Raw genomic sequence first — 243,793 nt, 5'->3', positions numbered from 1 at the left:
CAGGTAATAAATCCTTGTTCTGACAATTTCTGCGTATTCTAGCTTTAGGACAACATCTAGGCATCTTCAAGTCCCTTCTTTACCTTTTTTTTTTGTTGTCTCTTTTCACCTTCTGAGGCACATCACCAATTTTTCTTCACTCCCAGGAGATCAATACTCTCACATATCACCCCTTCCCCTTATTTCAAAATCGCATGTGGGGACATATCGATTACCATTGCTTCTGCCTCCCTGTGAATAGAAGTCAATGTTTTTATCTACCAGAGCTGCGTGTTCTTTGTTAAATGCATCTTGACCCCCAAGTTGGTCTTTGTTTTCTGTTACTGTTCTTGCTCTCAAAAGAGTCCTTTGACATAAAGCCAGAAGTATTTTGTTTTGATTTTAAGTCACTCCTATTACATCTTCTGGTCACATTCTTCAGTGGGTTTTTGTAACCTTTAGAATCAAACCCAAGCGCCTCACCGTGGTCATCAGGATGTAAATGACCTTGTTCCACTACCTCTTGGATCCTGTCTCCCACTTTCACTGTGCTCTAACCTACATTCAGATTATCTTTCCTCTTCTCCAAATCATCCAGAATTACCCCCACCTTAGAGCCTTTTATTGGATCTCCCTTTACCTGGAACACTCTTTCCTGTGATCTTTGCACAATTCTTTAATCTTTATGTAATTTTCTTCATAGCACTGATCTCAACCTGACTTACTACATATTTATTTGATTATTTAAAAAAAAAATTCCCTTCTGGAAAGTAAGCTTCAGCTTTGTTTCATGCTGTAACCTCAAAGACTAAACTACTGCCATGCACATAATGATTGCTCAGTTCATATTTGGTGAAATAATAGATGGAATTTCCAGCATCAGGGGCATTGTAATATAAATAATATTTATCCAATATTCATTTTATACTAGATAAATTCTAAACACTTAACATAATTTATCTCAAATAATCCTAAGATGGTCTTGATAATAATGATCTCAGAACTGGAAGGACAATAAGTAGAAAACTAGAAAGCCAAATCTAGCTCTTAGAGACTCCATGGCCTGGACTAGATGTCCCAGAAGCTATATTACAAAGACTTCTTCATATAAAACCCATCCAAATTATTTTAATTTTGTAATGGATATTCCTGAATAAGATCATAAACTATTAAAGGTACTTAAAGTTTGGAGCCAAATTCTTAGTATTTCAAGCTGTTTGGTCTTTGGTCGGTTATTTAACTCAAGGCAAGTCACTAAATGCATCGAACCTGCAGTTTTGCCATTTATAAAAGAGATGAATACTATTTACTGCTGAAGTTCTTGTGAGGGAATCAGATACACACATTTAAGGGCGGTGCTTGACTTCACATATGAATGCTCATAGAATGTGCTCAATAAATGATTATTTTTATGAGGATAAGGATGATGGTAGTTTTGATGATGCTGTAAATGCTAAGGATATGAGGTCCTAGTGTAGTATTTAGCTTATATTGGAACATGACTTTTCATGCCTGGATGGTTGCCAGGACAGAACTGACAGGAAGCTATTGGATGAGATTTTGAGACACCTTATGAAAAGTCAAGGTTCTGGCACTCTGAGAAGGACAGCTAGCATCCAGGGTGAATAAATCTAAGCCCCCAGGAGCCAGCTTCTCTGTTAACTCCAAGGTTACTCCAGGTTGATGGACATGGAATTCAGTTTGAGGAACAAGTGAGTCAAGGGTCTACTCTTTGTTTGGAAAAATGTTTAGTGTCAAAAATAAAGACCTAAAAGGTTCATAACATGATAAGGACCCTTGGATTGTCTGCAGGCCAGTGCCAAGGGAATAAGGAAATGGGAGTAATAATAAACCTGTTAGGGAGCAGATGTAGTTCAAGTGGTTGAGCGCCTGCTTTCCATGTATGAGATCCTGGGTTTGATCCTTGGTACCTCCTAAAAACAAAAAACAAAACAAGTGAAAAAGCTAACTCACTGGGGAGCAGATATAGCTCAGTGGTTGAATGCCTGCTTCCCATGCACGAGGTCCTGGATTAATTCCCCAGTATCTCCTAAAAATAAAACGATAATAATAAAACTAACAAATTGCCACTAGTGCTTCTCCATGAAGGATTTAAGCATGTAAAGATAAAATAAATAAAACCAACAATAATGTAATCATTTGACAGGAATGTTCTAAACACTTTATATATGTATACTATTTTAAAATTCCCAACAACCCAAGAGGCACAGAGAGGTTAAGTAACTCCCCCAAAGTCACTCAACTAGAATGTGGCTGCTAGGAGTCTGCATAAACAGAAGAAACAGAGGGTTATCCTGGAAAAATCATGGTGATGGCCCCATAAAGCCAGAGTACTCATCAAAGGCACAATTGGAAGTATCAGCACAAATATTGAGAAAAATAATGATGGTTTCCAAATACTTTCTTTATATTAAAGTGTAGGAAAACCTAATTAAGTCATTAGCTTATTAAATAAAATACATTTTGGTGATAATTCATGATGTGAAGCATAGTCTTCAAAAGGTATTCAAATATTTGATTAACAGCACTATAACAAAACTCCTTTCACTGTCATCTAGTTACATAAGCATGGTTATTCATTCTCATATCTAAACACAAAAATTCGAAGTAGCTTTGTGGTTGAAACTTTCTTCTTTCTTCCATACATAAGATTCATCAACAGGTATATTAGCTAAAAGGATGCTTATGGAAAATACCAGAAATCGGTTGGGTTTTATAAAGGGTATTTATTTGAGTTAGAAACTTATGGTTACCAGGCTATAAAGCATAAGTTACTCCCTTCACCAAAGTCTGTTGCCCTTTGTTGGAGCAAGATGGCTGCTGGTTCCTCTCTTCCTGGGGCTTGGTTCTCTCCAGGCTCAGCTCTCTCTACAAGGCCAGCTGTAGACTTTCAGGTGAACAGCTTTTTTCTCTTCCCAAGGCCTCTGCTGTATATAATGGAAACTTCTCTCCTTCCTCATGTATCTGCTTTTCTGTGTGTTCACTTCGTGGGCTCCAGGATCAAAATGCTCACCTTCCTTCTCTGCGGTGTGATTTCTCTATGAGTTCCCACATACCAAGGGATCAGGAACTCAATGTCCTACTGACATGGCCCAATCAAAGCCTTAATCATTATTTAATCAAATAAAAGTGAAACCTCTGAATCCAGTATAATCTAATATGCCCATTGGAACAGACCAGTTTAATCTAATGTTAGTTTAATCTAATATCTATTTTTGGAATTCATAAACCATGTAAACTTCCACAACAGGTAATTTAATAATTGAAACTCTCTCCAACTCATTATATGCCTTTATTTTTTTAATTAAATAGTCATTTATAAAAAGATACATAAATCACAAAAGTTGTTCCATTAAAAAATATAAGAGGTTCCCACATGCCCCACCCCCAACCACCCCTCCACTCCTTCCACATCAAAACTTCTTTCATCATTGTGGCATATTATTGCATTTGGTGAATACATTTTGGAGCACTGCTGCATGACATGGATTATAGTTTACACTGTAGTTTACACTCTCCCCCAGTACATTCAGTGGGTTATGGCAGGATATATAATGTACAGCATCTGTCCCTGCAATAACATTTAGGACAACTCCAAGTCCAAAAAATGCCCCCACATCTCATCTCTACTTCCCTCTCCCTGCCCTCAGCAAATACCCTGGCCACATTCTCCAAATCAACGCTACGGTTTCTTTCATTATTAGTCACAATAGTTCTATAGTAGAATACCAGCAAGTTCACTCTAATCCATATTTTATTCCTCCATCCTGTGGACCTTGGGTTGGTGATTTCCGCTCCACCTCTACATTAAGAGGGGGCTTAGATCCCACATGTTTGATGGATGTGATTCTCCTACTTGGAGTTGTAGGAACTCTCGGTTCTCTGGTGTGGTGGTTGACTATCTTCACTTCCCTGTTAGCCGACCTGTGCAAGTCCAACAAACAGGAGAGTAGGACCTACAACTTTGCTGAGAGACTAAGGGCCCAGCTGGCACAAGGTCAGTCCAGAGATTGAAGTCTCCTGGGTATACACCAACTTCAGCACCAACCACAGGTTCAGTAAAACTGATAGAAGAGGCATGTGTACAAAGCTCACATCTGAGTTCAACTCCATTACACTCAGGAACAAAAATTCCCAGGTAGGGTCCACTGACAGCACACTAAATTCCAAAGCCAACTGCTATGATCGTAGATCCTGTCTGTCTCCACAGCCCTCAGGAGTACCAGTACCTGGGATTGTATCTACTTTGGCTCTCTCTGGGATCCTGCTGAGGCATGCATAAGCGCAACCCCTCTGATGACCTCCTGACTCATTTTTGAAGACTCTTAGCCATATAAACTCATTTGTCTTTACCATTTCCCCTTTTATTAAAGGTCTTTTCCTAGTCGCATCACCAGTTACTGATTGGTAGTAATCCCTTGGCACTGGGGAGGCTCATCCCCAGGAGTCATGCCCTACATTGGAGGGAAGGTAATGTATTTACATGCTGAATTTTGCTTAGACAGTGACCACATTTGAGCAACATAGAGGCTCTCAGGAGGTAATACTTAGGCACCCTGCAGGTCTAGGCCTAGTTCACATTTCAGGCACACAGTCTCATAAGCATAGTCATCAGTATCAAGGGCTCATAATTGGACCATCCTTCTTTGCCCATGCTCTTGGGGGATTGTTGCTGTTCCACTGGGGAATGTGACACAGCTCCCTTGGTGAGGAACTCAGCACTCCCTCAGTTGTCATTTGTAACTGTAACTACTATGAAAATACCCAACAAATATCTGAACATTTTTATGTACCTTATATACATGCCCTGGAGAACTCCCTCCCAACCATGTGACCCCATCTATAACACCCCTCACTAGCATTCTTCCTCTGCCACAGTTGAACCCCTCTGTGGTCCAAAACTTCTTCAAAAATGAAGCCTAATATATTGCCAAATTCAATTAATAGGAAAATGAAATAGTAATGATAGGTTAAAGAATAGAAATAGAAAACATTCTGATTTTGAAAAATTAAAATAAAGTAAAAATAAATTGGGGTATTAAAAAATGAAAAAATTGTAAAACTTTTAAATACAACATTGTACTCATGTTTAATGATTTTCAAAATGTGGAATATATTTATTTTCTTGAACAATTGTAGTACCTTCTAACTTTAATAATCAAAAATAAATAATTCAATTCTTAGTGCCTTACAGTAATGACATTTTAAATAAAAAGTAAGTGAACATAAATATTTTTATTTCAGAGGTATATGGGAGCATTAACAACAAAAAGTCTTATAAACATAAAACTTTTACTAGTATAAAATTTTGTGGAGCAATCCAGATAAAAAATAGAAATATACAATTCTTGACTTGAAAATATGAAAAATATGATGGTAGTTTACAAATTCTTATGGCATTTTGATTCCATTGCTGTCTTTTTAAAAAAGCGACATAATTTTTATTTTAAGATATCAAATTTCATATTACAATGGAAATTATATCTTTTGCAACTACTTAAACTTGGAATAAAAAACTTAGATGTTAATTTTAAAATCTGGTAAAAGCTTCATACATTTGTAAAATTCTCTTTGGGGGAATTTGAGTGACAATGTTTGAAAACTGAGCTGACTGGAGGCAATCAATGTATAATTTTTGCATCAAAGACCACAGCTGCGAAGGTGGGTATGGGTAGGGATGGTGGTGAACTCATAGGGGTTGTGCACCCTCTCTTCCTGGTTAATGTCCTGGAAAAGTGCAAGACTGCAGAGGGAGAAACAACACATACAACACACATACACACACAAGCACACCTCCTCACAGGGTTTTAGGTGGTGAAGCTCTCTGGGTATCTCAGTGCAGAAATAGCAGGTAAGTCCAACGCAATTAAGTGTTTCTGGGAGATGTGGAAATCTCACTTACCCTGAAGGGACTATACAACAGGTACAAGGGTTAACTCAGAGGACACTTGTGAACTGATGGTAAAGGTCAAATAGAATAGACAAACAACATCAAATATCAATTGTACTATTTAGATACAGTCTGGGCGAAAGAGGTGCAGATGCTCAAATATGTGAAATAAATGGTTTTGCTCTCCTGATGGAATAATAACAGCGTACACTTATTAAGCTTTTGCTGTGTACCAGGCACTATAAAAGTCCACATGTAACTTATTTAACTCTCACAACCACCACATGTGAGTGATATTATCATAACCCAATTTTAGAAAAAGCAGTAATAATGCATCAAGAGAATAAGGAATGTTTCCAGGTTATATATCTAATAGTGGAGAAGCTGGAATAGAAACTCAAAACAAATTGAGATTTGTTTTGTAATAATAAATAAATTGAATATAGCTGGTTTGTAGGTTTGCATGTGCCTAATTGTGGATACAGCCCCAAACATAGGCATGCTTAAAAACATCCTAAGAACTTCACTGAATGTCCCAGGCTGGTGTGTGCTCTCTTCTTGGTTTCCCCCTGCCTGCTTTTCCTATTCATGGGACAAGCTCACATCAAACCACAACTTGCGATTGCCAGTTCACATCAACTCAAGGGACGATACTTTAAAGGTCCAACTTCTATGTTTGATTAGCCATGATGTAGTGGAGAAGGGAAGAAGTTTGAGAAAAATAAAACATACAACTTTCTTTCCTACATGTAACTGTGGAAATAACTGATTAAAAAGACCTAAGAAAGTAGGAACTTGCTTTCATCTCTTTGTATCTCCTCATGAGCCAAAAGATCATATGTATATCGAAAACTCTCCAGAGAAAGAACAGGGATGTCTCTTATTTTTTTTATTAATTACAGCATAAGCCTCTTTTGCTTTTTAGAAATCACTGTTTGTGATCACTTAAAATCCTTTGGATGGCATTTTTATAGAAATAATTCAGAGAAAAAACACTTAACGCAATAGAATTCACCCTGCCTTGTACTTGGGGATGGAGAGGTATCTTGAAATAGAATAAACAGTTCTAATATGTTTGTTGTAAAGGCATTCTTTATTAGTACTTTATGTATGTACCACTGAAGCATGGCAACTTAAGAGCCCTGAGAAGTACACAATTTAAACTCTGTGTAAAGTTTTATGAGTTGAAAGACATACACATTATAGTCACTGGAATGAAGTTGGCACTTTCTTACCCTGGGGCTAGTTTTTCCAATTCTCAATACATGTGCACTATGAAGATAATATTGTATGAAATCATAAGAGCTGAAATATATACCAGGGGTCCCTTAGGGAGAAAAAAATATTTTTGACAATGAAGTTCACAAATTTGCATAGAATTTGTTGCTCTTGGATTTGATTTTGCCTAAGGGGTTATATTCTCATATAGAGAATGTTGAATAAAAGGATGGTAGGATAAACTCTTAAGAAAAACAATGTCAGGAAATAAAGGTTATTTTCCACATTGGTCTTCACAGCTTTGCCATTATGCATAGAATTAAATTCTCAATATTTCTAGTAAAATTTTTTTTAACTTGGTCTGCTAATTTCCTCAACTAGGCTTTAGCACTTTCACAAGCTTCAAATCTAATTTGCAATGTTTTTCTTGACTTTAGCTAGGAAGAATAGCTATAGGAAATTGATATCTTTTTCTTGAAATTTTTCACATAAGTAGAAGAGACAACGCATCAGAAAAAGTTTTAAATGATTAGATTTAAAAAACTAATGTTAAGTTGAAAGACTAGGAGATACTGAGAAACTGGGGCTGTTAAGAAGTAGTACAGCGTCATCAGGTTGGAAGATGTGTTGAGACAACTTTTAATTTTTGTTAATTTTTCTCCACTCATGTTACTAGATATTGAAAGCTCAGAAGTAGACAAAAGAAAGCTCCTATAATTCTGTTATTCAAATATGTTCCCAGAACTCTGAGTCAACTTACCATCTGACTTCTCTCTCCTTACTTTCATAAAGCTTATACTTGATAAGTTGTTTAGCTGGTCAATTCATTAAAGATTCCCTAACATAGATCATTGTCATTTAAACTAACATAGAACATAACTATTTTTCTGTTCTAGTAAGACATTACTTCTTAAAAAGGCAATGTTAACACAGTTATTTAATAATTATAACAATTCTCTATGTTATGTTATAACACTTTACTGGGATGAACTCGTGCAGAAAACGAAGGCACAGAGAGATTCATTAATTTTCCCAAGGTATGACAGTAAGCTTGGATTCAAATCCAGTTAGTCTGGTTCTAAAGACTTAAACCTTATGAAACTACACTTCTTTCCCAATGTAGACATAATATAGTTTGAATAACTGTCTACAGACAGGAGCAGATGAAAAATATTAGGGAGAAAACAAGAATGTATTTGCTTGGTTATGTAGAAAATGTCTTCAAATCACGGGAAACTGATGATATTGAATGTTTCTGAGGTTGGTACATGGATAAATGAGGGATAATGGTAAAAGGAGAGTTTTCCATGTGTATTCTTCCACAAATTTTAAATTTTGAACTATCTATATAAATTATTTTAAAAATAGGTAAATCAATTAATTAACCTTAAAATATTAAAAGACTTATAAGAATAATCAGATTCTCATGGTATCAAGCAATTTAATTTTATGTTTAAAAGAAAGTTAAAGACTTCTATTGGGAATTCAACATGTTTTATTTTTCCAGGCAAATTAAATCTTCAATATTCAATTAAATATTAATGTGCTAACTACATTTAGTTCGTTTTCTTACACAGAGTGAACATTCACTGTAATGACAGTTTCATCGTGCTAAAATCTATTCACAAACCTACACTTTGAAAAAAGTGCATATCTAGGAAATTTTATGTACAATACAAACAAGAAACATATTAAGTAATCAAATTGTCAAACTACACAAAATAAAACCAATCAACCACCAACATTCAGTATACATTAATCAAATTTTTGAGAAAGAATATTTTCTTTATATTTGGCAGAATTACGTTCAAGGATTTCTATATTTTTAAAAGAAAAGTAATAAAAGTATATACAATATAATAATGCTCAAAATAGAATGTATTAAATAGCACAAATAATATTACAAAACTAAACACCCTTATTGTCTATGAGTTTGGGTTTACATGAAGCAAGGGGATCTGTATAGTTTACCTTATACTCTGACTTAAAATAATTTTACTTTCAACTCTGTACATAAAATAGAATGGCCATAACAGAAAATGGTTTTGGCTTTACATTAACATGCAATTTCTATTTGTACATGTAGAAGAGGAGAAAAAGAAATTTCATTACAACTTTTTAGCCCTGGTATAAGCTACGTTAGAGTTTATTTTAGAAGCAGACACTTTGAAACAATAGGTTTTTCTTTTTTAAATGACATTTGGTGTTATTTATGTTTTGCATTGTAACTCTCATTTTTGTACGTTTGAGGCCCCCTATTAAAATGCCATAATTTATTACCACTTAATTAATAATCATGTTCTTAGATTCTGAGCAATGGTTACATTCATTTTAACATTAATTTTAATCCTTGAAGCCTTACATAGAGGTACTTAAAAAGATAATACAGCTATCCTGATTATCTTCTTCATGGATTGTTGACTAGAAAAAAATTTATTTTGTTTTTTAGGTATATGATGCAATTTCTGTTTTTACTTGGACAAATGAGAATGCCTTAAAAAGTAACTTCAATGAAAAGGCAAAAGTAGTATTTTTAAAGAAATGTAAGAATATGTGTGAAAGAGAATTTTTTCATATATCATCCATTTAATTTTTATTTGGAGTAAAAATTTTCAGTATTAAAATATTCTAATAAAATTTTCCAAACATACAGTTAGAAGATAATTGATTGTATTCACCATGAAAGTTTCCACATTTTTATATTTATATATGCCAGCACACAATGCACCAATATTCTTTAAAAAGAATATCTTTTTATTAATATTAGATTAAATAAAAGTCAACACAAGGAACACCTCTCTGTCACGCACAAGACTATTTAAAAAAATCTAAAGTGTTGGTTTAAAAATCAGAATAATATCTGAGGTTGGTTAAAAAAGAGGTTAACACTTAATTTAATTATTGAAGTTGGAAACAACCAAAAGTAATGAAATTGCATTTCCTTTCCTTCTCTTTTTTTTTCTTTATGATGGATTTCACCCTCATATAGAAGTGTGATGCTTCAAAATATTTCTTTATATTGTTTAATTTGCCAGACAGATTAGAAAATTAGGAAAAAAGTTAGTAATCAATAAAACTGTTTAAGATTATATTCTCTGAGTCTAGAATAACTTAAATAACTTCAAAAAAAAAAAAAAAAGAAAGAAAGTGCCACTGTTTGGAAAATAGTAATATAAGAATATAAATGTAAATTCTTCAGTGATAGAACTCTCATTAAAGAGCTTTATGGTGGAGGTTATTTTATCTTCCTGAAATAAGGAAACAAATATCAGTGAAAGATACCAGTAACTGACAATTATCTTTAAAAAAAAAAAAAACCTACCCAACAGTGTTCACTAGAAGTATATAAATTCATTGTTTTCTTTGTGAATCAATCATGGTTTTTTATACAACTTTCAATGCCTTCTTTCCTGTCTTTTACCTAGTTTGCATTTCTTTTGACGGCTGCTCTGTCACATGCATTTATACAACTTTTACTATGTGAAAGTTGTGAACTTGGCATATGTTTTCATATATAAAATCAATGACAATTAGAAATTTAAGCCCCTAATAAGGGAAGACCACAAGGTTATGGTCCTCATTCAACTGAGGGAGGTGACAATTTTAGTTTTGTGGCCAGCATACTGGTTTTGAAGAAAGGGTAAATAAAGACATAAATAAAATCTGGTTAATTTAAATACTTATATGCACCATGAGGACCATGACATGTCTAGTGCTAGTCAGTATCATACAAGAAAAGGCATGCTCATTTCAGTTCATGTACAATTCACTGTAGGGGTAGGTAACCACTTTTCTCAGGAATTTCCCATGGGTAAACCACAAAATTCTTTCCTCAAACTTTGATCACTGACGTCAGGCCATTTGTTACTGGAAGTAGAAGCCACACATAGGAAAACATTATCATTCTGGCAACTGATTCCTCCTGTTTCTACTTTTCCGGCTATTGATGAGAGCTTTTAACTTGCCATAGTCCCCTCTCATCTTTTGGGATTCTTCTCCCTGTGGATTTTGCTGCCGGGTATCTTTGCAGTATTGATTAATCATCTGCATTTCTGAGTGGCTGAAGGCCCCCATGATGTCTTTTGGGTGGAAGGGTAAAGCACGCACAGAGCTGGCCCAAGTCCATGGAGACCATTTGTCTGTCACAACAGCAACCATTTCCGAATCTAAAACTTTGAAGTTGATCTTGGCTATGGTCTGTTTGAAGGTGTTTTCTGTTGCAATGCAGTGATACAGTCCTTGGTCAGAATGCTGAACAGAGCGGATCAAGAGTCCTTGGGCAGTGGCTATGATTCGTTCATTCAACTTGACCTAGGAGAGAAACACATCCAAGTCCTGAAAATCTGTATGAGATTCTAAATATGTATGAGCAACTTATACAAAGGATTGTTGACTCTCACAAATTTGGCAAAAGCACTGAGTACTAATTAGGTCCTTCTCAGTGGACAGAGACTTTTGTTCCGTCCCATTGCCTTTTTTTGGGGAGACCTTGTCACAGGGGTACTGAATCTATTAAAATGAAAGTGAAACTGTCACTCATTTCTAACAGAAGTATAAATGAAATTCGCAGATAATTTAAAATATCTTCCTCACCCTGGAGGTGATGATTTTTATTTTTAACAGAAACACTCACTTATTTGCTAAAAGCAGGAAGTCACAATTAAAGGGTTGAATTTTAACTTCTTTCAATGAATGAAGGAATATTAGAAAAGGCCCTTGATAATGCTCAAAACTTTGCCTCTCCCTAAATAAAAATTATATAAGCAGGGGTAGAGTTTTGAACATTTTCAAAGGCCTTTTTCAATTTTCTTAGACCTGAAGAATGACTTGAAATAAACTGGAATGCCCTTGTCTTGTTTAGTGTTCTGCTTGATCTTACTTTCAAGGAAAGATAATAAAAAGCTAGGGTTAACCTGCTCCTTCCCCTTCTTTACAGGTTTATACAGGAAAAACAGCATTTGCTAAACATTAGCTAAGTGCTTTAAATCCATATTCCTCATAGATCCAGCCATGGTATTGCCAATGAACAGATAAAAAGCTAAGTGGTGAGAAGTTCTTTGAAATGTATACCTTGTCATGTTCTTTCACTGTGGAAAGAAAAATTTAAACAAAACCAAAAGAAGGTAATGAAAGTAAAATTCCTTTCTTAATGGGAAAACCCTGCACAAATAGACCTTTTACTATTAATAAAATCCAAAGAAAAGATTTATTGTCTTAGAGAAAATATAACTCACACACAAAGGTACAAAATAAAAGTATAGTGTTTGAAGGAGAGAAAGAAAAAAACTGCAAAAGAGAAAGACTCATTAGGAGAAAGTAAGGGCTGAGATATAGTACAGCTTTGAGATAGTTTATTAAAATTTTTAAGTTAAAATATCCCTCAAAATAATTTAGATAATATCACAATGCATTCAAAAATGAAGGAAAAGAAAGCTTTTCCTCTTTGTGCAACATTTTTAAAAGATTGTATAAGCCAATTACAAAATATCTCCATAATGTGTATAATATTTGATATCACAGTTTCATTTACTGGAAATTATCTGGAAGATATACTCTCATAAGTATGCAGATACTATTTACATAATGTTTTCGACAAGAGCAAAAACATGGAAACAATCTAATTAGTAGACTGCTTAAAAATGTATGGTACATTCAGATAACGGGATACTCTGCTGCCAAGAAAAGTGAAGTAGCTCAATCATGGACTGATATGGAAATGTTTGCGTGTGTATGAGAGAGATAGAGGGAGGGAGGGAGGGAGGGGGAGAGAGGAAAATTGCAGAAAATTATTCACATAATAAAATAAAACTATCTATACCTATAGTGGTAAAAGCATGGAAAATATTTCAGGGCTGTATAACAAGTGAACATACAACAACTTTTGGTAGCTTTATACTCTGGGAAATGAGACTAAGAATTGAAGTAGAAGAAGAATTTTAGTTTTCACTTTATGCTATTCCTTTACACATAGATTAATCTTGAAGATATCATGTTGAGTGAAATAAGACAGGCAAATATTGCATGATAATATTGATATGAAATAACTAAAATAAGGAAACTCATAGAATCAGAATCTAGAATACAGGTTACCAGGGGACAAAGTAGGGGAAGGGAATAGGCAGTTAAGGATTAAAATGTACAGAGTTTCTATTTGGGATGAAGGAAAAGTTTTGGCAATGGATGGCGGTAATGGTAGCACACTATTATGAATGTTAATTAACAGCACTGAATTGTAAATTTGAATGTAGTTAAAAGGGGAAATATTCAGTTGTCTTTATGGCACCAGGATAAAAAGTTTAAAAAAAAAATCCATTGAACTGTACAACACAAACAATGGAACCTAAATTAAAGTACGGGCTATTTTAATTGAACAATTATAAACATGTACTTGTATCAATTGCAACATGGGCCACACCAATGCAAGCTAATAGCATTAATATTACGGTGATATATGGGCATCCTGTGTTTTAGGCATGATTATTTGCAATCCACAACTTCTCTAACAAGAAAAAGAAAAAAAAAAGTACCAGTCAGTGAAATGAGAAGTAAATGTATGTTTTTGCCTATGCTAAATACTAAGGATGAATCAGGCTAAAGTTAATAAAATATTAATAGCTTAATTATACTAAGAGTAAGTGGAATTGTGTGTTGCATAATTTTGAACAAAACAGATTTTTATAATTGTGTTAAAGTTAATTTATCATAATATTGAATTAAAATATTCTTATATTTTGAGGTTGAAGATAAACTAAGATAGTAACATTTGAGCCTACACATTCTTGATCACTCTGAAAGAGAAAATTAGGAATATCACAAGAAAACTAAAACCATAAAATATTCCATTTTTTATTTCATTATTAATTTCTGTGGTATGTATTCAAGCCTGTATATATTTATCCACTTTAATTTTGTCAGAGAAATTACATTCGCTTATTCTATTGAACTTTCTACTGAACAAGAAGAAAACAGCTTAGCCTTGTTATGTAATTTTGATTTGAGTCTTAGATGCCTAATATGCACTAATACAGGTAGACTTTCTCCTAGAAAGGACTATTCATGTCTGTGTGTTCTATACTATTGTCCAAGGCTAAGAACTACAATTATGTGATAATCATCTTTACATATTATGGCTTCTACCCTATGTTACTTTGCTGTTGTTTTTTCCTCTTTTAACCCCCCCTCGTGTTACTTTGTAGAAAAACTATTATGATCAAAAATTTCCCAGAGAACTTAAAATTAATTAGAATAGAGAAATTTTAAGACTACTTTGATGGCAGATTTTGCACCAAAGAAAATAGATCCCAAAGAAATAATAATTTAATCAAAGCTTTCTTTTCTTCCTCCTCTTCCCTCCCCACCCATCCTCTCTCCCTTCCCCTTTTTTCTTTTTTTTAAAAGATTTATTTATTTACACCCCCAGCTCCCCCCCCCCGCATTGTTTGCAGTTGCTGTGTGCTCTCTGTGTCTGCTTGTCTTCTCTTAAGAAGACACAGGGGGGGAAACGGACTTTGGCCCAGTGGTTAGGGCGTCCGTCTACCATATGGGAGGTCCGTGGTTCAAACCCCGGGCCTCCTTGACCCGTGTGGAGATGGCCATGCGCAGCGCTGATGCGCAGAAGGAGTGCCGCGCCACGCAAGGGTGTCCCCCGTGTGGGGGAGCCCCACGCGCAAGGAGTGCGCCCGTGAGGAAAGCCGCCCAGCGTGAAAAGAAAGTGCAGCCTGCCCAAGAATGGCGCCGTCCACACTTCCCGTGCCGCTGTCCACACTTCCCGTGCCGCTGACGACAACAGAAGCGGACAAAGTAACAAGACGCAGCAAATAGACACCAAGAACAGACAACCAGGGGAGGGGGGGAAATTAAATAAATAAATAAATCTTTAAAAAAAAAAAAAAAAAAAAAAAAGAAGACACAGACAGGGAACTGAATCTGGGACCTCCCATGTGGAAGAGAGGTGCTCAATCACTTGAGTAATCTCAGCTCCCTGGTTTGTTGTGTCTCATTGTCTTTCCTCTTGTGTCTCTTTTGTTGAATTATCTTGTTGCATCAGCTCACCTTGCCTACCCGCTGCACCAACTTGCCTTCTCCAGTAGGCACCGGGAACTGAACCCAGAGTCTCCCATGTGGTAGGCAGGAGCTCAACACCTTGAGTGACATCACTTCCCACTTTTTTTTTATAATCATAGAATTCTAGAAGTCCACCTAAAGCTTATCTTTCCTCCAGATAATGAAATCTCTTATGTAAATGTCACAGATCTATAAAGTTTAATATTGCAGTGACTGAGGGTCCACAATAACTGAACAGCTCATAATGTATTTGGACAGGCAGGTCTGAGAGAAAGTATTTCCTCATATGCAGACAATAGTTATTTAAGTAGCTTTGCTGCATTATCTGTCTTTTATAGCTTAGAACTGTATCCATTCTATATAACTTTAATGACTTTAATATTTTAGCACCAAAATTGTCCACAACAGAAGAATACACACAAATTCTTAAGGTTCTATTTTTCCCTTAGTTTCATCAGATTTTATAATGCACTGCTAAAAGCACAGCATCTTAGACTACCCTGGGGCTTTATATTTTTTCCATCATTTTTCAGGATAACGCAACATCAATATTATGAAATTCAGTATTTATTATAATATATCACCTCATGCCATTTTACAATGTTTCTCCTTAAAAACAGCTCTTTCTAATCAAAGGTTAGCATAAATGTCCTTTTAATAGAAAACCTAGGCCTTTTTTTCCATATCACTAAATAAAGGCAGTGGTCCCATAAATAATGATTGCATACATTACCTAACTGAAACTCAAGAGTTATGAAAAATAGAGCAATGGAAATATATTACAACACAGCAGAAAAATGCTCTTTGCCATGAAGGTTTCTTGCTAAAGAAATTTGAACTTTTCCCCCGTAAGTCTCTTGTACCTCGTGAATTACACAAAGGTGATGTTGTGTCAGAACTTGGCTTCTGGATTTGCACACGTCTTGTTTCTTTTACAAAATACCTCTTCACATCAATGCCATACTCTTAGAGACCAACCTCTTGTACCAATAACTGTGTTACAGGTGTGAGCAGGCAGAGAGGCTTTGTACTTAATCCACTGACTATCAGGATTTTCATGATGATGACACTGTCTTTGACAACAAGGATGTTCCTGTGCCTTTCCTTTTTCATTTGATCTGAACCTTACTGACCCACAGTGATTTAACATTCTCTCCCAAGCCCTGAGTGATTGCTGCTGGGTGGCATTGCTCACCTCTTTTCTCCGGTCTTTGTCTTTCTGTAATAACCACTTGATAGATGCCTGCGGAGACTTGGGGGTGCATTCGAGGAAAGTGGTGTTATTTTTTACTCCGTACTGAACAATTTCAGCTGAATTTCTATATGCTGAAAAACAAGAATAAAAGGGTAGAGGAGGGGAGGAAGGAGGATGAGAGATGGAGAGACAGAGACTTGAATTTAGAGCACATTCTCCTATATAAATGTTTATTTCTCAATAAAATTGGGACCAATTATGGCAGCCAGCAAAAGGCAGAGATAATTGTTTAATAAACTATTAAATTGTGTTTAATCTAAAGAGAAGGTGGAAAGACATAAAGGAAGCAACATTCTTTCAAGAATTACTCTAGGCAAGGATTATACTTAATATCCGCTTGACCTTTTAAATATTCTAGCATCCCTGTGAGTTAGGTAATATTTTCTCTTTTCACACGTAAGGAAACTGAGGCTCAGAAAATTTAAATAACTTATCCTCTAGTTAAAGAGCTAGTAAGTGCCGGTCAATATTTGAAACGAGGTATCCCACCCCTAAACCTCCAAACCAATGTAATATAGATGAAATTCAAAAGCATTAGGAAAAGGTGGAAAGCAAGGTGTGGCTGCAGTGGGATGTGGTTGAGAACACATTCTTCACAATAAGAGGTCCCTGGGGTAGCATTCTGGCTTCACCACAACTTTGTGTGACCTCAGGCAAGTAACTTGATCTCTCTGAGCCTTATTTTTACTAAACTCCAGACCTTGGATATAATATTTTTTACACAGGTTCCTCAGTCAATGTATTAAATTACGTAAAGCATTGAGAATAATTATGTGAAGCTTAGAGTTTAAAATAACATGGACAGAATTCTAGTTCGTAAAACAGGCATAGTAGTAGAATCTACTTGAGTACAGTTTCTTGACGTTAAGTGAAATAACCCATAAATAAAGTTTAGCTCAGGTACTGACCCAGAATCAGCATCAAAATTTGTTTGCTATTATTTCTACTATCACTATCCCCACCACTGTGACTAGTAGTACTACTAAGGGGAAATGAAACACATTGTAAAACAATCAGTAATCAGAAAATGATAACCTTTATTTAGTCCCTCATACTTATGGCTACAAATTTCAAACAAGTAAGCAAAACCTATCTTAATTTACTAAAGAAAAGCCGTGCATGAAAAGAATAGAAATAGGAGTCTCATCATTTGTTAGCGCCTGGGTGAGCAGGGGCAAGACTGCCAGGAGACAACTTGAAATTGGTGAGGTGGGGTGGGGGACTGGAGAGGAAAGTATAACAACAGTACTTCTGAGGCAGGAAAGGAAGAACAGGATTAGACAGTCGTCAGACACAGGCAGGATTGCCAAAATTTGTAAACTGTAAAACCAAGTTGCTGCTATTTTTTCTTCAGGATAAACAAAAAAAACTCAAATATTTTTCCATAGAAATAAAATAGAAGCTGAAGAAGTCTGTAATTATTATCCATGTGAAAGATCTACCAGTCTATGGGATCTGTGTTCCCAGATATTTGTTTCACAATTCCAGAATCCATACAAATGGCATTTCACTTTTTAATGACCATACAAGAATAACAGGAATTTTTATATTGAAACTTCCTTTACAAGTGTTGGAGCTAATGGAATGCTTCTCCTCCTGAAAATATGAAAGGTGCATCTTTGCCTAGGTTGTCCACTGCTCACTTTTAATACCTTTTAGATTAAATCCTCTGCATTGAGTCAATGGATTTCCATGTCTCACGTCTTGTCTTCGGCTCCTCCTGTAAGTGCAGGAATACATAAAAGTGTCTTAGAACTAACGTGGCCAATGACACCACCATTAAAAGACTGGTTTTTAACTTCACAACTTTTGATTGACTAGACTTTCAAAAATTAAAAACAGGCGGTCTGATTATCTGACCAGGCTGTTGTATCTCTCACACAATTTTTCAATGATAGGATGGATATGTTTTTACCCTTTGTTTTCAGTCTGAATAAATGCATACACCAGTTGTGATGGAACGAAAAAATGCTAGATTCCATAATTAATAGCACAAATGTTTAAGTCTATTTTTAAGTCATTAATCCAAAATTATCTAAAATTATAACCTCCAAATACAAATTCACTAGTACGCTTCTTATGAAAGTTATTTTTAAACATTCATCTTACAAAAGAAAACTTTTTCTAACATTTTCCAGACCCATTAAAACTTTTCTGAAACAAGAGGTACAGAGATAGAATGTGGAAGTTTAATAAAAAGTAAGCAATTGTTCTTGTACTAAAATAAGCATTTCCACAACTTTATATTTGAGAAATTTCAAGGTTACAGAAAAGTTGATATATGAGTAGAACGAACACCTGTATACCTAGATTCACCAATTGTTATATTTTGCCACATTTATTTTATTTCTCTTTGCATCTAAGTGTATATCATGTATGGATTGCATATATCAAAGCTGTCAGAAAATATGTTGCAGGTTTGATACTTAATTCTTGAATAGTTTAGCATGTATCTTCTAAGAATAAGTCATTTCCCTACACAAAAGCAATATCATTATCACAGTAAAGATCTCAATATTAATTCCATAATATCATGTATTAAGCATTCAATATTAAAATTTACTTACTTATCCCCCAAATATTCCTCATGGATTTTTTTAAGTTTGTCTAAGAGCCAAACAAAGTTCACTCAGTGCATTTAGTTATCATTACTAGCTTAAGCATTTCAAAAACTTAGTTATATTCTTTGTAAGTTAATGATTATCCAACTACTAATTTTACATTATTTGCATACATTTTTAATTTCCTGAATCTTAGATTTACTAAGTATTTTGGTTTCAACTGTATTGCTTAAGATAATAAATCAAAATTGAGTAGCTGAAATCTTAGCAGTGCATGATGGATAAGAAATTGCTCCAAGAGAAGGAAAACACTCTTTAACTTTTGGGGACCAGGGCTAAATTGAGTTTAAATGTTAAATGTTAAAAAGTAAATATGAATGAACATATTACTTAATCAGGTTAACTGTTAAGAATCTGTTCATCTTTTTATTCTTCAAAAGAAATTAAAGTATTCAGCAAGAAGAACAGAAAATATTACAATCATACCATGGTTATTAAACTCACAAATCAAAATTAATTTCAAAGTCATTCATAATGGAAAAAAATCATTTTAACATAACAGCAAATAGTTAATACTTTATGTGTAAAATGGAATATATATATCTATTTATGGAAATATACTCATGTGTATAAAATTATGGACCATTTTTTGCATTCCTTTTCCAAAAAGAAACATGATACATTTAATTATAAATTTTTATACAACCATGAACACATAAAAAATAATTGAAATGGTGTTAGTCATACTTCTTTCAGGAAATGCGATTAACACTATATTGCAGGATAGTTCCTATCTCAGGTTTTTACTGCATTTTATTTGCTATAGTTTAAAGTTACAGCATTATTTACTAAAAATCAGCTTGAGAGTGTATAATATATGAGCACCATGTGAGAGTTCTTATGGCTGAACTGGTTATTTTATCCTGCCTAGACAAGCTATATCACTCCAGAAGGTTAAATTTATTGTCCTGTGATCAGCACCATATAATGGTCCACTCATGTATGTAAACCTGCAAGTTGGGCAATCTGAATTTAGAGCATCACATAGTTTTAAGACATTTAAATAGAGAAAAACCTTATTATGGCTTGGCGTAAACAATGAGCTCAGCAAGGCAGCCATCTGAGTCTTTGTATACATAGCTTCCCTTGGAAGTATTCATATAACATCCTGAAAGCAAGTGAGCAGAGCAACATATTTTCATCTAGGATTTGGGATTTGGCTCAAGCAACCAATGTTTCCTCTATTATAGTCTATTCCTTTGGATAAGCAATGAAACCACTTTCCTCTAATAGAGAAAACAGATAATTACCTGAAGACTGAAATAATTTTCTTATCTTAAAATAGTTTCCAACTACAAGTCTGAATCCAAAATAAATTACATTAGAGACCTAAATGATACCAATGGACAAATATTTAGGATAATAGATACTGGAGAGAAAAAAAATGCTTGTATTGTTTACTATGAACAAACTGCTTTTAAAAAAGAGAAAATACTGAGCCAATACTAGTTGATAATTTTACTCTGTATTAGACTCTGATTTCTAAGTATAATTGTGGTTCTGTTTCCATGCAAAGGGTATGTTTTCCCTTTTCATTCCTATAAAATTCTCTAACCATTTTTGTATTCAAAGACACAATTAGAATAAAATCAGGTGGGCTAACACTATTAAAGAAAATGAATGTGAAAACTATTCCAAATGATCATTTTCATTATTGTCATTTAATTTCTGAAGGAAATAAATACTGCATATGGGAATTCAGCAGATAGTTAATTCATTTAACAAAAAGGCAAGTACTCACTACAAGTAATGCACTATATTTATTTTATATTCATTATAAGTATATGCTTAATTAACTTTGAAAATAATTTGGAGAATTTAAATAGTATAGATATTTTCAGGAAAACCTCAAATATGCTAGCCTAGAGAGATTATGAGCAGGCTAAGAAATCTCTTAAATAGCATTGTATTTTCTGACTATTTGTGATAGAATTAAGACACTTTTAGAGATAATCAAGGTAGCTCTCTAATGGCTACAACTTTCCTTCTCAATCCACAATGTATGGCTTAAAAGGCATGATACTGAAACATTAAAGATTTGCAAGACAGCTTTAGTTGTTTATTAAAAAGGAAATGGTTAAGATCAGGATTTGTGATGCTGATGACAATGTGGATGTATATTTAAACACACATCTTAAAATGATAACTGGGGTTGTAATAAGTAGTAGAACACACAGGCAAATTAGTCAATTCACATTTTAGCAGTAATTTCTAAAATGTAAAAAATTCTCAAATATGCATTTATAGTCTATATATATAGCATAGAATTTTGCTTGAAAATTGTTCTTTTTTAAATAAAATCACTTGCTGGTCAATGCTAAGATCTGACAGTTTTGCAGAGAAGTGTACTTCACTCCAGCCCTTGCATGGTATATAGAAGGCCAGTATATCTATAGGACTATGGTAAGATTCACTTTTTGGTCTCTAGCTCACAGTTGTTTCTTGGAAAGCATAGTGCTTCAGCTTCATTCAGCTGAAGATTTTATTGCAAGTGTTTGATGCCAATTTCTAGAGCTTCTTAACAGAAAAAAATTATCACCCTACCAACAGTTCATTATGTTAATAATTTTTAAACCTTAACATTCTTATATGGGAGTGAAAAATAAATCTGGTTGACAAAGAACAAAAGTGGCCACACAATCATTTTTTATGTGGTCACATTTGGAATTAACTTCCTTCATTCTTTGTGACTGGGTTCAGACCAAGACAGAAGATCTCAGGGTAAATAAGAAATTCTTGTGCAGAAATCAAAAGAGGCCATGGATCTTCTGGCTAACTTTTAATATGGCTTGGGACAACATAGAGTTTTTGTGCACGGATGTTAAAGACAGTTGGTTGAAAAAGCAGTTCTTTTCCCATCTCATGCCTTTAAATACAGAAGACTGAAATTACTGAGGCAGACCTCTCCCCTCTACTCTAGATTCATATTTCAACGGCCTAGTCAACATCCTGACTTGAGTATCTAATAGGTACCATTAATTTATCTCATGCTTCTCCGCCCACATCGGCTCCTTCCAGTGTCTTCCCTTTTTTGGGAAATGTTACCTACATATTTTCAAATGCTCAGTTCCAAGACCTTGGATTATCTTTGACTCCTCTGTTTTTCTAACATCTCACATCCAACCACTGCACATTCCATGGGCTCTACCCAGAATCATACTATTTCTCACCATCTCCACTTCCACCTTCCCAGTTCAAGCCACCATTATTTCTCACTTGAATCACTATACTAGTCTCCAAACTCATCTCAAAACTTCTGTCTTCCTTATTCTTCCCCCCACACCTCAATCCTCTCTCTACCATAGAGTTGTAATCTCAGCCAAATCCAAACAGAGTGACTTTTATAAACCAAAACTCAAATAATAACACTCATGTGTTTAAAATGCCTTGGTAGTTTTTCATCTTACTCTAAATAAAAGCCTTTCGATGATTCACAAAGTCAACATGATCGAGTCTTCTGATCTCATTTATTCCTACCCTTTTCTTTTTTTATTCCAACTATAGCCTCATTAGCTTTGGTTCTGTTTTTGGCAATCCTGGCACAATCCCGATTTAGGGGTTGCTGGTCCCTTTCCTAGGAGTGCTATTCCCCCAGATGGTGCCTTGGAGCCTTTCCTTAACACACTCAAATCCTTGTTCAAATATCACTTCCTCAGTCAGGGAAAGTTAACAGTTCTCTAACCATTTAGAATTACATTACCCTGCTTCACACATGACGTATCAACTCTCTATGCCTTTCAAAAATTCACATCACTTATTATTATATGATATACTAAAGATTTACCTTATTTATTTGTTTATCATCTGTCTTGTTCTTCTAGAATGTACTCTCCTGGAGGGAAAGGGAGTTTTGTCTTATTGTTGTTGTTACTTTTCACTGCTATATGCTTAGCTCCTGGAACACTGCCTGTCAAATATCTGTCCCTTAATAAATATTTTTTGAACTTGTGGATAAAAAGATCAGAATGATCTTGATATGCAAAACTGGTAGTTGTTTTAATCTGTCAGGGTTTTTATAGTCTGTATCTGTGACATAAAATAAAAGACCTATAAAACGATATCAGTGCAATGGTTTACTTAAAAGGTTCTTTTGGTGCACAAGATTGGTCCTATTTGGTTCTTCCGCATTGCCCCTAATTTACAGGTGTTAGCATTGTCATCCATCATGACTGAAAATACCCATGACCTTGGCTGATCCTGAACTCTGCATATTCTTTGTTCTGTAATCAGTTTCTCTAGTGGGACTCACTTCCAACCTGGGGCAGAATATTCTGCTTAAGTCTCTGCTTGTATGATAGGCAATCCTTTTCAGACTGTCTTTTCTCTCTTAACATAACCAGTAATCATGCACTCATCTCTCTAAGGGGCAAAACATGAACTCAAAGTTTGAAATCAAAGCACAGTGCCAATCCTGGAGCGATGCTCCTATAGCCCAAACTAGGCCAGGCATTTGTCAACAAGATGCACAGCCCAGGGAAACTTCAAGAAAGTGGGATTTAAGGATATTCCAAGAACATGTATGATCAAAAGAAACATCAATTAGTTAATGTGGGAAAAAAAACAATTGCTGCTATAAATATATGATAGGTTGGGGTTGGTACAGAGGCGCCTTTAAGGAGGAAAGAAACTTTCCAAAGTACTGTAGTTGCAATTAACTCATCTTTGGGAATCTTAAATTATAAAACACGGACATTTTCTTCATTCAAAGACCATATGTGTTGCTAAACAAAGAGACTAATTTTAGTGGCGTTGTTAAAGACTACCAAAATAAAAACGGTTCACTGTGAAACAGTGCCATATTGTCTGGTGATATCAATTTTGATTTTCAGCTGAATGTTTAGTACTCACCGCTTCCCAGTTGGGTAGAACCTAGAGCAAGAATGACCATCCCAGGCACAGTAAGGGTCCCTCGCCAGGCAGCAATCAGCACAGGCTGTGCCGTAGATGTGGCAGCGATGTAGAGATACTTGGGAAATGCCTTCATTGGAGCTCACATACAACTGTTGCTATTAAAGGAATGATGATGTTTCATTTCAGACATGGAAACTGAAAAGAGGACTCTCAGGAGGGTCACATTATAATATATGCACTCAAACCCTTGGATTTTTTTTTGAAATGAAGTAGGCTATAAAGCCAAAATAAATAGAATTTTTCTATGTTAATATGCCATTAAAATTACCATCTTCCTATATTAAACAAAAAACAAAACAAAAAACTCAGAGCAGCACATAAATGGTAATGTGTCTTAGACATTGGGATTCATTGTTCTCTATTTCAGGTTTAAGCTAATATTACAGATTTAAATAATGATTTTTATTTTCTCTGGATATTGTCTCTTAGCAAAGTGCAAGCCAACTTTCTTATTCTTAAAGTCTGACAACACATCATCTTATACAGTTGAAAAAGCAGGGTCTAAAATAAAAGGCATTATTAGGTTTAGAAGAAAAAGTATTTGACAATAAATGTTAGATAAAATGGAAACAAGAATTTTTGTCACATGCCTTTGAAAGTGACATATTACACATGAAAACTCTTTTTAAAATTATTTAGAAAAATATTAGTGTTTATTTTCAGCATGTCTTAAAATTTCTGCATGATCCAGTGATCTTCATCACACCAAGAAATTACAAATAAGAATTTCAGCCTCTTTCATTTGTCAGGTGTTCAGAGCTTCTCATGATTCTACTCCAGTTTCTCTCTATATAAAATGGTCCTCAGGAGTTAAAGGAATGAGATTCTAATAGACACACGCTTTCCAAAGGACCACTTATATATAATCCAGGTTAGCTTAGAATCTCCAAGTTATTTCATTTTTATTAGTACTATTAGATCTTGAATATATGTGTGCATGAACACACACACACTAAAATCCACATATGTGTGTGTGTGTATATATATATATGTATCTTTAAAAATTATAATCTAAGGGATGCACCATTGGTCCAACAGGCTCTGGAGGCATACTTCCAGCTCAGCCACTAATTTGCTACCTTTCTGAATCTCAGCTTCCTCACTGGTAAAGCTGGGATAATATTGCATCTATCCTCTAGAATTACTGTGAGGACTAAATGTAAGTGTTAACTACATACAAAATACTTAGAACAGTCTCTGGCTCATAATATAAGACTCCAATGACTGTTAACTAATAGTAATAAACTATCAATCAATGAACTATCTGTGTGTAAGTGAGTAATAAAAATCAACATGTGAATTGCATCTCTCACTTTATTACATCTAGTGTGAAATAATTAATTTATTCAAATGATATGATTTTTCAGAAATTGTCCTGAAAATGACAATTAATTGTCATTAATTGATCTTCCATGTAGATATTCAAACTACTTTAAAACAACTGCATTGTTTGACAATAATTACTTCTCTATGGACATTTGAAATAAATGTTTATTAAGTAAATTAGTGAATGATATAGCAGACTGAATCAGCTTTATTAAAGTATTTAAAGGAAATTGATTTGAGAAAAGGATACATTTAGTTTCCTTCTAGAAATTATCTTTTATTATTAATCCAACTGTTTTCTGGATGTAAGGAGTAAAGAATAAACTAGAGAATAAAGGATCATAAAATGAACAATAGAATTGTTTGAGCACTAGGAAAGGCATTAAATCCATAGTATTTAAATAAATATATACAAATATCATAATGCCATTAAATACCTGTAGTCTATTCACACTGAAAAAGAAATTCAGTTGTACAAATGAATTGAAGAAAGGTAAATAATTACATTTTCCCTGAATTTAATTAGCTTAATAAAACATTTTTAATTATCTACACCATAGGATGCTTATGTTGAAAACACATTCAATATACAGTTTTGCTTTGTGTCTGTGTTCACATGCATGTGTGAAATATTTTGATTTTATGAATGGATTGCAAATTGCAAATAATTTGAAACTTGTAATGTATACAGGACTTCTACACCAAACAAATGACTTTGTATACATTTTGAAGTTTGCTCTGCTACTTTCTTTTTCCATCAAACTACATTAAGCAAAGGGCTTCCCCGCTGATTTCAAATACGGTTACTACTTGTGATCAACTCCCTAGGACATTAGGCAGAATGACAAATGGCTTCTTTTTATTTGGGAAAAGTTTGTTGTGCACCATACTACCATTTTTACAGACGAGATCTTTAACTTCATTGTTTCTTATTTATTTTTCTTTAAGAAATTTAGTCAAATGAAGAGTATAGGCCTGACTATACAGACCAAGTGCAATGAAGAACACTCACTAAAATGATATAATCAGTTGTGCTAACATATAAAACCTTTATTCTGTATTCCAAAAAACAATAATTTGCAACTTCTTACAATCAGCACTTACCAAGGGGCCACTTTTAGTCAATTTATATTTGTATTACATTATAATTTATATGATATATATTAACTTGTTTGTGAAAAGGCATTACCTTGCAGATGCAGAAATTTAGGTCAGATAAATTAATGATTTGTCCCTAATGTATGGACAAGTTGGGACTTGAACCATATCATTTCCACTCAGAAACCAACTCCATTTTGTCTTCACACTCCACTTAGAATTTTTGCTTCATAGATAATGAATTTGGGAGGCTGGAGAGGAGCATATTTTACACATGCAAGGACTGGAACTAGTCTTTTCTTTTCTCTAATTACTGCACATTTGCACCTGCAGGCCCATATTAAGAATAGAAGATAAAGCATTTTTGATGATTAGAGAAAAATTTTCTTCTTCATAGAGTAAAAAGTTTCTTCTGAACTCTGATATGGCTTAGAATTGAGATATTCAGATTTTTTTAAATGACATGTATAGACCCCAGGAAATAGCATTTCCTTGAAAAATAAGCATGAAAGAGTGCATTGCACATTTTAAACATATGACAGTAGCAGGAACTCAAGAAAGGATTATTCATTCCAAACCCCTGAGAATGCCTGTGATGTTATAGTAGCCCAAACATTATGCTGAATTCTTCCTTTAGAAAGATTATTTTTATTTTTGTTGGCTTCACACCCTATAATATGTGAGAATATAAGATATACAAAATGTTGGAATATCTCGTTGTTTACATGTTCTGCTCTGATGAACTTTTACAGAAAAATAAACCTCTTCAGTCTTCCACTAATAGCTGGTAAATACTTCACCAAAACCAAAGGTAATTTTTTCTTATACTTTAAACAGTGTCGATCACTTGGCTAATTCTGAAACTAATTTTTCAGAAATTGCATATATATCTTCATAAGAGCAAAATCTTTCAACATGTGAAGATAATAAAAACGGCAATTTTTACCTTTTTGGATGAAATTTTCATTGTTGTTATGGGAGCATGATTCTGAAAGATTAGAAAAACACCATGTTAATTGCTTAAATAATCCTTAAAAAAGACTGCATTCTAAAAAGTTTTTTCTGCTATTAGTCAAAGGCTCACTGGCTCACTAGTTCTTTCTATATGCACACATACTTTCAAGGTTTCTCAATGCTTGTCTATAAAGTGAATTTCCTCTTTTGTTACTAAAGATTAATTTGCTACACAGGTCTATGCCTAAGCTAAAAAAAAAAAAAAAAGAAGAGCAATTGTAGCACATCTGTCAACAGGCATTAGAAAAGATGAAAAAATTCTGAAAGAAAAAATTCCAAGGGTTTAAGATTTTTCTTCAAATGTTTCCATTAATTGAAATTTCTAAAGATGGGACTCCATAACTTGGTAATGTGATAGGTTTTGATATTGTTCCCTAGTCAATGGACTACAGAAACCATCCTTGTATAGAAGCAATGGCATACAATATGATAAGGTTCACAGGTGGACATAAGAATTTTATTTAAAATATTAGTTAAGGACTAAATAAGACCATTTCTTCTTCATATGACTGTTAATCTGTGCTGTGATTTCTAGGAAGTTGTATTCAGTGTTTCAATCTGGATTACTAGGAAAGGTATCAGTGGCATTTGTTTCCCAGTATGTCATTTGTAGGGAAGATGAATGAGTTCGATAATTTGTTCGATAATTTGATCTCAACATCAAGTGAACTTCAATGTCGCAATGTTATAATTTCTTTTTTCTGCATCTCCTTCCTCCCTCCAAAAATGCTCTAGGTTGGAACATATGAATGCTCTTGCCCCACCTCAGTCATGCTTTTACTCTCACCTTGATGTTGACCTTGACCACCTGGCTTGATTCTGAGTTGTAGAGATAAGTAATGACCAAAGCCAGTAGAACAATTAGATGAAAAAGTAAGCAATAAGAAAAGTGAAGAAAAGAAAATTGGAAAAATATATCTTGAACTGTTGAGTCCAATCAATTCAGCATTTGGACTTGGATGTAGGAGGCATTGGAATGACATCCCAGCTTATTCCTCCATAACTCAAAGCACTTTGCATAAACTGCTTCTGTTGCTTTGGAAAGATGTATTATTTTGAACCATATGTATTAATTCTTTTTGGTGGATACAAAGAAAGATTGTTAGGAAAGAACCTGAGAATTTTCTGAAGTAGGAATCCTTTTCGAAAGTCACTCTGTTCATAACTTTATTTCTTGAATGTTATCAGTTCCTTTTACAGACTAAAAGTTAAACTTCTGAAAACCTGATAAAGATCTGTGAATTTATATTTGAGTCACTTAAATGGTAATAAGCTCTCAAAATCTACTGTACTCACAATTATTTTGCTCTCTGGGGTTGCTCGTTCTTACAATTATTTCAAAAGAGAAAGGATGCTATCTCTAACACTCAATAGCAAAGTTTTTTTTTACCATCTCTTCAAAATGTACAAAAATGTGTTACAACTTATATCCAGTAAGGCAACCACTAATACTGTAGTTCCAATTCAAGTTAAGCTTAGGAAAGCTAGACTTATTTTCAGAAAATATTATGAACAGAGGATTAAAAGAAGAGATTTTGTTTCTGGACTCTATAAAAACAAAGAGTTTGATTTTTTAAAGTCACATTGATTTTTCTACAGTATATCAATGTGACTCTTAGCTAAATAATTGTTTCAGTTTAAATGCATCATTTCCTCACATGTCTTAGAATATCATACACACACAGTTATTTTTACCTCACCTCAGGAAATGTGATACAAACACCATGTTAAAGACAGTAACTGTATTCACTAAGTGTCTCTTGACTTAGCCAAATCAATCACTGGCACACACATCAGTATAAAAGCTGAAACATTTCTTAGTCTCTCTCAGCATGATGTCCCCCACATGCATTATAACTATTCCTGTTTTTCCACAGAAAGTTTATGCTTCATTGATGATAACACCAGCTTAAGTCGTATAACACACCATAAAGTACTTAGCACAAAATCAGAAAAAAATCAGTTTTAAAAACCTTTCTGTAATATATATGTTTGAGTTTGTGTCAAACTCACCTAATTAACAATAGTTCCTGATTATATATATGACAGGGAATGTATATCAATAAGTCAATACACCCAGAGCCTACTCAATTAAGTAAAATGACTTACGGGACTAGCAATGATCTGCTCCCGAGGGTTCTGAAAGGATACTTTTACTCAGTCACAGGCTGCCTCTGGTCTTTCATCCTCCCCAGGCCATTGTTTCTTAATTGGTTTAGTCAGATATAGTCCTCTGGGGCAGGACTGATTCCATTTCAAAGTTTCCTGTCAATCCTAATAGCTCTGCTGTCTGTGTTTTACCCAGATTTCCAAAGGCAGGTAAAAGGGACCACTTGAACTAGAGTAACTGACATTGTAAGGAGAGAAGGGCACCAGAAATCCCCCCTGCCAACCCCAGATGCATGAAGAACAGGCATCCTGCACTGGCAAGGTGACATCTTAAAGGACAGGACTTCCCTTTTGTGCATTTTTTGTTGTGTTCATTCCACTTTTATTAATTTTTTTTTTAACTTAAATTCGAGTGAAAGAAAATGACACAGTAAGACCACAAGTTCAGATAGAACATGAATTTCTGATTTGTAAGGAGAAAACATTTGTCTTATTTAACTGGAGTGACACTTGAATTGAAAGCAATAAAACAAGAGAAAACAAAGCAGTTTTTCTTGAAATTCCCGGCTGGAAAAATATGAGAAAGTTTATCTAACAATGAATAATGTAAAAGAATTTGGGTTTCAGTGGCTTGTGAAGCAAATGATAAAAAATCCTTTCATGGCAAAATCTTCTAGACCTTGACCACAAGAACTCATTTTTTAAAAATAATGATGAACTAAAATTCTTCAATCAGTGATGATAGCTGAAAAAGCCTAATCCTTTTATGTTAAGATAATTTGAAATGTTTTTTTTAAAACTTCACAAAAATATTTGCTCTATATTTCTTGTTTTATCTGGTGTTTAATAATCTAAAAATGGATAACATTCACTTATTTGATCTTTTATTAATTTTTTTGTCCTCCCCAGAGGCTTTAAGATGAAAGACTTCCATTCATCATGCATGCTCTGCGACTAATATATGTTCAAACCTTAAAGACTTCCAGTTCCTCCAGAATGAGCTCGCTGCTGACAGAGCTGTTGCTAGGAAGAACAACAACCTTCTGCACAGTGCCCCGGTCTAAAGAAGAGCAAGAATGAATTAGGTGTTACAATGCATTTTTAAAGGACAAAAGATATCACATTTAAGAATACCAGCTTAGAACTTAAAAGCAAATATTGTTTATGTACTTCATCATCATTAAGATTTTGTACACATAGAGCTATTACCACTTGCAATAGGCTGAATTTATTCCAAATCTTCATAAATTTAAATCGAGATTACATACAAATTCAAAAGGAACAAATACAATAAAGATAAGGAATCTTATCTTTTACACATATTTGGTGTAAGCATAACTATGAGAGAAGAAATGAATGTCCAAAAGTCTTATGAAGTCAAATGGTTTGTGTAGTAAAACTCTTATGTGGCACAGAGTCATATAAGTAAGTATTGGAGCCCAGATTCAAACCCAGAATATCCTCTAACCAGTGGTTCTTAAAGTGTGCTTCAGGGAGCCTTCTCTGAGGCCCTTTCAAGAGGTCAGAAAGGTCAAAATTAATTCCTAAGAATAATGAATTATTATTTGCTTTTTCATTCTCATTTTCTCCTGGGTATACAGTAGAGTTTTACAAGGCTATTTTGATCATATTGTAACTGACAGAATGCAAATGTAGCTACCAGGTTCCAGTTGTCTTCCATTAAGCCAGGCATCAAAGAGATCGCAAAAGTACAAAGCAGTTCTACTCTTCTCCCTAAATTTTGAAAATTATGCTATTTTTTCATAAAAATACATAAATTATGTTAACATGGAATAGATTTGCTATTTTTTATTGTAGTTCCAAATAGCTATTTTTAAAAGTTTTTCAGTTTTGATAGCTATAATTCACATAAACAAAGTTCATTGGGGTCCTCAGTCATTTTTAAGAGTATAAAGAGGTACTGAGATCAAAAGTTTTGAGGATTGTGGCCCTACACTATATTGGCTCTTGTCAGAGCATATGAAGCATTATTGTACAGTATTAAAATAATAACAAAAAACTCTTCTGGAATGTGATGTGCATTCTTGAAACTTAATGAATAACTAAAAATTTACTTAGTTTGGTCCTTAAGCATACTGCTTACTCTCCCAAACCAGCAGTATGATATTACAGTTCCCTAGTTTTATTAATATTGAGACAATAATGATCTGAAATCAAAATGACTAAGAACAAATTTTTATAACTATTATAAGTCATTAGTACTAGAAATTGGCATTTGATCTGTAGCTTTGAGAGAGTTTAGACACTGTAAACTTTTAATTCATAACTCAAAATAATTTTTTAAGGAGAAATGAAAATTTGGTTTTATTTCAGGTGGGTCTACTTCAGGTTTTATTCAGAGAATAATTCTACTGTTTCCACAATTTTATTTATCATTTGGTAAGTTACTTTGGATATTTTTTAATTAGGTAGACCAAATAAATTCAAGGAAATGAAAAATTCAGTCATATTTCCCAAGTATAGACTGCCAAAAATAGAGATGACAAAATCAGTTTAATGCTTAATATATAATATTAGAAAATGTTATTTACATCAAGATTTATAATTATGATAGTTTCATTTTGTCAAATAAGAATTTTCTAGGCATATAATTGTGCCATTCTACCAGCCACAATAAATCTAGGTTTCAAAGAATGTAAGCAATATAAGGTTAAAGCGAACTAGTGAATGATTTGATAATACAGAAATATACTTACAAACAAAAATATGTTTCTATTAAAGCAACTTACTGAATCACAAATATCAAGTTACTTTTTAAAAGTATGAGTATGTAACTATGAGTTTATAATTTGGAAATATGAATTATCATCAACAGATATTATAGTATTTAAAAATTACATTGGTAAATGTCAATAACAACTTGAATTTAATTTTATGGTGCTTTACAACTTAGAATCATTTAGTAATGAATACCATAAATCTTACATTGGCTTTTACTCCACAGGCAAGAGTTATTCTGACAAAAAAGATTCCATTTCATGTTTACAGTGTTTATTTTACAAATCAATTGAAGGACTCAAAATAATTTTTTAAAAATTTGACTCAACTTTAAAATGTTGCAAGCTGAAAATAAAACCAAAAACCCTACTAAATTTAATTTAAAAACACCCCAGGGAAGCACATATGGCTCAAGTGATTGGGCTCCCATCTACCATATAGGAGGTCCAGGGTTCAATTCTCCAGGTCTCCTGGTGAAGGCACGCTGGCCTGTGTGGCAAGCTGGCCAATGTGGAGTGCTGGCCTGAACAGAGTGCTATTATGTGCAGAGACCTGGCACAGCAAGATGATACAAGAAAAAGAGACACAGAGGAGAGACAATAAGAGACACAGCAGACCAGGTTGCTGAGGTGGTACTAGAAAGTGAGAACCTCTCTCCCATTCTGGAAGGTCCCAGTATCAGTTCCAGGTGCCTCCTAAAGAGAAGACAAGCAGACACAGAAGAACACACAGTAAATGGACACAGGGGGCAGACAGCAAGTGCAAAACAATGAGGGGATGGTGGAAATTAGTAAATAAAAAAATCTTAAGAAAATAAAAAATAAAACACCCCAAACACGTTTAAACAGAAGGACAAGATAGAGTTTTCTCCAGAACAAGTTCTGAATCTTGTGAGGGTATAAATAAGAAGAAATTATTTTAGCAGCTTCAAACTACTTGCTTAAAATATTCTTAATATTTTACTAAATATTTTACTAAAATACTAAAAAATAAATAAAAATACAGTAGCAAAAGCTCTGCAGTTTCTAGGTGCAATTAAAAACGTTTTGAAATTTGTCTGTTTCACTTAGAAACTTCTGTAGTATCAGCCCTGATAACAATTTAGACTATTTTCTTGGATGACTAGCAATGCAATTAAGAACTGGAAGTGAAAAACATATGGGGATGTGGTGCAGAAACATGTTATGACTGAGAATGGATGAACATGGTTGGAGGTACTCTCTAATATTATTAACAATCTATCACAATGAGCAAGGGAAACTTCTTAGTTCTAAGAAACCTAATCCAAATGTTGTGAAACTAGTAGCTAGGGCAAGATGTTCTGGATGTGTGCATGGTGACCACTGAATATCTGTTGAATGAACGAGTGGGCATAACGAAGAAAAAGGAATCAGATAAGGATGAGAATGTACCATAATCTTTGTTTTATGTCGTGTCTTTGTAATTTTGTTTAAAAGATAAATTTTAAACAAAAATTTGAAAATTTGTTTAATAGAGTTTTATGGTCCCTGCTGCTGCTCTCTGTCCATCCTTCTTGGCTCCTTCTTGAGTAGACACTGCCTGCATATTACCACAGTCGAGGTAAAACTGCATGCAATGTTCCCCAGGATAAAACTATCAGCCCTGTAAAGGGCAGTTTAAGTACTTTGAAATGAGACATTTTAATCTAATGTTCTAACTTACTGTGAAAGCAAAAGTTTCCATAAATCATCACTCTCTTCTGAAAAGACACAAAACATATCTTAACATTTATAAAATCTCACACAAAGGAGAAGAATAAAAATGAACTGATAAAAAGGGAAGCAAAGTCTATTTACAACTCATTTGGGATAAAAACTATAGCAGTACTTAGTTGCTATTTTTTTCTTATTTTAATGGTATTTTTGAGGGTAATACTGAGTAGATTTTCATTTTTAAGACTTTTAAAAGTAAAAGCATATTTTGCTAAAAGAACTAAAATGAACATCAGCTTATCTGAAACTCTTGGAAAAATCCAAATGTACATTTAAATATTGGTAAAGGCACTATCTGAAAATTCAAGTTTAAATAAAAATCACAGAAATGATTAAAATGTGACATGCCCAAAGAGAAGCAAATAATTATTGTGTGATGAATGTGCCTGGTTATTTGATAGAAATGTATTATTTAAAACTGCCTTCCCAAAAAATATCCTTTTTAATGCCTTTGCTTTTCCATGTACTTTATGAGCTAACATTTGTGCAGAACACTTCAGTACACTTGTTCAATTTTTGGTGGGCTATCACAAATAAACATATTTGTTCTTACTAGAATTCTATACATTAAAGTTTTATATTCATAAATTAGAATAATCATTTAAATTTATGGATTCAAATATTAATGGAATAGCTTTAAATCCTTGTAGTATTGTGATTAATATCATTAATAATGATTAATGCAGGCTTATGAGGACTTAAGCTTATATAATTTGGGGAGCCTTCTATAAGAAAAATAATGCAGATATAGAAATACAGAATTGTTCCCAAATGGCATGTGAAGAACCCTAGAGATTTATGATAAGCTGGCCTCTGATAATTACCCTAGTTCACCTAAAGGTATGTTTCTATACAATTGGAATTGATACATTCTTTAAATTGAAAAATTGAATTAGCCAACATAAAAAAAATCTTTACCCAGATATTTGATCATGGCAATTTTATAGTTCAAGATGATTTGTGAGTCAGCAAAAGGTTCCAAAATTTCTCCTTCAGTTCAATGTAAAAAGGTTCTGCCTCCTTGCTGTTTTATGCATTGGTCCATCTTCTACAGCTACCAATAAGGCCCTCAATGCCTTTTTCACATCCCTCCTATTCTGTGTGGACATCTCCTATACCTTCTGCTCTCCTCGGTCTTAGAGAAACTTCTGAAGTTTTCTTGGTTGTATCAATCACTACTAAGTGAACACATGCACATGGGCTCTCTTCCATCCACTCTCACTCATTACTTCAAAGAAAAATTGAGTGCCTTCAGTGAGACAGGTATTACATCCCAGGGCCGTTGCAGAGATAAATAGGCATAATATTTAAAAGTTCACATCCTCGAATTTATTGTTTTGTGAGTGGTTCTCATATCCTCATTAAAATGTTCATGAGAGCTCTACATTCCAGAATGGCAATGAAACTTCAAATTACACAGGACTATGTAAAAGCCATGTCTGTACCTTTCAGCTTGAAGATGATAATATAGTTATGAAAAGTTTTCCTTTTGGGGGTGATGAGAATGGTATCCCTTCAATGTGCACAACTATAAATCCTTTTTATTGTTCTGTAAAATTGGGCTATTGCTTTTATTTCTTTGGGAAAAGCACCATACTGACAATATAGTTAAGAAGCAGAGTTCTCTTTTTCTCCTTTCTTTCTCCCCAGTTTGCTTCTGTGTAAATGAATTAATAATAACTGTACCCTTTGTGATGGGTATTTCTTTGCCCTATCCAGAATCACTCCCCCTCCTTTTGCTAACAACCCCTGGAGACACTGCTTTCTTTCTCAGTCTATATGGTTAAGGAACCACTTACCTCTAGTGCTCCAGGGGAAGGCACATGACTTGGGACGGTCCAAAAAAAACATAGTGTCCCCTTGCTTCTGTGACTCACAGGAGGGGCATGGACAATGGCAGGCTCAGCCCTGCCTGTGAATAAGGTAGGTGGGAGATTCTTTCTTTCTGAGGTGAGGGGTGTTCAAGATTTTATTGGAGGTGCTGGGCCCATCTTTGCCACCAAATGCAGAGACTTAATGTGCAAATAAATTTAATGCAGAAGCATGCAAACTAAAGATGGTGAGAGAGGTCCTGACAAGATCATTTTATCCCAAACTCAGTTAAGACTGAGACTGGCAGCTTCTTCCTGGACTGTCCAGTTAGATAAACAAAGAAAAAAATATTTTGTTTTAACTAGTTTGAGGAAGTGTGTGGTCACTTTCAGTTGAAAGTGTCCTGACTAGTAAAAGTTAAATGATTTTACACAGAAAAAAGCTTTGCCTGGTGTCTGGCACATAGTAATCACCCAGTAAATAACAGATAAATATATATATATATTTTAGTTCTGGTTCATCCCCTTACTAAATATTTGACATTAGTGAAATTTTTTCTGAACCTCAGCTTTTCTTCATGAAACATACATAATAAAGATACCTTTCATGCATTTAAAAGCATTGTTGTGTGACTCAAACAAATCTTTGAAGTGATTTGCATAATGTAAACCTCTATACAGAGATAAGATAATAGATGTACCAACCCACAACAGTGATTTAAATTTTATTCTGTTCCTTTGACTCTTGGGGAATATTCTCTAGACTAGCTTCCTTCTGCCTTATTTATTTTATACTATCTAAGAATCTTTTTCTTTCTAATAAAAAGGAGCGTGGCAATGCTTTCCATTAACCTTTCTACTGTCTCCAGCGAGAGAACAACTTGCTGTCTGTTTCAAACAAGACATCCAACATAGCTTATTCCCCAGCAGGTCACTGGAATGGTTCATTTGTATATCTCCTAGGTCTTATTTAAACCACAGACCTTAAAGAATTTCCCTGGAAACTGCCATGCTAAGCCGTCTGCTGTTAGTTGCCTGGGGATTTGGGAGGATACAGCCTCCTTAATCTGGTTCACCTATTCCCCCTTGTTACTAACCAGGAAATATTCAAGACAGTGCTGGCTTCACAGGCACGTGACCTGCAAAGTCACACAGGTGGGTACTCATGATCAGAAGTGTCCCGAGTTTGGTTGAATGCTCTGTTGTGGCCATTTGAACTCCTTAATAATTTTAGAACAAGAGGCCCCACATTTTCCTTTGGGGCTGGCCCTGAAATATTATGTTAGTTCTGAGTCTAGGTGTTGATACTTGACAGCAGCTTGTACCAACTAAGAAGCAGCCTAATTCACTTTAGTAAAGACAGCAAACAAAAATCCCTAAGTCGTATACTCAACCCTTTCCTTCTGTCTTTAGTTCAGTGCCAACCCTAGTTATCAACACCAGGCAGTCCTCTTCATGGCTTCAGAGGTAAATTTTATTGCAGTATAATCAGCCTTAGTGTTTATTCATTGAAACTACAATTGCATTATAAAAGATAAAAATCACCATACTCTTAAAGGGACAATTCTTCCTTTACTATAATATTCTGAACCAATTTGTTTAATAAAATAAAGAGGCATATTTTTAAAGCCCCCAAAATGGAACTTCAAAAGTTCTGTTTGGCAAAGGAAAAACTCATAAATAACTGGGGAAGAATGACTAGATATATTATTCATTTCTATACTTACCTCTTACCAATCGGCGGCTTTATTTCATGTTAGTTAAAATATGCATTCACAAAAGATTTCTTGTTCCTATTAGTGTATCAAGCTGCTGGCATATTCATTTGATAGCAATTTTCTTATTTAGGAATAAAATTGAATCAAACATTCATAAAATCTTGAGCAATTTTCTGAATCCACATTTTTAAAAAAATTATTGGTTTTGAATCCATTTTTAAGGGGTAGCTATTATATTCATGGATGACCTCCAGTTGCAAAAGTAAAGAATTGCTAAACTATGTCATTTAGCATTATTTCTTAGAGAGGCAGTTTTTCACAGGGTTTGCTGTGAAAAGATAATTAAAGTGCTGCAATGTTGGCAGGTCTACCCTTCAGCCTCCAGGGCTGTCAGAACCCCACTGTCATCAATGGCATCACAAGTGTGTTTATTTGAGGGGAGACCTGTGAGAAGGCAGTATCAGCAAATGCTATCTAATCAGCATCTCCCAAAGTGTGTTGGTGTTAAACAATATGTGGGGCCACATGAATTTGGATAGTGCAGGGTTAACCTAAGTTAAATAGGTTTTTTTGGTTTGTTTGTTTGCGGCAGAAACTTTTGGAATGATTAAACTACTTACCTGCATTGTGAGGAAAATACAGCATTCAGTGGCTTTCAAGGTTATTTGATCACATAATTAATTTCACTGACTTACGCACCTTGAGCCATTTCTATTATACAAATCCCTCTCAAAGTGTGGCTTTCACCTCACTCAAAATCACCTAGGGAGGTCACTAAAAAGGAAGATGTTGGGTTCCCAAGTCAGACCAGAGATTTAGAATTTCTGGAAGTGCTACATTTTAAGTATGTTTTTCAGAAAAAAACAAAACAAAACACCTCTATCTGCTTAAAATTTGATAATCAGAAGAGATAAACAATATAATTCTAACCTATGTGATATCTGGAAGTTGCCTATATTTATTGTTTCATGTGTCTGCTATATATATATTTTATGTATCTGTTAATTTTTTTCTGTTCTTTCTGCCTGAGTTTAGCTAAAATAATATATTTTCTTCTAATATAGCAAACTTATGATTTATTTTCAATGTACTAAAATCTCTTGGAGTATACCTAAGTACAATTATAATAAAGTATCAGATACTTTGATAATCAAAGTACATATATGAATGAATATATGACTTAAAAAATTAGAAAAATAATACCAAATCTGGGAACACTTTCCCAACAGCATGCAAAAGTCTGATATTTAATCAGAGCAGTGTTCTCACTAAGCTGAGGAAGCAGCTATCGGAATCTGGGGCAGCTGTAGGAAATGAATTCTGTAGAGCAGGGTATCAAAAAAAGGAGCTGCCCAGAAAAGGGGCTTCGAGAGAGTCCATGTGGAAACCCTATACTTGTGACTGAGTTCCAGGCTACATATCTATCCACAGGATGAGACCTTCTGTAGCTTAACAGAGTGCAGCTGCTCTGGGATTGAGAGCAAAACAGATAAATAATAAATCAAGTTGGTCTGAGGGAAGAGCAAAATTGGGTGAAATTTTGACCCTCCCAAAGTACCTAGATCTCGTTAACACCTTAAATCCCCTAGAATCCAGCAGCCTACAAAAAGGCTGAGCCTTCAGAATAAGTGACTCATTTTAGAGTAACACTTTATACTCATCTTTATAAATGCTATAACCAAGACCAATAACACATGCAAGGGGAAGTATTTGGAATGTGTGTCTGCCAAATAAGAGACACTTAACTTTGAACCCGTGACTTCTAAGAAAGACTAAAAACAAGTCTAAACAAGTTCAAGGTGATCAATTATTAACTACCTGGTGTAATAAAAATTAACATTCTTCAGAGGAAGATAACAGAATTCAAAGTTGACATATTATCCACAATTCCTGATATTAAATGAAAAAAAATATAACTATGCATACATACAAAAAAATGAAAATAAAAGGTATGATCAATAATCAGGAAGAAAAGAACGTCAAGATGATCCAGATGTTGCACTTAAGAAATAATACATTTAATGCAGATATTATAAGTAGGTTCAAATAATTATAGGGAAGTATGTTCAAAACTTAAAGGAAGACATGCTCTTAAGAGTGAAGAAATAGGGAAACTCAGCAAAGAAAAACAATAAAAGAACCAATGGAAATTTTAGAACGAAAAGAATAATAATTGAAATAAAAAATAAACTGAGCTCGGAAGAATTTGTTGCTGCTGTCATGGTTCATCGGCTAAACTGCATTGTTGCCATGTCCCAAAACATGGGCATCAGCAAGAAGGGAGACCTGCCCTGGTCCCTGCTCAGGAATGAATTCAAGTATTTAAAAAAAATGACCACAGTTTCTTCAGTAGAAGTATATCATTCATAGATGAACATACATAAACAATAAATGTATAGTAAAAGTTGTGGATTTACAAAACAAACATGCATATCATCATACAGGGCTCCCATTCATCACTCCACCGCCAACACCTTGCATTGTTGTGAAACTTTTGTTACAAATTGTGAAAGAGAATTGTCAAAATAGTACTACTAACTATAGCCCATATTTTACATCCAGTGTATTTTCCCCCAAGAATACTTTTGGCAGTTTGATATTTTTTATGAATTCCAAAAAGATATTGATTATGTTTATAAACTGGTTCATTCCTCTGGGTGTGATATCCTTTGATTGTATTAGATTCAGCTGAGATTAAATTATGAGATTAAATTATGTTAAGATTAGGGCTTTGATTCAACTACATCATTAGGGTGACTCATTGTGAGTTCCTGACCCATCTGTGGGCTATATAAATGGACACTTAACCAAGGAGACACACAGAAGTAGAAACACAGAACACAGAAAAATTCATGACAGGAAAGAATTTAGCTCTGATACTGGAGCCCTGGAGAGAGATGAGCCATTCACTCGATAGTGTACAGCTCACCTTGTGATGAGAACAGAGCAGCTGAGCCCAGAAAGAAATGAGCCACTGAAACAGAGACAAGCCCTATGCCAGCCAACAGCTAAGTGCAGAAAAACCTAGACCTGTGGAACCTTAAGAGGGAAGAGGAAGGCTGAACCCTTGCAGATGTTGCACACCATCTTGCTTCAACACATGGCAAGAGAATTTGGTAAGGAAGTAACCTTGAGGGGAACTCTTTAGGTTCTTATAACTGTAAGCTTTTACCCCAAATAAATACACTTTATAAAAGCCAATAAATAAATAACTAAATAAATAAATAAACTGAATGGGCTTAAAAGCAGATTGAGATTGTAAGAAAGTATCAATGAATTAGAACACAGATCAGTAGAAGCTTATCCAGTCTGAAGAACAGAGGAAATAAAAGACTGACAACAATATAAACAAAGTCTTTGAACTTGTAGGACATTATTAAATGATCTGACATGTATAATTAGAGTTCCAGAAGGAGACTAGAGAAAGATAGGGGCAGAAAGAATATTTGAAGAATTAATAATTGAAAACTCCCCAAATTTGATTAAACTATTACATTACTAATCCAAGAATTCAGCAAGCTCCAAGCAGAATAAATATTAGAAGATATTGATGAAAAAAGATACAGGAAAAAAAAAAATTTGAAAAAAAGAGAGAAAAAGACATTACATCATGGAAACAAGGAATATGGTGATTTTTGTTAGATACAATGTAGGTCAGAGGATAATGGAACAACATTTTTTAAGCGCTGAAAGAATAAAAGTTGAGCCATTATTCTATATCCAGTGTAAATATTATTTAAAAATGAAGGTGAAAAATGACATGCTTAGATAAATAAATCTAGGAAATTTTGTTGCCTGTATTCTTCCTGTATAAAAAGATACATTAAACAATGTCATGTGGTCTGATGGGAAATGATACAAAATGGAAACTTAGAGCTACAAGAAGGAACAAAGAAAACTAGATATGATCCCTTTTCCTACAAAGCTGATTTATTTTCAGATATAAGTTTTGGAATGACTGCAGCCATTTGCAAAGATGAAAAAAGCTGACATAAGGACAAAGCTGACCCCTGCTCCCTGTTGAAGAGGACTGAGACAAAAGTTTCCAGAGAAAGAAGCTGGTTTCCTAGTTGAACCACATCTAAAAGCCACCCTACCAATGTGTTTTTCAGTTTGTGAACCAATAAATCCCCTTTAATTAAAAAAAAAACAAAAAACAGCAAACAAATAATGACATACCTGAGATCCAAGTGATTGTGACAGTAAAATAATTTTCCTTAAAAAAAGTCAGAGCTATTTGTGATATCTTACTGAGTGAAAAAAAAATGAGTATTTATGGGTAAAATCCCTCTATATGACTATGTAAGTAGGGGATTTCACTTCATTTTTATTATGCAGACCCATTATTTCTTATCTCCAATCCTAAAATACATAAGTTTTTCCTTTTAAAATTCATTTGGGGGTGAAACCTTTTCTGGCTTGAACTCATTTGATCACAAAATCTGACCTGCACTGACTTGAATCTATTTGTGGTCTTTGTTTATTATACTTAATTTGAGGAGCCCTATGTTTCACTGTAGAAATAGAGCTGTGTTTAATGAAGGGGTGGGTCCCCAGTTCTGTAAGACATTTTACCTAATATGTGCACACACTGCCTCTTTTGTTCAAATAGTTCTGAATTCTAGAATACATTTGGTATCAAATAAGGGAACATAAAATACAGTTACTTTTCTTCCTTCACTCTCGTTCATTCATTTTCTAGAATTATTTTTACAAGCATATGTTACTTGGACAATAAAAATAATAAAATTTAACAAGATAAAATTAAGTAAAGCTATAGGCTCATATCATATGTCATTTTTTACTAAAATAAGTCTTCAAAAGCAGATCACCATAACTAAAATTACTAGAACACTATTAGGATATATATTAGGCATCTGGTAAATGTTTACTGAATGTGTATATATATATATATATATATATATATGTTTTATATATGCATACTCATGTGAATGATTTAAATAAATATGTTCATAATTAGATAATACACACGTGTATATATTTGTTGAGCTAGGTAGTACACTCAGGGTTTAACATAATCTAATAATCATTAAATAACATTGTAAGGTGGGTATAAGTAAAGAAACTAGGTTTAGAAATGTTATATAGTTTGCTCAGGGACATATAACTGATAAGTGGTGTAGTTGCTCATGGATGCCAATAGTTTGTTTCCTAATTTTTACTGTAGAATGCATCCAGGAATAACTTATTAGAAATCATTCTAATTTATTACTTTGTATTTAACAAAGTTTTGGGGAAATCTCAAACAAAATTAGAATTGACTTAGTCATTATGGGGAAAAATAGATGGAAATTTTATGCTATAATTTTATACCTCTGTAAGCAGATCTGGAATTTTACAGGTAAACACACACATGCTTATATCCTTTACTACTGCAGAAAGTTTTGGAGTTACACACTTAGGGAAGTTAATTGAAAAGGAGACTTTAGGGGAAAAATTGAAAGAAAACTCTTCAGGTCAACAATTATACTAACCTAGCAATTATATATTAAGGTGTGACTAAATTACAGGTTTTTATTTACTTGAAGCTCATCAAAAATTCAAAACAGCAAAATATGCCCTTTTTATAATTTGACAAATACTTTATTTCTTCAACTAAGTCAGCTGTCCTCATGAAAAAATTGCTGTATCTAATATAGCAAAATATGTTCAGTAAGCTTAGAACATATATGTTTTGATTCTAAAAGATAATTTTCTTTATGTGGGATAAGAAAAACAGTATAATATAGATTGGTATCTGCCCAAGTGAAAATCAATCATTAAATGGATTATCAATTATTATAGTTATTCCCTGGTGATACAGCTAAAGAACATACAATAGGGTCTCAGCAATCACTAATATTGACGTTTTAAGATTTTTTTAACTACAAATTTCTTACCTTGTGTTTTAATATCCCTTGCATACATTCTTCAAATATTGCTTTTATTTACATTTCAATTTCAAACAAATGGACTCAGTTTGAATATATCATAGCCTATATAAGATTTTACCGATCCTGCACAGAAGTGACATTGAGGATAACTTTCTCCATTTAATCCTTTATCATTTGGGAGAAGAATTACTCTCTGAGATTAATGCATTATATGGTAACTCATTAACTTATTTCCTGCACCATTTTTTAATCATAAGGTATATATTGTGCAGTAGTTTTTTTTAAATTTAAAAACATACTTAAGCTGGCCTTTAGAGAAACACCTGTCCACATTTCTCAGGGCCCAGGTAAGGAGTGATACTTACCCTTCTGTATTGGTCATTTCCCAACCTACCATTCATTCTTTTATATGAATCCCTTCCTACTACTCCTGTCCACATCTCATTTTTTCCCTCTAAGATGGTTACTATCCCCTCAAACTTTCTCGCCCTATAAAAGGAGAGGAATAATGAGGAAAACCATATTGCAACAGGGCACTCAGATATAACTGTCATATCTGATGATCTTGTCCACTACTTCCTGCCTGCCTGTAGCTCTCTTCTCTCAAGGCCACCATGATATTATTCCTCTTATTCTCCTATCATTTTTATGACTGTTCTTTCTCCATCTTCTTGGTGAATAGTTTTTATTTTTCTGTCCCTTAAATGAATTCCCAAGAGTTAAATCCATATCTGCACAGTCTCCTAGACTGGAGGTGTTAGGTGAATTCTCCTGCATTCACCTAACACCTCCATTGCTAATGATACCCATATCTACACCTCTAGCTCAGCCCTCTCCATTTAAGTGCATCTCCAGTAACACCCTCTTCGACTTATCCAAATCTTCAACTCATTGAGAGATGGACCCAGGCTTGAATTCAGTTCTTTTCATATTATAGTTGCATAACCCTAAAGAAGTCACTTAATCTTTCAAAGTCTCATTTTCCACAGCTGTGTAATAGCAATAATGATTCTATTTCATTGGGTTCTGTGAGGTTTTAATGAGATAATGTATTTTAGATGATTAATTCTGTGTATGATGCATAATAGGACACAGGAAATGATAAGTGTGGCATTCAAAAATGAATTCCTTACTGTCCAAACCTGCTTGCCAATTCTCCAGTCCCTCAATCAGAGAATAGTACTTCTTTCCACCTATTTTTCCAAGCCACAAATCTACAAAACACTCTAGACACTTTATTTTACTTTTCCCAAATCAATTTAAATGTATTTTTGGTCCTTTCTTCCTTCTAAGCGAATCACGAACCTGATAAATCCTTTCAACCTCCTACTTTTAGTCCTGTCTTATTTCAGGTTATCTTCACTTCTTCTTAATAATTTGCAAAAAAGTCCCCTAATTGGCTTTCTTTTCTATGTCTTTTCTGAATCTTCCACTTTGCTGCAAAAGTGATCTATTTTCAATGTGTGGGGAGTAGTGGTGGACAAACTCTAAGAAGACCCTTAATGAGTCATGCCCTTAGATAACCTCTCCCCTTGAGTGGTAGAGCTATGACCTGCTTCTAACCAATAGAATATAACAAAAGTGATGGGGTAGTAACTTCCATGGTTATGTTACCTTATATGAAACTCCATCTTAGCAGGTTGAAAGGAGAATCTCTCTTGAAAGTTTTCAAGGTTGCTGCATGTTTTGCATGGCTTATAAAGAAAGCTATGCGGCAGGGAACTGCTGGCAGCCTCTAGGAGTTCAGGACCTCAGTACTACAACAGCAAGGAAATGAATTTTGCCAACAGCCATGTAAGCTAGGAAGAGGACCCTGCGTACCAAAAAGGAATACTTCCTATCCCATATCTTTGATTGTAGGCTTGTGCCTACAGAGAACCCTACTAAGCCAATATCCATGGGAACTGGGATATAATACATGTGTAAGATTTAAATTACTGATTTTGTGGTAATTTGTTATGCAGCAATAAAAAACTATCTAAAATGCATATCAGCAGCTACTCCTTTCTCTGGACTCCACAGAGTCCTATATTATGGAATTTAACAAACTGTTCTCTAGGAGAAGTTTTATTGCTTTTCCCCCAGATATTGCTTTAGTTCATCTTTCCCCCACGTAGGGGAGCCCCACGCGCAAGGAGTGCGCCCCATAAGGAGAGCCGCCCAGCACGAAAGAGGGTGCAGCTTGCCCAGGAATGGCGCCACACACAGGGAGAGCTGACACAACAAGATGCAACATCAACAACAACAAAAAAGAAACACAGATTCCCATGCCGCTGACAACAGAAGTAGACAAAGAAGAACACACAGCAAAATAGACACAGAGAACAGACAACTGGGGGGGGAGGGGAGAGAAATTTTTAAAAAATAATAAGTATTTATTGAATTGGATTGAATTATCTTCTCCAGTGGGCCATGAACTTCTTAAAAGGAAATGCTATTGTTATTCTTCTTTATATATTTTAGGTCCTGGCATGCAATAGGCTCAATAATTGCTTCTAATGAATGAATGATACCTATATGATATACCACTATATTATTTTTTACTGTTTGAAGAAGATCTAGAGAATAAACATATTATTTCATAATCTCCTAAACTAGATGTCCAGCATAGGCTTAAATGAAGGTGTTGGCAGGACTGTATTCTTTTTGGTAGGCTCTAGGGAGAAATTGTTTCCTTGGCTTTCCTGGCTTGTGGAGACCATGAACATTCTTTGGTATACGGCTCCCTTCTGCCATCTTCAAGGCCAGAAACACATATGGCATTGACCCTCCTTCTGCTGACACATCTCTCTGTGACAGACTAGAGCCGGGAAAGGTTATTTGCTTTTATAGGCTCATATGATTAGAGTGAACCTATTTAAATAAAACAGGAAAATCTCATCTCAAGTTCTATAACACTAAACATATAAGTAAAATTCCTTTTGCCATGTAAGGAAACATATCCACAGGTTCTGGGATTAGGACATAAGCATCTTTGTGGGAACAACAGACAGCCTCTCACATTGGTAGAAGAGGAAAATAACTGTGCAATTAAGTACATTGAAACACACATGAACCTAACACCACAACTCACCTCAGAAACATCAGTTTCAAAACTTTTTGCTTGAATACGTCCTTTTCATATTCTAAAATGAGATTTTTCTTTCCATTTTCTAGAATTTAGAACTCTTCCAAATTCAATAAAAATCTTTAAAAAGCCGGCTCCCCACAAAAACCACCACCACAACTGACAGTTATAGCCCTCCTTATGGGTATCCACATAGAGAAGGTCTGGCACAGGCTGAGCAGTAAACTGTGAATTATTCTCCCTGGGACAAAGGCTGCCAAGTCTGCCTTATGGAAACTTGGCAGCACTTAAAGAACAAGAACATAGTGTGGCTATTATTCTCAACAAATAGACAAAAGTCTTCATAAGTTCACGTTTTCAGATCAGAAAATTTTCTTTGCATTTAAAAGTAACATGTTAGCTGGTTAACCAAATAGCAGCATAAAGCACTCCAGAGTGGAGTTACCCCACAAAATCTTTGAAAAACAAGCAAAATTGGCAGAACAGTCTTCCCCAAACTCCAGACAACAGTTAAGAGGTTGCAGTGTGTAGGCAAGTGACAAATCAAGAACACACAGCTTTAAAAATGATAGGAGAGGCTTGTGGCACCCTTCTTGCCCCTTCGTCCACCCCTTCCTTGATGTGCTGTAGAGCTAGACTGTGTTCCCATTGTGTGTCCCTAGTCCTGTCCTGGAGGGAATAAAGTTAATCCTATGTGCATACCAGGTTGCCTGTTTGTTGGTTCCAAGAGATAAGGTGGCAGCCTGAAAGACTGAACCAGGAAACTACTTTCTGGTTAACCCTGCCAGAGCTTGCCCTGTAAGCAGAGCTTGCCCTGGATAGCTAAAGGAGTGTAAGAAACAATTACACCAAAGTGGTATGGCGCAAAGGCTTAGTGGCTTTAAGTCATATATAAGAGCACCCAGGAGAGGTGGAAAGATGATGTCATACAGAGTAGAGGGGAAATTTGGATTCCTGTAAATGAAGGAATTTCTAAGGCTATGAGAAAGTACAATCCCAGGAAAAGACAGTGAGTCAGAAAAGACAGGGAAGATCCTGCATGCCACTTCTGCCTAGGGCTGATCTTCTTAATAGGAAGGTGTAACTGTGAAGGAGACTGCTAGTTAATGAGGAGCCAATTTGCAAAGAATGTTAAAGGTGTTTGAAGGTTTTGTTTGTTTGTTATTGTTAGCTCCTGGAACTCAATAAATTCTCAGTCATATCACTAACTGGATACAAATTTGAGGAACAGCCAGCTCAGGAACTAAACTTGGAGTTAACACTTCAATGTATTAAAATGTAAAGTACGCAACAAAAGATTACAAGATAAATAAAGAAACAGGAAATGACTGTCCATCCAAAGGAAAAAATTAAAATTCAGAAACCATCAACTAAGAAAATCAGACTTTGGACATACCAAAAACTTAAAAAAATGATCTTCAATATGCTCATGGAGATAAAAGAAAACAGAGAATAACCAAAGGATAGCAGGTAGAGAATGAATGAAGAATCTCAATAAGAAATCTCAATAAAGAAACTCCAGAAAACAGCTAAAAAGTTGCAATAAGTGGGCAAATGACAAATCAAGAACATGCAGCTTTAAAAATGGTAGAAGAGGCTCATGGCACCCTTCCTGCCCCTTCCTCGTCCCCTTCCTTGATGTGCTGTGGAGCTAGACTGTGCTCCCATTGGGTGTCCCTAGTCCTGTTCTGGAGGGAACAAAGTAACCCCTGTGTACATACCAGGATGCCTCTTTGTTGGTTCCAAGAGATAAGGAACCTAATGGAAATACTGGAGTTGAAGGCCCCAATAAACTGAAATGAAAAATTCCCTGGTGGGTATCAGAATAAAGAATCAGTGAATTAAAACAAGACAATTGAAAAGATCCAGGCTGAGGCACAGAAGGGAAAAAAATATTGAAAAAAATAAGAACAGAGTTTAATAGAACTGGAGACACCATCAAACATAATATATGCATTATTGGAGTCCCAGGAGGAGAAGCAAGAGAGAAAAGGGAAGAAGGAATATTCAAAATAACATTGGCAATTTTTTCCCCAATTTAATGAACAATAGGAATATAAATTTTCAAGAAGCCCAACAATCCCAAAACAGGATGAACTAGAAGAGAAGAGGGAGTTCCGGAATGCTACAACAGAAAAATAATGAGATAAATATAAAGTAACCCCAATAATATTAAGTACCAAATTCTCATCAAAAACCTTGGAGGAAAGAAGGCAGTAAGATGGGATAATCAAATTGTTGAAAGAAATCAATTGCTAATCAAGAATTTTCTATGCAGTGAAACTGTCTTTCAAAAATGAGGGAGAGATTAGGACATTCCAAGATAAACAAAACCTGAGGGAACTTCCCTACCAATAGTGTAAACAGTAGTTGTACGGACTGAAAGGAAAGGACACTAGACAATGGACTGAAGCAACATAAAGAAATTAATACCTCTAGTAAAGGTAACCACATGGGTAATTATATTCTATTTTTGTGGTATGTAACCACTTATTTTTTAAATGTAATTCCACTTCTTGTAGGTTCTTTTTTTTTTTAATTAGAAAAGGTGTGAGTTTACAAAACAACTGTGCATAAAATACAGGACTCCCATACACCACCCCACCAATAAAAAATTTCAGGAGTGGAACATTTGTTTATATAGATGATAGCACACTTTTATAATTATACTATTTTTAATATTATATTCCTTTGTTACAACTGATGAAAGATTATTAAAATAGTTCTATATATCTTCCATTATTTTCATAAGGTGTATTTTCCCCATATACCACCCTAATATAAACATTTATCATGTTTGTTTTAATTCATGAAAGAATTAAATACACTTTTACTATTAACTATTAACTACAGACTATCATCTACAATACGGTTCACTGTATTGCATAGTCTTGGATTTTATCTTTTAATTTTTATTTTAGTATTATATACATCCTAAAGTTTTCCCTTTTAACGACATTCACCTCTATAGTTCAGTGCTGTTGGTTACACTCATAATAGTGTGCGATTATCACCACCATCCATTTCCAAACCTTTACCATCAGTCTAAATAGAAATTCTGTACAACTTAACCATTCTTCAACCCCACTCTATATCCTAGATTCTAGATTCTAACTCTATGAGTTTGCTTACTATAATTAGTTCATAACAGTAAGATCATACAATATTTCTCCTTTTGGGTCTGGCTTGGCTTATTTCCTTCAATATAATGTCCTCAAAGTTCATCCATGTTGTTACATGCATCAAGACTTCATTCTTTTTTACAGCTGTGTAACATTCCAGTGTCTGTACATACCAAATTTTGCTTATGCATTTATCACTTCAGGGACACTTTTGGCAACTGTGATTAATGCCTCTATGAATTATCTGTTTGTGAACCAGCTTTCATTTCTTCTGGGCATATATCTAGTAGTAGCATAGCCAGATCATTATATCCTTAGCAACCTGAGGAACTGTCAAACTGTATTCCACAGTAGCTGCACCCATTTAGATTCCCACCACCAATGAATGAGTGTTACTATTTCTCCACATGCTAACCAATACTTGGAGTTCTCTGTTTTGTTTTTTTTTTTAAATAGTGGCCATACCAAGAGGTATGAAATGATATGTCATTGAGTTTTTGATTTGCATTTCCCTAATAGCTAGTGATATTGAGTATCTTTTTGTGTGCTTTTTAGCTGTTTGTATTGCCTCTCTGAAGGAATGTCTATTCAAGTCTTTCGCTCATTTTTTAACTGGGTAGTTTATATTTTTATTGTTCAGTAGTAGGATTTCTTTATATATTCTGCATATTAAACCCTTATCATAAATACATGTGGTTTCCAAATATTTTCTCCCATTAGGTAGCTTGTTATTTTACTTTCTTGACAAAGTTTTTCATTTTGATGAGGTCCCATTTGTCTATTTTTTCTTTCATTGCTTGTGTTTGGGTATAAAGTCTAATAAACCATTCCCTAACACAAGATCTTAAAGATACTTCTCTACATTTTCTTCTAGGAGTTTTATGGTCCTGGTCCTTACATTTAAATCTTTGATTGATTTTGAGTTAATATTTGTATATAGTGTGAGATAGGGACCCTCCTTCATTCTTTTGTGTATGAATATCCAATTCTCCAAGCACCATTTGTTGAAGAGACTATTCTTTCCCAATTGAGTACACTTGGAAGACTTGTCAAAAAGCAATTGGTCTTAGATGTGTGGGTCTATTTCTGAACTCTCAATTCAATTCCATTGGTCAGTATACCTATCCTTATTCCAGTAACATGCTGTTTTGACCACTGTAGTTTCGTAATATAATTTAAAGTCAGGAAGTGTGAGTCCTCCAACTCTGGTCTTCTTTCTCAATATATTTTTTGGTTATTTGGAGTTCCTTACTCATTCAAATAAATTTGAAAATTGGCTATTTCATTTCCACAAAAGAGGCTGTGAAATTATGACAGGGATTGTATTGAATCTGTAAATCAAATTTGGTAGAATTGATATCTTAATAATATTTTGTCTTCCAATACATGAACACAGAATGTCCTTCCATTTATTTAGGTCTTCTTCTATTTTTTTAGCAGTGTTTTGCAGTTTTCTCTGTACAAGTCCTTTTAAATACTTGATTAAACCTATTCCTACATATTTGGTAATTTTACTTGCTATTATAAGTGGATTTTTTTTTCTAGTTTCCTCTTAAGATTGCTCATTACTAGTTTATAGAAATGCTACTCATTCTTTCATGTTTATCTTGTTTCCCACTACTTTGCTGAAGTTGTTCATTAGCTGTAGCAGCTTTGTAGTACATTTTTCAGAATTTTCTATATATAGGATCATATATGCAAATAGTGAAAATTTTACTTTTTCCTTTCCAATTTGGATGCTTTTTCTTTCTTTTTATTGACTACCTGTTCTGGCTAGTACTTTTTTTTTTTTGAAGATTTATTTATTTATTTAATCCTCCCCTCCCCCGATTGTCTCTTCTCTGTGTTTATTTGCTGTGTCTTGTTTCTTTGTCTGCTTCTGTTGTCATCAGCGGCACGGGAAGTGTGGGCGGCACCATTCCTGGGCAGGCTGCACTTTCTTTAACACTGGGTGGCTCTCCTTACGGGGTGCACTCCTTGCACGTGAGGCTCCCCTATGCGGGGAACACCCCTGTGTGGCAGGGCACTCCTTGCGCACATCAGCACTGCATGTGGGTCAGCTCCACACGGGTCAAGGAGGCCCGGGGTTTGAACCGCGGACCTCCCATGTGGTAGACGGATGCCCTAACCACTGGGCCAAGTCCATTTCCCTGGCTAGTACTTCTTGCATAATGTTTTATAACAGTCATACTAAGAAACAGGAAGATATAACCCAGTCAAGTTAAACTTTAGAGGAAACAATGAATTTGGAACACCTAATCAAAGATGTCCAAATAAATCACCTAAATCAGTTCAAAGAGATGAATGAAAATATGGCTAAAGATAGAAAATATTATCTAGAATAAAATGTGTGATCATAAAAAAGAATTTGTAAGTATAAAAAGAAACAGAAATAATGGGAATAAAGGCACAAGAGAAGGGGTTAAAAATACACTAGGGGCATTCAACAGAAGATTTGAACAGACAGAAGAAAGAATCAGCAAACTGGAAGACAGGAAAAGCAAAATCTTACAGAAAAAGAAAATATTGGAAGTAACTGAGCTGTGTCTCAGGGATTGAATGACAGTATATAGGGCACAAACATACATGTCGCAGTAAAAAAGTTGCTGTCAACCCCAAACCAACATGCAGGGTCACTCTCTTCCTCCCCATCAGGGAAACGGGAGGCAGAGCCAGCCACAGGCCCCGAAATCCTTTCACAACTCTTCAGGCTCCCTGCTGTCTACATGACAATGTAGCTCTAGGCTAGTGAAGGCTAATATAGTTGCTCCACTGGAAAGAGAGAGAAACATGGCAACATTCGTGTTTTGTTTTATTTCCATGCTAATTCTGATTGGGCTTACTTAACCAAGATAATAAAATTGGTACCAAGTTTTTATCAAGGTCTAAAGGAAGTTTTCGGTTTTAAATCAATAGTTTTATCCAGAACTTCAAGTCTCAGTTTAGTCTTACAGTAATAATTCAAAAATGTGTGTTAATGGTCTGTCTAAACTGCAAAATGAAAACTTAACTACATTTTGATGCTCAAGTTATTTTAACTAATTGCTGATAACTAATAAAAATGTTTCCAAGCACAAGCTTACATATTATAGGCAACATGAATTCCAAAAGAAATCTTGAAAGGTATAATCTATGATGTGCTATATAACAGAGGATTTAAAAGCAGCTATACCAAGAAAGTAAGAATTATGAGTTGATTGTAAATAAATTGTATGTTTCTGTTAGTGTGTTGTAATTGTTTTGTGTTTGTCTGTCTGTGCATTCAATGTCAGTGTGTATTGTGATACCTCCGGATGGTAAATATAAATTAGTAGAAATCTTTGAAAAGAGCTCTATTCAAATGGCCAAAAATTAAATAAGCGCTTATATTAATATTTAAGTTTATTATATTAATACATAAGTTTAAATGTTAATAAGATATCTACAATAGTAAAAATTGTAAGTCTTGATTAACAAAATTACTATGCCTTTTCATAAAAAATGGTTCTTGCCTAGATTGAAATGAATAACATATTTCTTCACAGGATAATATGAAGGATGCAAAACTTAAATGAATATTTGGTTAAAAGGTTGTGAAAATGCTAACTGCAATTTAATAAGTTTTGCAAAAAGGCGTATTTTGTCCTAAAATAGGATGGCTAATTTTTCATAAACTCTTAGAACTTAATTTGCATGTGGTGAGTTGTAGAAGGTATTGTGGTAACTTTAAGTAAGGGAATGTGTTCTGTGAAGATAAAAGTTGTCTTAAAATAATATAATCTATATGGTTATAAATAATTATAAGAAGTTTAATGAAGCATTGTTTAAATTAAGGTATTTAAATGGCTAATTCCAAAAGTCATTATTAAATATATATAAAACTGAATTGATGATGATAAATAATAAAAGGTAATTTTATAATAGGAAAACTTGTTGGTGGCTAGTCTTCCCTGCAAACTGGCTTCTAGGGGACTGTTTCTGGTATTACACGCTACTAAGTATTTAAAGTGAAGAAAAGTTCATTTTTAACAAGCTCATTTAGTGTTGATGGCAGTGATATGTTGTAAGAAGTTTGCCTGGTAACTTAGTATGTGGGATATATGGAATGTGTTTTTATTACTAAGGAAACAGGAGATGATTTCATCCTGAAATAAAATGATTGATTATTGAGAAAGAGTAAAATGTGGGACAAATGAATACTGAAAGTGTAGAAGGTTTGTGGAAAGAAATTTTTATGGTTAAAGTTAAGTAAGATTTGATGGGTCTGTCTATAAAGTTTGAAAAAGCCTTAGTATCAAGTAGTATGTATCAAAGTTAAAAATATTGTTCTTTAGCGGCAGGACATATTACAGAAAGTGACTCTCCCTAGAACACTCCTATTTTTGTCATTAAAAAAAAATCTGGAAAATGGCGATTATTGCAAGACTTAAGAGCAGTAAACAAAACAATGATACCTATGGGAGCCTTGCAGCCTGGTCTTCCAACCCCTGTAGCCATCCCCTTTGGATATTATAAAATTATCATAGATCTAAAAGATTGTTTCTTTACTATCCCATTACACCCGGCTGATCAAAAACGCTTTGCATTTAGCCTCCCCTCTGTGAATTTCAAAGAACCTATGAGGAGATATCACTGGAAGGTTTTACCCCAAGGCATGACAAACAGCCCTACCTTATGTCAAAAATTTGTGGCTGCCGCCATAAGAGAAGTAAGGGCAATGTGGAAAGACCTTTGTTATTCACTGTTATTCACAAAATGGATAACATTTTAATGGCTGGTAAAAAGGAACAAGATGTCCTAACATGTTACCATGATATGAAAACAGCCTTAAAGGCACAAGGGCTTCAAATTGCCCCTGATAAAGTACAATTACAAGACCCTTATACCTACCTGGGGTTTCATATGGCAGGAAATAATATAACCCCCAAGGCCACGGTATAGTTGAAAGAGTGCATCTGTCTCTAAAAAACATCATAGAAAAAATAAAAAAGGGGGAGTGGTACCCCGTCAAAGGATCCCCCCAAAAATCTATTATCCCACTCTCTCTTTATTCTAAATTTTTTAAGCTTAGATCAAAAAGGACATTCTGCGGCTGACCGCTTCTGGCACCCTAATATCAGCACAAAACATGCCACAGTCCTATGGAAAGACCCTATGGATAATACCTGGCATGGACCCGATCCCGTCCTAATATGGGGCAGAGGATCAGTTTGCGTCTATTCCAAAGAACTAGATGCAGCCAGGTGGCTGCCGGAACGATTGGTAAAACAAGTAGATAATAACAACCTATCCAGGATAGAGAATTCTCCCTGAGATGAACTCTGTTTTCTTACAGGAGAGCAACCAATGCTAAATTGTACAGCCCCCCTGGAACGCTTCTGTGACACCGGCACTCCGAGACTTTAGTACAACCTAAGAGTGTATCGGCCAACGCTGCACACCACATCCGCCAGCGCCAGCTGCTTGCGACTGAAGAGCCCATCCTTGCTACAGCTCCCTCATGTTTCTCTCTCCCCCTCTTGCTTTCACCTCCCCAAACCTCCATTATGAAACCGCAGTAAGAGAACGCGGTGCGTACCGCACCTCCCTCTGGCCTCCACACATTATAACCAAAATAAGAGCACCCTGACTGCTGGCAGCGGTTCTCAAATACATATGAACCCTGTCAGGTTCTGAGGTGATGAACTGGATAGCCAATGACGGGCAACTGGGCGTGATCGGTTCCAAGGCAGAGCCACCTAAGACAGAGACACAGCCTTTCGCCGCTGTTGCATTCTCCATGACGGGTAAGGCTATCCGCCTAACCGTTTGCACGCCCCGACCTAAGACAGGCACAGTTCCCCCCGAACTCAGGATGCTTCATAAAATATAATAAAGAAGGGGGACCTGTGGGGAGCCACCCGGAGCTACGTGCATTTGCGGTCTCCAGCAACATGACGGCTTTCATAACTACGCCTACTCCATCCCTGTGCTTCCGCCTTCTTCTTCCCCTTTCCCCAGTTTCCCGGGCAAAAAGTGTCGCGCCTGCACAACAAGATGTTGAACCCATGCATCAGCCTATCACCCCCTGCTAATATCCTCCCCTTAGTATATATTCTGATGCTCTACCCTCAATAAACGGAGACTTGATCAGAATCCTCTCTTGTCTCCATTTCTCTTGCCTCTTGTCCCCCAATTCCCACTCCCTCTTTCAGGTGCCGGTTCGTTTGACCTGCAGGCCAGGTCAATGCGTCTTAACATGATGCCCCAAAATGCACAAAGAAAGCACTGGCAAAGTTGAAGAGAGAAACAGAAGTCTCCACAATAAAAGTTGGGAACTTCAGTATACCACTCATATAAATAGATAGAACATATAGACAGAGGATCAGTAAGGAAACAGAGGACTTGAATAATATGATAAATGAACTATACCCAGAGGTGTATGAGAATTGTGATTAATAGTACAAATAAAAGAATGTTATTCTATGAACTAGAACAAATGTACATTACTATTGCAAGGTGGTAAGAATATGAAGAAACATGGGAAAAATACAACTAATGTAATCTAGGGACTATAGTTAACAGCAATACTGTCATATTCTTGCATCAATGCCACAGATGAACTGTGTTAATAATAGGGGGTTATGGAAAAAATATACCAAGTGTATGCTGTGGACCATAGTTAGTGGTAATAGTCTGATGATATTATCTCATAATCCATTACAAATGTTCCACAACAATGTGGTGTAATGGTGGAAGGGTATTGTAGGAGAATTCCACATATGTACATGATTGTTTTGTAAGTCCACAACTCTCTAATAAAAATACATTTTTAAAAAAATGTAATGATTTTGGACATTCAATGTATAAAGATACAACTTGTAACAAGCACAACAAAAGGTGGGGTAATGGAGGGTTATAAGAACAGTATATGTGTATGCTGTTAAAGTTAAGTAGGTATCAAGTCAAATATGATTGTCATAGATTTAGTATGTTAAATTTAATCCCCATGGCACTCACAAAGAAAATACATTAAAAAATAGAGAGAGAAGGAAACAAGAAGAGACTCAATGATACAGTAAAGAATCAAACAAATATGAAATCACTCATTAACAGAGAAATACAGGTACAAAAATGTTATAAGACTTATAAAGACCAAACAGCAAAATGGCAAAAGAAAGTACTGCATATAAGTAGTTACTAAAAATGTAAATGGATTAAACTCTTCAGTCAAAAGACAGAGATTGATAGAATGGATTAAAAAAACCACAAACCCAACTATATGCTGTTTATAAGAAATTTACCTTAAATTCAAAGGTACAAATTGGTTGAAAGTAAAAGGATGGAGAAAAATAAACCATGCAAGTAGCAATCAAAAGACAATAAGGTAGCTATGCTATACTAATATCAGATAAAATCAACTTGAAGTAAAAAACTCTTATGAGGAACAAAGGAAATCACTATATACTGAAAAAGGCATCAATTCAATATGAAGACAATTTAATTATAAATATATACATACATCTAATGGCAGAACCCCAAAACATATGAAGGAATTATTGGTAGATTTGAGGGTAGAAATAGACAGTTATATGTTAATTGTAGAATACTCCAATATACAACTTTCACTAATGGATAGACTAGCTAGAAAGAAGATTAATTTAAAAAAAAAAAGACTTGTAAAATACTATAAACCAATTAGACCTAAAAAACATATATGGAACACTATACCCAAGAGCAGAATATACATTTTTTTCTAGAGCACATGGCTCATTCTCCAGTGTAGACCATATATTATGCCAAAAAACAAATCTCAATAAATTTAAAAAAATGAAATCATACAACCTTTCTTCTTTGACCATAAGGGAATGAGGCTAGAAAGTAATGACAGAGAGAAAATTGGAAAATTCACATATATGTGTATATTAAACACCACACTCTCAAAGAACTTGTGGATCAAAGAAATCACAAATGAAATTAGGATCTATACTGAAGCAAATAAAAACACCAAAAAGATAATATACTAAAACTTATGAGATGCACGGAAGACAGTGCTGAGAAGGAAATTTATAGCTCCAAATGATTACATTAAAAGTGAGAAAGATAAGTCAAAGACCTAGTCTTAAACCTGACAGATCTAGAAAAAAGTAAACTGAACCCAATATGAGCATGAAAAGAAATATTAAAGATTATATCAGACATATGAAATAGAGAAAAATTATGAAAATAAAACAATAGAAGGGGTCAACGAAAACAAAAGTTGGTTATTTGAAAATACTAAAATCAAGAAACCTTTAGCTAGTTGGTAATGAATAAAAGAGAGGCTGTATATAACTAAAACAAAAAATGCAAGTTGGGACGTTACTAATGACCCCACAGAAATAAAAAAAAGATTGTTAAGTGGACACTATGTACAACAGTGTGCCAAATTAAATAACCAAGATGGAGTGGATAAATTTTTAGAAACACATAAACTACCCGTACTAATGAAAGAAGAAATAGAAGATCTCAAAGACCATTAACAAGTAAAAAGATTGAATTATTCATCAAAAACATACCATCAAAAAAACCTCAGGATCAAATTGTCTCTCTGGTAAATTTACCACACTGTACAAAAAGAATTAAAACCAAACCTGCTCAATCTCTTCAAAAAAAAATTGAAGAGAAGGGAACATTCCTATTTCATTCTGTGAGGCCAAAACCACCCTCATACCAAAGCCAGAGAAAGACACCACAAGAAACAAAAACTAAAGATCAGTATTCCCTATGAATATAGGTACAGAAATCCTCAACAAAATACTAACAAACAGAATCCAACAGCATTTTAAACAAATTATACACCATAATTAAAGGGATTTATTGCAGATATGCAAGGGTGAGTCAACAAAAGAAAATCAATTATTATACTAAAGTGCATTAATAGAATGAAAGAATCATCATCTCAATTGATAGAGGAAAATCATTTAATGAAATCCAGCATCATGCCTTAGAATACTAGGTACAAGAAAATGTCCTCAGCATGATAAATGGCATATATAAAAAACTCACAGGTAATTTCATACTCAATGGTGAAAGCCTGAAATCTTTCCCTCTAAGGCCAGTGAAATGAGAAAGATGCTCACCATAACCACTGTATTCAGCTTTGTACTGAAAGCTCTAGCCAAAACATTTAGGCAAGAAAAAGAAATAAAAGGCATCCAAAACTAGAAAGGAAAAAGTAAAATTTTCCCTATTTGCAGAGGACATGGTCATATATACAGAAAATCCTGAAAAATCCGTAACAAAGCTATGAGAGCTAATAACTAAATTCAGCAAAGTGGCAGGGTGCAAGATCAACATGCAAAAATGACTAGTGTTTCTATGTACTAGTAATGAACAATCTGAGAGAATAAATTTTAAAAATCCATTTACAGCAGTATATAAAAGATACAAATATCTAGGAAGAAATTTAATAATGATATTTTTAAAGGGTCTGTACCCAGAAAACTATGACACAAAGATAGAAGAAATCACAGAAAACCTAAATAAATGAAAAGACAGTCCATTTTCATGAATTGAAAGACTAAATATCATTAAGATATCAAATGAACGCAAAGCATTATTCATTGCAGAAAATGAATCATGTATATATGAATGGGCAAGGGATCCTGAATACCCAAAGGCACCTTGAAAAAGAATTATGTAGGAGGAATCACACTTACAGTAATCAAAGCATCATTGCACTGGCACAAGGACAGACATATACAAATGGAATCAAATTGAGATTTCAGAAGTAGACCCTTAAATCTATGGCCAAATGATTTTTTCATATATTTTTTATTGAAGTATATCATTCATACATGAACATGCATAAACAACAAGTGTATAGTAAAGATTGTGAACTTATAAAATAAGCATATATAACATCATACAGGGGCTCACACATCACCCCTCCAGCAACACTTTGCATTGTTGTGAAACATTTGTTACAAACTATGCAAGAGCATCATCAAAATATCACTAACTGTAGTCCCTATCTTACATTTGGTGTATTTTTCCCCCAACCCACCCTATTTTTTTTTAAATATATTTTTTCACAGAGGTTGTGACCTTGTAAAACAATCATACACATGTGTAGAGTTCTCATACAACACCCCTTCACTAACATACCACACCATGGTGGAACAGTTGTTACAGATTATGAGATAATATCATCAGACTATTACCACCAACCATGACCCTTAATGTACATTTGGCACACTTTTTCCACATACCTCCATTATCAACACAGTACATCTTTGGCATTGATGCAAGAATCTTACAGTAATGCTGTTAACCATTCTATAGGTTACACCAATTGTAGTTTTGTCATGCTTCTCCACATTACCACCACCCTGCAATAGAGGTGTACATCTGCTCTAGCTCACAGAAGTATACTCTTGTATTTGTACCCTCAATCACAATTCTCATCCACCTCTGTGTTGCCAGTTGATTTCTGACAAGGGTGCCAAGTCTGCTCTATGGGGAAAGAATAGTCACTTCACCAATGGCTTCTGGGAAAATTGGAAATCCATACACACACACAAAAAGAAGGTGGATAGCCCTACATTATACTTTATATGGAAATTAACCTAAGATGGACCAAAGACCAAAATATAAGGACCAAAACTATAAATTCCTAGATGTAAACATGGGGTAGCATCTTCAGCACCTGTGTTAGACAAGAGTTTCTTTGAGTTAAAATCAAAACTATAAGCAACAGAAGAAAAAACAGATAAATGAGACTTCATCAAAATTAAAAACTTTTGTGCATCAAAGGACTTTGACAAGAAAGTGAAATGATAGACTATAGACTAGGAGAAAACATACAGAAACATGTCTAATAAGGGTTTAATGTCTAGAATATACAAAGAAATCCTGCAACCAACAACAAACAGACAAAGAACCCAATTTAAATATGGGCAAAAGACTAGAATAGGTATTTCTCCACAGAGGATATGCAAATGGCCAATAAGCACATGAAAAGATGCTGAACATCATTTGCCACTATTAGCAAAATATAAATCAAAACCACAATGGGATGCTGTTTCACATCTACTAGAATGGTTGGTATTTAAAAAATGGAAACTAATAAAATGTTGGACAGGATGTGAAGAAATAGGAACACTAGATAATTGCCAGCAGGGATATAAAATGGTATAGTCACTGTGGAAATAGTTTGGTGGTTCCTCAGATAATTAGGTATAGAGTTATATGACGTGGCAATCGTATTTCTAGGCATATACTCAAAAGAACTGAAAGCTGGGATTTGAACAGATATTTGCAAATCTTTATAATGTTCAATGTGGCATTATAAAGTTACAAGTTAAATTACAGCACTGTTCACTTAATTCACACTCAAAAAGCCAGTCTTTTCCAAGCAAAATTTGCTCTCTAAATTTTCCTGGTCACCCTCTAAGGTGCATTTCATTCACATGGGAGACATGCTGACAGCATACGAATGGGTTAAAATGAATGATGCCTTGCAAACAAAAGCAGTGCCAAAGCTACTTTTGAATGTAGACCCATTGGCAATATCATTTCTACACGTGTAGATGAGATATTCAATTCATAGGAAAGTGAGAAAATAAAAATGAAATTACTTTAACTTCATAAGGGACAAAAGATATAAAGGGGTGGTGGCCAATGAGGTAGTGATGGTAAAGTGGTTAAATATTCAGAGTATGAAATCAGGCAGCCTAGATTTATTCTCTGGCCAAATCGCCTATTCTCTATCTATGTGATCATAACCTTCCTTAAACTTTACTTGAATATTATCTGTGGAGTGACTACTTGGAGTGATATACTATTTGAAGTATTCTAAAGGATGCAACAACAAATAAATCAAACAACGCTGTTCCCATGCTGTTTACATTCTCACAATTCCTTGTAGGATATTTGTGAGGATTGGATAAAATAATGCACATAATGTACCTGGAACAAGGTAGGCACTGGAAAAAAATTAATTAGCATTTTTATAATAGTAATAAAATATTTCATTTCAAAAACCTGAAAAATATATAAGTATTTGGATAATAAATAGAATAGTAAATAAACAAATAATTCAAGTGAACTAGAAATATGGCAAACTATATAATCGCTGTGGAGATTTTCTGCTGCCTTTATAAAATAAATCTATAAAAATAGATTAAAGAAAATAAACTAGGCTTTTTGAAATAAAGATTTTGCAGTATTTGGCCAAATATTTATTTTGCAATTGTCTTTTTAAGACAAAACTTAAATCAGAACATTTTTGTGTCTGGATTAATAATAACTGTAAGGACTATCCGCTGCTTTTTTCTTTTCACATATCTCTCTTTGCTACACTTCCGTATGATAAAGCAACTTTCACACCATGATTTATCATCTTTCTCCTGCCAATTCAGCCAGCATTTCACTCAGTTCCATTAGTATTTCCTGCTGTGACAATTCCTGTAGGCTCCTTGGTAACTCTCAGGAGTTTCCAGATTCTACTTTGGAAGGCAGTGAACCACAATGTTATTAAAAAACAGTGATTTACAAAGGGAGTTGTTCCTTATTCCTAAAGTGAAGGGGAAGTCTAGATATTCTTAGAGTGACATTCATGCACAGCTTCCAACTGACAATAGCCTTTTCTGAACTCAAATGCACTGCCTATTCAACTTTACATAAAATGTTTTAAAGCGTTCTTCAAAATAAAAAATGCTTGGCTCTGCAGTTCATTAAGAGCGAGCCATTCCAAGAGTTGTGACTGCCAGAATCACTTAGTTCCTATGAAGGTAGGTATCATGTAACCCTGCAAGGCAAGGCTTTTATGGCTTTAGTCACATATGTAGCATATACTTCAAAACTCCACACTTTCAAAGGACTTACTGGAGTCAGTGTTCTAACTTAGTACTCACCAAGTTAAACAGAAGCTAAGAGGCATGAAAAAGTGCAGAGCATATTAAGAATTTGGGCAGGCAGGACACATGAATCAACCCTACATTAAAAAATCATGATAGCATTAAATTATCCTAAATCTCTAACACCCATTCACAAAAATACTCTCACTCTTCAATCAAAAACCACATCACACTAATTCATATATAGCGTAAAAATATAAATTTGACAAATATGTCTGAACTTGACCCATATCCTGAAATATTTTCATAACTCAAAAAAAAAAAGGAAAATGGGCAAAAATCTCTTGTGTAATACAATCAGCTCTGAACAAATGGTCTAGATATTAGCAGTAGGCTAAGTTAAATTAGAAATGTTAATCCTATGAAAGTTCTTGCCTGCTGTTTCATAGCCTTCCTAAAAGTTAAAAAAAGAGTAAAGAACATCAAAAATACTCATAATACTAATATTCAGAACTGAGAACTAAAATCCCAAAAACATTTATTACAAAATAAAACAAAGCACTGAATTTAAAATACTATTTTTAAATATGTAATCCTTTTTTGAGGGTATAGGGAGCCAAATGAGTGGGTGGAAATTAACCAAACTTAGTTTCCATAGTAATTTTTAATAAAACAGCAAGATTTTTTTTACTCAAAAAAAAAAAGATTTATTTATTTGGGCAATATTTATGAATCCCTGTATTATTTCTATCTGAGAAAAGAACTTCTTTTATGTATTGTTTTTCCTAAAATTATATAATTATAAATAAACAAAAGTAAAACTGTGACAATCAAACTTTTTCTGTAAAAGGCCAAATAATAAATGCTTTTATTTAATAAAGTAATCATTTAAAAAATATTTCAGAATTTGTGATATGGTCTCTCTGGCAAATATTCAGCTCTGCAGTTCTAGTATAAAAGCAGCCACAGATAATTCATAAACAAATGGGTACAGCTGTGTTCTAAAGAAACTTTATTTATGGACAATGAAATTTGAATGTCTTATAATTTTTATTAGTCATGAAAGACTGTTTTTATTTTTTTCAACCACTCAAACTGTAAAAAAAATTTCTTAGCATATGCGCTATTCTAAACCATGCAGTGAGCTAGATTTGGTCGATAGATCATATTTTGTTGACCCCCTAGACTAGACATTGATGAACAAACTGTTAAGTATTGAAAAGTCAGGGTAAAAAAAAACAATATTTTTTACTCTTTTATTCTGTTCTCTTTTTTCTTCTTCTTCTCTTCTCTTCCTCTTCCTCCTCCTCCTCCTCCAACTTGTCCTTTTTCTCCTCCTCCTCCTCCTCTCTCTTTTCTCTCTCCCTCTATCTGTGTGTGTGTTTCTTTACTTTGGATTTAGCAGCATACAAAATAATCTGAGCTGTTCATGGGAGGAGGTGGTCAGATTAATAGTATCTCCAATGGGTCCATAATATGGCCTATGCATAAATTCAAACTTATTCTATATCCAAGTATGCCTAGTTCCCGGAAAGCCAATTAGGTGATACAGGCTCTATAGGCTTTGGCTATTCAGGGAGGATGCAGACTAAATGTGTTAATTCAAGTTTACCTGGAATGTGGGGGATATGTGTTAATTCAAGACCTATTTGGTACTCAGATAAAACACTTAAAACCCTAAGAAACTAACAAAGTCCTTTTGCATAAAAATATAATTTGACTCCCCATTCCTACATCCTCTCTATAAAAAGGACCCAAAAATCCTATTTGGGGCTTGGTTTTTATTAGGACAGAAGTCCACCTAGCCTGGCCAGCTGTTAATAAATCTTCTTTCTCAGATTCTTGCATCCTGGTCTTCAGTACTATGAACATCTGACTTCTCTCTGCTACAACATTCAGAGTAGCACACTGTAATGGGCTAATTCTAACAGTCACTAGGTATTGAGTTTACAGAACTACCATGGATATTTATGACCTACAATATCATTTATAATATGCCAAGTGAATATGATTACATGATATTCTAGATATCCTATTTGCATTCCAATTAACTGTCACATAAGTTTTTCTTATGACATCTTTGACAATTTATGTTTTCATTGAATTCCCCTGAATTTTCCTTGATGGAGCAAAGAAAAGGGAAGTCATGAGAGCAGCTTTCTTCATTGTGACAACAACGAGAGTATTTATTTCTAACACTTAAATGGTTCGCTGGTTCTCAGGGAATTGGCAACACCTAAGAAATGTTATATAATTTCCTAAGAAATTTAGATACACAAAGCTAAGAAATCCTGGAAACAATGACCTATGATTCTTCAAGTAGCCATTTCAGAAAAGACTCTTTTATTTACTATTAGCAACAAACAAACCCAAATTTTGTCTTCAAAAAATTTCAACAACAATTTAAGAGTTTCTTGGGGAGCAAATATTCTAAAGCAATATAGGACTTGCTAGAATTTCAGGTAAATTGAAATCATTGTCTTTAAGTTAGAGCAGTCTGAGGACAATGATAATTAGGTTCAATGATTGAATTACCATCTATTCAGAAAGTTGTTTGCAGAGGATTGTCATGGTATGCACTTTCCTATTAGGATAGAGTCCTCAAGAAACTCATGTGGCTTTGTAAGTCATCATTAGCAGACTTTCCCACTACAATTAAAAACATATGCCTAAGCACCAGTTTTGAAAATGACACGTGTTTAAACATCAACACGAAAAATCTCTGCCAAGGTGCCAGAAATAAACATGGAAAGAAAAGCCAAAGCATTTGTGCAAAAGCATGTTTGTTATTAATACTGTCTTCTATCTGAATCAACACTGCTGCACAGTTTATAAAGACTACTTGAAAAATATCATCCTTGAAAGTTACATATTTTATGTAGACTTTCATGAAGGAAATAAAAACTGTTGTGGCATCAAAGTCCGACTCTAAGACAAGCTTCAGAAGGAAAAAACAAAAAGTCATGTCTTCTGGGTAATATGAGACATAGAGAGAGGTATGGCTTTAAATACTGCCATGTTTCAAAGAAAAACTATTGTTTTTCCAAAAGCAAACTCAACATTGGATGATCTGAGAAGAGGCTGAAAGCAACCCTTTATAATCATTCATGTGGAGGTTACATCATTGGAGTACATAGCTTACATACAAATGAAGAGCTTTTGCATCCATTTATGAAATAACTCATGTATGAGTAGCAATGGACATAGCTATGATTCTCAATTCATTTTGACAAATATTTACTGAGCTTGCAGTTACACTGATAAGTCTAAGGAGACATTATATACTTGAAAAGATAGAATCCTGAGAGAAATGTGTGGTAATGAATTTTGGATAAAAAGTTGGCTAAAGAATCTTAAAAGAGGATAAATTGTGTTTGAAACTTAGTGTCTCAAGTATTAATGGTGATACAATTTATGTTATCTAATAGCGGCTAGTGGTAAATGCAAATATTGGGTTCAGGAAATGGCAAGGAGTAGTGATTTACACTTTGGATTTTTTTGCTTGGACTAGATAATTGAAACTAAGTGAATGAATGAGAAGGCTAAAGAATATGTAAAAAGAAGAGTTAATGGACAGGACTTCAGGGAATGGCCACACTCAGGCGCGGAAAGTAGCTACCATAAAGGAGAATTAAAAGAAACTGCCAAAGATAAAGGGAATTCCATGGCACTTTGCTGAAGGAAAATGAAAAGAAAGATTCTACAATGCCTAATGATGCAACCAGGAGATGTAGGCATCTGAAAGGTTAGAGGACATTGTATTTTCTTATTTTGAGAATCTTCAGAAGAAATCAGACCTGTGGCAGATAGTTTGTAGTTGGTGGAGGAAGAAGTCTAGTTTAGTGTTTCCATGTATGGTTTCTAATTCGAGGATGCTGTAGAGGATGAAACAGATGAATAAAGTGAATACTAATGTATTTGATAAAGAAAGCTCCTAGAGATGACAAGAGGGAATAAAAATTGAAAAGAGAGTGGGGAATGGTTGGCCTATGAAGGAAGGGATGTTTCTCAGATGTGAGGCAAGACGAGAGAAACTGTCATATCATGGATACATCGAAGTGTGAGAGAGGATGCCAAACAGTCCTTGTCAGAATATTCTCTATCTCTGAATGGTATGAACTGAAATTATATAAGGATGCAGACTTCAGAACTGGGGTTTTAAGTATAAGAGCTAAAAAAAGGATAAAATAAGAACTTTGCAAGGAAAGCATGCCTTGAAAATTCAGCAAAAACTTAAATGTATCCACATTTTAAATTGTCTTAGTACAATTAATTCCTTAACTCAGAGTACACGTTCCAATGTTGTGATATATTACAGCAATGTTTACGATGTATTTTATATCTATTTATTAAATTGTATAGAAACTACCTAATTTCCCATAGTAATTGTGACATTACAATAAGATAAATGAAGAGATTTCCAAAGAATAGTCAGGGCTATTTGAAATAAATTAAATACATTATGATCCATTGCCTGTCTAGCAAGCCAGGTTTCTTTCTCTGGAGTAGTGGTTTTTAAACTTTGCTGTGTATCAGAATTACCAAGTGTTTGCTAAAACACAGATGGCTGCTTCAAGGTAGAGTTTCTACCTTGGGGGCTAAAGATTTACATTTAGATTTAGATTTACATTTACATTTCTAACAACTTCTCAGGCTTTTGGTGAAGGGCCACACTTTGAAAACCACTGTATACATGCATACAAGGCTAATCATTCCACATAATGGAGGGCTCTGAAAAGGATATTTTCACTCAAGTTGTCTATTAAAGTAGATTGATAAACTGGGCTTGTGGGTGCATTAAAATGGTACCATTAACATTTTCAAAAACCCTACTTACCCTTGAGTTACAAAATTCACTTCCAAGTGTTATCCAGAACACGTTACCATCTATCATTATCATTATCACTGGAAAATGGCTCTGTGTAGTTTTGAAGAAATCAAATAATTTGCTTCCATTGAGAGAAACGTTTACTCACACTTAAAATTTTTTCCATCCCTTCATTTGGCTCACGATTCTTGTGTTTCACTATAAGTGTTAGGCAGTGTTGTAGGTGCTTTACATATATTAACACATTTAATCCCTTCAACATCCTATAAAGTAGTACGTTTTATTATCGTCATTTTACAGATGTAGAAAAAATGGCATAGAGAGGTTACATGACTCTTTGAGGGTCAAAAGGAATAAATGGTGGAGTCTTTATGGTTCCAAATATCATGGTTCTTAACTACTACGATGGGTAAGTTAATACCCTCATCTAGTAAACATTAAGGTATAACTTGAAACTCAAATACTTACCTGTTCCAAGAAACAGGACATGGTATCTACCATCAGCAGCATTTACTCGATCCACAGCTATCTTTGTGTACTTGTAGTCTGTGCCTACACGGACTATCAAAGGCCTTCTGTGGACTGGGTAGATGGAATTATACATGAGAGGATGATTCCGAATAAAAGTAACAACGTCATCTGGAAACTCCTTGGTGGTTCGCATATTGGGTGTAAATGCTCCTCCTGGACACTAAAAATGTTTTAAGTAAAGAAATTTAGTAATCAAAGTAGTTACTTTGTTTTAGTAATAATCAATATGTTTCTATTTTAAAAAAATAATACTTAAGAGCTTAACTTTTAAAAGATGTATTGGGTGCCATTTAAGAGAAAACAATGACTACCGATATTACTATTTGTGTAAAATTAATAAATAGTGTGTATGATTTGGTAATTTGAATGAGGTTAAGCTCACTTAGCTTACCATATCCCTCTTCAGAGAGGAGATGCCACCATTTTGTGTGTGGTATAACTTTTCACCTTTCTCCTCTATTATTCTATTTTCTATTCTGTGCTAGGTGCTGTTTTGTTAGGAAAAAACTTGTAGAGCACAAACTAAACCTGCTACTGGCTAAAATAAATTAGATTATCATTGTCAAATTAAATAGGAACTGAAATACACAGGAGTTTTATTCAATCTGATCTCCAAAGAGAATCTCCAATATATGAGGTTGGATTAGGTATGATAAATTAGATCTGGTAATTCTCCTCTAGAAAAGACCAGTGACTTCCATTATCCTTGGATTAAAATCTCAACACTTTTGCCTGGCTTGCAAGCCCTTCAAGATATGGCTCAAATCAACTTTCCCATAGTGGTTCTTATAGTTCCTGAACATTGAAGCTTCTTCTCCAGGATATTGGCACTTGCAGTCTCCCTTGGCTAGAATACTCCTCTCCAGGGAGACAGCCCCAAGACTTTGTTACCTCATTGGGTTCTCAGTTCAAAAGTTACCTCCTCAGAGGTGTTTATACATTTAAAGGGCTCCACCTCTTCATCTCCACTTTTGCCTCTATCTCTTTCTTCTGCTTTTTCTTCACAGCTCTTCTCTACCTAGCCACAAACTATATACTTGTTGTTATATATCTACTGTCTGTGTCTCCCTCTAGATTGTAAACTGCATATTGACTGTATCTGGGCTTCCTGAGATCTATAAAAGCTGGCAAATAGTAGAAACTCAATAAATTGTTGTTAAATTAATGGATTATATCTGGTCAACAATTTTTTTGCAGCACATGAAACTGCAGCATCATTTAAGGCCAGGAGAGGAAGATTCAGAACATCAAGTCCAAAGGGGCAGACAGAAAGCAGTAATGATTTCTGAAGAAAGGACTGGCTGGGCAGGCGCAGCAGTGCTAGAGAGGGAGACTGACAAGGGCTCTGAGGGCCACAGAGAGAAGATTTTATTTGAAGGACACCTGCGGCCAAACTCAAGTCTAGTCTGGGAACTGCTAAAGCTTGAAACTCAAACTCACTCGCCACTTGGATCCCAGTGTTAAGTTACATGAACAAAACTACTGGATATGGTGTTTTAACACCTGCAAACATTGTTTGCCTAACACTATTAAACTTCTATCAGTGTTTTAAGACAAAGGGTTTTGTTTAAGAAAACAAAAAACCACTTTGTCCTATTTGTCTTGAAACACATGGCACTCCTGTTCCTTTTTTCATTTATCCTCTTTAGAGAGTTACAGAGAAAAAAGAACACAGAAAATCAAGGCTCTCCATCAACAGTAGTGGACATAGCATCAGTGGTTAACAGTAGGAAGTGATGAGGATTGTGATGAACTGGGAAGTCCATGTTTTATCTAAGGGCAGTAATGGAGACTTATCTTTAGCTGATTACTTTTATCCAGGAAACTAAGCCCAGAGTGGCCAGATATTAACGGAAAATAGAAATGTGTTATTTTGTGTGATTTCTGTCAAAATTTTAATGTTGACTCCATGAAAATAGAAAAACAACTTTGGGAGCCAAACAAAATATGGATTAAACCTTCGCAAAAGCTATCCAACAAAGCTAGGGCCTCTGGTCCAGTTTTGCCAGGCAGACCCATATTTGCAAATAAGCCTCAACAAATTTCTAATTGACCACACTTGTTTAGATATGGGCTCCCTCATCCTAAATACAATTTTAGAGCAACTTTGACCATTTAATATAACTAGCATTTTTTACAGGACCAGTAAATATAGTTCTCTTTTTGTAGAAATGCACAAGGAACAATTAAATGACTTCACCAAGGAGAGAATGTGACAAATAATAAAAGTAAGCCTAACATTCATTATTGCATTAACTATAAGAATTTCATCTGGGGCTCATGTGTTTTTCCTAAAAGAAAAAAAATAAGCATTATATTTTAAATATAAATGTTTATAAAATTCCCACAATAAAGACCAAATGGGGACAAAGACTTTAATTTGAGGGTGTTCTAAGCTGACGAGCACATTCCCTACTTGTGCAAAGTATAGAATTATGGGTGTTTTCTACCCTTACTCTTCACACAAAGTGGAAAAAGGGAAATACATTGCTTACTGAATGAAAACACGGAAAGAACAATGCATGGGCAATTTAAATAGATCCAGTCCTTCATAAAACACCACTAATTATGGTTTTCCTAGGCTGAGATGTCTCCTCAAGTATTTGCAAGTAGTTTCATTTGTAAGTTCTAGAAAGACCTAAAATTAGGATATATTACTAGGCATTTCATATAACTTCAGTTATCAATTACGTTGGTGTGTGATAAACTTAAAAAATTATCAATTATCTGGTTTCTTGATTTTTACTTAGTTATAGGAATTGAGGTAAAAATTTTACTCCGGTTACTTAAAACCATAGTTATTAAATAGGTGACCTGATAAAAGAAATATCTAAAGTCCTTTTACTCTGTCAGTTACCTAGTAATAAAGGTTTATCAATTTATAGAATTGATAGGCAATTTTACTAAGTACATAAAAAAACTACCAGTTAAAAATCAACTACAGAAAAATCTTTAAAAATTGGTTAGTGAATGTAAATGAAATCAGAGAAAAAGGTAAACCTTATTTCCATATTTATATGTTCAAGAGGTAATTGGCACTTAGGACTAGTGGCTTTATTTAATATTCTTTTTCAACCAGAGTTTTTTACCAAACAGATAAATTTTATAAACAGATGATACTATTTGCAGCTCCCAATCAGTTTGTACCTATAGAGTCTTACATTTTACATGTTACCTAACTCTCCAAGATACATACATATACAGCTGCTTTAAATTGAACTTTCTTCTTTTGAAAAGTAAATCACAGAGGTAGAAAAATAGGCATAGGGAAGCGGACTTGGCCCAGTGGTTAAGGTGTCTGTCTACCATATGGGAGGTCCGCGGTTCAAACCCCAGGCCTCCTTGACCTGTGTGGAGCTGGCCCATGCGCAGTGCTGATGCGCGCAAGGAGTGCCGTGCCATGCAGGGGTGTCCCCGCGTAGGGGAGCCCCATGTGCAAGGAGTGTGCCCCGTAAGGAGAGCTGCCGAGCACAAAAGAAAGTTCAGCCTGCCCAAGAATGGCACCGCACACATGGAGAGCTGACACAACAAGATGACGCAACAAAAAGAAACACAGATTCCTGTGCCGCTGACAACAACAGAAGCAGACAAAGAACAACATGCAGCAAATAGACACAGAGAACAGACAACTGGGGCGGGGGGAGCGGAAAAATAAAAATAAATCTTTAAAAAAAAAATTAAAATAGGCATATTACATTTAAATAATTTCTCTATTTTACCTGGAGAAATAGAGCTGAAGGCAAGAATGGAAACGTAATTAACAGTTTAACTCAATTTGATTGCGCACAATACTTAAATGAAATAAACTCATATTTTTAAGAGTCTAAACCTTTTAAATTTTATTCTTTCCTAATTAAGAAAAATGATTTAATCTCTGAATATATTTTGAGCATGCCAAAAAGGCCTCTTGCTATGCAAAGGAATCTAAGTATTCTCCTATGCTTTTCCCTATTGCATTTGTAAATAAAGAAGTTTTTAAAGTATAAATTAATGAGAACATTAAACATACCACAAAATAAAAGGATAATAATATTTAGTGAATTCTGGAACTACATAAATACTTGTGAAAATGGGGTAATTTAAAATTAATTGACAGCTACCATATATTTAAAACATTTTATGTTATTAAGCAAAGTTGGTAAACTATGACTTGTGAGCCAAATTCCATTTTTTTTTTTTTATGGTCTATGTACTAAGAATGGCTTTTACATTTTTAAATGTATAAAATATCCAAAATACCAATTGCAAATGAAAAATATCACAGGAAAAATAGTATTTTGACACATGCAATCATATGAAATCACTATTCCTGGCATGCACTTAAATATTCTGCAAAAAATGAGTAAGTACAGTCTCTGCCTTTAAGAACTCAGATCCCATAAGGACATGGGAAAACAGGGATTTTCCCCCCAATAAAGGTATATATAAACTGAAGAAGGATTTTTAGCCCAATTTAGCATTTGGTCAATGTGTAGTAGGAAAAGTGACCCCCTGGTAATTCCAAACTAGCTCGCTCTCTCATAACTGCAATGGGAAAAGTACCAGAGTTCTCTACACAGCCCTGACCAACTCTTTCCCTATTTATGCAGACACCTTATCCACCAGATGCACCAGGCCTGCGCCTAAATGACAAGGGAAGTTTACTCTAGGCAATGGTGGAAAGTCTTCTCTCCTCATTTTTCTAGAAAATTCTATTAGCTTATTGACATGATCTGATTGGATACTGGGGTTTAGGAAATAGAGTGGAAATAGGCATAGCAGGCTTTCAACTTGCTATGTGAAGGTTTACTAACATAGGAAGAAATCCTTCAAGTATTTTAGCTTAACTAAGAGTTTAATACTGGAGTTTGAAAAGGGAGACCCAGCAGATAAAAAAGAGTGTCTCTTCTCTTCTTTTTCTTTAGTCAAGAGTCAGAAAGGACTAGGTTTCCAGGCAAAAAGTTCACTGTAATTGCACATTGTAATATTATCTATCCTGCAATTACACCCAATTGTGATCATGTCTAAGATTCCAAGAATGAATAAGAATTACAGAGCCCCCACTGAAAGTGGAAAAGATCTTTTTGTAGAGGGAACAGAATTAACAAAAATATAAAAGCACTAAATAATATGGTGCTTAGAGGGAGATACTACTCATGTTTATGATGTAATGGGATAAAGTGTCAGATCTGGAGTCAGATTATGCTGGATGTGAATCTTGACTCCAAAATTTACTCCAAAAGTTATTTACTGGGATTCCTTTATCTCTTTGCAACTCATTTTTAAAAATCTGCAAACGGGCAATAATAATAACATCTACTTCCCAGGATTATTGTGATGAATAAATGGTAGGTGAAGAAATTTTTAATTTTATTTTTGTTTGTATGTATTTTCTAAATGTGTACAATGGGTATGGATGGAATTTGAAATAAAGTAAGGACTAAGGTATTTGCATTAAAAAATTTTTTTAAATAACAAGATGGGCACCAAGTGCACATTTTGACTTTCCTCACTATCTGACTTGAAAGGCAGTTTTTTATCCAATGGAATAATATAATAAAAAAATTAAATCATTAGGAAGCTCAAAACTGAAGCAAATTTTTAATCTCCCTCACAAAAGACCTCTCATTACCTCTTTCTGTTCTTATATTTATCTAACACATAAAAGAAAGAAATACTTGTTATTTCTATAGCTCTTATAAACTCAAGTTTGCCATTTTCTAGTGGAGCAGATAAAATGTTCACAGTAATTTACAATTCATAGTCATTTGGGACATTTGATTATATTCATAATGAACTTATTTTCAAAATTACAAAAGAACTATTTTCAATAATAATAATAAATTCTTACGGCATAAACTTTGCAGCGAAGTTACAGAAGGAATGACAATAACAATAATTGATTATTCTTTGCAGATTCTATCTACACTTGTGACTTTACCCATTGTAACAGTTAAGTATAATTAAGATATGATTAGGTTTTTCCTTACCTTGCCTTATGTTAAAGCCTACGTATTAAAACCTCAAGATAATATAATATCCATATGCTCTCATAAAATAAATGGCTTTTCCATTATTACCTGCCATTAAAAAATATCAGTTAAAGTCCTTTAAATGTTTGTTTTTTCTCAGTTCTTCTAGCTTTCTATTTATTAAGCAGCAATAAGAACTCCTTTTTTTATTTTTAGTAAAGGCACTTTAAATATTTTGATTACTAAATGTTAGGTGAAATGCTAGGAACAATAATAATGACCTGTTAAGGAAGTATCAGCATTCCTTAACTCCTTAATTCCCTTACTCATCTAATTTCTTTTCTAATCCTCACATCCACTGTATTCATTTTCAGCATTATATTAATATATTCATATGTTAATATATATGTCCATTCTTGAGTAAGGTTTTATTCAGAAAGCATCTTGATATGCCAGTAAGGGACATAAGAATAAGAAACTACCAAGAAGCTACCATTGTTTTCTGTATACAAGTATTCTAATAAGGAAGATTTAAAGCAAAAGAACAAGACAGATAATAAATATTTCTTTAAATAAATAAATAGCAAGACAAATACAAAATAAATACACCTTGTTCATCAGAGATGTGTAAGAACCAATATTTTTAAATGGAATTCAGAGTAAGGGACAGCTAAAGCTGGCAGGGTCTATGAAGAAGTTTAGAGATGTGAAAACAAAGTTTGGAGCATTCAGGGACCTGTAATTCCTGGGGTGTTGCTGGATCACAGAGTACAAAACGGAGGAAAGTGGTTGGAGGTAAGGCTGCCAACAGACAGCAGGAAATAAAGGCAGAGGTAGTCAGAGGAGCAGGGACTGGCCCGGTCAAGGAGGTCTTGAAAGATAAGTAGTACAGCATATGAATAAGTAAAGGAGTCTTAGTTCAGAATCTGGACTCGTTTCTAACAGTGATCTTGAAATTTGTATCCCGAGAGAAATTGATCTTATATTTAAACGCTAAGCCCAAAGAATTATACAGTTGAGGACTTGTACTTAACAAGTTGGCTCTTATCTTCCTCATATTTGTTCCTTCACTAATCACAAGAGCCCCCTGCTCTTGTTCTACTAGTCCATGCAGAGCTTCCAAAACTGACTTATTAACTTCTATCTTTACACTGTAGTTTATGCTGTAACTTTTGCCTGAAACAATCTGCTTATCTTACCTACCCACACACAACCACCCGTCGAGTCATCTTAATCTCACATATTTTAGATGTCTTTCTAAGCAATGCTGCCCCACTACAATCTCTCTCCTCAAGACTGCAATAATATCTACTACCTATATTATTCACGTGCTTTAAATGATGTGAAACAATAAATAACTTTTAATGCCCATGTGATCAATCTGAGTACCAACTTTCCTAACTTAATGCTTTCAAGCATATAAAAGGAACAAAAATATTTCTATAGAAAGAACAATCAGAAGATGTATATAGTCAACAAAAATGCTTCTTGCAACCACTGGCTATATGTATATGTGTTTTCTGTGTTCCTTTGTTGCATCAGGTACTAGGCCTGTTGAAAGAACAATGATTGAAGCAGATGGTTCTGTTTCATTTATAAATAGATTTTCAAAATGAACACTTTTATTAGATTCTGCTTAAACAGGATAATATGTACAAACACAATCTCCTCCTGAAGTTTTATACACGTTGCAACAGAATAATGTAATATGTTAGCTTGGCCACAGAGTCTGCCGTCTTTGGCTGCCCTTTGCAACATACCAAAGGTGTCTTGTTTCTTCCATAAACTTGAATTACTTATGGAAAAACATTATGACACAATTGGCAGACTTCTTCCTACTGACTTGGGCTTGCTGTTTGGAGATGTTTGCTAACACAGCCATCAACCCTGCTTTAAAAGAAGTACCTACAGGGAACATTAGAGTGAGGGTATAAGATATCTGCCAGTGTCATTTATTTAAGAACAGACATGTATTTATGGGGTTGAGAACAGGCAACTGGACTGCTGTGTGAGGAAATGAAGTTTGACAATCACAGAGGATCCTTCACTGGCAGGATTTCAGAGGCACCGTTTTTAACCCTTGAGAAGTGGGGATGCTCTGGGTAACTTGGCTGCAGGTCTTCTTGCTACGTGAGTGGGATAGTAAACCCTGAAGCCCAGAGAAGAGAGAGACACGGGCTACTCTGAGTCATAGAGCTGACTTCATGGTGTGTTGTTTGGAGGGTGGAGGACCAAATCTTCAGGGAGATGTGCTTTTCCAGCAGGAGATCCAGAGGTCACTCTTCTACCCTGCCTCTTTTATTCTCTAAAGATCACTCATCTGGCAAGTTTTATATTTAAAGGAGCTGCTCTGGACTTAGCACCAGATGTAAGAAACCACATTACAGAAATACGTCTCAAGTACTGACTGCTCCCTTTTATTCACGGATTCTGCTCCAGATGTGCATTGCTAACTCTGGCTTATTCTCTGCTGCTTTCGAACAGGAAACATACTTATTCTTGGGAGCCCAGAAATAGAGAAAAGTGGAATACTTAGCAAAATTTTATAGTTTAACATTGCTTTATTTTGTGTTACTAAAAGGGCTTATCTAGTCTTACATTTTATAAAGCACATTTGTTATTTTATGTGAGCAGCTTTCTCACTGTGATTCTCAGAGCCCCATGCTCTGTTAAGGTACTTATGAGCTTCCAGGTGAGTCAAGAGCCCAGCTGAGAGGTGGGTCAGTAATGGCTATTCCTCAGGAGAAAATCCCTGAAATTAAGCATCTGTCAATTCCCATGGTGTAAAATACTCCCAAGATGGCTAGTATCAAGTTACAAAAAAAAAAAAAGTCCTTACATTGGAAAGAGAAGGCAAATCTGCTCTTGAGAGCTCGTACATGCACATCTAGCATACACTGCCTAAAGCTCTGAGGGCTTAATCCCTGATTCAACAAGAGTGGTTTTCCTTTATCTGTTTTTTTCATCTGAGGTGTTTCTCTTAAGGTTAAAATTTTGCTTCTACAAAGAGTTTACAGCTCAAGTGCTCCTGTAAAAATCACTTATACATCTTGTACAGAAGAATAATTGAGGAAAGTATATGTGATCCCAGCCACCACTTAAATTTTCTATATTAAGATGAAGTTATTCTTTAGAACAGAAGTTCTTAACCTTTTTTTGTTCCATGGACCCCTTTGCCAGTCAGGTGAAAACCATGGACCCCTGACTAAGTCCACACTATACTGTGTGTTGTTTAGTAAATATATCACACCTGCACCCCACAAGAATAAAGTCTTTTTGAATTTCAATTCAAACTCACGGATCCCTTGTTAAGAACCTCTGCTTTAGAACATAGTGTTGGGCAAAATATTCTTAGAACTTAAGCCAAAAGCAAGAGGAGCAAAAGAAAAAATAGATAAATTAAAAACCTCTGTGTATCAAAAGACTTCATTAAGAAAGTAAAAAAGACAATCTAAACAATAGGGAAAATATTTGGAAATCACATATCTGTTAAGAGTTTAATTTCTAGAATCTATAAAGAAAACCTATAACTCAACAACAAAAAGTCAAACAACTCAATCAAAAAGTAGACAAAAGACTTGAATAGGCATTTCTCCAAAGAAGATATACAAATGGCCAAAAAGCACATGAAAAGATGTTCAATGTCATTAGCCATCAGGAAAATGCAAATCAATATTACAATGAGATACCCCCACTAGAATACTATTAATAAACAAAAATAAGTATTAGAGAAGATGTGGAGAAACATACTATTCATTCTTTGTTGGTAGGAATGTAGAATGGGGCAGATGTTGTAGAAAAGAGTTCGGTAGTTCCTCAGAAAGTTCAGTTAAGGCAATCCCAATTCTCAAATTCAGTTGCTCTCAAAAGAACTGAAAGCAGGGACTGGAACTGACATTTGCACACCAATGTTCATAGAAACATTATTTACAATTGCCAAAAGACAGAAGCAGCCCTAATGTCCATCAACAAAATGGATAGCAAAATGTGGCATATACATACAATGGAATATAATGCAGCCACAAAAAGGAATGAGGTTCTGATGTGCATGTCAACATGGACTGAAACTTGAGGACCTAATGTTCTATGAAATAAACCAGACACAAAAAGACAAATATTGTATGATCTCACAGATATGAAACAATTAGAACCAGTGAATTCATAGAGTCAGAAACTAGAATACAGGTTACCAGGGGCTGGGAAGGGCAGGGAAGAAGGAATTAAATTTTAATTGGTACAGAATTTCTGTTCATCCTTATGGACAAGTAGTAGTAATGGGTGATGGTGATATTGCACAATATTGTGTGTTAACATCACTGAACTATAGATCTGAATGCGGTCATAGGGGGAGATTTTAGGTTGTATATATGTTACAAAAATAAAAAATTTTTAAATGATGGTGCTATAAGAAGGCCAACTTCAAATAGCATGATATTGTATCTTTAAAGGATGTTATCAGTGAGTCAACTGGAAATTCACTTAATACTTTGCAGATTTATAACGGAATTTGAAGTTCAGCTCAGCTTTCCTCTCTCATTTCCCTTCTCTTAAGTAATTCTACTTCCTATTCAAAATCCCCTAACTTGAGGTATCCTAAAATGGATACATTTTTAAACTTTTTTCTTTGTGTTATGCAAAGTCATTAAATGTTTTGTTAATCTGCTAAGCTATGCATCAAACACAGGTAATGAAAAAGGATATTGTGAGTTCTATGAACGTGACTTTGTTGTTGCTATCCATGAATAATTATGAGTTTTTAAATTTCAATACTTTCATGAAAGCATAGCAATTCTGATAATCCATACAAAGTTAATTAAAAATTTTTGCGCTATGGGAAGCAGCTGTGGCTCAATCGACTGGGCTCCTGTCTACCATATGCGAGGCCCATCCCAGGACCTCCTTATACAGGCCAGCCTGTAGAGAGCTGATGGCCTGTGCCCACACCCATGGAGAGCTGAGGGCCCGTGACCATGCCTACAGAGAGCTGACAGCCCATGCCCGCAGAGAGCTGGTGCAGCAAGATGACGCAACAAAGGGAAACAAGAAGACACAGAAGAACAGTGCAGCGAATGGACAGAGAGAGCAGACAGCAAGCAAGCTGCAAGGGGAGGAGGGGTTAAATTTAAGAAAGAAAGAAAGAAAGAAAAGAAAAGAAAGAAAAAGACAGTGCTCTCTTTTTAAAAAAAAGTTAATTGCATTATATAAAATACATAGCAATGATTAATTTTTGAACTTCTTGGCCAGAGAACCAAACTAGATACCTTTCAGTTTTGAATAAGTAAATAGGTTCTTTAAAATTATAACAAACTATTTTCACTTAAAAAAAAAAGTTGACAGCAGTATTATTTAAGGTTATGAGAAAATAAAGGAGCAAACAATACATTGCAAATAAACTCTAATGTTAGCACTAAAGAGGATCAAAATTGACAAAAGTTATACGGGATGAATAGATGAACAATGGCAAAGAGAATTTTAAGACAAATTCAAAGGAAAAAGAAACACTTTGTTTAAATAAATACCATGTTCACAGATTTTTAAATTTTTTCCCATAAAGTCCTTCTTCTTTATTTGTCTATACTCCACTTTATAATTATAACCTAGTCCTTGAAATGCACAAATATTTTTAAAAAATCATACTACTTAGGACAGTTTGAAGTTCTTTTACGAATCCCCAAAATAAAAGGATTATGGTTTTTTTGTTCTTGTTTCTAAACTAATCCATTCCTGTGGGTGTGGGGTCTTTTGATTTTACTACTTCAGTGAGGTATGAGACAGCTTAGGTCACTGCCCTCTTGCTGGGTCTAATATAAATGGAGACACAGACAGAGAGGCACACACAGAGAGAAAGGAAACGTCCATATTATATTGATCCTGCCATGTGAGGGAGAGGGCTGCAGGAAAACCGAGAAGCCCTGAGGACTGAGAGAGGTCCCAGAATGTTCAACCAGCAGAGCACAAGGCATGGAAAGAGGCCCCCAAGGGGCTGGGCTACGGAGCAGCTCAAGGCTCAGAAGACAAGCCCTGCCACGTGCCTGATCGCCCATAGCTGAACTCAGGAAGAAAGCAGAGCAGCGGAGACTGAGAGAGGAGGCCCAGGAAGAGACAAGCACTATGCCTGGTTGTCCAGAGCCGAGTTCCAGGAGACAGGAGATCCTGGAGGGGAAGGCAGAGATCTGCAGCCATCTTCACCACATGGCAGGTCCCAGAATCACAGTAGCTAACTTTGGGGAAAGCTCTTTGCTGGTGCCTTGATTTGGATATTTCACAGCCTTAGAATTGTAAGCTTTCACCTCAAATAAATCCCCTTTATAAAAGTCACCTTATTTCTGGTACTTTGCAATGGCAGCCCTGTGGCAAATTAGACACTACTCTTAATCAATTGTGTAACATCGCCTTCCAATCAGTGCACTTAGTTCATGTTACAGAGACAGAAACCAATCAATATTCTAGAAGGCAGTATTTTTAAAGAATCAAAGAAAAAATATATAATTTGAGTCCTAGAAAAATTCTAATTCCACACTCCTAGTAAATTTAATGTAAGCTTTAATATTACAAACACTGCATGACATGGATATATCTGTATGTCTCATAAACAGTAGTGCTAATTCAGGCAATTTCTAATTTTTTAAGCTGCATATAGTTAAGTAATTCTAATTTGTATATATTTTTATAATTTATAATTATTTCTTTAAATTATAGTACTTTGACTGAAATATTTCCTCATATATACCAATCATTTTTTTGAGAAATATTAAACATAATTTTTACTACAAATACCCATGAAGATTTAAATATCTCCCACTGAGGTATCTCTCATTTAATTCTTATATTTATTTCTTCATTAAAACAGATGAAATTTCTCAATATAGAGAAATGTAGTGGAAACAAGTAGCATTCAGATTCTTACCCTGCCACCTAAAACATATAAAAAGATTTGGATGCTTTAGCAATACAATTAGGAAAACATCTCTTCCCTGTATAAATTACATAGTTGTTTTGAACTCTGAATGAGATTTTGTTAGCAATAGTATTGAAAAAATTATAACATATACGACATATTATTAAAGTCTCAAATTTGGAAACTTGTGAGTTCAAAAATTATAATGAGTATACCAGTAGGACTATGGTTGTATTTAATAAATTTCAATGGGATATTCATTTGTTGTTAAATTATATTTAATAATAATAACAAAAAAACTTTCCTGGATACTTACAGTTCCAGGGCGAGGATATGGAATTCTGCCCTGATAGGAAATCAGTTGGTGATTGGGCCCTTCTTTGTGAGCAAAAGGCCCATTAAACACAGTCTGTATATCAGATAAATGGTAAACACACACTGCTGATCCTTTAAAAACTGAGCTATAAAAAGAAAACAGAAAGAGATCCATGTTCTCAATTTTAAAAACGGAAAACACAATTAAAAATATACACTTTGAAGTTCTTTACAATAAGTTGATATGATTCATTTTGGAAAAGTTGGAAGTTATGGTTCATATGGGTATAGTTGAAAGACTTGCATTTTGAAATAAGGGATTGATAAATAAAAGTCATAAAAACATTTAATTTTTCCATAAAAGCAGGAGACAATAATAAGTTACAGAAAAATTTAAATGTTTCTATGACAAGTCAAAATGATTCTAATTGGTTGATCTTTTTAATAATAACAGAAAAAGATGATTTATTTAAAAATCTGAATTCAAATTTCAAATCACTATGGATATAAATTATCATAATTTAACTCAAAGAAACCAATCCTATTAACAAAAGAATACCATAGCTGTTTATATTAAGATTATTTAATGTGAAAATGTTCTCACGTGCCAAGTATATTAGTTGGAGAAATTCAAATTGTTATTATTTGTGTATTTTCCCAGTTACTTACAGAAAAAATGGTAGGACCTAAATAAGATTCATTAAATTACTTTTAGTCAATACAATCTCATAGAGTTTGTTTGAATCCTTACTAAACACTTGCCATGGTCACTAAGGCAGATGAACTAAAACCAACATTTTTCAGATTCACATATTTTCTTTAAAATTAGATGCCTCACTGAAAAGAAACTGCATTCCCATGAAAAGAAATAAAACATGCTATTAATATCAATAATGGTTAGAAATAGTGATTCTGAATTATTCACTATTAATGCTATTGATATTGGGGGAAAAAACTAAGAAAATTATTTTCTTTGAAACCAACTTTTCTTAAGAATTTAGTCCTTTTTTGTTCAGTCAATTCTTTGTAAGTGGACTCAAGCCCAGTTTCTCCTGTTGAACAGAAGTTAAATGCGTCCTTTAGGACATCATTATGGACATCTTGAGGACAAAAGTAAGTGTGATATAATCAATATCACCAAGCTTTTCTTTTCCTTTGAATGGCTCATTGAGGCTTGCAATTACACCATGTTTCTTCCCACTTAGAAAAAATTCTTAAACTTTTAAGTTGCAGTTTTAGAATTTTTTGTGTAATGAAAGGGAACCCTTTCATTGTTCACTGGCCAAATCACAGCTACAATACTAAGCTGTATCCTGAGTTAGCATTCCTAGTGTGAAGTAAGTAGATTGATTTATGTACAAGAAAGGGGAAGAATATGGCAATTTGTCTTGAAATATATAATCACTGAAAAGATATCCCAGATAAACTAGAAGACATCCAAGATATGATCAAGAGTATGAAATGCTGTCATATGAAATACATAAACTGGTATGGTTTTGTTAGGTTCTATGAATCTAACAAAACAGATTCCTCCAGAAGTAAAAAAATTATTTGTAATAGAAATGCCAACAATTTTATTTGAATGAGTCCTCAAAATATTTCCTTATAATAATATTGCCTCTATTCCCACATTATAATTCATATTTCCCTTTATTTGAGAAAACAGTGCATAATCATTATGAAAACTGTACAAAACTATTTTGAGAGGGTTAGTTCAGCTCAAACATATTTTAGTTATCAGGTAAAAATAAATAAAACCTGAAAGTTACATCCCAAATGTTAAGTTAAATTGAAAGTTGACTAGAAGAATGCTTTTGTAACAGGTACTAGAGTTCAATAAAGCAAATTGTTTAACTCAAAATATAATTGTTTAATAATTACCTTGATGTTGTGAAAATGCCATATACTAGTGTTGTTCTTGGATTATCAGTTTCCAGAAGAAACACATCCTCTGTGAAAGGAAAAATATCATTCTTGGTGGTGGGGGTAATGTATGGGAGCCCTGTATGATGACACGCATGTTTGTTCTGTAAGTTCACAATTTTTACTACACACTTATTGTTTATGTATGTTCATGTATGCAAGTTTTAAAAAACGTTTCCAAATTATAAGTGTATTTTAAAGAGTTTACCCTAAAGCAATAATTTCAACTCTGAAAAGTATTATTCAGAAAGATATTTCTACAGCATCATTATAATATTGGAAAAAAACTAATTGATAGGCATATACTAAAGTAAATTAAATGAAATGTTAAAAAGACAACAAAGGGATATTTATGAAGACCATATGTAACCATATGGAAACCATGCTGATGAAATATTATTAAGTGGAAACCCACAATGGAACATAATATGAACTGCAAACATGTAAATTTCAAAACTATACACCAGAATACAACAAAAAGACTGACCCAGTCTAAGCGTCTAAAACATAAACACATTTGCAAATTATTTTGGGGAAATAATAAGAAACTGGGCTGTGTCACAATCTGATATTTTGAATATTTTTCCTAGAAAAATTGAATAGAAATGAAGGTTTCCATGATCAGCATAAATGCTTTTGAGAAAACCAACTATCAGTTTTTATAACTGTCAAAACCACTGTTTTTACCATCTTGTAATACGTTTTATTGCTTATCTCATCATCTCCCTCAAAGTCAGATGATAACCAATACTTTATATTTTAATGAATTAAGGTAAAAGAAAAGTAATTTTTAAAGGCCACTTAATTAATGTGACACTATAGTAAGTACCAAGTTTTTCTGATTAAAAATAGAATTTCTCTGGGTGGAAAGGTATGGCAGTTTGAGATTATTTCATGGATCCCCAAAAGATAAAATTATGTTTGCAAACTGATCTATTCCTCTGGGTATAATACCTTTGATTTTATTAAATCCAGTTGAGGGGTCTTTAATTAGATTACCTAGGATTGTTTTGAGGACTCTTTTGATTCCAGCACGTCACTAAGGCGTGACTCAGTTGAGTCCCTGCCCCCTTGATGGGTCTGATATAAACGGACACTCACACAGTCAGACACACACACACAGAGGTAAGAGTTCTGTTTTTTGATCCTGGGGCCTGGGGAGAGATAAGCCATTTGCCTGACATTTGCAGCTGACCGTGGGAAGAGGACAGAACAGCTGAGACTGCTATAGAAAGCCCAGAAAGAAATGAACCCTATGCTGAGAGAGAGAGGACTAGAAGTCTGGAGAGGAAGGAGATCGACGACCATCTTGCTTCAACACATGGCAACTGACTCTGGTGAGAAAGCAACCTGAAGTTGGACTTTTTATGGCCTTGTAACCCCATATAAATACCCTATATAAAAACCAACGGATTTCTGGTTCTTTGCATTAGCAGTCCTTTGGCTGACTAACAGAAGAGATTCTTACCATTTCACACTGAAACTATCTAGCTCCATGGTCACCAAGCAGAACTAAAACAAGAAACGGGTCTCCTAATTTCTAGTCTGACACTCTTTCATCTAACCTCTATTCTGTCCATTAGATGCAATGGTAAAAATATGTAACTGTATTTTCATACAAACTGATATCAATTCAGAATATTCAATACTTTAATATAAATGAACTACACATTCAGATATAAAAGCACGAACATACCATTACCTATGTATAGTTATACAAATAATACATACGCACACTCATTCATATAATATGGAGAATTTAATGAATTATGTGTTTTAGCAGTGCATTCAAGGGCAAAATAGATAAAAACTCCTAATAAAATTTATGAAGAGATCCAGATGTGTAGTTCAAATTGGTGCTTATTTCTTGAACATGTCCATGGAAAATATATCTCTTTGATAATTTATTAAAATATATAATCCTTATAAGATTTTTCAATTTCATATCTATGTACCTAATTCATCAAAGTATGTTTCCGGGCCATCTTCATCTGTTACTGAGCACACCAGCCTTGCTTTCAAGAACGTGGTCCACTTGTTGACAAGGCTACGAAGTCCACCGGTGTCATTCTGAAACCATTTGCAAACACAAGTCAAATAATACATTTAAATGTATTAAATTTTCAACTTGGACCCTTAGTACTTGGGGATTTATTATATTGCTGAAGGATGGGCTACTTAACCATATCTGTGCATCAATATTTATGAAGGAAAGCTTAGGGTATATAGTATCATTTTATAAAATAGCTACATTTATATTATTATTTTCTTATGGTATGATATCAGTTGGAAGTATATCAATAAATTCATTTAATAAACATAAACCTTTCTAATTTTAATCATGCAAGCTGGAAATATTTATGACATTATGGAGAATATATAATTTAATTTACCTTTTCTTGATAATTAATTGCCTTCAATATGAACCCATATTATTATACACGATAAGCCCTGCAGATTCTACTATGGTTAGGAGAGTAGATTTGTCCTTATACTAATGATTCCCAATAATTCCATTCTCCCTCCTCCATTTCTCTGTGTTACCAGTTAATCCTCAGTATTTCTAATTGATGCTTTATTACACATTTCTCTGGCTGGAACAGGGGAAATGAAATTTAAATAATTCTGAAATAGTCTCTGGATAAATTATTTATGAAATGCCCCAAGGCCCTTCCCTCCTTCTTCTAGCTTTGCTGCCTTTTCCAAATGACTGAGAAGCAGCTGACCTCCATGATCAATATGGTAATACTGAAAGATGAATTATTTTAAACACTAAATGCTTTAAGAAATCCCTTTCTAAAAGGATGCTAACAATAAATAAAATCAGAACAACTCTGTAAAACTCAGGTATGGATTTTTTTTTGAGTCGCTATGTATAATCACTGTTTACACACCCCAACGTTTTTGTAACCGTTTATAATAAGAACTAGATTTTACTAAAGCATTTCTTAATTTTCACTATTATAGGCCTTCCTCAAGAAATGTTTTCTTCTAGGGTTTTGCTCTATTTTTATTCATAAAATAGATTTGTTTCTTTGGTTAACGTATATTTTAGCTATTTATTTTTATTTCAATCCATTAAATGGAAAAGCAAAAAGTAGTCAAAACTGTTTAAAATCACAAGAAAATTATTTCCTTGAATTACTTCTACTGAAATAGAGTATGACCACCTGTATGGCTAATGTGAATAAACATTATATAAAAATGTCTCTTCTCAATATCTCATCAATGTGCAACAGAGCATAAAAACAGGAAGATAAAGCATTGGAAAAAGAAAACATTTACATAATTTGAATTGCTTAGTCTTTCTTCAAATTAGAGCAACATAATACTTACGGGACATATTCTAGCAATCATGGAATGAATCTGCTTTGTGCTCCTGCTATTGTCAGTCAGTTTCTCTTTGAAGAAGAAGTATACCTTAGCATCGTTTGGATCAGTGCCATCTGGGATGACATGAGCATCCACAAACATAGGTTCTGGAAAAAATATAAAGACTATATATATACTCATGATGAAAATCCATCTAATGTTCTTCAAATTATAACATAGGAACATGCCTTTTTCTTCTTTGGTGTAGAACAATTCAATGTTTATAGGCAACATTTATAAAAGCAATGATTGTAATCACTCAACACACCACATTTTGAATGTCAAATACTACAAAGCATAGTATAATATGACAGCTTAAACTATTTTCCTGTCTGCAGTGCATTCTGGAAGTGCAGTAATTACAAACATTCTTTGTGCACTGATGAGTTTTAAAAAAATCAAAAAGGTTTTCTACCAGTTATTTCATATAGTAGGTGATGTTGGTTTTATTGAAAACAATTTTTAAATTATGGCTTTCAATCTAGTGCATATAAACTCAAACTCACTGGTGCAGAATGAGGAGCTGGGAATCCAAGGTCTGAAAAACACATTTTCTTAAAAACAGCATTTGAAATGAAGGGGAAATTCTTCTAAGAAAAAAAAAATCGAGCTCCTTGAAGACATAGAGGGTTTCCTTATTTCAAGAACAAAACAACTTTTAGAATGCTCTATTTCCAGATGTACTGGAAGAATAGTCTGAAGAATTAAATGGACAATCAATGCTTTCTTATGCTGGCCTATCAGTGAACTAAGTTGCTTCGCTATGATGATTCATGCTTAACTGTGCAATGTTAAGTGAATTGCCAAACTTAGGGTCAGCTAGAAATTTCCCCCAGGGTGAAACAACAAGGATTTTAGTGCTTTCTGCCTCTTCTAAAGTATAGCAACTGACTGGAATCATATAGTAAAGTCAAATGTGACCTTTCTCGATGTAAATTCCATGTGACCCCAAGAATTGGAAACAGCTGAATACTGATAAAGTTTTCAAACCTATGATTTCTATTAAAATAGTAGTCAAATTATGAAAATGTAATATACCCTAATTTAATATTTTATAGAATTTAGGCATAAAACCAATAGGAGGGATTACTGAATACAGTTTATTCATTATATTTAGATGTCATAAAATTAGGATTATTTTTAGATTTAGCATTTTTCAAATATCTAAATAGACTAAACATATTTAAAAACATATTTAATGGTAATACTTTACAGTTAAACAACTGAGAAGATGTAGAATTTTTTCATATAAAGTGATGCTTAAGTATTGGCATGTGTGATAAACATCACTGTCATTTTTATTATTCATATAGCCAATGAAAATTACATAATTAATAAAATATGATTTGAAACTATGAACTATTCACAACTTCAATTATTTATTTATCCTAAATATTTTAAAACATGGAGTATAGAATATCATTAATCATATCAGGAACTGATGTTTTAATTTTTAAACATTTTGCCTAGTTTCCATTGTGGAATTAGATAAATTAGTTCAAAATATGATACATAAAAAGATGCATAAAATGTTTTCTTACCACTTAACCATTTGGAATTGTGTTGATCAGTTCTGACTGCATTCCTCTTGGTTAAACTTCGAAAAATAGCAGCATCTGTCCCCATGAAATCTATATACATTCCAGAGAAAAGTTCCTCATCTATGAAAGGGTAAGGAGATGTCAACACAACGTTTACGTTTTTTTAAAAAATATTTTAGAAATCAAGGAGAGATTATTTATTAGTAGATCATCACATACAGCAGTGTTTGAAATTATTACTTGCTTTCCATTGCTCAATAGTTCAATATATTAGCTAAATTTTATCTTGGTCTCATTATTGCCTGTGTTACTACTACCATGGTTCTTTTAAGCCAAACCTCTAAATGATTTTATTCCATGTAGAAATAAAAATTCTTGGTGAATTATGATTGTAAGTGTGATTGAAAGGGGAAGTTTTGAGTCGTGCATGTTACTAGAAGGAAAATTAGAAGACAAAACATGGGACTATGAAACACAGTGAACTCTGTTTTGAATGACGGACTGTGGTTAATAGTACCAATATAAGAATGTTCTTTCACGAATTATAATAAATGTGTGACACTATTACAAGGAATTAATAATAGGGTGGTATATTGGAAAACTACTCCTAATGTAAACTAAGGACTATAGTTAACAATAATATTTATAGGGGGCATATATGGAAACAGTGTATTTTTTATATGATTTCTGTAAAGCTATAATTTCTCTAATTAAAAAATTACAATAATTAAAAAAGAACATTATGCTAACCAAAAGAAACCAGACACAAAGCACTACATATTGTATTATTCCACTTATATAAAATGTAAATCTAAAATAAATTTATAGAGATGGAATTAGACTAGTGGTTATGTAGGGCTGGGGAAGGATAGAGGGATTGAGAGGTGACTGCTAAGAGTTTTGGGGGGTTTCTTTTTGGAATAATGAAAATGTTCTAAAATTGATAGTTGTGAAGAATGCACAGGTCTGTGATTACACCAAATCACTTTGTACACTTTGGATGAATTGTATGGTATGTGGATATATCTCAATAAAACTGCTTTTAAAAAAATTCTTTTTCAAGCACTTAACACTAAATTCCATTGCATATATAGTGGTATAGTAGAAATGACAAAAACGGTACATGTCTAAGAGATAACAAAACAGTTTAATATTTACTTTATTTCAATGAATTTATTTTTTACAGAAAACACAATAAGAGTCAGAAAATTTGGTTTCAAATTTTGGCAGTCACTAACTGATTGGGATTTTTAAGGCAGAATCACTTAATAATCCTTAGTCTCAATTTTCTCATCCGTAAAATATGGGGATTGGATTATGATCTCAAAAGTTCTCATCACATATTAAAAATTCAAAGATTTTACTAAATAGCTTAAAAATAATTTTTATTGTTATTATTATTTTGTGACATGGACCTCTTCTTAAAATTGTGACAATAATATTAATGATTAACTGATTTAATCATTAAAAGTTTATGTTTTTGGAGCGGATATGGCTCAGGTGTTGAGCGCCAGCTTCCCACATACGAGGTCCCAAATGTTTCAATTCCTGACCCTAGTATGTCAAAAAAAAAAAAGAGAAAAAAAAGCATATGTTTTGATTTTCAGTGCTGAAACAACGCTATTATGATAAATGAAATACTACTCTTTCAACTGCAAGTAACCTATAAAAAATAGAACATAGAGACAAGATAGAAAATATATTTAAAAAATAAGTTAAATTATCTTTATTCATTATAGATTCAAACACTTATATATTTAAATCTCTCTATAAATAACACTGGACGTTTAACCTGTTAACATCCTATGAATTTTCATCCTAGTAAGGACAGTTAAGCATTTAATTGGTAGGCAGCAATGTTACCCTTGAGTACAAAACAGTAGCTAAATATCTATTTTTTAAAGTTTCAGATTTAACAGGTCTGGTCCACTGACTGCCATGCAGCTGTGTTTTTTGATTGATGATGTAGGATTATTCCCCTGGTTACAGTCAGATCATGGTCATCTTGGCAGGACTGGAACATTTTGAAGCACTCTAGGCATACTTTTTAGTAATAAGCAGCACCAGTTGGCCCAGGTTAGACAGAATGGAGACTGGAATGTTTCTAATATGTGCTCACCAGGTCATGAACTGGACCCCTACCAGCTAGCAGGCAGGTATGGCAGGCATTGCGAGTTCATCACTCTTTCTGGTGGGTGTCAAAGGCCCATGGGAATGTATTACAGGAAGATAACAAAAATGTGCAAAAAGCATTTTTGAGCAATGGAGCTTCTTTAAAATTCTGTGAACATTTGTGGAGCATTCATACACGTACAAACTTCAGATTGCTTTGTAATTAACTATTTAATATTTTTGTTATAATCATCCACAAAACAGTGGGTAACAAATTCCTACTGCTTAATAAATGGACTAGCATAGCTATCATAATACTCATATCTGTTACTATGGAGGAAAAGAAAAACAACTCTTGCCGGTTGGTATGCCTGAAAGGACTAATGCTAATCTTATTGCATAATACTTAATTAGTTATGTCTTAAACATTACAAAAGTTTGCACATCTAATTGGGTTTTTTCTTGTCTTAAATTATCAGTAATTTTAGTAACAAGATTGGAAGTTTCTTCTTCATTTTATAGTATTTTATAGTATATATAGTAATAAGAAATATTTGATTAATGTCACTTTGGAAAGAATTTTGTTTCAGAGGTGGGATTTTTTTTTCAGAATTCCTTTGCAAAGTTCTTATGCAAAGATAAACTTGTGCCTTTTAACTTTAATACAAAAATGTTTTGCTTTCCAATTTCATTTCCGTGTGTGTTTTATGATAGGTTTTTTTAAGAGACATCATCCAGTTTCTTTTTTAGTGCTACAACAATGACTAAAAATAGCAAAAGAACACTAAACTTGCACAATGGATTAAATGCCAAAGCTGTATTGTGAAATGTGGAATTCTTCTAATTCTCAGTGTTGCTTGGCACTTGAGTAAAAAGAAGTATTTTAGCCAATCTATGTTATTTAGTGTATTGCAATTGAATGGCAGTGATTAAGCACTACATGATAAGAGAGAAATGACTACACTCATCTACTGTGCTAAACAAGACAATATTGTAGGTAATTTTGGAGAGATAATAAACAGGACAAATATGTAATTGAACAAAGAAAATGATAAATGCAAGTTTATAAACCTTCCTTCTCTTTTGACTTTTGATTTATAATGTAAGCAAATCCTTTAATGACTTTTTTATGATAGTAAAGGTCTTAATGTTAATCAAAACAGTAAATGGTAGTAAAGAAGCATGAACATAGGAAATGAAATCATAGGCCCTTGAAAAATCAAGAAGGCCAGTATCTAATTCATATTATGTAAACAAATCCAATAATTGAAGTACAAACTATTAAGTGACTTATCACATTTTAACATGAAAATTTATAATGCCTTTCTCTAACCCTTTTATTCTGAACAATATACTACTATAAGATAAAACTCCAGTGTCATTATGTTAACAGATCTTTGAAGTTTATTTACATATCCTTTAACTTGAAAAAAGTGAAATGAAAACTTTTTGTATACACTTAATCACTATGAAACATATTATACAGTTTATAGAGAGGAATAAAATTCCCTTTAAGTTAGAAGAAAGACTTTCTAAGACACTCTTTCTGTTAAATAATATTTGTAAACTTATGTAAAGACCCTGCATCTGATATAATTGGGTATATCTTTTAGTTTAAAAATCTTTCTAACTTTATATCCAAATAATGTAGTTTTGGCTCTGCCCTGCCCAGTTTGAATGGGCATATGGAAATAATTCACTGGATACTTTCCAAGCTTACACTCAGCTCAGGGCTGAATGTACCTGTCTTAATTTAGTTTCCAGAGTGGAGAACAATGAGTTGCCTATTTTAAATAGATTAGAACAAGGATTTTAAACACAATAATTGATTTTTCACCTGTTCTATTGGCAAAGGTTGCAATTCTACTACTAGCAATATATAGATCAAAGAAGAGAAAGCATCTACTATATGTTCAGCATATTAAAATCCACAGTCAGCTTATTATGACACATTTTCTAAACACTGTCTTAAATAACCATAAGAGAATGTCTTTTAAATGAGCCATAGAAAAGCATCATTCAATGATTGAGGCTCAAGGTCATATTGATTTGTCAATTTATATAATAGCAACCAATTGGGCCTGCTGCTTAACTGAAACTTTATGGAAAATGAAAAGAAAAGTATTTTACCACCACCTCCTTTTTTTGTGTAGCATCTTCAAGACCATCCACAGGTAATATACTTGGATAAGAGGTTGCTTTATTCTTTCATTTGGAAGAAATACCATTTTAATAATTTTTAAAATATGACTAAAACATGAGAAAAAGTTGATGTACTTAATACTAGAAAAACTACAGAAAATACTAAAAATACTTTATAATATATAAGTATATGTATACACATGCATGTAAGTTTTGTAAATGATTGGCTTGTTTTAGGAATGACAGCATTGTCATGGTAGATGAAAATATATTTCTCATTTAAATGGGTGTTCTTGGAAATAAGAAGATCTGTATAAGATTACAACTTTCTTCTTATTTCACTCACATAATATCATCCATGCAACCATCCAAATCATTTTTACATGGGTATGCATACCTTGCTATGAATTTCATTTTATTAGTTTTCTTTGTTATTTTTATTTTTGCCCTCCACACGCCCCAGTGCTATCTCTTTTAAGTTCTACTTACTGATCATAACAGACACTGTGTTCACAGTGGGGTTGAAAGAGCAGCGTCCTTTTCCAGATTCACTCTTGGAATCAATCATGAAAACTTGGTCCTTGATTGTAGATAAAATAAAAATGTAGTAATAATAATTTTATCTTTAGTAAACACATATTCTTCAGTAAAACAAAGCACCATGAAAGTATGATTTCTATATGATTGCTCATGCCTTCTCAATTTACTATATTAGGACTTACTTGTCCTATCAGAAGAATACATCTGTAAATTATAAGCTAACGTCAGCAGGTAGAGTTTTATTTCACTCCCCATAGAGCTAATACAACATGGATTCTCAAATTAACATCATCTAAAAATTCGCTTATAGGAAACGGATGTGGCACAAATGATTGAGCTCCTGCCTACCACATGGGAGGTCCCAGGTTTGGTTCCCAGTGCCTCCTGAAGAAGATGAAGCAAGATAGCATGCTTGTGCAATAGGCAGGAGCAGTGAGCTAACACAGCAAGATGATGCAACAGGAGACACAAAGAAGAAAGACGAGATACAACAAAGCAGGGAGCTGAGGTGGCTCAAGAGACTGAGCACCTCTCTCCCACATGGGAGATTCCAGGTTCCGTTCCTGGTGCCTCCTAAAGAGAAGACACACACACAGTGAATGGACACATAGAGTAGGCAGCAAGAGCAAACAAGAGGTGGGGGGGGGTAAATAAAATAAATCTTGAATGTCAAGGTTATTATACACCTGAAGTAGATTTGTTGGACATTGACCAATAGAAGTAAAGTATGTGCACAGAGAAATGTTGTGTAAGGACTCAATATTTCCAGAATAATTGAGATGATTTTTTAAAATAAGATACTATGTTTTAGCTTAATTTCATTATATAAAGCCTTGTACCATAGTCAACAAAAGAACTTTAGATAAAAGGTGTCATTTAAGCATTTGTTTATTTATACAACAAAGATTTACTGAGCATCTACTATGTGCCAGGTTCTTAGGAAATATTGAAGACACAATGAAGAAAACAAACAAAAATCTCTACTAACCCTAAAGAGGTAAATAGAAAATAAAGAGAATAAATAAAAAAAATATACACTATGTTAAATGGTGCTTTGTGCTAAGGAGAAAATTTAAAACAGGGGAGGGAACAGAGAAGTCAAGGGATTGGGGGCAATGGGTTCAATTTGAAATTTTTGGTGAGTATAGCCTCACTTTTGTCAACATAAATGTTTATTTTTCTCTTACATGAAGTTAGTAAAAGTTACAACTTAAATTCAAAGGAAAAAATGATCGCTTTTACAAGTTAGATCAGGAGATGGATGACCTTCATTATCAAACGGAGGTTTTTGACAATTTTCCTAAAAGAAATGTAGACTCATTAGTATTTTTGAGTATGGAAGTGAAATGATCAAAACTCTGCTTTAAGGAGATTGACCCTTACCTTGTTTTAGGATGATTGGGAATGGCAGGTATAAGACAGACAATGGATTCAGGAAAATAGGTTAGTGGTCTATTGTGCTAATGCAGAATTAGGCAATAACAATCTGACATGCTCTGATCTCAGTGGTGATGGTAAGACCAGTAGAGATGGCAAGAAATATTGCAAAGTGACAATCAAGAGGATTTGGCAACCAGTTTCAAAATGAATATTACTCAGGAAAATGAAGACAACGAAGATGAATCTGAAGTTTTGATTTCTTGAAGATAATAAAACTAGTTCAATTTAAAGAAAAAATTACATATGATGTCCTGGCCATCCTGGAAGCAATAAGCAAGCACAGAACTTAAAAAGAATCATTGCCGGCAAGTGGCTGTGGCTCAATCAAGTTGGGCCCCCGTCTACCATATGGGAGGCCCTGGGTTCACATCCTGGGGGCCTCCTTGTGAAGGCAGGCTCACCCACAAGTGTCACGAAGAGCTGACTCAGCAAGGTGACACAACAAAAAAATGGAGCCAAGCAAGAACACAGAAGAGCGCAGAGCGAACGGACACAGAAAGCAAACAGCAAAACAAGCCACAGGCGGGCGGGCAGGCGGGTGCGAGAGGGACAGGAATAAGTAAATAAATATAGACACAGAAGAACGCACAGTGAATGGACACAGAGAGCAGACAGTGTGCAAAACGCCCAAGGGGGGTATTAAAAAAAAAAAAAGAATCATTGCCCTCTAGCCTGAAAAGGTACTACAGGATCTTGTTCAATGAATTCACTGTACGGATGAGGTAAATAAGATTTTCTCAAGCTCATGTACCTAAATAGTGGCAAAAACAAACTTAAATTCAATCACCTGACTACTACCTATGCTTCTTTCTAAAAGGCCATCATTTAAGTAATGACGTAAACTAAACAGATAATCATATCAAAGGAAAGCAATCTCAGGAAAGGAAGAAAATCTGGCAAGCCTGGTTATGGTTCTAGAATCAGAGATACAGATTTGATTAAAGAAGTGAGTCTTGGCACTGCAGGGGTGGAGAAGAACCCTTAGCTCCAGCTTGCTCTCCACTGACCTGCTCCTCCATTGCACTGCATTGTCATACTCACAGAGTCATGGCCTGGATCTCGTCATCCTAAGAATCACTAATGCAAGCACCCCATTTCAGTTCTTCAAACTCACACCTAAGAAATTCTCTCTGCTTTCTCCCAATTTATCAGCCTTCCCTTTTCTTGACCTTACTATTTAAATTCCATGATTTTTAATTTCAATAAATTGAACTGTGGTTAAGAATTGATGTAGCAAGGGATTCTGGGATCTTTGAATAAGCACTGTTAAAATGTTGCAGGAAAAGTTCCGAATCACACACACACATGCACACATGCAGAAACAAACCAACAGATGATAATAGATTGTATAATGGAAGTGTTTGGTGCTCAAAAAGTAACTTAGATTTGTAACATAGTTTCTGAGAAACAGTGGATTCCTATGAAGATAAGCAGATGAAGGTTGGTAGATAGCATCTCAGAAATAAAATGAATAATTCATGAGTGTGCCAAACTAATCTGGTTCACTTTCAAATTGTTTTCAAACAGATGAAAAATATCATATCTAAGTACTAACAGGGTGGTTGCAGTCAGTGCTACCCCCAATCATTACAAAGAACAATATTAGGGATGAAGAGAGAGCACTCTCAAAATAAACTTTCCACATCATTATATGGTCAGTTTAGGTAGATTTCGTCCTAAAACAAAATAAATATATATAGATATATATGTTTAAATACTACATGTTTGATAAAACTGGGTGGTTTTATATTTACTTGTTGGTTTGTACAATATTAAAATGATGTTATGGTAAAATCCTCTGACCAGAGAAAACAAATAAACATATAAAGCTTAAAAAATTATAACTGCTTTCATATCCAATTTTGCTCTTAAGATGTTCACATAATATGTAAAGAGCCTAAATTAATTAATGGAAAGCCTGCCCCTTTGAAACATATCTTTTGATGTAAGACTAAATTAGTTCATATTTAGTAAAGTGATTAAAATGTTATTCCATGCTGGTTTTCCAAAGATTAATTTTTGGACAAGCTTTCCACTTAAACTTTGAAGTGTATAGTGAGCAATTTGTACATGGGAAAATTGAAAGCTGTGCTCTGAAAATTGTTATGCTATTGTTGGTCTCTACAGGGACTACTGCAAAGCCTTCCATTGAGTGTCTGACAGATTGCAGACATCTGAGGCAGAAGCTTATTTAATAAGTTGATCACAGGCATGCAGTTCTAATGACAAGCTCAATGCAGCGCTAGAAGCATAGCTTTATTTTCTTTAAGGATTTTAAGATTTTATACCATCATGAACCACATTTGGAACTGACTCAATGCGGGGGTCAAATTAATATTCAATATTATTTTTAGTGACATTTTATTTACCAAAAGATATATATGTATAAATTACATGTCTGAAAAAATGAATCCAACAATAAAATAATAGAGACTAATAAAATAATTCAATTTTATTAGTTCTAAAGTAGATTTATTCTTGTTAAAAGGAAAACAAATTTTATGCAGTGTATCAGGAGCAATATTTAATACATTTTCACAATTCTAAGCACTAAAATTGAATTAAGACATTCTTTAAGAACTAGACTTTCTAAATTTTAGATCCATAATGAAACCAAAATAAGAAAATTTGAAAGTATTCAGCTTTAAAAATAAACAAATTAAGTAAAACAACATATTTGACTAAAGTACATGGAAAACTCTTTTGGACTAATGAATCATTTCCTTAGTCAACAGGCATGGACTGGGATAAACACAGTAGTAAATATCACAGGTGAAGTTCAAGCAGCCTTATATTTCACTTACTTGGGCTGTTTAGCAAAGGCTCTTAGTGCCCTGATTTATATACTTCTTACAGGTGTGAACTTCATAAAGGTTTGCCAAATTTGAAGATAAATAAGAAATTATTCGAAATAAATTTGAGTTGAAAAGTATATGCCACAATATTTCTCTAATTTGAAGCAAATATTATCAATGCTTTCCATTCAAAGTAATTATGAAATTTAATGTTATTCCTTTATCTTTTATGACTTTTACATATAGAAATATATATATATTCCTTTTAACTGAAGACAAAAAGCTATTCTTCAGTAACTTGGCAGACAGGAATCCACTTTGTATATAAAGGATTTGAAAATATTTTTATGGTGATTGATTATATTTCCAAATTATTGCTCTAAAATGCCACATTTTTAAAAATCTTGGACATTAACACTAAAACTAATGATGATAAATCGTTACACGTACCTCTGATCTCCTGCCTCTGTTTAAGTAAGTACAGACTGGACTGAAAGCACCACTGCCACAAACATACAAATGAGTGCGGTTGAAAGCCTGAATTACACGAACGAAGTTTCCACAGCCATGCTAAAGAGAAACAGGTAAATAAGTGGTTAGTAATCTAATGACTTTCATTACTATTTTTAACTGTTATAATAACTTAAGGTTTTAGATAATAGAAACCCGTGAGATTACATAATCTCTGATGTTTTATCCCATATCCTTAAGAAAATGAGTCTATCTCATTAGGGTACTTTAAGAATACTCATGTAATTTATGGAAGTACCAAAGCAAAGTTTAAGATTTGGTGCCACTGAAGAAAAAGGATGACACCAGGAAGAGCCACAAATATTTTACAGAAACAATCATGCAACACTGAGTACTTCATGTGATAGTCTAGCCCTTGGGCAAGCTCAGTCAGTGAAACTAGACAAAAAACTCTAATTTTGTGGAACTTAATTGAACAGAGTTTCATACAAGCCATGGTTTTATTACTTCTGCTTAAATCTGTACTACATCTAATATTTCATTTGAAAATACTCTCGAATTTATATATCTCATTCCAAAGAAAATATTATTCAGCAATATTTTCTATATATTTTCTTTTCCACTTTTTTTTTATTGCCTAAATTATGTTTTGGGGGAATAAGAGAACAACATGATTAATCTATTATTTTATTTCAGAATGGAGATAGTGTGACTCAGGTAATGATGAAAATTATCTATTATTTTTACGTTTTGATATTTTATATACTTTGTAGGAATTTAAGTCCTAAAACTTTATAAGCTTGCTTTTTACCTGAGAATGTTCAGAAATTGAGAAGTACAACAACTGATTTTATAGAGGCCATAGTTTTTTCTTCTAAGCATTGAATACACAGGTGTATATATATATATATGTATATATATATATATATACACACACGCACACATATTATATGAACATATTCTGAAGGAAATTGTGCTTTTACAAGGCCCATATTGTCACTACACAATGACAAACATTAATTGTCTTTTGTAATGGTAAATAAGACCAACCTTATACAAAGTGCCAGCATTGTTTGCTTTCTATAAAGAATGATGTAATCATTATCTTTCGGTCCTTTGATTCCCTCAAACACCCCTTTCTTCTCCCCCCAAATCTCCTGTCTCACCTGTTCCCAGTCCAACTGTAGGTAACTCTGTTATTTATTTACTCAATGAAATTCAAAATGATTACTGTGATTATAGATGGACTGTGATCTTGCAGGAGCACATAAAGAGTACATAAAGGAGTACGTGGTCAGCACCAAATGCAGATCACAGTGGATGCATTAATGATTGGATTCCACATGTGCCAGGCTATAAATTATCCAAACCTGAGATTGAATGTTTTTACCTTCACAAAGTCATTTTTCTTGTAAAAGATATTCAAATAATTTTGTAATTACAGACAGAATTTTTTAAAGACTATAAGGAAATATATCAAAAGTATAACAGTGAGTTTTCCCTGGGTGGTCAGACAGCATGTAAGGTTTTAATTTTGCCCCCCTCTTCCTGATACTGGCAATTTTTAAAAAAGTTTTAATAATACTCATTTATTTTTTCTATTATTTGAGAAGTAAAATAAAGCAAACTATGCCAAAATATAAGTTAAATTTAATTCAACATAAATATTATTTTATATTTTCCCATAATTTTCCCTTTTGCATTCATTACTTCTTGCCGGAAAATATTTGCTTCTTTCATAAGGAGTAATTTTATACAGATGTTTCCATTATGGATTTTTGTTATCAAATAATCAATCATTAGCTCTGCAGTCAAAGAAATTAATCCTTACAGACCAGACTATATACATTTTATTTTTATTTTAAGACTTAAGGATTTTTGTAAAGCATATAGTGTCAATGTATCCTGACACCTGTTTATAAAGGTATCTGAATATGGATTGCATAACCACAATGGCAATGTGCTTCTCTGGAGAAAAAAGTGTATGTGAAGTATGGTATGTATATAACATATCTATTAAAAGGGAAATTGTGGTCAATACGATGCACGTTTTTGTTTTTTTTTCACATTAAATTTAGCCATTATGGGACTCAAATTATCTTCATGAATTACTGCTATTGGGAAAAAGAAGTCAATAGCTTTTCTTTTATATTTGAAATAACAGATTTTATTCGTTTAATGTACATGTTTATCTACATACATATGCACTACTTACATATGCTTGTTATGACTAATATCTGTTGAGAGGTTATTATATGCTACACATCAGAGTAGTCATTTTATATATTTCACCGCTCTTACTTTCCAGGAAATTTTTCTTTCACCTTTATAATTCAAATTTATTAAGAATTTACTGTATGCTACAATAATCTAATCACATTAAAAAATAAAGCTTAGAGGTTATTTAACTTGCCCAAGGTCATATAACTAGAAAAGGGTAAAGCAGATTGCTTAACACAAATGTGTCTACACTGAATCCTGAACAATTAGCCAGTAATCTCTCACTGGGTGAGGAACCCATAATTATTGGAGAGGAGTTTCTTTAAGTCATTAATATTTACAAACCTCCTACTTAATTCCCATATCAATGCTCAATCAGAATATTATTATTCCATTTTAAATATAAAGAAATAGAATTCCAGTGAGGATAAATGAAGCTCTTGAACCACGGCTATCCCCCATCATCCGCCTTTTCTTTAGGAAACTGTTAATTGGCAACAGGACAGATTCCCACACTACCTGAAACTTAGTGCATACCTCTGCCTCAACACACTGACAAGAAAACAAAAATACAATTAATTGAGTTAATTATTTGAAATCATTATCTAGTTCCCGTATATTTCCACTGTGGCTGCGTTAGTTTCTGTCCACATTATTTCTGATCTGGATCACTGCATATGTGTCAGTTCCACCCAGCAAATATTTACTGAACTCCTGCTCTGGGAAAGTCGCTGTGCGTGGTGGCATAAATAGACTCAACCCATGCTTTCAAAGAAGGGAGGACATAATACATCAGGCTGTGGTAGCTTCTATAGTGGAGGTACATACACATTTTTAAAAAGTCATAAGGAAAGAAGACAGGATGAGTAATGCTGAACTGGATGTAAAGGATTAACAGGAGGGGTCATTTGTGAGGGATATATCAATAAAGGCACAATAGTTTCTGGCATATGATAAATACACACTAGTGTCAGCTATTAGATTCTTTCAGATGAATAATTGATTCCAACCCTCAGTACCAATCCTGTGAAGTGGACAGGGAGTCTGTTTTACACAGAACTTAGTACAGGTCCTGACTATAGCAGATATCCATGAAAGGTTTGGAGAATGAATGAAAGCTAGTCTTAGAGACTCCAGTATAACTAAATGCGATGGATGTTTTCATTTTATTGTTTAATTCTCTTTCAAAACTATTTCCTGGAACAAATGAAAAATCAGGCTGCTAACATACGAAGAATATAAATTTAATTTATTATATATATGTATACATGTCTATATAATAGAATCCTATAAAGACAGACCCTAAATTGAGTGAATATCTTTGGGTAGAACAATTTATTTTATCTACTTAACAGTTGTATGGCATTTACTGTGTGTAATGTACTGTCCTAAAAACTCTGTAAATATTAACTTATTAATCATCTCAATAATCTGATAAGGTGGATACTATGAGTATGTCCATTTTACAGATAAGGAAACTGGGGTATGGAGAGGTTAAATCTTCAGATCACAAAGTTAGTAAGAGATGGTTTGTTTTCCGTTGCTTTCTAGACTTTGCAGGATTTCTGTATAAATTGTATTGTTTAGAAATAGATGTTATTAAAATATATCATGGAACACAAGTGTATAGGGCTTTAAAATCATTGTTTCTTTGCCCATACTATACAAAGGAGTGAATACCTCATTTTTTTTTTCTTCTTGGTCTACATTCTTTTGTCTGGGGAATAAATCAAAGTATTCTGGCAAAGTTATTCCTACATAAGATATTCTTTTTAATAGTTTAGGATTTTCTGGTCACATGAATAAGGAAACTGATATTCTATAATTAATAAATTGTTTGACATCGTATGTGTATTGAATACATATCTAAATACATATAATTTTGTTTAATTTTTCAATGATCTTCTACAGTGTTTACCTAGTATATTAACTAAACTCTACTTCCTTGGATATGTATTTAACAACATGTGCTATTGTTTAAGCTCAATTTATTTAGCAAGAATAAAATATTACATTTAGAAATAAACAGAGCATGTAGGAATGTGAATACAAAAGGACAAAAAGGGAAATGGGAAGTAGGTTACACTGTCATTAGATGAGGCAGCAAATAAGTCTCATGATAATTTAGTTTCTTTATAAACTTGTTTATTATTCTGTATTATCTGGGATCAAATTTTAGGTTATATTGAATTACATCCTCATAAATGTTTTCTCTTTTGGTAACTTTCACTAAAACTTGATATAACTAAAAACATCTGAAAGATTAAGGGATGCTTGATCCTGCATTTTATTTTTCTTCAAATTTTATATCAGTATGGACTTTAATTGTCACCACTTTCTTTTTTGCTCAATAGAAGATGATTAATATAATAATTTAAATGAGTAAGATTTGGGTTAAACAAAATGTACATCTGAAATACTTGCATAGAAAGAACATGTATTCAAAAATTAGTTTGATTATTATTTCCAGGACCTAAAAACATTGACTGAATCTGTCCAGCTGAACCTAAAAATGCCTAGAATGGGACCATCCACTAGCTGTTTCTCTTTGTGTATAATCCATTGACAGAATTTAAAGATAGCCATGAATGATATTAGAACATGACAAAACTATGGGAAAATGTAAACATGCAAGGGCCATTTTATCTAATGACTACTAATTGTCAGAATATAAACAACTGAGGTTTTCTAATTTCCCAAAGGGAATAGGAATTCAAGGGACTTGGCTAAGATTCTTCAGAAAATTAATAGCAATTTTTGGAAATAGAGTGTATAAAGATATCTAAAGCCTACATATTATACTTGTGGCAGTTTCTATGGATGTGAAATGCAAATGTTTCTGAACAAAGGACAATCATATTCAGTAATTATAGCCACAGTATATTATTGTGGCAAAAGGTAAGACATTATCACATTATACACATCAGTGGAAAAATATCTCTACCTTTAGAACAAGGAAAACAGTTCTATGCATACACAATTATTAAATAGCTTTGAGAAGGAAAAAAAAACATATTTTCCACAACATTATGCTGCATTCTAATACTGAATCCCTGGAAGGCAAATATAATGCAGTCCTTTGAATGTATCTTCCATATTTTCTGCTTTTCATCCTAGAAGGTGGTACAGTAAGTCCCTCAGATAGCAAATATGCCCCCTCAACATTTTTCTGCTCAATTTTTAATACCTCCTCTAGGGTGCATAATAACACTGAAAAAGTAAGACCCAAAGCTGAGTCACTCCTGCAGACCTGGTCCAAGAATGAGTTTGACACCCAAAGATCATATACTCCAGGTACTTTCCTGGCCCTGCCTTGAGCCAAACCTTTGCAGAATCTTATACTTAAACTGAAATTATAAACTTTATTTCCATATTTCCTTCTTCATCACAGATTAGCCTTTTCCTGTGTTTGAGCTAACCTGATGAATCTCTGAAATACTCACCACCAAGGCTAAGCGCACACTCTCCAGGATAGCAGTCATCATTTCTGGCCACTACCACACAACAGGGAGTGCTTGGTCAACACTCATGAAACTAAGTTGAGCCTGTTATTTGTTATAACTTTACACCTGAATGTGTTGGTGTGTGTGTGTGTGTATACACACATGCATTTCCTATTTTTTCTACCTAATCACTATATTTCAGTTTCATTTACGTAGGTTTCGTATTTCCATGCTCATTTGATTAATATTGACCTCCTCAACAAGACAGTAAAATTGATGAGAGCTGGAACAATTTTCCATAAATTATTTCTTCAACAACCAGCCCAATGCCAGACACATAATAGGTGTTCAATAAATATTTGTTGAGGAAAGGAATGGGAGAAAGGAGGAAGGGTGGGAGGGAGGAAGGGAGGGAGGGAGGAAGGAAGGAAGGAAGGAAGGAAGGAAGAAAGGAAGGAAGGAAGGAAGGAAGGAAGGAAGGAAGGAATATCTTTACCAAATTATTTGTGAAGGAGCGGGTGATTTGAATACTTATTTCCATTATATTATTTTTCACAATTTGAGACAAAAAGGTAAAATGACATCATATAGGCTTCATCATAAACATGAAATGACATATGAACATTAAAGATACATTCTATATATTTCTTTTATAATATTCAAGAATAATTCAGTGTGCCAGTTTCAGTAACTCATTTATAGAAATCAATATGAATTCCTTCATTCTGAATAATGAAGCCCACGTAAAGCAATATGATTTGTATATAAGTAGTACACACTGAACATTTATTAGTATATATATATATGTGCCTTGATTGTTGTTTTCATGATTATCTTTAATTAACAAAAGCACCATTCATCATTAGTGATTTATGCCTTTGTAATGTGCCGATTAACCACTACCCTTTTGCCGAGTATCTTTCCTTGGAAAAGCTCACATGGCATTGGAACTGCTCCAGACACTTGCCTTATCATTATTTCAGCAGCCTGCTGAGAATTCTGCAGGTTGGATCCACTTGGGACAGGGGTTATTACTGAAATCCATCATGAAAAGTGTCAGCATGCAATAATGAAATTTTTACCCAGTCAGGAATTCCAAAACTGCAGATGGTGTAAGAGTTCCCATCTCTTTGGATTTACATTTTTGCCCTGTGTCCAGCATAGGAGTTAAAACACCAACACTCTTTATCTTGGCTGCACTCAAGGTATACTGACTCAAAGACCAAATATTTAAGTTTGTGTGTGTGTGTTTTTTTAAGCACTCACTGTGGGATCTTTGCCAGCCATTTTGCATTCTTCAACTTTGATTGCAGATGCTGGCCAGAAAACCTGCTCAGAAAGGAAAATGAATATGTAATCGCACTTGGATATATGACAGCACACTGCTCTTCATTTTCTTTACGCTAACACATTTCTTTTAAGGTATATCTATACCCATATTTTCAAAATTCTTTCTTGTTTAGTTTTATGAAAGCAAGTAAATATAAATTGTACTTAATTTATTATAATAATTTTTTTAATTTCTTGCATCAATTTTCACTTTAACAAAAATCTTTAGGTAATACTTGTCCACTTAATAATCAAATATTAATTAATATATAATAAATAAGGTCTTCAGCAATATAAATGTGCACAATATGACGCATAGTTCCCCCCTTTTAACTTATTGTCCCCTTTTCTCTCCTGCTTAGATCACAATTAATTTGCATTTATATTGCTGCCTCACGTTAATATTATTTTTGGTAAACCACATAATCACACTGGTAAGAATTACTTAAAATGGGCCCCTAGGTATTTCAACAGCTAAAATAACTTGATGAAATCTAAGGGATTTCTGCTACAAAATATCATGGTAGCCTTCTAAATCACTATAGCCTTGGTAAGTTCTGGCAGTGAAGTTTTTTTTTTAATTGACTGTCCATTGCCTGTTGTGAAAATAGTAAATTCAGGAGTCTTGGTGCAATACATTGATAAACTATTTTTATATTTTTATTCCAGTGAAGATAATTTTATTTCCTTTTACAGTATAGTGGTCAATATAGGCCAAACTTGATCAAATACTGGTGCATTTAATAACTGCATTCCTTTCAAGCCCTCTTGGGTTTACATGCAAATGACAAGGTAGGTCATCTCCTTTATCTGTGTATTTCTCTATGCTATAGTTGATGCTCCTGTTTTTGCCTTTTTGTGTATATACACAGGAAGTGTCTCCTCATTTGGCCCCAGATTTGGATTTTTAAAAAACCATGACACTAAACAGGCAGTATTGGACTGATTATATTTTCAGTCCTTGCACTAACTACAAACTTCCACAATTTATTGATATGTGATCAGTATTTTCTATTGTTGGCCTCATGTAATTCTTATTGTTTTTCACCGTATTTTAAGCTTTTATACAAAAAGACACCTAAGAGATCATTAAAATGATAAACTTACACTCAAAGGTTCTTGACTTATATTGTTAATATTCAAGGAAAGAATGTGATCTTTGCTGCCCACATATATCCGGTCCTGATCTTCGTCCATTAATAATATCCTGTAGTCTAAAGGGTGGTGGGAAAGGCTGAAATGTTCAGAAGTCCTGGTTTCCTGCAGCTCTGAAATAGTGAAAAGCATAAGTGAGTACAGACTATCTTAGTTTATTCTATTATCCTCTTCCATTTTTTTTCATGAAAAGCCTTACAGGAATATTTACCAAAATGTCAAGATATATTTCCCCCTACAATAGGAAGTTAATTTAAAAATAGAGGGAAGCGGACTTGGCCCAGTGGTTAGGGCGTCCATCTACCACATGGGAGGTCCCCGGTTCAAACCCTGGGCCTCCTTGACCAGTGTGGAGCTGGCCCATGTGCAGTGCTGATGCACGCAAGGGGTGCCCTGCCACGCAGGGGTGTCCCTGCATAGGGGAGCCCCACACACAAGGAGTGCACCCTTAAGGAGAGCTGCCCAGCGTGAAAGATAGTGCGGCCTGCCCGGGAATGGCGCTGCACACACGGAGAGCTGACGCAGCAAGATGACTCAACAAAAAGAAACACAGATTCCTGTACCGCTGACAACAACAGAAGTGGACAAAGAAGAGCACGCAGCAAATAGACATAGAGAACAGACAACTGGGATGGGGGGGAAGGGAAGAGAAATAAGTAAATAAATCTTTAAAAAATATATAAAAACATATAAATTTAAAAAAAAATAAAAAGATTTATGTTTATGTGTATTTTTATTGCATCTATGCTTAAGTATAACACAAATAAATCAACACATTCAAAGTTAAGTTTATGATAACACTGCAGTTACAGAATTATTCACATTAAATTATCTCAAATCAATTTAATTACAGGTTGTCTTCAGCTCAAAACTAGTTAATGTAGTTAAGTAATAAAAATATAGCAAGAAATTTGAACCAAAAAAATGGCAGCATTAATATGTTTCTGGCCTCTGTTAATGATGTATTCTTATACTCAATAAATTGGTAATCATGAGATTATTTCCTACTGTACTTATTTACCTTTTTTCCTCAAAAAACTTTATTTAATCTTATGTATTTTTTCTATAAATTATTTGAAAATAAATCTACATTTTTTCCATTACATGTCAATCAATAGACCATCTTATTTAATGAGCAGCATGCCTTTGCATATATCAAAGGTAAAAATCTAAATGTTTTGACTTTCTGAATTTTCAGATTTTTTTGTTTCTTAATGCTCATTTACTCTCTTTTACATTGACAATATACCTGATCAGGTGACCTGTGAAGGCAACGAATGAGCCATGATAAAAAAAAAAAGTTCAATAATTAGAACAGATTTAATTTTCTTTCCAAACTACTCCTTTTTATAATTTAAAACTTTCCCATTCAAATGTTTCAGTATGTCTTTTCTCTTTTGATTATGATCTTAAGAGAATGATAAAACATAAGAGAGTCTGATTTCTGGGGCTACTATTTCAATGCTGATTTATTATTATTACTATTTTTTTAAGATTTAGTTTTTATTTATTTCTCTTCCCTTCTCCCTGCCCCCCCCCCCCCAGTTGTCTGCTGTCTCTGTCCATTTGCCCAGTTCTTCTGTGTTCATTTGTATTCTTGTCAGCGGCACTGGAATCTATGTCTTTGTTGCTTATCTTGCTGAGTTAGCTCTCTGTGTGTGCAGTGCCACTCCTGGACAGGTTGCACTTTTATCACATGGGGCAGCTCTCCTTACGGGGCACACTCCTTGCATATGGGGCTCCCCTATGCGGGGACACCCTGCATGGCACAGCACTCCTTGTGCACATCAGCACTGCACGTGGGTCAGGTCACCACATGGGTCAGGAGGCCCTGGATTTGAACCCTGGACCTACCATGTGGTTCTCTATCCCATGTGATGCTCTATCCATTGAGCCAGATCCGCTTCCCTAAATTATTTTTAAAACTTTAGGAGCCATATTATAAACACCTTCTAGAAATTCTGATAGGCCTGTGAGAGAAGTTACAAATATGACCTGTTTAATGGGCATACCAGCTCAGAATTGTAAGATAATGCAGGTACTTCAATAATCTTAAAATGCCATGGAAATGGTGTAGTGGATATAAACCTAATCCCTGGTGTCAAACGCTGTGATATTAAGCAAGTTACTTAACTTCTCTGTGCCTCAATTTCCTCATTTGTGAAAAGAAACAATACTATTGTTCTGCCCAGAGTTCTATTTCTATTGAGAGTTCCAATAGAAATCCATTGAATTGATATATGTAAAGATTTGAAAGAGTGACAAAGTATTTGATTCATTCCAATTATTATTGTTTTATTATATAAAAATTAAAGTTGTTATGTTTGAGTTATATTTATTTATAAAAAGGACATGTGGATTTAGGTAAAGTGGATACCTTTCTTTTTACCACTTTATCTTTTTTTTTTTTAATTTAGAGAGCTAGGTCCATATAATTACTAACGCATGATCGTAAAACAGTCTCTGGTACACCGTTCATATGACAACAGTAAAATATACTGATTTGCGATGGGGAAGAAACCGTTAAGAAGTTAGAACAAACACTTCAGAAGAATTCTGAGAAGTAAAACCACAGGAGACAAGAACAAAAAGCAAACAGTTCACTGGAAACAAGAGTCAAGGTGAGAGATCTTTGAAAACAGGGGACTCAGGTGCTGAACAGAGTGTGCCCTGCTGCCCTCACACACAGCGAAGACTCACAAGGGATCATGGGCAGACAGCTCCCCACGGCTGGTTGTGGGGGTGCTACAGGCCCAGAAACAGAACAGCTTCCTTCATGAGGAGAAGAAAAAGTTAGGGGAGGCGGAAATGTCCTTTCAGGAAAACATCAGCCAATGGCAAAACAGAAGGTTAGGGTTGACATAAGAAATATCCAGGAGCCAGAACTTGAGAGAGAATAAAGAAGCAAAGCAAGTGTCACTCTGGAGATGTCACAGATTGCCTTGATTCTGCCGTCAATCCTGGATGTGTTATAAAGCTTACTTTCATCTCCGGGAGGTGATTCATAGTTGTGTCGCTTTTCTGTAAAGTACTAAGACTAAGGTATAACTTGGAGTATAGAATAGAAGTTGAACAAATACTTCTTGAATGAATTACCCTCCAGTGATACATAGAATAAAGCAGTTAAAATGTGCCTGAATGTATGGTCTTTCCAGCTATTTTAAATAAAATTACCTGTAGCTCATTGACAGTTGACAGCTGTAACTAAGGAAGATTTACTTTAGAGAGCCCCTGTTGTTTAAATTGCTGTTAGTGGCCATAATTGAACGTTGGGGCTTGGGAAACAAAACAAATTTTTAGAATAAGGATGAGTTCAAAGCAAAGAGGATTTTGTCTATAAAAAAGGATGACCCAATAATCCATCATTTTTGCTTAATGAATTTTGGATCTCCAAATTAAGTCAACGAATGATTAAATTATTTAGCCACATTGATAGAAGGGAATCACAGTTACTGGTTCTTCATCTAAATAAGTCAAAACATGACACAGTCCTACATTTCTTTAAGCTTAATAATGATGTCATTCTTTTTACAACATCAGAGGTGCAGTTAGTTGTGTTGTTTTCTCAGATATGCTCAATTGATTGAGGAGGACTTTGGCTGAAAGTATGTGGTATTAGAAAATGTGGCAGCCCCACAAAGGGCACCACAGGTCTCAGAGCCCTGGGAAAATCTCCTGGGAAACACATTTTTAAAAAGTCCTTATTTCATGCTTCTACCCTGAAATTCACGTTATTGTAGAGCTCCATGATGGAAAATTACTACAATGTCTTCCATGCCAATGTACCCTGAGGGAAAAGTTGCAGCACAATATACTCACCTAAAATTCATGTGTCCATGTGGACTTTTCTTTGTAATGGAAATAACTGTGAGCCTTGAGATTTTCACTAAGGCTGGGAGAACAATAGGTTTTACCAAAATAAAATTCCCAGCAATATATGCTTCTGGGTGTACTAAAGGATAGTTAATATACTGGTATAGAAATCACAACATAGCTTAATATACAGTAGTATATATCCTGTCTGTAAATAACACTCTATCCCTAATCACATAAAAACTAAACTTTGTTCTCTCTTAAACCAGTCAGTCACCTTAACTTTTCTGAGGTGACTAAACTAATAAGAATCAGATTCATGTGCTCAGAAATTTGATCTAGATGGAGGAGGTGGAGAGTCTAGGGTTTCCTTTGAGGAATAATATACACCTATTAAACTACACATTAGAGGAACTCATTCACTCAGAACAGTACATTATCTTCTGCCTTTTGATAAAATTCAAAAATAGGTAAAAGATTTTTCCATTGAAAATCAATTCCCAGGAATCTCTCAATTAGAAGCATATGTAGTGACTCATTAAGTATATTTTAAAGTTCAAAGTGTATTTTTAATTTGTTTATTCAATATATATTGGCTGACCCTTTATTGCAGTCTCACACTTTGCTCAAATGGTCAAAGGTCACAAATCTGAAGATGCCATGACCTCAGGAGGATTTCAACTTTTACTTACATTCTGTCATTCTGTTTGGCTAACCTACCATGGCATTCTCCTCAAAAAACCTCAGCTCTCCTGCTGGCAGAATGCACATTGACTGATTTCAAAGGAAATCCTTAAGATACCTTTTACTTCAGAGACACTGCTACTGACAGGATAATTTCCTCTCCTGAATGTCTTATCTCAGAAGAATTTTAAGTAGCATTGGTTTAAATGACCCCTCCATAGCCTTACTTTTCTCCCTGAAGTTCAGTGTTTTGAAACTGGGTTAAGAACTGAACTTCACCTGTCCCTTTAGGCAGAATAGGCCAATAGAGAGAAGAGCAGTGAAACGTCAACAGACTGAATGACAAATGCTCCTAATTCCTAAGGCAAGCAGAGACCAGAAGCATGTTGTTAAAAACCACATTGGTTCAAAATTAATACTCTCAAATAGCTAACACATGTGGGGTTACCAGTTGTAGCAACTGTTCTAGGTGCTTTACAAACATTTCATAAAATTCTCATTCAAAGGCTCTGTGTTAGGTCCCAATATTAATATAGATCTACAGGTAAAGGCTCTAAGATTCTGTGAATTTGAGTAAGCTGACAGTAAAAAGTAGAAGAGCGTAGCGCCAGAGTTCAAAATAAGGTCTATTCCTTAATCTAAGAATTTGATTGGGTCTTCTTTTGCTTTTCTAAGCAGACAGACATCTTTGGTACTCATTTGTTGGGTCTCTACCATGTTCTTGCCCTACACATGAAATCTGTTCAGTATAAAACATAATATAGGAAATGCCTCAGCCTTTCATATTTTTTTGGCTGGTTGGGGAAAGAAAATGCAACACACAAAACAATCTGAGAACAATCAAATTCTCAGTGAAGCTGCCCTCTTTAAATCACCCTAGCAGGTCTTAAAAAGGGCTACATGAAAGTAAGCTCCAAGGTCAGACACAGCTTCATGCAGATGGTCAAAGATTGCAATTTTTCTAACTTTTGATTGACTAAGTGGAAGCAAAATACCAGCGGATGAAAGAAGAAATGCAGGAAAGAGGTCAACTTTGCTGCCTGGCCAGAGAAGAATACAGAATGTATCGCCCAGTAATTAATCAGAGGGAAGATTAGCAAGCATGCAGGAGCCTTTAAAAAGGAGGACTCTCATCCTGGTTTGCCCAAGACAATTTCAGTTTATGCCTGTTTTCCTTGCATAATTATTAACAGTGCCCCTCTTTCACTTTCAAAAGATTCACAGTTTAGATGATAAATTAAAGGATCACTCTAATTTCTAGATGGTCATGAATGGCTTTCATTTACTTTTGAAACAAAATTCAAAATTCTTAACATGGCCTGCAAGGCCTGCCATGATAATAGCTCCAGATTAGATTACCTCACTAAAAATCTCTTTCATTGCTGTTTTTCTATTTTCTTTGTCTTGCCCTTCTAGCCTTCTATTCACAACTTCCAACTTGCCTTGCTCCTTTCTGACTCAGGGACTTTGTACATGTTGTTCTTCCTGCCTACAAGATTCTTCCTGCCTTTTTCTAGTGCTTACTCATATAATTCAAGTAGCAGTTTAAATGTAATTTAAGTTGGACTGCTTCATAAAATCTTCCTTCATTCTCTGGATGAGATCAGGTATCATCTGATATTTGCTCATTTCTCTTTGTGGTTTTCTCTTCTATTGAAGGCTGCCTGTAATATTTGGAATTGTCAACCACCATGGGAGGGAGGGGGACACTACTGCGAGATTTGCTATAACCCACACTGTTTTCCATATAGTATTGTAATTGAACCTGTCTCTGAATATGTGACAAAGTTATTCATTCATTCACCGTCTACACTTTTTTGTGCTATATGGAGTTTTTTGATATTTTAATCTTGCTGAAGTAAAAACTGAGCATGAACAAATTAAATGAGGAAAAAAATGCCAGGAATTTCAGAAAATTAGGGCTTTCATAATAGTGATTTATCATTACTGAAATATAGGTTGTGGAGGTAAAAATTAAAAAAAAAAAATCCCTGGTTCAGAGTTAGCCCACTGGGCCTGAAGTTCTAACTCCTCCTTTCACTCATAGAGGGATTGGCATGTCTCTGCTCTTCCCAACTCCCTCCTCCACTATTCCCCTTGTACCTCAGATCCCTCATCTTCAAAATAACATAAAGAGTGAGGCTATTTAGTAACCAGAATGATCTCTAATGTTCTCTGTAGCATGAAAATGTCTATAATAATAATTCATTTTTAATTGTTTACAGGTATTACAATTAAAATGAATTATTTTAATAGACATATCTGTATAGTTAATATAATCCTTCATATCACTATAAAACTGGTAGAAAGAAAGGGTCTGTTTGGAAAAAAAAATCTATCTTAGAACTATAGCCAGAATAATCTGTGTCTTTAGTGAAAAATGAAGGTAAACTAAAATACAGGATTTTTCCCTGACCAAAAGCATATTCCCTTTTTGTTTGGTAGTTCAGTCAGTGGGGGAATTCTAAATTCTGACTTCCCCACTTTTACACTCACTTGGATGACAAGAAAGTCATCTTCAAGGACTTTAGATGCCAATCTTTGAATCCTTATAAGGGAAATGCTGAGTGGATTCTACCTTGGGGTATGGAGAGCATGCAATTACCGTACATCTCAGAGGTCTTGTAGCCCCTGAACTGGAAGGAAGGGACTTCTGGAAAGTAGAGCAAATCTGAAACTACGTTAAACTGTAGGAGGATAATATGGATGAGCTGAGATGTCCATATCAGTGACCTTCCTGTTGTCAGGAAGGTCTCAGGTTCAGAGTGTCCACTTGAGCTGTAAACAAGGAGATAAACTTGCAGAGGAGGAAACACTTCACTGAACACCTCCTTTCTAGAGCCCTTGACACAGCTGGAAAAGCTGCTTTGGGGCAGGGTTTTCCAGAAGAGGCACTGAACGTAGTTAGCAAAACAAAACCAAAAACATAAGGGCAGAAAGGTTAAAAAGAAAGTTTGGAGGATAATGTAAATACATAGCAATTGGAGAATGCCACAAATGAATGCATCTCTACCAAATAAATTATGCTGTCATTAGGAATGTTTATAAAATATAGAAAACATTTTCTCACGGGTGTTACGTTTTAAAAGCAGGCTTTATTCAGTATGAAAACAATAACTAAAAATCATCCACAGAAACTAAGAGTAGGAGGAAATATTTTAAAATATTCATATTAAATGCCCTTGGGTCAGGGGTGGAGGAGGGAAATTTAGGGGTAGGGTCACAATACCTGACCCTCAGTGGGTAAGATAAGGAGCAGGCATGGGAATATCATTCCATCAAAGTCCCAGAACAAAGATAATACAGTAGAGTTTGTGGAAAGATATCAGGGGGTCTGTGAACTTGAATTGAAAAAAATCAACTTGATTAGATGTCCAACATGATATGCGTGTTGCCTTGTCAAATACTCCACCACGGTTTAATGTTCTTATTCAAGATAAATAACCACAGTGTGTTCACTGACATGTCTTTAAAAAATAAAATTTAACTAACTTTCCTATATTTTTGATGTATTGGATTACTGTTTAATGTGTTAAGAAAGAAGTACATATGTATAGTATTATATCATAGGTTTGTTTTACTTTAGTAACTGTACTTCAATATATGTAACTGACTTCCTTTGTAATTTTATCTTATGCATTTAAAAACATTATTCTTGTGGGGACTTGCTGTGGGTGTAGTATATTTATTAAATAATACACAGTATAGTGTGGACTTAGTATGATTTTTATTTTGATGTAGCCTTTTCTGGTGCAGTGGATAACTGTATGCAAAAAGGTTGGTAAAGATGGCAGAGATGGTTTTATGACGCTGTGGGAAAACTCAAATTTCTAAATGTTGCCAAAAATGAGCATTTGAACAGAAGTTGAACCGTGTTAGGTTATCAGGTATTGAAATTATGGGAAAGTTGTAAAATGTTATTTTGAATAATCCTAAAATTTAAAGACATGCTGCTGTTGAGTGTCATAAAACTATCTGCTGCTATATTCTGAGAAGAGGTCCATGGTTTTCACCTGACTGGCCAAGGTGTTTATAGAACAGAAAAAGGGTAAGAACCCCTATAATAGATTTACCACACTCCCCAGAAATGACCATATCTGAACCATCATAAGGAAAGGTAATAACAGATGCATGTACGCACCTGTGGATCACAAAAGGTCTACTATTTATTGGCTTTCCATTATTTCACTAATGGATACACTGTTGCCTTCATAGGGACTTCTAGTAAGCATACTTAATTATAGCAAAAGGAATGGGAGAGCCCATGTATTCATGAGGTCTCTTGTCCCATCTCACCCCTATAAGGTTTCCCAACCTTCGTGCCACAGTTTTCTATGACATAAGGCTTACATTTATATAAAATGCATCAGGTTCTACCTGGAATAAAAATACTCTTTTGTTCATATATTTATTCAGTAATTTAATAGATAAGAAAGGAACCAAAATATAGGTAGAAAATGAAAAAAAATTGATTTCTCCACTCAAAGAGGATAATCTACAGTGGAGATAGGTATACAAATAATTGCAGTATAAGATGATGACCTAGAAAATTGAGGGAGCATTGAAGACGGAGGTAAATGTTTAAGACAAGGGCAGCGGCTATACATCAGAGTAAGGAAGGTTTCTGTGGGGCCGTGTCATGTAAGCTGTGACCTGAGAAATTAACATGAGCTAATAAAGTGTTTTCTAGCGAGTGGGAAGAACTTCTTTAGAAATACTAAAATGAGACTTCAAAGGATAATCAGGAGTTTCTGGAGTTGAAAAGAGGAAGATTTGGGTAGGGGTATTCAGGTAGAAACAAAGGGCCAAGAAAAATGCTAAGAAGCAAACTCCTTGTATGATCCACCAAAGCATTTGGATTTTTCCCCAAGGGGTGTTGAGGTGACAAGGAAAAGATCTGGGAAAGTACATAGCATGATCGCTTACAAGTTCGTTAGAAAGATAATTCTGCTAATGAAGAATTCTCAAGATATACATATTTTATGACTTAAGAGTAAATGAATAAAATAGAAAAAAAAAGTTTGTATAACTAAGTTATGAGAGGTCTGCATAGAAACAAATATACAAAGAAAACGTCCTAGAAAAAATTCAACTTGTTAACATATTTGCTCATGTTGTATTCAACTAGAAATAACAGTCTGTTATAATACTGAGGGCTCAATTCAGTGTTCCATAGGTTTAAAGAATTGTAATGACTCTAATCAAGCATCAGGCAGTGCAAAATTGCCCTACAAATCTTTCTAATTTACATATACAGGAGTCTGGTTGCACTGCACCTAACTAAGTGTAGACAAGGAAATAAAGACCAATTATTGCTGACTGCAAAACAGCTATATATTGCCAAAAACATTCGATCTCTAGATTCCTTCAGAATGATGGAAGACCACCCAGAACTTTCACTCAGACAGATTATTTGTAATTTAACAACTCAGCTCCCCCCATCAATCGAAATTCTTGAACTCTGTTTTCACTTGATACATTCTTAAACCCATTTTCATCTGCAGACAGGAAGAAATATAATAAACTGTATACCATAAAATCTCAAATTTAAAGAACAAGACATTATGAACAAAGAAACAGAGAGAGGTTTTCCTGAAGAGACAGTTATTTTATCTAAACATTATTTAGTTCACTGTGACTCACTGTTTAGTCAAGCTCCTGCTTTTGGCTTCAAAACAAAGGAACAAGTTTGGAGAAATGTAGAGGACGGTAGAGACATGTTCATTTCACTTTAAATACATCCATCAGTCATTCACTCCAGAAGACCCTCTTCTTCTTTTCTCTTGTATCCCTCTCTCTCCCTGACACTGTCAAAATACAAGGTCAGTGACTGCAGTGCTCTGTGGCTGGAGAGATTTAAAGAGTTCTTGGGAGTGTGCCTGTACATAGTAATAGAGCTACTCTTTGATTCTTTTCAAGAGAAGCACAAAGGATCCAACCATGTTTCCTGCAGCTTTGAACTCCTAGGACTCATCATATATACAATGGCTTTCCATTGTATATGCAAGACATTTTGCCTTTCTTCATGATAGACTGGGAAACCATTTGTTCCCAAATTTCACAATCGTAGTTTGAGATGGAGTGGATGGAGCATCACCCAATCACTCAAAGGAGGAGCGCATGCACTTTTCTGTCTTTGCTCTGGAAACATAATATTTATCCCTTTCGCATGCACTTCAAGGAAGATAGCAGATTATGGAACTCAAAATTTATTTATTTTACAAAATTCTGCCACCTCCATGAGGTAAACATTAGCCATGCCTGCCTCTTTCATTTTCAGTGTGCAAGCAAAACTTTTGGTGGAAATAAGGCACACTTAGGATGTGACAAGCCATTTAGAAACGAAAAGTTTGATCAGAGTAATAAGGGCTCAAGAGTGCCTTTTTGAGGTGGAGGAAATTTTCATTCCACTGATTTATAGCCCTAGTCATCCCTGAATCACAAAAGACAAAATAGGGGTGTGTGTAGTAGCTCAGTGGTTGAACGCCTGCTTCCCATGTACCAGATTCCAGGTTCAATACCCGGTACCAACTAGAAAACAGCAACACACATTTTATCATATTTTATTAGGCAAAATGTCTGCTGGGGTGGTGCTATTTGAGGGACTTCACAATAAACAACTTAAAAGAGGTAGCAGGGTTAAGTCAAACAAGCCACAATATGTTTTAAAACCAGGAGACTGGATAGACAGCTATCGTGCTAAATGAATGTAAAAACTGTGTGATGCTCAAGGAGCATGGTAAGCAGCAATCAACTGTTAGTCTCCATGCCAAGATGAGAGTTTTAATTTTAAACAGGGTATTTGTGCACTGTCATATATTTAGGGTGTTACTCTGCAGTTCTTTTCTGAGCTAATCCAGCTAAATAAAGGCCAATCTGCATACCCATAAAAAGTCAAAACGTCTCACAATGGGTCTAACAAAAATAACTCTCCAACTCTATGGTAAGTATAAATGTTTTTTTAAAAAAACTTTCCTTAATAATTATCCAGTCTGCTTTTCTTAAGTTACCACTCACCCAACCTAACACCTACTGATAATCTACCAAGTGCCCATCAATGTTCCAAAAATGTGTACATAGTCTCACTTGATCTCCACAAGGATTCTATTAAATTTCCCCCACTTAGCATGTGAGAAAAATGAAGATGAATCTGGAGTAACAGGTTTCACGTTGTTAAAAATCTGTGTGACTCCAAGGCCCATTTTCTCTATCACTGAATACACTCAGTTGAAGGACTTGGTCTCCTTTACTTTTCCCTTAGTGGTGGTTCTCAAACTTAAAGCATATGAGAGTTTTGTGCGTTGCTTATTAAGGAGAAAACTTCCAAAGAACAAAAATATTTCCTTCCAAAAACACTTATCCAAAGGGTCTGCTTGGATCTATTTCCTGAGCACACTAAGCTCGTTCTAGTGCCAGGAATGTCATCAAGGAGATTAGCCTAAATCTTCCCAAAGTTGCCTCCTTCTTATAAATCAGATCTCTGCTGTCACCCACCCAGGGAGCACGTCCCTATCCATCTTAGCTAAAAGAGCCGCCCTGTATTATTTTCTGTGTTACAACCTCAATTTAGTCACTTTAAGGCCTAAATATTATTGTTTGCCTTAGGCTTCAGATTTCATTTAAATATTATGCAGTTTGGGGTGGAATTATCATCTATATGATTAGTAGGATGGTTTTTGGAGGGTATGTTATTTACATGCTGATTTTGACAGGGTTCACACCCTCCTTTGCCACTTAGTAGTTGTGTTGTCTCACAAATTTACCTAATTCTCTGGTGCCTCAGTTTACTTTTCTGTAAAATGGAGATATTAATAGTACCTATCTTATACATTTGTTGTTAGGATAAAATAAGTTAATACATTAGGGCAGTTAGAACAGTTGCTGGAAAACTGAATTTCTCAGAAAATATTAGTTATTACTATTTCCATTTTTAAGGAATAATGGTAATGTTCCTCAGAGAAGTCAGACATCTTTCTCAACATCACACAATTAAAAATGGCCAAAGGGAAAAAGAAAATGAACTTAGGTATTTCTGGTTCTAGAGCCACTGCCTCTCCAAGAGATCATCCTACCTTTCTATGCTGTCAGTGCATCCACACCCACTTTGAGTTCTGTCTTTTAGAGGAAATGCAGGAAATGTGCTAATTTAACACATCCCTGCAGTAATTCTCAATAGATAACGCAACCACTAAGAAACCTCTGTATCCGTTTTGTGGAAATATCTTTCTCTTTGTCAGAGGGTTTCATTCTCCACTCACCTCAGTAGAACTTTCCACATGAAATTACAAACCCAAGATGCAAAGCAGAACAATGAGAAACTGCTCTTGGTGAATGTCCAATAGGGCCTCTAAAGCCTGCCAGTTCAGACCCTTGCCCTTCACTGTTTACAGATTCTACGCTATACCACCCTGCTCTTTTCTCCCAGTCTATGAGCAGTTCCTGGCTTCTTATTGTTTCTTCACATAGACTGTAAACTATCGTGAGGCAAAAACACTGTGAGGAAGTTTAGAAATGTAGACAAAGATAATCATTGCTATAGTACCAGGAAATTGATACACCTACGGTGGCATCTTTAATTTTTTTCAACACATATTTCCTGAATACCTACTAGCTGGAAGTTAAGTCTCTATACTAACAACTGGTTGAAAATACCACAATCAGTATTTTTAAAAATTCAATAAATGTACCATATGCAAGGGGAGATAAAGTATGTTCCCAGGAACATAATCCAGGCAGTATATGATAAATACCTTTAAGAGAGGCACAGAATGGCACCAAAATCCATCATCCAGCCTATAAACCAGGAAATGTTTCTCACAGGCAATCAATCATTTGCTCATTCTCGCTGATTTTACCTCTTAACTATCTCTCCAATCTGTTGTTTCTTCTCCATCCTCATTATCACCCTTTTATTCTAGATACCTGTCATGTCATCTCTGATAGGATAATTTTATGAGCTTCCTCACTGCTTCCCCTGCCTTTAGTCCTAACCATGTTCAAATGTTTATTGAATATTGGAAAACACGGGACAGTGTGGGACAGTTTGTGTGCTGGGATCTAGGGATGCAAAGATTCTCCTATCAGCATCATGCTTCTACCTGAGTTAGCTACCCATCCAAACATTGAACCTGATCATTTTTCTTATACTATTAAATGTTGTGGCCTTCTTTTACTCAAAAATTTCACACATGATCATAGTCATAGACTATTGCACGCAATTTCAGGGTGTCACTGATATACTGGAATTCATGTGGATATCCCTCAGAGTTCCATGAGGGGAACCCATGAGCCTACATTAAGTCTCCCACCGAAAGGGAAAATTCCCTGCAAGTTTGTTAATCAATGCCCTTCATGACTTGACCCCTGCTTATCTTCCCACCCCCAAAACCTGGTATTTCTTCCTTGACTGTGATGCTTTTGTAACGGCACTGTCTGTAATGTCTGAAAAACATCATGCTCTCTCATACTTCTAAATTGTGCTCATACTAGTCTCTTTTACTCAAAATCCCCTATTTACCTTGCTAAAGTTTCCACGTTTTTAAAGCTTAACCTTGACTACCTTTTCTATAAAGTCTTTCCTGATTCTTTCTCCTGGGAGAAATAAGAACAATGGCTTACATTGTTTAAGGACATACTATTTTACTGGCACTGAGATAAGTGTTTTAATTACATACACTCATTTTTTGCAAGAGCACTATAAGTCCCTATATTGTGCTTCTCATCTTATGTATGAGGAAATTATTCTTAGAGAAGTTAAACATGTATTGATGAACTAAAGCTAGGGAGTAGCAGAGTCCAGGATTTGAACCTAAGAGAATCTGACCCTAAAGTTCTTTCCATTGTAACATAACCCCTCCGATATTCATTCTAGACCTTAAGTGCACATCCTTTTTCACACCTGACCAGAGACATCAGTCCCACATGTCTGGATAATCCTTAAATTATTTATTATTTTAGAATCCCCTAGACTATTTTAGAAAGACTGGAAGACTATACTTGTTCAATAAAAAATTATTTGAACTGACCTGGATAAGGCCTTCAATAATCTTTTCAATTGGGGGCATGGAGAAAGGGAGAAGAGAGGTTATTATTTGTCAGAATAGTCAGTGCTGATTGACTCCAAGCATTTGTCATTCACCAGGTAGGGAATTTGAGAAGACAGTGGTATAAACCAAACCTTTTTAAATGAAAACTGTCCAAGGACAATTTTTATGTTTTATTTTTGCAACATGTAATAAAAGTAAATTCTAGATAAATGAAAATTAAAAATAGCACACACATACACATATGTACAAAGTAAATTTTAAAAAATCTCAAGCCATACAAAATATAAGTCCAAATTTTTTAACAATATATTCAATAAAGTACCCTGTCAAATTGCTATTTTCTCAAGGTTCACTCTCATTCTCATTTTCTGTATTTATATTGTATTAATATCTGTTAACAGCAACTGGCACTCTGCCAGTTACAGTGGACCACACATGAATAGCACTGGGCATGAATTTGTTTTCTCCTTTTCCAGAACTACTAAGAGCAAACTTACTTCACATTATCATTTTGTTTGTGATGCATTTAGAACAAATAATGAGTCAACAAAGGAATTAGTCAACAGACTTCCAAGTACCCAGCAATCCAATACAAAGCATACAGAGGTGGCAAAGAGGAGACCTCTGTGGCTACAAACAAGCAAGGTGACATCATGTCAAGCATATATTAGTTGGAGAGTCAATAGGAGAGCTCCATCTATCTTATTTTTATAACCAGCGTCCACTCTTGGGCATATCATCTCACTCAGCTTAAATTTTTACATCTATAAATAAATGGTTGAACTAAATAATCACTAAGGTCTATTTTAGCATTACTCTTAACTCAATTTTAAGATTTTCTAGAACTACCCTCAACCCGACCATAAACTTTAAATTCTTTCAAATTTTAGCTATAAAAATGTCCTTTCTTTTTTTCTGATATTATTTTCATTTATACACATGCAACTAATCGTAGTGTCTAGGAAGAGGTTACATAGTTTCTAAACAATAGTCAAGCATGAGCGCTTAACTAAATTTCTATTTGCCTAATTCTAGTTTACTGTGATTTAATATTCAGAACAAAAATTATACAAATCACTGAAGTTCAGGAGAATAAACAGAAAACCATTCCAAGCAACATTTCCCTTTGGAGTTTGAACTGGACTGTGTCCCCCAGTTCAACTCACAAGTAAACTTGAGGTTCTAATTTCTGACATTAGGAAAATCATGTACTTGATTAAAATCCTTCATCTATGAAAAGACTGCAATAACAAATCCCCCTCCTCTTTCAGGAGTATTATTTATTAGACAGTTGCTTTACTACCTTCATGGCTCAAAACCCAGGACATTGAACAGCACTCAAGGTCTCGTCATGGGTCACCATGGCCCACCCTGCCAAATATTTCTTCTCTGAGTGGATTTGGGGGAAAAAAAAATTATCCTTCTTTAGATAAGGCTAAAACAACTTAGTATCATCACTTTATAGTTTTTGATAGTTTTGTTCTTCCAATGACTTCTACATTCTTTATTTCCCCGTGATGTGTACTTGGGAAAACTAGACAAAATGCCCAAATTGAGTCCAAACTTTTCTTCAAATCAAGCATTCTTTCCCTTCAGTATCTTCCCTTATCTTGAATTTAGTGTTTCTTTCCTACATACAATTTATGCAACCTATGTTTTTATAGAACATAGTCATTCTCATCCCATTTTGTCATTTTTCAATCAATGATAGATCTATTCCTAGTGAATTTTGAGGTACAAACTAGACCAAGGAATTCTGTCTTTTTCTAACTCTGGAAACCCTCTCTTGAAACTGAACACAGTCTCTTACGTGGGGAGATGATAAGATCACTCATAAACCCACTTCAACACCCTTCTCCTCATCACGTTTCATGGCAACCGCAACACATGTTTCTGAACTCAAGAGATTTTACTGCCTCTTTAATCCAGCTTTTGAATGTCATGGGAAACATCATTTTGCAACTAAGTTTCTAATTTTAGCCTTAAGTATGTCTTCCTAATTCTGCCATGAGTGGATAATTGCTTAATCTTCTACAGTTACTATTCTGCATGAAATTAATCCAAGGATATTTAACTACCATTAGTTTTATTTAACTTATAAATAGGTTTTTCTACCTAGAATTTCAGGGGAGAAGCAGTAAGACTACATTAGTCATATCAAGAATGCATAAAGAACTCCAAGAAATCAATGAAATCCACTGCATAGCTACCAGATTGGTTAAAAAACAAACATAATAAGTAGATAAATAAATAAATAAAACTAAAATAAAGAACTAATAATAGTCATTTCCAAGAGTTGGCAAGAATACAAAACAAATAGAATTCTCATATACCACTGAAAATAATATAAATTTGTATAATCCATTTTGGAAAATGGTTTGGCTTTGTATGTGTAGTAAGAATATATGCATTCTATATTACCCAGCAATTCCATTCCTAGGGATAAATCAAAATATATACACAAGAATGCTAACAGTCCCAAATCAAAAATGACACAAATGGCCATTAAAAGAAGAATGGATAAACAAATGATGGTATTTTCTCAAAAAGCAATGAAAAACAATGAGCAGCTTCCACAAGTAAAAATTTTAATGAATTTCTCAAACAAAACATTGAACAAACTGATCAAGCCCGAAAGAAAACCTACTAGACATCTCCATTCATATAGAATTCAAAAGTGGGCAAATGTAGAAAGTCAGAATAGTGAGGGAAATGGCAGAAAGGGGCCCAGGTATATTTTTCTACCTGTGTGGTAGATGCACTAGTATGTTCTCTTTGCTGTAATAAATCAGGGAGATAAAAACTTAAGATTTTTATACTCTTCTGTATCTATTTGATTTGTTAAAAATTGGGTTTAAAGAAAAGAAGGGGTATTTAAATCCATACCTTTCTAGTCTCTGAATGAGTGTGCATTAATTTTCTATGGCTACTATAATAAATTCCCAGAAATGTACTGGCTTTACACAATGGAAACTTATTGTCTTTCAGTTCTGGAGACTAGAAGCTGAAAATCAGCATCAGTGGACAGAAGTGTCAGCAGGACTGCAGTCCCTCTGGAGGTTCTGAAGAGAGTCCATTCCTGGCCTATCCTAACTTCTGCTGGCATTCCTTGGCTCATGGCCATATCATGTCCATCTGCCTCAGCAGTCACATGGCTATTTCCTCTGCTTCTGTGTGAAATCACCCTCCACCTCTCTCATACAGGACATTTGTGGTTGCATTTAGGACCTACCCTAATAATCCAGGAAAATTTCCCCATCTCAAGCTCCTAACCTAATCACATCAGTAAAGTTTATTTTGCATATAAGGAAACACTCACAGGTTCCAAAGATTAGGACATGCATTTTTTCTCAGGGGACCATTATTTCAGCCTACCACAGAGTGACCTAGGAAATAATCACTCTGAGTTCAGAGGAGAGAGACATAACTGAGTACTAAAATCAGCTGAGAATGCTTCACGGAGCATGAAGGGGAAAATTGCATTTATAACAGCATCAGAACATGTGGAGAGGAACAGGTAGTCACAGCCTAAAATGGTGACAAAGAATGACAAGTGATAAAGAAAAAAAAATTAATGCATTCCACCATCACTAGCAGTGAAAACAAATTGAATTATATGAGCCTAAAATGTTGTTGATTTTCATGGAAAGAGAATATTAATGTTAGCTGTTATTACGTATCAGGAATTACTACAGTGAACATGTTAATTTTAATATGATAAAAATAAGATTTAAGGGTGAATATGCTTATTGATTTTTTTTATTTGCTTTGGTTTGTTTTCCTACATGTCTGAAACGTTTTATCTTTTCTAAATGCCCTGGTTTATGCTTATGCAGAGTTACTCAGGCTGCTAATGCAAACACACTGACGGTGTTGCTAGTGATAGAGCGTTTGTTTCCTCATCAGCCTGGCACTACAAGAGTCATGCACAATTTGTTGGCGGCAGAAGAGCCCCTTCACTATATCCCCTGGTTGGGTCTCTAAGAGCAACCCCTGAGGAGATTAAAGACAGTCTCCTATATCTGCTCTTGCATTACTTTTACATGTGGCAACTTAAGCCTTGACCTTTATTGATGTCACTGGTTTGAAATACATGTCTATCCCCTTGGTATATTAGCTGCTGTCACTTGTTATTCACAAATCTCTTCAAAAGAAAAGGATCTTCTTTTCCTACATCCTTTTGGAGAAAATGAAAAAAGGTCTTGTTATAATCTCCATAATGAGTACTCAGGTCATTGTGCAATAAAAAATTACTTTGCTCAAATTAGCATTTTATGATTCTACGTTAGACATGAAAATGACCCTGAAAAAGTGGTTATGTATTTTAAATGAGGTTCTTGATAAAAAAATATACATATATTCTTATAATTCTGGAATACTTTATGTACTAAAAAAAAAAATGCTCACAAGGTAAACGGAAGGAAACCTTTACAAGGATTTTCATAGGTCCTTCTTTTGCTTGATTTAACAAGCAGATTTAACATAAATTTGCATAAGAAGGCAGTTTATGGATTTAGATGGAAAGTGGAGACTTATTAATCATGTTTTTTCTAATCTTGCTTTGCAAAGCAACAAAGTTCCTTAGTCATTCACTCAGGGATGATAGTAAGGGAACAGCTTAAGTATCTTCCCATTAGAAAGGTCACAGCCCTAGATGGAGCTGGGCCAGATATGAACTTCTCAGTTGTTGGATCCTGTGTAAACTCAAAGTTCTTGAGCAGGGCTAAGGCAAACAAAGTGGGGTGTCTCAATATATTACTATCACTACAGATATACTGGTTCTGACCTCCTGAATCTTAGGCTTGCCTTCATCCATTGTATCAGTGGGTGGACATCTGGACTGTTTTGTTTTTACGGGGAGCATGTTTATCCAACAATTAAACCAAGTTACATTATGGCTAATGCATAACCCATTATTCACCAAAAATAAAATTTGCTTGAAAGGCCTTCATGCATAACTTGCATACATATTTTCCACAAATAACATTTTCTGTTTTTGCATGCATTACTGTAGTGGTTTGAAATTTTTAGAATGTGAATCTATTGATTAACAGCATCGTTAATCAGATTGGGGGTGGGGGAGGGAAGATATTTTGAAAATATCTTGGATACCCACACTTCTTCATTGTCTGATATGTGTACCGCAAAAGGCATTTGCACCTATTTTGGATTTCTTTTATGGGGTCTGTTTCTTTATATTGAAATCATAACAAACAAGAAATATCATTATATTTATAACTAATGTTCCTCTAAGCCCTTTGCATGTGTGTAAATCAGTTCATTTAATGTTCACAATAGCCATGTAAGTAAAAAGACTATATATAATAATTTATCATCCACAAAGGGATATTTTGAGGGTGAAGGGGAAACTAGTATTAATTATTTCCAGACAATTGGCATAACTGGAGACTGCCCTGAGTAAACTAAGATGATGGCCACCTTACATGTGAGAATTATTTTTATCCTGTGATATGGTTGAGGAAACTGAGACACAAAGGGTAAAATAGCCTGCACACCTTCAACAGCATCTAGTAATTAGCAGAACCAGTCTGACTCCCTGAGCATTCTAACTTCCAGTCCTTGCTCTTAATCAGGAGGCTGGACAACTTAAGTGGAATCAACAAGATACAATCTCAAGGGTACTGATAATGAGAAAAAGAGATTATAATTTTAACAATTTGCCTTCATTGGAATATTCAGTTGTAACAGCTGTTGAACTGGGAAATAACTTTTTTGCTTGTATTGGATTTCACTTCAACATGAAGCTCTTTAAAAAAAATAAAAATGAACCTTCCTCGATCACTCATATTATGTTTTAACTACAGTTGGCATTTATTTAGCAGTGCCTTTATCATATATTTATGCAAAAGATAAGCTTTTATAAGTTTATTTCTTGCTTCTCAAAAAGAGGTCATATGTGGGAAATATTTGGATTAAACATATTCCAACAGTGTTATTCTTACTAGTCTTTCATAAATTAACAAAGGGGTTTTTAATTAAAAAGTTACTAAATCAAAAGCATTCTTTTAATATTGTTTTCCTCGAAGGGCTCACCATGAATATAAGGTAAAATTTATTGTTATTACAGTTTCATAAAGATGTAAGGATAACAATGGATTTGATAACCTGAAATTAAAAATGACACCTCCCCCCAAGAGTGCATTCTCTTTCATGTACAGTAGGTAAAGTGTGTCTGCCTCTGATACACAATCATATACTCATGCTCACACAAAAAAGGAACATGATCATGAATTAATAGTGAATTAACACGATGATAACCTGGAAGCAAAGAGGATTAGTAAAAGCAGAGAGAAGCTCGATCTGCTGTGCTACACTGTATTCAAAACAATGGTCACATCTTAACTTGAGGTTTTCAGAGGACACACAGTCCTGTGACGACTGGGAAAAATAAATCATAAGAGGAATTTATGCTGATCAAAATTGAGTACTTTAGGCTTAGAGTTTAAAGGATTAATAAACAAAGGAGCATTGTAAAAATAAATTCTTCACTGGAAATAAATGCAACAAACATTATCTTATTTTGAATCTTCTGTTACTAGGTAAAACTCATCCACTTACATGAACTTGCCTATGCTGCCTAAAGAACTTGAATTGAAAAGAAACAAGACCTGATCTTTCATCTGAGGCCTGAGAGAGAACACAGGAAGAATTTGTTCCCCCTATAACCAAATACTGCAGAAATTCAAGGTGTTATCAACCTAAAGGGCTACAGAACCAACCATTTGGCTCTCCAGAGATTTGGAATGAAAATTACAACCCTCAAGATTGAGCTTGGAGCAAAAATCAACATTATCTCCATCCTCCCCTTCCTCCCCTCTTCCTGCCTCTTATTTCATCCTAACAACCACATGCCACTGGATAATGGGATTGGGAGGAGCAGTGGCTGAGGTCCTAACCTCACATATTTCATCAATTTATATTAAAAAAAAGCAAGTTTCTTGTCACCTCCACTTAAGCCTTCCATTGAATTAATTCCTAAATGTAACCCATTTCTATTTCTCTCTGCCATGTTGGTTGTGTGTATGTCTCTCTTAAACTAAAGTCAAATTCTTGATTTAAACAATACTTCCTAGAAAAGCACATAGACCATCAAATGATGCAGACTTTAATGAGGGGAATTTAAATTCTCAGAGCACAATCATGTGCAGTATATTCTTGAGCCTAACTAACAAAATAATAATTTAATAAATATCTTGCAGTTTAAAAGAAAGAAAGGAAGAGAAACAAGAAAAGCAAAACAAGACACAAAGCAAGGTTTAAACAATGCCTAAACTAAATCAGCAAGGGCATCTCAGTATTGCTTGCTACTAACTAAAACAGCTAAGGGTGCATTAATTTGTTGGCATTGATTTCCAGGGCTAAAATTTTTTTTAAAAATTGATAGCCATAACCTGTTAAGAACAGCTCTCTCCCAATTCAAGAATACATCATAAAAATATAAGTTTTAATATTGTGGTCTTATATCAAAACTTAAGATATATCAAAACTTATTTTCTAGATAGTGAGGCCAGCTCTTCATTCCTCTTGTCTGTTTATTTTAGAAGTTTTAGTTTAGACTAAACTTTCTACTACAACTTGAGTTTGAATATAACAGAATCCTAGACACTTAGAAAGAACAGAATCTTAAAGAGGATGCAGTTTGAGCTTCTTACTTAGAGTTAGATTACTTGTCCTCATCACTTCAACACTCAGACTATACAAGAGCTTTAAATTTTTCAGGCATTTCCCTTGTTCACCTCTCTCCAATCACTTGAAACTTTTGCCTAAAACTCCCTGTTGAAACAGACATCCATCATACTTTAGATTTTAGATTAAAATCCATAGCAGTGAAAACTCAGGATGTTTTCCAATTTTTTTAATGTAAAAATAAATATATTAACTATATGGATGAGGTACTGTAATTGTTTATCCTAATGATTTGTTTAGACATACAAATTGAGATAACTCTTTTTCTTATCCCTTAGTGGTTGTTGAGTCTAGAAAACACTTCCTTTGCTCCTTATAAATACCTTATAACCAGTGTATTGCTAAGCTTTGGTATCCCTCTCAAGTTTGTAGTTATATTAAGAAAGTACTAAGCAAGTTCCCCAGAAAGAATACCTGATTTTCTTTATTATTTCTAAGTTCAGCTTAAAGATTTATGCTAGGTCTCAGGTAGAACTAGTAAGCTCAGAAGAGTTTGGAAAAACCTCTCTAAGTCAGGGCAGCAGCTAGATCTCTCTATCATGGCAATACGATTACATGAACTGATTTAGATATCTTGAAAACAAGAAACAAAAAGGGGGTTTAAAACAAATACAAAACTTGTATGATTTTTAGTATATGTGTTTTCTATGATAATGATGATTCGGGGACACAGGTTTTGAACCCTAGCCCGCTGCCCTTGCCACAGTATGTTTCCAGCCTCCATTTAAGTATCTTTCTGGTCTACTGGATGTTAAGCTTCGCTCTGAGACAAAGCATGAGACCTTATTTGGTGATGATAGCTCAGCTTCCAGCCCAGTGGCTGGCACAGAATATGTTTCTTAACTGAACTGAAATTTAGAAATCTCTAACACCTTCTGCGTATGTTTTGGTTTAGGAATCCTTTTGTATATCTGCCAGACTCTATTTTTCCAATAATCAGTTTTCAAGAAAGTCTGAGCTATTGAGCTACTTACTCATATTTGAACTTGAGAAACAATATTTTAATTAATAGATATGAAATATAAAGGGTTATTTACACAAATACTGACCTAGCTTCTATTCAAATAAACCTTATTAATTACTCTAAAATAATCTTTGTGGTTATATGTTATATGCATGCCTAGCAAATGCAAATAGGCTCTACTGGTTTTCACTTACCATTTAGCAATGACACTATTTATTAGAAGAAATTAACCACTGTCTATTTTTCACTAAACAAGGAGACTACGGTTTTGGTCTAGTAGTTTAAGTTTCTAATCACAAAAACAAGATTTTCAAAAAAGTTATTTATTTTCCTCTGATAGTGAAATATTTGCTGCATTCTTCATTAAAATTTTGGGAATACATGAATACTATTATTGCTTCCCAAGAGTACATCACCATCTTTATTGTAGCTACTCTTCAGAGTGAGCACCATCATCACATTTCCGCTAACATGCAGCTGTGGACATAAAATAGATGCAGCTGTGCCCCTTCAAACACTGCTACAACATGGCAGAGAAAGCACAGCAAAGCCTCTAACTTGAGCTCTGCCCAACAATGTGAGTGTTACAGAGGAATAATCCTGTTTCCATTTGATAGTATTAAGATAATCTCAATCAAGGAGCTAGATCCAAGTTTAATTGGCAGAAACCCAGGGTGAAGGTCTGAGGTATAAAACTGTGCACAGATCAAGGGCTTGTACTATTACTCTCTGGCAGTGGCAGAAAGAGAACTGAGAAGTACATTTAATCAAAGGGGTGAGCAGTTAAGATGAGGCCACCCACACAAACCTTTGTTTGCTTACTTGGTCCTTTTCACTGGATATCATGAAGATAGGTGTGTGGGCTTAAAAAGCTTCTGTTTGGTAATAGCTTTTTCTTCTGTAGGTACCTGCTATGCAAACTTTTGGCATTACTTCCTAAACCGATGTTTATTTAGTGTCAGTCATGTTGGCATAGCATTATTTGTGACTTTAAATCAAGGGCACATTGGATGAAATTATATGGCTTTTTACCTAATTAAGAAAGGCCTTTATCCAATTGAGAACACACTAATATGAACATTCCTTTGCCACTTTATTTTCTGACTACAGCAATGCAAAACACAATTTTAGTACAGACCACCTAAAAAAAAAATGTCCTTTTCTCCTATAGTACCAAACCTTGATAATTTTATTTATTCATCCAACAACTATTCTTAAACCATAGGAACGTCTATCCTTAAAATAAATATACATCTTAAAGCACTTTCAAAAGAGCTTCCAAATCAGTTAGTTCTGAAAATTTATTACACATATGTTAGAAAATAATTCAGTCATTGTAATATAACATTTTCAATTAAACTTGTCATTTAAAAGTATGATGTCATATATTTACGGGCAATGATTTTCAATATTCTAGGCCTTGCTGTGAATATCCAAAAAAAAATCAGGGTATTAGAAGTTACTTCATGTTATGTCTGCTTCACATTTTATAAGTGTTTGTGGCAATATATCAAGTAAAATATATACCAAGCCAAATTTAAAACAAAATCCACCTTTGTTCATACAAACTAAATAACTATGAACTGGAATAAAGTCCTTAGAAAGCTGATCCCAAAGTTCAGAAGATGTGACTTATTGAAATAGCAATATTCATTCTTTCAAAGAGTATTTTCCAGTGTATATTATTTACCAACCAGTATACCAGGCCCCGAGCAAATTGTATTGAATTAAAATTGTATCACTTTCCTTATGGAGTTGTTATTCATGTTTAAACACTATAAGGGTTATTTCTTTGTTACTAGATTGATCATCATTATCCAGCAATCAGGGAAAACGTGTCAAGAAAACTAGGACACAAAAGAGTAAGAGTTAAGATTAAAACAAGGCAAAACATAACAAAACCCCAACAGCTTAGAAAGAATCTCAAAATATTACAATCAGATGAAATTGTTTCATTCTCATAGGTTCATATCACTACATATGGCTCCTAAATCTATCACTCTAGATTCTCTTTCTCTCTTGAGCTACAAAATTCTCATTTTCCCTACTAAACAATTCTTCCTGGTTTTTCTAAATTTAACCCCAACTTGGTATATGTAAACTTGAATTCATTATTTCACTTTTCTAACCAGCTCTTTGCCTTATCTACCCTCTTCTGTTAAAGGGCACCATGATTCTTCCAGACTGCTGAGGTCAGTATCCCTTATTGCTTCCTTTTGTTTCCACCTCTCAGCACACATCCCCTATTGGGTTAGTACTACTCTGCACCAAAAATCAAAGGCTTCCTTTCATCATCTGAATACTGAAATGATCTCCTAAATATTTTTCCTAACTTACCTTCATTATTTATTTGATTTGCAGATACTCCGGGGCAATATTAATCTTACTAATGTAGAGTTTCTTTAAATCCCTTTGTTATCAATTAGTTTAATGATTTTAAACAGGTAACCTAGGGTCTCTGAGAAATAAAGATGTAAAACTAAATTATTTCCAAAGTCTCTTCATTGTCGAAGAATCAACAATGCTACATCAGACACAAAAACATATAAAATGTCCTCATACACAAATACATCAAATATATATTCAACTTTATATTTCAGACTTTATGATATGCAACTAATCTTTCTAGCCATATCATTTATGATGCCTCTAAATATATCTTCCATTCTGGGCTAATGGATTAGTTAATAAGTCAAAAAATACATATGCCAATCGTCTATCCCCATGACTTTGTTTTTGTTGTCCCTTTCATCTGGAATGTTCTTTCCCAAATTCATCTTTCCATCTTTAATGACACATACTAAACACTAGCATCTTCTCTCTCTTTTTTTTTTAACCTGTAAAAAGAATTTATTGGGAAACAGACAAAAGGAACAGAGCTTGCTGACAAATGGAAGAGAAGGGGGGAAATACGTACCATTTGGTGCAGCTGCCTTTAGGCAGAGAGAGCAAACTGGTTTGTGTAGTCGCCTTGTAAACTATTTATTATTCCTCCCCTTGCTAATGCTAAGGGGAGGGGCCCCAGCTGTTATTGGCTACTTCACCAATGGTACCGGCCCATGGTAAGGACAAACATTAGCATCTTAATGGAAACATTCCTGGTCTTTCTTTTCAATGTCTATAACATTTAAGTTACACTTCTTTTACTGTACTAATTCCTTATATTACAGTCACTTAATATTTAAGAATAGGCACTGTATTTTGCTTCCCTTTTATTCCCTGTAGTAGCTAATTCAATGTTTTGCACATAGTAAGCATTTAATAGGTATCTGTTTATTTGTATTTATGTAAGAATTGAAATGAAATAGTTTAGGTTGAAGATTCCAAAGTGCTTTCAGATAGGGTTCCTCAATTAATTTGCATTAATTTTATAAAGTAAATCAGTTTCAAATGGCATATAAGGAAACCGTTCCCAAGAGAACTTAGGTAACTTACCAAGAAACACTGTCTTCTGAGGAGTACAGTGGTCTTTCCATGACTTAGTATAAAAATTTGAATTATAAGAAATTTATTTGCACAATAAGAAACACATTTCAAGAAGTATCCTGGTTTAATAAAAAATCTGGGATCAAATCTTTAACACAATTATTCTTCATTTCTACCTATTTTTTACACTTCTATTTCCTTAAGAAACAGTTTTGTCACTTGGTTAAAGTGCAGGTTAGGAGTTCCGTGATGACTGCTATTCATAATTATAATCAGCACTTCTGCAAGGTGCCAGTGCAAACTGGAGAAGGTATTTGTTTTAATTGACAGCTGTCTGGGCATTCTGGAGAATCAAATCTTAACTTGGTGTTGAGGGAGCTTATATATTTTGTGTTCATTCCTAGACTTTTAATAATTTAACCACATTTAAAAAAACTGTCCAATATATGAAGGATTTAACATATATGGAATATTCACTTTTATTTACAGATACTGTATTTTTACCACAGATTTCTGTAATGGAAAAATTAAAAATATATACTTCCCACAAAAATAATTTCTTGAGTATATATTAATTAACGGATGATAAATTTACTGACTACAAGTGCTTATAGAGAGACTTAGGTGAGGCTGAAATTGTGGAAACAATGGAGTTTGTGAACTAAGAAAGTCAAGCAAGTTTTAGAAAAGTGGAGAAAAGTGTGAGAGAGAATTCCAGGGAAAGATTTCTGTTAGAATTCTTTTTTTTTTTTTTAATTTATTTATCTCCCCTTCCCCCCACCTCCGCCCCAGTTGTCTGTTCTCTGTGTCCATTTGCTGCATGTTCTTCTTTGTCCACTTCTGTTGTCAGCGGCATGGGAATCTGTGTTTCCTTTTTTGTTGCATCATCTTGCTGTGTCAGCTCTCTGTGTGTGTGGCACCATTCCTGGGCAGGCTGTACTTTCTTTCACGCTGGGCGGCTCTCCTCATGGGGTATACTCCTTGTGTGTAGGGCTCCCCTACACAGGGGACACCCCTGCATGGCAGGGCACTCCTTGCACACATCAGCACCACGCACGGGCCAGCTCCACACGGGTCAAGGAGGCCCGGGGTTTCTATCAAGGACCTCCCATGTGGTAGACGGATGCCCTATCCACTGGGCCAAGTGTGCTTCCCTCTGTTAGAATTCTTGATGGAGGAAACTCTATTTGGAAAGCATTTACTAAATTTTTATATACAAAATACATAAAATAACTGATTTATCATGCAATGATGGGGATTTATAATAGTATTTTTTTGGTTAACTGTTAATATAAAATATTTTGAAATAATCACAATATATGTTTCAAACACAGAATATACATCTATGTTGGAGTATACAAAAGGCAAATTTCTTAATATTGGGACCCATATACTGAGCAAAGTACCAATATTTCAAAATATTACAGTGGGGAAATCACTAACAAATAATGATATTGTAATGTTAATTGTGTTTTAACTTTGGTCAGTGTTGAATCCTTTGAGTTCCCTCATGTTTCCTGGTCCTGCTGTCTCAGGTACCTTGTGAGTTTTGGTGAATTGCTGGGGAGGAAATCTGGGGAAGAAAAAGAGGGTGCAGAGTAGCACTGTACTGCTGGAAGTAAACTTATTTCTTTATATATTCATATGTACACACACACATACAAATGCACACATAAAGTTAACATTTTCCCTGTGGAAGAGGTCCTTAGAAAGTGTAGAAGTTTGATATGGCTATGAATTCCAAAAATAGATACTGGATTAGGTTAATAATCTGGTCTGTACCTTGGCATGAATAAGTTATGATTAGGGCTTTGATTGGGCCATGTCAGTAGGGTGGTGAGTCCCCACCCACCAAGACAAAAGGCTTGGCAAAGACAGAGTTGCAACTTTTTGATGCTGAGGGTTTTGATGTTGGAGTTTTGATATTGGAGTTTGATGCTGAAGCCTTAAGGTGGAGCCCCAGGAAGTAAGCCCAAAGAGGAAAGAGAAGCAAGCCCCAAGAAGAGAGTAACCCTGAACCCAGAGAGAAGCAGGACCACGGAAGGGAGGAACCGAGGAAGCCTGAACCCCTGCAGACTTGGCAGCCATCTTGCTCCAACACATGAAAATAGACTTTGGTGAGGGAAGTAACTTATGCTTCATGGCCTGGTATCTGTAAGCTCCTACCCCAAATAAATACCCTTTATAAAAACCAACCAATTTCTGGTATTTTGCATCAGCACCCCTTTGGCTGACTAACACAGAAGGAAAGTACACAAGTACGTAGTGTGAATAAGTCAAATATGCCAGGAAATATCACAAATTGATGACAAATAGGAACTGAAACTTGGTCTCAGTGCCAGGAAAATGACAGGGGTGTTAGTTTGGTAGAAATAGGGAACTACCTACCTTGCCTACAGGAGATGACCATTTCTTATTCTGTAATGACGTTTTCCAAATTTTCAAGGGAAACAGACAATTTGCTTTTTTATTACAAAATCTTTTTAATTACAAAGTTTTAAAAAGTTACCAGCTAATTATTTTCTTTAACACTGTGTAGGCCAAGCTACAGACATGTCTGTGGGCCAATCTGACCTGTAGGCAGCAGTTTGTGATTTCTGGAATAGAAGATGCTGCACTTGTTTCTCCTAGTGAAGACATAGAAATGGCTGACTTGAACCAATACCAGGAACAGCAAGTGTTTCTTCCCTTCATAGCACCTTTCCTTTTATTTGAAAAACAGAATTTTGATTATTAATATAGACATTTATTAGTCATACACTTGTAACTAGCTGATGACAATATCCTTTCCTTTCTCTGGAAGTAAATACCATTCATGATATTTATATGATGTATTAAAATTTATTGCTTCGTGTAGGGTAAGTAGCAGCTTGCAGGAATCACAGCTGACATCTAGGTAGTTTAATAGCCTGCTATTGTGTAAATGCCAGTGTCAAGAAAGGACCCAGGACAAAGAGCCAACAACATTTTAGGGAACAAGATATCTGCATTAGGGAATCACCCTTATTAAATGTATAGCAGGTTTGTTCTGTCAAAGCAAAAACTGTATTATAACACTAAAATACACACTTAAAATCAGATATGTCAGAAAAGCTTATTTACTATCCCTAAAATCTGAATTAAATATATATTTCATGGCATAATATGGGACATCTATTTTAATGGAATAAATTATGATTACCTATAGTTTTAACTACAGTAAATATAGTAGAGATTTCTCAAAAGTATTTTTTTATAAAATCCTTGTCTTGCAACACTGTAATTTTTAGTAAATTGGACATATGAACTAGGATACTCCTTTCTGGCCCCCCAACACAGAGATTTGGCAATGCTGTAAGCAATTACATATGAACTTAATGTTCACAGTTAACTGTAATCACCTAGCAAAACGTTAATGAAAAGTGTGTTTGTTAGCAGCAAAGAAATCAACATCTCATTACAAGACAAGCAGGAATCCCGTGATATATAAAACTATTTGTTCAGTTCTTAAATGTCAAAAACACAATTTTTGCGTTTCTTTCAATGTGTATAGCCTCATAAAATCTCTCACAGATTAAGTAAAAATGTACAGTAGGTGATATTTTCCTACAGAGCCTCACTTCCATTTCCTACATTTTCCCTTTCTGCAGCTTTACAGACCTCACACCAGAGTCCTTCTGTCCAGATTAAAGGAAAAAGGATTCATATTTACTGGTTCTACATGCCAGGAACTGTGGCAGGAAAAAAATGAATCCATGGAGGCAAACACTAATCTAAAACAAATCAAAATATGTTTTTGATTAATGTGTTCCTCCTGTTGATTTTTAGAATCAGTCTCTTATTCTTAGGTGTATTTTTTCTTCCCCCACCCACCTTCTTTTCCTGAGAACACTACTCATGTAATGGCATTGTTCCAGTTGCTGGGGTTCAAAACCTCAGCATCATCCTCAATCCTTATTCACTAATTCCTCCAACAGAAGAGGGCCTGGTGTCCCATGGATTCTAACTCTACGTTCTCCCTTTCTTCCAAGCAACTGCAAGTCATTCTTCCTGACTACTTTCCCGTCTTTACGCTTTCCTTCCTTCAATTCTCCCTTTGCATTGTTGCCAGAGTTTTCTTACAGCAGAGATGTTAAAAAAATTTCCAAGTCTTTTCTTTCTTGCAGGATAAAAACGCAGTAGAAAATTTTAGAGTTCAGTGTTCCCCATGCTCTGTCTGAAAATTTTCTTCCATTTTATGTTTCCAACACACTGCCTCATACTGTGTACTAAGCATGGCACACTCCTGGTCATTACATAAATATGTTCAATAAGTGCCTTCTTTCTCCCACTTGGAATTACCTTACCCAAGCTGAGTAAGATGGAACACCCTTCTGACGTTGTCAAAGTCCATCTGAAAAGCTCTTTTCTCTTGGATGATTCCTCTGATATCAGCAGACAGTATCACCTTCCTACATCATTTCCCATGGCATCTTATGTATACCTTCCTTAGAGCACTCCAGAGTTTCTATTATATTAATTCTTTCTCCTTTAAACTGCAAGCATCCTGAGACCCAGACCAACATTTTTTGTCCTTTTTTGAAAAATTATTATCCTCTCCCACCCCGAGTGACTCCCTCATCTGTTTGCTCGTTGTTTTTTGCTTGTTTTTTCCTGCTCATTGTCTGTTGTTTTTGTTTTTGCTTATTGTCTGCTCATTGTTTGTCTATTTTTTCTTGAGTAGGCAGTGGGAACTGAACCTGGGACCTCCCATGTAGGAGATAGGTACCCAACTGCCTGAGCCACATTTTTTAGGAAATCTCTCCCTGCTCATTTGTTGTTGTTTTTTCTCATTGTCTGCTCATTATCTGCCTTGTCGTTTTTACTCATTGTCTGCTCATTGTTTTTGCTCAATGTCTGTTTTTACTCACTGTCTGCTCGTTGTTGGTTTGTTTTCTTTAGAAGGCACCAGGAACAGAATCTGGGACCTTCCATGTGGAAGGTGGGTGCTCAACTTCTTGAGCCACATCTGCTCCCTCCAGACCAACTTTTTATAAAAAGGTTTTATTTATTTCTTTCACCCAACATATCCACTTATTAAATAGCTGTATGGACAATAATATCAACTTTTCTTCTCTTTTATTTTTAGATAAGGAAACAAAAGCTTAGGCATATTTAATGTCTTAGACTTTCATGGCCATTTAGAAGCAAAGCTAGCTCTCCCTGACCCTCAGACTCATATTTCCCAGTATGCCATAATGATGAACACTAATAATGGTGAAGGATGTATCAGGCACTGTTCTAATTATTTTACATGTATAAACTTATTAAATTCTCATAGTTCTACAGGCATTCCTATTCTACAGAGTCATAATCTGAAGTAACAGAGAAATTCAACTGGTTGCCCAAGATCATTCAGCCAAATATAATATGGAGCCAGAATCAAACAAAGCAGTTTGGCACCAGAGCCCAAAGTTTAACCTTATACTACGGGATTTGTTTGTTACAAGGGCACAGCAGAAAGAGATACTTATATAATGTCTCTCTGATGGTAGAATTTAGAATCTTGTAGGCCCTCAATGGGAAAGAGAAAGGCCTCCCCAGAGCCCTTCAAATCACAGCACAGATAACATACTTCTTTGTGTTATATTAAGGGCTTACCTTGGAGGACTATGTGCATTTTTGCCTGAGTGAGTTCAGTCTTTAATACTGGCCCTCTGAACAAGATTTGGCACCTTTAATTTATGTTTCTCCATAAAAGTCAACATGAGTTTCTGGCTGTAAATTTGCCATGCCTTACTAATGAAGTAAACTGTGTTTTCTGTCAGTGTTCCATTTAAATTGATGTGACCTCATTCATTAGCACATATGTATTTATGGCTACAAGACACTCACAAAGGTTTCGAAACCTTCCACACTCTCAGTCAATGGGGGAGTAGGTTGAGGGCTTGGTAAAAAATGTGTGGGGAAAGGAAGAACATTTTTAAAACAATGTTATCTCATTTAACTTTCACTATAAATTAATCTTTTATCCTGTAACTTCCCCATTTGGAAATCGTTAATTGTTCTGCATTGACTGCATGAGGAGTTGCACATTCACTGGGCTGCAGTCACAGATTCCTACAGAGCGAGTTCAAACCTGTCTTCCTAAAGGTAACTCCTATACAGACATCTTATGTTCGTTTATTAACTCACTGACTCTTTCTTTAATGTTCACTGAGTGGCTATTACCTTCAGGCACTGTTCTAAGTGTTCAAACGGCACTAAAGTGGTGAATATGACAACATCTCCAGTCCTTTTGGTGTTTACATTTTAAAAGAAACAAGAAAGTTAATGGGATAATTTTAAGGTTTGATTTATATCTATAAAGCAGTGGTTTTCAAAACTTTTGGTCTCAAGACCACTTTGTACTCATAAAAATTATTGGGTACTTCACAGAGGTTATTTGGTCTGTATCTACTGATATTCACTGTACTAGAAATTAAAACTGAGAAAATTGTACATTTTATCAATTTATTAAAAATAACCATTAAATTCACTAAATAGTAACATAAATCATTTGTTTTATACAAATAACCATATTTTCAAGGCCAAAAAATTAGTGAGGACAGTGGCATTTTAACCTTTTTTTCAAATCTCTTTCATGTCTGGCTTAATAGAAGACAGCTGAATTATCATATCTACTGCAGGCAATCTGTTGCAATATAATCTGTCATGTAGTTTCTGGAAAACTTCCCTGCACATTCCTGAGAGAATGAGAGTGAAAAAAGAAAGTTGTTTCTTTCTATAATAATGAAATTATCGTGGACACCCTGAAAGTATTCTGGGGACCTGCAGGGCTCCACGGACCACACTATGAGAACCACCATTATAAGGGAGGGAAACAAAGGGAACCGGATAGGGTAGCAATGTTAGATAGGGTGAGAAGTCAGTAGATACCCCTTTAAGGAAGTGAAAGCTAAGCTGATGTCTGAAAAATGAAAGGGAGCCAAAACCAACTCTAGGCATAAAAAACAAGAAGTACAAAGGCCCCAGAGTAGGAAAGTGCTTGAGAAATTTGAGAAACTGAAAGGAGACCAGTGTGGTGAGATTGTGGTGTGCTGGGGAAAGGGGAGTATGACTTGTGGTTGCCGAGCAAGGCTGGGCCAGACTGTGCAGGGCAGAGGTCACAAACTAGTGGCCTGTGGGTACGATCTGGACATCTGTCTTACAGATGCAGTTAGTTTTTCTGCACAGTACTTTTTTATTACTATCACTATTGTTATTTGTATTGCTAGTATTGAGTCAATTTCTGAAAAAGATATAGATTTTACTTAACAATCGGGGTTTTTGGCTTCTATGAAACAAATCACAACATTAGACAATACTAGAGCTCCTTCTGTGCATAACAACAACCAGCTAGAGTTCAGTAGCCCCATGTGAGTTACTGGGATCCACAGTCTCCCCCACTCCTTATTGCCTCTTCAGTTTTGAAGCCCCCTCCATTGCCAACATTCTGGCCTAGTTCACATATTAAAGTCATCTTCCTCATCCCACTGACATGTATGTGGGCAATCCCTAATATGGGACTTACTGACTTTTACAGATTTGGATTTTTATTCTAAGTAAAACAGAAAATTATTGAATTATGGCATGCAAGGGAATAACAAACTCCTATTTTTGTTTAGTGAAGACTACCAGATGTTGTGTGGAAAATAGATTGTAGAGATCAAGGAAGGAAGCCTGTTGAAATACTCCCCATGCTCTACCACGTCCCTGCCCCTCAGAGCACCATGAACTTTGTCTTTCACCCCTTCTTACCCATTGGGAATGGCCTTCCTCATGCTCACACCATACCTAGACTTTTTCCTCCACCAAGAACTACCTCAAAGCCCCTACCTTGGAGTGGCCATGGAGGTGGGAGGTTTGAGAAACTCCAATCAGTCCTACCTGAAGATTTTGGTTCTCCTTGTTTACATTGGGAACTGGCAATCAATGGCTTAGACCTTTTCACACTTACAGGTAATCTCCTCAACTAGATTGCAAATTCCTTAAGGGTCTGAATTTATTGCTCTACTCATCTTTCTACCTGGGAGCGAATGTTCCTAATAAAAATATCAACAAGAAAGAATCACAATTAGCAGTAGTGGTTACAGCATTTACAATCCATTAGGTCTTTCTTCACCATGTCTAGGCTCTCCACATCTTGCTTATTGGTTGACTGATCAGGATAGGCAGACCTTTGAGAAATTATCAGAATTACATCTACATTATAAGCAATTGTGTCTATAAAACAATTGCTATTTCAAGTCTCTATCTCTCAGTTTCTTCCTCTGCAGAATGAAGATATAATAAACAGCACCTCCCTCATGGGCTTTTATGAAATTTAAATAAGAAAACACATAAAAACACAGACGAATGTTTGTCATCTACCTGGCTGTGTGATAAAGATTCACTCTCATCATCAGCATAGCTTTTAGATAATTATCCTCACATAAAAGAGAAATGGTAATAAAACAAGGCCTGAATTATTCATAAATCAGGAAATTTTTTGTGATGTTTTTGCAAAATACCCTCCCCCTCATACACACAGAAAGGCATATGGAAGCATGCCTGCTTTTGTGATAGTTTATCAAAAAATATTTCTAACACTCTCTTAAGACATTATATTAAAAAATATTTTCTGGGGATAAAATCATAATATATTAAGAATGTCTCTAATGACCTATTTATAAGTAACTTTGGAATTTTAGTTTTTCTTATATTACTTGGTTTCAGCTTTAAGCTTCACGAACTTTATCTGTATTACTATGCTACACAGGTAGGTTGAACATTTTAAAGAAATATACAAGGCAGCATGGGGAAAAGTAAAATGATTTAAGAATTGGGACTCTGGAACCAGATGGTTTGGTTTGGGTCCTGTATCTTTCTACCACTTATTTTGTGCCAACCTCTCTGTGGCCCAGTGGCCCCATCCATAAATTGGAGCTTATATTTCCCACATCAAATAGAGTTTAGTGGAAATTTACTATCTGTGTTCCAAAATATAAGAGAAAATGATTAAGTCTTTAGGCAAACAGAATTAAAATACAGATGATATTGTCATTTTAATCATTAATCTTTCGAATGATCTTGATCACTGAATAGCTTTCAATATAAATTAGAACACTTTGATAATATTTAAATTAGGCCATGCTGAACGTCCCACAACTGTTTTGATTTCTTTGCCAATTTTATTTGTCACATGCAAAATACTTATTCTTCCACAGCAAGAAAACACTTGTCAGTAATATAAAAATGCTGCTTATCTCAAAAAAGCCCTCATTTCTTTGCTCTTTCCATCATTACACTGCTCCCAGCAGTTCCTGAGGAATTGTTCTCAGGGTCACACCAAACTGGACCCAAGAGATTGCAATAACTATATCCCAGTGGTGTTGACATTCGGCTTTGTCCCACAAGCTGCCGAGGATAGGCAGGGCACCATCTGTCATGTTAGATGACCACTAGCTGGCTCTCAGTGTTGGAGACTACTATTCTGACATGCTTATAGTTTGCTTCTAAGCCAACCTTTTAAAGTCTGAAACAATGAGAGTTGTCCTGGAAAAAGATCATGGCAAGATGAGTATGCACAGATGATATATAGTTACAAAATTTAAAACACAAAGGCATAGGAAACATCCATAAGTACTTTCTCTAAGTGGCTACCATATAATTTTAACAAGTGTCCTAAGTTATTATTTAATCTGAGATAAGACATTAGTCATTCTGAGAGGTGATGTTTGTCAGTCATGCCCTAATGGATTCTTCTTCATATTCCCAATGTTTCACCTCATTCTCTTCCAACTGCCTTGCATTTTGTAACCTGAAGTTCTCTAAATTCAGCAAAGACACTTTCTCTTACATTAACAGTTTTTTTTTAAATCTTGTAAAGATTAATCTAAAGTATGATTTTAATGACTATATACTCCCTCATCTAAACTTGTTTCAATGTCTCCATGCTATTTGGTAATTGGGCTTCTTGATGTTTTAAAGAGTATTTTAATTAATTTCTCTTTAAATATAGTAAAGTTTGACAAAACTAAAGAAAATACACCCAGTGGATAGGACATCCGCCTACCACATGGGAGGTCCACGGTTCAAACCCCGGGCCTCCTGACCCGTGTGGAACTGGCCCATGCACAGTGCTGATGCGCGCAAGGAGTGCCGTGCCACGCAGGAGTGTCCCCTGCGTAGGGGAGCCCCACACGCAAGGAGTGCACCCCGTAAGCAGAGCCACCCAGTGCAAGAGAAAGTGCAGCCTGCACAGGAATGGGCTGCACACATGGAGAGCTGATGCAGCAAGATGACGCAACAAAAAGAAACAGATCCTCGGTGCCGCTGATAAGGATAGAAGTGGTCACAGAAGAACACACAGCAAATGGACACAGAGAGCAGACAACTGGGGGGGGGGGCGGGGGAGGGGAGAGAAATAAAAAAATAAAAAAATAAATCTTAAAAAGAAAATACATTCACCTTGTGTTTTCCTGATTAAAATGAAATCCTATTTTTATAGTTTTCATGCTTATATAATTTCAGTATTTTTCTCATTTAGTCTTTTGCTTTGCATGAATAAGCATATTGATTCTAATGAAGAAGGTATTGTGTATTTTTTTTCAATTCCTCAATTTGCCTCTTTCATAACTTTTGAAATGCAAAAGACAATTAACAATGTGTGAGACTGGACGTAGTATAGTGGAAACAATATGATGGAAAGAAGGCTAATAGATCCCACGTCATGAATTTCAGCTCAAGGTAGAATTATTTCTTTCATCCTTAACCACAACTTTCGTTGGAGTTTTGTTTTTGTTGTTTTTTAAAGATTTATTTTATTTCATTCATTAATTCTCCCCCCACCCTTGTTGTTTTGTGCTCACTATCTGCCGTCAGCTCGCAGTCAGCTCTCCCTAGCAGGGTGGCCAGCTTGCCTTCACCAGTAGGTCCCAGGAATCTGGAGCCCAATCACCTGAACCACATCCTCCTTCTTGCTGGAGTTTTGTAATGACAATTTTCAAATCTATATGCTTCATTCAAATTTAGTTACTTTTGGTGATTTGAGCCTCTTTCCTTAATGCAAATTTTATTTTCATAAAATTTGAATTTGTTTCAAGTTATGTAGACTAAAAATGAATATAATTTCATAAAATCTGAAATTGGGACACTGAAGTAATTTAGGAAGTTTTGTTGTAAGCTATAAAAGACAAAGTAATTGGTATAAGAAAATATGGGGGGAATGAAAGAGGAATCAAGGATGATACCCAAGTTCCTAGCTTAGACACTGCTGTATCTAGAGCTGCCATCCACTGAATACAGAACAAATCAGAGAAAGTGGTTTGGGTAGAGGAGCTGGTGTTCAACATTAGACATCTTGAGTCTGAGGGTGTCCTATGGCATTTGACTATTCATGTAGATATCCAGTACATGGCCATTATCTACATGAATCTTGGGTTCAGGGGAGACCTGGGGAGGAGGGGAAGAGATGCATCTAGAAAGGATTATCAGCATGAAGATGGCAGTGTAAGTCTTATATGGAGGTGGGATTTCTAGACCGTAGTGATACTGATATTTCAGAAAAAGCAATAAAAAGAGTGATTTGAAAAGATCAGGATGGAGTTGCCTCAAGGGAAGGAATGATTGGAAAGAATAATGTTACTGAAGCTAAAGAAAGTAATATTTTCAAGGAGAAGAGTAACCAACAGCTCCCAATGTTATAAAGAGATAAATCAGAGAGGGGATGAAAAGTATCCTTTTATAGCAGTAAACAGGGAAGTGATCCTTTAGTGAGGTGATGGGGGAAGAATTTCAATGGCAAGGGTCTGGAGACTGATGGGGAAGAGAGGACATGAAAAAGCAAATATAGAAATGCATCGAAAGAGCTTTGTACTAAACAGGGGAGACAAATATGGTACAACTAGAAAATGAGACCTAGAAAGAGATTTTTTAACATGGGATACATATGAGCATGCATTCATGAAAATGACCATTTGAGCAAGATTTGTTGGAGATACTGGAGAGGATAAGAAAGTGATTGAATAAGGTCCCTTCAGAGAGAAATAATGTAAGGTGCCAGAGTACAGGGAATCAGCCTTAGGAGGAGGGATACTTGATCCTTTTCAGGCAGAGGAACAAGAGGTAAAGGGAGATGATGTGGATTCAGTAAGACTGGAAACACCTGGTTGTTCTTTCAAGCAGCTGCAGAAAGAAAGGAGGGAACACAGACTGCAAACACATAAAACACTTTATGAAATTCTCAGGCCATACACTAAATTTTTCATGGAATTTTGCCACCTTGGTTTATGTCATGGACTCTTTCCTTTTTATATAATTATTTTTGCTATAGGCATAAATGTAAAACACCAACATTGAGGGTAAATAGCAGGGTCAAGCGGTTAGCCAGTATTTAAAATTGGAGACACAGCCCTATGTAATTCCGAGTATCATTTCGTGCCTAAAGGTTCCTGAGGCTTCTCTATGAGGATGAGTCTATGCAGTTCTCATCTTCGTAGGAGGCGCATCATGGTACACCCGAATGAGATCTGCAGCCCCCACCCCTCCAACCCCAAACCTCTCTGACTTCATCTCTGCTACTCTATCCTGCACTCTGCTCCAGTCACACTGGCCTTCTTACTGTACCTAGGCTTTGCCAGGATGCGCCCTCTCATCTTGGGTCTTTGCTCTGATGCTTTCCTCTGCCTAGAATGCTCTTCCCACAGATATCACCTTGGTTATATCCCTCATCTTCTTCAGGTCCTCAATGTTGTTTTTTTTTCTTACCATTAACAGCACCAACTTCCAAGAAAGTAGAACTGAAATTTCCTCTGAGTGTACTCTGAATTTAATGCACTGTTTATAAGAAATAATAGGCAAGTTTTGATACCATTAGAGGAGTTTTACATATATAATTGCCTAGGAACCCTAATGTCACAATTGATCACTTTTTCCCAGAGCTTATCTTTTGTAACATGGAAAAATCAAACTTCTCCTACATGTGGTATTTATCTTAGTAATCATGGAAACAATTAACTGCATTTACAGTTGGCTTCAAGCAGCAGCAGCAATAGGAGTTGAAATAAGGTTAGGGAATCAGAATCAGATTCTTCTTATGGAGATAAACAATTAGAAGGGCTGAAAACCTGTAATTAGTAAGTAGATTAAAATGCAGACAGTGTGAGGGGAAAATGTTAAGCCGATAAATTTACAGAGAAAGCCTGCTGAGTTCGATAAACTCAGTATGAGAACCATATATGGGCAAAAAATATAATTTACTGGAAAAAAACATGAAATAAGCTACTCATACAATTTTGTTAATTTAATCTATACTTTAAAAAAAAAAAAACATGAATGCACCAGTAAGGGAGAAAATTGGAGCATACAGAACTATTTGGGCACACAAGGGTTGTTTTTTCCCTTGTTCTTTTAAAGGTAATGTATGCAGTACAATATTTATTGTGATATATGAAAGAAGGACCACAAATCATCAACTTACAGGTGACTATTCATTGTAACTGATTGTGCATTTTACTACACCTAGTTTCCAAAATGCCATTGATTCAATATGTTGTGCAGAATTAGACAACTAAATGAGCAAAAAAATAATAAATGGAGATGTGTTAATCATGTGTATGAACACAGTCCTCATTTCCTGATAGGTACTTTATTAGCCTGAGATGCAAAGCACCTTCTGGCATTTCTGTTTTCTTGGAGGGTGAACTGTAGAGAGAACTTTGAATCACTATACAACATTGAGAGAAACCTCCAATGCTTGGGAATATTTGAGAATGCATTTATTTTCCTGGTATTTTACACTGTAAACTATGCCTTATAGAATTTACATTTTTGCTAAAATATAATTAAATGAAGAAAGCCACTTAATAGAACCTCTCACTCATGGTAGGATCCAATGAGCATTTGGAGATTTGTTAAGCACTAATATCAATGAAACATTTCACCTCAACAGGCACATTAGGGATCAGATTAGTATTGGCTTCCTCCTCCAGGAGACCTGATTACCTCATGTCTCACTTCAAACAATTTATTTTTCTTGTATGCATGGTTGGGTTCAAGAGTTCTCTCCTTGTTTTAATTGGATCTATTCTTTCTTCTTTTTCTTTTTTTTTTTTTTTGTCTAAGCCCTATAATGCAGAAGAGATCCTAAGGAACTCTTTGAGAGTTATCGGGAAATCTGTTATATGTAAATGTTTAATTTGGACAGTTTCCATATAAAATGGATATATGTAAATTAAAATTAAAAGGAAAAAATCTGGAAGACATATCATTGTTACACTCACCTAAAATCAACTATGTAATAGAAGGGATGATGGTAAGCACACCTGAAATAAAAGGATGGGGATTCCATGACATACACCAGACTCTCTTAGGAAACCAAGAGTTCTCTTCCATCAAGTAAACTGGCTTAAATGCATTCATTACTGTTTTACTAATATGACACTGTCTTTTTCTCTCAAGCATTTGCTAACATGTCACAAGCAACCCTATATGCATTTCTTTTTATACTTAGCAATGCATACAAAATACACAAAATTAACAAATATCAATTTTTACAAATCAATAACCCCTTTACAAAATAAAGGGGCTGAAAAAAATAATTTTGCCTTAACATATCACATCATGCATGGAATTTAGATTCTGTCCTAAATCTCCGAGAGTAGAAACATGCACCTTAGCAGATCTGCTTGAGATAAATCACAAAGAGCAGGTCTAGACCAGGAAAGTCTCTTTGGACTGTATCTGATCTTGGATAGTTTGGAAGGAGTCAGAGATAGTTTATTTGAAATAATGCATATTGATCCAAATAAAAGTAATATTATAATCAAATATCATAACCTTGCAAGGGAAAAATTTGGTTTTGCCCTTATTACATGAACTTTTGAGAATAAGCCTCTGACTTCCCCTAATTCACTTCTTGCATACTTAGACATAAGGTCACCCTTCTCAGTCTGGAAATGACATTTTGTGTTTCTGTCTGACTCACCCATGCTGCTTGCTGCTCCTCCCACCCCGAACACAAATGCCCATGATTTGCCCTAAGGCATGCTTCCTAAGGAGCTTTACAGTGATTCACTGTTCTACAGTCTTAATATCAAAACACATGTTTAAATCATGATGAAAAGACACATGATGTCAATGAAGTAACTCATACCATAATTCACAAGATTCATCACTCATCTTTAGTTTTTGCTGTGTAGTCATTATTTCTTACATGAAATATTTTTAGAGTCTGCCGTAAGTGTGAGGCACTGTGGCAAATGCAAGGCGTAGTTCCCTAAGCCCTAGAGCTAAAGGCAGGGCCTTGGCCACTTTGTGAGCAGAAATTTCATTTCAGCCCCAAACAACATTGGTTACATTAATTTAGCATTACTTGGTTTGAATTTTATTACTTTTTAAATTTGATTTAATTAGTTGGTAAATTTATTTTAGTTTTATGGTCATAAGGAAAGCTATAAGCATAGGAAATGTATCCCTGGTTTTACTTTATATATAAATTTTCATACATATACTAAATTTGTTTTTCCTAAAAGGTATAAGATTTTGTTATAAGAGATCCACTTGAATTTTCTTCATTTTACAGATAAGAACATTGAGAATGGTCTAAGAACATAAGGTTGTTAGTGAACAAATCCAGATTAAAGTTCCTTGACTCCACCATAGAGAACTTTTAGCCACACAAGTAACCACTGTTACCTAACTTTTTGATTCTGATATTCTATAAGAAAATATGATTTTTAAAAATACCACTCTGCCTCTTGAATAAATGAATGAGGCTTGTGTTTTACAGACTTTTGCACAAGCAATTCTGAAGTGAAGTGAAGCAGCAAATACTTTCCGTCAAACTAAACAGAAAGGCCAGGCAGAGCAAGGCTTGGATCTTGGAGGGAGTGTGTTGATGAGAGAACATAAGCAGTCCACTTTCATACAAACAGTGGCAATGTTTTTCATCTAAACTGCTGCAAGGTAACTAAGATATAAACGGCAACCATATGTTAAACAGAAGTAGTGAAATGACTTTCTTTGTTGAAGAATTTCTTTATGTGTTTATTACTGCTTTGATGTACACTATAAATTTCTGCTTAAAGGTCACAAGATTATGATAACACATCAAGAACCAGGTTGTAATAATATATTGACTGTATAGGAAGAATGTGTAAAGAACAATTGAACAACAAACATTAAGACCAGCACATGTGTCACAAAACATAGATTAGATACCCTTAAAAAAAACTTCTAAAGGAATCTTTGGTTCCCACAGAATACAAACAAAATATTTTACTCTTGAGTTGAAATCATTCCTTTTATGAAATCATTTCTGCTGAATGCTTTCATAAGATTATAATTTTGTGATAACATTTCTCTTTAGAATGAGACAAGAGAAATGGTTAAATTTATTAAATTGGCTTAATAACCTTTCAACTCAGTGTTTCTGAAGCAGAAAATATATCATTTTTGAAGCATAATATTACCTGATGTCTGAAATATAGATATAATGTGTTTTTATTTTTTCAGACATTTGGATCCAAGCACTTCTCTCCATTTCTTCTCTTTTTGATCCCTACATCAACTGTGTAAAGAATAGCTTTTGCCTTAAAAACAAAAATAAACCAAACCTGTACGTTAAAATATAAAATCCCAATTATGCAAAGAGAAAAATTTAACAGCTCCTTTATAATTTGAGTTTTAAATTCATGAGTCATTTTGAAAAGACTGATATACCCACATGGTTTTATGTTTAAAATCTGTTTTCAATACTATATACCAGTATAGATACCTGTGAACTCTATTCCACACCCGGCCCTGCCCAGTTCCATCTCCCCACTCCCCAAAAAACTCTGCATTTATATATTTGCACCCTCTGCTGCCCCAGGCCAGTGATTCTGCCTGTGCAGCCCTTTAATTTAACCATCTTGTCACTGCATGGTGTGCCATTAGTTTATACAAGCCTGCTGTGCTAAGCATCTATTACAACAAACCTGCTGGTGACTTATTGATTTTTTTAGTTCAGTTGTCCCCATTGAGACTCTAGAGCAGCTGTGTGTTTTTTGTGAGAGTCTGCCGAGTCCAGAGCATTTTCATATTATCCATTCAAAATAATTCAAATAGAGGGATAATCACTAGTGAATACAACACTGAATGTACATCCTGTTGAAGACGCTATCTAATAGCAAAACCCAATGAGAAAATTAATGATACCTTTGCATATCTAGTCCATTTTATTTTTTACTTTTGATTTATTTTATTTCTAACATATGATGAAGTGTTTATCACACAGTATATATGCAATAAACATATACTGTAGATGTGTTTGGGGAAAAAAGGCTCAACTGATTGTTTTACAATCAGAAATAAAGCTTCTGAAGCATCTCTTGCCTTCCAAGCTTCCCCTAGCCAATGAGTATTAGAAGTAAGTTGCTTAGTGAACAAGTATTCAGATATCTGGGGGATAATTAGATAAATGTAATGTCTTTAACAGTTATATTTATTAAACCAAGCTTGTGCTAGAAGATTACCAACATTTATTCTGTATTTAATGTTGAATAATACAGTTAAACTTAAAAGTATTTAGTAATTTCACTAAGTCAATATTTTCTTTTAAAAAGATCAGTAAGAAAGGAATTAGGGTATTGCTGGGTAACAGATATTGATCAATTTTTCTCTCATTAACTGCTAAGATCCCTAAATATGTGTGTATGTATAAAATTATTGATGGTCTATAATAATTAACTATAGCTTCTATTTTCAGCCTGTCAGTACTATTGCTTGGTTTGTACATGCAGTTACAAGATAGTTAAATAAAAATATTCCATAAAAGGTTTTCTATTTAATATATGTATGTATATATTTTACAAAGCAGGTCCAAAATTTAAGTCATGAAACATCAAGTAAAGTTAAATTTTCTCCTATGAAATACTTATTTAGACGTCCACAAACTTTTAAATGGACAGTTTATTAAATACATAAACATATTTAGCTCACCACTTTTTAGATATTATCCAAAACAATCATTTAAATACAGTATAATAGACATAAATGGTATGAGGAAACAAAAGTCACTAAACAAAAGAGCAGCAATTGAAACTTCATAACTGAAATTCTGAATACTTCTCACTATGGTTCTACCTAGAGAAATAGATTAAATTTAGAATAAAGCAGAAAGATTAAATGGTGAATCAAATCTCTAAACCAACCTTAAAGTGGATGAATCAAACCTCCAAATCAAAGCATTTGTAGTCTAACAAATTACAGTATTTAAACAATAGAGTGGCCCGAAGGCAGAGGTTAAAGACTATTACCTTCAATCTGTCAAACCAGTTTTTGAGTGCTGGCTACAGGTTTCATCTTTCTTAGAGTTAATTATTACAGAGATTTATTATATGAATTGAAAACACTGCTTACTCTGAATATAAGGTATAATTAAGAATGGAGACATAGTAACAATTACACATCATGAAGAGAGCTTAAGACTCTAAATAGTATGTTCATCTCTCTAAAGCAATATTCTAATATTTAACGAATTCTAAAGGCTTTATAAATACTGATTCCATTTTATCTTATTTATCAAAAAGATCCTAATTTTGATTTTAGTTTATCAATAGCAAATATTCTAAGTAAAGAATATAGTTGGGAAAACAGAAATATAGATCAATGTTACTTTACTGAAGAAATCTCTAAGTACATTTTTTAACAGATTAACTAATTTCCACAATATTAAAAAAAATAAACAATACATTTTAGAAAGATGTTCACTGACATTTTTTCCCTCTTAAATGATTTCAGAAAATAAGAGATGGTTACTGGGATGGCCTCTAGGAAATTTAAGAAGAAACACTTTTGTGGTTAATACAACATTATTGACATGAACATGAAGCTTACAGCTCTACTGTTAACTATAGGAAAGAGATATCAGGAAGAAATCTTTCTTCCTGATAGGAGTATATATACTGGACATCTATTTGTATTGTAATTAACAAAGAAAAAGTAAGAAATTTCTGGTATCACTCTTAGGTATCTGAATGTTTGTCTATGTCACTACTTCTATTTCATGCCTCAGAGTATAAGGATGTTTTGAATGGGTTTTGGTTATGCTTGGACACTACAGTCATTTAAAATATTCTAACCAAAATAACCAAATAAATGGATTAAGTCCAATTAAGGACTGCTGTATGTTGCATCATAGTTTAATACTAAAATGTACTTTAATATGGTCTTATAATTGACATGTGCTTTTAATTTTATATACAAAGATAAGTGCCCCCTCCTTTTTTAAAAATTTGACCTCACAGTAACCCTGCTTGACGAAGGACAGATATTATCATTCCCATTTAGAAATGAAAGAAGTATAGATTGTGAAAGGTCCAATAACAATGCATAGTAAAATTAAATTAGAATCGAGGCCTCATTATAGCTGACCTAGTATACTTTCTATTACATACACTCATCTTCTGTGTTATGTATAAATTTGCAAATAACTATTTATTATACATGATTTCTTATTCAGTACAGAAAGTGTGATCTTCCTTTTTCTTGTATTTCCACACACACTGGTTATAGAATTTCTTTATGTATCCTTTAATTTTTTTATTAATTTATTGAAGTATATCACTATACATAAACAATAAGTGGATAATAATAGTTGTGAACTTACAAAACAAACATATATAACATCATACCCGACTCCTATAACTCACCCGACCACCAATAACTTACATTGTTGTTAAACCTTTTTAATTAATGATTAAAGAGCACTGTCAAAATATTACTACAAACCAGAGTATTTGCCCCCAACCAACCCTATTATTATTATCTATATACTATTTATATAGGAACATACATAAACAACTAAGTGTACAGTAAAAGTTGTGAACTTACAAAGCAAACATGCATAACATCATACAGGGGTCCCATACATCAACTTCAACCAACATGTTGCACTGTCGTGAGAAGTTTGTTACAAATTATGAATATTGTCAAAATCTTACTACTAATCATAGTCCTTATCTCACATTTGGTCTGTTTTTCCCCCGACCCACCCTATTATTACTACTTAAATATATTTTTTATGACAGAAGTTGTAACTTATAAAACAATCATGCACATATGCAGAATTCCCAAACAACACCCCTTCATCAACACACTACACTGTGGTGGAACATTTGCTACAGGTAAAATAATATCATCTGATTGTTACCATGCCCATAGTGTACATTTGGCTCACATTTTCACAGGTGAAAATACTGCCTCATTAACAACACAGTACATCTTTCGCATAGATGCAAGAAATTATATTACTGCTAACCACATTCCATAGGTCACTCCAGCTGTAGTTTTCCCATGTTCTTCACATTCCCAATATCCAGCAGTAGTGATGGACATTTGCTCTAGCTCATGAAGGACACTCATGAATCTGTACCATCAACTACAATTCTCATCCACCTCTTGGTTTACTGTACTATTCAGTTCCTAGATTATTCTCTAACATTCTGTCAATTGGCATTTACATACCTAGACTATCATTTTCAGCCACATCCCCATTTATAAATTAGTTGTCACTCACTATGTGCTACCATCCATTCTATATATTCCACACTTTTCGGTAAAGCTAATTAAAACTTCTACATACATTAAACATCAGTAGTCCATCTCAGTCCTCCTCTTATCTCCTTTAAGAATCCACCACCTACCACCAGGTCTTGAAGATATTTTCCTACAATTTCTGTTGGAAGTTTTATGGTTCTTGTTTTTATTTTTAGGTTTTTGATCCATTTTGAGTTAATTCTTGCATATGGTGTGAGATAGGGTCTTCTTTCCTTCTTTCGACTATGGATATCCAAATCTTTCAGCACCATTTGTTGAATGGAGTGTTCTGCCCACGCGTGTGGGTTTGACAGGCTAGTCAAAAATCACTTGACCATACATGTGAGGGTCTGTTTCTGAACCATCAATTTGGTTCCATTAGTTTATGTGTCTGTCTTTATGACAGTACCATGCTGTTTTTACCACTATAGCCAGGTGATATGATTTAAAGTCTGGAGATGAGGTTCGCTTTTCCTTTTATGATGTTTCTGGCTATTCAGGACATCTTACCCTTCCAAATAAATTTGATGATCATGTTTTCAATTTTTTTTTAAATGCTGGTAGAATTTTGGGGGGAATTACATTGAATTTATACATCAATTTGAGAAGAATTGACATCTTAATGATATTTAGTCTTCCAATCCATGAGAATGGAATGTTCTTCCAGTAATTTAGGCCTTTCTTGATTTCTTTTGAGTTACAGTTTTCTGAATACAAGTGCTTTACATTGTTAGTTAAGTTTATTTCTATTTGAGTTTTATCTATCATATTTTATTTTCACCACTTTTTTGACACTTCTGGTTGCTTTTATTGATATAATATTCATTTCTAGACTCTCTTCCAGGCCCCTCTCTCCTGTCTTTTCTTTTCAGGCTCTAGCATACACTTTAGTATTTCCTAAAAATCTGGTCTCTTGCTTAGAAATTCTCTCAGTTTCTTTTTATCTGTGAATATTCCAATCTCACCCTCATTTTTGAAAGATGGTCTTGCTGGATATAAGATTCTCGGCTAGAAGTTTTTCTCTTGTAGTATCTTAAATATATCAGACCACTGTGTTCTTGCCTCCACGGTTTATAGTGAGAAATCAGTACTTAAACTTATTTGGTAACCCTTATGTTATGCATTGCTTTTCTCTGGCTGTTCTCAGAATTTTCTCTTTGCCTTTGGTCTTTGACATTCTGATGTGTCTCAGAGTTGTTCTATTCAGATTTTTTGGATGGGAGTACATGGATATCTATGTCCTTCAATATGGTTGGGAAATTTTCTACCATTATCTCTTCAGATATTCCTTTGGCTCCTTTTCCCTTCTCTTCTCCTTCTGGGACACCCGTGACACATATGTTTGCATACCTTTTGCTGTCATTTAGTTCCCTGAGACCTTGTTCAATTTTTTCCATTCATTCTTTTGTATGTTCACTTTCAGAGACCATTTCTTCAAGCTCACCAATCCTTTCTTCTGCCTCCTCAAATATGCTATTATATGATTCCAATGTTTTTAAATTTCATTTATTGCACCTTTCATTCCCATAAGATGTTATTTTTCTACGTATGCTTTCAAATTCTTCTTTGTGCTCATCCAATGTCTTAATATCCTTAATCTCTTTAGCCATCTCATTGAAATTATTAAGGAGATTTGTTTGAACATCTATGGTTAGTTGTCTCAACTTCTTTATGTCATCTGGAGGTTTATCTTGTTCCTTTAACTGGGCCATAGCTTCCTATTTCTGTGTGTGGATTGTAACTTTTTGTTGGTGTCTTGGCATCTGGATTATTAGAGTATTTATTCTGGGTGCAGTTTTTCTCCTTAGTTTAGGGCTTCCTGCCCTTTCTCCCTTGCTGTTTGTGCAGTAGGAGCCAAGGTTGTAATTGGTGCTATAAGCTGTGGAGGCTCAAGCTGCCCTCATTGCACCAGGAACCAATGAAGCTTCTTCCAACTTTCTCCTTTGCCAGGGGTAGGGACAGAGTCACAGCTGTGTGGAATAATCCAAGTCATGCAGGCCTAGACTGTAGTTGCCCAGAGAGACTAATGAAGATTCATGCCTCTTTCTCCCCTGGCTGGGGCAAGGATGGAGCTACTGGATTGGGCAGCAATCTATGCAGTGCAGGTCCAAGATGACTGCAGTTGCCCCAATGGACTTCCAATTTTCAGTCTGTGCCAGCCAGTTACCTGGAATTACCTGGGTAGGCTGGTGCAGGGCCTGCCAGCTCCTCCCTGCCAGAGGCTGGGCTGATGCCTAGCCTAGGGCTGCAGGCCGATGTGGGTGAAAGAAACTTCTTCCTACCATCACTGTGATTTTTGATCAGCTGGGCTTTCCCTCAGGCTGGGGGCAGAGTCAAAATGGCGGCCACTGGCATCTTTCTGACTTTGGCAGATTCACACCCCACCTGTTCCCAGGGTTATACCTTAGCCAGCCAAGTCTACCAATCAGTAGCTGAAATCAGCAGCTAATCGTCTCCTCCTCCCCCGTTTTTGGGAAATGGAGCTTCCAATTTCAGCCACAGAATACCTCTGGGGCAGCCTGCACTGCCAAAGTAGGATGATTACCAGACTCCGTAATGTGGCCTGTAATATCCTGGAGAGGCTGGCACAGGTCCCCCCAGCCTCTTCCCTGTCAGAGGTGGGGTTGGGGCTTATGTGACAGCTGCAATCTGATCTGGATGGAAAGAAGCCGGTCCTCACCAGCACTGTGATTTTCATTCCTCCCTGCTTCCCCTCGTGCCAGGTGTGGTGTTAAGATGGCAGCTCCCAGCCTCTTTCTGACTCAGACAGGCTCAAATTTTAGCTGTTCACAGGATTATACTTTAGCCAACAGAATTTATTCATCAGCAGCTGAAGTTAATGCCCAACCATCTCTTCTTCCCCCATTTCTGGGAAGTGGAGCTTTCAATTCCAGCCACTGAACAGCTCCCAAGGATGCTTGTCCCTCCAGTGGAGGATGGGCACCAGCATCCGTGGCATGGAGTGCTCTATTTATGAGTCTTCTCTGCAGATAGGCAATCTCCTCCTTCCACTCCTTCAAGGATGTTGCAGGATGCTCTTCTGGCCTCCTGGAGCCCCTAAACAGGTGCTTCAGCTAGCTCCAGATAGCTCTGGGTGTTTAATAACTGCCCTGTAGCAGGAGCTGTCTCTAGGAGCTACTTCCTTACTTCGCTGCCATCTTGGCGGTTATCCGGATAACCACCAAGAATTTTTAAGATACCTGTAATTCAGTTTCTAAATTATAATTTGATTTGATTTTTAAAATATATTCTCAGAGGCATGGTTACAAAATTATTATGCATTATTAGTAAAAGTACATATCATTTTAGAAACATAAACAATAAAATCAAAGAATTATATATTTGTCCAAATAGAGTTTAATGTGTAAAGGCAAAGAGGTAGATAATTTAAAACAAAAATCTGTCAATAGATACAAATATTGATAAAATAAAGGATCCATTTTAACATCCCAACATAATATTCAACAATATAAATGTTCCTCATCTATTTCTATTTTTAATAATACAATCACAAATAGTTAATTCAGTAAGGTTAATTGGGTGGAGATGGGGGTAGTCAAGCAATCATTCAGATTCTACTTTGGAATTTTTGACATAAAGTTAGCTGCCAATTAATTCAATTTTTAGATGGTTGCTTTTCTTACATATAGTCTATAGTTCTCATAATTGGAAAAACTAAAAAGCACAGAAGTAAATGAAATTAGATGTGTGTCAAGAGGAAACAATTGCTTTTAGAAGTCCAACATGTTGAAGAAAATGGCCTTGTGGCTAAAAGGTCTCTCGTCTGAAAATCTAGGCACTTGTCAGCCTATTCCATCACAGCTTCAATATATAAACCTCTAAGATTTGTTGCTGTCAATTTTCTTGTAAAATTTTATCTTGAGTCAATTAAAGGGAAGAAAAAAGAAAGCCTATTTTTATTTTTGATTTTTTCAGTCGATTATGGAAGTAAATATGTCCTGAAGGAAGCTGAGGGTCTTCCAAGGCTCCAAGAAATCTTAAAGATCTCTCCCTTTGGGTTGCACCAACCTTTTCAACATAGACAATAAAGTGCAATGAAAAGAATAATGCTGAGGTTGAAACCATATAAAGAAAAACGACAGTAAGTTGGGGAAACTTTAAATTTTGAAAAGGTGCTTAGTAAAATAAACATTGAAAACCACTACTAAACAGCCAAATCTAAATTAAATGCTCAAAGTCACCAAAGTTCTTTTCACTTGAGATCTGACTATGTTATTTTATTATATACACTTTTTACTTTTTAAATGATCTGGTCTTAAGGCCAAAACACCATGTTCATGACTGAACTTTCCCCAACAAGCCTGCACATGATGAACTACAAAGTTCACAGAGTTCCATATAAACTCCTAAGGTGAACCAAGAAGCTCAGTGTCAGAGAGCTCTCTCTACAGAGAAAATTAGATTATAGAAAAGTTTTTTTAAAAAAATAATGTCCTGTGCCACATGATATTACTAGCCTATTATCATTTTATCTGAAACCTATCACAACAGTCAAAATGTCATGTGCATCAAATGACTCTACCATCTAGATGTATCACTATTACTTTATGACCTTCACAGTATTGTATCATAGCCTGTTTCTTTAGGAAGCACATGCACGTGTCATATGTATGTCAATTAAGGCCTCCCTGGTAAACCTCAGTTCAGAACCCATTCCAGGGCCTTTAAATGTCCCCTAGGATTTCCATGTCTAATGTCTATGCTTTTCTCTATTTGACCTCTTGGTTCAGATTAGCCTATTTGCATCTGCCCCACAAAAGACAGGGGACTTGGATGCCTCATAGGAATTTCAGACACACTCTGCATTTTGTGAAGACTAGCCAATTTATTGATGGTCCATGAGTGAGTCAGGGGTTGATTTCATCATACATGCATTGAAGCCCTTCAGCCATCTTCATGAACCCAAATCCCCAATATGTGTCCCTCGTTTCTATGCAGAGTCCGTTGCAAAATAAGTCCAACTCCCTCCCTACCCACAATATTTCTACTGCTTTCTTACTAGTAACAGCCTGTGAGGCTAGTTTATCTCCCCCAGCTTTCCTTAAATTTTGATGAACAAACCTTATCCATCTTGTTACACATAGTTTGGGCTCCATATGTAGGGATGGTTATGAAGAACAGGAAAAGAGTTCAAAAGCAGCAAAGAAACACAACAAGATCTGTATCTATAGATCTATATCTCTACTATCTATGCATACATATCTCCTTCATTTTCAAATTTATTTTCCCTGTTTTAAGTGCTAAAATAAGGGAAGAAATCAATAAATAAATATTTTCAAACTTCAAAAATCCTTAGAGAACAAACATAATCATACAAATTACCTCCTTGAGTAATAAAAAAATATTCTAACTTTTCAGTTGAATATATTAAAAAAGTACAGAAGACTAGCAATTTCAACCTTTTAACTAAAATATATTCTCTAAAACTATATGGAACTACTATAACTTTCCCTAAACTAGATTATTTTTTAATTAGTTATAGATTGCTTCATTCGAAAATACTCATGGATTCCCAGTTATTCTTTGCAAAAAGGTAGAATTCTAGGGTCATTTACAACACTTTTGCTTTCTACAGTTAGCCTCTTAACACTCAACAGTAAACTATTATTTTACAAATTAATTAATTTTGGCATTTATACTTTTTCTTGCAGTTCTCTGTAATCTTTCACAGTTAAGAGGCGAATACTTATTCTATAAAGACATATTATTACTCTAAACTTAGTAAAAGTCCTAATTAAAAATTGGGCAAACACCACAAAATGCTCATATAAGTGTTCTATTTTTGTTTTTATAGAATAGTTAGCACAGATTATTAAAATGTATTTACACAGAGATTCTTCTCTACTTTAACAGTTCATATAGCCACATCCCCCACCTCCCATCCCAGGCAATATTAAGGTCATCTACATCCTGCAGAGTTGTATTGATTTCTCTCTTGGGCTATATATGCAATATTTCAAAATGCTTATTTTTTATTTACTTTTGATTCTCTGATACTCATAGAAGACCTCACTGTGATTTAGTTCAATCTGTATGATATCTAACAAAGGAAACAGAAGTAGTTCCTGGACATTGTAGTAAAAAGATATACTATAAAGCTTCTGGAAGTCTAAAGCTAAAGCAAAAAAATATATAATGTTTAGTACCTAGTAGACATTCTAATAATTTTTGTATTGAAAACCTAAGTCACTAAATCATTTTTCAAAAATATAGACTCTTCAAAATCATGTTATCTATCATTCATTATTGTATTTCATAAGATTCAGGCTTAAGTATGTTGCTCTCCATCTACTCAAGTTTCTAACTAAACTCCCACTATGAATAATTGACTCCCTTTTTAAAGAATGGAATATACAATTGTATTGATGCTTTTTCTTTCTTTTTTTACTGTTCTACTATGAAAAGAAAATTACATATATTTGTGATTTTATTCTAAAGGAAAATAGGGTATTGACTCTTTTTCTATTTTACAATGAAAAGGATAGAAGGTAGGAGTTGTGCTACATTGAATAACTGAAAGTTACACCTCAACTTTATCAAATCTCTTGCCCCTATATTCTTTTATCAGATAATGACTGATGGAGAAAATGCACAAAATGTGATGTCCAGAGTTCTGACTTATTTTAAAAGCCATAGTTATCCCCTTTTGCTGGTTTACTTATATTGGCTTCTTTGTCTAGTCTTCCTTTCTCTTAATGTTGTACTCTGAACTCTAACTGCCTTGTCATGGCAATTTGTCATATTACTTGGGCAACACTTTAGCCAGGTTAATTTCTCCAATCCTATCTTACTTAATCTCCTGTAATCACCATTGCTCAAATATGTTACCTGATGTTATAAACTCAACACAGAACAAGTTTGGAGTTTGATGTCTACACCACTGCTCCATCTCACACACTCTGCCTTCTTTTCCAAGCCTATGTTGTTAACCTCTCTTCTTTCTTCAAGTATAGCTCAAAATCTCATCTCTTTAATAGTACTGTAAATTCTGGAAAGCAAAGAATTAATTACATACTGATACTTTCCAGTTCAGGAAACAATACCTTAGATGTATGTACATACTCAGTCAGGTTTTTGTTGTTTTTCTAATAATCAGGAGAGAGAGAGGATCTGATTGTCTTCAAAATCATGGGTAGTGGTTTAGCTCATCACACTCCTCAAATTCAGAATGTATTACCATCACGTCTGTTTGGATATGAGGGTGTATGTCCACTTCCTTTGTTCCCATCTTCACTCCCACTGGAGACTGCACCACACATGGCACAACTCCAGAGGGCACCATACCTGGGGGTGAATTCCCATGGAGTACAGTTTCAGCACTGCACCTTGGCTAAAAGCAATGAGTGATAGTCTTCTCAATAGTCACCATTGCAGAGGGCTGCATGTAATGTCCTCCTCCATGTCACCTTACCAGAACATGCCTAGGAACTGGACTGCTGGGTGAGGGGCACATTTGTCCTTCAATAGCTGAAGCAGAGCCAGAATCTGTCCAGGGCGCTGCATCCCATCTACCCCCTTCCAGCAGAGCACAAGGTGCCTACATCCTCACTGCCTCCGTAATTCGTGGCAAGGGCTGCTTTTCTAACTTTTGTTGATCTGATGGATAAATGTGATATTTTCTTCTCATTTCCAAGTGCTTTCTGAGGACCAGCGAGTTTCAGTGTTTCTTGATATGCTTAATAGTCTTTGGACTTAATTTTTATTTTTTGAAGATTTATTTATTTTACTTCATTTTTTTATTCCTCACCACCACCTTGTTGGCGCTTGCTGTTTGCTCTCAGCTCTCCGTGGTGGCCTGGGCCATCAGCACTCCTGGGGGAGGGCCAGCTTGCCTTCACCAGGAGGACTGGGGAATCGAACCCAGGGCCTCCCATATGGTAGCTGGGAACCCAATCACCCGAGCCACCTCTTCTCCCATCTTAATTTTTAAAAAAACTGCTAGGGCTGCTCAGTGGAGGATTGATTGGGAGGGGAGGGGCACAGGTGTGATGTCTACTAGGGAGAGCAGTGGAGGATTTTAGTATATTTTGAGATAGAGCAACAAGATGTGGGTGATGAGGCTTTCAAAGAGGAATCAAAGAACAAAGTGGTTAATGATGGCATCAGTTACTGAAGTGGAGAATATTGGTGGACAAATCAGGTTTTGGTTTGTGTAGCAGTTTGATATTATTGATGAATTCCAAAAAGAAATATTGGACTATGTTTGTAAACTGGTCTTTTCCTCTGGGCATATTAGATTATATTGGATTCAGAGGTTTACTTGATTAAGTAACCAGGTAAACCTCTTGTGCCAGTAAAGCATTGAGCCACAGATAAAAGGTATGGCAAAGGACAGAGCTGGAGAGTTTTTGACGTTGGAGTTTGATGCTGAAGCCTTAAGCTGGAGCCCTGGAAAGTAAGCTCACATTGGAAAGAGAAGCAAGCCCCAGGAAGCCTGAACCCTTGCAGATGTCAGCAGCCATTTTGCTCCAACATGTGAAAATAGACTTTGGAGAGGGAAGCAACTTACGCTTTCTGGACTGGTATCTGTAAGCTCCTACCCCAGATAAATACCCTTTATAAAAACCAACTGATTTCTGGAATTTTGCATCAGCATCCCTTTGGCTGACTAATACAGTTTGTTCATTTTTTTTTCTTTTTTATTAGAGAAGTTGTGGGTTTACAGAACAGTCATGCATAAATACAGGATTCCCATGTATAAGCCCACCACCAGCACCTTGCATTGGTGTGGCATATTTGTTACAACTGATGCTAGCACAATCAAGTTTTAAAAAATTATTTTATTTAAGGAAACTATCCTGAAAATCTGGATGCAATGCATATTAATATGTGTTAATATGTATTTTGTGTTAGTTGTCATCCCATGTTTATGTAGACCCTAGTACTGACATTACATAAGTAATGCAGAGAAATATATCAAGGAATTTCTGAGGTATATCAATTGATTCTTAGAAAATAAAAGAAAGACCACTTTACCAAGGTTAATGCTTAGAGAAAATTTAACTTAAATTGTGCTCCAGCCATTATGAAATAAGTTAGCATTTAAAAAGGTAAACAAACCTTAAAAAGTCACAAGGATTTTAATGCTGTCTTCTGACTGAAAGGTAAATGAAGACATTTCTTGACATTGAGTACCATAACCATTCCTCATTTGAGTCTTAACCTTTGTAACACATGAATGCTGAGGGATCTACCTCTCTTTACCAAAGGTAAGCGACCTATTTTTACCATTTTTATAGGATAAACATCCAGTTTATAGTACAGCAATGCAATAATTCTTCCCTTTTGTAGATGATTTTCTCTTTGTGATTGCAATTTTAATTATGGCAGGTGCATCAGACAGTATAAGACCATGCAACATTTTTCTTATTTAACGGAGGTCGTTTCTGTGAAAAAATATTAAAAAATGCAATGGATTTGATTTGCATACATACAATTTAAAGATAAACTCCTCATGCCTCTCTAATAACGCGGAATATAAATTCTTCTTCATATGTTGCATTATTTTTTTAAATGGTCATTTCAGCCAAATGTTCGAATTAAACTTTATACTCTTTAGTATTTCTGATTTTTTTTTCCACATCGATTACAATAATTTTTCAGAAATGTAGAGGTCATGGATGCATGTTTCTACCAACAGACTTTTTTTTTCTTTATAAATCATTTTATATGTCTCTAAAGGGGCTGCTTACAGTGGCAGACTTGGCCCAGTGGTTAGGAAGTCTGTCTTCCACATGCGAGGTCCGCGGTTCAAACCCCGGGCATCCTTGACCCATGTGGAGCTGGCCCATGAGCAGTGCTGATGTGCCCAAGGAGTGCCCTGCCACGCAGGGGTGTCCCTGCGTAGGGGAGCCCCACACGCAAGGAGTGTGCCCCGTAAGGAGAGCCGCCCAGCACGAAACAAAGCGCAGCCTGCCCAGGAATGGTGCCGCACACACGGAGAGCTGACACAACAAGATGACGCAACAAAAAGAAACACAGATTCCCGTGCCGCTGACAACAACAGAAGTGGGCAAAGAAGACACAGCAAATAGACACAGAGAACAGACAACCGGGGAGGGGGGGGGGGATAAATAAATAAATAAATCTTTAAAAAAAAAAAAAAAGGGTCTGCTTCCAAAGCAGAACGATTTGGACCCTCAGAATACTTAATGGATTTTGAAGGCATGTAACTATATTCTTTCTCTTTCTTTTTCAGATGGTAACTGCAAAGAGTGGATGTTTTAATGAACATACTAACTTTGTTTTGTTTTTGACCCAAATCCCTCTCAATTCACTGGAGCTTATGGGGTACAGTAGCTCCCAACTTATTTATCATGACTACATTTTGAAAGGCCTAATTGCATCCACTGTCATCCTTTCTTTTATCATCCTTCACACTGCATATCACAAATTCCTTCATTTACCCCTTAAGTGCATAGGTACAGGAGAGAGATGATGTGGAATGCCATGGACAGGTAATGATTATATTCAGGTTCTAGTAAACCAGCATAGTGGCCAAAATACTTAATCTCTTTGGGCCTCAAATGTAATATAAACAGCTAAATTTGATGATGCCTAATTTTTATTTTGGCAATAAAACTTTGATAATTTGTGATTCTAAATATAGGAAAATGATTCATATGCTTTCTGATCACCAGGATGCCACTTAGCATTTTAGTACACTTAGACTGTAACATAAAATATGCCTCAATCATTAATGGCATCCAACCACCATGGCCTGATGTTTTCCTTATTGACTTATTCCAGGACACACAAACACACACACACACACACCTTGCATAAATCTACATTCCCTTTGAAAGCACCATTTATTTGTTAAAATTTTTCCTAAGCTATGGGAATTCGGCGTATGTGCATGATTGTTTTATAAGTTTACAAATCTGTCATAAAAAATAAACTTAAAAAATAATAATTAGGTGTGTTGGGGGAAAAACACACCAAATGTAAGATAAGTACTATAATTAGTAGTAAGATTTTGACAATATTCTTTTGTAACTTGTAACAAACATCTCACAACAATGCAAGGTGTTGGTGGAGGGTTGATGTGTAGGACCCCTGTATGATGTTATGCATGTTTGCCTTGTAAGTTCACAACTTTTACTATACACTTAATTGTTTATGTATGTTCTTATATAAATGACATAAAGATAATACTAAAAGGGAGGGTTGGGGGAAAATATTAGTAGTAATATTTTGACAATGCTCTTTAATCATTAGTTTAAAAAGTTTAACGACAATGTAAGGTGTTGATAGTAGGGTGAGTTATGAGAGTCCTGTAGGATGTTACATATGGTTGTTTTTTAAGTTCACAACTGTTACTCTACATCTATTGTTTATGTATGTTTGTGTGTGGGTAATATATTTCAATAAATTAAAAAAAATTTTTCCTAAGCTAGTCTTTACTAACAGTGCTTAATCTCCATGTGCCATGTGGCTTAAAGTAGCAAACTAAAGGGTCTGTGTGTGGTGACCATGTGGTCATGAACAAGAGGAAATCTGAATTTAAAGGACAGAAAGCAATGGAAAATGGAAGCCAGCCTACAACCTCTGTTTTTCCAGCTGTTTCAATAGTAAAAAATTCTAATAAACCAGATAGTATTTCTTTATAGTCTCATTATTTTTCCCTATGCAAACTGACAATGCAAGGCAGTGTTCATTGCATCAAATGTTCAAATGCAGCGACCTTTTAACTGTTTTAACATATTTCTTGACTCCAGGCTTAGCAAAGTGGCAAATTTTCATAAAGGTGCTGAAAATCTACAGAAACTCAAATCCCTGATTTTTTAAACAAATTTGAATTCCCTATGTGAATACCAAACTACATATTAGCATAGAATTTTTAGAAAATTGCAATTAAATTTAAATCTTAAAGGGTCTCAATAATAAATGCAATCTGTTAATTATGTAGGTAGAAACAATGATGGGCTTTAAAAACCACACAGATGAGAATGCCTAATAAATCTCTTGTTAAACATGAGAACAGTTCCCTCATTTTCTAAAATATCTCTGTGATCTGGAAAAAATCAAGGCGATGATTTAATTTAAGGCAAGACAGAGTTTATCCTAAGGCAATTAATTATGTCAGTTGCTCTCCTTTTAAGAGTTTTCCTCTACAATCTACTCCTAACATCTGACTGAACTTTAGGCAGGTGATATTGGTTCATGAAGAAAATTTGCAGGCACTTCTTAATACTTTTCATATTTTTCTAAAATTTTATTATATCAAAAGAAAAAAAATAGAGAATAGAGTACTGTGAACATAAGATTTGTGTTTAGTTTATTCTCCCATATCCCTTGTACTCAGAAATATTCACATACTATTTTTAGCATAATCACAATATTAATAATTCACAGTACAACACTATTTTAAGTTACTCTAATTTTCAATTTCCCTTAAAAGGTAGATAATTGTCTTTTAAAGGCCTTACAACTATGAACATTGGATTCACTTATGAATCTATAACAACTTGATGCAATTGTAGAAACCTTGAAAATGCTTCAAATTTCAATGTTGATACATATACTCATTTGTTCCAAATCAAATTAAGACTAAAAACTGTCATCTGCCCTTTAGCCCTCATGATTATAGGAAAACTTCCTCATTTCCCTGTCCCCATATGCTGCCATTACGCCTCAGTCATATACCTACTATCAGGAACAGGCGTATCTCAGGTTACCTTTGGTAAAGGGGTCTACTTAAAAAAATAAGATAGTGTAGAAAGGGAAATAGGATGTCATCTTGGCAGCCTCTTAGACCACCCTAATAGTGAACTGGAACCTCATTTGGGATTTATTAGTGGCTCTAATGGTTGGATAGTATCTCTTGTAACCTTCTAGCATATCTCCTGGGTGTTCAGAAATGGCTGTCACAGAATAATTTTTTGTGCCCTGCTCTAATACCTGCCATCCTGCTAACAAGCTAGGCTAAATGCTAGCTTCTCTTCCTTCTACCAGTTCTGTTCTCTGCTTTTCCTTGCATCAAGGCTTCTCCTTGCTCCTGGTTTTACTGTGCTCAGTTTTAAGTATCTGCTTTCTCCTTATGTGCCTCAACTTCTTCATCCTCCACTGATGGTCCTGTCTTGTGTTTCTACAAACCAAGAAAGAAAACCTTAGAGGACTTGTGTGGCTGAGTGGGCAGGGCTTGTAGCCTCTGAGAATGAGATTGGAGGTGGGAGGCAGGGGGTCCCTGGTCCCTCAGCATGGCGCTGTGGACCTAACAAGCCACAGGCACGACCTGACTAATCCACTGGCCCACACTTCTATTCACGCCTGTTCCCTCTAACTTTTGTTTTCATAATTACAAGAAAAATAAAGCTCTAAAATAAACTAGAGCCAGAGGAAATTACTCATTTTTGTTCCCTGGATTGTGGAGTAGTGAATGGAAATAATAAATTTGGGGATTTCTATCAAAATCATAAACCAATAATCAAAATAACATTAAAAACCTACAATATTTTACTTTGTTCTTGTGTACTACGTGGATCTCCAAAGGTAACCTCTTTTGGGGATGGGGAGAGAGGTTTATCAATACAAGGTCTGCTTAGGTAAACTTTAGGCCATAGTATTCAGATTCACCTAAATGTCCAGGTAGCTACGGTCTGCCACCAGGAACATGAGAAAAGAAAAATGAAGGATAAACATAAGTGCACATAGATAGAAAACACTGCTCAAATATGAAGACGAGTGGATAGGAGGAATGAGATTGGGGAAAACAAAAAAGGAGAAAGATAATTAGCAAAGAGTTTGAAGCTCTTTAATTGCAAGATTTGGTACTAGTAGAAACAAAGAACCGAATAGAATTCAGTTCAGGAAGAAGGTTGTATTTAAAGTGTAAAAGTGTAAAGCTCCTGGGAAGTGGATTTGGCTTAACTGATAGAATGTCCTCCTACCATATAAGAGGTCCAGGGTTCAAACCCTGGGCCTCCTGACCCATGTGGTGAGCTGGCCCACGCGCAGTGCTGATGTGCGCAAGGAATGCTGTGTCACATAGGGGTATCCCCCGCGTAGCGGAGCCTCACACGCAAGGAGTGCGCCCCGTAAGGAGAGCTGCCCCATGCAAAAAAAGTACAGCCTGCCCAGGAGTGGCACCACACACACGGAGAGATGACGCAGCAAATGATGCAATGAAAAGAGACACAGATTCCCGGTGCTGCTGACAAGAATGCAAGCAGACACAGAAGAATACACAGCGAATGGACACAGAGAGCAGACAATAGGGGGCGGGGGGGGGGGGGGGGGGGGGAAGAGATAAATAAATAAAAAATAAATCTTAAAAAAAAAAAAGTAAAGCTACTGTGTAACTTTGTTTAGCTATTAATCTGTACATCAGCAGTTTTATAGTTTGTTGTGCAGTAAATTTATTAGCTGAATTTTAAAAGATAGTGTATAACAATGGATCATAAATATATTAAAATGATTACAGGAGGAAACTATCTTTCTAATCTCTTCATGAACTTGAAAAGTATAGTTGATATGCTTTGCTCAAACTCCTGTCAGTTGTCTCAAAGAATAACAAGAAAACATTTACATACAGCTTATGTTGACTATTTCCAGAAGACTTCCTTTTTTTCTAAATAATTTCCTAGATTAAAAAAATAAAAACATATAAACCCAAATACTAATTGTGAAATAATTCTTACTTTAAGATGAGTAAAGTAAGATCTATGTAAAGGAATAACAAAAACAAAAAAATCAAGACATATGTCATAACAATGATATTAACAAAACAAAACTCACTGGGCACACCAGTAGGCACCAGACAATATTTATCATGTCTTGTTATTTGGCAAAATACAGGCAGAACAAATCACAACGTACAGATCACAAGACTTGAGAATTAGACCTCCATAATCACATTATATTGGTTATTAGGATACCAATTTTAGCGCCTCTTTTTAAATAGATCTATATGACAACCCCATGACTGTGGGGTTCAGGCAGGTAACATAAATGTGTAAAGGAAACCAGGATAGAAAGGAACAGCCCTGCTCAGTTCCCATCAGTCCTTGCCAGGTCCTCTGACCTTTCAAGGAATGTGAAAAATAGAGTGTCAATTGAAACTTCCCAATTCTTACATGTTAGCAGCTAATTCATTTTGTTCTTATATTATTGGTAGTTTTTTTTTCTTTTTAATTCATTTTTAATTACTTTGTGAGCCAAGATCACACTATTCTAAGCCAGCCACCTGCCACTCTTCTACTTCTAGATTATTTCTTGATCTATGTAGTCGGTACATTTCTTAAGAGCAGGAAGTATATTTATTTACACAAAATAATAATAATGATGATGATACCCATCATTTAGTATATGTGTACTGTGTGTCATATCTTGCTAAGTATTTTACATATACCACCTGATTTAATATTCATAATGGTATTATCAGGTAGGAATGAGTATTATCCTTATTTCATAGTCAAGGAAATATAACCAAAGGTAGTGAGGGAATTGCCATGAGTCAGATGGTAAGGGTTGGAGCAAGTTTTGAATCCTAGGCAGGCTGCTCTTTGGCCTAACCTAGATTTTATACATTCCCAGAGCCAATAAAGGTTCAGCAAAACAATCAATTATTTTCCTTTCAATGAAGACAAGGCAAAGATATGGGTTGATTGGCCCATTCACTTCTCTTTAGTAAACTGACCACTAAATATATGCAAACAAAGTCATTTTATATAACAAATGAATATATAAAAGATTGGCCTTTGGTGACTAGTTTATTTAATCTACTATATATAAATACTCTGTCACCTTCTGCTCTTTACTTGCTGAGATAATACGGAGACAAAAATGAAGTGTGGAAAATATGCAATTTGTGTGTTCTATAGAATAGAAGATGTTGTATATATTGTCTGAGAGGGCTTTAAAAAAATGGTAAATATTGTACTTTTACAGCCCATTCTGTATAATATGTTAACCAGTTCTGGCTTAATTGGGTGAGGGTAATGAGCAACCATTTTGTCTGCTGAAGGATTACTAGAGGTTAGCATCTAAGGGATCAACTCCAGAAATGAACTGGGAACCTGAAGATTTTAACGTAGCTAAGCAATTTTTCCAACTGTCAGTTTTTGGGTTGTATCAAATAATGCTTCAAAACAAATAAATGATTTGTGAAATATTCTATCAAAAATAAAATTACCCTTGACTACATGACCCTAAGATTTACTAATATGAATATTTTAGTATTGTATAGGAGTAATTTTCATTTTGCAAATCATTGTTTTCTTTTCTTTGTACCATTCAAGGAAGTACCACAGTTGTGCGATTTGCATTTTGACACACAAGGAGTTGTATTCTTAAAGTCTGCTAAGCCAGATACTGGCATTTTACTCCTGGAAATATCTTAAGCAATTCTTACTTCTCTCTTCCTTATTTATTTTACTTTGTCTATTGATTCTCTAGAAATACCAAGTCATAGATATTAGGAGTATACTAAATCTAACCATTTTCTTTAAAGGGAAAAATAAGTCTTTTTCCAATAAAAAACAATCAATAAAGTTATCAGTGGGAGCTGAGAAATAATTACATCTTAGTTTTCTGTGACTGCAAACCTAAAAATACACAATACCCTAGAAAATCATTTGCTGTTTTATTTAATAAGACAGTTGTCTGATCTTCTTTTCCCTCTTAAACTTTGGCCAGTGAGCAAAATATGTTTTTTCAATTTTGTTCACATTAGGTACAGTGTTATAAGGTGTTAAATTTACCCCTTCTGCCAAAAAAAGATTATTTTTCTCTAAATGAAAACATTATATTGGTAGAATCAAACATATACCATAAAGCTCTTGAAAAGGGACAACTCGAGTTTTTAATTCATGTTGCTTTAAGAACAAGTAAAATTATTACTTCCTTTACAGCCAGTACTGACATTTTCAAAGACCTCAAATATTCAATTTGTGTTACACTTTATTATTGATCTGCTCATAATACTGCTTCTTTTATTTCTACCTCATAGCTCCTACACATAGCTGTTTTACAAAAATTTTTCAATTTAGAGCAAGTAGTTAGGTTTCATTAGGCAATGAAAGTATCTGGATGTATAGCTATTAAAGAAATGTTAACCTCTCTTTGAACTGTAAGAAAATTATTTTCCAGAATTAGCAAAAACAGTAAAATTTTGTAGTTAAAAACTATAAATTTCTATGTTCCAAACAAATTTTTCATCCATGTATTCAAGATTAACATGGGGGAAACGGACTTTGGCCCAGTGGTTAGGGCGTCCGTCTACCATATGGGAGGCCCGCGGTTCAAACCCCGGGCCTCCTTGACCCGTGTGGAGCTGGCCATGCGCAGCGCTGATGCGCGCAAGGAGTGCCGTGCCATGCAAGGGTGTCCCCCGCGTGGGGGAGCCCCACGCGCAAGGAGTGCGCCCGTGAGGAAAGCCGCCCAGCGTGAAAAGAAAGAGCAGCCTGCCCAGGAATGGCGCCGCCCACACTTCCCATGCCGCTGACGACAACAGAAGCGGACAAAGAAACAAGACGCAGCAAACAGACACCAAGAACAGACAACCAGGGGAGGGGGGGAATTAAATAAATAAATAAAATCTTTAAAAAAAAAAAAAAAAAAAAAAAGATTAACATGGTTGATTCCTCTAATATCATAAAACATGTAATCATGACAGTATAACATTACATCAAAATTATATATAATGATTTGTAACTTTTTTTTTAGGAGGTACTAGAGATTGAACCCAGGACCTCATCTGTGGGAAACAAGTGCTCAAGCACTTGAGCTACACCTGCTCCTCGATTTGTAACTTTTTTTAAAAAGATGTTATCAATTTATTTTATTTTTTTATCAAAAGTTGCAATTATACTCTTTTCTTTATTTAAAAATTTCTCTTCTTCCCCGCCCCCCCGCCATTGTCTGCTCTTTGTGTCCATTCGCTGCATGTTCTTCTGTGTCCACTTGCATTCTTTGTCAAGTGGCACCAGAATTCTGTGTCTCTTTTGTTGCGTCATCTTGTTGCATCAGCTCTCCGTGCATGAGGCACCACTCCTGGGAGGGCGGCACTTTTCTTGCACAGGGCAGCTCTCCTTGCAGGGTGCACTCCTTGTGCATAGGGCTCCCCTCTGTGGGGGACACACCTGCGTGGCATGGCACTCCTTGCGCACATCAGCACTGTGCATGGGCCAGCTCACCACACGGGTTAGGAGGCCCTGGATTTGAGCCATGGATTTCCCATATGGTAGGTGGATGCTCTATTAATTGAGCCAAATCCACTTGCCGATTTGTAACTTTTAATAGCAGAGGTCATCCTATTCCCATCTACATTCCTCAGGTTTAGTGAAGCTTCCAGTATTCCTCAATGAAATCCTGGGCCTATTTTCTAGAGGTTCTTATGCACTGCTTACTAAAGTGCAGTGTCTACCAAAGTAGGAGAAGTCAGAGGCATTGGTCTGTAGCTTTCCTGTCTTTGTGAAAATTTCAGGATTAGAATGCAAAGGACAGAAATCCAAGTCAAAAGAATTTACTAAGAAGGAGGTTAAGTGCATATTAAGAAAGGTCTCTATGAATTATTGGTACCATTGAACCAATGATCCTGGAACAGAGCACTACAACAGTGTTTGAGCCACCATTTTGTTCTTTCTTATCTATCTCTGTCCCCCATCTACTTCCTTCCAATTTCTATTGCAGATACGACACATTCATTCTTTAACTTCCAAATACTTATTAAACATCTACTATGTATAATACATTACTAAAGGGTCTTGCAAAACTATGACATATAAAAGGCAACCAAACCCTGTTCCTATTGCTATAGGTGATATATTGCTGCTAAGTGACAGGAAACCAGCTCTGAATGGTTTTCTCTCAGTCTCACTAGTACCTCTACTTCCTTACCATGACCACTACTACAAACTATTTACCTTCTGGAGAGTCTATTATCCCACAATTGGGCCCAAAGCTCATGAAAAATGCAATTGTCCATGATAAAACATCCATTGCAAAAACAATTATTTTATTCCTCTTAGAGCGAGTGTCTGTACTAGGCCTAATGATATAAGCCATATCAAAGCTGGCTTAGGTTGGGAAGAATCTCACTAAGAAGTCACTACATTTCAAAATGTAAAAGAAATAGAAAATAGAACATAATTTTCTAGGTCATGGCTTTGAAATAGATCTTTATATTTCATGCAGAAGTAAGTGAAGGGTGTTTTTGTTCTCTCTTAATATGTTGTCAACCCTCAAGCTGCATTACCACTACATTAACGGTGATTTCTCCGGAACTGAATGTCTCAATTGTTGAGTAAAGTGGCTTAAATTCGATTTTAAGTGATGGCCCTAGCCTGGAAACCGTTTGAACACTACCACTACACTGACTTTCATTGTCAGAAGGAGTTCCCTGGCAATTTCATGTTCTCTAACAGAAACTGTACTTTAGGGATTTGGGGCAGTGGTTTCCAAACCTGGCTGCTGACAGGAATTGCCTGGAGTAATTTCAAAATACTTGTGCCTACATCCCAAACTTAGAGATAATGAGTTAACTAGTCTGAGATATGACCTGGGCATCAGGATTTTTTAATGTGTAGGGAATCACTGTTCTGCAGTCTGGGATTTAAATTTGCCTGTCATTCTAAACATTCTCAGAATTATTGCAGATTTTCCCCCCTAAATTGATGTCTATTTTTTTCTCTTTTGGTCTTGTGGCCTTACAATAGGTAGCACCCTGCTGATGGGCAAGAAAGCCCAGAGAAAGCAGATTCTGACTTCTGAGTATGATGTCCACTTTGGGGCACGACAGAAGACATTTCTAACGACTCTGTTGTTTTTAACCTCTGGTATTTGAAACAGGTTCCCTCATACATTTCTTCCATTATTCCTGAAATATGGCCAAGATTTCTGTATGTGTGTGTGTATGTGGGTACACACATAAAAGAGAGGGCAAGGGCAGAAAACAAAAGAGTAAGAGCGACTGGGAATGGAGAAATGTAGATGACTTTGAGAACAGTTCCCCACCGCTACCTCACTAGAGAAGTTTGGGATTTCAAATGCCTGAATGTTTGGAGTCAGTGGGGCAACTGGGAGTCAACCTTTTGGTCAATTTATCACCCAGGCAATCACTTTGACTCTATATAGGCACTGTTGAAAATTTGGACATAAAAACAAACAAACAAAAACAGCAAAAGTGTTCTGCTCCAGAGTCTTAGAGACTTTAGGTTTAGGTTAAGTGCAATAATCTATTTCCTGGCATTCCAGTTTAACTCCCCTCTTAATTTGGTTTATAACCATGATAAAAACTGCAATTAGTGCTATCAGAATAATTAATGCACACAAGAGGTAGAAAGTCAATATTCTAAGCCAAATTAAGGTTTTTATTTATTTCAAAAATGTCCTCTTCTATGAGCTATTTGTGCCTCTTTTATGGCACATATCAGGGTCTGCCCCATGTAATAGTTAAATTTGTAACTGGTTTATCCTGCTTAACAGAACTGAGGAGGGGATGAATGCCATAACTCTCTTTGTATCTATAATCTACAGATGTAGCCCAAAACATGGCATAAATTAAGGTCTCTAAAATATTTATGTAATTTAATCAGTTCTTTGAATCTTTAATAAACTTTTATAACTGTATGATGTATTAACAGAATCACATTTTAACTAGGGTGGGTGTACAGAAAAGAAAAAAAAAATAGAAAACTGACAGGTATAATGTTCTTTATAAAAGGGTCTAAAAGCTTTTTCTCATATTGATCCATAATTCTCCAATCAACATAACCAGGTTTTCCAGTTTTGACTGTAAGGTGAACATAATTTATATTCTTTAAACTTAAAATGAGTACTTACATACTTTGAAGGATGTCTACGTTACTTACAGAGACCAGCAAAATTATCTTTAGTTATGAAACATCTAATATTTTTCCCAGAAAGCAATAACTGAAAAGGTTTCAAAATTCTGCGTTAGTATCAACTACTTATTGTAAAATTTGGAAATAATAGATAGCTATTTGTTTTAAAGGTAATTTCAAATAAGTACTTATGGCACCAAATTTCATTTCTAATGCACAAATAAGTGACAACACTTAACTCTAGGCCATATATTACTCCCTTCCTGGTACACATTCCATCGGCACCTGAGCTCTGAAGCTTTTGCCATTTCATGAACGATTCCAGGCTAAGCTTGATCACATCAATTTAAAAACAATCTAAAGAGGAGATAAACTGCTACATTAATATATTGTACATATCATTTACAGTTTCTAGTATAATAACCAAAATGTTAGCTATTTGTATAGATAAGTGGCAAATACTTTCAGAAAAGCAGAAAATAGATATAAGATGAAGTAAACAAATGAAGATCATTATAAATGAGCTTATAAAGGCAAGCTGTCAAAAATAAATACATGATAAAAGAGACAAGGATGTTACAGACAATAAGGAGGTAGACAAGCATTTCTCTTCACCTGAAACCACAAGATTTTGTTATTATGAAGCATGGAGATATGTACTTCTTTTATCTTCAATGAAATAGCCTACTGAATGTTCTTTTTCTTCTACCATAAAAAAATTGCATACACCACTGTAGTCAATACAATTAAACGAATAACCAAAGGATATGGTGCTAGAGTACACGTTTCTTTGCTTATCCTTCTTTGATATCAAAATAAAAAATACAACCACATGGAACATATGCATTATCAGTTCCTCTGGGAAAAAAAATTCACATAATTGGATTCTCACACAAAGGTTTTAAAACTCCAGTCATATCAGCAGGTTTTGAGTACTAATGGAAAATGAAATTGATGCAATTATGTAGAACAGTGGCAGGAAGAATGGCTTTTAAGAGAATCAGCTTAAAGAAAAAAATCCCAGATGGATTTGCATTAAAGCTGTCAAAACTCTAAGCTAAAGAGCTGCCCTCTGTGCCAGCTAAACCCCTGCCCGACTCCAGAAAGTAACTTCCTGAAGCCATGCCAAGCCCTTTGCTTGAAAATAACATCTTAATTAGTTTCTTCTAATAAAGTTCAAAATGCTCTTTTGGTGATGATAATACACTCATTGTTTTTTTCCAGCTTAATGTTCTGGTCTCTTGGAATGTTCAGAGTATTACTATTCAGGGAGAGAAAAAGCCCATGAGCCTGAATTTATAAAGCAACAATCTGGCTAGATGAATTAACAAAAGTTGGAAACTTTTGATGCCAGACAGATTACTTCCATAAAGACTGGATCTATTTGAATCCAGATTTGTATGTAATGGCAATGGGACTCCCATCTCACTCCACTGTCATCTTTATTACATAATGAAGTTTAGGTATGAATATAGAACTAGTGTGGTAATGTTTAGAGAATGCTTACAACTCTCATTGGCAAATGACAAATTAAATTATCCAATAATTCTACCTAAATCATAGGATATTTTATGTTATGAGATTCTGCATTTGTTTAAATTATGGCAACTAGCATGTATTTAAGACATTGGGAAAGTTATGAAAAGAGCCCTATAATAGTGCCCACACCATACTTTCAAATTTCTACATACCCAGTCATGTTAACTTTTTTATTTTAAAGTTTTTTAAAATTCATTTTATTAAGTTATTTGTATACATATGGACCTAACTGTAATTCTATAATGAAATTCAATAAAATACGACTTATTTTATACAAGCCAATTTTATAATCATGTTGCTATAATTCATTTATTTCATTAAGCAAGAGGTCCTAAAGCTAAGAATTACATTGCTGTTGGAATTGTGTTTTTACTTGTAATAGTCTCTACTTTATAAATGAAATTACATCAACATATGGCCACCTCTACCTGGCCCAAATAAGCAGTGTCAGTAATACCAGAGTGTTCAACTCCCCTACTTAGTTTCTAATTTTATTAGTGCTGTCTTAAAATCTTCAGATGGGTTGTATTCATTATCAGATTTCAGTAATGAATGAGTGCCAGCTTAGTGTACTTCACACAGTTTATACAAAGTTATGTCTATTCATAAAAAAGAAAAGGGCTTTTCTATTCTATGTGTGTGTGAAATAAGGATTTTTAAGAAAACAGAAGCACATAATTATAGATTGTAGTTCATATGCTATAATTGGAACCCTGCTAAGTCTTAGCAATTGATGCTAACAATAGTAGCACTGGCAACTTGGGTCGCAAGATTCTACTGGCTGTAAAAGAAGTAGGCACAATGAACACATTTAGGTATTTACCTATTCACTTCTGTGATGTTCCTGATACAGCATATGTTATAGATAGATGTTTTCCTTCTAACAGGTTGTCACCCAGAAAATATTTTGTACTCATTATTACTTGCCATAGGTAATGGAAGGGAAACAGGGCTCAAATCTATAACTCGCCAGAAATTTATTGCCCTGTTCCACAGATCACTTGCACTAAACTTTTACTGTAACTAATTGTTACAGTGATATTTTAAGTATTAAAGTATTTAACAAGCTAATCATCCAATTATTTATACTTTATTAGTATAAATGTTTGGTTATTTGTAAATATAAAGAAAACAGATAAACAACATTTAAAATGACATAAAAATAGAAGTTTTTTTCTGAACTTTTAGTTTTTGTTTTATGCATTTACCAGAGAATATACATTTAAGAAATCAAGATGGTATCGAAATATAGATGGAGTTTTTAATGCATAAAATATTTGTATATCTATATATGTTTATAGATATTGCATTTATTTTTATTCAGATACATATTACCTCTCTATAATCCATTCTATCTTTAGAAACTGAAATCTATACTAAATAAATAAGGAGTATTTCATGAAAAAATTTAGCATTAATGCTGTGAGTCCTGTGTATAATTAAGGTTTTCTCTTTGCCAGATCAGCAGTCTGGTCCTCTTCTTAGGGAAATAGAAATTATCTTCTGTAAAACTATATTCCTTTTATGTCCTTTGGTCTATCAGTCCCATAAAGACTAGAGACTTTACATTAGCCATTACATTATGTATTAGCAACCTTAGATTCAAAGTCTGGTTCTTGAACATTTTTTAGAAGAAAGCAGTTTTAGTAAGATAATAATTTAGGAATGAATTAGGTAGACTATTTCACATTTTATTACCAAGTATCTTAAACACTATAAAATGTTAAAGTTGCAAAAAGCAATAATATCTAATACTTTCATTGGTATTACTTCAAACCAGGAGTTAAGATAATTTCCACGTTGGTTTTTCTTCTTAAAGCAATATAAATAGGAGCAGACTAGATCAGTCTATTTAGGAGGTGACTGAGGGGAAAATGGAGCCCTGATGCACACAGAACATCAAATAAAACTCATGACCACAAAAGCGGTAATTTGGGAAAAGTTAGACCAGAAAAGTATGTTCATTAATTTACATGAATTAGAGGTGCGAAAATATAAGAATGTTGGTATTTATGCATTGACTCAATCTTTATAAACAGAACTTGAAGGCATTTCTAATGTGGTGATAAATATATTTACAGTTTGACTTATAATATTCTGTAAATTATTGCTCAAAAATCAGTAGTTAACTAAAAACCTAAGGTACATTAAAGCTACAGTGTAGCCATATACTCTGGGAGAGCAAATAACAAGAAGTAAACTTGTTAAAATTTGCGTGAATAGCCTGGCATTTCTGCAGATTTTATAATATGCATTCCAGAGTGCTTCTGATTTTATACAAGCACTGCTTATAACTAATTTTCCTCATCTTGTAGCATTTCCTTCTTCTAGTCCTGTCTCTGCCACCACCATCCTGCATGTCCTTAGTTAAGACATTTAGCCCCTCTGGCCCTCTGTATCTCCACATATCAACCTACTTCACAGGAATTGTGGAATAAATGAGATAACATATGTGCAAATTCCTTGAAAGTAAAAAGCATTTTTCAGAAGTAACATATTTCTATGAAGTGATCAAAGGCAAGGTCGAAATTATTGTTTCTGAAAAGTATGCTCCTTGGAAAAGTAGAGTGTTCCTGCCATCTTTTATAGCTCAGCACATTGTTTCATGGCTACAGCCATCCTAAAATAGCACATGGCTCAGCACCTAGCTTTGCCTTCTTGCCCTTACTGCCAACTCTTCTCTGTGCTACAAAACATCTCACCTTTCTGTTTCTTGCTTTTAAATTGTTTTCTTTAACGACAGAGTTCCTGACCAATACATAAACGAAAATGCAGAAGGTAAAGGAGTGCTGGAAATTGCCCAAAGCTTGCAGCTCTCTTTCCAGTATTTTTTTTTTTCACAGAAACCAAAATTTTTTCTACCTCACTATATAAAAGACTATTAGGAAATGGAAAAATTGAGGGTCTCTGTGCTATATTTAGTTAGTACTGCAATGGTGTTCATAAAAAACATCTGAGACATTTTATTTTTATTTAAGAGAACGTTTAGGCTATATTGAACTTACAGAGACACATCCCTGATACATATGCACAGTGAGGTGAGGAAGGTAATAATAAATTTTCCTATAGTTATCCTATAGGATAACACATTCACTCAGCCACAAAATGAAACATCACTTATAGCAACAAAATAAACACATTTCTCAGAGAAGTAATCCCCCTCATTCTTGTCTTGATGAATCATAAAGTGAAGGGTGAATTCAGGATAATGTAGAGAATGGATTTTATAGTCTTTATTTCAGGAATGCATGATATTTTAAGGGAAAATTCAAGCTCCTCTGTGCAACATTTAGCATGTTAAAGTGCATTTATAGAATGCTTTGACAAAAATACTGTTTTTTCTTGTAAACTGTGCTTTATATTGATCTTAGAACTAATCATAGTGGCATTTAGAAAAATGACTGACTCTTGAATTTGACTGTTTGTGCTTGAATCTTGCTCCTTTTCAAGTCCTGTGAGTTCAGGCAAATTGCTTACCTTACCTTCTCTGTGCTTTCATTTTATGAGTATGAATATAGTGCCTATATTTATTCTTTTGTGTCTGACTTATTTCATACAATATAATATCCTTGGTATCACTAATAGGAACTAAATATGATGAGTAAACTCAAGGAGGTAAACTCTAGAGTATAAGGCACTAGGAAATAGAATGTGGGTTGAGAATTGGAACCGATGCTTAATATATGAAGAATTTTTAAGACGTTTTATTACAAATGTGCAGAATGAACAGAGTTGATGGTACTACATTATAGTGACTATAACTAACACTGCTGATTTATAAATGTGATTGTGGCTGAAAGGGGATAGTCTGTGGATGTAATAGTTCAATTGAAGGGAAGCTAGAGAAAATATAGGGACTGTACAAGAGTGATTTTGGTGATAGATGAAGAATGTGGTTAATAGTGTAAGAAAATTCTTTTACACAGTGTTAAGAATATGGTAATACTCAGGAAAATTACAAATAATGGAACTTATGGGTGATAGTTAACAGTAATATTGTAATATTTTTGCAGCAATGGCAAAGAACGTATTATATCAATTCTAAGGGACAATAGGGGGATATAAAGGATATGAGATCTTTCCTTTTGGAGTAATGAAAATGTTCTAAAATTGACTGAGGTGATGATGACAACACAACTCAGTGATGAATATGGAGCACTGAGTGTACATTCTGAATGGATTGTACAAAGCATGGGGCTGTGTAACACAGGAAATCCAGTGGTGGAAGACGGACTGAGGTTAACAGGACAAATATGAGCACGTTCTCTCATGAACTATAACAAGTATGTAATACTAATACAGGGTGTTAATAACCAGGTGAGTTGGGGGAACAATTCACCAAATGTAAGATACTGGCTATAGTTACTAGTAATATTCTGATGATGCTCCTTCATAGTTAGTAACAATTGTTTGACAACAATGCAAGGTGTTGATGGTGAGGTGATGTATAGGGGAGCCCTGTATGATGATAAAGTTACAACTTTAACTATAGACTTACTGTTTATATATGTTCATGTATGAATGATAAATTCAATTTAAAAAAACTAAAAAAAGGAAAAAGTGCCTAATTCACAATGCTGTTAGAAAATTAACTGAAATAACATGAACTATTTAGAAAATAATAGTGTCCGGCATAAAGACAATTATTAATGTAAGTAATTTCCATAGTTGGTATAAATAAATTTCCAAAAGCACTTTAGAAATAGAGAAGATAAAACACTAGCGCATACCTATGAAGGATAGAAAAATGCAAATCTTTGGTTTCAGAAATATTTTTTTAAATAAAACTTGACAAAGAAAGTCAACATGACATATACTTTTATCAAGATATAATATGTGAGTGCATTTAAAATAAGCTAGCAAGCATCATTCAAGCAATCTTCATTAATAGCATTCAATCAAAGCATAAATATTGAAAAACACCTGTGGATAATCCAAAGAATACGACAGATTTAGTTTCAAGGAATCATTTTGGTTGAATGACTGGATAAACATGGCATGAAGCACACTCGTAATTTCAGATAGTTGAAGTTTTCATTCTTGCTTGTTTCCAATTGCAGCTACCTTATCCCTTTAGGCATGATTTGACATACCATCATCTTCTGGCAACAGAGTTCTCAGGCTTATTAGACCCTGAGAAAACTTCCCTTGAACAAGAATTACTTTGCCATAATGCATGAAAATTTGGGATTCTATCTTTTTTTCTGGAAGTCTTTCAAAAAGACCCACAGTGTATCATTGTAACATAGTTCTATCCCACTATTTCCCCAGCTTTGAAATAGCTGAAATAAAAACGTCTCCTCCAATCCAAGCCCCTGTTTTATTATGACCATCAGAGTCCCATATCGACATACACATAGAGGTAAAAATAGGCATATGAGACTATATTTCTTTGCAATTTCTTCTCACCTTCTATTTCAATTGTTTTCTATAACAATTTTTAACTTGCTGTTAAATTTAGTGTGACTCTCTCTTAGACTCTGTATCTGTTAGGTAATATCCAACTTACACTTGCATTCATCAGTCCCTTCCTGGCTTCAATGACACTCTCACAAGGGGAAGCGTGTGGATCACTTCTTACTCACACAGCACCCCTCCTTAGGTTTATTAAACGTGCAAGTGTCCTGAAAGAAGACATTAAGTACATTAGCTTGGACCAATGAAAGGGAAATTCAGCTAACTGCAGTAACTCAAGTTATCCTACAAACTAAATATTTCAGAGGATTCAATATAACCAGTGAGCATTCTCCAAGATTAATGGAAGAACTCCAGAACAATTGGCTTATTTTTCTCTCCTGAACAACCACAAGGCAAAGAGTTTTCAACAAATGTGCCTTGTAATGTTAATGCTACCAGAGTTCATGCAGAGGTAATTTATTATTTTCAGTTTATTGTTCAATAACAATTCATCAGATTTTGGGTTTAGTTCACTAATTCACGGGGGCCTTTCATATGTTGTTTAATTAACAAAGATTCTTGTCAATAGAGGCAGATATTAAAAGATAAAAGATGTTTTGTAATTTCATTGTCTTTTCATTTATATACTACCAAGGACCTGGAGACCTTGGTGGCTTTATTATTGAAAATTGGCACTGAAAGAAAGTGAAAAGCAGCACAAAGTGGATAAAGGAAAGAACTGATGACCCTATGCAAGCTTCATCTCTACTATTAAATACCTGTTTCCTGATACAAAACTCACACTGAGACACTTTCATCTTTTTAAACTACTGTCATTCATATGTAATTCTTAATATAAAACTTAATCTGGGCCTGGAAGATTGGCCAATATTATCTAGGGAAATGTATGAAAATAGCAGAAACCTTTATGGAGCATTAATCTTTTAATTGCCCTTTTCCTTTTGAGTTTTAGGAATCCCTGTCCCTGGCTTAAACAGGGTGGGGCAGATTAGTAGTAGGATGTCTCACTGTTCCTGTGAACTCAGGCAAAGAACTGACCCCAGTCACAACAGTCAACTTTCCTGCCATGCAGTTCAACTATCACTGAAGTTGGTTTTGATCCTTTATAGCTTCATAAATGCTTTAAAAGATTTCCATAGGCACCTAGATATTTCATTAAGAGTTTTGAGCCAAACGAAAACTTGTGGTGGAGGCAGGCTGTAGCCTGTTCAGCTAAGTAATAATCAGACTTTTTGAAGCCTATGGGATATTTAGGACAACCTCATTTTATCTTACTTCTTTATCTCACAATATTATTTCCTATACATAAAAACACATGAATACAAATCCATCAGAATTATTATTTTTAATATAGTCTGAAAATTCAGAAGTTTGCACCAGAGAGACAATACCCATATATCTGAATTATCACTTCCTTGGTGTCAAGAAAGAGCTACTGTGTAACACTGGTCAAGTTGACTTCTGGTTTACAGTAGTTATCCAATCCTAAAAAACAACCAATCAATCAAAACAAATGAAAAGTTTTGCTACTTTAGTAAATTAAAAAACAAACATTCTCATTATCTCATATAAAATTAACAAATCCAGCAATTAAACCTCAATTAAAATCTTGAATTTAGGGCCTATTATTTTCTTTGCCCAGAAAATACTCTAAAGAGTAAGTGTTCCTGAATAGACTTCAAATTACTCATACCAGGTATGGTAGGGGGAAAAAAGTGAATATACTATTTAACAGTCTATTTACCATAGAGCTGAACTGCTTGGGAAACTATCCCATAAGCCCCCTCCCTGAGGTTTTGTGGTATCTATTAAATGCCTCCAGAGTGGCAAAATGTTGTCTACAATTTCAAGCCATGCAGTTATGCCATGAAAAAGATAAGAGTAAAACCAAGGAGACCTGGATCTCATTAAGTTCAAGCTCATCTTGGAAATCAGACTTCCCACAACTTAAATCTTTAAAAAATAATGCATTTGGGGTAATAAATACTTTAAAAGTCTAGACATATCTGCACATAAAGATGCCAATTGTATTAAAGAGTAAGACAATATCGCTGACATGCCACCAATCAAGTTCTTATAGAAAGCTGGGTATATAAGAAGCCTCTTCCCTTTAACATTGGAAAACAAGTCTTCTAATCAAAACACATGTAGAATTTTCTGGCAGAAAAACCTGTAAAATTTATGGAGGCCAAATGTCTATTAGGGAAGGAAATACAATGATCGGAATGAGATTTGGGGATTAATTGTGAAGGACTAATATAAAAGTAGAATTCCCAGACATCAAATCTTTATATAATATGTGAAAAATTTAGAGGTGGAGAACAACAACAAACTGACTCCTAATTATGAACTAGGGGATGAATCTAAAGCCTTCTGTGTACAAATGTGGAAAGATACCTGCTACTATGCTGTTTACATTCTAGTGGCAAAAGGAAATGAATATTCATTGCATTTTTCCTGGTATTGGTTAATATGTCAAGTTCACCAGAAAGCACTTAAGAGTGGTTGTGTTGTAGGGGAGACTATATAGGTTGAGATGGTACAGTGATAAGGAATATAAAAACTTATGTTAATTCAACATTTATTAAGCAGCAATAGCAGACTATGTTAAATGGAAGGGAGGTAATTACAGGGAGGTACAAATGAAGATCGTATTTCTAGGATTCTAAAGGAATTTACAAATACTAACTTTAATTAATCTAAGCCTTTGTGTATTATAATAGGATTTGCAATATGTGCCACCACTTTTTAAAATTTATTTATTTAATTCTCAAAACAGCCCCACCTCTTAGCCCCATTTTATAGATGATAAAACACTGGATTAGGGGATTAAGTAATTTACTCAATGTTACACTGACAGAAAGTAGCAGAGAGCCATGATTTAAAACCTATTCTGTTTGACTCAAAATCCATGAATTTTTTAATGGTGTTTATTTTTATCTATTCCCCACTCCACGATATCCCAGGTCCTTCACAAAAAAACTGATCATGAAAGCATTGAAGGAATTTTTTTAAGAAGACTTCCTCAAAGGAGAAGAACTTTATAAAATAAGACTAAATTTATGATTTTTAAATCATAAATAATTTTAGGACAACAAAAAGTCTCAGAGATAATTTAATTCAACTTTGTTTATTCTTCCTTTATCTCATAAAGAAATGGAGGTTCCCAAAATATCTTAGAGTTAATTGGCAAACAATCAAGGATGAAATCCTGGTATTTTGATTTCCAGGTAAACACTTCCCCTTTATTCACACTGCCAACCTAATGTTCATACATTTGCATACACCAAAAATACATGTCTGATTAAATATATTTCCTAACATTTTATGAAAATTTCCTAAGGACTACTGGGCTTCAAGATGAATATTTTCTACTTAATTACTACTAAAATATTGCTGATATGTTTTATAATAGATAAAAGATTAAAATGTTTTATCTCTGTAAGTGATTAAGAAAATTTCAGAACAAGGACTATTGCCAGAAATAATCAGGGATATTTCTATGAAACAGGGATTGCTTCATCAGGAGGCATAATGATCCTAAATACATTGGGTCTTAATAACAGAAATTCAAAAAACATGAATGAAAAACTGATAGAACTAAAAAAATAAATAGACAAATGCATAATTATAGTTGGAGAATTCAACCTTTCCTGTCAGCAACTAATAGAACACGAAGACAGAAAATCAATAAGGATACAGAAAAAGCAACAACAGTGTTAACTAACCAAATCTAACTGGCATAGATAGAACACTATGTAACAAAAGCAGAATACTTATTCTTTTCAATAAGACCATATTCTGTGGCATAAAAGAAGTTTGCATAAGCTTTACAGAACTACAATCGTCCAAAATATGGTTTTTGAAAACCAGATATTATACTAGAAATCAATAACAGGGAAAGAAGGACAATATCCAATGTATTAATAATTTATTAACCCATGGTTAAAAGAAAAAAATAACAGGGGCAGTTAGAAAATATTTTGACACTTAATACACACTTTAGCAAAATCTGTAGGATACTGATAAACCTGAGCTTAGAGGGAATTTTATAGCATAAGGGGTTATATGAGAAGAAAGATCTTACATCAGTGACCTAAGCTTCCACCTTCACAAGTTACAGAAAGAAGAGCAAAGTAAATCCAAAGCAAACAAGAATAAGGTAATACATTTCAGAGCAGAAATCTATGAACTATTACACAGAAAAATGATCGAAAAAGCAATGAAACCAAAAGCTGGTACTTTAAAGTTATCAGTAAAATTTAGGCAGACTAATTAAGAGATAGAGAAGACACGATTTGCCAATATCAGAAATGAAATTTAAAAAAAAAAAACAAAAAAAAATTACAACATCCTACAGATGAAAAGGATAACAAGCAAATATTATGAGCAAATTTATATAAACAATTCAATAATCTTATATTCACAATCTGAAATACTGGATGAGAAAGTGATCTTTCATTTTTGTTTTGTTTTTTAAACATCTATCTCATTTAAAGATACATATCAAATATAGACAATCTCATCAGATGTCTGAAATTTAGACACCCTTTTGAAAGATTACATGCAACTTATATCTTTTATAAAATTATAGAATGATTCCTTATTCTGCAAAAGAATATATGTCAACGTCTCTACTAGATGAAGGCAGAACTTTTATAACAATGTTTTTTTTTCCCTAATATATTACCAAGAAATAGAAGTTTTATCTACAACATATACACAGCCTTGCCTTTCTCATGACTTTTCTAGATTCCACGTATTTTCTAGAAAAAAAAAAACAACAGTGCAAATGTGCTATGAAATGTGAACCATCAATCTATTTGATTTTTCTTCACTTAAGTCACCTTAAACAAAAAGCATTTGCATGATCATTATATTCATTTGAAAAGCTATTTAGCACATAATGAGACTGAAATAAATTACAAAATGTAATATCTCATAGGAATCACAGTTTTCTTAACATGGAAGATTTAGTTAGTACACATGTAACTAATTAATAACATCTGAAGTGCATTTTCCCACAGGACTGATGACCATCTGGGTGACCTTGCACAAGATCAATCGGGAAGGCAAATCTGTAAATCATTGTTTTTCAAATGTTATCACTCCATCATTCCAACACAAGAAGAAGGGCTAGAACTTGGATGGAAGAAGAGAACTCTTGATCCACACACTTTTAATAGATTGTGATTCTTACTTATTGTAAAACAAGACTGAGTAGATTCTTCTAAAGTTCCACTGAGAAAGAGATAAGCAGAGGACCAAGTTACCACGATGGAGATTTCAGGAGAAAAGAGCTGGAGGCAAGGTGATTATGAGAGAATATAAAGATGCAAACAGATACAAAATTAAGAGATGCAAACGACCTCTGCCTGATGCAAAAAAATCACGTGAATTTTTCAGAAGCATCTTCCAACTCCTGATTTTTGGTTGAGAAACAGTTACAGAAATTTTGAAATATGAATTAATGAAAGAAACTTTATATTCATATATATTCTTTCTCTATACTATATATTCATATATATGGCAATCCTTTACAAAGCTCCTATTTTAAGGTCATGACTAAGCCATTTTGGAAGAAACTTCAAAAACTACTCAGTGTAATACTCTGAACAATGATCCTAATCCTAAGAACAATGATAAGAATTTTGGAAGAGATATTTCAAATATACTGTGAAATTTGTTAATAAAATGACTTTTAATTTAATTAATTTAGCGGTTTAAATTTGTACATTTTAACAAACATTTTTGCCCAAGGGACTTTTGCTATATTGCCTTTGACAAATGTATGGTTCAGTTTAGGAGTTTATTTATTTTTTTAGTTAATTCAGAAATTATAGAATTCTTATTAAATTTATTCTTATTAATTTATATCTTCAAAACATTACCAAATTAAGTGATAATCTATTTCCCAGATTATTCCTAATAATAATCTTAGAAAGGCCAAAATAATAGGAATTATAGTACGTTCAAAACAATAGCTTAATTTACCATGCCCTATTCTACATATGGTATAAATTAAGCTTGATATTATTCTGCAAGTATCTGTTATGAATTTGAGAGCATTAAAAATATTAAACATACAATATTTTAAAAGACCTAAGTTCTAGTTACTCTAAAGCATACCATTCACTGTCCTGCAAAGCAAGCAAGTTTGGATCTGAAAGACTGCATTCCTTAATTTGCTTCTGTAAAAGATAAATTGTAATTATCTTTTTAAAAACAGAGTTGACAACCTATCGCAGGTGACACACTTATTCTTAGTATTTATACATAAAGATTGCTTTGGTTTTGATGTAATAGTAAAAAGAGTAGTTTTAGGCACCTAATCTATGAGACCATATATTGGGAGAAATATTGAAAAAGGCGGGGTGGGGGTTTGTTTTGCTCCTGAATCCCTCTTCTCTTTAATTTGATAAGATATTTCACAGTTCTCAAGTTAGGAGGAAAGTGTGAACAGATTGCAAGATGTTTTAGTATCAAGAAAAAAAAATGGGGGTGATTCAAAGGGTCTGCTTTTCCTTTCTTCACATTTTAACTGGATAACTGGGTTTTAGGGACGGCCTGGCTTGGCGGCTCTCACATTAAATTCCAAAGACGACTCCTCCAAAGTGGCCATGATGACCTTGGGGAAAGCACTTGGTGACTTAAAAAGAAAGGGGGGAAAAAAAAGATAGCTATTTGACTGATAAGTGTCAGTCATACTGTTGTCTGAAATTCAAGATAACACAACAGTTTCAGAGACACCCTGCTATCAGAAGGTCTGAGAGTATATTGTTTATCAAATGAAAGTGAAAATATGCCTGGTGACACAGGTTTAAACACAGAGTTGAAAGAAGTAACAAAAATATCAATGACCCTGACTGGCATAATGGCACTCTTCATCCATTTCTTTTTCCATCTGTCCAATTAGTATGGGTTACTTAACTGACCAATATCATTCATCCATAAGTGGTTTGAACTATATTCATTAAAGGCTCATGCATATATTTTACAAGCCACCCCTTAGAGCGCATTACACCCTTTAGATTCATGAAAATGTGAAGTCACACACATTGTCCATAGCTTCTAAGGAAGAGTATTTGTCCTCAACAGCAAATAAAAGCATATTACTTACTATTTTTTAGGTTCAATTAATTACAGAATTTTGCAAACCTTAGGACATCCTTGTGGAAGCAGACGAAACACCATGAGAACAACATATGGAGTGACCAGTTTTGAGGCCAAAGCCTAAAATTCACTTGGAGATATTTTCAGCGATTAAATGCATATAGCTCTATCTAATGCTGAGGAACAGCACATTCCATAATAGGGGTTACTTCTCAACAATTACAGCTGTTGAGAGATCTTTGCGCTCTTCATCCCCTCCCACACACACATACAAATGTATAAGAAACAAGTTAACAACAACAAAAAAAACCCAGCATACACGTCAAGCATTTTCATAAATAATTTCTCAAATGCATTAGAAAGCTTTTATACATTAAACAACACTTTAAAATAACCATGTCAGACAAAAAGCAGCCCAGTAAATATTTTAAAACTCCAACCATACTCAGTAACATTTCACTCTCATTAATTTATTCCTTGTTTTATCTGGATAAGAAAGGGGAAGAAAGAACATTTCAAATAACATTTTTCCAAGGGTATTTATCATCTTTCTTACCATCAAATGTTAAATAAACTCTTGCTCGGGGCTGGGAAGATCCTTTTGCACAGGTAGAATAAATAAATACTCCAATCAATATGTGAATAGCCTGGAATGCCATTTCTTCAGATTTTGTAACTTAACATCCAAGAGAAAATACCTTCAAAAGAGAGACAATAAGTTTGTTATATCCCATTTCCTTTACTAGGACTGCAAAAACAGGAATCTAGAGAGAGCACCTTATTCACATCTGAACTTTTACAGTACATAATGCAAACAGTAGGAGGTGCTGTGACTGCTTCTCAGATGGGAAAATTTGGATTTGGTTCATTTGTGTCTGGAAGTCTTTGCAATGAGAGCAACTGTCTCACTTTTCCATCAAAATAAAGATAATATCAAAACAGAACAAAGCAGCAAGGAAGAATCATTTATTGATTCCCAAAGAAAATGTCAATGTTGTAACCTCATCTTCTCTCTAAAAATCACATTACATTAAAATGACTTGGGAATGGTACCGATATGATTTTGGTTGAAAACTTTTCTCCCACCCACCACCACTTCATAAATATAGTAGTAATAAGGAAATTCCACATGAACATTCATGAATATTCACTCACTTCCATTTGCTCATTTGGATTAATCATCTTTGATGGTGCTTCTACACATAAATCTAGGTGTGCTCAATCCTTGATCACTAAAATCACTCTCCTCAGTTATCTGCTATTTTATATAGATGGCCAAGCAGCTGTTAAATGATTCTGATGAGGTAACCATGGACTTTTGCCAACTTCAAAACAGTGACCTAGTGGTGAGCAATCCAATCAACCATGTAGCCTTCAATGCATATTTTTAATAAATCAACCAGTAACTGGGCTGACAAATTCCGAAAGATAAATCAGAGAGACAAGTATTACTCTTTGAATCTGTAGCTATAAAATTGAGACATGCTAATATGTAATCTCTGAGTACCCAGGAAGATAGGGTAATAATGGGTTATTACAAATTGCAGGAGCTCTAGTGGACAGAATATGCAAAATAAACCCAGGATCTTAAAAGGAATCCCATCATTTTAAGTCTAGCATAATCATACAATAAAATGACATGATACGGCGTAACCCAGAAATTTATTTTTACAGGTTACAGTGATGCTGATCTTCAACATTGTGTGACTTTTAAAATTCAACATTTATCACTAATTTTATTTAATTAACAATGTCACTAAAATTGAAAAAAAAAAAACCTGCACCATTAATACAGAAGAAAAAGAACAATTATGCTGAACTTTTTAACAAAAATTATAAGTTGATTTCCTAGACGTACATATAGAATGCAAGTTAGAAACTAAATCGTATGTTTCTTTTACCACAAGGATGGAGGGAAACCTGAGAGATGTTTGTGTTGGTAATTTTCAAAAGAAACAATTTCTTCCTGCTTCCACAACCTTTTCACCCTGTCATCCCTAAATTAAGTTAGAGGGAAATTGATTTTTATGGGTGATGTTCACTTAATAATTTGCTCCCCGGTTTTGTTGGCTTTTTTAAACCAAAAACAAAAATAAGCTACAAATGTACCCAATCTTTGTCTCTTTATTAAAGCAGGTTGATAATACTTACACATTTTTACATAACCCTATTATTAGTAGCTTATCCCCCATTTATCTTTCCATTAGAGACATAGGACATAATTTGCAAACTGGAGATGAAATGACAGGTCAAATGAAACAATATACAGAGCAATAGCATTTCAATCTATCCTAGTGCGAAACTGAAAGCCAAGTGTCTCACCCATGCCCCCTCCCCTTAAGTGCCTTACAACTTCTTCCCTTTAACTCACTTAGACAAGCTGCTTGTTTTCACTTCTACTGGTCCCAGACTAATAACACGTAAACACGTAGGAAAAAGATCCCTTTCTGACTTCTCTTGAGCAATTCTGCCTTAGAAGGCTTTGTATTCTTCAACTTTAAACTCTCCGCAGGTGTCATAGCCTAGAGAAACAATTCAAGCCAGGCTCTCAGCAAGGAAACACTTCCCTGACAAACCGCATGTGCTCTTAAGAAAATGTCCAGACTTAAACACCGACCTATGGAAAGCCAATTCATAAACCAAAAAGTTATGTTTTGCTAATTTGCAACGCTGAAAAAAATGAATCCAGCTTACCGAAGTTGGAAGAAATCAGCACGGAAAAGTCATCTATTTGCTACCGGTTTGGATTCGAGTGTGTCTTTAATCCTTTTCCCAGAAGACCTTAATTTCTAAAGCGTCCCAGCAGTGAAATTCTTTCTTCCAGGTCCTCTGAGTTTCTTTGTAAAGGAATCCTCAGCGCTGCAGTCCTGTGGCCCCTAAAGCCCTTCTCTGCGCCGCTCAATCAAGCACCTCTGAGTGAATGGAAAGTGGCCCGGCGCTGGGGGTGAGCGCTCGGGTGTCTGATTACAGCGACGCGGCGCGCTGCTCCGGCTGCCCGGGCGCGCCGCCCAGCAGGCTCACATCACCGGCCGAGCAGACCCGGCCGCATCTCCACGGGCGGCGAGGCCCCACCCAGCGCGCGCCCGCGAGAGGGTGGCAAGGAGCCGCGAGGGCGGGCCCCGAGGATGGGCTGCCCTGGAGATGCAGGAATGCACTGTAGCAGGCCGGAGACCAGCTCAACTACTCCGTTCCTTTCGCGGTCTGCAGTGGAGTGAAAAACTTACAGGGTGCGCTCCAAGGTTTTGTTTGTTACCGGCAGTTCTTGGAAGGCATGCAGGCTTGGCTTGGCCATAAATATTAAAGTGCAAAGCAGTTCTTGCCAAAGAAGAATTACCACATCTTTTTAAGGCAAAAAGGATGGGTTTTTAAAAGAGCATGTAGTCTTTTCCTTTTCCTGCAGCGAATTTTCTAAAACCGATTGAGATAAGCCAACGATCTTGCCGCCAAAGTTCATGCTTTTAATGGGTATTGTTTCCTATTGCGTTTCCTTAATATGCTGAAGGGGGAAATTCTGTTGACCTCCCGACATTGGCTCATATCCAGTACCCTTCCCTGCAGGACACTCCCAAAACATAATTACAAGCAGAAATATTTCACAAGTTAGTGGGGGGTGGCTGGCTCTGAGTTTTGCCAACAAATAGAGGTTTATAAATCAGGGACATCTTTCCAGCACTATTTTTTTTTTTTTTTTTCGGTTAAAATTGTTAAACTTGGAAGTTGACTTTGATGTTTAAGTAAAAATCACTTCTCCGGAACACAATGAACCAGGTGTTTAACTTTGTAAGATATGAGCTTCGACCCTATAAAAATAAGTAGGCACTTGCTTAGAATCACTGTGGACAACAGGCCAGCAGGTGTCACTATACAAAGGGAACGTGACATGTAATATCTTCAGTTTCTTCCTTATAAATTTCTCTATAAAATAAAGCAGAGTCATTAAGTTCTTGCCAATTACAGCATAGGGAACATCTCTGAGAGTGCATGAACTTGATCGATTTGGACAACTAATTGAATCTCAGATACAGGGAATGAATAGGTAGGACATTTTTCACACACAGAGACCACATCTTATGTTCAGTAGACATAAACACTTCTGACCCTTGCTGTATAGCTGGGAAAGAAAAGGATCAAGTCAAATAAGGATACAAATTTAAGATTACATTACACAGCCAATATTATCTCCAAACATATTCTATGTTTATGAAAGAAATTTCCAGTTCAAAGGTTGGTTACTTCAAAAAGAATTAATACACAAACAAAAAAATACAGTAACAAACTAGTTTTTGTGATGATTACTGCAACAAAAGTGTGACCAGCTCCTTGACCTAAGTTTGTAATGATGAATTTAACCCACGAAACATCTGACAGTATTAAAAACCAGATGTAAGTGTGAGTAAGAACTAACATATGCTTCTCTGAAATATGTCTGAAACTCATTGAGATTCAGGTTGTATACTGGCCACTTGATCTTTCTACTGGCAACTGAGTCAGCATTTAAAAATTAAGGAGGGAGGAGAGTCAATCCTTATAAAGAAGAATCAGTATGAGCATTAAGAAATTAGGTAATTAGTAATTTTAAAATGTGGGGCCATTGGAAACTGATTAATCTACAAATCCACAAGTTAGAATAGGATTGTAGATTTCATTTATGACTTTCAGGAAATCAAGATGAAGAAATGCAAGATGAGACACATGTGAAATAGTGTGTTTACAAAGGAATCTTACAACCAACTCCATTCACAAAAGCCCAAAGTATTAGTTCAATCTCTCACACATATTCACAGGCCTTTGGAGACTATGACAAATTGCTTACATTTAATCAAAGTCTATGAAACTTGTGCTAAGATTCCTTGTTATCTTCCCTGAATAAACCCCTTTCCAATGTGCTCCTGGGATTTAATGGTATTTGCTTAGTTCTGAGATATTTACCGTTGACCATGCCTTAGACTGAATCATAAAAATACTGATAGGCATTTGCCAAGATAGATTTAAACACAAGCACACAATTAGTGTTCATGCTTACCTGAAACTTAGACCACATAGTGAAACTTCAAGAGTGGTAAATGGTAGCTCTAATAAAATTTCTCTCCACTCCCCTTTACCCAAGCTGCTGAGGAACCTAAAAGACCCTTGACAAAAATGGAACTTATATAAGAAACATTGGTGGTCTGTGCCATATTTTCAGGCTACAGTCTTTTTCTCTGTCCTCACAGGTGGGAAACAACATGAACTAAATGAGTAATGCAGTTGGAGGAAGAAGGGCCTTAAATGAATCTCCAGGAGTAATGGAACAACTAAAACACTAATTACAAAGTTGGCCCCATCAAAATGTTATCTTGAGAAAAACATCAAAGTTAAAATACTTAGATCCTTTCTCAGGAAGATGTGATAGAAATAGTATAATATCTTATATACTGAAGTTTCTCTGTTGAAGCAGTGTGGTCATATTTTTAATATTTTACGTTTTTGAGGGTCCTGAAAAAACTATGAAACTCAAACTAATGCACTGATTTTGAATCATGTACTTATCCATCCTTAATGAGTTTGTGCAGCTATGAATCCTCTCCAAATATAAAGAAAAAAAATTTTTTCAGTTTATTTCCTGTCATACAGATGATCCATATGAATATACTTCACTCTTACTAGAAAATCTCAGTCCTTCAGAAATTGAGAGTAATCTTATTCATAATATACCTTGCATAGACCTATATATAGTCTTTATATAGTGTGTGTGTGTATATATATGTGTGTGTTTGCCAGACACATTTCCTGCTATCTGCATAGCATTCTAGAATAAAGTTACTATTTTGCAAAAGAGAATGCCAAAGATTTGTCCAAAATAGTAGAGATAGGTAATACTGGAATAGGAATAAAATTAAAGTCGGGCATAATTGACTTCACATCTCATGTTGTTCAGTGTGAACCTGCCTGAGCAACTGCTATACTAGTTTCCTCTCCTTCTTCTTCTTAACTCTCTTCTCCTTCCTTCCCTTTTTTCCTTTTCTTTACTTCCAGATGACAGACCTTTGGATTTCCTGAACCATATCTTTAGAATGTGTGTTCTTCTAATGGTTATTTACTTTGCTTACATCATCCCTTCTTCTCCTTGTGCTACCTGAACAGCTTTGAGGACCAAGCTAGTCAAACAGGTCTGGTTTAGAAAACTGTGGAATTGATATTTACACAGTTGATAGATTTTAATAGTTATACCTTCAAACTCATTCCTTATTTTTCAACATACTGAGTGTATCTCTATTTTCTTCTTTACCTATTGCTAATATGTATCCCTAACCCTTGGTCACTTTCCTCTTGACATGTACTAGATTCTTCTCAAATTGTAGGGCCCTGTACTAAAAATATACTGGTCATAGTAGTTTGCTATGGAGAAAGAAACTGGCCAGAAAGGGGAAAGAGAGTTCATGGTTTATACCCTCTGGCCTTTTTTTTTTTTTTTAATTCTAAACAAGGTGAATGTATAAGATATTATGGAATTAAAATTGAAATCTATAATATTTCTATAAATGTCTTTAAAGACTTCAAATACAGGAAAGAATGATATTTCTCAACCCAAACAATTTAAGAGTATATTGCTTCTAGTGTTTATATATTGCAAAATTTGAAATGTAGATGTATGATAGTAAAAAATTTCAGTAGTAAGAGTCAGTGGTTTTACTTCTTCAGTACAAATATGTCATGTGTACATGGCAAAAGTGACAGAGTATTGTGATCATCCACACTTTCACCTTGGGGGAAAGTATAAACTCTGTTTTGTTCTTGTTGGAGTATTGGATTGAAACCTCAGTGAGGGGTAGAGTATGTGTCTTTGAGATAAACAATATACAAGTCCAGTTGCAAAACAATCCATGGTTATTTAGTAAGGAATGTCTGTTAATGGATTATAGACACATATTTTTTTTGAGAAGCTCAAATGGCCTTTGTGGATATTGTTACATCTAAAGCTGTCTTTCTCCTCACCTGAAATTAAAAATCCTTTCCACATATCTATTCTCACAGGCAACCATGAGGGGCCTGATAAAGTGCTTCTAATTGACAAGTGCATTAGTGAGGCTCAAAAATAATAACCAGTTGGAACAATGAATGCAGGGCTATTAGTTACAGCTAATTGACTCCCATCTACAAGGCATCAGTGTAGTCACAGACCTTTTCCATATAATAGTCAGACTTTACTTTTTCTGTTCTTCATGGAATTTAAATGGTTGACCCAACAGTGTCATATTAAATTGTGTAAACAACGACTTTTACATCCCAGTGAAGACACTCTCATAATGAAGGTAAATGACAAATTTGGTCCTCTATCCCAGTGGTTTTCAGCAGCTAGAGATGTCTGTGTGGGAAATTAGAAAAGAATCCAGCACTCATTCTTTTTATTTGATTTATATTTATTATAATTAATGCTTTGAAATTACAAATGGCATATAGTAACTTTAAAGAAAGACATATGATTTTCATTTTTTAACAAATGTAACAAACTAAGATACAAAACTATTGAGGTACATTTCAATTAAATATTTTCCCTTGATAGTATGTGTCCATTGCAATGGGCCAGTTGAACTTTAGCCTAGAAGGGTCGCAGAAGTGGTAGTGTGATTTAAAGGGTATAAATTATTTAATAAATACTTTACAACAAGTATATCTTTTAATATCCCTACAAACTCCTTTAAAAAGATATACTATTTTGCTAAATGAGGAAGAAGTTTGAAGCACCTTCTTCCTGGGCTATTTAGGTCATGAAGGAAATTTTCTGTTTTTGTTTAATTCTCATATTTGAATTATAAATGCAAAGGTCTTATCTCAGCTATGAAATTATAAATGGCTTGAGGAGAGAACTACCGTCTCCTTTGAATCTTTTACAATATCTAATATTGAGGCGATAAATGAACAGACGTAGCATGTAGTTGGAGAGAGATTTCAAGAAGAATGGGTGCAACAGAAAAGGGAATCAATTTTAAATTGGCCAGGAAAAGACAAAGTTATAAAACAAAAATTCATACAAATTCTTTCATAATTCTTACAAGTACATTAATAGTTATATAAATTTGTTATGTTCCCTTCAAATGTCTAGTTTGTTACTTATGTAAATCCATTAAATAATAGGCCAGAGGAGTGGATGTAGCTCCAGTAGCTGAGGCCCTGCTTCCCATGTAAAAGGTCTTGGGTTCAATTCCTGGCACTTCCTAAATAAGAAAAAAGTCCAGAATCAAATTTTCACACTTGATTCAAGCTGAAGTAATATGAAGTTCAATATCAGGCAAAATTAAGTCTGATTTTCAAATAGCAAGTCACAGGTTACCTATTCCGCAAATTGTCACCAGGGTTAATAGTCTTTTTTTGTTCATTGACTGAAGGAAAAAGTTCCAGCTTATTTTGGTGGTTCATCCATTCCCTTGGACTTGCTCAGGGTGAATTCTTCATCTCCCCCTCTCTTCCCCCTTACTTCTCCTTGCACCTTGAACTTCATATTTATCAAGTGCTGTTCCTTACCATTCCTTGAGCACATGGTGTTTTGCTTATACTTCTGTGGCTTTGCCCATTCTATGTCCTGTTTCCTCCCTCTCAGCCACCTAGCAAGTTCTTTATTCTTTATCAAGATTCACCTCAGTTAAATCTTCCTCCATAAAACTTTCCTCTCCTATATACTTCTAGGAAAAATTAGGCAAGTCTTGGCTGCTCTATACAGAGTAGTAACTAAGCCAAGCATTTTGATTTAAATCTCTGATACAGAACTTATAACTTATGTCATTTTAGTTGTCTCTTATGTTCCAGTTTTATTATTTTTTGAAAAATGAAACATTATAACTACTGTTAGGTTTATTGGATAATTAAATGTTATAATGCATGTTTACACTTTCTTACTCTCTTCTATATTTCCATAGTAGTCTGTTTGTCATTCTGCTGTCACTAATGTCACAATTAAGTGAAATTTTTCTCCATTGATTCTCAACTGCTTGAGAGTGAGTCATAGGTACTTTAGATGTTTTCGTAGTCAGCAGCAAAGTCAAGTCCTTGCACACAGTGACGGTTGGATAAATGATTATTCTATTAATTAACCTGAACTTTTCTTCAAAGATATTTAATGGACCTTAAAAAGTATAAATAGAATATTTTATTTTCACTGATGGCATTGCAATTCAACACATGCAATTTCTTACAGGCTTATTACATAACTAATTTCCAAGCTTAATGACTTTAGCCCCAAAAGGGATTATGTTTATATTTTCTCCTTAAGGTGATATTTTGGATTTATATTGAGTTTGTAAAATCTGTGGGAACCACTGGAATTGGCTTGATTCTTGACAATCAGTTGTTATAAGAACAGGAGGTATGAATTAATTTTGTTATTTTTCATTTGAGTTTTAAAATTTTAAAAATTTAAAATTCAAAATGTGTTTTGGGTCCACTGTTCACAATTTAAAACAAGATTCCCTGTAAGGCTTTGGACATTATAAATAAAAACAAAAATATGATCGAAAATAAACTAGTAGCAATTATTGGCAAAGAAATTGAAAATAATTTAGTTTCTTTTCATTTTTCGGTAGGTTCATTTCACTCTAGCTTTCTTTTACCAATATCACAATTTGAAGCAACATGAAAATAATCTTTTAAGAACTAAATTATTTACAAGTTGTATCTTCATATTTTAATATATTAATTATATTTGCTTCTGTCTCAACTTCTTTATTTTTAATATCAAATTATCATTTTAAATAATCCAATGTAAAAATCTCCAGTTCTAATGTATAATGTATTTTAAGTTTGCCTTAAAAAGATTTTTTATCAAAAACATGCTTTTAGTTAGAAAATTCCCCTCACACATTCAAATGAAACAGAAATTATACTTTGATTTTACAAAAATATCCATGGTTTAGACCAAGAAATTCTTGTAAAAAAATCTCACCCATTTTTAAATGCTAAGACTAGAAGAGAGACTGAAATTAGTAGTGTTTGCCCTTCTGATTATTGAAAATATTGACCATCTTACAAAGGTAAACCTTGTTAAGAAACTCTATCATTGGACATTTGTTCCAAGGTTTTCTAAAAAAATACAAGTGTATATCTGCAACCCCAGAAAATTCTTCTGTGTAATCACTCCATGGGAAATGTTTTATCTGGAAATCATCCCTCTTACACATGAACTATTATGCTTTCTGGCTTTATATTGTCACTGTCCCACCCACCTACATGAACATATGTTCATGCAAATGCACAAATATGTACATATAATGCTTAAAAAACACTAAAGTATACATTATTGACATTATTACAATATAGGCACATCATTAAATTTAATAGAACACATTAGATTTGTTTATATATTTATTATTGTCATTTGTCTATGTGTGCATTCATGCACAACATTGGAAAAATTTGTAATGAATAACAGCATTCATTATTGGAAATTATTCCATTATTTGACATCCATTTAGATCTTGAATGTGTATAAACTCTTGAGTCACAATATATTGTTCCTCTTTGGGATTTATGTCTTTTATGTACTTTACCATAATTATTATCTACATTCCTCATGGTTTGGTTATATGACACATTTATAATGTAAACATGTTTAATTCTTTTAGTCTCTTTTTTTAAGGCTCCCTAAACCTATAATATTCTTGTTGTTCTTACTCTTTTTTGCACTTCTTTCCTTGTCAATCTTTTTTGATTGAGGGTAAATTATTTGAATGAAATGAACATGCAGTGCTAGTTAAAACACAAGAAATGGAGCAAATAGCCTTTGGAAAATTATACACAATGTCAGTTAAATAATTCACTGGCTATCACTGAGTGACGCTTAATGTGCCATGTTTTAAATTTCGGAGATCGTTATATATTTTGAAGGACAGAAAAAATGTTCTCTGCTTTTAAAGCTTGATATGTTCCTCCATATTTAGACTTCTCTAAATAATCTCTTGAGTGCTCTATTTCACTTTTTAAAAATTAAAATGCATATTCATATGTTGGCAAAAATTTAAGTGTAAATTTACTTTCCTCAGGTAAATTTACTAATCAGGTAACATTAATGATTCATATTTTACTAAACTTATCAATTTATCCAATAATATAACTGAAATAGGTTCTCTCCCTACTGCAAAATCATTTCTCAAAATGTTTCTCACAAGGTCTAGCAAATAAATAGCTACACTGGCATCTACCATTTCTTTCCTCTTTTCTTGCTTTGCTCCTCACTCCTACTTCCAAAACATTCTGTGCATGCCTGTAAGGAATCAAAACTTTGCTCTGCATGATCCAAATTAAGGGAAAGAGGACACACTCATTTCCATTTTCCTTTACATTGTAATAAAAAGATACCATACCAGTTCATTTTGTGTCCTCATGTCTTGGGGAATATTGCAAGGATCCTCTGTAATAGTATCTACAGCTTTACTTTTAGCATATTTACCATCCCTCAGCAAAGACTTGACAAAGGAAAGCTAGGGCGTCCGTCTACCATATGGGAGGTCCGCGGTTCAAACCCCGGGCCTCCTTGACCCGTGTGGAGCTGGCCATGCGCAGCGCTGATGCGCGCAAGGAGTGCCGTGCCACGCAAGGGTGTCCCCCGCGTGGGGGAGCCCCACGCGCAAGGAGTGCGCCCATGAGGAAAGCCGCCCAGTGTGAAAAGAGAGAGCAGCCTGCCCAGGAATGGCGTTGCCCACACTTCCCGTGCAGCTGACGACAACAGAAGCGGACAAAGAAACAAGACGCAGCAAATAGACACCAAGAACAGACAACCAGGGGAGGGGGGGAAATTAAATAAATAAATAAATCTTTAAAAAAAAAAAAAAGAAAGAAATCTGAATGAAACATAAGAAAGATAGAATGCTGTAATCGGTATTTCTACCTATGTCCTTTTCACAGCTAAGTGTGAGGAAACTGGCTACAGACAGTGGTCACAGGTCATCACCATATACCCCTTCCACAACCTCCAAGAAGTCCTCTCTCCACATAGATATTGGCATATTGCCTTGACATCAGTTTCAATGGCTCTCTGAATTATGTCAGCAGCACTCAGGGGGATCTCTGCCCCTGTTCCCTGTACCATGCCATTTTCCATCCCTGGATAATATCACTTGTTATAAATTAACTGTGAGAACCTGGAAAAGTTCTCTCTTCTCTCTGAGCATCAGACTTCTGAAGGTCAATTGTTTGAAAATTTTTCCCTCATAGAGCTGCATAACTTCAGCAAAATAAAAAATAGTAGTAGTCAATGATAACTTCAGTTCCTGCTTAATTAATTTCAAATACTTTTCCTGGTTAAACACAAATATTAAAACTTCCAATTTCATAATTATTAATGAAAGTCTTTCAAAATGTTTGGTCTCTTAAATTACTTAATTAAAAACTGAAGAGTTACACATAGCTATTAAATAAGCAGCAGACAGGGATGGATGTCAGTAGGACTCATATTTAGCTTAATATACACATACATATGTATAGATAAGAACAAAGTTATGGGTATGTATGTACAGTATACATAGGTATGTATACATATAAATATATTAACTAGCTCTGTCCATTAAGAAAGGCTGGAAGCAATGACACCCTAGTAGCATTGAGCAAACCCAAAACCTAGGCCTGGGTTTCCAAGTACTATTCATCATTGAAAAGGAACTAGGTTTCTTTGGAGAAATGGCTAATTCCAGGATCTGGGCAGGGAAAATAAAAGATGATCCTGTGACATTTTGTGTCAGGAAGTAAGGAAATGTTTTCAAGGATGGAGATATATCAAAGGGTGACAAGAGTTAAGCAAAAAGAGCTCCCAGTGGCCAAAAGTGGAACAATTTGAGCAACAATACTAATAATATAATATCGGATAACAGCTCAAAATATTAAAAAGTATACATGAGTCCATGGTGATACAAATGACTGAATAAATAAATAATTGGGGAGAGGAGACAAATAATTCCAAGTAATATGTATAGATATTCCCCCCTGCAGGATATGGACCACAATTCCTATCCACCCTCCCCTTGAAGGTGGCCTAGACTTTAAGAGTGGCTTCCAAAGAATAGAGCAGGGAAAGGGAAAAATAATACCTTACAGTGGAGAAATCTGGGAAACACTACCTTAGCGAACAAATCAAGTGTAACAAATCAAGTGATATCATCTGGATATTATGTACCTCTGATACAATGTTATGAGGAGACATCACCTCAATGTATTCTTTCTAAAAATAATAAAACCAATCTACACAATGAAGAACAACAAACAAACACAGATTGGGAGACATCATACAGGATACCTGGTCAGTATTCCTCAAGATTGTCTAGATCATGAAAAAGGAAGAAAAGGCAGAGAAGTTGCCACAGACTAGAGGAGGCTAGGAGAAATGACAACTAAAGGCAATGTGATACCCTGAATTGGATCTGGAACATAAACATGATATTAAAGAAAAACATAGTAAAACCCAAATAAAGTCTAGAGTTCACCATGACAATATAAGATTTAACAATGGGGGAAATGAGTGAGGAATATATGAGAATTTTCTGTACTATTGGGAACTTTTCTTTAAATCTAAATTTATTTCAAAATGAAAACTTGATTTTTTTAAAAAGCACTGATTAAAAATAAGTAAATAGTAGAGACAGAGCTACAATGAAAAACAACCCTTCTACAAGCAATTCCCCTCTTCCACTTGCCTTATTTCCTACTTTGAACATACACAACATTTTATGCTGACGTTTCTTAATTAATTTTAGAGAGAGTCTTTCATGTTCTTGGAATAATAGGTGGAAGTGCAGATCTTAAATAATCTCATTTGCTCTCAATCTTCTTACGTAAATTCGATTGCTATTATTATTCGTTACCCATTTAGTTTTCTTATATTATGAATTATATTATTACACATTTATTCCTCCTTCCAACAATAGACAATATTTTGAATCCCATTTTGTACAATGTAAGTATTATTAGTACAGATAACTTTCCATTCAGCTCTTCTCCAACATCTTTTAACCACTTGAATGTTTTCTTTCTTTTTTAAAAAAATTTTTTACATAAAAATATAGGGAATTCCCACATGCCCTGCTCCCTATACCTCCCACATTTCCCCACATTGACAACATCCTTCATTAGTGTGGTATATTTGTTACAATTAGTGAAAACATTTTGAAGCATTGTCACTATGCATGGATTATAGTTTGCATTGTAGTTTATACTCTCTCCCACACAATTTTACAGGTTATGGCATGATATTTAATGTCCTATATCTGTCATTGTAATGTCGTTCAGGAAAGTTTCCAAGTCCCAAAAATGCCCCCCTTATTTCATCTGTTTTTCCTTCTTCCTGTCCTCAGAACCTTCAGTGGCCACTGTCTTCACATCCATGATATAAGTTCTTCCATTGCTAAAATCACAGTAAGTCTATAGTAGAATACCAGTAAGCCTACTTTAGTCCATAGTTCATTCCCCAATCCTGAGGATTCTGGGACAGTGATGCCCACCCCACCTCTAATTGAGAGGGGACTTCAATCCCATGAGGCAGATGGATGGGACTCTCTTGCTTGCAATTGTAGACTCTCCGGGTTCCTGGGGATGGTCGTTGTCCATCATCTCTTGTTGGTTATCCTGGATGAGATCAATGAGCTGGAGAGTAAGTGTTGCAACTCCATTGATATTCTGGGCCCAGATGGAACATGGACAGCCCAAAGATTTTAGATTCTTAAATGTATACCTATCAACCCTATTACTAATTATAGGTTCAAATGGAAGGGTCAGAAAAGCCAGGTTTAGGGAAATGATAACTGAGTCTAACTCTTTCACCTGGGGAAGAATAAATTTCAAAGTAGGGCCCACTGGCAAAGCATCAAACTCCTGACGTAGTATTTGAGGTAGTATTTAGTCAGTCAATGAAATCTTGCTGAGACATGCGTAAGTATAGCCTCTGGAATGACCTCCAACTCACTTTGAAGTCTCTTAGCCAAATAAACTCATTTGTCTTTACTTTTTTTCCCCTTTTTGCCAAGGTCTTTTTCCAGTTGCATTGCTAGTTGGTGCTTGGTAGTAATAACTCAGTGCCGGAATCCCCAGGAGTCATGTCCCACACTGGGAGGAAGGTAATGCATTTATATGCTAAGTTTGGCTTAGAGAGAGACTACATTTGAGCAACAAGGAGGCTCTCAGGAAGTAACTCTTAGGTACCCTATAATACTAGGCTAAGTTTCAATTTCAAGAGTAAAGGTTCATAAGTACAGTCATCAATATTATGGGTCCATCAATGGATCATCTTCCATTACTAATCATTGCCCCTGAACTCAAGGGATTCTTGGTGTTCCATTAGAGAATGTGGCCGAGTTCTCCAGGATGGGAATTCAATGTTCTTTCAGTTATTGTGCTTATCTCCACCTTTCATGATAATGCTCCATCAACAGCTGAACACATTTATATGTCTTATATATATGCCCAGATGACCCTCCTCCCATGTAGCCCCCATCACTGACACCCTGCACAAATGATCCTCTCCTATCATAGTTGTAACCCTTCTGTGATCTAAAACTTGAAAAATGAAGCCAACAAAATAGCCTAATACAGTTAATAAGAAAATTAAATTATAATGAGTTTTAAAAATTAAAAAAATTAAAAAAAATTAAAAAAGATTTGGAATAATAAAAAAAATGAAAAAATATTTTAAACTTTTTGACATTACGTCTTTCATAGCTATAAGATCTGCTGTTTCGTATGTATAGTGACATTTTCTTCTGTTTATTTCCCGTGTCTTACTTTTTTCATTTGGTCTTCAGTTTTTCTTTAGGTTACAGAAAAGTTATGTACAGAGTATAAGGGATTCCCATATACCCAGCATTCTCCCCATTTTCTCCTTTTCCCTACTAATAATATTTTATATAGGGATGGTACATTTATTACCATTGATGTACAAATATTGAAACATAGCTATCAACCATGGTCAATGGTTTATATTATGATTTACATTTTGCACTAACCAATTTTATAAATTTTGACGAAATTTAACATGGCCTGTATCCATCATTGCAAGATCATATAGAACATTTGTATCATCCCCAAAATGCTCCATGTTCTATCTATTCTATTCCTACCTCCCCCTCCCTCAGGACCCGCAGCAACCACCAAGCTTCTCTCCTTGAAGAACAAGATTCAAAGTTACTTGCGACAACATTGAGGGCTTGACATACTGTTCTGTCCTCCCCTATACTCTTGAGAAGCTCCTGCCCTCTGTTTGAGAACATAGCAGGACTCCCCAAGTCGGGAGCCCAACATCTTCCTGCTCATTATGTGAGTCTCCACCCACTAATACAACCTATTATGATGAGATGAACACTCACACACTCCCTGGGTGTCTGCCCAAGGTGTGCCCTGCCCGGAATGCCCCCCACGTCCAACACCTAAACCAGTAACCCTCCCCTGCCATGTTGCCGAAAGAACATTCCCAATGTTGTAGTTTTAACCACATACCCAGTGTTCACCTGCTCCCTCCCCAACCCTCTCCCCCTAGTTTCATAGACAGTCCAACCCACCCTCCCCACCCTACCAACCCAAAAGTACCACCGCACCACTGTCATACCCCTGCACTGCAGAGCTACACTCTTCCACCTTTTAAAATATTTTCTTATATGGGCGTCAGCTCACAATCGTCTTCTCCCTTTCTAACTCTTATAAACCTATCTTCCAGACTCTAGCTCTGTGAATGTGCTCAATTTACTTAATTCATATCAGAGACGTCACATAATATTTTCCTTCAGTACCTGGTTTGCTTCACTCAATGTAAGGTCTTCAAGATTCATCCATGTTATCTTGTGCGATAATACTGTATTCCTTCTTACAGCTGAGTAATATGCCATTATAAGTATATACCACAATTTGTTTATCCATGTATCTGTTGATGGGCATTTGGATTGATTCCAGCTTCTGGCAATAGTGAGTAATGCCTCTATGAACACTGGTGTGCACATATCTGTTAGTGTCTTTGCTTTCAATTCTTCTGGGTATATACCCAGCAGGGAATTGCTGGATCATATGGGAGTTCTATAGTTAGATATCTGAGGATCTGCCAAACTGTCCTCCAAAATGGCTACACATTGAATGTTTTCTTATATGTTGTCAATGTTAGTTACATTTTAGCCTTTTCTGCAAACATAATCAAGACTTTTGGTTTTACCTAGAGCTTAGTGTTTAAAATTAAGAATGAATATGAAGTAGTTTTCATCCATGTCCATCTAAATAATGGTTACTATGGAACAGAGGGAATTCTGTGATGAGATTGCCTTTTTATCTAGCTTTATGTTGGTATTATGTATATATGCATATATGAACTTATTATTTATATTTTTCCTGCAGTTTCAAGGTGACTTTCCTTGTAGGCTTTATTTTATATTCTTCAAAACTGTAAGTTCTCACCTTTTTTTCCTTCTGCAATAATTCCATTCTTTAACTTACTGTTCTCCTGTCCCAGTCTGTGCTGCTTATTCTAAAACCATAGTGGTATATATCTCTCCAGAATTGAAATCTCATCTGAAACAGAAACTCTGTACCCATTAAGCAATAATTTCTCCTTACCTCATCCCCCAGTTGCTGCTAATCTGTAACTAACTATGTGTCTCTATAAATTTGCTTTTCCTAAGTATTTTATATAAATGAGATCAAATAATATTTATCCTTTTGTGTCTGATTTCACCTGACATGATGCCTTCAAGTTTCATTCATGTTGTAGCATGTTTTAGAACTTCATTCCATTTATAGCTGAATAATATTCATTGAATGTATATACCATATTTTGTTTATCCATTCGTTGATAGACACTTGGGTGCTTGATCTTCAACATCTTTTATCTGTTTCTTTTTTTCATTTCTGATAAATTTCCTTGACTTTATCTTCAACTTTGTAATTTATTTCGAAGGAAATAAATTATTAATTTCTAGATTTTTTTCTCTGATTATTCCTCTGTCATAGAATTCCATTTTTATATTATGGCTAGAGTATACACTAAAAAAATTCTGACAACACCAAATATATTTTATTTTATGTTTTCTTCTCTTCCATGAACTGTTTCAGTGTCATTTATCTGTTTGTTTACATTGGCTTTTTCATGTCCAAGTTTCCTTAATTGTTCTGTGAAGTTTGCCTATCTGTTTTGGTGGACGCAAGGCCATGAGTTCTTCAATGTGTGAGGTGCTTTCTGACTGCCAGTCTTCAGTTTAGGATGAGGTCAGAAAGCTGGATTGTTACTCCTTGGGATTCCTAAATATCAGAATACAGATGGTCTTATTATAGAGTGGTAATTTCCATACTTGCTCCTACTCTAACTTAAGGTTTTTATTTGACCTTAGAAGTAACCAGTTGGCTGCCAGGTGTTCTATATGCAGTTGACTACAGTAGGTCAATTATTCCATCTTCCTAGTTTAAATTGATTTCCCACCTTTTGTGGTAACTGGTGTTTTTAATCCTGTGCCTCCCTGTGGTTTGGCAGTGAATATTGTCTCTCTCCTCACCAGCTGCTTCCATCTCCTCACGTGTGTTTGGCCACAGATTTTTCCACACTGTTGTAACAATACTACTTCACCATCTGCTTTCTCTCTTCTCGAAATGTGTTAAAAGCTTGTGAACAGCCCCATTCTGAACAACTTGTTTCAAATCCTCTAAGTATAACTTTAACGTAAAGTTAAGATGGAAAGATATAAGTACAAATGTTCCATCTACCATTTTGAACAACTGCTCCCCCCATTTTGTTTGGAGTTACTATTCCTCCATCCCACCTCAACATTGCTAATTTTTTTCTTATTCACTGGAAATATTTACTAAGAAAAACAAAATGTTTATACAATTGGTTTGCTCCAAATACAATTTGCTTATTTGACTCTGGCTGTTTTAAGAGTTCACTACATATGAGAAACTAGACAATTCTAAAAATGTAATACATTATGCATGGTATAGAGATATTAACTATAACTAGATAAATTTAACAACTGGCTCTATTTTCTCATGTGTGAAATTTAAATTATATATCTGAGTCCACTTCAGAGTTGAATTTTTTACAACTTTATACATAATTCCTGTTAGAGATTCTTTCTCATAATTTTAAATATATCAATAATATCATCAGGCAGCAATTTTTTTTAGCACTTTTAAGGCATTCTATAATATATTTTCAGAAACGGTTTTGGTGTATGAAAGGAAAGGATATCTTGAAATTCATCTCCATAATTTTTTCTATTTAGGGTCACAAATATGGCTCATTATACACTATGTCTTCTCATTTAATAAATTAATATAATAAATAAGAGTAAACATTAAACATCTTCATGTAAAATCTTCATTCATTCACTACTCTTGAAGTCTATGTGAATCCCTACATCCTTTTTAAAGAATATTTTTCTTTATCACCAGACAGTATAAGTACCTTTTTATGTGGAGTGGAGCAGTGACATAAATGACATTTTAATGGATTTTAAGTGGATCCTGACTCTGACTTTATCTTATTAGTATGTGACTTTCCATAAACCATTAAGCCTATGACCTATATTCAGTTATGTGAAACAAAATTGATACATTTCTCACCTGCCTTTCAAATATTTTATGTGATAAAACAATGTTTGTAAATGAATTTCACTCACATTATGAGTTAGTGATAAAATATGATTGCTATTTTAAATTAAGACATAAAATTACTTTTGGTGAGCCAAGTTGGGATCAGTGCATTTCATCTAAACATTCCATGTGATATTGATTCCAGTGTCAAAAATGGCCTCTATCTACTGTACAGTCTTTTAGTGAGGTCTCATCTACCTTGTCCTTCTCCACTGGAGGTATTTATAGCGTTTCCTTGCATACCTTCCTAGTCCCGTTGACAACTTATCATAAAAACCTCAAACATTTAATCCTGTATTTAAAGTTAAAGCTAAATTAAAATAAAATGTACATCAGAGAATTTATAATCATTGTATTTTTGTATATCAGTTAATATGCTTTATAAAAATTATAGACACTTTCCTTACTTCAGAAGACATTTTTAGTTTTCTTCTGCAGAGAAACCAGTATTATCTTCTAAAATCCAGTTTTAAAAATGAATGAATTAAAATCTAATCAAATTAAGCTCTCATTCCTAGATTATCTATACAATTTATGATCTTAGAGTTAGAAGGAATCTTAAGATCATCTTATTTAACCTACTCATTATACATACTGCAACTCAGGCTCAAGAGGTAGATCAATTGTTTGGGTAATAAAACTTATATACTGCCAAGCTTCACATTAGAACCATTATCTGTTGGTTACCAGTCCGCAAAACACAGTATATCAGACATTTATTCTCCCTTGTTTCAGAAAACGGGCAAGCATGAACAAATATGTCAAAAGCTATTTGCTATTTTGCCATTGCACAGGAATCTCACAGTCCTGGGACCATAGAATAAGAAGGATCTTCGAGGTCATCTAATCTATCTTACTTACACCCTTATATTCAAATATCACATGTTAAATTTCCTCATTATGACAGAGTTGGAGAATCATGAAGATATCATGAGAAAAACTAGAATTCTTTATTCTGTGTGTGGTATATGTATAAAATCACAGGCTTACTATGTTATATGTATATCTTTTATTTTATTTTTTTTAAAGATTTATTTTTTATTTCTCTGCCCCCCTTTCCCCGCCAGTTGTCTGCTCTCTGTGTCCATTCTCTGTGTGTTCTTCTGTGACTGCTTTTATCCTTATCAGCAGCACCAGGAATCTTTGTTTCTTTTTGTTGCGTCATCTTGTGTCAGCTCTCCGTGTGTGTGGTGCCATTCTTGGGCAGGTTGCACTTTCTTTTGTGCTAGGCGGCTCTCCTTACGGGGCGCACTTCTTGTGCGTGGGGCTCCCCTACGTGGGGAACACGACTGCGTGGCATGGCACTCCTTCTACACATCAGCACTGTGCATGGGCCAGCTCCACACAGGTCAAGGAGGCCCGGGGTTTGAACCATGGACCTCTCACATGCTAGGCAGACACCCTATCCATTGGGCCAAGTCTGCTTCCCCAATATGTACATCTTTTATATTCCAGTTTATATCCTGTGTATATTTTAAATCTTGATACTTTACTGAAGTAAAACTTTATTGGGTATGGATACTTGCTAAATAAAAAGCATAAAGCTTATTATTTTAAATGTGTTATCTCATTCAACTTTTCCAATAATCCTGAGATGTTTTATTATCCCAAGATAGAGATGAGAACACAGTTTTTGAGAGAATGACAATCTTACCTCAAATCTTTGGAGCGGAGGTTCAAAGTCAAGTCTATTTTCCTCCATGTCCTGTTTTGTTACCATTGCTTTTCCTGTTTTTCACACTGCTATTATTCAAAACTGCCAAACTCGTTCCCACTATAAGGTCTTCAACTAAACAGGTCCCTCTGTCTGGGAAGACTCTTTCACCAATCTTTACATGGCTTACATTTTCTATTCATTTAGTTCTCAGTTTAAATTATTAGACCTTCAGACCATTACGTGTTTCTTTTTATTTATTTACTATCTTAATTACTCATCCATTTATTAATTCTGTTGCTAGTTTTCTTGATTTATTTTTCATAGGTTATTTCTATCATCTATCAATCTATCGACCGATCACCATAATCAATTATCTATTTTTAAATTGTGTTGGCTTTCCTCTTCATTAAAATGTAAATTTCATGAGAGCAATGAATTTGTCTTCTTCATCACTGTATCTCCAGTCCAAAGCCTGGTATAGCATAGATGTCAGAAAATATAGATGGAAAATGTTAAAATTTAGTGGATCTAGGTATCTGGGTGGGAGATATGGTGAAGATTTCTGTATGGGTTATGTATTAATTTGCAACTATAGTGAAAATTTAAAGTATTACAAAACAAAAAGTTAAAAAATACATAGCTTGAATGAATAAATTTATGCAATTTACAGGCATTCAGTATTTTCTATGTTATTACAGTCTTATAGATATTGATACATATGTTAATCAAATAATTTAGCTTTATTTACAGCATATTAAATTATAATACATTATAATTTACTTAATCATTCCCTATTTAAATTTTTTAAATTTTCAGTTTGCTTTCTCAACTTTTTGTGGCCGTAAATCAAAGTTTCCTAATCTTGGCTCTATTAACATTTTGGGCTAGATGTTTCTTTGAGTGTGTGTGCCTTGTAGGATGTGTAACAGCATTTTTGGCTTCCAAAACCTATATGCTTATAGCATTCCTACCCAGCTGTGACAACAAATATATTTCCCAATATTGCCAAATATCCCCTGAAAGACAAAATGACCCCCATTTGAGAACCACATCTACAGATCAGGATGCAATAAATATTTTATAATATAAAGCTTCTTTCTATTTTGAAAGTATTTCTTAGATTAAATATCTTAGATTTATTTTATAGACAGGAAAGCAGAAGTTTAGAGAGTAAAACACTTTGTCCAAGTTTACACAGTTATGAAGTGGCAAAGTTGGAATTTATCCCCAATTAGTCTGAGTTCAGAGCCTTGTGTTTAATCACTACATTTCAGGACTGTTAAATGAAGGCCCCATGTACTGTAGTCCCAGACTATATTATCCTAGCTTCTTGATTACCTTCTTTGCTCTACTTCCACATTTTCATTCCCAGATTTCCTTGCTTTTCCTCATTCTATCCTTTAGCAATCTATTTTCCAATCTCACACTTAGAGATTCATATTCTCCCTGATTCTCCCATTTCATTCACATTTCCCTTTGTCTTGGTCGAGTTTTACAGAAGCAGACCCTGAGACTGATGAATGTGAAAGTGATTTATGAAGGAAGTGTCCCCAGAGAATACTGGTTTGGAAGCAGAAGAGGCAGGAGAGGAAAGGGAAGGAAGCCAAGCACCTGCACAGGTGCAGCCTCAGGCTTAAGTTCAGCCTATTTCTGCAGGGAGCTCTGTACTAGGCGTTATATCTTTAGAGTTGCCTCAACTGGAGGCAAAAGAGCTGGTTTTCACAATATCCAATCCCAAATCCCTCCTGCCCTCCCAGAAATGTTATATAAGGATAGAATACAAAAGGATCTGTGCAGAGACTCTGTACAGTCCATTATACATACTTCTTAGGCACTGAGCCAACTCCACAATGTAATTTATCATCTCTCCACTGTTTCTGTTGCTGTCACCACTCTACTGGGTTTTGGCTAAAAAACCAGGAACACTTAAACTAGATGAGAGCAGATGGTCTGGGATCAGGAGTTCTGCAAGCCCCTCCTTGTGGAAATCGTTGGTCTTTATCAGCAAAAAAACAAAAACCAAAAACTAAATAGCAAAATGTGTCTGCTCATGTGTGTGGAAATTTATCAACACTGGTAAGAGATTGCTGGATTAAACATTGTTTCTTAGGGACTCCCCTTTCAAGGCCCTGTCTTATGTCATACTGGAAATTTCAGCCTAAGGAAAATGGCAATTACCTCACTTAGGGACAGTTGATACCTTTGTGGGGAGTTATGTTTAACTTTTGGAGCTAGAAACTAGTCATCTTTAAATTCATAATTATGAACTCACAGTAATAAAAAGTACACTGAGGAAGACAAGAAGGACATATGAAAGACAAGTCTTACTTCATGAAGAAACTGCCATAAAGAAGTTGTCACATGAGCCTTGACATACAAATTCCCATATACTAAGGGTCATCCAATGATTGACCAATAAAGTAAAAAAGAGTGATTGCAATTAGTCCTAACAGCCCAGTTTCTGTCATAAACGGTAGGCCCTGAATAACACAAAGATGCATAATGGAGTGAGAAATTATTTTCTTCACATTAGAGATTGTGAACACAATTCCCAAATTAAATGCCAAAATTTCAAAACTCCAATGTAAAATACATGTTTATAGACTACAAAGGCTTCACATGCAAGGAAAATTTGCTTGGTTGATTTCATAAGAGTGCTATTTATTAGTCACTCCCTTTGAATAGAATCTTTCAGCCTCTCTGCTCTGTGGCATGACTACCTTCCCCCTGTCCTCCGTCTCCTCCCATTTTCTCCTCCAATTTAGTATTTATTTCTTCAGAATTGAACTTACATATCACTTAGTTGTCTCTTTCTAGTCCTTGCTAATAGGGGCTTCCCCTTTTAAACTGTAAAAATCAAGGTATTTTTCTAAAGAATCCATTTTCTTTTTAGAAGAAAAGTTCTAATATGAAAAGATTAAATAACAATTGTTCTTGGTAATGAATGTTGGTGATTGTAGCACAACATTGTAAATGCAATTAACAGTACTGAAATATACATCTGAATGTGGTTAAAAGGGGAAATGTTAGGTGGTATATATGGTAACAGAGTAAAAATTTTAAAAAATAATCCATGAAACTCCACAGACAGTTAAACCTTAGACTAAAGTTAATAGTACAGTTATAAAAATATGATTTTATTAATGGTAACAAATATTCCACACCAAAGCAAGGTGTTACTAATAGACTGGTATATGGGTATATGGGAATCGTATATTTCATGCATGATTATTTCATAAACCCAAAACTTCTCTAATAAAGAAAAAAAAGACAACACTGAAACATAAATACTAATAGTAATAACAATTCTTTTGTTCTTAATGTGCTACAAATACATTGATAATATTTGAGAAAGTTAGTATAAGCAGATGGTACCAGAGTTCTTCTCTTCCTAAATTTTCAGTGAGGACAAAATCTCAATTCATGTAATTTCATATAATCAGATTCCTATTTGGAGGTCTCAATTCTGAATGAAGGGCTGTTTTCTCTTCTACATCCAGGAAACACTGGTTGATCTGTGGCTCCTGCTAGCACTGTCGTAGCTGCCCCAGACAGTCTGCTGCAGAAACTCTGGCTGAGTCATGTCTCTGCTCAGCTACTCAGTAATGAGCCATCTCTAGGGACATTCCTGAGACATGCCAGAAATGTGTTTCTGGTCTCCACCTATTTCTTTGTCATGCCCTAGGCCATGTCCACATTAGTGGAATTTCTAGTGCATTGCCATGGTCAGTAGGACAAAGACAAATTCTGAAGAACTGTACTTAATGTTAATATATCAGTAACAGAAGCAATGAATGGAATGGAATAGACTCCAAAATTCTTGGCTCTTGGCCCTAGATAGAACCACTTCCTTCCTATGAACAAATAGTGGTTAATAGGTTGGTTTAGGGACTGAAAAAGTAGTTAATATTATGCTGAAAAAAATATGGAAAATAGTCTTTTCAAGGACAGGATTATGCTTTCTTTTTTTGGTTCCTTAGCGATCTGAGTATATCCAGGCAATATAGAATCAGTGAACAAATGTTTGCTGATGTTAGTATTTAAACAAAATTATTCCAAAGAGTTACTGAACAAACATTTGCTGATTTAATAAGGGATCCATATATGAAATGGGTAATTCTACAAATATTATATTCTTTCCTTTAAACCAATATTTCATTTTTGTCTCAGGAAAGCCTCAGAGAAAATTGCTGCCTCAAATCTAGAAAGACAGCCATTTGAAAAAACAAAAAGTAACAAGTGAAATAAAACAAAAAGTTGCTGGAGTGGACTATACAGAGAGTGGAGGAAGAATTCTTCTTTCAGTCACCCAGTCCCTATTTTAATTACAGTTCCATCTGTACCAAAGCTAAACTACAGGAATGGACAAGTATTCTGTCAGACTCAGAAGTCTCAAGCAAACTGCTTGATACCACTGGTTCTGATCCCCACACCCTGCCCCCCCCCAAAATGCCCTACTGTTGCTAACTGCTTAAGAATCTCTTCAGTTTAAGTGTTCTGGTGCATTTGAAGCTGCCCTTACCGAACCTCTCACCCATGTTCCTTCATTCAAGCACCAGACAGGTTTACCCACTCCCGGCAGGGATCACTGTTGGATCAACACTTTCTGCAGAGAATTCTTTTTCAGACTTGTATCTAGGTGACCATGATTAACAGGAATTGGCAATAAAGATAAAATATATTTGACCACTAACTAGTCATTCTTCTTTTAGTCCAGCTTCAAAAATACCATCAATGTTTCTTTAAAAATAAAACATCCAGGGGAGCAGATGTAGCTCATTGGTTGAGGAACTGCTCACCATGTTCAATCGCCAGTACCTTCCTCCGAAAAAAAAATCCGAGTAATTCATTTCTCTGTTTAAATCTTGTATGGCCCCCTATAAAGTGTAAAGGGTAGTAAACTCATGAGCATGGTAACAGGCTTTCTGACGTGACCTTAACCAGCCTTGTCTCTAAAGCACCAACGGTTTTCAACACATGGTTCCCTCTTGTCTCTATGCCTTTCCATTTGCTCTTCCCCCTAGTTGGACTAACTTCTTCTCTCACATTGTCTTTTCGTCTCAGTTTTAGAATTTGGTTTAAATGTCATGATCCATGACATCTGTGAAATCTTCCACGAGGTTCCTAGACGGAGAAAATTTCAGAAACTGACAAAAGTGCTGGTTGTCTACATTGTTTTAGGTCACTTTCCTAAGGAAGACATGATTTCTGTCCTTGGAAAACATTTGTTTTTACTTTATGTTTTATTTACATTTGCATGATCAGTCTTCCTCTGAGCTTTATAAAGGCAAAAGTCACAATTTAGTTATTTCATCATCAACTCTGTTTGCAAAGTGTTAGGCAGAAATGATTTAGGAATCGTAAGCAAATTAGTATCTAAAAGGGAAGCACAACGGACATGTAAGGCAGAACACTGCAAGACCTTCCAACTTCTGGTTGAGTATTCATCAGTATGTTAAATATAAGCATTTCCTGTTATACCAGCTTTCAAAATAAACATCACTTAAAATTTATTGATATGCAGTGACAGCTGCAGAACTGCCTGGGGATTAGCTGGCTATTAATTATCCTTGGAGTGAAGTTAGAATAGAACATAGAAACATCAGGTGATTAAAAGAAGTGGATTATGGATATAACTTTAGTAGAAAGCCACATCATTCAAGTCATTTCCTTAAAACAAATCTCCCAGAAGTTGTAATCCATTAAGTGACATCTTACTATTCATTCATTCATTTATTCATTCTTCAACAAATGTTTATTGATCATCTTCTTCGTTTAAGAGATTGTGCTAGGCTGAGGTGACATAGCAGATAGATATAATATCTTATGGAGCTTACATTTTGAGGGGAGAGAAAGGAAATAACTATATATAATAACCAAATTAGAAGTCGCCTGTTGATTATTATAATTTTGAGATTTGGAGTTAAGAAAATAAAGAATAAAATTGAAGAATATAGCCTAATCTTTGGGTCAGGAAAATTTTCTATGAGCAATTGCTATTTAAACCATGACATGAGGTATGAGCATGAATTAATTAGGTGAAGAGAGGATGGCAAAGTATTAAAGGCTAAGAAAATAGCCTGTGTAAACACCCTGTGGTTATAACGCATAGAATGCAATAAAAAACATGAAGAAGATGGGTATGATTGGAAAGCAGAAATCTAGAAGCAAAACGTATTAAGATGAATTTACAGATGTAGCAGGTAATTAGGATTTTTAGGTCATTGGATTATTATAGAAATTGGCTCACAAAATTGTGGGGACTGGCAAATATGATTTTTATAGGGCAGGCTGCAAACTAGGAATTCAGATGAAGGTTTTGATGAATTCCCCCTCATAGTAACAATCGGGCAAGTGCTTACTTGGCCAAAAAACTGGACACCATAACCTAGCAAAGTTGGCACATGAACACATCACAGTCATATTAAGGACTTTACAATTTATTCTAAAATCAGTGGGTAGGCATTTGCTCATCCCTGACAGAGTAATGGTGATGAGCAGAACATTGATTTTATCAGATTTTCAGGCTCAGGAACTTGGAGATCAATTATGTTGATGTAGGGAGTCCAATTTGGAATGTGGGAAGTGAAAATATTTGAAATATATTTGATATAGAGTTAACAGGATTTGATGTTAGACTGGACATAAAGTTTAAAGGAAAGGGAAGCAACAAGAATGACTGCCCAACTTTCTAGTTTAAGTAACCAGGTGGATGTTGAAGCCACACCCTGACAAATGGCACCAGAACTGACTGGCTATGGGGTGATATATTGAATGTGATGTAGCTATGGAATATCCACGTGGAGCAAATGGTTAAGAGGGTTGCAGTTGTAGGACTGAGATTTCTATTTCAGAGTGTCCAGCATGTAGTGGGAATATAGGAGAGAGCCCTGAGGAACTTCATCATTTAAAGGTTTAATAGAGGAGGAAGTGACATTAAAAGAGATTGAAAGTGAGTGTGAATTAGTTTTACCAGCTATAACAGTTACAGAGCTAGGGATTGAAAAGGACAAAGTATTTTTTCTAAAGAGATTTGATAAAGGATTGGATAATTTCTTGGCAAAGCCAATTTTTTCCAGGGTCCAACAGAAATTTTTTTTTTTCACATTCAACTAATTTAAGTTTAGAAGAAAATTATTAGCAGATATGTAAAATTTGTAAAAGCAATATTGATTCCAATACTATAAAATCTAATATTGAAGAAGTATATTATTACAGTTTTATTATGTTTTCTGAATGGAAGCAAAATATTTTCCTAGTGAATTATTCATGACTATTAGCGCTATGTTATTAGAAAAGTAATATAAACCTAAGTATCTAAGGTTATTAGAAGAATTAAAAAGGTTAAAAAGTTAACCTTGGAAGGACATGAAGTACTTCATTCAAAGGATAAAATCTCTAGGCTAAAAATTAAATATGCAGTATTTTGCTATTTTGACATCTTCACTGTCTTTGATAATTAATTTTTTTAAGGAAATATCTTCTTACATCATTTCATTTGCTTGAAAATAAGAGCTTGTTTTTTAAATTTACCTCTTTGTAATGAGATGACACCACCTTCTGATAATTTTGTCGTGTATTAGACCTCCTTGCTAGGGCAGTGAACTAAAGCTGATAAACATGTTTAAGGCAAATTCCATTTCATATAAAATAACATATATTGAAGCATATGCCTTGATATTCTTTCTTATAATTTTATGTAGAATTTAATACATTATTTTATAAAATAATTCTTTGTAAAATCTAATTTTCCATTCAGTAATTTTTTAATAAAAAAAAATATCCTTTGAGGATTAAATTTTCCTTTGCAGAAACAAGTCAGATGGCCTGAAGGCATGCATGACATTGCTATTACTGTCTAATAGCACTATAGGAAAAGAGATGTGGAATGGAAAGTAAACTTGGCATTCATAAATCTCTAAAAGCAAAATCAAATACCCTGTACTTTTGGAAGGCATTTGCAGCAACTTTTAAAATAGAGAACAATGGAAGAACAGGGCAGAGAAGGACAAATGAATTTTCTACATCACGAGAACTAAAAGGCCTCTGAAACATTTGAGATGGGAAAGGTCAACATTTGCTCTCAATATCATGACAATATATTGTTAAACCTTTAATATAGTAGTAATTGGTTTGAATGTTGGAGAGCAAGCACATTCCAAAAATCCACGTCTCTTCCCATAATTAGAATTTGAACTGTACTTAGAAGAATGAGAATTTCTATAGGCAGAAAATAGTGGGAAGGCAGTATAGTTTGAAAGAAGTTACAAAGGGCTGTGTGACAAGGCAAGGTGGGTGGAAGAACAAGCTAGTATTATGACGTATCTAGAGTATTTAATGCCTAAAAGAAAGATAGTAACACGTTAGGGTAAAATGGCAGCAGCCATTGTTTCCCCTGTCTAGCACATTTCCTTCCTTCTGAAAAAAGCTACCTCTCTATTGTGGCTTCCCATCTCACACCAAATATGTGATTCTATTTGGAACTGACAGTTATGGCATACTGCCTGGATCCTAATCCCATCCTCATCATAGGAATGATCGTGTAACTTTAGTCAGGTCGATTGCAACTCTTCTCTGGTATTTTTAAAAATTTGAAACAAAGACCAACTGCATCTTTGTCTTCCCTGCAATGTGATTTTATTTACAAAAGAAATAATTTTTTCATAGCCTGGGTGGGATTCTGTCCCTTTCAAACAGAAATCCTGATTAATACAAGAAGTATGTAGATAGGATATGTAATAAGAAATAGGGCCATAAAGCCATTGAAGCTTTTGGTAAAGACAGAGATATGATGCAACTAACATTTAAGCCAAATAATCAATCAAGATGTAGTCTAGATTGAAAAGATAAGAATGTGGAATCTATTGATTAGTTTAAATAACACATAAGAAAATTCTTTAAAATTTATAATACATAGTGAAAATTGTCCATGTTATCTATGGATTCATCCTTAAATTATCAAATGATAATTTGAGGCTGTTCCATTTTTCTTGGTAGCAACCAATCTTAAAAAATGATAAAGGGCCCATTTGGCTACTCAGCACAATAACTCAGAATAAATTTATTGAAGAAAGAGAGAGAGAGAGAGGGAAGGGAGGGAGAAAGGATGTTAGAAAAAAGAAAGGTCCCAAGGGGAGGAAGGGACAGTGGAAGGAAGTGAGGGAGGAAAGGAAGAGGAAGAGGAGAGGAAAAGATAAGAAAAACAAGAGAAAAGAAATGAGAAAGTACCTGTTTTTTTCACACTGATGGTTGTTTCTTTCATCTTGTAACAACATGTAGATTGTCTGGCCTGATTTATTATATTATTCACCTCAGAAAAAATCTACACATACGTCTGGAGAATCAGAAGCAATCTGGTTGACTTCTGCAATAATTCCTGGAAATGTACAGCAACGTGTAATGGGCACAGCCAATTGCAATGGCAATATCGTTACTGTTAAAAGATATGTTTCTTCTCAATCTAAGATCTCCTTTTAATGGTATAACAAAGGAGCAACTTGTTCAAGAGCTACTTAGGTACTGATTGGTTCTAGGCCCACAGATCTATACAGGGAATTTCCTCAAGAATAACCTAAAATTAAGACATTTTTTTTTTCCTCCTACTGATAAAGAGTTCAGTTTCCATATATCTTTAGTTCTCAGTAAAAAACAAAAACAAAAACCTCCTGCTACCAAGCCATGCATAAAACTTCTTTGCTGGCAATAAGAAAATCATCCATAAATGTATTCAAGAGCTTTGAGAAACTATATGGTCTTCCAGTATTTTACAACTTCAGTTTCACATTCTTCCTCACCTCTTGTACCTTCTGGTTCAGATTTTCTTCCCTCGGCATTCTTGTTCATGCAGCGGTAAATCTATTATGTTTCCTTGGATCTGAGGTACAAGCTTTTAAAATATTTTAACGATTTAAAATATTTAATAACTTGGAATGCAGAGTATAATCAAAATTACAATATAGTACACATATAGCACTACTATTTTTACTTGAGTGCTGTTCTTATATCAATGGTTTATTTACAATTGATATCTTAGAATTGAGGAAATATGTTAATTAGTATCTAGTTGTTATGAGAATTAAAGTTCACACATGAAAAGCATTTACAACAGTATTTAGAATATGTGCCACTCAACAAATGTCAGACTTTTATTATCTAAACATTATCTTTATTACTATAGGAAGTGGAGTATAGTCAACAAGTACATAGCCTCTGAAGCCAGATATATCCAAATTCAAATATTATACTGCTATTACCTTGGTTCCTAACAAATTATATAATTTTTCTAATTATTGGTTTCCTATTATGAAAAATGATGATACAAGACTTGTCTTTAAAATATTGTGAGATTAAATTAGAACATCTATTTTGGCAGCTGATCAAAGTGCCTTGAGCAAAGCAAGATTTTAGCTGAGGAAATGCTGTTCCACCCCCAACGAGCTAAAGCCAATCATGACAGTATTTAGCATTCTGAATCCTGGGTCCTTGTTTCAGTTTGCTAAAGGCTACCAAGGAAATATACCAGAATGGTTTGGCTTTCACAGTTGGATCTATTAATTTATAAACTTACAGTTCTGAGGCTAGAAAATGTCCATGTCAAGGATTCGTCAGGCGATGCTTTTCTCCCCAAGTATCACCTGCTGGTGGTCCTGGATTCCTCTCTTACATGGCAAGGCACATGGTGGCATCCCTTTGTCTCTTCCCTCTCCTTGTTTTCAGCTTCTGGCTAAAGTGGCCTCCTTTCAGCCTCTGGCTTCTGTTGATTTCAGCTTCTGGCTTCTGGGGCCTTCTCTGTCAGCTTCTGGGGTTTCTTTCCGTCTCTGTGGTCTCGCTGATCCCAGTTTATAAAGGACTCAAGTAAGAGGATTAAGACCCATTTGGGGCTGTTCCTTATGGTGTAATCGAATCAAATGGGCCTTAACTGAATCTATTCTAATCAAAGGATTCTACCTGCAATAGTTTCAAACCCACAGGAATGGACCAATTTAAGAATATAATTTTTCAGGGTCCACAAAAGACTCATCAACCTCCCACAGTCCTGCATACAGGGCTAGCATTTGGCAGCAGGTGTTTTCAGGAAGTGGAAAGAGAAATGAGGATAGAATTTATCTTATGTGTCAGGTTGTGGCTGTGTCCCTGTTCCTAGTCCAGTATCACTAATATTTTCATTTAAACATGATGACATCCCTGGGCCCAAAATGGAAAATGATCACAGTTTTGCTGCTGTTGTTGCTCATAGAATGAAAGAGAGAGCTGTCACAGGGCATCCTAATGGTGACCTTGGGTAAAAGTTTTGGCATATTCATGCTGTGACCCTTTGGCTTCTGTCTATGCAGAGGTTGCTCAGTTTGGTGTATGGTTCCAAGAGTTTCCATTATTGTGCATATAATTGGCAGGTGAGTATGGGTGGATGATGGGAGTTAGTGCATACTGAGCAGGCTTGTACTGGCCTTACAGAACTGATTGTTCAATTTTCAGGAATTCTGCAAGCCAGTTGTGAAACTCAGACATTATTAAAACTCAAGTTATGTAAATTTACAATTAAATAAATTATATTACAAAGGTAATAGACAAACATAACTTGCCACTTTCTAGTTATTGTACTATATGTTACTATGATCTATGCTTTGGCAGTTATTTAAATCTATTGTACCTTTTGGTGAAAATGTTTTCTAATGATACACTACTATGTCCCCCCCTTCCCAATTCTACTAAATGACAGCACACTGGTAGCTTTAAATCAGTTGTGGTGGGTGGGTAGGTGGCTGGGTGTGCTACAAGATGGAGCTTACCCTACACCAGAAGCTAACTCCTAAACATTTAGCTGCACATGACTGAAGTTAGCATAGAGTTGGCCACATTAGACTTTAGTGGAAATGTTTCTAAGCAAATGGCATGGAAGAAGTCTCTTTTCTGAATTTCCCTGATAGTATTTGATGTCAAGGTAACTGTATTTTCTAAATTGTGTACGTGTGTGTGTTTTCATCTTTTAAAAAGACAAATAAGTAAGTTTCAGGATAAGGACTTACAGAAAATTTCCAAACCATTTGGCAACCTATCGGTAGATTAAAATTGACAGTGATGTGGGAGTATGTGCACCATGAAAATTGGAATCACTACAAATCAGGTTTTGTGTTTGTTTTAGTTTTAAGAGATAGTTTACCAACACACTATTTAAAACTCCATCTTTGTCCATGGCTCTATCAAAGTCTTAACTGGTTTTTTCATTGTGCTCAGTCATTATAAGGTCATTCTGTTCAGGCTTTACACAGTATTTAGTCATATTCCATTAAGTAACATAGGGATAATCTCTCTAATAATTCAGAAAATACATTAAAACTGATCCCACAAGAAACAGTAAAGCCATGTGTTGACACAATACATGTATTATATACAATTTTATATAATTTTGTTTTCAAATGTTATACTCTGAATACCTCTAGCATGTCTTTCATTTAAATTCTGTCCCCAGTCATGTACCTGAAAACACTATAATCCCTTTTGTCTTGTAAAGAGTTTTAAGTAAAGGGGTAACTTTATTAGGAGAAGAAAGATATAGTAAATTGCTTTTTGCTTAATTTTCTAGACACTTAGTACTGCATGCACATTATATGGAGTTTGAGACAGAACTATTTATATTCAAATCTATGTAACAAGGTTCAAATTCTAGAAAATAATAATATAAAAGTGTGTTCTTAAATTGACCTTTAGAGGTGTTTATTTATATATAAGTGTTTGGCTTGCATCATTAGCTAGTGATTATATCAAAATTTAGACATTTATACTCCATTCATTCATGGTTATCCTAGATATGAAAACTAACTTAACTTTAATTACTTCATTTATAAAACTGAAAGTGCTAAAATATATCATAGAAAAATTCTGAAGTCCAATTAGTTTTAACTTACCAGATAACGAACTGGTTAATAAAAATGCCATTTACCAAGAAGTATTTTACAAGGCTACTTCTAGAGAATTTTGTAGAGAATTTCACTTAGAACAGAGAAGAGAGAGAATAACAAGGATGATCAGAACTTTAGTATTGTTATCCACTCCCCCCCCCCCCTTTTTTTACTATAGTAGTTGTAAATTTACAAAAAATCATGCAGAGGTATTTATTATCTTTTCAAGTCTGTAGTACAACGGTTCTGGCTTTCCTATTTTGAGTATGGTGCATCATTGCCAAGAATTGCCAGAGCATGCTTAAGGCTTTTGAAACCTTATCCTCAAATTCCAGAGGGTCTGTCATGAAACTCTCTTTGATTTTGTCTGTTAATCCAAAGACTGTCCAGATGATGTTCCCAGGATAGAACCAGAAGGCCCCATTGTTTTTACACTCAATTTATATGGCATGGCACAGAGAGTCACAAAAGAGAACAAAGCTATATGTCACCACACATGAGAATTTACTCAATTTAATTTGAAGACAAAATGCATATGATTTCTGTATTGTAGACATTTCATACAATTTTAGAATTTTCCTCATTTATAAGATTAAATTCTATTTTAAGGGCCACAAATTAGTAACGAGTCAAGTAGTTGGGCTAATTTTTTTAATAATTTTTTTTAAAAGAAGATTTAGATTACATAAATGTTACATAAAAAATATAAGGGATTCCATATGCCCGACTCCCTCTCCCTCCCACACTTTCCCACAATAATAACGCCCTTCATTAGTGTGGTACATTTGTTACAATTGATGAACACATTGAAGCACTGCTACCAACCATGGTCTATAGTTTACATTATAGCTTACACTTGGTCCTGCACAATTCTGTTAAGTTATGGCAAAATATACAATGGCCTATAGTTGAACTAATTTTAAGTGATTAAATCAAACTAGTCAACATTTATGAAAATTGTACTTTTTTGTGTGTGTAAAAACCTAGTATCTAATAAATTTAATAAAATTAATGTAAGTATCTAGTAAATATCTAAATGTAATTGCTTAGCCCTGGGTAGCAAATCAAGATAGGAACTTTCAGAAAAAGATTTGAGAAGTGGAATAAGAATAGAAATAATAAAGAAATTTAAATCCATGTTATCAGCTTTTTTGTCACCAGTTCTGTCCTGAGTGTGGTAGCACATTTTGCAGTCACAGTGATCTGGGGTACGTTGTCTACTTCTTAAGGCATTAGGAAGTCCAATGTGCTATCCATTGCCCTATAGGACCCACTCTTAAGTCACAGAGAGGTTACAATAGACTTCATTTAACTAAATATTCAGAATGAATCATGTTTAAATAAGTTTGTAGTTACCATTTAAATGTTTAGAGGAATGCAATGTACTAAATTAATTGGCTTTTTTAGTTGTGCAAATACAACTAAGCATTTCAGAGTGTTGGTTGATGATAAAGGAATGTTGGGTCCCCAATACATGGGGAGCAGTAAATGAACAGGACCTTCTGTAGAATACATGTAGTTGTGAATGTTCCTCCCCACATACAAACCCCCCACAGGCAGTGATGAATTTACCCATACTGCCCTGCAGATGTGATACATTTCCAGACACCCTGGCCCTCTGTCCCAAAAGGGATAGCTTTCCACCATACCAATAAAGGTACATGGCCACTGCCACTAATTTCTGCAGCCCTTAGGACACACTTCATGCTACCAGGAGGGAATCTATCCTGGGACACACAGTCAGTGAACTAGGCCCAGACTTAGTCCCTCCCGCTGAACTTACACTGAGTATGCAGCACTTGTAGAAGATGGTCACTGGCTCACCAGCACAGCAGAGCTGAAGTTATGTGAAGTAGGCACAAGAATATTCACCTTTGGGGCATAGCTCTGCGATAGAGTCTAAATTCTCCCAGGCAGCTGCTCCCCCTAGCACATTGTCCACTTCTTTCAGCTTTGGATACTTCCAACTTGTTACTTTGCGGGAGATAGTTTGCATGTAAGGGTAGATCTCTTTCAGGGACATTCATAAGAATCTTTTAATCTACACACTGTTTCTGATACCATCCCCTTCATGTTTTAAATATTGTAATTTCATAATGATTTTGAGATGCTGAACAAATATTCTTTTTCATTTTCTTTTTATGTGTATTTAAAAATATTGTCAAGTTACCAAAAATATGCCACTGATGTAGTGATTGGGAGAGCATCTATACATGGGCTGAGAAAGTTAATTGGTTTACAAATTCAGTCTTTCTGTTCAGGGACCAAGTATCTCTCCATCTCTTTTTGATATATATATTTCACCTATATAATGAAAATATAATATTATACATTTCACCTATATAGTTATTCCTTAATACTCTACTTATTTGGATGCTATTAATAATGGAGTCTTTGTCATTCTAACAGGTTAATGTTGGATAATTATTATATTTGTTTTGCTATTGTCCAAATTACCAAACTCTTATTCATTCTAAAGGATTCAAGGTTGATTCCTTTGGGTTTTCCATATAACCTACAAAAAATGGAGTATAGATTCTCCTCTAAACCTCTTACTCTTGCTGTTTTGTTTTGCTTTACTTTCAAAACTATGGTGTTTTTTTAAAACTTCTAGTGTAATATTAGCATTCCTGGTGAAATTAGACATCCTTGCCTTTGTCCTGATTTTAAATGGATCTAATGTATAAGTGTTTGAGTAATGTTGAATAACCGTCCGCTTGTTATTCAAGGAAAATTATATTCTGGATGAAAGAGAATTTTCCTCTTAGGATCATCTAATATTGTGTGTTATTCTCAAGTTAAAATTGTCTTTTCAGCATAAAATCTTAACCTGTGTTCTTTAATAACAGTCACCAGCATATCTAATATCTGCAAATACAGCTGCATTTTTTTCTTGTTCAGTTTTCATATATTTCCAATAAATGCTGCATCTCACCTAAAATACTTCAACTCACAGGTAACCATTATATATTGCTTAAAGAAGGTAGTTTGCGTGATTTTTCACACCTGTGTGTGCATATGTGCTTGGCAAGTGATATATATCGCAGACAATATTGATCACCTCTCATAAAAGAGACAAGCTAATCGTCATGCACCAGATTAGTAGCAGCTCAGGGATAAGGTTCAAATTTCATTTTCTCCAGGAAGCCTATCTTATACTCCTGAACATATTTAATTCTTCCCCCGTAAGTGTTCTAAAATATTTTGCTTCCAACATTCAGCTGGCACTTATGACATAATTAGAGTAGATTTGTAAAATAGTTTTCATTTTCATTCTTCTCAAGGCAAGTGTTAGGATTATAATCATAACCTCAGGAGTTAGACTAACTGATGTCAAATCTCAGCTCTGCATCTTAACTTGATATGTGACCTTTGTTAGGTGTCTAGGTCTAATTATTTGGCCTCTCTGTGCTTCAGTTAACTTGTATGTAAAATGAGACAGATGAAATATATTAATGCCCTTAGAATGGTTCTTGGAATATAAAGCATGCATAATTTATTACAATGAGTAGATGATAACAATAGTGGCTGAGATAATAGTGTCTTAGTTTGCCAGAAATGCTGTGACAAAAACATATAATGAGTTGGCTTAAACGACAAGTATTTATTGTCTCATAGTTTTGAAGGACAGACATCCCAAAGGAAGGCATTAGCCAGGTTTTGCTTTTTCTCAGAGTCCTTAGTGTTCTAGTGATAATTTACCACAATCCTTGGGGTTCCTTGACTTGCATCTCTTACTCCATCATATGGCAAAGTCCTGGCCTCCTGTGGCTTTTCTGACTGACTGCATTTAAATTTCCTGTCTTTATAGACCCTCCCTAATTCAATTTGGCCACACTTTAATAGTAGCATCTGCAAAAAGTTTTATTTGAAGGCATCGTAAAGATTTACTACAAAGTGATGGGTTGAAAGGAATGTGGATTAAGATCTCAATATGTTATTGGCAGGGTACAGATTCAAGCCCCAACAGTGACCTATGTGCTGGACATTCATTTTATCACCTCAATAAACTTACAAGAAAGCTGAAATTTGTAGGGTTTAAATGACTTACACCCAAAGACACAGTCTTAGAAAGTCAGGGAGTTGGGATTCCAGCACAGCTGGTCTCGTGACAGTTTCTGCTTTGAAGCAACATGCAATTCAAGTTTCCAACCAGTACTCTGAGGAGAAGGGGCCCTCATTTGTACAAATCTTTCGATTGATTCAGATAGGGTATGGGGGAGGCTTCATATGGATGAAAATTCAAACATCGTATCTATTAAAATAAATACCAGTGGTGCTCAAACGTTGCTGTACTTGAATACTTGGGGATTTTTAAACTTTTATTATAGTAACATATATACAACTCAAAATTTCCCATTTTAACCACTTTGAAATGTACAACTCAGTAGAATTAATTAAATTCACAAAACCATCTTCACCACAAATACAAACCCTGTACCCATTCTCAATACCAGGGATACATCCATCCTACATAAATATCAGTCTCTGGGGGTGGGGTCCAGGCTTTGGTATGTTTTAAATCTCCTCAGATGATTCCAATGTGATCCAGTAGTTTAAAGCAGTGGTTCTCAACTAACATTTCCTGGAGAGATTGTTAAAACACACTTTGCACCATGTGGGATCTAAGTCCCCTCCCAATTTAAAGGTGGAGTGGACATCGTTATCCCAGGGTCCACAGATCTAAGTCCCCTCTCAATTTAAAGGTGGAGTGGACATCATTATCCCAGGGTCCACAGGATGGAGTATGGATTAGAGTGGACTTATTGGTATTCTACTATAGAATTATTGTGACTCTAGCAATGGGAGAAAATGTATCATTGATGTGGAGACAGTGGCCATAGGAGTTGCTGAGGGCAAGGAGAGGGAAGAAGAGATATGATAAGGGGACATTTTTGGGACTTGGAGTTGTCCTGAATGATACTGCAGGGACAGATGCAGGATATTATATATCCTGCCATAATCCACTGAAAGTACTGGGGGAGAGCATAAACTACAATGTAAATTATAATCCATGTAGTGTAGCAGTGCTCCAAAATGTATTCACCAAATGCAGTGTATATGCCACAATGATGAAAGAGGTTGTTGTGTTGTAGAAGTCAAGAGAGGTTCAATTATTTGTGTATAGAAAGGCCAGGACTTGGGAATGATTTTGAGAAGGAAAAAATGATTTATTGACGGCCGACCGGACTCGGGAGCTTTCTGTTTCAAACCCGAGCCCCAGATAAGATTTTTGAGTTCTTTTTATACAGAGGAAGGGCCAAATGGTTCTTTTGTTTCAGTGCTCAATAGGCTTGAATTAGCATATATCTTCCACATCCTAGGAAAGCTTTTAGCATGGACTTCATACATTCTAGATAAGCTTTTAGCACATTTGGTCTGCATTTTTATAGAGTTTACATTGCTAAATTGTTTCTCTAGGACTGGAGTTGTTGTCACAGTTATCAAGCGCAGGGCTGCAGTTCTTACTGTCCCAAACATATTGCACAGAAAACATACCACTCAGGTTATCTACGAATATATGAACAGTCCCCCCACTCATCACCTACATCATTTCCCCCCTTATGCTGAAGCTTAACTTGGTAAGCTTTGGCATAATTATTGTTGGAGGTATGAGGTGGGTGCCTATTTTGATTGATTACTCCACTTATCAATTTTCAGTGACGATTTAAAGACAAAGTTCCTGTTAAAGCATTGAGGGTTTATCCTGTTTTTAGAATTTTTCATCCTGGACAGTAGACTCCTGAGGGCGGGCCCCCCAGCAGTCATCCTGGGGGCCCCTGGCACTTACATGGATTTCCAGTCAGGCTCCAGATCTATCTATTAATTTTATTTCCCCCTTAAAGAGTTTACACCTTTAATCTTAAAAGGGCACTGAAGGGAGATGATCTCTTTTCTGTAACTGCTTCCTACTGGCCATGGACTGTAGTTACTGCCTAACAAGGTGTAAAACTTTTATTTTATTTTAACTGGAGGAAGATGGATTTGGCATTCTGTACAAAGCTGGATGAAGTTTTTATATGGTTAATAAGATGTACATTCTGAAAGAAACAAACTTAATTAAAATTTTGGAATATCCATTTTTAAAAGAGGACATTGATTACAGAGGTAGACAAAGTTAGGTGCCTATAAAGATGGCACCCTTTTTTTTAAAGCTGGTGGGAACAGTATACATATATATGTGTGTATGTATATATATATATATTTTAAGTTATTTATTTTCAGAGAGGGATTGCAACAGATACTTAGCTTTGTTTTGAAGATGCATTTCAGGCTGTTTAATGATTGGCACTCAAGTGCTCTGTCAGATGCTCCTGTATGAACTGGCACCCTTTGGGCAGTTGGTTTCATTCAGGATTAATGCACCAAGTTGGAAATTTTCTTAGTTTTTAGCTGTGGGAGTGATCAGAACTATAGAATAAAGTTTTTTTACATTTTGGTTTTAATTGTACAATTTCTGGTAATTTTGACTGTTCAATAGGTGACCCATTATTAGCAAGCAAGCCTCACTTTTGTTACACAGTAGAGTATAGTAGAATAGTTAGTTCACTGAGCCTGACTAAAACCACACCTTATTTTAATGACATGTTTATTAACTATTTAGAAAATGAAGTTACCAGGAATTTAACATGTCTAATACACTTTTGTACCTGATCCAGAATAGAAAAGATAACGTTATAATTATTAGGCATATATTTAGTACAGGATAAAAGTACAGCACTTAATATTAATTAATGTATTACTTAATGCATAAGGATTCTTAGTTGCAATTAATAGTTTTAAGTTTCAGATTTGTAATATATCACGTTATCTCTCCATGGGAGCAGGCACTAATGCCAATTGTGTTCAAGTTTTACTTACAGTATCCTGGTAATCAAGGTTCCATTTAGCATGTTCTTCACACAGTGAGCAAGTCGCAGCATCGTTGATCCTAGAGGGTTTCCAGTATTCTACCAGCCTGGTGCATAGCGCTTTCTGGCCCTACGGAACAGTGCCAGTCTGGAGGCAATACCATTGTATGCTCAGCTGTACCGAGTCATCATTGGCTGCTTGAGGAGCTTGAAACTGCAATGTAGCTTCCGCTGACTTCAGAAACATAACCAGAGGCTGATATAGCAAATATTTCTATTTGAGAGGTCAGTGACCAGCCTAGCCAGTAACCCACATGGTTAGGCAACCTGTAATGTATTCAAGGCCTGGTTTGAATGCACAAAAGTTTGACAATGTTAAAGTTTATTCCTTGTTTTTATATATTTTAAACAATTTAATGCAATACATCATATATCAAATGACTTTGTTTACTTATATAATTTTACCATGAAGATAATAGTAGGTATTTTACTTTAATAATAGAGGGAAAAAAAACTATTTTTCATTGTTAAAATGAAAACGGAAGATTCCCAATAGAATCAAGATAAGTTTTTATTACCATTTACTTAAATATTCACCTTGCAGTAGCCTTCAGACAGGTTTTATTTATCACGAAGTTATTTTTTGCCACCAATGCCAATCCAGGTTTTTAGTTAACAATGACTTCTAGAACTAGAACCATTTAAACGTTTTCAGTTTGGAAGATGTTTTTACAAACCCTTTATAATTGACTACAACCACATAGTCTAGTTACCTTATGTTTAAATAAACTTATTAAATTATAATTACTAACCAAAGAAGTTTACTTTCATTATTCAAGAGAGCATATCTACAATTTTTCTTCTTTAGCTTAATTTCATTAACATGAACTTACAATTTTCATTACGTCAAAGATTTTGTACATATAATGTTAATTTACTTAATGGGTAATTTATAAACTAAGGGAGATTACACCCAAGCTAAATAAAATTGAAACCAATATAGTTTATGCAGGGAATGTTCTCTTTCTTTTCTTTACAGGAAGCTAAAATTTCTTTTCTTTGTTTAAGTTCTGAAATTGAATAATTTTTAAAAGCATACTGACTACCAGGTTCCAAAACACATTACAATCACACCATTGACCATGAGGTGCAGAGATGCTCAGAGATGTATTCACCAAATGCAATGAATGTCTCATGATGATGGAGGAGATTGTTGCTATGAGGGGAGGAGTGGGGAGAGGGGTGACCTCATATTTTTTTAATGTAATATTAAAAAAACAAATAAAGACAAAAAAAAAATCACATAATTGGTTTAATCATAATCCAGGAAAGATCTCTCCATAGCTTTTATGGACCTTCCTTTACTTACTGAAATTTGGCAACAGAACCACTAACCACCCTTATTTTAAGGCTGTCAAAAGGTTTAAACTGTGGAAATACAGGGCAAACTGATTCTTAATTCCCCAGCCTAGTGGTTGGAACCTGCCACACCTAGTCCTGCCCCTCAAAGCTCTTGCAAAGAGAAGGCCCTTTTCTAATAGTTCTTATAATCAGATTTCTATATGACCTTTCCATCCTGCTTAGTCTAATTTGGGCCCCAGGAATATTTATTCACATATATAACTGCATATTTAACTTTTAGCAATTTGAATAGAGCTCTTTTAAGAATTTTCATTTGTTATTTTGATATTATCCTGATGTATAAAGATACACAGTGAGCAAATAGGCAGACACAGAGTTAGACAAAGAAACACAACTCATTGATGTTACTTATAATTTGCATTATTTTATATACTGTTCAGTTTAATTTAGGTTCTAGATACATATATATAAATTATATAACTGCATATTTAACCAACAATGAGCAAATCGGCAGACATGAATAGTTTGACACAGAAACATAACTTAGTTACTTAAAACTTTCATTTTTTTACAAAACAAGTGTGACTGCAAAATAATTGAAGATGTCTAAAGGGTTCTTTTTTTTTTGCACTATAACCATGCAGCTTTGCACAAGAATTTTGTTTCTTAACTAATGGCTTGTGACCAAAATGTTCCCAATGCTTTAACACAATTCTCTTTTGTTTCAGAACCTTATATTTTACTTTGAGTTTAGCAGAATTTTGTATGAGCAACAAGACTAATTCTATGTATATTTACCAAGGCTATTGAACACTCAGGGAGACTGGTTTCTCTCATGAAGTGCCACTCTTAGGAACCCTGACAGTCAAGGCAGGAGACCTCTTTTATTTTCCCAGTCCTTGGAGATAATAAAACTCCAGTGGTAGTTCAATCCTGAGGGTTAAGAATTCCACCAGGCAGTGATTTAGTTTACACTTGGAATTATGAGAGAAAGCAGGGTTACTAATACCAGTAGGACAGGAGACAGGGATGCTCCATGTCCACCTTTCCCTGGACTATAGGGACAGAAGCTGTTATGAAATAACCATAAGCAAAGGCAAGGGGTGAGACTAGGCTTGAAGTGACCAATAAACGAAGGTAAGGTTAGTTTAGAATTTACACTTGTTCAGGCTAAATTTACCCAGTTATAATTTCAGTTATTATCCTTCCGCTGTTTTATAATATAAATGCATCTATAAATGATCTTAACTCTTAGTTACAGTTTTCATTAAGTTTTAACCTTAAGGTGAATTGGATACCTTTATTAATTAAGCTATAAGAATTTTATTAGTAACAATTTTGTGAAGTTCTACCTCTTCATAGTAACGAAACAAAATTTTATCTGTGAGTTATGCATTTAATTCACCAGCACAAGAGTATTGGCATTTAAATATTAATTTTTAAACTACCTTTTTACCATGATTTCTTAGGCGCCAGCAACAGACAAAAGCCAAACACAGATTTTTTCTTCTGTAGTTTTACAACCCTGATGTTTCCAGTCAGACCATTAAAAAGGCTATCAAGTGATTAGAGGTCTATTGTTTCAAGCAATAGCCTCCTTTCTTCAAACAAGTTTACAGTTCTAAAACATTTCAAAGCATTTCTACACAGTCTCACAACAAAGAGATTCAGAAAAGTAGAAGAACCTGGGCAGAATGCAAATTTATTTTGGCCTTTGCTCTCTAGGGAGGGAACTTTATTGCATTTATTTTGATCCTGCTTTTCATCCCCTTCACCTCCCCCCTTTTAGGCAGTCGGGTGCACAGCGATCAAATAGGAAAGCGGCTTATGAGTAGAAGGTGTGGGCTCCCTGGGAAAGGGCAAGCTGCTCCCCGCTTTCCAACTTTTTGCCAAAATGGGCAGAAAGAACCTACTCAAATTTAGCACCTATCCGGGGACCTCCCTGGACCTGGCAGGGCTATGATTCAAGTCACTGGCCCCACCAGGCACCCTGACTGGGTCAGCCCCAACAAATCTGGGTTCATGGGGCAGACACAGACACAAACAATCCCTAGGTTCTTGTAAATGAAGCCGACCCAGGGAGGCAAAACAGCAGAGCATGTGCACACACACTCACACCGTGGTTTTGTTTTACAAACTACAATCAACTCACTTCACAAACAGCAAGGGAGGGTTCCAGCTCAACCAAATTCCATCACTTTACATAACCACACAACTCCCAACATCAGCATTGAGCTTACAAAGACCAAAGCACAAAACTCATTAATCTGACCCACAAGTTTATATCTTTTTCAGCATGGCTGCCCCTGCAGCCATTACAAACTTTAGAGAGAACACTTAACATTAACATTTGATATAAAGCAAATTCATTCACAATTTAGCACCACAACAAAAGATTCCAGCTAGACCTTTTTCACTGTTTAACTTTACACCTAGACCAAGCTTCACCAGAAAAGCTGATTCATTTTCCTATAACCAAGTTTTTCAAAATCCAGACCAATTTCTGGGACGTTAGGACTCAAACCTATAAACATCCTTCCTTATTATAATTAAGCCTCCACTCTTTCAGCAGAGACAAGACCAGTTACCAGATTCTAACATGCAGTTAGACAAACCCAAAACACCAGGCTTTCCCCCATTTTTCTCCTTTTGCGAGATCTAAAGGGAACAGCTTCCCCCCAAATTTCTGGAGGTACTAGGGACCTCTCTCGGGAGGTGATCAGCCTCCCTCCCCAGCAATTAAAGCTAGGGTTTTTCCCAACTATGCTCCCCCAGGGAGTCTTACCTTCCTCCGCATCCAGAGTTCTTTTTCATTCCCAGAATCCTTCTCTTCAGACCTTCCATTGCCCTCGATTTTCGTTGGGAAGATTCCGGTGGAGCCCGCATCTTTTCTGGATTAAATTTAATCGTGGCTTCCTCGGGGATCTGGAAGGGGTAGCAAAATGCTACCATCTCTGGCCTTCGTTTGCAGTCCCGGACGAGCCCCCCAAAATGTTGTAGAAGTCAAGGGAGGGTCAATTATTTGCATATAGAAAAGCCAGGACTCAGGAATGATTTTGAGAAGGAAAAAATGATTTATTGATTGCTGGCCAGACTCGGAAGCTTTCTGTTTCAAACCCGAGGCCCGAACAAGACTTTTGAGTTCCTTTTATACGGAGAGGAAGGGCCAAATGATTCTTTTGTTTCAGTGCTCAATAGGCTTGAATTAGCATATATTTTCCACATCCTAAGGTAAGCTTTTAGCACGGACTTCATATATTCTAGATAAGCTTTTAGCACATTTGGTCTGCATTTCTATAGAGTTTGCATTGCTAAATTGTTTCTCCAGGACTGGAGTTGTTGTCATAGTTACCAAGGGCAGGGCTGCAGTTCTCACTGTCCCAACGTACCGCTCAGGTTATCTATGAATATATGAACAGCCCTCCCACCCATAGCCTACATAGTTGATGTGGGGGGAGTGAGGGGGGCATTATATGGGAACCTCTTATATTTTTTAATGTAACATTTTTGTGATATATGTATCTTCTAAAAAAAGAAAATTAAAAAAATTTGCTATTAAAAACAAAACAAAACACAATTTGCTCACCCTCTAGCCCTCCCCCGTCCCCCTTCCCATAATTCCTGATTCAGTCGGACTGGGTGGGGTCCAAGAACATGCATTTCTAACAAGTTCTCAGGTGATGCTGCTGCTACTCAGGGGACAAAACTGAACACCATTTAGTTCATAGGTGCTTTGAGTAAAACTGCCTTGGTTTAAAACCTAGCTTCATTATTTCCTGTGGGACACTGAAAAGATTCTTCTCTTTGGGACTCTCTTTTCTTATCTGTAAAATAGGGAAATAAGGTCCATCTCACAGGGTTATATTTGTAAAACACTTAGAACAGTTCCTAGCACATAGAAAATACTGAATAAATGTTAGCCATTTTTATTCTAAATTTAAATACATGAATTGTACTAAGTCTTTACAATGCCTTCAAATATGCAGATTCTAATTTTGGGACATCATACACTTGCAGACATAATCCAAATACAAAAATGTCAATAAGAATTCATTATGGATCAATCATATTTCCTTGATATATTTGTCATTTCTAAAAGCAATAGAGAAAATTGTTTATTAAAACAAATTTTATTGAGTACATAATCTAGGTAAGAAATTTTTCAAGGCAATGAAGGAATTAAAAAAAAGCAACTAACCTGAAAACAAGACTTGATGAAATTATTAATTACTAGGGGACAAGGCAAGTACATGAATATCTAAAGTAATTAAACTAATGTAATCTAACCTTTGTATAGCTCTTAACAGTTCACAATAAATTTTATGTATTTTTATATATATTCATCTCTAAAAAGCCCATAACCAGGTATGAACAATGTATTCTAGTTATTTGGAGGAGAGTATATTACATTGAAACAAGGAAAGCACAAATCTCAAGGAGGAAAATTATGTTTCATTTGACCACTGAAATCTGGATATTATAGTGATAAATTTGGAGGTGAGGGAATTCCAGATGTAGTCAACAGTAAGAATCATTGTATGATTAGTTGAATTGATTTTACTTCATTTATAAAGAGCAGTACTTCCTTTACATGTACTAATAGACTTTGCAGTGTTCATTTTTCCAACAAATATTTATTAAGAGCTTAAAGTTATCAAAACTACTGGTAAGTAGATTGTAGAAATGAGAAAACATCAAGTTTAGGGTGAAACTAGAAATAAAGCACAATACTTTACTTGCTACAATCAAAGAAAGGCAGCCAATTAGGATATAGAAGAACAAATCCTTGAGTCTTCCATTTGGGCTAAAGAGGGTTTCAAAGAAGAGACCTTTGTTGACCTACTGTATGAAGGAGGAAAGTTTGCTGAGAAATTATGGGGAAAAGAAGGGGTAGATATAAAGAGAATGTACAATGATACAGCAAATGAGAAAGAGTGCATGGTATACTGGGGCAACTGCCAGAATTTGTACTCCTGACTGTATTGCACCATCCACTAAATGACCTTGTCTGTATAATGTTTGCATTTATTCATCTGTCGTCTTTACCTTTAACTCTAAAAACTTGGCTTTCTCTGTTCCTTCTTACCTTTTTTCTGACAAGCCATCATTCAAATTTTCCTTGACTAACCAAGCCAATCCCATTCTGACCACTTTCTTGCTTTCTGCTTATCATGTGGTTGTATCCAGTTTTTGTTAAAATACTTACAAAATATCCAAATTTTGTAATTTACTTACTTCAAATATCAGATAACTATTCTGTTGGATTGTGCATTCCTTAGGGAGGACCATTTATTTATTTTTTCAGTATTTTTTAAAATATTATATACAATATGTATACAGCAAATATTTTTAAGTATATTATCATTAAAAGTGTTTTCCATTCTGCAATTGTTGTAAATAACCTGAGTGTTTTTACTTTTGAAAAACATAATTACTGTAGCCTATAATCATACTTATTTATTAATAAGTAGAATTTTATCCTAAAAAGCAACAGAAATTTCAATGCCTTAAAATTACATGAACATGAATAAGTATGTATGTGTATATAATATACTTGTCTCTAAAGTAATATGCCAGGTTGAAAAATAAATGGCATTTTGAAATTGCACTAAAGTCTAAGTCTGTGACAAGAAATTCTATTCAAATAACTCATCTATGTATTTCAAGCTGCCTTACTAATAAAAATCAGAGATTAAAAAAAAAAAAACAGTTACAGATGGGACGACAAGTTGGATAAAACAGGAATTTTTGCAAAACTCATTATTTTCCCTCCAACCATGTGCGAATGACTCCAAGAAACAATTGGTATGACTCAAAAAAAAATTTGAGTCATAACTTTAAATTCCAAAAAACACAATAATAAAACAATTTAAAATGCTATGTCAGTCTAAGGGGAAAAAAAGTTGTTTATAACAAATCCAAAGTAGAAAATGCAAGGATAAAGAATTATGATATTTCTATTTCAATAAGAAATTGTAGCAAAATGCAACATATGGCTTGAAATCACATTGCTGACAATTTTGGAAACTACTAAGGGGTTTCCAATAAGAAACCAAAGAATAAATATCTTACTATCTTGAAAATGCAGTAAGCCAACATGTATGTGAACTGTTTAATGTGATCTTGGAGTGTAAACTGCTCCTGTGAGGGAAACATAACGTATATGTGGAGTTGATAGATCAGAATACTTATCAACCAAATTGTACTGGTATTTTCATAGTCTCATGACTTCCAGTTTTATACAACTGAAGGCCTCAATAGAAGCGGCAGCTGACGTGACATTTCTTATAATAGGAGCGATTATATTGGGGCTTAGGAAACACACATGAAGTGTTGGAATCCTACCTTGGGTGAAACGGTTAGGACATTCCTGAAGTAACTTCTTTTAAGCAGCACACCCTAAGACCATGGTGGTTGCCAAATCCATTGTCACCATAATATTCCAGTCTACAGGAAAAAGACAAAAGAAACTATCAGTTGTGATTTTACCTTCGCAATATGGTTTCCTATAGAAATCAAAGACTGAGAAATTAAAATATGACAAATATACTTTAAAACAAAAAGACCTTCCACTGAAGAAAATATGGAGGATTAAAAATTCCAAAATCCTATCAGTTTCACAAATAGCATTTTAGAATTCTATAACTTTATAGCCATTAAGAGATGAACTGGACATTTTAAAATGTGACATAGTATACAGACAAAACCTTTGTGAATTCAGGCAAACCAGTATATTTCTTTCTGCATGTTTTTTGGTCTTGTAAAATGGCAAAGTGAGCCTTAGATGAGTGGTTTCCCACTTTTTTTAGTGTTGTTTTTTGCAGTGAAAGATTCACTCCATACAAAATCACATATGGACCTTCAAATTTACAGAGCTTACCTGTCATAAACCAGTCAGGCACAGAAATCTGGAGTTCATATGGATGGGGGTGGAGGGAAGTATAAATTCATTTTTGCTCTTTGAGCATTATATAATGTTAGCTGTGAAGCTGCTCAAAAATAATTTTGAGAAAACTAAGTTTTCCTGGAGTTTTTCAAAGGAGAAATTTGGTGTCTATAGAGACATAGTAGTATTTCTACAAAAATGAAATTAGAACTTTATAATATAGTTTAAACACTTAAAAAACTATTATAAAAAAAAAGATGACTTTTATTTACCAAAAACTAAATACCAGATACTATTCTAAGCACTCTACAGGCAAAAACTTATTCAAACTTCAAATCAACCCTGCTTTACAGGTGAGTTAAACAAGGCACAGAGAGATTAGGCTATGTACTCAAGACCACACAGTTGGTAGGTACAACTGGGATTTGAACCCAGTGTGAGGTATTAACTTTTGCCAATAAGTTAACTCATTTTAATAATAATCTGCTTTCACTGTGTATGTTCCTAAACTTTTTTATTCTTTATTAAAAATATCTGGACTTGAGCATATCCACATCTAACATAAAACTCTAAAAACTTAAGTGTATTTCTCAAACACTTGTACATATATCAGTAGTTTTCCAGTTCTGCTTCGCAATAAAACACTCTTCAAACTGTATCATATAAGGACCTCAGTTTACATGTAAAATCTTTCCTTAACATTTGATGAAAATTTTAAAAATTGAATCAAAGTTTATAAAATACAGTTGTACGTATTTTGTACATACTCATTACCATAGTTAGGACTGATTGTACCATGTAATGAACACCACATATCCTGAATGACACAACTGTGTAGTTGCAAATAGCTTTCCCCGCCCCCCCCAAAGTACCATGTGACCTGAGGATAATTTCCTATTAGAGAATGAGTGGTGGTGGGAAAAGTTGAAATTGAAGCACTGCTTATATTCCTTATAATAATTATAAAGTCAGAAAAATACCCCAGAATTTACCAGTGGTGCTACTCTATGTCATTCACCTCTTATTTTCCCATTTGTACTTTTTTTTTTTTTTAAGTACCCAGGGCTGGGACCTGAATCTCAGACCTCACGTGTGGAAAGTTGTTACTCAACCACCCAGCCACATTGGCTCCCCTGAGTTGGTATTTTCATTTGTTTGCTTGTTGGGTTTTTGTTGTTGTTGTTGTTGCTTTTAGGAATTACCAGGAGCCAAACCCAGGACCTCCCATGTGGGAAGGAGGTGCTCAACTGCTGGAGCCACATCCACTTCCCTTGTTTGTACTTTTATCCCAACCAGTACAACTGCTGAGCCAAGGAACTTGGGCCTTGATGATTGAGCTTACTGAGGGCACATGTGCCTGAGTTGTACACGTCTATGGATTTATATTAATGGATATGTTAATGCTTGGATTTCAGAAAATTCAGGCAAGAAACAGGGTTGAACTGCATTTTCTTAATCGATGACACATCTGCAAGGATTTCAAGTACACAAGCAGAGATGCATTATTTTCTAAGATCTATACAAAATGAGTTAGTCCTGAAGAACAAATTAATGTGTTGGTGGTTCCACAGAATTGCAATTTAGCATAAAACATTTGCTGTGGATGTCATTTTTCATTTCAACTCTTAAGAAGGTAATATAATTTAAAAACACTAAATGAATGGTTGTAGGACACCCAAGTCCCCAAATACAACAGAACAGAACTTAAGCTTATCTTCTGAAAATGATTTGACTAAATAATGTTGTATATCGCTTTTATAGCTGACATGTGATTCTAAAAAAAGCAAAAACTATTACATCTTCACTTTCATCCACATCAGCTACTGTCTTGCCTGTTTGGTTTAAAATTGGCAGATATGTTGATAGATGCATTTTGCCTATCTTCTAATAAAGGAAACATAGTAAAATAAATATATAGTGCTTAATTTAGTTCCTTTCATGATATATCATTGAATTTTTATCTAGTAAAATTTGAAATCCTCTGAATGTACATGACCAATTTCTATGGGATTAAAAACTCATTCTAAGACCAAGTTAGTCACATCAATGCAAAAGTGTTCCTTTTTCATCCCTACAAGTGCTTGTATTCCAATGTCTATATGGGCACCAAGCATATCAATGGGATTCTGCACAGCAAAAAGTGAAATGACTGAGAAAAAATAATTACGTTGTCCAAAACCTTTTGGGTGTTCTCATAAAGATTAGCTATTCAACAGGCTCTTGGACATAGGTCATTTTGATACTATTTCTTTCTTTTAAACTTCAACAAGTTATCAACAATTATTTCTTCAAAATGCCCTAACTATATTCCCTCATATTCATTTCCACTGTTAAGTCACACAGCTCTGATTATCTTATTTATGTCTGCATTATTGCAAAATATGGTCTTGGTGCCTCTTTTCTCCAGATTAATCATTATGAAAACGATTTTACATTGTCAACTCCTTTAACAAAAATCCTACAGTGATTTCATTCTTCTCATAATAAACTCCAAACAATTCACAACATATACCCACACTCATGGCAATCTCATCTATGAATACTCCTTAATACAAATCCACTGCTACATGTATGCCAGTGTCTCCTTACTATCTGTTTCACCTACTTTCTCCTTTTATTCAAAAATTTCTAATTTTTTCTTAAGTTTCAGATCATCTGTTCTGCATTTCAATTAATGAAGGATTAACACTTTGTCTTGATAATATCATATTTTCCATTTATTAACTGACTTTATTTCTTCTTTTGAGGATGTAGTGATCCCACCAGAGAAGTAACTTGTGCTTTGTTGATTTTGCTTCCGCATGACATTTTTCCCCCAACTCTCAACACTTATTTCACAATACAGGAAATAAAGTTGTCAATGTAGAAAGGTAACAGGACATCAGCCAAATTATATGAAAGAAACTGAAATTGGTTGGATTGATTCACCTTCTCTATAATGATGGCTTTGTAAATGTCAGATCCAAATGCCCTGGTGATTAATTTGTCAATTTGTTAAAAAAATATGTATTGTGCACTGCTTTCCATGCTAAGGATATAGTAATGAACAAGAGATACTGCCCCGCTGCTCTTTAAGAGCTCAGATTCCAGTGGGGCAGAAAGACAGGAACCTGAATGTGACAGGGGAAAGACACCAGGAGAGTTTACAATAGGGCATTGTCCTAGGGAGGGGCCTCAGGAAAAGTCTCCTTGAGGGTGCAAGTGATCTTCCACTGAACTCTGAAGCCTGAGGAGGTATTCAGTAGCTACAGAAGGAAAGGAGAAATATTCTAGAAGAGATAACAGCATGTAAAAGACCTTGAAGAAGAAGGGATCATGGCCTAAAAGAATAGAGTGATTGAAAAGGAGAACGTGAAGGGAATGTGCTGAAAGATGAGCCTGGGGAAAGACCTAGAAGCCATAGCAAGCCTGGAAATGATTCTTGTTCTGAGGTTTCCCTTCACCCTATGAGCATACAGAAGCCATAAGGGGAGTGACACATGCAGAAAAAGACTCAATACTAATTGGGAAGAATAGAGGATTTGTTGGTTTTAAGCATGAACAATAAGAGTAAAAATTTAGGAATTCTAAAAGGCACTTTCAATGCATGTAATTTTGTCTATTTAAATTCAAAACATGTTCTCTGCACTGACATTTGGAGACGTATGATATGTTTTTTAAAATGGCAACCCAGAGTCCTTTTTATAAATAATTCATAAATTAATGTCTAGGAATAAGCAAATAATTTTAAATTAAAGGATTGAAATTGAAGGAGAGATGACCAAAATGTTTACGCAACAGGAATTTGATGTATCTGTGGAGTATTAAGCAATTTTACCCATATGCCCGATTTCCTTCCAGCTTAGGTTAGAAATGAGTTGAAATTGGTACCACCTGACAGCTGTTGACATATTTGTAATTAATCAATTCTCAGCCTAGCTCCTACAGCAGGTGCCCACGTGGTAAAGTATGTGTACTAATTGCCACCAATTGGTCTCTTAAGCAAAGGCAGTAAAAAAGGCCAAAGATCAAATTGTTTAATCACATCAATAAATGGAAAAGACCACTGAGGTCCATTTTCCTCTTCCCTTGCGCCCACAGCAAAGCTGCTTGCTATCGTTTCTCATCAAGTGTTTTGCCCACTATGATTTAAAATGAATCAAATGATATGAACTCAGGGTTTCCCTCATAAAACTGTGCTACACTTTTTTTCAGTTATTATCTTTGCTACCTTAAGGAATTCCTGCCTTTGCTCTGTATTCCCGGAATTCAGATAAATACACTAAGAGATTCAGTTAACTCATGAAGAAGGAATGAGCTAGAAAACTGAATTGCTTAATAACCTCAGTGGGTGGTCCTTCTAGATGGGGCTAACATTTTCATAAGGGTGGGACTGTAGCAACTGTGAGCTATTCACAATAAATAGACTTAAAGCTTATTTGATAATAAGAGGAAATATTGTCCAAGAAAGAAGCAAACATAAATGCTAAGGAAATAAAATGGATGAGTAGGAAACTATAATCTGGAATATTCCATTTGTTCTATTTTTAATGTTGATTTGAAAATTTATGACTAACAAATTTCCACTTTCAACAACCATACCTTGCAATGTGATAGTGGGTAGGTGCTATTGAGAAGAGTTATCACATATGTTTAGAATTATCAGAAAAAAATTTCTAATAGTATAGGTTCTTTTTACGTTATGTAACATACATTTTAAAGGTGTTCTTTTCATGCTCTTATGATACAACCTTATAAGATTTCTAGTTTCACAACTCAAAAGGTGAAATTTAGTACTGCAGTAAGAAACAAATCTAGATTTAGAATTCAGGGATCTTATTTTTCAAAGCCAACTTATTTCCTCAGTACCAGCTGGTAATTTTTTTAAAACCTTTCATAGTAGGTTTTATCATATATGAGAGCTAGATGGAATGCTTCTGAGTTATGGCAAAGAAATCTTGAACTTATGCGAGTAGTAGTAAGGAGGTGGGAAACTGTTGATGAAGAAAGCAGTTTAGCAGTTTAGTGTTTCACACATGGAGAAATAATCTTGAGGTCATCTAACACCTGTTTTTCCAGATTCTGATTTATCTGGCTTAAATAAATTCCTTTTTATTTTCCTTTTTAAGTAAAGGATTTTAGTAATAGCTATGAGGAAACAGACTGTCAATAATAGAAATAATGTGGGAAATTTACACAACTCATGAATTTTTATCCTTGAATTTCATTACAGCTTCTTTACCACATTTTAACTGTATTCTAAACATTTTAATTATGACTTTCAGAAAAAGGACACAGGGGATCTTAAAGAACTGATAGTTCTCCTACTGAAATTGCTGGTATACCTTGGACTTTCCAAGTATTCACTTGGTGGAAGAATATTAATAGAAGGAAGTCAGCTTTGACTTTATAACCATGTCAAAATATAGAAAATCTAGACTTCTATTGTGAGTTAGGCATTATCAGCTTGGCTCTAAAAGATTGCTCTCCTTAGGGTGCCTGGCACAAAACATAACCTTGTCATCTGTTTGTAGATGAACTATTTGGAGGCCAAACGTTCAGTTAAATAATAGAAACAGCTGGTAGTCAAAGTTTAAGGGTAACTAAACAGGTGATGTGATGGGTTAGATTTAATTCTTGGTTTTGTTATTTGGATGTTACCATTAAACTTAATTGAACACACATTTTTGAAACCTTACTCAGTGAATCAAAACGAAGGAAGAAGGGACCTTGGGTCTGTCTCAAGTTTTACGGAGATGATTGAACTTTTATACTCTATATGCATTGGTTGTTAGATATAGTTACCCTGGGAAGGGGCATAAGCTTGGATGAGGTTCTCTGAAGATGAGGCAATACTTAAAGGGCTGACAGAGGAAAGCAATCTGCTGACAGCACTCTAAGCAGCTGGCTCTGGTGGACTGCTCTTCCTGAGGGAAACTTAAGAGAGAAAGGCTGTTGGGACAAACTACAGCCTTCACCACTGCGCCTCGTGTTGGGACTACAAATGATAATCATCATCTCTCTCCTCTGCTAATGTTTCTAGATCAGGTGTTCTTAACCTTGTTTTTGTTCCATGGAACTCTTTGCCAGTCAGGACTCATTAAGTCTACACTATACTGTGTATTAATAAATATATCACACCCACATCAACACATTCCCACGTTTTTTGAATTTCAGTTCAAGTTCACGGGCCCCTTCTTAAGAACCCATCTAGATTATCCTATCAGTTAATAACTTTGTTGGCTTCAGTGGCTCACCTGGTGGCATGACCAAGTCCCTTGTCTCCAAGGGTTCTGAGGTCCCAGTTACCATTCCTTACTTAGTGCACTTATCCATTCCCCATCAAAATTAGGTCCATGATTACCCAAAGTGTGCAGATGGATAACTTGTGTGCCAAACATATGCCTTCCTGCTGCTTTGTGAAAGAGTAGGGCTATCTCCTCCAGATGATCAGGGTAACCATGCCAGGATGGTGACTCCTCTTCTTGGCTGCTGCTCCTGGGGCACAAAGCACCAAAATTTCCCAGGCAGCAGTCACAGCTTATAATTCAACAGAATTCTAGTGTGTTCCCTGGGGGAAGTGCCCCCCTCCCAAGCCCCTTGAGAACCAGGACCTCTAAATCTGAAGAGCCCAGAATTACAAGAACACATAACATAAATTTCCAAGTGGTCATAGAAATGACAGTAAATGGGGCATTCCTGCTTGCATCATTTGGTTCCTGGATCCATCTATTCTTATTGACAGCCAAATACCACATAAAGGTCTTTAATTTAAATGGTGTTCTCCTTATTGCATCATAGAGATGGTGCCACATCCTTTTAATGTATCTTCACCCTCCTACTTCAGCTATATGACTTTAACAGGCAGTTCCACTGACTGGTCAGGCAGAAGCTTCTGGGTGGTGAGGTATGTGGTTTGTCCCATGCTTATGGGCCCATTCTGTCATCTTCTTTACTCTAACATGTATGCTTAACTCTGGTGTGATATCCATGTGGTGTCTCACACAGATGAATAATGCAATTCATATGCCTCTGAATAGTGCTGAGAACTTGCAGGCAGGAAAGAAAACGATAGCCAGGGAATCTGTTTATTCCTGTCAGAAGGAATGGCT

General features: G+C 35.0%; 1 protein-coding gene across 1 annotated transcript; it reads right to left on the bottom strand.

Moving 5' to 3' along the window:
- Positions 1 to 8,585: 8,585 nt before the first annotated feature.
- SEMA3C (semaphorin 3C) lies at positions 8,586 to 190,946 on the bottom strand. Its single transcript, XM_058297107.2, has 18 exons — positions 190,167 to 190,946; positions 188,029 to 188,170; positions 105,349 to 105,509; positions 104,179 to 104,241; positions 97,229 to 97,348; positions 92,493 to 92,583; positions 87,750 to 87,869; positions 86,173 to 86,315; positions 84,792 to 84,906; positions 82,795 to 82,864; positions 80,915 to 81,059; positions 67,687 to 67,909; positions 30,478 to 30,566; positions 27,330 to 27,371; positions 23,897 to 24,054; positions 18,080 to 18,147; positions 16,368 to 16,498; positions 8,586 to 11,419 (listed from the first exon to the last, which is right to left on the bottom strand). Exons 2-18 carry the CDS (start codon positions 188,129 to 188,131, stop codon positions 11,009 to 11,011), a joined length of 2,253 nt encoding a protein of 750 aa, XP_058153090.1. The 5' UTR covers positions 188,132 to 188,170; positions 190,167 to 190,946; the 3' UTR covers positions 8,586 to 11,008.
- Positions 190,947 to 243,793: the final 52,847 nt, after the last annotated feature.

This window comes from Dasypus novemcinctus, chromosome 5, assembly GCF_030445035.2.
Source record: "Dasypus novemcinctus isolate mDasNov1 chromosome 5, mDasNov1.1.hap2, whole genome shotgun sequence".
Classification (NCBI taxonomy): domain Eukaryota; kingdom Metazoa; phylum Chordata; class Mammalia; order Cingulata; family Dasypodidae; genus Dasypus; species Dasypus novemcinctus.
The sequence above is the reverse complement of the archived record's forward strand: the minus strand, read 5'-3'. Positions and strand labels throughout refer to the sequence as shown.

Excerpts from the sequence above, each read along its gene's own strand:
- SEMA3C (XM_058297107.2), bottom strand. The coding sequence starts at position 188,131 with ATGGCATTCCAGGCTATTCACATATTGATTGGAGTATTTATTTATTCT. Across the intron at positions 105,510-188,028 it reads AGTTTATTTAACATTTGATG|AGCTGCAGGAAACCAGGACT; the intron begins GTAAGAAAGATG and ends TCACTATTTCAG. Across the intron at positions 84,907-86,172 it reads TGATTGCTAGAATATGTCCC|AATGACACCGGTGGACTTCG; the intron begins GTAAGTATTATG and ends AAATGGTTTCAG.